The sequence below is a fragment of the Rhinichthys klamathensis genome, unplaced genomic scaffold (genome assembly GCF_029890125.1).
Source record: "Rhinichthys klamathensis goyatoka isolate OS25496 unplaced genomic scaffold, OSU_Roscu_1.1 h1tg000487l_1, whole genome shotgun sequence".
In the NCBI taxonomy this organism is placed as follows: Eukaryota; Metazoa; Chordata; class Actinopteri; order Cypriniformes; family Leuciscidae; genus Rhinichthys; species Rhinichthys klamathensis.
The window spans coordinates 2,509,362-2,753,154 of NW_026606974.1; the positions used below are offsets into that span (position 1 = coordinate 2,509,362).

The 243,793-nt window shown below is 40.5% G+C and overlaps 5 protein-coding genes and 2 long non-coding RNA genes across 12 annotated transcripts; 5 read left to right on the plus strand and 2 right to left on the minus strand.

Annotated features, from left to right (window-relative positions):
- Nucleotides 1-15,043: 15,043 nt before the first annotated feature.
- Nucleotides 15,044-35,448, minus strand: si:dkey-164f24.2 (uncharacterized protein LOC566607 homolog). 2 transcript variants are annotated; one of them, XM_056237501.1, is made up of 11 exons: nt 35,211-35,448; nt 32,898-33,239; nt 27,829-27,876; nt 27,388-27,423; nt 26,101-26,736; nt 25,808-25,846; nt 22,511-22,591; nt 22,293-22,385; nt 22,076-22,195; nt 15,266-15,310; nt 15,044-15,138 (listed from the first exon to the last, which is right to left on the minus strand). In XM_056237501.1, the coding sequence occupies exons 1-11, from the start codon at nt 35,253-35,255 to the stop codon at nt 15,058-15,060; spliced, it is 1,566 nt and encodes a 521-aa protein (XP_056093476.1). In that variant the 5' UTR covers nt 35,256-35,448; the 3' UTR covers nt 15,044-15,057. The 2 variants fall into 2 exon arrangements, with proteins under 2 accessions (XP_056093476.1, XP_056093477.1); XM_056237502.1 differs by lacking the exons at nt 32,898-33,239; nt 35,211-35,448 and adding an exon at nt 31,052-31,187 and having other exon boundaries at nt 15,050-15,138.
- A 2,663-nt stretch (nt 35,449-38,111) lies between these two features.
- LOC130072429 (Rieske domain-containing protein) lies at nt 38,112-44,404 on the minus strand. Its single transcript, XM_056237521.1, has 5 exons — nt 44,097-44,404; nt 43,543-43,751; nt 43,190-43,224; nt 42,787-43,090; nt 38,112-38,154 (listed from the first exon to the last, which is right to left on the minus strand). Exons 1-4 carry the CDS (start codon nt 44,099-44,101, stop codon nt 42,809-42,811), a joined length of 531 nt encoding a protein of 176 aa, XP_056093496.1. The 5' UTR covers nt 44,102-44,404; the 3' UTR covers nt 38,112-38,154; nt 42,787-42,808.
- A 3,958-nt stretch (nt 44,405-48,362) lies between these two features.
- LOC130072426 (uncharacterized) lies at nt 48,363-50,021 on the plus strand. Its single transcript, XR_008804124.1, has 3 exons — nt 48,363-48,469; nt 49,568-49,736; nt 49,820-50,021. It is a non-coding gene; the product is annotated as an uncharacterized LOC130072426 (long non-coding RNA).
- Nucleotides 50,022-50,108: 87 nt separating this feature from the next.
- On the plus strand, nt 50,109-57,411 carry LOC130072421 (uncharacterized). 2 transcript variants are annotated; one of them, XM_056237511.1, is made up of 17 exons: nt 50,109-51,241; nt 52,155-52,246; nt 52,386-52,590; nt 52,671-52,775; nt 53,144-53,337; nt 53,529-53,670; nt 53,763-54,419; nt 54,506-54,597; nt 54,824-54,937; nt 55,014-55,061; nt 55,136-55,219; nt 55,299-55,364; nt 55,972-56,032; nt 56,135-56,185; nt 56,262-56,306; nt 56,611-56,669; nt 56,757-56,774. In XM_056237511.1, exons 1-13 carry the CDS (start codon nt 50,488-50,490, stop codon nt 56,020-56,022), a joined length of 2,604 nt encoding a protein of 867 aa, XP_056093486.1. In that variant the 5' UTR covers nt 50,109-50,487; the 3' UTR covers nt 56,023-56,032; nt 56,135-56,185; nt 56,262-56,306; nt 56,611-56,669; nt 56,757-56,774. The 2 variants fall into 2 exon arrangements, with proteins under 2 accessions (XP_056093486.1, XP_056093487.1); XM_056237512.1 differs by lacking the exons at nt 50,109-51,241; nt 52,155-52,246; nt 52,386-52,590; ... (5 more) ...; nt 54,824-54,937; nt 55,014-55,061 and adding exons at nt 56,387-56,448; nt 56,879-57,032; nt 57,153-57,411 and having other exon boundaries at nt 56,757-56,791.
- A 2,770-nt stretch (nt 57,412-60,181) lies between these two features.
- ncs1b (neuronal calcium sensor 1b) lies at nt 60,182-114,835 on the plus strand. Of its 4 annotated transcripts, none has more exons than XM_056237474.1 (10): nt 60,182-60,304; nt 64,666-64,783; nt 65,610-65,757; nt 81,971-81,995; nt 100,978-101,116; nt 106,175-106,253; nt 112,172-112,260; nt 112,368-112,445; nt 113,673-113,795; nt 114,700-114,835. In XM_056237474.1, exons 3-9 carry the CDS (start codon nt 65,694-65,696, stop codon nt 113,769-113,771), a joined length of 573 nt encoding a protein of 190 aa, XP_056093449.1. In that variant the 5' UTR covers nt 60,182-60,304; nt 64,666-64,783; nt 65,610-65,693; the 3' UTR covers nt 113,772-113,795; nt 114,700-114,835. The 4 variants fall into 4 exon arrangements, with proteins under 4 accessions (XP_056093449.1, XP_056093447.1, XP_056093450.1 ...); XM_056237472.1 differs by lacking the exon at nt 60,182-60,304 and adding an exon at nt 60,354-60,372; XM_056237475.1 differs by lacking the exons at nt 60,182-60,304; nt 64,666-64,783 and adding an exon at nt 65,189-65,462.
- A 6,216-nt stretch (nt 114,836-121,051) lies between these two features.
- Nucleotides 121,052-241,261, plus strand: hmcn2 (hemicentin 2). Its single transcript, XM_056237566.1, has 81 exons — nt 121,052-121,358; nt 130,677-130,747; nt 131,997-132,155; nt 132,311-132,433; nt 142,630-142,801; nt 142,931-143,037; nt 143,153-143,273; nt 143,539-143,802; nt 144,425-144,569; nt 145,740-145,861; nt 146,994-147,266; nt 148,642-148,783; nt 149,114-149,241; nt 153,384-153,497; nt 155,014-155,172; nt 156,544-156,738; nt 160,784-160,879; nt 160,964-161,091; nt 161,172-161,316; nt 162,552-162,664; nt 163,189-163,348; nt 163,444-163,603; nt 169,347-169,474; nt 169,912-170,157; nt 170,424-170,507; nt 180,225-180,422; nt 181,878-182,008; nt 182,514-182,661; nt 183,156-183,282; nt 183,370-183,527; nt 188,517-188,795; nt 188,873-189,015; nt 190,247-190,397; nt 190,488-190,721; nt 192,182-192,295; nt 192,421-192,608; nt 192,784-192,880; nt 194,823-194,984; nt 195,076-195,189; nt 195,271-195,467; nt 196,115-196,196; nt 196,321-196,452; nt 196,548-196,691; nt 196,801-196,960; nt 197,732-197,856; nt 197,936-198,119; nt 198,228-198,325; nt 198,773-199,051; nt 199,196-199,389; nt 199,495-199,576; nt 205,813-205,949; nt 206,030-206,171; nt 208,168-208,312; nt 208,400-208,527; nt 208,638-208,794; nt 209,008-209,129; nt 209,980-210,144; nt 210,257-210,364; nt 210,474-210,608; nt 211,662-211,796; nt 211,932-212,201; nt 214,590-214,780; nt 214,873-215,086; nt 215,168-215,302; nt 215,486-215,676; nt 216,438-216,519; nt 216,640-216,810; nt 224,166-224,318; nt 227,124-227,261; nt 227,396-227,517; nt 228,405-228,645; nt 228,769-228,828; nt 228,942-229,061; nt 229,343-229,477; nt 229,722-229,841; nt 231,077-231,202; nt 231,285-231,413; nt 231,600-231,911; nt 232,018-232,137; nt 232,242-232,368; nt 240,737-241,261. The coding sequence occupies exons 1-81, from the start codon at nt 121,109-121,111 to the stop codon at nt 241,113-241,115; spliced, it is 12,636 nt and encodes a 4,211-aa protein (XP_056093541.1). The 5' UTR covers nt 121,052-121,108; the 3' UTR covers nt 241,116-241,261.
- Nucleotides 219,425-219,758, plus strand: LOC130072462 (uncharacterized). Its single transcript, XR_008804126.1, has 2 exons — nt 219,425-219,592; nt 219,709-219,758. It is a non-coding gene; the product is annotated as an uncharacterized LOC130072462 (long non-coding RNA).
- Nucleotides 241,262-243,793: the final 2,532 nt, after the last annotated feature.

Genomic DNA, 243,793 nt, shown 5'->3' on the forward strand with positions numbered 1-243,793 from the left:
GTCCAGTTTGTGATACTGCTAGTTTTCTTAACAGTATGTCCTTTTCTCAGAGACGTCATTTCCGATTGAAATGTCTGTTGCTGAACAAAGCCTATTAACGCCTTCTCTGCTTGTTCAAGATCGTCCACTGAAAGCTCTTTCTCTCCGAATTGAGTTTTGCTCTCAGCTCTCCTGTCACTGGACCTGGCTGAATAAGGATCAGTGCTTTGTAGATGAAGAATTGAGTGAGCATACCTTGACCTTTTTGTTTTTGTCTCATCATCCGGAGCATCCTTTTAAATTTCAGGATCCATGCAGTAGCCCTTTTGAGGCTATTCCAAGAAGAGAAGTGCTTGATTAATTTGTTAACAGTATCAGAGCCTCCTGTTAAAACTATAGTGAAAGCCATAGCCCTTTTCACTATCTCGGAGTCGTCACAAGATATGGTTATTTGCTCCTCCGGAAAGCAAGGCCAGTTTGATTCAGGTAGTGAAAGGAATTCTGGACCGTTCCACCATCTTTCTGAACCAAGAAAGGAATCGATCGATAGGCCGCGTGATGCCGCATCTGCAGGGTTCAGTGAGCCATTCACATAATGCCACTGAGATTTCTCAGACAAATCACGTATTATGCAGACCCTATTTGCAACGTATGTTTTGAATCGTGTTGTGTCATTAAAGATGTATTTAAAGACAGATGTGCTATCTGTCCAAAAAATGGATTTTGTGAGTGGAATTTCCATTTCTCTTTTGAGCATCCTATCAACACATGTAGCAAGGACAGCAGCTGCCAACTCAAGCCTGGGAATAGTTACAGGTTTTAATGGAGCAACTACAATACAAAGGCAACATGAACATCACCACTGATGTTGGTAAGGCGCAGGTAACTAGCAATACCATACCCTGATTCACTCACATCACTAAAGTGATGTAGCTGGGCAGTTTTTATTTTGCCGTAACTTGCTGGTTTGAAACATCTGCGAATACTTAGGTGGTCAAGTTTGTCCAAACCCTCAAGCCATTCCTCCCAGTATTTTGTTAAGTTGTCTGGAATCTTATCGTCCCAACCACAGCTGACTTTGCAAAGTTCCTGTTGGATTCTTTGTGCAGGAAGAATCAATGGGGCGAGAAATCCAATTGGATCGTAGATGGAATTCACAGTGGAAAGAATAGTCCTCTTGGTAGACTGTTGCACCTTTAAGTTAACCTTGAAGAAAAAGGAGTCTGTTTCAGTGCTCCACTGAATTCCAAGAGCTTTTTCCACAGGGAGTGTATCAATATCAAGATCTAAAGCCTTCACATCTTTGGCCTTCTCCTCTACTGGAATTGAAGCTAGGCCAGAGCGACTATTACTCGTCCACTTTGTCAGTCTAAATCCACCGGTGGCGCAGACCGCTCTCAAGTCTCGAATCAGGGCAATAGCTGCATCCTCATTGGGTAAGGAAGTTAGGCAGTCGTCAACATAGAAGTTCCTTCCACCATAAGAACCGCAGAAAGTCAACATCCTCAGGTGTGACCTTAACCTGATGAAACATTCCTTCGATATCCGCCATGACTGCCACGGGTTCTTGACGGAATCGAAGGATAACTCCGAGGAGACTGTTTGAGAGATCAGGTCCCTGAAGAAGTTCTTTATTTAAGGATGTGCCTTGAAATGAAGATCCGCAATCAAATACAACCCTAATTTTCTTTTTCCTCTTGTGGTACACGCTGTGATGGGGTATGTACCATACTCTTCCGAATTTTCCTGACAGCTGATCTAGTGTCAACTTTTCGGCATACCCTTTCTCCAAGAGGTTACCCATAAATTCCTTATAATCGGTCAATAACGTGTCATCCCTTTGGAATCTCTTCATGAGGGTATTAGCTCTCTGTTCAGCTATCGTTCTATTATTAGGTAGGTGAACCTCCTCTTGACGGAATGGAAGTCTAAGTTGATAGTGACCATCTTGTTTAACAACAGAGTCTGCCGCAATTTTGAGGAACATCCTGTCCTCAGCTGAATACTCAGGCTTCTCATTATATACCTTTTCAGGAAAATCATGATTTAGCTGACTCAGGATGAGCTGTTCCACACTGGAAATTGAAATCCTATTACAGGACACCTTTAGTCGTTCATTTCTGCTTAGAGAGGGGCTTCTGCCTAATGGTCCATTAATTAGCCATCCTAATTGAGTTAGGACTGCATAGGGTCCATCTTCTTGACTATTAATGACCCTCCATGGCTCTATAAGCTTTGGAGCATTAACTCCAATCAACAGACCGACTTCCGCTTCAATTGTATTCAAACTGATCTCTTTGAGATATGGCCAGTGCTGAATGTCCTCTTGAGTAGGAATATTTTCTTTACCAACTGGTATTGAAGCTTGAGTAAAAACCTCTGGCAGGGGCAAAAAATTGTTACTGTCGAGGCTACTTACTTCCAACCCATCCAATTTCTATGTATATATTGGTCTTTCTTGTCCCATGGTCCTGAGTAGAACTTCTGTTCTCCTCCCTCTCACATGTAGCTTTTCCGTTAGACTTTCCGTACAGAAAGTTGCGGAACTTCCAGGATCAAGGAAAGCGTAAGTCTCTATTATGTTACTCCCATTGCAGGCCTTAATCTTCACTGGCAGAATAGCAAGTTTGTAGTCTAAAGAGCCGACCTCCGCCTGTTCTGCTGATACCATGGCAATTGTAATTAAGTTACTGCAATCTTTATCCTTCTGGGAAGTGTATTGCTCTTTGAGGGGCATACTTTCGACATGGAGAATTGTTGGGTGGCTTTTGTGACAAGTCTTACAATCCAGACGTTTTCTACATGCTTTGCTCATATGCCACTTTAGAAGACATGCAAAGCATAGTCCCTTTCCCTTTAGAAAATCAATCTTCTCTCCATGAGGCTTTAACACTATCTGACGACATACTTCCAATGCATGATTGCCAGAACAGAACAAGCAAGGAGCCTGTAATGCAACACGTATAGCCTCATGGCTCTTTATTTCTTTCGTACTGGATATCACTGGCGATATTGAAGTAGAAAAGTTGTTCTTACTCCCGGACTTGAAAGGACGAGACCCTGTCTCGGCCCTAATGCCTTTTGTAGCAGAAATAGGGTCTAGAATATTGCCGAAGAGAGGGTCTTGAAGTATCTTTGCCTGTTTTTCAATAAAGGCAACCACGTTCTGGAATTTGGCTCTACTGTGTGTTCTTTCAAGAATGTCACATGCTGTGTTTCTCCACTTTTCACGTAGTTTATATGGGAGTTTGGATATAATCTGTTTAAGATTGGAAGGCAAATCAAGATCAAACATGTTAGGAAGGTCTTCCGCAGCATTGCAACAGCCTCTCAAGTAAAGTGCATAAGCATTAAAGGCCTTTCCATCATCGGTCTTGATATTACTCCAACTCAGGGCCTTCTCCATATAAGCACTGGTGATTTTCACTTCATCACCAAAATGACATTTGAGGAGCTTCTTAGCTTCAGCATAACCCCTTCTAGTATCCATATGCAAGCAGCTTCGTACAAGTTCCTTCGACTGGCCAGAAGTAAATTGTTCCAGATAGTAAAGTCTATCCCTATTATTGTCTGTATTATCTTCTATGCCATGTTCAAAGGCTTGCATGAAAGGGCGAAAATTGGATCTCCGTCGAACACTGGAATTTCTCTAGATGGGAGTCAAGTAATTTTTGCTGCAAGACCAGTAGTTGAGCAATGTCATTTTGCCTCCGCACCACGTTCGAAAGATTCATATTTGTAAGCCCCACGTCTGTGCAACTAACAGATGGATTTTGAAAGGTTGTAGCAGGATTATCAGATGTTGCTGTCGCATCCTCGACATTGGACTTTCGGTGTGCTACTTGGTTGAGTTTTGGAGGTTGAAACATTCTTTGCAACGGAGTTTTTGGGATAGCTCCAAGTTGAACAAATTCAAAAGATGGCGAGGGCCCTGGTGATGTCTGATCCTGTTTCGTTGATGTATTCTTAGAATTTTCGGCACTGTACTTTTCAAGATACTCATTCATTTCGTCCTTAGGTTCAAAAGATTGCTGGGAAATAACAGATCGAACTTGTAGACTTGGGCTTCCTGTTGTTGCATAGTCTTCAAAGACCTTCAGTTTAGCATCGTTTGCAGCAATGTCACATTCCAAATTTACTGTTTCCAGTCTCCTATTCAAAGCAGCCTTTTCCATTTCTAGGGCCTGTTTTTGTTTTAATGCAGCTTTGCGAGCAAGAAGGGCTGCTTTATCAGCAGTTACTTTTATCCTCATTGATGACACTGATGATGATATACTTGAGCTGTGAGAACTACGAGATTTATGTGATTCCACATCTCAGATTCACTCATAAAGTTCTCAAATGTAGCCATTTTAGGCTCAAACCAGTCAATGCACTCATTTTCTCTGATATCATCAGATAGTTGTTCTTGCACAAGCCTATGAGCAGTCTTAAATTCTCCAAGTGACGTAAAAAATGTCTCTGCACTTATTTTTATTGATTCCACATCACAACCCTCAGCAAGCAATGCCTTTACTTCATTCATCCTACGTGTGCACACACCAAGCCTTCCCCTACGCATAGAACTGAGGGATCCAATGCTTTGTTCAACTCCATCCTTTTCATTTTTGGACATTTCATCAGCCATGTTTGACACAAACAAGCACTATCAAGTATCCAGCTTTCCATAGAATCAGCAGGCCACAATGTAGATAAGCATCAGCTTCTTGTACCATGCTTTGATCAAAGCCAAAATTCTCAACCACAGTTCTTAGAAATAAGTTCACCCTTGTTTACTCACGCATTGGATGAATTACAGAATCCTTTCAAAGCTGTCGATCCGTGTCACTCATGGCTTGATCATTCCAGATGTAGGCCTTGATTGGGCCTACCGCATGCCTGCATGTCCTTCTTGGGAGTTTTTTTACTTAATGTAATGGCTTCCTTGCCTTCTTAAGCCACTTCCGTGAGGGAAAGTACGTTTCTTGTCCTTTACCTGGAACCTGAGGAGACGAATGATGACCGGTCTTGGCCGCTGGTTGGGTGGAGGTTTAAGTCCCAGGGCTCTATGAGCCCGTTCACACTCCACAGGCGAATCGAGGACCCCTCCGAAAACCTCCTCGAGCATCTTGTTGAAGCAAGCTGTCGGTTGTGGCCCCTTCATGGATTCAGGTACACCGATTACCCTGATGTTGTTGCGCCGGCTTCGTGATTCGAGGTCGACAACTTTAGTTGCTAGTTTAGCATGGTCTGTCTGGAGCTTGGTGATAGCTTCTTTGGCAGCTTTCAGGCATAGCTCTGTTCTGTCACTGTAGTTATGACACCATTCAACTTGGTCTCGAGAGCTGAGAGAGTTTGTTTGCAGTCCTCGGAGATTAGTGGTTCGATGAGACTCAAGCAGGTGGGTGAGTAACGCCATGGTGACCGCCTCGGCGTTTGGGTTGGTCTGCACCGCTTTAGCCTTCAGCATGGTCGCAGCAGCTCAACAGCAGATCCGCAAGTTAGTAAATCCACCACTTTTGTTTAAGAGCGAGTTAGGTTACAAACGGTTACAGATACAGATGAGTTACAGATGAGCCTTGCTAACAATAACAGGCCAAACTGACCTGAACATTTGTAGCCATTTGAAATTAGAGGCAGCCACTGGATTTTAATCATGATCCAAACAAAGATGCTACACACGTAGTATGGAGCAGTTGTTTTTTATTTAAATTAGATTGCATAATTTCAAGACTTAGAGGAAATACAGAATGGTCTGACTTTGTACCCCTTTTTTGGGTAGCACTGTAAACAAAGCAGCTGCACTTATAAACACTTCTTTATAAGGAAGAATGAGGAAAAGTAAATGCCATAGGGACTATTCAGTTCCCTTCAGAAATACATTCATATAAACCCCCACCCCACCCCAATTAAATATTTATATTTGTCTTCCTATATTTCGAGCATCATGAACAGTGATCTTGCTGTGCCTGGTATTTTATCTTCCGATTTATGGCTGGTCGACCAGTGCATCTCTAGAAAAAAGGTCGCACCACAACAATTATTTACACTCGCACAAATGCTCCCATATAAATTTTGAGGGTGCACAGATTCAATTTCAGAAGCATACGCAGCCAAAATGGTCGTAATTTGATTTATTGTGTACATTTAAGAATCATTTTTAACTGAACTCTCATTCATTGTTTTTTTTAATTTGTTATTGTTTTGCAGAGAGAGGCATGAGGTATACCAAGATTGACAGAGCTGTGGTAGTTTGTAAGAAGGTCATCAGTCCGTTCTCGCACAGCTGGAAAAAGCAGCTAGCACTCAAAGATGCTCAAGTAGAACTTGGCCTTCCTCCACACAAACTCGTGACGAATCACCAACACAATGGGGATCAAGGCAGAAGATGATTCAGCGGCTGCTTAAGCAAGAGAAGGTCATCACCCAAGTCCTGGCTGCTGACAGTTAAACTAGGCATCTGGTGCTTACATGACAGGATATTGATATCCTGGACTTTGTCAGTAAGGCACTTTCATGGGCCACTTCTTGATTTCACAGATGCCCTCTTTTCTAAAAACTATGTCACAGTGTAATGCTTGAAGCCAATTCTTCACTTATTCAACAGTGAGCTGCTGCAGGGGAAGATGAAGACATAGATCTTACCAAGACAACTAAAAGTTCAATACTGGACTGCATGACCAAATACAGTGACCCAGAGGTTCAGGAACTGATCAACATAGCAACAATTCTTGATCCACACTTCCGCACTCAGTATATGAGTCAAGAAGAGATCCTGGTCATCATAGTCTGAGTTCTCAGAGAGGTGGAATCTTTTTCTGGAATCTGGCTCTGCTACCCCTGAAACATCAGCTGAATCAACAAAATAATTCCAGTGTGCATCAAAGAAGGTTGAATTATCCACTGGCAGATGGTCAGAGCAATCCCCTCACATGGTGAAAGGTACACTAGGTGAATTACCCTAACATCAGTTGTTTAGAAAAAAAGTACTTGTGCATCCCATAGACAGTATAAGAAATGGACAGAGCCATCTCATTGGAACTCAGTTGAGACAGTTGAAGCCCATTTTTAGCGATTTTTGAGCACTTCCGTTGCTGACGCGCAGACTCAAACCGACTAAAACTAAGCTTGATGACGTGAGCAACCTGTCTGACAAACGTTAATCTTCTAGTAGCTGTGCGTAAAAATTGCCAACGTTAATCTTGCAGAGACGGGGAACTTGAGCAAAGAGTTCTTTGGCGTGAGTGAGCAGGAGTAAGTATTCCGTTGCTTTTATGGACTCATTATCTATGGGCTTCTCCCTTGACGGGACGTCCCCCCGGTTGCCTGCGAGCTTCTCCTCCTGTCTGTACGGTAATTTCTGTACAGCGCGACAGAGAGTCGAGTGGTTATGACGCAATCGTTAGCCTATTTTTACAAAAACTGTTTCTACGGGGCCATAATGTAACATAGAAGGTAATTGAGCCCTTTATACATTGTCGTGTTTCTTTAGAAATAAATAATGGACAAATGGAGTCTTTAAACGCCTCAGATGTAAAGTTATTCGCTGTCAAAGTGACGCCAAAATGAATGGGAGTCAATGGGAATGCTAACGCAAGTGAAGTTCTGCTACAAGATGGCGGCACCCGGCCGGCTTCAACTTCCGGTCGATGTAATACCCCCTTGGTGCATCCCTGCCACAACTACACCCGCAGAGAGGGTATTCAGTGCTGGTGGAAATGCATGGATTGATACTTTTGCTGTTTGCATTATTTTTGCCACTGTTTGCACCATGTTTACATTCCAAAGTTCTAAATTATTTGAATTATTGTGTCATATTTTTCAGCACAGTTGCACTATTTAAACATTATCTGCACTTTTATAGAAGAAAAGTAGGCTATATCTGCAACTTTCTGCAAGGGATTTTTGGATTTTTACTGTTTTTAATCTTTTAGGATTATATTTTAGGAGCCTATTTGATGATTGGTAAGTTTTACCTATAGATCCATGTTTGTGTTTCTGAGGCTTTCAAGACTGCCTGCAGCTATCACTTGTAGAAAAAAACAGTGGTGAATGGTACTATGTTTACAGTATACAGTCATTGTTAATATTGTCGCAATATACCAGAAAATATTGTGATGTAGTTTTAAGTCCATATCGTCCATCCCTAGTAAATAACATTGTAATTAGGGGGGCATCTTCCCCCATTCTACCATATACTGTATCTGTGGAATGTCCCCATTTAGGGGCCATTTACAAGACACCATTTTCTACATGCGTATTACATGTTCAGTCTGTGCGTTGTGTTTCTTTACAAAGTGACATCGCCAACTACTGGCCTGGCAGCATAATACAGAGTTTTTAGCCGTTTTCGCTGATCCGTGTGAACGGGGATCGTTTTGACAATGGTGTCATCTGTACATGAAAAATGCGAAGAAAAACGTTTATAGCTCCAGACAACAAAATAATGTTGGCCCAGATCCGGCCCACACCTGGGCCGTGTGGAATCAACGTTTGCCAGATGTGGGTCGGATCTGGGCCAAACTATGGGTCCGGCATGAAACTCTAGATAGCGCAGGCTGATAGGACCTTAACTCATTTGGTAGCAATCACATCATTAGGCCTATATACAGCGCTACTTAACGTTGCCATATGCATTCCCATGCCAAACTCTATTATGCCAATCTCTCTGAGAGTTGTCATGACAGAACTGTTTAGTACATCCATCATTGTTGTGTAAACGTGCCACATGTAAGACAGTGTCATGTAACACACTGATTTCACACAATAGCCTATAGGTCTGTTGTACATTTAGTGTTCTCTTTAAAAAAAAATTTTAACGTATAATAAGTGCATTTATTATAAAGCATACTTTTACCCTATTATTATTCATTTTAGGCCTAATTCTTTATACAATAGGCCTAATTGATTATCATTTTAAATATGTTTATGCAGTTTTCAGCGTATAACCACAAACAAAAATTTGCTAACAATACAACACAATAGAGACACTGATAAAATTAATATTGGAAAAATTTAAAGAAATGGGATTGCTCCCAATAGTATCCAGCTGCAGACCCGCAGCACCACCAGTTTCAGAACCCCAGCGCCAGAACCGGAAGTAAGGGGCGGAGCTTACGTTCTAACACCAGCGCCAGGACCGGAAGTGAGGGGTGGAGCTTACGTTCTAAACCGAGTAACGCCACCTAACGCTTTGGAGCGTAATTTGCTTAGGCACGAAACGGCATTATTACACACGAAACGTCATACTTTATACGTATTATGATTATACATTATTAAGGTATAGTACAATAAGCATTTTAAAACATTGATTTTGTGTAATATAATTCTATATAGTTATCCGTTTCATTGTATTATGAGAGTTACTTCCTGATCATGATGGTGAAAAATAATGCTTGAAACTTGGCTTGAAAATGCTTATGGTCATTTTATATAAAATATACTTTATTTCACAAGAACGTGCAGCATGCATTTTTCTTTATGTAAAATAATGTCAAAAATCTAAAAAGAGAGAGAAAATCCGGCATTGTTTTAAAAGAAACCATAAAAATGTACCGTAGCTTAGCCAACACACCCATGTGGGGCCCAAAGGGGTTGTACTTGGGCTGATATCTGGGGCCCACCTGGGCTACCCAACTGGGACCCAGGTAATTTTGTCCTCAGTTTCCATGGAGGCCCCACATGGGTTAGCCCAGATGGGTTGATGATGGGATCTTGATGGGCTCCATATCGGGCCCATATGGGTAACCTAGGTAGCTCCCATTTAGGGCCTACAGGAGTCTGCCCACATGGGTTGATGATGGGACCCAGATAGGTCTTATCTAGGGCTCTTATGGGCCACAACAGGTATATATATGGGCTACTATATTTGTTTGTTTGGGTTACCTTATTTTACAGTAAACCCCTAAATACAAACATTACATGTAATCCACTAAACTACACTAAAATGTTAAAGGTATTCAATGAACAGAAGCAGTAGTTCATGCTTTACTTTATTAAGCAAGTTATAATAACATTTTTAACATGACTATTAGAACATTGCACATTTACAACTTTATAAAACACAAGTATCAAAATGTTAACTATAAAAAAAAGTTAAAGCTCCTGACAATTTCCAAAACAGCTTCTCACTCCTCTGTCGTCGCTCTCCCAACGGTCCTTTGAAAAGAGAAAATAAATGAATGAATCAACCATTATGCCACTTTTTTTAATTCCTTTTCACAGTTCAAACAGATGTGTCAGGTTAGCCTTTTGGTGCCCCACATCAAGTTTATCAAGATAAGGGGGTTTGCAAACCTGTCCTGGAACACCATCTGCACATATTGAATGCACAAAATGTACATTTTGACCCATTTTTACCTCTTTTGAAGTCATTTCAATATTCAAGTCATTAAATGTTTACTTTGTTGTTAAACCATTATGCTGCCTCATAAGTCTGTCTGAAATCAGTTTTGTGAGGCACCTTAGTGTGTAAACCCTGCCTGCTAAGACATTGCCTGATAAGGCAGCGAGGCAATGAGTCAGCTGCCTAAGTTTTCGGATGCAGACTTTGTATGTCTCCCACATCTAATACACCTGATTCATCACATTAGCTCATTTGTAGAAACTGCTAGATCTGAAGTGGGTGTGCAGTGCTGAGGGTTCCCAGGACAAGTTTGAAAACCCCTGATTCAATATCTTTTGGCTACAATCATTCTTGTCTTTTTACAGTTTGTATTTCCATATAAAAACAAGCATATCTTAAGACTTTTACCCATCTTGCTCTCCACCATGTGCCCTCGCAGTACGCTTTCTTCCCCTGTCCCTGGCACCGATTAGCCACTTTGACACTGCCCTTTCTGCGTCTCTTCTGGCAATTTGGTTTGTAAGGGCATTTTTTTTCAAGCCTCCTGAAAAATATATAAAAGAGCATTAGAGTGAGATTAAATTCCATATTTGAGCCCTTGCAGCAAAGCAGTTATCTCCACCTTGACATTTTTCACTCCACATCTGACACGATTTCTGTTCAGCAATCAACGATTGTTGTTATGCACTGGGCTAATGTTAGTTAGTTACCGAACTAAACTGCCAGTGTGAAAGCACCCTCAGTCACTTAGCCTGCGAATTCCTAGCGTAAACAAATAGGCGCTAACGTGTACAGTAGGCTACTTCAGTTGGCTTACTTGAAAAGTCTAGGGTGCTTTCACACTGGCAGTTTAGTTCGGAACGGAGCACTGTTTGCATGAAAAATCGCTAATGTGAACGCTGTCATGCGGACCCGGGTGCGCACTGGGGTACCGAACCCGAGACTGCCTGGAGGAGGCGCTCTGAGTTCGGTTGCACTTGATCCGTGCTGCGGTTCGCGTGAATGTGAAAGCAACACGGACTCGGCTACGCACTTGTTCAGGAAGTAAAGTGACCTGCGCATGCTTTTTAGCTGATTATGATGTATTTAGTTAAATAAAACACATTTAAGGGGTGATAGTGTTGATAATTTACCTTGGATAACAGCGAGAGTGAGTCCACCATGCCAACCTAAGGAAAAACAAGATTATCATTATGGGGGAGACAACACAAAAATTTTTACCTGAATAATCACAATTACATTTCCTCCCAAATCGTGCAGCCATTGGTTAATCGATGGCTATTTTACATCAGAAGTAGTAATCTATTGTGTGTATTGTGTATCGAGTCATACACTAGATAGATACACAATACATACAATACAATACACTGACATTATGGATTCAGAAGGCAATAAAATCACGACTTACCCCTGTAAACGTTTAAAATACTGTACATGTGTGTTACCAAATCCATCAAAAGGAATTACTAATTATTTGAAACAGTATTCTAAAGTGTAACTATATTGGGTATCTTTTGTGCAGTTGTTTTTGAATTAGCACTAAATAAAGAAAGGAAAAAATAGCACAGGAATCCAAAGGGTTGCCGAGATGGTGTTAAAGCTTCTCAGATATCATAATTCAGTGAAAACTAGTTGTTCTGTGACAAAATAGACATTTATTAAAGATTTATTTAAAATTAAACATCAAGAATGTAGCCTAAATATTTTATTGAATGTGCACACTTTTAGATTAAAAGCTAAAATGGTCGCTGTATGACGCTGTTCTGTGATCACAATATAGACGGTAGCAGACAGATTAAACAGGCTTGTCGGGTAACGTTAATTCAATTCGAAATATTAATTAGTCCTGCTTTCATTTTGGGTGTTTAATGTGCACATCTTATAAAAATTAAGAAACTGCTGCCATTGTGGGATTTATATTGTAAAACAGTGGTACAATTTTTATGCTGGAGTCTCAACTCCAATCAACTTGTTATAATACACAGTTCAAATAGCTGCTAGTATTTTTTCGACTATTTTTGACTGACAAGAAACCGGCGGCCGGAAACAACAACAGCTAAAATACGGTCAATCTTAATACTGGCGTTTCCATCATAATTATGCTTTTAAACAAAGGTTTGCCTCGGGTGGATTCACAAAAAGGCCCTAGGTTGCATTTTTTGGGAGAGTTGACCTTTAACAATTATAAGAAACTAAGAATATTACTTGCTATAATAGCGTGCAGAGCGCCAGAAATAAGGGAAAATGGCGCGATCTGAGGGAACTCGAAATTCTAACTGAAATTCTAACGTGACAATAAGCTTTTGGTTAACATTATGTTTTGAAAACAATGTATTTTAATTAACATTTCAGTTTTTAAAAGATTGTAGTTCTTACCTTGAATACAGCAAGAATCTCTCCTCCCGAAAATTACAGCAGAATGAGTGAGAGTGCAATGGCGCCCGCGCGGTTCAGGGCGTGGAGTGGGGGATGGGAATTGCTGAATGAAATCTCGCGAGATCCATCCTGCCAAAGATTTGTAAACTTTCAAGTCTTTTTTTTTCTTTTCTTTTTTTCTCTGTATCCGAAGTTTCTTGGTCCTTTTAATTTGCAAAAATTGGGTACAATTGCAATTGTGTTGGCATTTATAGATTTTTAATAGATTAAAGTCACATGTTAAAGTGTCAAAATAACAATACTTTCTTTTTCAAAGGTGCAGTGTAATCAATCTTTGGAATTGACTTTTTGCACTTGTCTTGGTAAACTGAATTAGTCCCCTTGTAGCCCATTTTCAACCCATGTACTCAATTTCCCATTAGTGAACCAACTAGGTCCCATATGGGGAGCCCACCTGGGTTTGCCCATGTTGGACCTACTTAGTTGACCCAAGTGTGCCCCAGATAAGATGCCCATTTTGAGCCCATGCCCACTCTGTACCCACGTAGCCCATGTGTAACCCATGTGGGCCCCACATACACGTGTTTGCTGGGATTACTTCAAATAATAGCCAAGTCCCAAATAGACGATTGTCTCTTTTACACGCCTGGTGTGGCTGCAGGTTTGGGTAAATATAAGTCCGGTCTCAAATAGAGGTCGGGTCTGTTTTTTAGTTTCAGGTTGTATTAAATCTTCTAAAACCCGTCAGATCGTCTGCTTTTTGGCGGCCGCCAAAGCAAATTTTTGTCCCGCCAAAGCCTATTTTGATCGGTGAGTGATGTAGAATAGAATAACTGCTGCGCATGACAGGGCAGAGCAGAGAGAGAGAGAGCCCTGGCCGCGCGCGCGCACTCTCACGTCTTCAAACAACACTTGCTCTTTATTTGTCACATACCAGTTATAGTTCATACAACGAGCAGTGACTCACTGTGTAGTAAAAACATACCCTAAATATTATTTAAAAGGTGCAACAATTTTAAATATTTTTAAATACTTGCAAAAATAACCATGCTTGTGTTATTGTAAATAATTCCGCCCCTCCCTCACTTCCGGTTCTGGCGCTGGGGTTCTGGCACTGGGGTTCTGAAACTGGTGGTGCTGCGGGTCTGCAGCTGGATATATCTCGGAGATTGGATATATCTCGATGAACTCTTTCTTTTTGTAACTTACGTGTTTGACCAGCAGATGTCCTCAGCGTTCGAAGAATACAGAAACATGTGCGCCTCTAAACCATGCACTTAAAGGGATAGTTCACCCAAAAATGAAAATTAGCCCATGATTTACTCACACTGAAGCCATCCTAGTGTCTATGACATTCTTCTTTCAGACGAATACAATCGAAGTTATATAAAGCTTGATAATGGGAGTGAATGGCTGTATGACTTTGGAAGTCCATTAAAGCGTATCTATTGATGATTAAAGTGCTCGACACGGTTCTGCGGGGGTTAATAAAGGTCTTCTGAAGTGAAGCGATGCGTTCGTGTAAGAAAAAAAGATTCATATTTTAAACTTTATCAACTAAAATAACTAGCTTCCGGCAGACGGCCGTAGGCCTACGCCAGACATTCTCTGCCTACGCATCGATTTACGCCAAAATACTGAAAAGAGTAACCCTTGAACTTGATGCACAACGTAATGACGGCAATTGACGCCTCTCGCGGTTCAAACAAACAGCTGGGCAACTGCGTTCGTCATTACGTTGCATTCCCGCTGAAAAACAAGTGTTCTAGTGCGAAAATGTTGATTTTGCATCCCATATGTTTCAATTGGTGCATGACATATTTAATCTCTATTTCCATACTAAATGCATACAACAATTTTGGGGGGAGACGAAACGTTTTCAAACTCCCTTTATTTGACATTTGGAGAAAGGCACATGTGAATGGTTGAGGGGGCACAGAAGATGTGGTGATGGTAGGCTATAGTATGAAATTCCTCTATTGAGGAAGCACTCCATTCCAAATTGCTTTATCAAAATGAAACAAATACAACTAGTATTCATTCCCCATTACAAAATTATCCAAGTAAAAACAGAAATTTGAAACACCCCTTCATTTTACTTTACTAAGTATGCGATGTTAACACCTGCAAATCTACTGTACATGCATATGGAAACTGAAGAATATTAGAAGCCCGGAAAAACTCCACCAGCGAAGAACAGCCACACATCCTTGTCATATGTTAGATGACCATCAGCACATTAAGGCACTTTGCAATGTTTCAGCCAACTGTAAAACAAAGACAACAGATGTTTTATTGTTCCCTTGGCTCATGAACAAATTGTAAATTGTAAATTGATTCAAATTATTTAAGAGCTTCTCATCCTCACCATGGATAGTTTAACCTTCAATTGCAACTTCAGTAGCTCCCAGACATCCATTGATGGCATCCACAGTTAGGCTACCAGTCACTGCCAAGTCCTATGTAAATTAGAAACAACATTAACTAAAACAAATACTATTTATTGGTGTAACAATATTATACAACATTCTATTTTAAACAACAAAAATATATAAATAAAATAAATAAATACTAAGGGAGGAATACCTTTATGGTTTCCGTTTCTACATGTGCCATAAATTCATCTTGAGCCTGAAATGTATATATATTGAATTTTATAGTCAGAAAACACTAAAATACAAAAAGCTTCAAATTAGGTTTATCAGCAATTTAGAGTGATTGCATTCGAGGAACTGGAGCTCATTTGGAAAATTCTCTCCCCTAACATTCAGGTCTTTTTTTCTTCAACTTGTTTTTAAATGTTCATCCTCAAATTATGCACACTACCATTCAAATGTTTGGGGCCAGTAAATATATATATATATATATATATATATATATATATATTTTTTTTTTTAAAGAAATTAATAGTTCTCTTACGAGAGGTTCTCTCGTATTGTGTAAGTTTAGCTTACGCTACGGGAAAGATTCATCTTCTCGAGATATTGAAGCCAAAAACGTATCCTTAATTTTGTATTCATTGTCAACGCAGTGCAGCAGCTAGCAGACCTAGGGCAGGCCATCTCGCGTGCTCATTGGCTGCCCTGCGGGCAACTGCTGCAGCCTACCAGTGAGCCCGGCGTGACGTCACGCCCAATGAAGGGCGCCCGCGCCTTCATAGCGTCACAGCCCGCCAGAATGGGCGTGGCTTAGCGTATAAAAGTAGGGGCTGTAGGGCTGACTTTCCAGATTTTTCGTCTCTTCAGCGAGCTCTTCGCATCGCTGGATCTGAGAGAAGCCACCGCCGCCGTCGAACAGCGAACAGCCAGCTTCGGACAGCGCTGAGGAAGCCGGCCGTCTTCGCCACCTTCAGCCCTCCGTGCGAGCTACGCTATCCGGCGACGTATCCTTTTACCTTGCAAAACCTATTCCTAAAAGAGCGCGAGTGTCTTTTTAAAGATGCCTCGCACTTCCTGCGGCTCGTGTAGGGCCCCGCTCAGCGTCAGAGACCGCCATATGATCTGCGCTCTCTGCCTGGGCCTGGAACATGCAGAGCTCGCCCTCGCGTCCGGGGGCTGCGAGCTCTGTGAAGCGCTTCCGCTGTCGACCCTGCAGGCTCGACTCGAAGCCCTCAACCCCAAAGCAGTCACTCCGCCCTCTGTGGGACCGCGCAGGAAGAAGTGCCGTTCCCTGAGACAGCCGGAACCCGTGGCCACAGTGACGTCCTCGCCGGAGAACCTCCCTCGAGCCTCGCTTTCGCCTTCCCCGCCTCCCCTCACCGATGCGCAGCTGCCGCTCACGAGCCTCACTGCCGTCGCATCTGAGGATGAGGCAGAGGGACACGCCACGAGAGACTGCTGCTCCATCCTGGCATCAGACCGCGGCTAGCTCTCTTTACGTTACAAGAGAGCTACCCCGCCCTCGCGTCGCCGTTCGCGTGTCATGCAGAGCCCTCTCGAGCTCTCTGCATGACCCGGACGGGCATCAACATACGCAACGTACTGGATGCGTGGTAAGAGCAGAAATTTTTATACAGTTCTGCTCGACCAACGCGCACGCGGCTAGCTCTCTTTACGTTACAAGAGAGCTACCCCGCCCGCGTGTCCCCGTTCGCGCGTCATGCAGAGCCCTCTCAAGCTCTCTGCATGACCCGGACGGGCATCATCTGTGTCACATGTAGGTCCCGTGCCCACTACTTGTGCGCGCGCCCTCATACAAACATTGTTCCCAGTTCTGCTCGACCAACGAGCATGCGGCTAGCTCTCTTTACGTTACAAGAGAGCTACCCCGCCCTCCCGTCGCCGTTTGCGCGTCATGCAGAGCCCTCTCGAGCTCTCTGCATGACCCGGACGGGCATCAACATACGCGACGTACTGGATGCGTGGCAACGAGTACGCGGCTAGCTCTCTTTACATTACAAGAGAGCTACCCCGCCCTCGCATCCCCGTTCGCACGTCATGCAGAGCCCTCTCGAGCTCTCTGCATGACCCGGACGGGCTTGCGCGCCGCCGTTGAAATGTCTCACCCTGTCAGTCCCCTTAGATAAGGCTACTGCAGCGGTGTATTTGGCAGCCACGAGCCAGTAATGCAACCCGCTTGCCTGCACACACCCGCCGTTCTTGCAGCGACCCAGAGAAATCTCAAGTGAGTATAATGTCTGGTTATCCGGCTCACGCCGTTGGTGTCTTGAGCGAGAAAAGGTGCCCACATCTCGGTGTTCACCCTTACACACAAACACGATACCCCCCGTGTCTCCCGCAGAGCCCACTCTCATAAAGCTGGCAAATGCCGCTTGAGTGCTAGATGTAGGAAACGTGCCCACAACTCTGTGCTCACGCCTATTTTTTTGCCCGCTCTGTCACACGGCCAGAACAGCCTCATACATGTCAGGTTAAGAATGTAAGTTACGTGCCCGCTCACGAGCGCTCACGCTTACTAACAGACACATCGCCTCCGAAAAGACGCGCGTGTCCCGCTGCGGCCGGACCGCCGTCAAAGTTCATTTCCCTGTCACTCCCCTTCAAACAGGCTACTGCAGTGGTTCATTTAGCAGCCAACGAGCCGGTTTGTTCACCCTCTCGCCTGCACACAAACGCCGTTTTCACGGCGACCCAGAGAAATCTCAAAAAGAGTATAATGTCTGGTCCGGCTCACACCGTCGGTGTTTTAAGTGTAGTGAAGGTGCCCACGCCCCAGTGTTCACCCCTACACACAAGCACTTAAAATCTCGTGTTACTCACAGAGCACACTCTCATATAGCGCAGAAAAGCCGCTCGAGTGTTGAATGTAAGAAATGCGTCCACAGGTCTGTGCCCACTATCTGCCCGCTCTGTTACACGATCAAAAAAGCAGGTTATGAATGTAAGTCTCGTGCCCACCAGAGAGCGTTCACGCTTACTAACACAAACCTCCCCCCAGGCGCCGCCCGCGCAGTTAAGTGTTGTCACAAAACGCAGGGCATTAATAAGACGCTCCCCATCCATTACGATCGGGGTGTCGAATACACTTGTAAGTCTCGTGCCCGCACACACGCACTCACGCTTACAGGAAGCTTTTCCGCCCAGAGAACATGTTGGAAAAGTCAAACCGTGAAAAGAAAATGTTCCCCATCCCTTATGATTGGGACATCTCACATAAATCAGCAAGTTTCGGCTTTCAGCGAGCAGCCATTGCCCAGAACAGAGAGCGAGCGCGCCGCGCTTTCAGCTCCAGTTCAATTTCACAAGCCCGCAAATGGCGGCGATCTGAACCCGGAGGCCATTCGCCCCCTGGCGGCTCACATAGCTGCGTGGGAAACTATCCCAGGGATTAGTTGAGCACAATAAAGCAGGGCTATACACTTCAATTCATTCGCCATCCCCTGCGCTTTCAAGCCCGGATCGCGACGATAGTGAATGCAGAAGTAGCACACCTACTTCACGCAGAAATAGCAAAGCTGCTGTGCAAAGGGGCTATAGAAAAGGTACCGCCTTCTCTGAGCGAGTCAGGCTTTTACAGCCGATATTTTCTCGTACCCAAGAAGGACGGAGCCTTCAGACCTATCCTAGATCTGAGACATTTGAACAAAGTGCTTGCGAAAAGACCGTTCAAAATGCTTACGACCAGGAAAATCCTCGCGCACGTTCGCCCGAGGAACTGGTTTATTTCTCTAGATCTGAAGGATGCCTATTTTCAGATTCAGATAATACCCCGTCACAGGCAATTTTTTAGATTCGCCTTCGACGGTCAGGTATATCAATACACCGTCCTGCCGTTCGGCCTGTCTCTAGCACCCCGTACATTTACAAAGTGCATGGACGCGGCGCTCGCCCCCCTGAGAAGTCAGGGGCTGCGAATAATGAACTATCTGGACGATTGGCTGATATTGGCACAGTCAGAGACAGAACTGCTATCTCATAGAACAGTGCTTCTCAGTCACCTGGAAAGCTTAGGTCTCACGGTCAACTGGACCAAGAGCTCATTACAGCCCAGCGAGTCAATTTCCATTGTAGGAATAGAACTGGATTCGGTGACCATGACGGCTCGTTTATCGACACAGCGCGCACGCCGTGTTCGGCACCTAGCCGCATCTTTCCAGAAAGGGAGCTTTCTCCCTTTGAAAACATTTCAAAGGATGTTGGGGTGTATGGCATCAGCTGCAGCGGTGCTTCAGCTGGGCCTACTGCGCAGGCGCCCGCTCCAACGCTGGTTGAATGCTCGCGCGTCCCGCCGAGCTTGGGTTTCTGGCGGCCAGAAAATCAGAGTGACTCAGACCTGCATAGCGGCTCTGCAGCCCTGGTTAGTAGCCGACTGGTCCCAGCAGGGAGTGATGATGGGAACCATCTCTTATTGGGAAGTCATTTCGACAGATGCGTCCAACTCGCGCTGTTCGAGGGCAGACTGGTCTTCGGCCAGTGGTCAGACCAAAAGAAAGTGTTTTCACATAAACTGTCTGGAAATGATAGCGGTTGAGAACGCGCTGAAGCGCTTCCTCCCGTTCATACAGGACCAACATGTTCTTGTCCGCTCGGACAACATGTCTGTGGTATCCTATGTAAACCGTCAGGGCGGTGTCAGATCCAGAAATCTCTGCAATCTGATGGAACGCCTCCTTATTTGGTCTCAGATGCACCTGCGCTCGCTGAGGGCGGCGCATGTGCCTGGCCATTTGAACGACGGCCCAGACAAACTGTCCAGGGACAATGTTCCCCCAGGGGAATGGTCCCTGCACCCCCAAACGGTTCAGAAACTGTGGCGCCTATTCGGCAGAGCGGAAGTCGACCTATTTGCGTCAAAAGACAAGACTCAATGCCCGACGTTCTTCTCGAAGGACGAGGACGCGCTGGCCCAGGTTTGGCCCAGCCTCCCGCTATATGCTTTCCCTCCGGTCTCTCTGTTACCACAGGTGATCAAGAGAATCAGGGAAACGCGCCACTCGGTGCTCCTCATAGCCCCGCGTTGGGAGAATCAGATTTGGGTCCCGGAACTAGCACGACTGTCACATACAGCTCCGTGGCCGATTCCGATGAGGGCAGATCTCCTCTTTTAGGCTCGCGGCGCGATCTGGCATCCCCATCCAGAGCGCTGGTCTCTGGACGCATGGTTGATCAACGGGTACTCGTTGCCCTGCCAGAAGGAGAAATGAATACGATCACGCAGTCTAGAGCTCCTTCCACGAGAAGGCTCTACGCGTCTAAATGGTCGGTGTTCTCCGGATGGTGCACCGACAGAGGTCTGGAGCCACGGACATGCGGGGTGGCGCATCTGCTCACCTTCCTACAAGAGCTGTTGGATAAGTGGAGGTCCCCATCCACGCTCAAAGTATACGTGGCGGCCGTGGCAGCGTTCGCAGAATCGACGCACGGCCAGTCACTGGGAAGACATGAGTTGGTCATCCGCTTCCTTAGAGGAGCTAGAAGGATGAACCCGCCGCGCCCCCCGTCGGTTCCTATGTGGGATCTTTCATTGGTCCTCGAGGCCCTGAAAGCCTTTCTATTTGAACCACTAGACTCCGTGGGGTTGAAATATCTATCACTGAAACCGTCTTTCTGACTGCACTGTCGTCAGTAAAACGTGTGGGGGACCTGTCGTGTCTTGAGTTCGGGCCGAATGACTCTAAAGTCATCCTCAGACCTAGACATGGCTATGCTCCTAAAGGGATGGGCACTCCATTCAGAGCGCAAGTTATTTCGCTGCCAGCTCTGCCAGCATCTGACAGCGAAAGTGATGTGAATCTCCTCTGCCCTGTCAGGGCGCTGAGATTTTACATTACGCGCTCCGCCTCCTTCAGGCGTTCAGAACAGCTTTTTGTTTCGTTTGGTGGGCGCACCAAGGGTCTCGCCACCTCGAAACAGAGCCTGTCCAGATGGATAGTGGACGCTATAGCAGCTGCTTACGCGTCAAGAGGTATGCAATGCCCTCTGGGCATCAGGGCTCATTCCACGAGAGGCGTGGCCTCGTCGTGGGCGTGGTCCAGTGGGATTTCTATCCATGACATATGTGTGGCGGCGGGCTGGGGCTCACCGTCTACCTTTGTCAGGTTTTATAACCTAGAAGTTCCTGCCTTGCGGGCTAAACTTTTGTCAGTTTGAAGGAGATGTGTATTCTGCCCAGATCTTCCTGCTCAGATCACTCTCACGTGACTCAGCTCTCCTGGTTGAGCCGCACTAGTAGGGTATGTGCCATGTGCCTATACAGACCGGCGCGCTGCTCTGTATTCCCTATGTGTGCTTATGTACAAGTGATGGCCCGCGTGGCTGGCCACCTTATTTTTTCCACTTATGGGGTTCCCCTGAAAGTTCGGGGTCTCATGGTGGATGCTTGGCACGCACGGCGTTGACAAAGTGTTCCCGTAGCGTAAGCTAAACTTACGCAATACGAGAGGACCTCTCGTAAGAGAACGTACTCGGTTACTAACGTAACCTCGGTTCTCTCTAGAGAGGGAACGAGTATTGCGTAACCGGCCGTGCTCGCGCCACGAGCGACTTCGCTTCAGTCGACGAAAAACCAGGGAAGTCAGCCTACAGCCCCTACTTTTATACGCTAAGCCACGCCCATTCCGGCCGGCTGTGACGCTATGAAGGCGCGGGCGCCCTTCATTGGGCGTGACGTCACGCCGGGCTCACTGGTAGGCTGCAGCAGTTGCCCGCAGGGCAGCCAATGAGCACGCGAGATGGCCTGCTCTAGGTCTGCTAGCTGCTGCACTGCGTTGACAATGAATACAAAATTAAGGATAATTTTTTGGCTTCAATATCTCGAGAAGATGAATCTTTCCTGTAGCGTAAGCTAAACTTACGCAATACGAGAGAACCTCTCTAGAGAGAACCGAGGTTACGTTAGTAACCGAGTATCGTTTTATTCAGCAAGGACACGTTAAATTGATCGAATGTGTTTTTGTGTGTGCAGTCATGTTAACTGTTTTAAAAGTTAAAAGCTCACTTGTATAATCTCCTTTGCTAAAGGCACAGGCACAGGCAGAGGCAGAGGCTCAGGAGCAGGAATCGTTTCTGCCAGTGTCTCTGATGGAACCTCAGGGGCATCTATTGTTGTTTCAGGAATCTATGGGAAAAGGCCATATTTTCTATTTAGATCCATCCAAGTAGGTAATAGAATTTAACGCCTGATGTGCACATTATAGGTGTGTCCAACTGCTCACCTGTTCCTCTGCAAAAGTTGTGGCAACAGCTACGACTGTCTCGTTCACAACAAATTCTTCAGCGATGGGGTCACAAGTGGACTCGACCGAAGGCTTCAGCATGTGAAAACCCGAGGGCAAAAGACCATGTTTAAAATTAAACTTCAATCTAAAAGGATTCTGACCAGAAATGCTTGAGATGATCCCACAAAAGGAGTTAATAAAAAGTAGTTTTATACCGTAGGTTCCTCCAATGGGACTGTGTGCTGCTGCTGCTCAGGCTCTGGTTCCACTAAAGCTTCTGTAGGTACTGCAGCTTCCTAATGAAAGGAATGCACGTTATTTTGTATGCCCCTTGGCATGCATTGCAAATGTTATTGAAGTGCAATCTTCTTCACCACTACAAAGGAACGTTTTACTTTATGGATAGTTCACACACACACACACACACACACACACACACACACACACACACACACACACACACACACACACACACACGCACACACACAAAAACAATCTAGCATTTTTAATCATCATCATGTTACTTGTTCCAAAGCTGTATGACTGGCTCGCCAAAACAACATTGAGCCCCTCTGACTTTATTATGCAGACAAAAACACTAAGATACATCTGTGTTTATGTTCCATAGAAGAAAGAAAGCCCTACACTGCAAAAAACACTGCACTGGTTTTGTCTTATTTTCCAGTATAAATATCAATGTCAGAAAATTCAACTTTATTCAAAAGGTAAAACAATTAATATTTTTCTGACCCTGTTGGCAGATATTTTTTCTTGTTTTAAGTAAAAACTCACTTAATTTTGATACATTTGATATAGAAAATAACATTGGGTGTCATTTTGCTTCTTAAGTAAACGCATCTTGATTTAAGAATGTTTAAGGCCCATTCACACCAAAAACGATTATACAACCATAATGATAACTTTATTAGAGTCCAAACCAACAAATGATAATTCTTGTTTTATTCCAAGGACGTGCTGCAGGTTTGACGTCTGCCGCTTTAAATGCCAAAGTTCTCTTAAGTGGAATGGACTCTGATTGGCTTTCGATATTGTTATCATTCATCGGCTAAAAAAAAAAATCAATCTGATAGTAATTCCAAACTATATCTTTTCTCTGTGCCGTTATCATTAGAGTTGTGGTGTGTACTCTGCTATTCTTTTATATTTATATATTTTTTTAGAACTATATCTTTATCATTATAGTTATCGTCCATGGTGTGAACGGGCATTTAGATATTTGTACTGGAAAACAAGATAAAAATACTGGGTATGAAGTCTAGTGTACAGTAGGGCGATTAATCGTAATGAAACCGCACGCGATTTGAGATGGTCCTCACTGCAGAACACGAAATCCAGGGGGAGGAGTTGGATCTGGAGCACATTACATATACCTAAACCTACCCATCTCCACTCCCTGATCCCTAACCCCACCCCTAATCCTACCCATCTCCACCCCCTGATCCCTAACCCCACTCCTAATCCTACCCATCTCCACCCCCTGATCCCTAACCCCACTCCTAATCCTACCCATCTCCACCCCCTGATCCCTAACCCCACTCGTAATCCTACCCATCTACACCCCCTGATCCCTAACCCCACTCCTAATCCTACCCATCTACACCCCCTGATCCCTAACCCCACTCCTAATCCTACCCATCTCCAACCATTAGATCTGGATCCAACTCCACCCCCTGGATCTCATGTACTGCAATGAGGTGCTACTGCGCGATTTGGCAAATGCTGCGATTATTTTATGCGCAGCTTGTCAGAGCAGTGCGGCTGATCGGTAGTAAATGCTGATCCATCTGAACGCCAGAGGGCGCTCTCACACAGACAAGCCAAATATGCCCCACCGCAGAAGTATAATAACACACATCATTCCAGGAAATCCCTATCGGCATCATACTATCGCTGTAGCTGAATAAACAGAAGATTGAAACGCTTTGATTGATTAAACATGACTAATGAACATTATTCTGTGTAAGAAGCCCCATCATCTCACAGAAGGATGCTCAACTGTCGTTATGAAGTAAGTTTGGAGTAAAAGCATGTTATTAAATGTTGTCTTTTGTTGGACAAGAGGTTCATAAATGCTTCTCATGTTTGGAAAGATGTTTGACGTGTGTTGCTTTTTCAAATGCACGTTGTAAGTGACTCAAACTTGCAGTACTTTCAGATGGAGCAGCGTTTATAGAGCCGTACATCAATGACAAGCTGCGCATAAAAAAAAAAACTCAGCCTTTGCGATTTCATAATCGCGATAAGCCAAATCGGTTTAAGTACGATTTCATGTAAATTGCGATTAATTATGAAGCCCTAGTGTTCAGTGTACTAGTGTACAGGTTTAGAACGACATGAGGGGCCATTCAGCTGGCTACCAGAGGGAGCCCTCTCACGAATACTGACCATGTACCATTTATTCTATGCCTCCTGTTAGTCATTAAAGGCCCACTGAAGTGCCTTGGAACGCGCAGCTTTGTATGCTGTGTTGACGTAATTTCCACTGAAACAGGAAGCTAAGACGGGACATATTGAATGGCTCCTCCCCCTTTTCACATAGCGAACAGCGTTTAGTTTACCTCACAGACTTCAAGTCGTACTTGACAGCACCATGGAAGCGAATCCGAGCACTGAAGATACGTTGGATTCAATAGTAGAGGTGTGAATAAATTCTAGTCATTTCATTCTTAACCAACATACAATTTATAAACGGAATAAAACTCGAGCGTTTGAGCAACCGAACACACATCTCCAACCCATATTGCTCCGTGACATGTCAACGGTCGCTTTGGCTAGGTGGTTTTTATAGCATAGGGTGCGGGACGCCTTCTAGAGACCATTTGATTGGACAGAAGATGTGATGAGAAGCTGAAGTCCACGGTGATGTCATAAAAATCTGTGATCTATTTTAGCAGAAATGAGAGACTGTAAGTTTTGAACGCTTATATCTCCTAAATGCGAATTTTGTCATTGTTTTGGAACACACCAGCTTATTCATAACCTTAAGGCTAATATATTTATACTAAAAGCTAAAAAAAAGAAAAGAAATTTGATTTCAGGGGACCTTTAAAGCCTTGCCTTGCCTGAATTTAATGCAAAGTATTGCCATTTTGTGTTCTTCACACTGCCTTACCAAGCGTTTTCATTGCCTGCTGTTTTGATTCTCGTTCCATTTCCTTTGTGCCTGTTTTGTGGATTATTGTTCTGTTTTGTTTGCCAGGTTGGACTGTTCCATACGTTACTGGACTTTTGCCTGCCTCGTCGACTATGCCGCTCTGTCTCACTGTTTGGATTTACATTTACGTTTATTAATTTTGCAGACGTTTTAATCCAAACTGTGCATTTGTCTTTGTTTGTTTAATAAACTTCCCGCAAATGGAATCTGAAACCACCCCCACTTCTGGTTCCTCACACAGTTAACAATGACAGAATTTGCCAATATTTTTGGCTGAACTATTCCCCCCCCCAAAAAATCCCAGAATCAAAAAAAAAATCAAATCAAATAAACTTACCACTGAAAACTCTTCTGGTTCAGGCTCTACATGTACATCCTGTAGGAAAGGAGGAGAAATCATATTAAAAAATTGCTATGTGCTAGCACTTGTTAGTTTAGTGTGCCTGAAAAACATGGCCTGAACTGTCCAAGGGAATTAAAAAAAGGATGGGAAGAGTGAGGCTCATGTCATGCCCAATTATCCAAACAAGTGCACAGAACTGACAAGACAAAGTCACCTGTTGTGCATACAAATTAACCCATGCAAAGAGTCCATTGCAATGTGCCATTAAGATGTATTGTGTCAGGCACCTCCGTGACTTCTGTGAGTCTGTGGACTTCAACAGGCTCAGTTTTAACAGTTATGGCTTCGGCTTCGATGGCAGGCTCTCCCACGACCCCGACAACATTCCCGTCGACTTCCACTGCGACATCGGCAACAGGCTCGACTTCGGTTACAACTGTTTCTGTCACAGTTTCAACTGCAGCAACAGTTTCAGCTGAAGTCACCGTCTCCTCTGGCACTGGCACCTCTACCACAGGATCCTTAGCTGGCACTGGCACCTCTACCACAGGATCCTTAGCTGGCACTGGCACCTCTACCACAGGATCCTTAGCTGGCACTGGCACCTCTACCACAGGATCCTTAGCTGGCACTGGCACCTCTACCACAGGATCCTTAGCTGGCACTGGCACCTCTACCACAGGATCCTTAGCTGGCACTGGCACCTCTACCACAGGATCCTTAGCTGGCACTGGCACCTCTACCACAGGATCCTTAGCTGGCACTGGCACCTCTACCACAGGATCCTTAGCTGGCACTGGCACCTCTACCACAGGATCCTTAGCTGGCACTGGCACCTCTGCCAGAGGATCCTTAGCAGGAAGCTCAGCTTCAACTTCACGCTCGGTGTCAACCGTCTCGACAAGTTGAGCTAAAACATGCGTCTGTACAGAAAACATGCAATACATAAAGTACAAACAAGCACAATAGTCACATGTTAACATTTTCTGTACTTTAAATATTACAATACATCAAGGTTTTACACTACCATTAAAAAGTACTTTTTAAAAGAACTCTAAGTTCACTAAGGCCGCATTTATTTGATAAAAACCCCCTATAAAAACAGTAATATTGTGAAATATTAAGATTTAAATTGACTGTTTTTAAAGGCCTATTTTTTAACATGCAATTTATTCCTGTGATCCTTCAGAAATCATGTGCTAATTTGGTGCTTAAGAAACATTTCTTATTATTGTTTATTTTATTTTTAAATTGTTTATTTTATTTTATTTTTGCAAAAATCTAAAAGTCTTTACTGTCTCTTTTGATCAATTTAACACATTCTTGCTGAATAAAAGTATTAATTTAATAAAATAAAAATCTTACTGAACCCAAACTTTTGAACGGTAGAGTAAGATAATTTATTGAACACAACAGAAATGTATTTTGCATAGCACTTACAATCTTTGAAGCATTTCTATGATTTAATAATATTTTGTTAATAAAGGGAGGATTCTAGTTTTGCTTTGTGGTAGTCAAAAAATATAGTATGAAACCAACAAAGAATGATCATTATCACATATATATATATATACCTCTGTGGCTACAGGTGTAGTGTCCTCAAACTGGATCTGTGAATAGCGTGTTTTGAAAAGGTCATAGTAAAATAAAAAAAGAAAGAACTGATTCCTTTAGTAAATTCCTTTAATACTTAATTCAAAACCTTCATTTAAATGTCTAACCCAATACAAAGCCTCATTTATATATGCATTCTTTATGCATGGATATATGTGTAAAGCTAAAAGTAAAAAAAAGTAAAAAGATGCGGTTACTAAGTTTTCTTTACACCTCATAAAGCAAAGTTATGAGGGGAAAACCCCCCATAAAAATGCACCCTGAAAGGTAAGGTGTGGCGCTGGAGGCCTAGTAATAAGGAAAAACACCTTTACCAGCCCATTAGTGTGAATGGCCAAAGGCAAAGGTGTTGACAGTGGTTGAATTGCTGAGGACTGATGGGATATAGCATATTACCATACCTCAGTGTCTGCAGGGATGGACACTGGCTCATCTATAGATGATATGGCCTGAAAAAGACAGTAATCACAAAATGTAAAGGTCCACATCACACTAAAGATTAATTGTGTTACAATTGTATGCAATAAAGTATATTAAACTATATTATAATACTTAATAATGATGATAACAATACTTGCAATGTCAGTTCCACCACGCCAACAAGACTCTCTAACCAAACATTTGTTTTAGAAAAAGTGACACTACCATATTGTGAGAAACAGGGGGATAATTTACAATGCTAAATGCTAATTATGCATGTTTATTGCAGAGCAAAGTGTAACATGTGAGTACAACATATGCCGTGTTGTTGAAATATTGATTAAGGTTTAATATTAATGCGCTCTACATACACAGTGCTCTATGTGCTCCAAACGCCCCCTGTGGTAGCAGAACAAAATCTTCCAGGGCAAATTTAAGAAACAAAGTGTTCCAGACTATTCTGAGTTCTCCCACTGTTTTGATTTAAAATGTATGCAACTGTACAGTGCAAGTTTCTATGGAAGTCATGTTTGGGAAATCATAATTATGAATTAAAATGCATTTTTATGACATTAAATTCTAAATAATGAAATAAAAGGCATATTTATGGCATAAAGTCTAATCTCATAATTATGAGATACTAAGTAGTCATATTTATGATGACATTAACCCTTAAACACATACCTTGGGTCTAGTGTCCCTGGATGTCATTCACTACACTCCTCCTCATTCATTTTTTAAAGTTAGACATCAACCTACTTGTTGTAGTATTTCTTAATCAATTCATTATAAACAGTATTAAAAAAATACAATAATAAAAGAATGCCCGTTTTTCTATTCATTTTTTTATAAAACATTGTATAGGGTCGCTAACGACCCAAGGTGTGTAAGTATATTCTGCACAACTATAATTGAATCTTTGATAACTGAAGAAGTGCAATTCAATTCAATTGTCTGATACACAATAAAGAAGTGACGTTTCACAGAAAACAAAAGAATAGGAAGTATCATCAGCGATTTACTGCAGAGCAAGTACTGAACACAATCAAATATTATTGTCACTGTCACTTGATAGTGGATCTGGTGAAGAAGCTGTCAGCGATCAAAATATTGACTTTGAAGATGTTGAAAATGATAGTTTTGAGAATATGTTTGAGATGGCAAATATGAGTCAGATGCTGAATGTACTGGCAAATGAGCTCTGATGAGGACAGTGCAAAGCTCCAAGGCTTTTGTGAAAAACTACAGAATTATACTTCCACATTTTTGAATTCCTGCCCACAAACAATCGGATCGTCAAAGGGTTGTTAACAGAACAGTTATTGTAAGGGTAGGTTTATCACTGAAAATTTTATCATACTTTGTCTACTCTTTAAACAGCATTATGGGACAATGGAACACTATGGCAATAGTTTCTTTCTTATACGCGACAAGAGTTTTCCTTCGGGTTGTTGGGCGGAACAGACAGATCGGCAGTTTCTTTCAGTTTTTTCCCCTCCATTTTGGCATAAAACACTGTGTTCATAGTCATCCAGTTCAAAATGTTGACTACAAACACTAAGGTTTTTCAGATTTTCCGTCACGGCGTTCTTTCCTTTTTTACGATCCTTTGCAGCCTTTAGCCACTGCCTACAACGCACTGGATCCTTCGCTGGAAAGTAACCCGCTAAATGTTTACTCTTTGAATTCTTGCAACCAGCCAGGTACAAGTCGACACCATAATGACTAAAAGTTTGCTAAGAAATATTTTCTACAAAAGCAAGGCGGTATTTGACTCTGGTAAGCGTATCCATTGCAGACTGTTGGGAATGGCCTTGGAAAGCAACATGCCCAGTGCATTATGGATGTTGAAGTTTTTCTACCTATTTGGCAAAAGGGAAGACCACTGCCTTTTTTCTCTAGTCAGGTAGCACTGAATTTTATATTATTTTGTCATCAATTTTCTACTGTATAGGCAGCCAAGTTTTATTGAAAGCCCATTTTGCCAGTGGTAAAGTACCCCTTTAAGGTTGTAATGAGACTGGCTAAAATTGAAGAACTATGAGCAAAAATGGATGAAAATTAATGCAGTTGTGCAAATCTTTCAATGCCATCGCAAACATTTAATTCACAAAAATATATTATATTATATTATATTATATTATTTCATATAAACAATTTTGATGCAGAGAAATAGAGCACAGTGTATTAACGAAAACTAAATTAAAACTTCTTAACTGAAATGGAAATAAAAGCTACTAAATGCATAACTAAATGCACTAAAACATAACTAAATGCAAGTGAGTAATGTATTTTTGTTTAGTTTCATGCATAAAATTTGCAAAAAAATAAGCATGGAAATGCCATAGACAGAAATAACACTAGACTCAGCTGAGAATGTGTTACGGCATTAAACATTTTCAAAATATACAAGTTACCATATTAAAAAATAAAACCAACAGTGACGGAGGGAAAATTAAAACTAAATTAGATAAAACTGAAGTAAACTCAAAACTATAATAACCATGGTAAAGCATTACAAAATTTTGTTTAATGTATGCTCACATCATAGATTCTCCATCTGCAGAATGACATTTAACTTAAAAGTATTGTGTAAACCACACAAAGACTTACAGAGTAACACATTCAACTGTTGTCACAAAGATTGTTGTTAAAAAAGACAAAGGAGATTCTGTTGGCCACCACGTCTCCTGAGAGCTGACCATGTGTGCACGTGGTTATAAATGAGCCCTCAGTCAGATATCTGTTTCACATTCTATTTCTTCAACAGATTAAATAACAATTAAACAAAACAATGCCAATTATAAATAACTCAAATTGTAAAATTGCTTTTACAGTTCTAATTTTACTAAGCAAGCAATCCCTGCACTGAAACTTATCAACAAGTACGTCAAACGTGCCACAACTCCTCAATAGTATGCATGACTAGCCCATGTATCCGACCTAAGCAGATTCCTTGTCTCCACCCACCTATGTGCATTCAGAAAAACTCACATTAAATATTTAAGCTCCTCCTCCACAATGTCAAACACACCAGCTAATGCAACGCCCACATGACCCCTACAAAAATACAAAGAGAAAGAAAGCTAGAGGGGGGGTGGGGGGGGGGGGGGTGGTTGGGGTTGACACAGACAGTACAAAATGTTCTTTCTCCATCAGCTAAACCCCTTCAACAAGCCTCCATCCATTGAGGTGGGAGCTCACCTGCGTTTCCACAGAGACATCCAGCAAGTCAAAGGGCTCCCGAGGGCCTCGAAGCCAACTGAGAATGAGCCCCATGGCGACAGACCTGACACTCCAGTAAAAAAAAACTCAGACCTTAACCTGACACTCACTGCAAGGGTATGTGTCTTTCTCACTCGCCCTGTCCCTGTGCCACTCTCAGTGTGTGGATGTCCAACCCAAGCACTTGTGATGTCTGCGAAGGGAGAGGAGAGGCTGAAGCAGAGCTCACAGGAAAAGAAGGGTGGGCTTTAAGGGCTTGGCTTGGCTTCAAAAAACAGGGGGGAGGGTGAGGCACAGGAGGTTGAGGAATGACTATATATTAAGGTATTGTTTGGGGAGAGTGTCAGCTTGCATATTTGTACATGTATGTAAGCACAATAATGTCAGAAAACAGACATCAGCTGATGTCACACTTTGCACATGAGCCATCACAGACGCAACACAGAAAGTAGAGACATATTAAGCAGAACTTGCTTAACTTAGAAGTAAACATGTTAAAAAATGCATTTTAAAAGAATTTATTTCATATATAAAACATATATTAATATAATGCAATTAATTTATAAAATAATATACTTTTAAATATTTATATTTTACAATACAGGCTTTTATAAAGCAACATATAATAATGGAACAGCATACTGAACCGACAAAAATGACTTTCTGTTAAGAAAATCTAACTGAGAAAAGATTTATAGCTTATAGTTCATAGCTACATTTGCAGTTTGGGTTCGGTTAGATTAGACTTCTATTTGAAAATAAACGTGGTTCCACTCCTCAGGTAAATTAGATTTCATGAGCATCAAGTTTGTAATAATTCTCAGTGGCACTCTCCCAATAACCATTTTTATTTATTTATGCCCATTATCAAAAAAAATATGCAATGTAGTAATGCTAAAATCTATTTATTTAAGAGGTGCAGCTGTTTATGCAGCAGAAAATCTGTCAGTGTAAAAGTGCAAGCCTGATAACAGTTGCAGTCACTTCAGTAAATGTTGTCCATTGTCTGTTGTCAATAGTGTAGCAATGTATGATGCACAACTCAAACAGAAGTCACATTTTTAAACCAAGCAGCTTTCTGTTGGTCAAAGAGGAAAAATGTATGTGACCAACTTGAAACTGCTGCAAAATGTGCATGGGGAAATATTTTGCCTCCACATGAAATTCCTGATTGAGTGGATTCCTATGGAAATGACTGGATTTTAGTCACGAAAATTCGCCAAACAACGGTAAACGTGACCTTTACATAATTGTTGGGTTTGTTATAAAAACTCCATTATCATTCTACTCAGCACAATTACTTTCCGGGGTTTCACTGGTTGAATCGTGTTTCCTTGTCCCCTTCGGTTGAAACTGCAATCGCTTTATAGCCCCCCCTTATCGGCAGCCCTGCTCACATACAGCAGAGTCTCTAGACACAGAATGTGTGGATATCTAATCTCAAATATTCAACACAGGCAACCAGTTAAAATCCTACTGAGCCAACTGGTGTTCAATGACAACAAGTTGAAATACTGTTCCTAAAAAGGAAGCAGGATTCAGAAAAGCTTATGATCTCGTTTTCAATAAAACAGCAGTTTGGAAAAGTCTGCTGTGGCTCCAGGCATGCTGAACAGAATGTTCAAAAAATATTCCCCTCCTACATTGCATACGTGACCACACCCCATCTTCCATCCAGGCTGTAAGAAGCCATTACTGTCAGGCCCATACTTTACAGACTCGTTGAGTCCACTGTAATGATTGCTAATTCCCACGAATTTCTCTGTGCACTTAATAATTATCAAATATAATTAACCTCAAAAAAGGAGGTTCACATTCACATTACCTCTGATACTGGAACGGTGATACTTTCATCTTCCTTAATAACAGCTGGCTCTTCTGCAGGGGGTTCCACTAGGCTTTGTCCTAGGTCCTCTGCAGCTTTTACCACTTCGTCTTTAACAGCATCCGTTACTGGGAGCTCGAACACAACCAATTCTGCAGGAGGAACTTCAGCGGGAACATCAACTGAAGCAATCACCGCCAGGGGTATTGAAACCGACACAGGACTCTCTGGAGTTTTAGCAACTGGAACCCTTGCAGGAACTGGGGCAGAGACGGCACACACTCCTGGGGTTCCCTTTCCAGAGGAGGCGTACTGTTCCTCCAGGGCCCTTCTCTGGGCCTGCTGCTCAAAACAAATGAAGTAATGAGAAATAGTTGAGATTTGAAATCAGAACCTATTTATTTTTATCTTTAGTTCAGTTGAGCACATAATGGTTTTAGACAGGGTTTAACGACTTCCCTGAGAGCTTACATAAGTTAACAAAAGTTGGCTGTGTAATGGCAAAAAAATGGCTGAATCCAATTGATTCTGACATGTCTAGTCAAGCGAGTTGGAAGAGTCAGCACCCCTCGGAGCTCTGGATGGGGCTAAACAGAACAGACAAAAATGCTAATCACATCATAATGGAACCATAATCGCATTATAATCACACTCACAGCTTCCTTATCCAAAAGCAGGGGCTGGCCAGTGCGGTTTACATAGGCCTCAAAAGAATTTAAGCTCCCATTGTGCACGTATGGGGTGTACAGTTGCCAGCACAGTTAAGGCCAAATTATGCAACCATGTGTGAAGATCAGCATCAGCACTGACAAAGCCAAATCAGGCAAAACTTGGGCCCAAATTCATGAAACAGGCCAGCATAACAAAATAAACAGTCTGCGTTTGGGGGAACAGAGGAGGTGTTTAGGAAAAAAGCACATTTTGCTTCAAGGTTGTTCATTCTAACGCAAACAGAAAAAAACATAAAAGATGCATTTGCATGAGCCTACAGCTGCAAAAATTGAGTTAATTGGCTCTGGCAGCTGACTTTAAAATTGATGTTTCTTCTGTTTTGAAGTGCTGGTAAGCAACAAACAGTGTTGGAATGCGCTCACCCCCAAGTACTCACCATTTCTTATTTGACTGCATGATTAGAGACGGTGAATTGTGCCCTGTTTAGGACCAGCTGTATCTCGGGGGGCGGGGGCTTAACAGCTAGAGAGATAATAGATACCCCTCTATTTCTGTACTTGTGTTAAAGGCAGTTCTGTTGATATGACTGCATGCCAGGGTTTTGGAACAGCAACTGAGCATTAATCGGTTACATGTTTAGCTAAGCAGAATGAAAAGGGTGAGATTTTAATGATATGCACTTAAAAAAACTGCTGTCAAATTCAAACAAAGAGTTCAGTGTTCAGATGCACAAACTGTGTGTATTTCATTATGTCACTGGTCACAGAGGACAAATATGTCTTAGAGTGGTGAGGAATGGTCAATATTGTGCAACATACCTTTGCAATGACAGAATGTAAATTAAATCACCTTTCAAAAATACACTTATTAAAAATCAATGGATTTATAACTGGTGGTCTCTGGACCAACTGTCTTTTTAGGAATGTGCCTTCAACCATGTTTGGAATCAGACTGGCCCATGGGATATGCCAAAATCAACAAACTCCTTATAAGTTTTTTGGGGTGGGGTCAAAAGGCATGATTTGGTTCGTTGCACAGAACAAAGAAAAAAGGACCACAAAACAAACCAATAACATTATGTGAAACAGATATTAATTATAATTATATAAATCTATCTATCTATCTATCTATCTATCTATCTATCTATCTATCTATCTATCTATCTATCTATCTATCCATCCATCCATCTGTTATTAGAGATAGTACAAAGTGGGATGTGAGTAATTCCGCTGCATCTCTACTGGTTCCTATATGGGACACACCCCCTACTACAAAATATACCCCTGCTCGATGTGTTGCATTTATTGATAGTTAAATCAACTAATTCTAACTAATAAGGGGGGGGAAAAATCAACCAATTCTTCATATGGACATAAATGGTCTGAGAACAGAAAATTATAAACCTATGGCGTCATCTTACTAAATGTAACTCCTCTAGTAGGCAACGATAGTAATGATATGCTAAATAAACAACATCATTGGAGAAAATGCATTATGCTATCGTTTATTTAAAAAAAAAAAACTATTTAAAGCCCAAGTAAAGCTGGCAGATCAAACTAGAAAACTAGTTTGGACGCTATAAAAATAACATCATATTGATTGCAGGACCCTGATTAAAAAGTGTGAAAGTAATGTACTCACCACTCTTCTCATTCGGCGTTTGTTCTTCTTTCTCTTGCTAGGCATGTTTACTAGAATATAGCCTACTGTATGAAAGAATATAAAGTGTATTTATTCGGTCAGGCGACGAGCGGATCCGTCGCCACTGTTGCAGTCAGATAACAGCAGTCAGAATGACAATATGGTTCTATTTAAAGGCGCGTTGATTTTTTTCATCTCTGTGTCTGCCTATAGGGGGAAGTCCACGCACCTACACATCAGTCTTCATAATCATCATGACATGAAGTGGGCAGACCCCACAGCTCTTTGCAAGGTTGCATAACATTTTTTGCAACTCCGATTCGACAGCTTAAGTCACGTTTTAACGTTTCTAGGTTACACTTTATTAGTAGGTGTCCTTGTTACAGTGTAATCATACATGTTTTTAAGTACAAAGACAACATACATAACATTATAGCCTACATACGATTTTGATGTTGCATTCACTATTGTTTTATATAAAATTGTTCTATAGTCTATATAGCTAGTATTAAATGCAATTACATCAGAGGAAACTGTAATTAAATTACAGAAAAAGATAAATTCCTTACTTTACTTTTCATTGGAAAAGTAATCAAATTACAGTAATTAATTACTCAGTAATAGCTTACATTACACCCAACACTATTGCATGTAGGCTAATTAGCATATGCATAATTTATTATTATTATTATTATAGTAGCCTAGTGTAATGTGTAACAAGGACACTGTAAATAGTGTTACCCGCTATTCCACTAAGATTGAAAATGGTTTGAAAAAAATATAGTAGGAAGGTCTGTGCTTTCCTTATTATTTAGGTATCAAGACTCACATTCCTACATTTTGTAACAATTGCATATATTCAGCACGAATATAGTGTGAATATATGCAACTGACAATTTGTTTTTAATTGGGCCTATAAATACAAATACATAGGCCTACTATAACCCACAAGTGTTTAGCAAACAAACGTGATATAGATTCTGGTTTATCTACACAAGAACATCTTTGATGGAGCCAATACACAAAGTTTCAAGTCTGGAATATACACACATTCCTGCTCTCTTTCTTCCAGCCACCACACACACGCATTCATACAAATACCCCTTGCAGAGAAAGCACGTGCCTGAAGAACTAGAGTTGAGCTGTGATAGGTTGAGTTACATAACTGGCAGACCTGGTGAAAGGAAAACAGAGCATCCATACATACTAACTGTATATGACAGATGTGGAAATCATACACATTTCATTTTATATACTGTGTTGTAGATACTCAACTGTAAAGCGATAAACATTTTATGCCAACTGTGACCTAATTTTTCTGACATGAATGACTGAAAAGAAATGGTTGAAGTGATCCATCCTCTCAGTCATTTAAAGGGATAGTTCACCCAAAAAGGAAAATTACCCCATGATTTACTCACCCTCAAGTCATCCTAGGTGTATATGGCATTCTTCTTTCAGACGAATACAATCAGAGTTAAATTAAAAAATGTCCTGGCTCTTCCAAGCTTTCTAATGGCAGTGAATGGCCGTTTCTGTTTTGTCCATCAAAGTGCATCTATCCATCATAAAAGTGCTCCACATGGCTCCGGGGGGTTAATAAAGTCCTTCTGAAGTGAAGCGATGCATTCGTGTAAGAAAAATATCCATATTTAAAACTTTATCGACTAAAATAGACAGAAGTACGCATCGATTTACGGCGAAAGAGTAACTCTTGACCTGACGCATGACGTATTGACGAACACGGAAGCGCAGAGGATAGAGCAAAATAAAACACCTGTCACGAATTAGAAGACTAGAACCGCAATTTTAAAGAGAAATGTCGGAGGAGATTGAGTTTGTTGCCCAGCCCTGTTTGTTTGAACCGCGAGAGGTGTCAAAGCTTACAATACTCCTACATTCTACGTCATATATCTTCACTTCAGAAGGCTTTTATTTAACCCTCCAGAGCCGCGTGGAGCACTTTTATCATGGATGGATGCACTTTTATGGACTTCAAAACAGAAACGTCCATTCACTGCCATTGTAAAGCTTGGAAGAGCCAGGACATTGTTTAATATAACTCTGATTGTATTCGTCTGAAAGAAGAATGTCATATACACCTAGGATGACTTGAGGGTGAGTAAATCATGGGGTAATTTGAATTTTTGGGTGAACTATCCCTTTAAACTGTGTAGATGACTAACATGTTCATTTGAAAATAAAGACAGCCTGGTTTAGTGAGTGAAAATGGAAATTTTGTCTTGAAACTTTGCTGGAATCAGCAGATTGTTTTACAGCTGGGAACTGAATGCCATTACTTGGGGCTTTATAGATCAAGACAGATATGGATTCAGTCAAAGGTTCAAGACTTTACGTATTCATTTGGGCCATGACAAACAATTTTTTGTTATATCGGTTTCATTTAAACCTTGAAACAAGATTTTAAAGCAAGATGGTTTATTTAAACAAGACTTTTTTCTTCTCTCTAAACACCCACTTATTAAAACAAAAATTTGCAAAATAAAATTTAAAAAAAGGAAATAGCAAAGAATGTAAACAAAATCACTTCTGAACTATTAACAAATACGAGAATTTTGTTTTTGAAATTTTATTTCTCAACAATGAATTCAAACGCTCATCAAAAGATATTTAGAGCTGTATATTTAGGGCATATGTTCTCATTTTAAGGAATGAAGTATCACATTTACGTGATTACGTAAAAGGTTACATCAGAACTGGTGATCTGTAATTTAAAAAATATATATTTTGTGTTCATCTGTACCACTTACAGTATTGCCTTGCATGGTCATTTAGACATTTTTAAACAGGTAATTTGTTATGGAAACCTGGTCTTCACAGCAAGCTTCTGTATGAGTGGCAGGAGTATAATGAAAAGGTTACAGTCATCCTTGAAGCCTTCGACCCCTAAAGTGCAGTGGTGTCGTTTTACATGCGTTACCCCCTGAGGATTGAAGAAAAGTTTGTTTAAACTTGCAGTCTTTGGGTTAAACAAAAAAGTATGCATTTATTTTAAAGTGTGTTTAAGTTGTTAGCATTAGCCTACTCTTAATTTCCCAGGATGTTTTTAAAACATGAACAAATTAAAAAATACTGAGTTCTATAATGTGCATCTATTCACTGGGTGAGATTTCCTTTCATCAAACCTGCTTAATAGAAAAGAAATTACTCTGCTTTTTATCCTACAGTATTTTGTAATTTAACTACAGATCTTTTTTTGGTAAATGGTGTTGCTGTGGAATGTTATCTATGCTTAAGCACCCCCAAGGCTAACTTAACCACTCCTATTTACACAATTACGAACCCCTTTCTCTCATTCAAACACCCACGGTCACCTCCATCATTGGTCCCTCATTTTTCCATGTCACCTTTGACCCCCTGACTCACCCCACCTTTAGTTCACAAACTGTCATCACTATCCCTAACTCAGTAGACAAGCACTTACATCGAACCCCCACTAGCTCATAGGACCGCCCTCCTGTTCACAAATCTAAAAATATTAATTAAAGGTGCTGAACACAGAATCTAAGCAAGTACTGTTGATATTCTTTATTTAAATGGTACACTACGTAATTTGGCCCGGGTAAAAAAAAACGGCATGCACTTTGCGAAAGAACATTGTTTTGGTTGTGCTTCGGCTCTGTTGTGGATGAATATGGAAATTCAAGAATTATGTCATCTGGACCCAAGTGCAATATTTTATGCAGTTGTTGACTAATTGGGAACACAGGTATTTTTAAATGAATGACGTTACACAAGTTATCAAGACGATTCCCAGTCTTATATGGCCAAACGTTGCATTTTTTAAATATCTGATAATCTGGCCAAATAGAGAGAGATTATACCCTTATGGGGTATACAAAAATATATAGAAATATACTGCAAAATATTTCCATGGGGAAACTAGTGTTTATATTTTTCAATATATGCATTGACCATGGCTATATATTAATACATATAAAAAATTATTATAAATGAAGACAAACATAGCATTACATGTAATATTCACAAAGTTTTATCCTTTATTGTGTATATATTGCACATACATGTTCCCATATAAATGTGAATGTATGTACACACACATATACACACACATTCACGGAATGAGTTACAACAGATTTCTAGTTCTAGACTCAAAAAGCTGCTGTAGGTAACTTTTGTAAAAAAAATATTTTTTACATATTTGTTAAAACTGTCATTATGTCCTGACATGTGTGAAAAATACATGTGAAAAAATCAAGCTCCTCTGGCTCCTCCCAGTGGTCCTATTGCCATTTGCAGAAATACACCGCTCCCGTTCAGAAACAACCAATCAGAGCCAGGAGGAATGTCTTAGCAGTGTCAGTCACGCTCGTGTACGCGCTGATCACACCCCTCTCTTGCACAGTGCGTACCGTCGTTCAAACTCAAGATTGCCGCTGTGCTGCAGCTGTGCTAATGGCGGAGAAACAACCTGAACCGACAATTTCTGACAAAGGAAAAAGACCAATGACGATAAACAAGCGAAAAAGAAAGAATTAGACAGAGCCCATTGACTCGGTGTCAAAACTCTAGCCGCGTAACATGTAGATAAAATGTCACGCATTGTGCAAAGCAACAATTGAAACCTGCTAATTCACTGGCTTGTCATGTTGCTGAAATATTGTTGTGGCGAGCAGGACGAGGCCGAGGGACGTGAGAGCGGCGCGAGTGATAATGAACGACATCTGTGAGACGCACCGGTCTCGCATCTCTCACGGAGGAGCGGAAGCATAAAGGAGGAGCGACGACAGTGAAGATCGAGAGAGGAACAGGCCTGATTTTACGTTGTGATTTTATGTTCTGTTTTGTGTGTTGTCCGTGAGGGGCTGCTGGCTTATACTTTCATTTTGTATTTGTTTATTTATTAATAAACTTGTTGAACGTTCGCCGGTTCCCGCCTCCTTCTTCCCATAACAACTGAACCCCATTACAAATGTACTAGCAAACCTTATCTAGCATTAGGCCTACATATCGCTAGAATAATTACTTACATACTGTTGTTACGTTAGTTACCGTTATATTATCTTACTAGCTATTTATAACTTATAGAAAGGGTGCAATGTTATAAAGTTACATTACATGTATTCCAAAATACGTAATGATTTGACGACCAAGTTTGTAGTCAAAGTATGGGCAGGCCTTAGTCAATGTAAAGCATATTGTTGATGTTTCGTCCCTACTAGTGAATGTGCCGTAACTGTTTACGGTGGCCCTGCTTACTAGCCTGCGCGTTCACGACAGGCTCCGCTGTGGAGGACGAGCCGTGGAGGGAGGGCTGTAGCGCAGCAGAGAGCAAGGGGGTGGGACCTGTAAGTTGTGCTTGTTCAAATTTTCAGGCTAAGTCAACGTTTTCTCAAAACTCCCTACTGCAGCTTTAAGGGAGAGAAAATGTTAAAATGATGTGTTATTTGATGTGTTTTGCTCAATATTAATATAGGGGGAGATCTGTTAGTGTTTAATGTTCTATTATTTTGGAATTTAAAAGGTTTTCTAGTATGTCTGAGTTTTTGGGGTTACCATTGTGCTGAAAAGTAGCCTGTGGTTCGGTTGACTTGGCCTAATATCATCATGACTATAATTACTATATTTTAACAGTAATGGCTGTGCACTCCTCAGCACAGTGATAGTCTCTTGGCTAAATACTTTAGTACATGCAGGTGTGCTTGTGCTTTTGTTTATTAGCTTGAAAATATGGAACATTAATAATGTAAATAATTATAAAATATATAAGAAATATATTACATTATATATTTCTCTATATATGTGTGTTTATAATACATGAGTAAATATATCTGCAATATTATATTACACATGCAGTACCATATCTGATCATATATACAATACAACTATATATTATGAAGTGTATTATTGAATATAAAATTACATACATTATGATATATTAGTAAATATATTGTATAATATTTTTTATATTTTTTAATATATTTTTCTGTATATTTTCAAATATACTGTTATATAATTTAATATATTGATCATTCATATATTGGGAAATATATATTTTTTTCGTAAGGGTATCTACAGGCGAGTGACGCATGTAAAATATAAACACTTGTAAAAGGCTTACCACAGTGAATCAGAATGAGACCAAACACATTTTGAAAGAAGGATTGATGATGTCTTGACATTATCTAAATTTGGTTAATACCAAAATGTAACATGTGTACCTTTAAAGAGAGAATATATCAGAACACTACTTTTTTATTTTTCCTTTGACTAAACAGTTATGAGCTGTATAATATTTACGGTTATGAGCAACAGTATATCTACTTTTCATTAACATTACTCCTAAAAATAATTGTTCTTTATTGGCATCTATGGTTCCAAGAAGAACCTTCAACATTCCATAAAAACAAAAGCTTCTTTAGATTATTAAAAAGTTCTTCACACATACCAGTGAAAAGCCCCCTTTGTGTCATGAACCAGGTTTTTCTCCTCCTCTTTTCTCTCTCCTAATTAGCCTCTCGCACACTCATTTACACACACACACACACACATTTCCTCACGCACCTTTTCTCTACTCAGCTGTTTCTCATTATTGCCAGCAATTGCGCTGATCATCTCACACCTGCCCTCCCTTTCCTCTGATTATGATTGCTACTTCTAGCCTTCTCTCTGTCTTCTTCCTTGCGAGATTATTTTGTATCAAACTGATGTCTGAGGTCCCTCTGTCTACCCAGCTTTGTCTAGTCCTGTCGGAGCCCTGCATCATGGTAAAGTCTATTGTCGTTAATGGCTCTATGTTCTGCACAGTCACTCTGCTGCTGAAGGCTGGCCCGGCTCTGCATTCCGCCTCCCACTATCTACTTCTACTACGGAGTCTGCCCGCTGACCACTGCAGCCCGATCCTGGGTTTCCGGTCTCCTTTGTTAATTATTTTCAAGAAGAGACTTTCTGTTGAACTGCCTTTTGCCCGTAACGTGGCTCATTACCTTTATTATATTAAAGAGACTTTATTACCTGCACTTCACGCTTGGGTCCTCTGTTCTCCACCTGACACTTTGGAAACTTTTAGGTGCCTGTTCTGTCTGTGCAGTGCACCTGTCACCAAACCAAAAGAAAATCTGAGGAATAAAAGCCGGGAATTCCATGAAATAGCATACAAGTGATCTGATACAGTGATTTAATGACAATAATTTACTAAATAAATAAACCAAAAAAATGTACATCATTTAAACATTTATGAAAATTCAAAACCAAAATGTAAATAAAAAGTACTTGGAAAGCACCAGAATACATTGGAAAAACTCCTAGACCAGTTTTAAAAAGGACTTTAAAATCAGAGACTGAATCTGACACCCCTGCTGGAAAAAAAAACTGAACTGTTAGCTGTGTTCTGGGACATGGTAACTAGTTTATAGTTGGTATACTACCGAGGTGGTCAAGCTGGTTTTTGAAACATGCTGACTGCAGTCAACTTGAGCTAATGAACAGCATAGACCAGCTTAAAACAACATAACTGATTTTCCAGCAGTGATAGATGGAAACAGTCTCAACAGAACACATTCAAAGCCTTCTGCTGATCAGAGCAGACACTCACCCAGATGTCTCTTCCTGTGAGGTCAATTCGTTTTCTTCACCCCTTCTTTCAAGATAGTGTCTCTATATTTCTCAGTTTGATAGTAATCAGAGTCAATGGCCCCTGGTGAGTCGTTTAAGGTGAGGAACACGTCTCCATTAGACTCTGTCACTGTGTGGATTCTTTGTTTAATGCCTTTAGAGCACCAAGTTGGTTTCAGAGGCTTCACAGAAGGGTCCACTGCCTGATAAAGACCCTCACCCTCATCTAATGTAATTTTATACTTATGCCATGGGCACACTATGCATGGCCGTCCATCAAAGTCCTTCAGTGGCAAAAGAGAACATTTAAAGTTGAAGCAGATTTGTGGCATACAGATATAAATAAGAGAAATTGCCTGATGAAAGGCTTCACAACAACCCACCTCTATATCTCCTTCCTGAAGTGGACCTCCAGAGTCTGCAACAAAATAAAAGCATAACGCAAAGCATAAAAGCAGTGTAATGTAAACATATGTCTGATAATGTCAAATATTAATGAGGGCGGAAGGATGCGCATAGCCTTCAATCTGTATAAATTCTGAGCAAATAAAATAATTAAACACTATTTGAGTATGGTGAGGTTGTTAAGGTAAAGAAAATTAAATGGGATTGGAATAACATAGGGCCGTCATTTTTTCAAATGATGCCCTCCACCGATAAATCATTTATAAGAAATATAATCCCTAACAAACAATAATTGTCAAATTTGATTTCATGGTAGCATGCAGAAGCTTACGGTAGCAACGAGCATCAATAGCATAGAAGTCCCCCTGGTGGTACATCACTAGAACATCTCTTCCACCAAATGACTTCAGGACTCGTCTGGCTTGAATGATGTTTTCTTTCTTCCCTATAAAATAAGGTTTGGATGCAGCCGCCACCTCTTCATTAGAGCTCATGTTTTCCCCCCACACTTTTTCTGCACTCTTCGACACATCGTCAGAACTGTAATACAATAAGATAAATAAAACAAACACACGGTGACGGTGCTATGTGATGAACAATCTTAAATTACAATCTCTATTCAAGTGAAATAAATGAGCAAATAATGGCAGAAACTGTCATTTTGGGGGTGAACTAGTACCAAAAAGTACCGAGAATGGCCAGATCAAGATTTTTTTTCTCTTGTGCCATAAAGCATTATTCTTTATTCATTGGTTCGTGCTTTGCGCTCGTGCGTTCATTGACACGTGAATTTGGAGATGCCCAGCTGGTTAATAGTTGCAATTACGATTTCTACGAGGACGTACCAGACTGTAAAAACGTAGGAGTTAAAATTACGGTACTTACGACATGACGCGAATAACGTTTACTATCTCCAGCGGCCCGATTATTTACATTTTATAAGATCCTGTGGTAGTTTTAATATCAGTAAACTCTCCTTAACTTTGTCAAATGTGAAAAATCCGTCATATGCAGGTAGCCAGATCACACTTGTGCGTAACTTTTTATGCATCCAGAGATTCCAAACGTGTATGTATAATTAAATCTCAACGTGTGATAATCTACTTTGACATATGTCTCTTTTTTGTTGCTTGTATAATGTTCAAAATAAGCGATTTAGTAACAAAAGAGGAATCCACGAAACGAAACCGTGTGGATCATTTCCGGTAATATCCAGCTTTTGCGTTTCAAAATAAGAGTTTAGACCGCAGATGATTTTTTTTTTTTTTTACTGAAACTAAGAACTTATATAGTCATTTAAAATATTTATGTAGAAATTATGAGCGACATAATAGATGGTGCTGTAAATTTAAAACGCTTAAATTGATAGGAGTAGTTGCATAACATTCTTTTGATCATAATGCTTTCAACAGGTTAAAAGAATATAAGATTTTTTAGGGGAAAGTGTCTATCTTCGGCTCCATTTTTTTGAAGCGGTTTGCTATATGTATATATATATATATATATATATATATATATATATATATATATATATATATATATATATATATATATATATATATATATATATATATACTACCGTTCAAAAGTTTGGGGTCAGTGAGAATTTTATTTTTATTTTTTGGAGGAAAGAAATCAATACTTTTATTTATCAAGGAATAATTAATTTGATCGAAAGTGACAGTAAAGACATTTATAATGTTACAAAAGATTCTAACCCTAACCCTATTCATCAAAGAATCCTAAAAAAAAAAAAAATAACTGTACAACTGACAGACCAACAACTGTTTCAACATTGATAATAAAAATGTTTCTTGAGCATCAAATCCTCATATTATACTGATTTGTGAAGGATCATTTGACACTGAAGACACTGACACTGGTGATGCTGAAAATTCAGCTTTGATCACAGGAATTAATTACACTTTACTATATATTCACACAGAAAACAGCTGATTTACACTGGAATAATATTTAATACTATAACTGATTTTTGTTGTATTTTTAATCAAATAAGCGCAGCCATGGTTAGCAGAAGAGAATTATTTTAAAAGTATTTAAAATCGTACCGACCCCAAACTTTTGAACGGTAGTGTATATATATATATATATATATATATATATATATATAGCCTATATATATTTTTTTTTTTTTTTTTTTTTTTTTTACATTATGCCTTCACCAGTCATTTTCAAAGTATAAACTGGCTGTAAACTATAGGCTAGTCTCCATTAATATGAGGTCATAAATGTTACTTATTTAAGATAGGCTTAAACCAATTTTAAACTGAATAGCCTATAGGCTATGTCACACCACAGGACATGTCATCTATCCCTGCATTTCATGTCAACTTCCCATATGTATAAATAAATAAGTAAGCCCAAAACACCGAACAATATTAAACAAAGTGTAACGTAAGACCTTTAGGTGGTGCTGTTGATACACATTAAAATGCAACCAAGTTGGAGAAGTGACCATCTGTTATATTATGTCCTGTGAAGTTCAAAGACTTGAAGTTTACAAAGCTTCTTTCTGCCCAATTATAGTGTTTTATGTTTTCTGAGAAATCCATTTTTATTTATTTTAACAGGCGACTGTAAGAATACAATTCGAATTCTAAGGCAACTGGCTTTAGATGGCAGTCATGGCACATAAAATAAACAATAAATACAAACAGTAATAGGCATAAATGCAACAAATGTAGGCTCAAAATATAGCATAATGGATATGCAAAGGCCTAGCACATTTTAATAGGGAGGGAATGTACGGAATAGGCCTAGATAGTTTGGGTAAAATTTAAACTTGGAAACCATATTAGATTTCAGTCAGAAGATTGAAGCTTAGACTAATGTCACAAAAATGAAAGCTCAGTAACTCACAGTGACTTTTTCTAGTACGAATCTCCAATACAGGCCAAAACAGATGTTTACTAGTTGGTAATTAATGAACAGTTGCAGCCAGCACTCAAGCTTTCGGAAATTATAAATGCACAAGGGTTTAATAAAATGTTCATTTATTGTGAGTAAGTTAGGGTGGCAATATCCTCTGCCGTGCCTGTTTTCCCAGTATGGGATACATCTGCTCTAATCATTCAAAAACAACAAAACAAAAAAACAGTCTTCTTCAAATATAGCATCATTTTAAAATGCATTTCATCATTTGACCTGATGCGTTTGGGTATAAACATTTAAAATTGCTTTTGATGTCCCTCCTCCACCCCTCTATTTTCCTTCCATTGCCTGACTGAGAATGCATTAACCCAGATTCTTCCAAAGGCCAAATGTTGCTTTTAACAGCTACTTAGCATCATGGGAATTAAGAGCAGGATATTTTTATTTACATCAGAGAGCAGCAAGAGTGGTTTCACCCATTCCCTGAAACTGATTATCTATAAAAATCGATAAATAAAGTACAGGTAATGACAATATTCCATTGCAGACCTCCTATTCTTTTCCATTGAACTGTATGCTCCACATAACCATTATAGAGTATACAGTAATCTAGAATCTGTTTAAAATTAGAATCTGTGGAATACTTAATGGCACAGGCAAACTTTAATGGCAATTAAAAGCATAAATGAGGGTGCATTTGTAAATATAACTGAACAGCTAATTAATACTTTGGGTTCATGCTGTGAGCTTGATAGGCTATAGCCAATAACAAATGGCAAAGGAGCCGGAATCAACACATATAGGCCTACACATGGCTTGGCAGTTGTAACTTTACTGCTGTGCAGCTCTTCAGTGTTACAAAGGGCTTTCCTAAACAGGGAGCCAAAACGTACGTTCATTCTCAAGATGCTATAAGGAGGTTGTTATATAGCTTTAGCTCATCCATGGCATCTGCTGCTATTTTAAAATCATGTAATTAGTATGTTGCTTTGAATTTAACCCATAATAAATAGCATTTTCCACTAATCTGGACAAGTTTGCATTTATATTCTGGCTCATGTAGTCCCAGGGTAGAGTGTATTGAGTGGGTAGTGGGACACACACACACACACACACACACACACACACACACACACACACACACACACACACACACACACACACACACACACACCGTTTTCCCCCCCAAATAACCAATTAGATAAAGTCAATTATGTGTTGTTGCTATATGGACTAAGTTGACAAGAGTGATGTAGAAGTATTCACTGTGAATCTTACACTGGCGAGTCGTACCTGAGAGAAATCGGATTTTACAGTAAGTGATAACTATTCCCCCACTCTATACCAGTGGCGGTTCTAGAGGGGGGGCCAGGGGGGCCCGTGCCCCTGTGACAAAAAGCTTGGCCCCCCTTGTGGCCCCCCTAAATGTGGAGTTTGAAATAATTTTTACAAAACTGTTTTTTGCTATCGTTGTATGCGTATTATTTTTTATTTTTCTATCTTTGTGGATTTGCATTTTCACGTGACAATTCGCATCACATTCGCGGGAATCGCGGCAGAATAACGCCTGTCTCCTGCACGCGAGAGAGGAGAGAAGAAGAAAGTTGGTAAATGTCAGTTCAGTTGTAAGTTCATTCTTTATGTGCGTATGGGGTGTGCGATGTGTATTGTCTATTATGATATTGTAATCGTTGTTTTAACTATGTAGCCTACGAGGCACTTTGAGCTGACATAGCATTTGTCTATCGTCCTTTCACTGCTGTGTGCAGTTCATATAGGCTATGTCCCCAAATTAGTTTTTGTCTTATATTTATATCATATTATGTTCTTATATTAGAATATCACATCAGCAAGAGTGCCGTTTTCCCGTGCACAATTGCAACTGTGATATTTATGTTATACAACAGTTAAATTAACAATAAGTTAACATTGGGAGTTACTTTTTAGACACAATATTGTTTGTTTTCCCTTTATTTCGCCGACTAGAATTTCATAATGAAACCGTAGCAGAGTCTCAATGCAACACAGCGATGATTTATTGACTGAAATCCGCGTTTTGAACGAATCACTTGTTCTTTCCCGAATAAATCAGCCGTTTGAACAAATCGTTTGAATGAATGAATCCCTCTTACAGGGACTTGCCGCCACCTACTGGGAGAAGGAGGTCTCTGCAGAGCAACAAGGGGCGTGCCTCAATTTGGGGGCGTTTTACAACCGGGTAGGCGTTTTACAATCTCTCTGCCTGGTTTGCTAAAACTTGAGTGGGCGATACTTGAATACGCTTTCCCCATCAGATATTCAGATATTAGTGATAAAGCGAGAAAGCGGTGAAATGAGGAGAGAGGTCACCTGTCCTGCATATGGATGTAAGTGGATTTGTGTAAATTCTCATTTTACGTCAGTTAACGTTAATTAGTTTGTGTAAACTTGCTTGCAACACGATTAAGAAAAGCTCCAAGAGGTCTGCCACTTACAATCTATCGCTAACCACTATTAGCAAACATTCGCTAACTTTTTGGTGCATGCGTTTGTTACTTTAGTGTTGATAGTGGTAGTTTGCTTACTGTCGGCGTATTGTAATATAAAAAATAGTTAACGTTAGCTTGTCAGACTAGAAAACAATAGTTGTAAACAAATATTAGTGGGCTATTCCACCGAATTATGGCCGCGGTTTCACAGACAGGGACAGGTTTTAGCCTAAACCAGGATTAGTCCATAGTTCAATTAGGACATTTAAATAATTAAATTTTCATAAACATGCTTAGAAAAAAAAACATTACTGGTGTTCATCTTGAGACAAAACAAAGGCACTGATATATTTTAAGATCAGTCAGTGCAAGTTTATTTCAGTTGGAACAGCTCAGACTAATTTGGTCTAGGACTATAGGCTTTAAAATTGTTTGTGAAACCAGGGGATATAGGTAGCCTACTAATATGTACTATAAATACAATAATAAAAAAATAAATAACTATAAATACATTTTAAGGGAAGTATTGTGCACATTAATCTAACTGCAAATTCTGTCTAATTAAAAATGATTAAAAACTATAATATTTTGGATAAATTACGTTTTCATTCAGTCCAGAACCCACTCCCTTCATATATGAAATGGTGTTTGAGTGTGAGGTGCGCTGTAAGAAAACAAGAAAAGCTGAAAAAGCATTGCTTGTTAAGTTTATTATTTTTAATATCAATTTTAATGTAATATTTATAATTTTTCTGTTATGTATATTATATCTCATAACCCTAACAAAAACCTCTGCAGACACCTAGATTTAAATAGAAACATGATTTGACCTTTTTTAGCTGTGAGATCAGCTCACTAGTCAATGTTCAACACTCTTCATTATATCAGTGCAGGCTTTAATACCTCACATGTGTAGTCAAACCTATAGACTAACATAATTATGTACAGTGGAGGAAACTTTTTAAATTAAAATGGATGAATTTGTTGTCTATTCAGCACATCACAATTCAGCGGAGAGGACAAGAGCCTCAACCACAGCGCTACCTTGCAGATACTAATTTATTCACATGCCCCTTCTGCACATCTCAAATATGTAAACCCAGACAATATCATCAAATAGTGGCCCATATAGCTGGGCATAAAATAAGAGCAACTGAATATGGAGGTGAGTGGATATGCATATCTTTTAAATGTGTATTAAACATTTTTTTACGTCTACTAACATGGCTATTTTCAATTTTGCTTTAGATTATGTTATATACAGCTGTGACCTTGGCTGTGGCCAAAAGGCCAAGCATTTTCACTGCTGTCATTGTCCACAGACCTACATAAATAAAGCTGCTATAAAAAGGCATCTTTGCAGTTTCCACCCGCTGCCCCCAGCAGGACCTGATACACCACAACAAACTCCTTCGGTGCCCCCAGCAGGACCTGATACACCACAACAAACTCCTTCAGTGCCCCCAGCAGGACCTGATACACCACAACAAACTCCTTCGGTGCCCCCAGCAGGACCTGATACACCACAACTAACTCCTTCGGTGCCCCCAGCAGGACCTGATACACCACAACAAACTCCTTCGGTGCCCCCAGCAGGACCTGATACACCACAACAAACTCCTTCGCTGGCCCCAGCAGGATCTGATACACCACAACATCCAGCAGCTCCTCCAGTGATTAAAAGAAAGCAAATCACTGTGAGGTGTCCTCAATGTGGAGTGAGTCTAAATTCTAAAAATTTGAAAAAACACATTGAGCGGAAACATCAACCTATACATCTCGTATCTTCAACTTATAATTTACCAACACAGTGTGTTGATAAAAAGAATGGGATATATGTTGTAGCAAAATCATTTCGTGGGCCCTGTATTCCCATTCATGTGGCGAAGAAAATTTGGGGCTCATCACACAAGGTAATGTGTGAAATGGATATGTGCAACACTTGTGCTGAAATGACTCAAAGGAGTGAACTTTTGGTTACATCATGTGTGCATCTGAGATCAGTAGACTACTCCTGTGCTATTGCACCACATGAAGAGTTATCAGAGGACGTGTTGACTGAGATAGTGGAGCAAAAATGGTTTTGTAACACAAGGAAAAACCAATGCCTTACGCTGCAAGGTCAGGCTAAAAGTAAAGGTGCAACATTTACTAGCCTTGTTACTATTGGAGGCCCTGACTACAAGCATTACATATCAGTATATGAGCCAAGGGTTTCTTATTACAGTAGACTGGGCAGAGTTTTGGTTAATTACAATTCCAAGACAAACACTTGGCACTGCCCTTGTATCAGAGGTAGGAGATCGTGTCTGCATAAGTGCATAGCAAAATGGTGTCTCTTTCAAATGAAGCGGGAGCTCTTCACAACCATGCCAGAAGCAGCTGTAGAGACTGAACCAGCAGAACATGATGACTTGTCTGGCCAGCAATGGGAATATCCTCCAAAGAGTGATGGCCTGAAGCAGATGGTACAATATATATACCATAACAAAAAGCTTCCAGACACACTATCAGATGTTTTTATAGAAGATGTAAAGAAGGAAGACATTCCTCAACATCTTATTCCTGAAGAGGAGTTCTGCTCTCAGTGCCCTGGACCTGTTCCTCTCAGTGCTCCTGTCCTTATCACCAAAAATGCTAAAGTGGCGACGCTCACTGGTGTAGTGACTGGTAGGCATTGCTGGTTTGTAAATTTTCAATGATAATATTTAATATTTATAAGCTGTTGATTTATACTACTCACTAAAAGTTAGGCATATTTGACTTTCGGGTGAAATTTATGGAAAATGTAAAAAGCTCTTGCTACAGTGAAAATATATCATAAAAGAAGGGCATTTAAGTAGAAGTATGCATTTATTCTTCTACAGCAATTTATTAAAACAAAAACTAACAACAGTGGTGGGTATACCACAACAAAAATGTCAATGTTTCAATAACTTGTAACTTTCCTTGAGCATCAATTACAGCTTAACAATGACATCTCATGCTGTTCGCAAATCAACTTATTGTCGAGGGAGGCACAGCATCCCACTCTTCTTAAAGGGTTGCCCTCAGGTCATTGAGGTTCTGGCGTGCATGGTTATGACTTTCTATATGTCGACTCTGCTTATCACATAGGTTTTCTATGGGATTCATGTCTGGAGAAAGTGCAAGCCACTCCATTTGAGGTACCCTAGCCTCCTGCCACTATTCCCTGATGATGCGATCTCAATGAGCTAAGGCATTGTCATCCATAAAGATGAAATCAGGCCTGTGTTGCTCATGCAGAGGCACAATGACTGGATTAATGGTGTTATTCAGATAGTATTGGCTTGTCACAGTACCATGTAGAGGGTCGTGACCCTGCACCCCAGAACCTCAATGACCTGAGGGCAGCCCTTTAAGAAGAGTGGGATGCTGTGCCTCCCCAGACAATAAGTCAATTTGCAAAAGTTGAATATCCCTAACTTTTTGTGAGTAGTACATGTCATTTTTTGCATTATACTCCAGTATTAGCGGAGTATTAAAGTATGCTATTCACAATAATTGCCAAGTGATTGTTTGACATTTAGTACTATTATTATCTGTTTATTTACCTTATTAGGAATATCCACATACTGTAAGAAATGCAGTAATTGTGGTATGTTTTACCGATACCAGGACTGGATGCATGGGCTTCACAACTTTAATGATAAAGTGCTGCTAAGCATCTTTCTATGCATCTTCATAAGGAATTCCGTTCAGGTTTTAATTATGAAATTTAAAATACATTAGGCTCAAGATTGTTCAACTTAATCTAGCACTGATATATGTTCTCATGACTGTTCTCACTCAGGATCATGTGGCAGTTGGAAGGGTGCGTTCCATATTGCAAAAGACAACACACGTGCCTTACCCAAAGGAGACAGAGTTTCTTCATGCATATTTACATTTTGAGGCACTAACTCACCATGATTATGGCTTTTCGTGTCTAAAATGTGGACATCATCCTCCAGTTGTTGTAATGGACTTACATAAAAAGGGAGTGTTCAACATGGCAGGTAAGCAATCACAGTTTTTTTTTTTGTCATTTTCTATTTGCAGTTAATTTGTGTTAATTTAATTTTGTTTCTTTATCCAGTCAGTGACATAAGTGAGCCAACTGAAACCTTCAATGGAGAGGTGAATTCCGAGGAGTTCTGGGAGACTCTTTCAAGAGAGAGGATTGCAACTGGCTTGTTGAGGAGTAAGTTGCAACAAGACAATTAGGCTATCATGTGCAATAATGTAAACCACTTCCTTGTCTCTTGTACATATACTTGTTGAGTTCATTGCATCAGTGGTTCCCAACCACGTTCCTGGAGGCCCACCAACACTGTTCATTTTGCATCTCTCCATTGTCTGACACACAAATTTATGATCTTGGAGTCTCTACTAATGAGCTGATGATCTGAATTGGGTGTGTTTGGTTAAGGATACATGGAAAACATGCAGTGTTGGGGGGCCTCCTGGAATGTGGTTGAGAGCCACTGCATTACACATGTATTTCCACATCTAAACAAAATGCCTTGTTTCAAGAGTTTGTTTCACTACTTTATTTTCTGTATATTTTAGTTGGAGACACAAATCCTTACAATTTGAAACCCAATTATGAGAACTGGGCCCCATGGGTCGGCAGACACACACGCAGGTCACCATCTGTGATAAACACAGAATGGAAGAAAGTGCAGACCACAAATACACTTGAAAACATCGCTGAAATAGACATGACAGAAGAGAGACTCAGTGATGAATTAATGAAGCTAAAGGTATGCACCAGCTCAGTATAAATCTCTATAGCCTCTTATAATTTGCAGTTTATTAAAAATGGTGATGGTTGACCAATAATGAAACAATCATTATGCAGGTCTAAATCAGTTGTTACCTTCTAGTCGTAGTTAGAACTAACACACAAAGAGCTAGTTTCATATTGTAATGTAATATCAAACATATTTACCAGGTTGCAGACATTCGAAAACTCTGCAAGGCCTGTGGAGTTGGCACTGAAGGATCAAAGACTGATCTTCTATCCAGACTGAGAGAAGAAATGCAAAACAGAACTGCATACGACAAGATTTTTCAAAAAGTTTGGGGAGCATCAGGTATATGGTGGGCTCTGTGAGTTCAAATGTACATCATGTTCTGAAAGTTAATGAATTTCATTCACTAAACAAACTATACTCCTCTTTGTCAGGTGGATGGGCAGCCATTTTATGCCCCTGTGGTATAGTTTACAGTGTAAAATTTCTCATCCGTGCCGAAAGTCCTAGAGACTTTACGGACATGTTATTTTCATGGAAACATATCCCAAACATTTGTATTTATGATTTTGCCAGAGGACTGGCCACCCATTCCAACTTAAGGAGGCCAGAGGCAATGCCATTTACACCCTTTGAGGGACGACTTGCGGAATCTACAGAAAACAATATAACAGCTGCAGAGAGCGGAACCCTAACTATAAGTCTACCCTGGATAAAAGAGAAGAAGATGGATGAGGATGATAATTGCCATCCAGTGACTGGTTCTTCCGAGCACTATGCTCTATCGGACAAGTTCCACGAGGCCAACAGTAAGGATAAGCGAGACACACTTAGAAAGATTCAGATTGTCCCAGAGTTGGCTGGCAGAGTGAACACACAAGCTGCAGAACAACTTTTCGCTGGAATGCGTAAGAACAACTATTTCTTGAATATGATGTCTCCCACCACCCACATGTTTCTTGTAAGAAACATTTTGCACATCCAAAACAAAGAAAAAAATGGATCCATGCTGTCAAAAATACAAAAGGACCTTGGGCATCCAAAAACGACTATAAACCTCCAAACTGATTTGTTTGGACGTTTGGTTGTAGGTAAGTTTATTACATGTATACTTTGAACCTTATCTCTTATTTGCTATTTACAAATCATTATGTCTTTTATGTGTCTTTAAATAAAGAGAACAGGGCTCCTGAAATGACCAGACTACATCTGATAAAACCTAGCAAGGCTTGCTGGGGAAAGCCACTGACTCGATCACAGCGTAAACTGGTAATATAGCTAAACAGTTATTAATTGCACAACTGCAGTCCTCTATTATGATTAAATTTTAGATTTTGCATTTTCATTTATGCATCCGGACAGTCATATCCTAAGCAACTTACAACTGATTCATCATAGAGCCAACAATATTCACTGTGTGCAACGGTCTTTTAGAAGACTAAGACTACTAAGAATCTGTTTTGTAAGTAATAGAATATTTCTGTTCTCTTGACAGATGGCTCAAGTTCGTTCTGCAAATGCTGATGATGAAGTAGCACTTGTGGGCTCTATTGTCATAAAACAGAAAGACTTAATAACACTGACAAACCCTTGCGAGGTGGAAGGAAATGTAAGGAACGGACAAAAACATGAATCAAAACTTATGTCCATTTCAAAGTAGCTAAATGTTGATATTTTTCACACAGGTGCTGAATTCCTGCTTCTGTGTGCTGCAACAGATTGCACTCTCCCAGGTTTAACCTCAAAGTTTGAGAGCATGCATAAATTCATTTTATTCAATTCATAACAATTTTCTTTTTGCGGGCAGAATGTGGACATCTATCCAGTTGATAGCCATGCCATAGTGACATGGTTGCCACCAATTTGTGCACATCCCATGGACCACTTACCTGTAAGGATCACTGACATTTGTAATGTCTTTAAACATTAAACATACTATATACTATATATATTTTTTTATATACATGTAGCCTGAAATTATGAGCAAGGATGCTGTGGTCTTCCCATCTTGGTTGCCAGAGCATTGGATGCTGTGTGTGAGTCTGCTTTAATGTTGCGATACATAAACATACAATACCAATTGTTGTGCAAACTGAAATCAGCGGCATATTTCTGATTATTTCCTTGATATGCGTTTCCTAACAACTAACACAGGGTGAAAACATTTTTTCAGATCATGAAGCCAAAATTGCGTGAATTGTATTTTCTCAATTCCCTGAAAACTCCAGGTTTTGGAGATGGCACTTACACTGCCATATACAGGTTTTCCTGTTACAGAATTTTGTTCTCTTGTTCTATGTTCAGTTCTTTTTTTCTCTTTTTTTTCCCATAGGCTTTTTTCTCATTGCATACAATTTAAGAAACACTTTACTTGCAACACACTTTAATTTTAGGGTCATATATTAATTAATTTTGTTCATCCCTGCATTAAGAAGAAATCCATGGGAAAAATAAAGGCGGGACAGTTCCTGTTAAACTCTGCCTTTATTATTTTCTGTTCCATTTCAGATTTACTTAGTAATCATATGTAGTATTGCAGGGTAGTTATCTTTTAAAAACCCTGTTTGATTGGCTGTTTTTATTGTATATCTTAATGTGTTTGTTGTTGTTTTTGGCTGGGGTGGCATTCATTTATTTTGACAGAGAAATTGCTCAGAGCCTGTGTCCTGGGACATGGACAGAATTCTATTCTGAGGACCTTGGGGTATGTTTCATTTGACACCAAATGTGATTGAAAATTTTAATGAATTAGGAATTTAGTGGTACTAGTTAAAAATGATATCATATGTAATTTACTTATATCTAGGATATACCTCGACAAGAGATGTCTTGCAGCTGTGGAGTCTTCATTCTAATGGTAGGATCAATGGTTACTATTGATTCTGCAGGTGCCTGTCCCATGTGCAGTTATTAATACATAATTCATGTTGCAGTATGCTCTCAATGTCATCTTGGGGGGAACATTTGACTTTTCAGAGGTGGGTTTTCCAAGCTCATTAAAAAACATTCTGTAAGTTTAAGAATTGTTTTGATAAACTTGTGCTTTTTCCAACTATAGTCAGACATACCAAGTATAAGAAGATGGTGGTCTGTCCTTTTGCTGGAGAAATTCCCACCAAGGTGTTTCTTTCATTTTTATTGTTATTAGTCCTTTCCAAAAAATAATGAGAAGGATGGCAAAGTGCCTTTACAATTAGTGTGACTTTTAGTTGTCATATCTTCATGCAATGAAACTTGATATACTGTATTATTAATGTGTTTTTATGTCATAAATTTATCAAGATCGGTCATGGAAATCCAGCAAAGAAAGAGAAGGCGGACTGACAAGCCACACAAAACTGGTATGATTTATTTTGTTTGAGGTGCTCTATTATTTATAGTAAATGTTGACTGTCATTTACTGATGTTCTTCATTTGTCCCTTCATAGTGGCAACTGTTGACCAACCCCTGAACATACAGGAGGCATGTATTTGTTATTACTCAATTTATAAAATGCAAGGGAATCATTATAACCACAAGAAGTTCAGATTATGTTTTGTTCATGTATAGCTTCCTCCGCTGGTCCTTCGTGAAATCTTACTGGAGGTTGTGCTTCAAGATGGTGATGTTGCAATTGGCTCCCTTGCCCTCACCTGCAGGTGCTTTAACAGCATTGTGAGCATGGAAAGTTTCCGCCGAGAGGCTCACTTTCGGTGGTTGGACAGTAAGTTTTATTAGTGTCACTGATTGGTTAATTACAGCTCTCTCTGTTTTTTCTCAGTTATGTATGGTTGAATATTAAGACAATGAGGTCAGCTGACAACTTTTTTATTTTATTTTTTAGGTGTCGTGAACTGGAAGGCATTCAGTGAAAATGTCAGAAACCTGTACAGGGTTCCATACAGTCTATCCAGATGTCTCCATTGTGATACTACATACAAAGACTGTGGCGAAGGCTACAGAGGAAGAGGGCAAAGAGGTGTGTTGCAGGGGTTCTATGGCTCTGATGACTCCCCAGGATACTGCGGAGACTGTTTCTATGTGGCTGGAGGAAGCATCTAATGTTTCATGCAATGTGTTCCTCATGTTTGAACTTGCCACATTTATTGCTTATTTTATTTTATTGGATTGGATGCTCTCTTTTTTACTATTACATTAAATAGAGAATGCTGCATTTATCAATACAGTTTTTCATCATATTGGTTACAGTATCTATACGGTCAATAAAGTGATGCTAATGTTTAAAGTTTTCAGAGTCATTATTCTAAGTAAACACATTTTACCTTAATTTAAAGGTCAATACGTTTTACTTTATATCATTTAATGTAAGCTACAAATATCACTTAAATATCAGTCATTACATATAAATATATTTTGAAAAATACAGGTGAGAAAGACCAATACAATAATTTTCACCATTGCTTTACAGTAGGATTTGGTAACTTTATTGGAAATTGCTATTGTTTTTCCTTGTTAATCACCGTTACAACTTGATTTATGTTGTGTTGTTCACACACACACACAAAACGAAAATAAAACTAATGTAATTATAAATAGTTGAGTAATAAAGTAATTTTTAATACTTTTACCTTTTAAGGTTTACATTTAGAGAAAAATTGCATGTAGGTAGGAGAGAATATTATAAAATATAATACACACTCACAGGCTATAACAACATTTACATATACATCGCGACAACATTTATGTCAAAATAAAATCCAGCTACCTATTTTCTTTAAAAAGGATTTCTTTCATAAACCAAATTTCCCGTTATGTTATAAGATACAGATCTTGTATAACAGATCTTATGAAATAATTACTTTTTAAAGAAAATAGGTAGTTGTAGCCTGTATTTTATTTTGACATAAATCAAATGTTGTCGCGATATAGACATAATAGTAAAAATCAAGAAAATAAAACGAGAAATAATAATAACGCATTTCCGCTTCTGAAAGGGCTTCCGAATCCGTACGGTTATGATTGGATGGTTGGAAAATGCCTAGACCGGTTTGAAAACGCCCATTAATTGGGAAACACCTTCTTGTTGTTCCGCAGAGACCTCTATTTGGGCCTACTGGCGGTTTTAGTTTCATATTTAAAGTATCCTTTAATTAAAACGTTAAAATTAGAAATAATTTCATATTTAAATATTGATTTTAAAAAAATCTCATAGCTTTATTTATGCAATTGTAAATGGAGTGTAAATATATTAATGCCACTTCTGTGTCACCTCTGCACTGCAAAGATGGATTTTGATTGAATTAATTAATTTGACTGGTAACAGTGGTACTGTATAATTATTGCATAATTAAGTATTATTGTATAAATAAGTATAATTACTGTATAATTTGAACGTTAGTATTTGACATAAAAGGTGATGCATAACTCTAAATAAGTTTAGAAAAAATGTCCATATATAGGTGAAAATGCCCCTGGAAATCAATTTAAGGTGGCAAATATTGCCCCTTAATTAAAATTTTTTATTTCTGTCACTGCTGTGACAGAAATAACCCTAACCCTAACCCTAACCCTGACCACTGCATAGAATATGAAAAATATTAATATCTTCGTGAGTCAGCTGTCAACAACAGGCCTAAACCAGCCATGGCACCAGCACAAAAACACAATCAGTAAAATATTATCTAATTATTAACAAAATGTTGAAAATATTGAAATATATTTTTGTCAATATTGCACAGCCCTAATGTACGGTATTAATTTTGATTTCTTTAGGTCTTAAAAAGCCTTAAATTTGACTTTAAAAAGTGTGCAGGAACCCTGTAAACGGTTAGACATATCAAGTCAGTTATTTTCAGTAAATGAATTAATAAGCTTCTTGGTCCCCATTGCTTTTGCTCTATAGTTCTCAAAATGAAGAGAAAGAAGGACATCATGTCTATTACAGTTACTGTGACTAATACTGAATATGTAATGCAAATGTAAAAATATAATGGAAATGCAAATACATTGTTGAATGATTATAAACACGGTATTTTGCCTGTTAATGCCTGCAGGAGTGCAGAAAATGATATGACAACAATAAGGTCTAAATGTAACTGGCCCCTCTAACAGTACAACTGGCCCCAGCTTGGCCCCCCCAGTTGAAATGGGCTAGAACCGCCACTGCTCTATACCTTTTGTGAAGAAGACTATTAGTTTTAGTCATATTGGGGGAAAAAAGTTTCAAAAGAAAAAATGAATACTTTGTATAATAAAAGGTACTTAAAGTCAATCTTCTCATAGATTTAATTACACATTCATTTGCTTTACATTTATACACTATAAAACAGAATAGTGGTGTAATTTATGCTTATTTTGACACATTAATTCACAACACTTGCTTATGCAAGACTGTATGATAAACACAAGGTGACAGTCCTCTCTCATTGTCTGAATATTTAGAGGCCTATTAAGTGAGGCACAGGATGAGACATTTTTGTTCTGTATTAAATAGCAGCTTAACCTGATTTCCTGGTGTGGCTATGTTTAGGTCTCTCTCTTTTCTTCTTTTTTTTTTATCCAGGTTACAGACAGACAGATGGTTCTCGGCAAGAGGTGAGCAGCTATTGCTGGGCCACAGGGCTAAAAAATATAATAATAATATATATATATATACACACACACACATACACACACTGTATTTTATTATTATTTTTATTATGACATTTAAAAGTCCCCAATGGAGTGAAGGTTCTCCACACCAACAGAAGCACAGGGGTTAATGGAGAGCGGTGAGTTTAGTTTGTCCAGCCTCTGGAGAGTCTGCGAGAAAAGTCCCGTCTGACTAAAGGTTACAAATACTCAGAGAGAGAGAGAGAGAGAGCAGGAGGAAAGCCAAACACACCCTTGACGATCTATGAAGAAGAAACGGCTCGGTAAGTGTCATATGACGTTGACTTTCATTCAAAAAACATTGCGTTTCAACAGATAGACACTGGAGAAGGACGACACGTAGCTTGGATGGCAATGCCCTTATTCACCGTGCTGGTAGAGTTCGTATGGATAAGTCATCTATCAAGTTTCACAGCTAAAAAGTTTAAGCTTTCAGTGAAAGAAAATAAGAGGTAAGTTAGCGGTCTATTCAGTCCAGTTATGTTTTAAAGATAACGTTTGTTCAATGTAACGTAGCAGTTTGCTGTGATAGCGGTCGCTGGAACTATTAACTTAACTGATCGTTTTAGTGACTGTAAAAGTGTAAACATACATCGTTTCATCAATAAACCTCGGGTTGTTGTTCAGACAAATCCCAGACTTTAGCGTGAGAGCGCCCCTTCAAACTAAATTTAATATTCCGCAAAAATAGGCTAGCCTACCTTATTTAGGCTACTAAAATAGCCGAACTATATAAAATCACAATTTAGTATGCCCTTCACACAGTACAATACAGTTTTGTCGTTTATTTATTTAGATGCCATTTATTATTGCAGATATATAGTAACGTTATAACATTGAAGTAAAATTGTAACGTCACCATGATTGTTTTTTTATGTTAAAAAACTGGTGTGTGTCATATTCAGGCATGAGCCATGAACACGGAGACAGTGAGATAGTAGTGAAATTAGGGGGCCAAAACTTCATAATGAATTTGACAAATGGGATAAAACAATCATAGAATCTTTCCATACCGAGTTATGTAAGAGCATCCTACAGGTGCAGAGAAAAAACACCAAATAACCTGTGCAGAGCAGAGCTTGCACCCCATCTTACTAAAAATACAGAAAAGATCAATTACATTTTACAATCACTCAAAATCAGTTAACCCCCGTCCCCCAGACATATCATCACAAAGCCCTAACATACCAGGAGCTGAAACCAGAAAAGAGTCCCCTCAGACAGCTGGTCCTGAGGCTCTCTGCAGTAACAAGTCCCCAACAGCCCCAGGACAGCAACGCCAAGCAGACCAAACCAAATTATCAACAAGCAGAAAGAAAAATATATTGAATACTGGAAAGAAACGACCAAAACACAAAGTAAATTACAATGTTATCTGACCCTAAAAAGAGAATTCGCACTGGCAAATTACCTGAGTACAATAAAATGTCCTAAACTAATAAAAATGTTGACAACATACAGACTGAGTGAACACAGCCTGGCCATAGAAAAGGGTCGCCACAGACAGTGCTGGCTACCACAAGATTAGAGACTCTGCTCCCAGTGTGACAGGGGACAGGTAGAGACAGAGCTGCACTTTCTAACCTCATGCCCCAAATATAATACACTAAGACAAAAACACTTTGCAAACATTTCCCAAATATACCCTGAATTCGAATCCATATCAGACACACAGAAACTCCCATATTTACTGGGAGAAATGCCCAAATGTGAAATAATTGCTGCAAAATATATCTCCTCATGCCATGAAATGAGGACAACCAGTGGAACCTCAGATGGATAAATAATTGTAATTTTTTATTTTTTTTTATTCACTTTTATCTACATATATGTTTGTATGTAGTCTATTGCTTTGGCAATATTGTGCTATTTTACACATTCATGCCAATAAAGCTCATTTTAATTGAATTGAATTGAGACACACACCTCTCACCTTGCACGTTGCTCGAGCGTGTCACACACATCACAGCTGGTGGTCATACAAGGATCATTCCCAAAGCGCTTCAGCGCAGCACTTTTGAAAGGGAACGACTAAGTTATAGACTTGCTAAACCTTTTGCAACGATTTTTCCATTTTTGTATTGCATACATATTTGTGTAAACCCCATTTATTATCATTAAATGTTATTGTACATGCTATATCGGCGTAAGCCATTGCGTTTTCTAGATAGACCTATTGGTATCACTAAGGCCATTGAAAACCCACATTGCTTGACCTACAAACAAATAAAACTAAAAAAGACAGCAAGTCATTTCAGCTATGTTGTTTCTTTAGTTTTATTATTTCTCCCCGATGTCACAGAAAATTAAAGATGCACAATATTTACATGCTTTCATAAAGAAATATAGCTATTTATTATTTCTCTTTCTCGGTTAATAAGGTGAAGATACACCTCTTCACCTGGCTACAAGATTGTTCCAGCATTTCATGGATTGTGCCGGCAGTTATCACACACTGTAAAGAGTTGAAAAGTGATTGTAGCAGATGTAAGGAGGTTATTAGCTTTGGTGCAGTGTTGCATTGAAACTATAAATCAAATATTTGGTCTTACCACTTGTTTTGGTTGGCATGTGTGAAATGATTTTATGTGAACTATTTTTTGTGTTCTGTGCCTTGATTCAAAACATTTCAAAGTATCCCCCCCACACCACCCCCAGTTACTGATAACAAGATCAGAGGAAGATTTTTCTCTTTTGTTTAGCCTAGAGTTATTCATACCAATGTTGTTGTTTTTTGTTTGCATTAATATCTGATTCATGATTGTTTATTTATCACCTCTTAGCTCCCAGAAAAAGCAACATTTTAAACACACTGTAGCTAAATAAGTAACTGAACTCTACAACTCTTAAAGGGGCCATATAATGCCATTTTTGTACAAGCTAATATGATTCTTTAGGGTCTAAATTAAAAGTTTGTAATATACTTTAATTAAAAATTCTCATTAGTATTGTAAGAAAACACTTATTTTACCTGGTCAAAAACAGCTCTGTTTTCAGCACGCCGTTTCAGTGCATATGACTTTAAATGATAATGAGCTTCGCTGACTCCGGCTCTCTGTTCTGTGCGTACACAGTGTGTAACACAATAACCATAACGCATTGTTCATTATAAACGTGGGATTATGAATTAAATGGAGAACGTCGTACATAGAAAACATGCAGTAATGTACCCTGAGTGTAAACCTTAGACTCATTCATCGTGAAGCGATTTGCAAAGATATAAATATTAATATAAAGGTTAATAAAACCTAAAACGTTACACTCACTTCAGTTGTTCTATAGGTTCAGCAGGAACACGAATAGCTGGTACCGATCCTTTATTCAGGAGCAGCTGCTTAGCAAAACCAGCTTTATACTGACCCTCGTTTATAAAGCAGTCTGCTGAGAAATGATTCGCGCAAACATGAAAGCATTGACGTTGCTCGTGGGGAATATTCCCTAAAACAAAACTCAGCCACTGCGTCTTCAGCGGTTCGGATTTAGGAACATCAAAATAACTGCTGGGTTCCTTATTGCACCCAAGAACAGAACACCACAATCGCTTAGACGCCATTCTGCTCATAGACAGTGCTCCAGCATATCAACAATGACCGCGCCGGTCCGCGCAGACTATGATTGACAGCTGGGTCACGAGCGAGGGCGCGTCTGTGTTGAAACGCGCCTGTCAATCAACAATCGCGGGAGGGGCGTCCGACCGTGTGACGTCACACGGTCGAACGGCTCGATTTGAGGCAGGGGAAAACATATAAGGAGATTAAAACAAAAACACTGGATGGATTTTTACCATTATGGTTGTAGTGATGGGGACGAGACCGCCTATGCCGAGTCCGAGTCAAGACCGAGTCTTTGAAGGGTCGAGTCCGAGTCGAGACCGAGTCTTTGAAGGGTCGAGTCCGAGTCGAGTCCGTTGTTTTTCAAATACAGTCGAGTCCGAGTCAAGACCGAGTCTTTGAAGGGTCGAGTCAGAGTCGAGACCGAGTCCGTTGTTTTTCAAATACAGTCGAGTCCGAGTCAAGACCGAGTCTTTGAAGGGTCGAGTCCGAGTCGAGACCGAGTCCGTTGTTTTTCAAATACAGTCGAGTCCGAGTCAAGACCGAGTCTTTGAAGGGTCGAGTCAGAGTCGAGATTTTGTCTCGACATGTCAGTTTTGATATTCATGATTTAATATCACCCCAGTTAATAATCAACAGTTAGCCCTACAACCTAAGCTAGATTGGGAATTGTTTAGAGGAGCAGTCTTAATATGGACTATGCTTTTACTATCATTAAAAAAATCCCTACCACATGCATCATCTTCTGCCTATTTTTCTAAAATGCTTCAACAGTGCTGCTCTGTCATCAACATGTTAAGCCCACCCTGACTTTTTTAATCATAGTTAGGACATGCAGAGCAAATCAAAATTTTCTAGTGGCATGTCTAAATTAGTAGGCTTAGCTACTTTATAACATTTTCCAATATTTCCCAATTTTAAATATTTTGACAATACACTCGAATTCAGTATCTTTTAAAACTTTATTCCCCCATAACACACACATACATAAACACAATTGCACTGTGTAATGCAGTTAATGACAATACTGACTCTTTTACATTCTCATGAAAGTCAAGTGTGAGAGTTATTTGCATGTAGAGTGTGTGGTCAGCGATTTCCCCCTCATCTCTCAGTGGGTCTATCAAGATTGCTGGTCTCATGACACTGTTGTACTCCAATGCAGTCTGACCTTGTTGCTGTTTGTTCCTGCAGTGTTTGGAGGTTTCTCGGGACAACCAGACCTTGGCGAACAAAAGTTGCTGCTTTGAACTACAGAAGGTGTGAGGAAGAACAGGCCTGGAGATAAGCAAACAGCGGTTACTAGGAGAAGGTGAATGTCTTTTGTCAGATAGAGTGCCATCAGCTGACTGAGACACTGAAAAATTGGTTATCTCCGGCTTCCACGTATTGTCTGATGCGGTCATTGACGGAGGATCTGAGCAGCCCTGTTCACCATTTGATTTCGATCTAGTCTTTTTGCCATCTTTACAATATTTGCACTCAATAATCACAGCCAGGGTTTAGTATTATTGTACTACTTATTGCCTGTCGGCTTCTACCAGAACGACATCCAAGCGTGAAATGCTAAAAATCAAGCAGAAATAAGTTTGTGCTTCTCTTTTAATTTTACTAAACCCCTCATATCAGCTGCCAAGACAACTAGAGCAAGGGATCTCCTTTAAGAGTCTCTCAGAGCTAACAAGACAGGCGTAGGGAGGGAGTAAAAAGAAAAAGAGAAGAGGGAGGGTGAGTGGAGAGCCAGAGAGAACTGGCGCTCAAGTGTGAGTGAGAGAGCAGGCAGAACGCAGCGAGCGAGGGTCTCCTGTAACCATTGGCACTTTGATACATTTCAAAGCCTTGCTTTCTCCACTGAAGAATCAGACCGAATGCGGTTAGGCATCTGAGACTCATACTCATGACGGCAGCCAAATGAATGGGCTTTTTTTTTGAGGATTGATACTTGTCAGAGGCGGCTGTAATTGAGGATGGCTTTTTGAGAGACCTGCTGGGTAAGAGGGATCCTAACAGTGACTTTAGATCTACAACAGCCCACAAAGTCAAAAAAGGAGAGGAAAATTCACAATGGATGGATTTCCTTGGATTTGTTGGCAGTGCTGATCTGTTTTTCACTTTGTTGATGTATTTGGGTCTCTAAGATTCTACCTTAAGTGGTAAGGAGTTCAGGTATACCTCAGCTCCACCCTGGACCACACAAACTATCTGGAGGAGGTCTGGAGAGCATGGGGAAATCAAACAGCAAGCTCAAACCAGAGGTGGTGGAGGACCTGACCAGGAAGACATACTGTAAGTACTTTCTGATTACACTCTTAAAAATAAAGGCTCCAAAAGTTTTTTTTTTTCCTCCCTATAGTGATGCCTTTAAAGAACCAATTTGGGTTCCACAAATAACTTTTTTTTTTGTGTGAAGAACTTTTTAATAATCTGAATAACCTTGTTCCACTATAAATAACCTTTTGTGGAATGGAAAGGTTCCATGGATGTTTAAAGGTGCCGTAGGTGATTCTCTGCAGAAACATTTTTTGTTAAGCTGGTTGAAAGTCTCCTCATATCCTGATAGCAATCACTCTGTTTAGCGGTCTAAATGTATTTTTATAAATATATGTCGTCTGTGGAAGGCGTAGGACCATAGAATGTTCGTCCAATCGTATCATTCGGTCTGAACGGTCCTATAGCAAGTGTTCTCTGTCGGTCAACAGCGCGTTCACGTACGGGTTGTACGTACGCTTTTACTGCTATAAGGCTAAAGTTAGCATTTTCCCAGATGTCCTACTGCACCTTTAAGGTTCTTCATGGAACCATAGATCCAAAAAAAAATGCAATATGTAAAAAAAACCCGAAACAGCATTTTTTTTACATACAGCATTTTTTTTTGCATCTATGGTTCCATGAAGAACCTTAAAGCAGTAAAAGCGCAAAAAATTGCGCAAGTAAAAGCGCAAAAAAATTGCATGTTTATTAGTGTTAATTTTTTCTTCATTGTTACTGTGATCTTTATTTTTTCAGCTTTTGAGTGAAAAGGCCATGTTGGCTATATCAGGGTGGCCGCGGGTCCTTAAAAAGTCTTAAAATGTCTTAAATAAAGTTTTCCTATTTAAAAGGCCTTAAAAAGTATTAAAATGTCTTAAATTCAGATTCGATGGGTCTTAAATATTTCTGGTCACATTACCGCTAATATTTCTCCAGTCTGACGAACCCAATGTCCGTCAAATAACCGGCGGAGCATCGAATCGCGAGAATGATTCTGATTTTATTACATAAACAGCGATTGATAATGATAATGTATTTCTGGTAGCGCTGTTGAGACTCGTCTGTCTCTGTGAGAGATTTTATAGTGAGAAATCAAAACAAATGAGCATAACAGCACATAAACTCACAGAAGAAACACTGAGGTAAAAAGTCAAAATGTTGAGTTTTTTTATTTATAAAATATGATACAGTTAAGTAACATAACATGACGGGAGCTATTTTGATGAATATTCTCACGATTGCAAATGTAACATTGATTTTAGTTCAATAAACAAGTACCGGTAGTTAATATTAAATTACTTCAATTACTTAGGTTCAACATTAAATACTACATAGCCTATAATGTGTATTTCCATCACAGGTTTGGTCTTAAATTTCATTCAAAGTGGCATTAAAAAGGTCTTAAAAAGTCTTAAATGTAACTTGTTTATATCTGTAGACAACCTGTATATTAAAAATGATTTGTATTTATCTGTTATCCACTTGGGTCCAGCACATGCACTAATTAATAGTGGAGAAAAATGAGCTAAGTTGTTTGAAAACAACATTGTTAAAATGCAATCAAGTTCCTGCGGCTTATACTACATACATTTTGTCACAAGAAATCACAATTCTCGTGGCATTGCAAATTGTGATTAGCAGATGCCTGGAACTGGGCCAAATCAGCATGTTTTAAAAGCCCCCCAATTGGTGCTCGAGCTTTATGAATATGCAAATTGGTCGGTCTTGAGATATGCAATCAGGCTGGTGGTTGCCCAGAGAGATATCTGAAAGCTTGCTCTCTGCCAGTGAAGCAAATTGTGTTTCCATGGATGCATAGGCTATACAGTATATGTAAACACATTGAGCTAGGTCTTGATTCTAAAACTAGCGCAGTGAAATGACAACAGTATGGACTAATACTAAGGACACAATTCACTTTAGGCCTTGTATGTATTTGTTTAACTGAGATTCTTCATTAGTTTGCTGTCTTTTTTTGTGGAAATCAATAGTTATTCATCACATTTCTACAGTGGCTTTGAGAGCTCAACACTGCAACTAAAGAAAACACATGCAAATAGAAAAAAACACCAGCAAATTAAGACAACATCTTCATCAGTTTGACAACACATGTGCTGCAAATACTCACATAGCAACCAAATACAGAAACCCGCCGCTACTCACAATGCAACTAAAAACAGAAACCCGCTGCAAATAGCACAAAGCTCAATATGCTGCAACTGAAGAAAATGCATGCAAATAGAAAAAAAAGACACCAGCAAATTAAGAAAACATCTTCATTAGTTTGACAACACATGCGCTGCAAATACTCAAAACATACATATTATCAGGATGTTCAAATAATGAAGATTATTTTACACTTTATTTATTATTTACACACTGACGAAGATGTTTTATGAATGTGCTGGTGTTTTTTCTATGTGCATACGTTTTCTTCGTTTGCAGCGTGTTGAGCTCTCTCGGTCACAGTACATTTCTCTTAATTGCTGGGATAAAAACCATATCAACCAAATCATACCTTAGCAACTGTTGCCATCCAGAATATTATGAAACAAGTTTTGCTATTTGCTAATCTATGGAAGCTCTCTTTTACTCTTTGCAAGCCTATGGATGTCCTGCGTGTTTAGATTAGTTTTACATGGATTTTTTTTTATAGCGACTCATTGTTTTGTCCAGTTGATTGTTAGAAGTTTTTGCCTCAGTTTCTTGCAGAGTTTAGCTCTAACCCTAATCAAACACACCTGAACAAGCTAATCAAGGTCTGCAGGATTACTAGAAAGTTACAGGAAGGTGTACACGACAATGATGTAGCCTACTAAAAACGGAAAAGGTTTTTATTTGAGCTTTTCGCAAACAGGCGACAACGTTGTCAAAACGATCCCTGTTCACACGGATCCGTGAAATTTACTAAAAATGCTGTATTATGCTGCCAGGCCAGGAGTTGGCGATGTCACTTTGTAACTGAACATGTAATACGCAGCATGTGCATGACATCACCGTATTCACAAGTTCGCGTTTTTGTATTTTACACAGAGATGATAATGTTTTTGAATGTTATCGTTTTTTTTAAGTAACTTGCACTTTGAACCCTGTTTTCAGCCCCCCAAAACGCTGTTGTCATCTAAATGAACGGTCAAAACGCACAAAACATTTTCTGGTTTTAGTCGTGTAAACGGCCCCTAAATTATAAGGGTTATTTTGTCGTCTGATAGCACCTCTCCCTCCGCTATGTAAGGAAAGCTGCGACAGTTGAGTGCACGAAGTGTTTAACATTCCATACTTTTCAATTTAATTAATTTCATCCAGTTATTTGAAGTGCACTTTTTCTTTTTGGAATTTTCATTGTGAACACAATACTCCCACTATTTTTACTACAAAAAGAGTAGTGCAAAAGTATGCAAATTTGGACATACCAGTGCACACCGGTATGTCTATTGTAAGCTTCAATAGAAATTTAGAATGTTATTCAATATTTACATAGATTTACAGCAAAATGAATCTATGTATCTAACATTCTAAAACTCTATTTATCTGTACTGACTCTAAAAACTCCTGGGTTGTTTCAACCCATGATTGGGTCAAATATGGACAAAACCTATGGTTGGGTTTGTCCCTATTTGACCCAAACAGTGTGTATAATTTAGTGTGTAAGAATAAATAGCAAATACCTCACCTGACCATTCATTTATTAAAGCTGATTTAGGAAGCCTGATATAAAACAGATCTATTTTCATCAAACTTATAAAAAGAAGCCAAGACACTGTTAGTAAATACTGTCTGTATTAATAAGCCTAAATGCGGTAAAGTAGGCAGTGCAAGTTTGAAGTCATGCAGATAAAGAATGGGAAGTGACAGCCAATGGCTTCCTAATGATGGTGTGTGTGCTGTGCATTGGGCTCAGTGGTGGGCGCTACATGGAAAGGCACTGGGCAGGAAATTGCAGCATGCATGGAAATGTGCCTCCGTGCTGGGATGAACTTCATGCCCCTCTTTCTTTCTTTCTTTCTTTCTTTCTTTCTTTCTTTCTTTCTTTCTTTCTTTCTTTCTTTCTTTCTTTCTTTCTTTCTTTCTTTCTTTCTTTCTTGTCATGCTCTGTCCCATTTCTTGTCATGGTCTGTCCCATTTAATTGCCTCTCTGTGAGCATGGAATGGAATACTGTAATTAAGGCCTTATCAGCTCTGCATTGCAATGAAGGACATTGCATTTCTCCTTCTATCCATGTATCCCTCTTACCTACCCCTCTCTTTCTCTCCTTAGCAGTCCCTTATCTTTTGCCTCTTTTTTTTCTTCTTCCCATCCCCATTTGTAACCTTTATCGGTTTCTTCTCCCTTTGTTCCTCCACGTCTTTCAAGTTTCTATGTGCTCAGCTTGAAATTATGTTTTAATCAGAAAGAAGTCTTTAATTGTGTATTTTTAGGATTGCCTTAGCTCTATTGTCTGTGACTACTGTAAGAAGGTGAAGTAAAGCTTTAGAATGGAACATTCAGGCTTTAAATACACTTGTTTTTGAAGTATAGGATGACCAGGAAAGAATGATGTTGATTAAAATGTATCTAAAAAATATATCAAAAAGTACAGTAATATTGCAAATTAGGATTACAATTTAAAATAACTGTTTTCTATTTTAAAATACTGTAAGCAGCCAAGTCTATTACTTAAAGCAACTGAGGGCTGCTGGACGGTGCTTGTTAATGGAGGCGCACGCTTGGGTTGTTATTCACTGCAATGTCCACACACAAGTTAATATGCTTACATTGTAGATTTATTTTACCGTGACTGGTCTTCATTTCTGGTAAGCAGGAGTCCAACAAACAGTCAATAAATCCACAGTTCCAAGTCCTTCACCAGTACAGATTTCCTCTTGCACAGCGTGGCATAGCATAACGGTAAAAAAACTGTGTGCACCTTCCCTCCAGCAACACCTGTCACCTGTTGTTCTTCTTCTTCTTCTTCTTTGGGGTTTTACGGCAGCCGGCATCCAATAAGTTGCATTGCTGCTATCTATGGAACTAGCACCTCAGTGCACTATATCCTGCTATACAGTCCAGTGTCTTTTGAAAATTTGAAAAAACAGCGTTTTCCCCTCTCGCTTACCCCTACTTCTAAAATACTTTTCAGAGATTCTTTTCAAGCCAATTTCTCGCAATTCTCTGAGTAGATCTTGTCTTTGGCATCATATAATTTCTACATGAAATCAATACATGTTGCACTCAGGTTCCAAACATGAACACAAGCCACTCTGGTGTTTTCCTAAAATAAATAAAGTACTGTTCAGAAACGTGTGACCAATCCTCATTCTAGAAATAGTAACCTGTTCCTTACATCTAACCCCCCACCCCCTTTTACAAACATTAACTGAGTCAGTTACCCTACTAGATAATGAGAATAGGTGCCTGCCTTTGTTTTTATTGTGCTCCCAGAGCTGTTGCCATTTTAAAATTGTTCCCTGCCACACAATCCTTTTACCCTCCGCCTTGGATAGATTTATGTTCACATCTATCACCTGTCACCTGAAGGAAGGTTCCCACCTATATTCAGTAACCAATTACCCAAAGAGAGACCCCTGCTGGATACACACTTACATAACAAAATTAAAAATAAAGACAAAATGGCTCTTACATACCGGCCCCTAATTGGGATAAATCAGACATACCAATTCCCAACACATAACAAAGAGCCACACATAAATACAAATAGTGAGCACAATAAACACACATGATGCTTATAACAAAACCTCTTAGCCCATAGACTTGTGTAAAAAACAAAGCTTTCCTACAGGCCTGTCAATAACACTGGTCTTTATGTGTATCCTTGTGTTTATGTGAATCATCATAATAAAACCTGATATAGCCTGGCAGGGGTTCATATGGCGGGGGGAACACAGGACCTTTATGTTCCAGAAACTTCCATTTGGAACCATCTTTTTTTGGCTTTCTTTTTCCCTCCAGTAGCATCTTTCTTTTCCTCTTCTGTCCTTTTCTTCTTCTCGTTCTTCACTTACCTTTTTGGGCTTGTTTATACTCGTCTTCATCCCGCTCTCTCTTGAGTGACTTCTCATGTTTGATGGAGTGATGATAGCCATTATCCTCTTCCACTTTAGTTGATGGTAATCTTACAAAGCCATTCTCTTTATTGATATTTCACATCAGAACTATGGAACTTTTCTTCCTTTCGCTTTTCTTTATGCTTAAGTCGCGCTTTTTCTATCTTTCGATGCTTCTTCTCTGAAGAGCTTTTGTGTTCGCTGTTGCCGTTCTTTGAATTTTCCTGCTGTTTTGCCACAGAGAAATTGTTAGGAAGATACACATTTTCCTTTTTAAATGGCAACTTCAAGGCATAATTATTGTCCTGAAGCTTGACAGAACTCTCTGCAATCTCCAAAAACCTAATATCCTCTCTTGACAATCCTTGCTCTTCTGCAGCTCGCTCATTGACGTCATGGTTGTATTGTTTAAACGACATCTCTTCCAATCTACACACAGACATCCTGTTAACCACTGCAGAACAGTCTTCAGTTTCAAAGCTGCCTTTGATGACCCAACCTAATGCCGTTCTCATAGCATAAGGGCCATCCCCATGGCTGTTTATGGCTTCCCAAGGAGCGTTGGAGCGTTGTTTCCAATCAACAAGTCAACGTTAGCCATTATGCGGGGAACTTTAACCTTTGCCAGTTATGGCCACTTAAACAAATCTCATTTAGACACAATGTTGTCAGAACTTACAGGCATTTGTTTCTGTGTGAGCGTTGTTTGTGGAAGCTGATAGAAGATGTTACTATCAATAGCAGACACTTACAAACCTGAGAGTGCGTGTGCTGATACAACTCTTTCCTGTCTCATAGTTTGTAACAGATACGGAGTTCCTCTACCAGAAAGATTAAGCTGCTGCATAAGACTTTCAGTACAAAAAGTCGCAGAACTGCCAGAATCCAGGAATGCATACGTCTGGAACCAAAGCAAAGCTCTTTCTCCTTTAGAAAGTCCATCTTTTCCCTTTGCTTCTTCCTTTTGAATTGTTGACAGTTCTTCAATACATGATGCTTAGCACACCACACACATAATGGAATCACTTTAGAATTGTTTGGTGGCAATTCTGTCCTCATATTCTTAGAGGTTTCCCCAGATTCCACTGGTGCAACGTTAGTGGCAAAGATGTTTCCTTTAACTCTGCCTTCTGGACATAGCCCTGGTCGATTAACAGGTCTCGTGATAGTTGGCAAATCCCTAATATCACCAAACAAGGGATCCATTAGGATGCCAACCTGTCTTTCAATAAATTCCACAAGATCTTTGAACAAAGCTCTACATTGAGTAGTTTCCAGAATGTTATGTGCGCCTGGCTCCACTGCCTAATATTTTTTAAATATAATTTATTCCTGTGATTGCAAAGCTGAATTAGCTTAGCCATACCAGTCTTCAGTGTCACATGGTCCTTCAGAAATTATTCTAAAGTGCTGATTTGGTGCTCAAGAAACATTGCTTATTACTATAAATGTTAAAATCAGTTGTGCTGCTTAATATTTTTCTGTAAAGCGTGATACTTTTTTCAGGATTCTTTGATGGATAGAAAGTTCAATGAATGGTATTTATTTGCATTTATTACATTTATTAAAGAATTTTTAAAATAGAAATCTTTTGTAACAAATGTCTTCACTGTCACTTTTGATCAATTGAATGCATCCTTGATGAATAAAAGTATTAATTTCTCTCTTTTTTTTTTTTTTTTTTTAATCTTTAGTGTAGTTGCAGTTTAGTCTGAATGTCATTTTAACTAAGAAACCACTAAGCTGGTTGATATTGATTCACCATGATTTATCCATGTAAATCTGTGCTGAATAATAAGCAAATATTGTACGTAAAACATGTTTAAGAAGCTGAAATCATCAGTTCCATACACTGTCTTTTCCCCCCCTTTTTTTTAACACAAATTTAACAGCTGGCCTCGGTCTCTCTCACTCTTCATTGCCATCCCAGATGTAACCGACTGATTAAATCTACAGTTTCAGCCGTTTCACGTCTGTATTTTGCATATGTTTATAGCAATTAAAGGACAGCTTAACTTGTTTTACAGCTGTGGAGGCTTGCTGCTGCAAGTGTTTATTTCTCATGAGTGGGCTACATGATTGAGTTTTTTTCTTTTTTGCGTGGCGAAGAGCAAAGGGAAGTGTGCATGAATACAGACTAGATTTTAATGTAGGCAGAAGAATTTTCGTTCTGCCAGGAAGAACTTGATCAATCAGCTCACTGGCTCGCCTATTAAGTGTTGCAAAACAGATTTTCCATGGAATTTAACTACAAATATGAGGCATATCTCTTCTGTCGGGTTATGTAACATTGGTTGATGGCATTTTCATAGCAATCATTAGATTATTTCATGGAAGACATATCTCTTGGTATTGATCGAATGTAAGCTATTGTAGCAGCTCTATGGAGAATTGTAGCTTCAAAGATCTTGGGCATTAGAGACCTGAATGATTTAATGAAGCAAATTTAAACTAAGGCCTATATCACAGCCAGTTCATTGCCAGCTCACATCTCACTGAAGTATTAGGCTCCAGTAGCGCTTTCTTTGGAGAGATCCTTAAGCGCTTAGAGCAGTAGCGCAATAGCCCCATTAAAGTTTTGCCCTTTCAGTTAGGAGATTTGCATACAATTGACATTTTAGGTTCCCTTCAGAGTTTTAGTGGCTATAGTTCAAATGAAAAATGAGTGTGTGAACTCTTTTAAAGGACTAATTTACCAGAATGAAACAAATGAACATTCTATCATCATTTACTCATTATCATGCCCTCATATGACCTCATATTCCTTCTTCTGTTGAACTCAATACATTTTGAATCATACACGGGTCACTCTTTTCTGTGCAGTAACAATGAAAAAGGACTGGAGTTCTCAGGCTTAAAAAACAAAACAAAATAAAAACACAAAATGACCTGAAATCTATCCTAAAAGTATAGTGTAAATAAATTGTTTATTTCCTATATTCTATGGGGTGTGTTCATACTTAGCAGGTTTGGTTTGATTAAAACGAACTCTGGTTCGATTGCATTTAAGTATGTGTTAACGCTTTTATCTGAATCCTGGTGTGCACCAAACAGGCAGACCGAGACCCATATTTTCAGGAGTTCTCAGTCCATTTTCAAATGTTCTCTGGTGCAGTTTGACTGAAAAATGAACACAGCATGGACCAAAGACATCTAAATGACAAAAACAGGATGTGATGCAGCCCTAAAAAAGACAGAATGCTCAAGGATCTTTTCATCAGCAACGTTGCCCATTACAATTCGGTTCAGGCGTGAGAACCGTGTTTCCTTGCAGTAGATCTTCATTTGTATGTGTAACAGAGGAATGTGCAGTTTAGAAAAATACCACCTTATATGTACACACATACACAGCAATGTTTTGGATGTTCAGTTCAGTCGTAAAATACACATCATAAAAGCTGTCCAATTAGGTTGTGACCTTATCTTTGATCCCTTTTTTGTGTGTGTCAAACTTCAAGTGTGAGCGAACATACCATAGGTGTCCTGAAGTCACAAGATTAACTACATTAAACTCTTCTTTTAAAAAAACTGAATTCAAAAGAATACTTTCTTTTAAGAGTTAAAAAATTGTTTTATAATAATTTTGGAACTGGGCAGCCCTCCTTCCTCATTCTGTCCTTCCTCATTCGCTTTTATTATATTGAGTGGTCACCTTTTGTATTCCACTGAAGTAAATCAGTAAATCACACTGGGTTGCAAAGTATTTTCATTGTTTGGGTAATCTGTTCCTTTAATTGCTCACAGTTATTGTGCTGTGTGCCAGTCATTTCCTTCTCCGTCACGCTTTTCGAAATCTTTTTCCAAAGCTCGAAATACAAATGATTTGTGTACCCCCATCAGAACTATCTGCCTCAACAATGATTTCCTGTGATTTTGCAAGGAGGCACATCACAATATCTGAAAAGATCTTGAAAAGAGAGTTTGGCTGCAGAAACAGAAAAAGTCATTCATAAAATGGAAGGACGGTTGTTGGAGTGGTTTCGGTATAAAACAAGAATCCAACATGAGTTCACAATTTCCTCTCAGCAAACCATTTAAAAATGTGTAACTTTTTAGACATGGAAATGTTAATGTTTAATAGTGACACAGGACGGTCTGCACACATTGGCTGTGTCTGAAACCTGAAAAATGTTGACTTCTCAGGCAGAATACTAGTAAGAAGACATCAAGGCAGGTTCGAGTCCAATGTTTGCATAACATCCTACTAAAATGCCTCCATCTGGTCGATTTTTCTAAGGGCAGCATTAGATGCATCATTTGTTGACTGCAGCAGTCCCAGCAGGATTTCGGAGAGCTTATTTCTAATCATTGCTGCCCAAAATCACAGTTGGCTGTGGCTTTTCTCAACAATTCCAATTTGCTTGTTGTTGTTTTGCAGTGAAAACTCATGATTAATCATTATGTAATTGTGAAAATAGTGTAAGTAACATAACCTTTATACAAAAACACGTCGGCCAGCAAGACCTGACTATTGAGTGACGGCATAAGGTATTGGCTCTATAGTTTCTTCAATTGGTAAAGGATCGCCCACTTAAGTAGGAAGAGGCCTTCTGACTAACATGTAAAGCGACTAACAACAATCTGCATTAAAACGCATATGAAATTAGTTTGAGATGTCTGTTAAGTTTGTGTTCAGATTTTTGATCCCGCTAAAATGAATAAGCACAAACGTCAACAACTATCTCACACTCTTGGTTTACGTCTGTTTGGAGCATGTCTCTCCAGTTTTTAGTTCTCATAAGCCATTATTTCAGGTTATCCAAAAACATCCAGAAACATTAAAAAAAATCCAGCCTTTAGTTGCTCATGTGAATTCAAGAGTGTGAATCACTCTTGAACACAGCTTTGTTTCCAGGCAGACTGTTAAAGACTGCCACACACTTTGCTCACACTGGTTTGTTGCTCTAGTTTCTAGTTTTATAATGTGTTGGTCCTTCTAGTTGTTTACCTATAGGGGCTAATACATAAAGTAGCTTACTTCAGCATTCGAAAATAGGTGGATACTCTATACTGCCTATGAAGTTTTCAGCTGGAAGTGAATCAGTGACGTGTATTTCTTAGAAATAGGAATCAAGAAAGAGCTGTCAAATTGCAGGTGATATTACTTTTGGCTCATCTGTCACATTGGAAAGGAAAGTTGAGCACATTGCATTGTGGGAGACAGTATTACATGCAGCAAGCTCTGTTCACGGTATCTCAGTGTGCTATTTGGATAACCAAGAGAGTTCGAACTGTTTTTCCAGACACAAAGTGTGCACGTCTCTTGTACTTTGTCTCTCTTAATCTCTTTCTCACTGTCTCTTCATCTTTTTCTCACAAACATTCCAAAAGGAGGTTTTAGAGAGATAGAATGAAGGTATCAGACATTGCTCGAATCTTCAAATGCTTTTCCTGCCTCTGTGATAGACTTCAGATTAGCCCCGGCCTCACTGCATAAACAGCCATATTTCGCTGTTAATGATTATCAATACACAATGAATTCCCTGACCAATTAAATGGCAAGTAGTCAAACATGACAGAAGAAGTAAATGTATAATTTTTTTGCATGCATTTGGCAGATCTAAACTAACCTATGTTGTGCTGGATTTGAGATCCTGTTTCTGGCTATGTGTTGTATCATTGTGTTGGTTACGTTTTTCGGTCATTGTTTTCAAGCTTCTGGGTTACTGCTGTTTCCCAGCAACAACTGTGCTATCCCAGCTCTAGGGTTGTGTGGGTACAGTTTCATATAGCCTACTCCTTATAATGCTTTTCCCAGAATGACATCTGTTACATGAAGGAACGTGTATTTTTGACAAATACCTGCTCTGTTTATGAGGTTGCCCACGTCTGTACCCAATCAGTCAAATATACATGCCTGTTCTATAGAGGTGGGATGCCCAGGGAGAACAGGAGGATTTGCAAGAATACTTTTTAATTTGTTTAATTTAATAGAAACTACAGTATTGCGATTGAATCGATAAATAATGTAATATGGGGCTGTTAATGTAATATTTATTACTTAGTAGATTAAATGTTATTAATTTGATTGCACCCTGACCCATACATAGGGTACAATGGGGCAATCCATAGTGCATGATTGCAGAAAAAAATATATACAGTATTTGTATTGCATGTACATTTATGGAGCAATGGGGGGTATGGTACAACCGTTTGATTGACGCACTCACTGTCCAATGATTCTAGGTGGTCTTGGAAATGATTGGCTGGAGTTTTTCGAGTCCTGCCCGTTCCACAGATGATTAAATTGCTTCATTTTCATTTCAGTGCTTCTAACTCAGTGGCTGTAAGTGGGTTAGGAAAAGGATTTCAAGTGATTTTGAAAAAATGGTCAAAAAAGAAAATCACATACCCCACCTTTTAATACCTGTTCAAAACAATCAGTTTAGCAAAGTTTGTACTATTTTCTGTTTATTTTGATAAATAAAATAATTAATTTTTGCACAATAAATACACTGTTATTAAAACATGTTAATATAAAAATAAATTTAAAAAAAAATAAATTTAAAAAGTAAAGATTAAACTAAAAGAATTGAAGGAGATCCCATAATAATTTAATATAGATGTACATTAGTAACAATACATTATATTCTATTATATGATATGATTAATATCATATTTTTAAATATGATGGTCTCTCTCATTATAAATATGATGATTATCTCAAAGGTGGACACCTAATTTAATATATAATATTTCCCATCTGAATCTAACCATGTCATGTCAACAACTGGAAAAGTCGGCCATCTGTTTATTATCATTTTAATTATTGTGCCTTTGCCCCAACAGCAGGGGCGCCTTTTACCCAAAGTACCATACTTTTACAATAAAATGTTGCTATAATTACCTTGAACAAAACTGAAAATCATTAAGAAGACCTTTGTCTCATAATGTATTCAAAAATTGTAGTGATTCTCATTTGCTACTTAACATTTGCAAAAAAACATCAAATGTTAGATCAAATTAGTGCAGAAATCAACTTTGCACGGCTGTCCCCGATCGCATCAAGGATCAGCCAAATTTCCATGTGCATCTTGAAAAATTTATGTTTTGGAAAGTGCTATGGCAAGTTTTTGTGCCATCTAGTGGTTTAGAGGAAAATAAATAACCTATTCTTTAATAATACATTTTCTCTGCCATTAGAGCGATTCAATCTCAAAGCACCACTTTTATCTTCATTTGAGGGCTTTTCTCAATAAATATTGAACATTCTTATTATTTCTTATTTTTATTATAATGATTGATTTGATGAATTATTAAGTATAGCATATAATTAATTTGATACAAATTTTTATTAATTGATTGCATTAGTATGTATCAAATAAGATAGGCTACTGTATATACATACAGTATTTATCGTTCCATTTAGATAAAAAATTGCATAACTGCAGTAGTCCATCTTTACCCATATAAATATCTAGTAGTTTTTCCACATAGAAATGGATGCATAGCCATGCTCTTCAGGTTTGTTAGAGAAGGACTCTTGAGGGCTTTTAACACTTGAAATAGGCTGGTCAATCTAAACCCCGGGTAAACTGAATCCTGGGTTATCTTGCTTCACGTTTCACACTGCTCATAATTTACCCGGGTTTAACAATTAATCCTGGGTATTCATAAACTGACATAAGCTCTGGAGCAGGGTTTCATAATCCCGGGTAAAAAGCGGTGCTAACCCCGCTTCTAAATTACAAGTGTGACACGTTCCTTTACCCGGGGTTAAAAGCGGTGTGAAAAGCCCTTTGGGGTCCTGCTGTGAAAGCTGCCTCTCAGAATGTAAAGATGAGAGTAATGTGATGTGTTGTCTGAGGATTTGTTGTTTAGGATTTGTGTAACGGTTCTGTTCTGTATAGTTATGGTTTACTGTCATTTGTGTTCTGTTTTCCCTTTTCTAATTTGCCTGTGTTCCCTGTAGTTTCCATAGCTCCTAATTAATTATTCACTTGTTTCTGTTCAGTTCATTAGCTCTCCCTTGTATTTAAGTCCTCAGTTTCCTTTGTTCAGTTTTTTTTTTGTCATATTTGCTTTATCTCCTGTCCTGAGTTGTGTTTCTGTTGGATTTATTAAAGTAACAACAGGTAACTTTTCAGCCTTCATAATATATTTCCAAGTCTCTTGTGATGGTACATCGACGTACAATAGGTTGAATGACACGTCTGCCATAGCCTGACGGGGTCTGTAGCGTTTTTAATCGTACTTTTAAACTTCGGGTTTCGGGTAGTAACCGGCGAACAAAGAGAACTACAAAATTCGACTGCTTTACGGCATATACGTCACTTCCACCACCACCCCCACTTCCTTAAAATCGGACTTGCGAGCCAAATGTTATAGTCATGGCCGAAGCAGCACAGAAAAACAAGAAAGCAAAGGTTTTATCGGAGCAAAGCAAAAAGAGAAAAAGAGAAAGTGATCGCGTTAAAGGCAGAACGAGGATCAACATTGCAGAGCTGCCAACTCTCACGCATTGGCCGTGAGACACCCGCATTTAATTGGTTTCACACGCTCACACGCCACACCCCCGGTTTCTCACGCTAAATTGTCAACCCGGTCGGTCAAATGCCTGAAAGATGAGTTTATCTATAGATCTCTACCTGTTGAGCCACTCGTGATCGACAAGTTATACCGCAAATTAGTTCAAATCTCCCGGAATCTAGAGCGAGCGCGCACGCGAGACAGAGACTGTGCTCCAACGCGCGCGGACGGCAGAGAGAGAAAGCGAGCGAGAGACCTTGCGTGTGCAGGGAGCATCGAACCCCCCATCGATAAAAGAATGCCTCTCTCTAACCTCTCTAATTCGCTAGAGTAGTGGCGAATTATCAATCTGGTAGCTAGTAAACGATATTCTAGTTTTTGATGGTTAGCTATCGCTAGTATTCTCGTTCTGATTTGAACTTTGCAATCGATGAAATGCAAATAGCAAATGTTTGACCTAAAAAGTGTAAGTTAGCCTACTCAACATGTACAAAGAAAGGAGGGAGATTATTAATAAAATCATATTTTAGGATACCTAACATGTCTGTGATATTTGTTTATTTGTCTTGCCTCAAGCTATAATGCAAATCGATTTGTAAAATTTGCAGATTCATTTATGGTAGCTTGATATTATAATATTGACGATATATGGTTATTATCAACCACTCAAACATTGCATTGAAGTATCATATAGATTCAGTAAAACGGTAACCAATAGACTAGGCTACTATAATGACGCTGGCTTGTAAACGCGATCATTTGTCGTTATAAAAAAAAATAAAACACATGAAATTATATTCATATGACATGCTGAAATATATGCCACTGTACCTGGGATGAAGACATTTCACACACGCGGGAACACCTGCATGTGACTCCTACAGTGTTCAGGGCTATCATGGTTGTCAACAAATGCACGTGCATGTAGGATGACAGTTTACGACAGTAGTAGAGGACAATACTGTTTCCCAACTGTAGGGGGAGCCCGAGAGCAAAAAACAACCTGTTGTTACTTTAAAAGACTGTGTACTGCTCTCAATCTTCTGTGTCATGTGGTTACTACAGCCACACACTTTACAGAAAACGAAACCGAGAACATAAAATGGACTTACCGGCTGTCCAGCTGCATTGTTAAGAGTACAACTCTAGGACCACAAGATACTTTTTAGTATGTCACTTTAGAAAAACTAAAATGACATTTTTTAATGTCATGTTCCATAATATTTGCATTGTTTTATTTTTGTTCTGTGGATTTTTTTTGCCCAGTTTTGTTTTGAGGAGGCACTGCCCCCTTTGCTTCTTGCCTCCCTTGCTTCTGATAGTTGGTCAGTTAAAGGGGTCCTATTATGATTTCCCCCTCAATGTTCTTTAGTGTGTAATGTTCTTGTTTGAACATGAAAAATGTCAGCAAAGGTACATAAAGTAACTAGTACACAATCCACTCCAAAAAGTACCCTCGTTTGTTAGTAGTGTTGTCACCGTGTCCAAGAGACACTGATTTTCCACCCCTGCACATGTCATGCTTGCAAAGGTGGTTCCCCTTTAAGTAGCAAATAAAAAACTATCAAATGAGACTGTAAAAAGTATTAATATTGCGCATTCTAGAAGGAAACCGGCTGAATCACACGAAGCAGTCACTATATTGATCATGTTTGCCTGACAAATCTGTTGTATTTTACTTTAGCCTTTAATTCAATAATTTGTTAATTGTGTTCTCTCCTATTTCCCCCTACAGTTACAGAGAAAGAGGTTCAGCAATGGTAAGTTTATCTATGTACTTTTCTATGTCTGTCTATCTTTCTATGTGTCTGTCTGTCTATCTTTCGTCCATCCTTCGTTCATCCTTTGTTCATCCTAGACATATAGTTGTATAGTTCCTCTCCTCTCCTCTCCATCCTTCGTTCATCCTTTGTTCATCCTACACATATAGTTGTATAGCTCCTCTCCTCTCCTCTCCTCTCCTCTCCTCTCCTCTCCTCTCCTCTCCTCTCCTCTCCTCTCCTCTCCTCTCCCCTCCCCTCCCCTCCCTCTATTGTCTTTTTTGGCACATTGGGTACATCATGCTTTTATATCTCCGTCTGCTTTGGCCATCACAGCATCATTTTGTATTTCCTCTCATCATTTGGTAGTTGTGCTTCCCAGGGGAAAAATCTCAGTGTCTACCCTTTGAAAAACACATTTGACAGTAACGTTACAGTCCGTCCTTCCATTAATTTGCCCAAATGTCAGCGAGCAGGAGTGTGTAGTTTGGCACACCTCACTTAACGTCAGTCTGTCACAGAGTCCAAGTGCTGGCAACTTTGCTGGCATGCCCAAGGTCAGTCCAGCCCTGGCACTGTGTGTCCCTGGGTGTTTGCCAGGCTAAATTGTTGACTCATTTCTGCTGCTGCTGCTGGTAGACTTAAAACCAGTGAGGAAGGACGTGGATGTGAGGCTGCAGTGGGACGTGAGTTTAGGTGCTTTTGAATTTCCTGACTGTAAGATCTCACTCCTCCTATCAGAGTTCTGTACCGTTGCCTTTTCAGTACCCATCATTCCTTTAAGGATCCTTCCTGAGGATGAATGATGTCATTTAAAGTAACACAGAATTGAAGGTGCAAAAAGATGCTTTTATTTTCATGGTTTTAGCCACAGTAGTTGTTTGATGCACAAATGTCAGAAGTGTGTTTATATGTAGATGTAAAAACCTATAAGTATTACCATGCATACTATACACTCACCTAAAGGATTATTAGGAACACCTTTTCAATTTCTCATTAATGCAATTATCTAATCAACCAATCACATGGCAGTTGCTTCAATGCATTTAGGGGTGTGGTCCTGGTCAAGACAATCTCCTGAACTCCAAACTGAATGTCAGAATGGGAAAGAAAGGTGAATTAAGCAATTTTGAGCGTGGCATGGTTGTTGGTGCCAGACGGGCCGGTCTGAGTATTTCACAATCTGCTCAGTTGCTGGGATTTTCACGCACAACCATGTCTAGGGTTTACAAAGAATGATGTGAAAAGGGAAAAACATCCAGTATGCGGCAGTCCTGTGGGCGAAAATGCCTTGTTGATGCTAGAGGTCAGAGGAGAATGGGCCGACTGATTCAAGCTGATAGAAGAACAACTTTGACTGAAATAACCACTCGTTACAACCGAGGTATGCAGCAAAGCATTTGTGAAGCCACAACACGCACAACCTTGAGGCGGATGGGCTACAACACCAGAAGACCCCACCGGGTACCACTCATCTCCACTACAAATAGGAAAAAGAGGCTACAATTTGCAAGAGCTCACCAAAATTGGACAGTTGAAGACTGGAAAAATGTTGCCTGGTCTGATGAGTCTCGATTTCTGTTGAGACATTCGGATGGTAGAGTCAGAATTTGGCGTAAACAGAATGAGAACATGGATCCATCATGCCTTGTTACCACTGTGCAGGCTGGTGGTGGTGGTGTAATGGTGTGGGTAATGTTTTCTTGGCACACTTTAGGCCCCTTAGTGCCAATTGGGCATCGTTTAAATGCCACGGCCTACCTGAGCATTGTTTCTGACCATGTCCATCCCTTTATGGCCACCATGTACCCATCCTCTGATGGCTACTTCCAGCAGGATAATGCACCATGTCACAAAGCTCGAATCATTTCAAATTGGTTTCTTGAGCATGACAATGAGTTCACTGTACTAAAATGGCCCCCACAGTCACCAGATCTCAACCCAATAGAGCATCTTTGGGATGTGGTGGAACGGGAGCTTCGTGCCCTGGATGTGCATCCCACAAATCTCCATCAACTGCAAGATGCTATTCTATCAATATGGGCCAACATTTCTAAAGAATGCTTTCAGCACCTTGTTGAATCAATGCCACGTATAATTAAGGCAGTTCTGAAGGCAAAAGGGGGTCAAACACAGTATTAGTATGGTGTTCCTAATAATCCTTTAGATACACAAGTCTTTTGTGTTCACCAAGTCTGCATTTATTTGATCAAAATATAGTAAAACTGTAATACTGTGAAATATTATTAGTTTAAAATAAATAATTACAGTTTTCTGTATTAATCTATTTTCAAATGTAATTTATAAACTTTTATTATTATCAATATTGCATTATCATTATGCAGTTGTGCTGATTCATATTTTTGTAGAAACCATGATACATTTCTGTGATACAAGTCTTTGATGAATAGAAAGTTCAAAAGAAAAGCATTTGTTTGAAATATTAATCTATTATAAATGTCTTTACTTTCACTTTTGATCAATTTAATGTATCCTTGCTGAATAAAAGTTTTAGTTTCTTTCAGAAAAAAAGTACTGACCCCCAAACTTTTAAACAGTATATACAGTCATGTGAAAAAGAAAGTACACCCTCTTAGAACTCTGTGGTTTTACTTTTCAGGACATAATAAAAATCATCTGGTCCTTGGCAGGTCTTTTAACACGAGTCATATTACTCACAATGTGTTATTATTTATTTAACAAAAATAAAGCCAAAATGGAGAATCCATGTGTAAAAAAAAATCTAACTGCACCCAATGATTCAATAGCTTGTAGAACCACCTTTAGAAGCAATAACTTGAAGTAATCATTTTCTGTATGGCTTTATCAGTCTCTCACATCGTTGTGGAGGAATTTTGTCCCGCTCTTCTTTACAACGCTGCTTCAGTTCATTGAGGTTTGCGGGTATTTGTTTATGCACGGCTCTCTTAAGGTCCCGCCACAGCATTTCAATTGGGTTGAGGTCTGGACTTTGACTGGGCCATTGCAACACCTTGATTCTTTTCTTTTTCAGCTGATCTGTTGTAGATTTTTTGGTGTGCATGGGATCATTGTTTTGTTGTTTGACCCAATTTTGTCCAAGCTTTAGCTGTTGGACAGATGGCCTCACATTTGACTCTAGAATACTTTATGGTTGACTCAATGACTGCAGTGCCCAGGTCCTGTGGCTGAAAAACAATCCCAAATCATCATGCTCCACCACTTGACAGCTTGGTTTTCGCCAAACGTGGCACTGTACATTCTGGCCAAACATCTACACTTTGGTCTCGACTGTCCAAAGGACATTGTTCCAGAAGTCTTGTGGTTTGTTCAGATGCAACTTTGCAAACCTAAGCCGTGCTGCCATGTTCTTTTTAGTGAAAAGAGGCTTTCTCCTGGTAACCCTTCCAAACAAGACACACTTGTTCAGTATTTTTCATTATACTGTCATGAACTTTAACATTTAACATGTTAACTGAGGCCTGTAGAGTCTGAGATGTATTTCTTGGGTGTTTTGCGACTTCTTTGAACAGTGCACAGTCTAACCTTGGGGTGAATTTGCTGGGACGTCCAATCCTGGAAAGTTTTGCAACTGCCGTGAATGTTTTCCACTTGTGAATAATCTTTCTCACTGTAGAATGATGGACTTCAAATTGTTTGAAAATGGCATTTTAACCCTTTCCAGATCGATGGATAGTATTAGCAACAATGGCTTTTCTTAGATCATTGCTGATGATTGTCTTTCCTCCTTGGCATTGTGTTAACACTTGCTCTAGACCAGCAAACTGCCAAAACTTCTGCTTTTACAGTAGGGATGCGCGGTATACCGGTACTGCAAAAATACCGGTATATATTATATTTCAAACGGTACAATATCATAATTTTGTTCAATTCGGTATTTGATGCGCTGCTGTTTCGAAGTTTACCGCTAGGCGGCAGGGCTAAACTGACGCGGGTCACGCGAAACCGGCAAACGGTGACAACAGAGGAACACGATCATGGATCAAACGAAGCTCATTCGAATTTCTCCATTTCTACACGCCCGAAATTAATAAATAGAGAGAGCAGTATGAGTGAAATAAGACATTACTTTGCCAACAAAAGTAATGAGAAAAGTAAAAAAACAGATCTCAATTCACCACTCTGCAAACGGGGAGGCAACACATCAAATCTGCCTATAGCACAAGAGTTCAGAGATCGACAGGTTAGTCCATCATTAAACTGATTTAATTTAGACTTTTATTGAACATTGAACAGCGCACATACATAAGAGCTTATCATATATGATACGGTAAACACGAAGGCTCAAATCTTCTTGCATGACACGCTAGAAACAATTAAGTTTAGTCTCATCATTTTTGCACTTTCAAACAAACATATATTAATTGAATTTGAATGAATAAAGAATAAAAATGTGAATAATAATAATTTTAGTATTAGTGATAGTAAAATGAATGGCATATTAGTACCGCTGTGGTGACCCCTAGAGCAATAAGCCGAGAGCTACATTATAAGCTACATTTGTCAACATTCATTAGGTAACCTGACCTAACAGTAATATAGCATTTATTAATCTATATCAATCAGTAATTAAAATGACCTAGAAAATTAAATTTACTAATACATGTTTTTAGCATGTTAACATTACTTTATGCAATGCATTAAACTAATATGAACCCAAACAGTAACCACCAAACCAAGATGAATAAATGCAATAAATGTTGATAAATCTCTGTTGATGCATGACAGCTAATGGTTTACATGTCATTTCATTATTCTATTATTACTATTATATGTGAATCTATTATTATAGATATTAACCTATTTTAATTGTATAATTTCAGTTTTTTTTTTTTTTTTTTTTTTAAATCAAAATTTAACCTACTGTACACTCACCGGACACTTTATTAGGTACACCTGTCCAACTGCTCGTTAACACTTAATTTCTAAGCAGCCAATCACATGGCGGCATCTCAGTGCATTTAGGCATGTAGACATGGTCAAGACAATCTCCTGCAGTTCAAACCGAGCATCAGTATGGGGAAGAAAGTTGATTTGAGTGACTTTGAACGTGGCATGATTGTTGGTGCCAGAAGGGCTGGTCTGAGTATTTCAGAAACTGCTAATCTACTGGGATTTTCACGCACAACCATCTCTAGGGTTTACAGAGAATGGTCCGAAAAAGAAAAAACATCCAGTGAGCGGCAGTTCTGTGGGCGGAAATGCCTTGTTGATGCCAGAGGTCAGAGGAGAATGGCCAGACTGGTTCGAGCTGATAGAAGGGCAACAGTGACTGAAATAACCACTCGTTACAACCGAGGTATGCAGCAAAGCATTTGTGAAGCCACAACACGCACAACCTTGAGGCGGATGGGCTACAACAGCAGAAGACTCCACCGGGTACCACTCATCTCCACTACAAATAGGAAAAAGAGGCTACAATTTGCAAGAGCTCACCAAAATTGAACAGTTGAAGACTGGAAAAATGTTGCCTGGTCTGATGAGTCTCGATTTCTGTTGAGACATTCAGATGTTAGAGTCAGAATTTGGCGTAAACAGAATGAGAACATGGAACCATCATGCCTTGTTACCACTGTGCAGGCTGGTGGTGGTGGTGTAATGGTGTTGGGGATGTTTTCCTGGCACACTTTAGGCCCCTTAGTGCCAATTGGGCATCGTTTAAATGCCACGGCCTACCTGAGCATTGTTTCTGACCATGTCCATCCCTTTATGGCCACCATGTACCCATCCTCTGATGGCTACTTCCACCATGTCACAAAGCTCTAATCATTTCAAATTGGTTTCTTGAACATGACAATGAGTTCACTGTACTAAAATGGCCTCCACAGTCACCAGATCTCAACCCAATAGAGCATCTTTGGGATGTGGTGGAACGGGAGATTCGCATCATGGATGTGCAGCCGACAAATCTGCGGCAACTGTGTGATGCCATCATGTCAATATGGACCAAACTCCCTGAGGAATGCTTCCAGCACCTTGTTGAATCTATGCCACGAAGAATTGAGGCAGTTCTGAAGGCAAAAGGGGGTCCAACCCGTTACTAGCATGGGGTACCTAATAAAGTGGCCGGTGAGTGTATGTTCCCTGACTGATTTTTTTTATTTTTTTTTACAATTTGATACATTTTCTTTGCACATTTGGTAGTGGAGAATTTCAAGTGTTTTTTAAGTGTCACTTAAATTTTGAGACTGTTTTTTTTTAACCTGTGGTATCGATTTAGTATCGATACCGAGGTATTAGATTCTGGTATCGTACCGAAGCCAAAATTGTGGTATCGAGCCATCCCTATTTTACAGTGGAGGTGATCACACTTGCTGATGATCAATTAATCAAAGGCATTTGATTAGCATTGTCTGACTTCTACTTGCCCTCTTAATTCAAATGGAATCAGTAAAAGTGTACTTATTTTGTCATGGCTTCTCCATTTTGGCCTAGTTTTTGTTAAATAAAAATGACTATATGTCATGTGTTGTTATTCATTTTTTTTGTATGTCCTGAAACGTAAAACAGTAGAATTGAAAGTGGGTGTACTGTTTTGGTTTTATATAGGTAATTCTGATCAAGAACTCCACCCTTAGGAAGAAACCAGACCGACATATAAAATTGGAGTCTGAAATTAAATCTTAAATTAATTATATAAAATATTGACACACACACACAAAACATAGGTGTTGTGTGTAGGTAACTTAATTAGTGTTTGAATAATGGCACAGCAATGTCTGTAACTAATTGGATAGAAAAACTGTAAAAAATAACAGAAATGTGTATATCAGAAATTCTGTCAGTTCAAAAATAATAAGTACAAGTTATTTCACACAAAACAAAGCAGATTGTACAGTTCTGGGGCCTCATTTATAAAACTTTGCGTAGGATTTGCGTCAGAAGTGGCGTACGGATGAAACATAGGACGTGCGTACGCACAGAAATATTCGGATTTATAAAACCGTGCGCACGCACATCCTACGCATTTTTCCCTTAATAAATCACAATCAATTCTAAATGTAGCGCAGCTTTTGCGGCTTCATGTCACGCCCATAGTTGCCCATAAATAGTCCGTGAAACGCCCATAAGTTAATATTCATCGATTGCGAGATCATGGCAAACATAGAGAGGAAATAAAAAAAAACGTAACTTCACTCAATGTGAAGTAGAAGTTATCGTTGGCGAGGTGGAAAAGAGGAGAAAAATGTTGTTTGGAGGGCACAGTGGGCATTAGACTACTAATGCCAAAAGGGCACTTGAGTGGCAAAAGGTTGCAGACGCCGTAAATGCTGTAGCCTCACAACCTCGGACTGTGGCCGAAATAAAAAAATAAATGACAAGCTACAGATCTCGGTTATAATCTACTTGGAAATGGGAAATAGTTCAGCGCAAATGTAATTTCTTGCAGCTTTCTGAATGATTGAGACATAGGTCTACGTCATACGTTATTTTATCAAAAATAAAACAAACTAAAGGCATATGCATGAATACCATGATTCCGTAGCTGATGAAGACATGTTTACTATGAAAACAACTTTCCCCAGTGGACAAATAATACATCTATCTATCTATCTATCTATCTATCTGATTGCATCTATATCTGCTCCGCCAGACGGACACATTGGCGAGAATATCAGTTTTGTACATTATTTCGTTCTGTTTACCATCTTATTTATGAGGATGAATTGTATAACATGCCAATATTATTGCAGAACATATTTCACTTTTCTTTTTGCAAATATGTGTTCATTTGCATTTCTGCTGCCGATCGATCAAACGGGTGTTCGATTAGGCTGTTAATTGTAAGACTTGCTTTGTGACGTCTTCGTGTTATTTATGAGAGGCAGTATTGCCATTTATTTTACTCAACGGTCTACAGTTTCACACACTTTCACGTGTTTCTTCCATCTGCCGACGGTGTCGCCATTTCTCATTTCACCCGTTTTTGTGCGTACGCCTGGGTCAGAGCTTGCGTGAAGGACCGCACATTTTACCGTCAAGTTTGCTTTTTATAAATACCAATTATTGCGTAGAGAGCGGCGTACGCCTTCTTTTGTGCGTACGCAACGTTTATAAATGAGGCCCCTGGTCATGGATATCTAGTTAAATTGCCCTCTTAAGTTTATTGCTAAAAACGGTGTGTTTACTTCCAGGAGTTGGATAAAGCATGTGGAACTGGCGGTTTTGAACCAGTTAGCAATATTCATCTGATGGTCAGTGAATGGACTGTCAGGCATGTTTGAGGCTAATCTTTTTTGTGTGATTGTGATTTTAATCTTCGTCTTTCAATCTCAGAGCTGAAATGTAATGGAACTGACATGACCATCTTCCTCCCTGATCTCAAACTGAATTAGAGAACTATGACATTAGCCTGCCAGATTGCATTCTCTTCGGTATAGGCTACGGCATTTATTATCCTCTTAAACTAGACCTAGACATTCTGTCGCTGGTAATTCATACAGAAATAAAATTCCCAGTATCAACCAGGAGTTCCACTCGCTATATATGCATTTAAATGGCTGTTTTTATATGCGCTGATGTGTATTGATCATCCAACTATTGCCTTGCGGCTAATAGTCCAGTGGCTGAATTAATGGCTGTGCATAGGTTAACCAACAGCCTTGGGAGAAACAACTAAAAACATCTGAGCGATTCATTTAGTCATTTGTCCCTGCAGGAGCTTATGGACTCGTGTGTGCTGGACATAACAATGAAAGTCTGTATTTGAATATACTGCAATCTACTGAAGTGCTGTTTAATGGGCCATCACAACTCTATTGCACCTCTGCAAAATGTAGTAACTCACCCAAACCATTTAAACTTCATAACCTAATTAATGTGTCGGTAAATTGGCCAATTCCACTAAAAATATATATTTTTTTGTCATTGTGTGAGCCGTACTGGTCAAAATGTTTATAGATGTTTTTTCACCATGGCAGTCAACCCTGGAATGAGTGTTATGTACAAATTTCGTTTTTTGGACTACCTTGTTTTTGACACTGACTGCTTACTATACTGCACAACATGCCAGTTTATAGATCTGAACTTATTGTTTTGAGAAAAAATTCATTTGAGAATTGAGCAAAAGTGATTGAGGAAAAACGAATCGGTTACCTAACGTAACCTCGGTTCTCTCTAGATGAGGGAACGAGTATTGCGTAAGCTAGCTTACGCTACGGGAAAGATTAATCTTTTCTGAGAAATTGAAGCCAAAAAAATTATCCTATAATTTTGTATCCATTGTCAACGCAGTTCAGCTGCAGCAGACCATGAGCGGGCTAGCTAGCAGCTCATTGGTTCGCTCACAGAGAACTGCTTAAGCCTATGAGGAGACGCGAATGAACTCTCGGCCAATGAGAGTCTGACATGCTCTCATTACGTCAGAGCCCGCCGAAACGGGCGTGGTCAGAGAGTATATTACTGGCGTCCTAGGCTGTAAACTCTGGTTTTCATAGAATGAAGCGAGAACGCTAGTAGCACAAGCACGGCCAGGAACGCAATACTCGTTCCCTCATCTAGAGAGAACCGAGGTTACGTTAGGTAACCGATTCGTTCTCTTACGAGAGGTTCTCTCGTATTGCGTAAGCTAGCTTACGCTACAGGAACACCTGGTCAACGCCGTGTGTGCTAAGCATCCACTACGAGTCCCAGGGGAGACCCCAGGGAACCCTTATGAGTGGGAATAAATATATGTACATGTGACAAAGGCCAGCAGAGCGGGCCGGAGATTGTGTAGTACATAAGCACATGATAGAGAGGGATAGAGCGAAACCGGTCTGTGTGAATAACTCCCTATAGTGCAGCTCAACCAGAAGAGCTGTAACATACTAGACTGCTAGTAGTTTAGCCTGCAAGGCGGGAACTTCCAGATTATAAAATCTGACAAAGGTGGAGGGGGAAGCCCATCCCGCTGCCACACAAATGTCATGAATGGAAATTCCGCTGGACCATGCCCACGATGAGGCCATGCCTCTAGTGGAATGAGCCCTGATGCCCAGAGGGCATGGCAGGTCTTTTGATGCGTATGCGGCTGCAATGGCATCAACTATCCATTTGGATAGAGTCTGTTTCGAGGCGGCCGACCCTTTGGTGCGCCCACCGAACGAAACAAAAAGCTGCTCGGATCGTCTGACCGGAGCAGTGCGAGTAATGTATAATCTCAGGGCCCTGACCGGACACAGGAGATTAGAGTCAGAATCGCTATCGGATGCAGGCAGAGCCGATAGGGAAATAACTTGTGCCCTGAACGGGGTACCAATCGCTTTTGGAACATTACCATGTCTAGGTTTGAGAACGACTAAGGAGTCATTGGGCCCAAAATTTGAGACAGGAAGCGCTAATGGACAGCGCGTGAAGGTCTCCCACACGTTTTACTGACGCGAGCGCGAGCAGAAAAACTGTTTTGAGCGAAAGGTATTTGAGGTCCACGATGTTTAGCGGTTCGAATGGGGGAGCTTTCATAGCTTCGAGAACTATGGAAAGGTCCCAAATCGGCACCGAAGGGGAGCGTGGGGGGTTCATCCTTCTAGCTCCCCTGAGGAAGCGGATGACCAAGCAATCTTTGCCCAGTGACTGGCCGCGCCGGGGTTCAACGAACGCTGCGACGGCTGCCACATACACCTTGAGAGTGGACGGGGACCTGCCCTTGTCCAACATCTCTTGGAGAAAAACTAGCAAGGAAGAAACCTCGCATGACCGTGGGTCCAAGTTTCTGTCGGTGCACCATTTAGAGAACACAGACCATTTAGACGCATAGAGCCTTCTAGTAGAAGCTGCTCTAGCCTGCATGATCGTGTTTAACACTCCCTCTGGCAAAGCAACAGGTAGTTGTTGATCACCCACGCCTGTAGCGCCCAGCGCTCTGGGTGGGGATGCCAGATCGTACCGCGAGCTTGGGAGAGGAGATCTGCTCTGACTGGAATGGGCCACGGGGCTGTCTGTGACAGCTGAGTGAGCTCCGGAAACCAAGTCTGACCCTCCCAACACGGGGCTATGAGGAGCACCGAGTGGCGTGTTTCCCTGATTCTCTGAAGCACCTGTGGTAGCAGAGAAACCGGAGGGAATGCATAAAGCGGGCGGCTGGGCCAGGTCTGGGCTAGCGCGTCCTCGCTCTTTGAGAAAAATATTGGGCAGTGGGTGTTCTCTTCTGAGGCGAAGAGGTCCACCTCTGCTCTGCCGAATATTCGCCACAGCTTTTGGACTGTAAGAGTGTGCATGGACCATTCCCCGGGGGGAATGGGGTTCCTGGACAGACTGTCTGGACCGTCGTTCAGATGGCCCGGCACGTGCGTCGCTCTGAGCGAGAGCAGGTGACACTGAGACCAAACTAAGATGCGTTCTGTCAGCCGGAAGAGATTCTTGGATCTGACTCCGCCCTGACGGTTTAGATAGGAGACCACGGCTATATTGTCCGAACGGATCAGCACGTGGTGACCGTGAATGCGCGGAAGAAAACGCGTGAGCGCGTTCTCGACCGCCAGCATCTCCAAACAGTTTATGTGGAAGAGGCTCTCCTGAGCTGACCAGGGGCCGAAGGCCGGTGAGCCCTCGCAGACCGCACTCCAACCCGAGTTGGATGCGTCTGTCGAGATGACTTTTCGGCGAGATAAGGTCCCCATGGAAACGCCCCGCTGAAACCATTCTGCCACAGTCCATGGCTGCAGAGCTGTGATACAGGTCTGCGTTACTTTTATCAGCTGGCGGCCCGTGGTCCACGCACGGTGAGACACACGGCTCTTCAACCAGAGCTGAAGCGGGCGCATGCGCAGTAACCCCACCTGGAGCACCGCGGAGGCTGAGGCCATGTAACCCAACGCCTTCTGACAAGTTTTCAGAGGTGTGAGTCTGTTCATCTGAAAAGATGCGGCGAGACGCTGAACACGGCGCGCGCGCTGTGTTGACAGACGAGCCGTCATCGTGATGTCGTGCCTCTATACCCAAGAAGGAGATAGTCTGACTGGGTTGTAGTGCGCTCTTTGTCCAGTTGACAGAGAGGCCCAAAGCTTTCAGATGGTCGAGGAGAACTGTACGATGAGACAGTAGCTCTCTCTGTGATTGTGCCAAAATCACCCAGTCGTCCAAATAGTTCAGTATTCACAGCCCCTGACTCCGCAGGGGGGAGAGCGCCGCATCCATGCACTTCGTGAACGTACGGGGTGCTAGGGATAGGCCGAACGGAAGGACGGTGTATTGATAAACCTGGCCTTCGAAGGCGAAACGTAAGAATGGCCTGTGAGGGAGATTTATCTGAATCTGAAAGTAAGCATCTTTCAGATCTAGTGAAATGAACTAGTCCCCCTGGCGCACATGCGCGAGGAGTTTTCTGATAGTGAGCATTTTGAACGGTCTCTTCATGAGAACTTTGTTCAGAAATCTGAGGTCTAAGATTGGTCTGAGGCCGCCGTCTTTCTTGGGAACCAGAAAATAACGGCCGTAAAACCCCGACTCGCTCATAGACAGAGGAACTCTCTCTATAGCCCTTTTGCACAATAGCTTTGCTATCTCTGAACGGAGCAGCGTCACTGCTTCTGGGTTCACAATAGTTTCTAGCCGCGCTCGAAAACGTGGAGGGCGGCGGTGAAACTGTAAGCGATAGCCTAACTATATTGTGTTTAGCACCCACTGGGAAATTCCCGGAATAGCTTCCCACGCTTTGAAGCGTAACGCTAGAGGGTGAATGGCTACATGGTTCCCGTCGCTGCACATAGCGGGCTGCGTGAGCGCGCTCATAGTGTTTATAACAGCGGGACTTACACTCGGAGAGGAGTTTATGGGCCGTGTCACCGAGTAAGCAGAGAGCCCGTGTGCGCGCTTATGCACTCTGAAACTTGAGCGGGTTGGAACCGCTTTATGAGAGTGGACTCTGTGTGAGACACGGGAGCTGCAGTGCTTTTGTGTATGAGTGAACACAGTGTTGTGGGCACATTTTCTACACAAGAGGCTTTTATGCTCTTTTTGAGATATCTCTGGGTCACCGTGAAAACGGTGTTTGTGCACATGCAGTGCTTTGTGTATGAGTGAACACAGTGTTGTGGGCACATTTTCTACACAAGAGGTTTTTATGCTCTTTTTGAGATATCTCTGGGTCGCCGTGAAAACGGTGTTTGTGCACATGCAAGCGGGAAAAGAGACCGGCTTGTTGATGGCGGTGTACACTGCTGCAGTAGCCGTGTGAACGGGGACTGACAGAGGGGGCGAAACTTTGATGGCGGTTCGGCCATGGCGAGAAATAGACGTCCTTTTCTCAGCTGAGGCTGGTCACGTGAGCGGCCTGCAGCGGGATATATATATATAGCCTGAAATCGGCTGCACTTGTGACGCGCGTCGCGTGCAAGTGCGTGTTAGAAACGTGAGCGCTGCAAGCGGGCACGAGACTATTTTTAGCCTGCAGAGGCTGGACTTGTGATGCGCGCGGCATAAAAATTATCTGCGAGAGCCGGAATCGAACGCGGGTCTCTGGCGCGAAAAGCTTTGTGATACACCACTGAGCCACAGGGGTAATGACACAAGCACAGTAGCGCGAGCAGATAAGAGGGCGTGATAGCAGTAACAGGTTCGGCCTCAGCTGAACTAACACACTATAACCCATTTGTCCAGCTTTATGCTCGGAAATGAGAACGTTTCTCATGAGCGCGGGAGAGCGCGGCCGCTTTCTGTCACGTAAGAGAGCTGGGCGCGAGCTCAGAGCTGCATAAAGATTATCTGCGAGAGCCGGAATCGAACACGGATCTCTGGCGCGAAAAGCTTTGTGTTCCACCACTGAGCCAGGGGTAAAGGCACAAACATAACAGCGCGAGCAGATAAGAGGGCGTGATAGCAGAAACAGGTTCGGCCTCAGCGGAACTGATACACTATAAACGCTTTATGTAGCGGCGTTATATGCAGGCGGGAGAGCGCGGCCGCTTTCTGTAACGTAAGAAAGCTAGCCGAGAGCTCAGAGCTGCAAAAAAAATTATCTGCGAGAGCCGGAATCGAACACGGGTCTCTGGCGCGAAAAGCTTTGTGTTCCACCACTGAGCTAGGGGGAAGACACAGGCTTAATAGCGCGAGCAGATAAGAGGGTGTGATAGCAGGGACTAGTTCGGCCTCGACGGAACTAACGCACTATAAACCCACTTGCCGGTGACGCGTATGCATGGGGCCGGGCTAGCTCTCTTGTAAAGTAAAGAAAGCTAGCCGCGGTTGGCACAGCTGTCAGCGGCTCGTCCCCCATTCAGCGCTCGTAGGCGGTGAGAGGGGGAGGCGGCGTAACGCTTCGAGTCGAGCCCGCAGGGTCGACAACAGAAGCCCATTCGCAGAGGAAACATCCGCCGTCGGCGAGAGAAAGCTCTGCGTGTTCCAGTCCCAGGCAGAGAGCGCAGAAGAAGGCGGGCTCTGGCGCTGAGAGGGACGCGGCATGAGCCGCAGGTGTGCGAGGCATCTTAAAAAAGACGCTCGCTGCTCTTTTGTGAAGGTACACAAACAAAATACAATTGTAAAGGATACGTCGTCGGATGGCGCTAGCTTGCAGGACGGCTGAAGGTGGCGAAGACGGCCGGCTTCCTCAGTCTCCCAGATGCTCGCTAGAAGGTGCCTTTTCAACGACGGCGGCTTCTCTCAGGATCAGCAGATGCGTGTAGCCTCGCTGAAGAGATGAAAATCAGAGTTTACAGCCTAGGACGCCAGTAATATACTCTCTGACCACGCCCGTTTCGGCGGGCTCTGACGTAATGAGAGCATGTCAGACTCTCATTGGCCGAGAGTTCATTCGCGTCTCCTCATAGGCTTAAGCAGTTCTCTGTGAGCGAACCAATGAGCTGCTAGCTAGCCCGCTCATGGTCTGCTGCAGCTGAACTGCGTTGACAATTCAATTCAATTTCTCAGAAAAGATGAATCTTTCCCGTAGCGTAAGCTAGCTTACGCAATACGAGAGAACCTCTCGTAAGAGAACTGGAAGTGTACACGAACACAAACAAGTTACAAAAATGATACGCTGTCATCATATAAAGCACTGATTAAATCAATGCGTACAGTAACTTCCAGTGAACACAGATGCATTCAGATTCCTTTAGCGTTTCTAATTTCCAATACGAGCCAGAGAGGTTCAGAAGTGATGACGATTGAGTGAGCCACCATCAGTGCAGCTGTGTGAGGCATGGCAAGATATTTTAGAAATGGCCAACTCTGTTGAAGATGGAAATGGACCTTTGTGTGTGTGTGTGTGTGTGTGTGTGTGTGAGAGAGAGAGAGTGTTAGGGATGTTCTATAGTGTCATGTCTTCATTTGTTCATGTGTTTGTGGCAGATGTTTTTATTATATATTTGTTACTATTTTTATTACAACCACAACAACTCCTTGAATATAGTAAAAATTTGTGTGTATTCCCATTTTAAGTGTGAACATTTGAAGCAAGCTCTTTGACCACTCAGATGAACACCTGCTTTTTTAAAATTTTGAAATGATCCAAGGAGAGGAGTAGTTGACTCAAAAATTCTGTTATAATTTACTCACACTCATGTTTACTCTGTGGAACACAAAAAATATATACATTTTGATTTTGAAGAATGTTTCAGCTATTTTTTCCATATACATCAAGAGTCATTGGAACACAAAACATTCAAAATGTAGGCCTAAGCCTTTATTCATTATCGTAAATGTATAACCAGACTACATCAAATATGATTATGCAAACCACAAACGCCAACTGACATCAAACCTTATTTGATATTGCCAGTTAGATCTGCACCAAACCATAAAAAACCCCAGCTCGGACCATATTGGTCTTTTCAGCAGGGAAATGGCATAATTATTGATTTTACATCAGTGATCCAGACTGTCTGGACTGATATTTTAGGCTGACATTCATAGTAGTCGAAAGTGGGACTTTTACAGACAGTTCAATAATGTGTAATTAGAGAACGAGGCGACTTTTCTTAGAAATTTTAAAGTGCCTTTTAGACACTGAAATGTAAGATTCCTACAGGTCATTATCCTGTCTAAATGAAAGCCAATGTTTGGGGGCAAATTTGTTTACATTTGAAATCAGATTTTTTTAACTAGATGCTGCGTTTATACACGTCATATTTGAAGTGTACTGTAAGTACTTTGCATTTCTCGATTTTCCAAAAATACCAGGCGTTGCTTTGACAACAGCGGCTCCCTCAAATTAAGCGGCAATCAAGTCGGATTAACGAGAACGAAATGCTGTTACCCTTCTCGTTTGCTCTGTGCTCACTCTGTGCCTGCTTGATACTGTGGAGAGTTGGAATTCTGTGTGTGTGTGTGTGTGTGTGTGTGTGTGTGTTGAGAGGTGGCAGGTTGTTCAGGGCTCACTGACAGCGAAATAGTCCCCTCCCAAACCACCTACAGACCCTTTTGCCAATGAATGGATAAAGCATGAATCATACTTACAGAGAACATTTTCTCCTTTCTGTTTTCTTGAAGCTTTAAAAATAGCCTAAATTGATCTGTGAATCATCCGACTATGCTTGACTGAGTGTTTTTTCCTGACCAGTGTGGTGTAATGGGGCAATTGCTGAGACATTACACAGTTGGCATTGCTCTGCATGTGGCGAGAGGATGGCGTCATAAAGCCACAGGAGGCTATACAGACCAATGACCCTCTGCGAGATACTTGTGTGAGCATGTGGCAGAAAATATTTTTGACTGTTTTTTTGGTTGTGTACAAAATCTTTCTCTGGTACACATAAATGCTGGCCTTAAATGAGAAGTCTGGGTTTCTCCAATAATTTAGTCTTTAAACACCATCCCAGCAAGCTTGCATTCACTCCATCCAATCTACAACCAATGATTTTGATCTTTTTTTAATAATCCACATTTTTTTCACTTGGATATATGTCACAGTACAGAACAAATGATCCGCTACATCCGTTACATTGGGACTTTAAGAGATTGAGGAGTCTGCTGCAGTGGCAGTAAGTTTTAATAGACCGAAATACTACCTAATGTATATGCACAGAGGTGGTGGAAAAAAACTCCAGATTAAATCAGCCTAAAGCCCACTTTTATCATACAAATTTCTATGTAATGTGTATATTTCTATGTTAACATGACTGAAAATCCTACGTCTTCACGTGATACGAATTTGCAAGTCAGCGTTCAACAAACTTTGGAGCACAGTGAAATTTGCTCGAGCTTGTGTTTCCTGTCTCCTGCATTCGCATGCATATGAATGAAAGTCAATGGGATGAGTGTTGTACGACTGTCCCTTGAGATTTTGGTTTTCCTGCTTGTCTTAGCAGTCTGTTGGCTTGTTTTAGAGGCACTTTACAGTTGGTCTGGCAGGGAAACCAGCTGCAGTCTTGACTATTTCATCCATTGTTTAAGGCTGTTTATTAGTTGTCTGGAACTGATTTTAATAATGAGTTATCAGGGTCTGGAGCCAAAATTGGTATTAGTCCAAACCAAAACAGGGTATGCAAACAGACCCATATGGCCTTCCGCTTGTCCTGCTCTCATGTTAGTAGAGTCTTCTTTCCTACAAGAAGGAAGTTCCTACCACTTATCATTAGGAAAGGGAGAGAAAAATTGACAAACTGAGTAAGAGAGAGGCTGATGAGAGAGTTTGGTAACTTATGACTTATACCACACTGAATCTCCATTAGAATTTTCCCAGCGCCTCTTTACATTCACGTCACATCACAGCATGAGTTCACATTCTGTGATAAACTAAGCTGCACTAACATTCTACTTGGGTGAACTTGACATTAGTGGTTATAAATGTAATGCAGCGTTTGAGTGTGACAGGCAGCTGCACAGGTGAAAATTACAGCTTGATCGGAAGGTGTGAATTTATGAGAGCTAAATAATTCAAAGTGCAGGTCTGTTGTGCCCTGAAATGCAGCTCACCAGTCCTGCACAGATTATCTAAAAAAAATCTTGAAAAGGGAAATAAAAAGTTCTATTCTTTTCCATTTTTTTCCCACTGCAAAATAATCATATTCTTTGTTAGTTTGTCTTGTTTTCCATTTTAAAATATATAAACATCCTTAAACTAAGATACATTACTTAAACAAAACTGACTGCTTTTTAAAAAAATTTGAAAGAAGTCGCTTATGCCCAAGGCAGCATTTATTTGAACAAAATACAGTAAGAACAGCAATAATGTGAAATATTATTACAATTATATATATATATATATATATATGTATATATATATTTATTATTATTATTTTATTCCTGTGATGACAAAGCTGTATTTTCAGCTTCATTACTCCAGGCTTCAGTGTCACATGATCCTTCAGAAATATTTTCAGTTTGCTGATTTGTTGCTCAATCAATTTTGAAGTGCTGCTGAATATTTTTGTGGAAAGTGTAATACGTTTTTGTTTCAGGATTCTTTGATGAATAGAATGTTCAAAAGAACAAAGAGCATTTGAAATAGAAGTATTTTTGTAACATTATAAATGTTTTGACTGTCAGTTTTGATCAGTTTAATGCATCCTTGCTGAATTAAAATATTAGTTTCTTTCAATAATAAAAAAAACAACAACAACTAACTGACCCCAAAATTTTTAACCATTTTGTATAATAAAAGTAGGCATACGTGACACAATTTTGTGTAAATATATATATAAAATAAATAAGGAAAATATAACGGAATAATATTTTTTTGCTCCTTGAAGACAAGGTTCGACCAGCAGGTCATAGTAGACAGGAGACATTAGTCTTATACCTGTAGTTTTGTGAAGGTTTCATTCTTGTTTAATGTCACTCTCAAGTCACTGCGGGGTTCAGGAAGCTGACAGATCTAGCCATAAATGATTTCTAACAGTCAGAAAGAGAACAGACTTCAGAGATCTCCTGAGGCTGAAGCAGGAGGCAGATTACAAAGACATGAGCCTATTTTGTTAGTGTGCAGATCAGTCAGGTGCTGTGCTCACACACTGTTTATCAGTCTTCTCTTTCTTGCCCACTTTTCATGAGTGCCTTGATACCATAACATATAAGAGATATCAAAGACAACGTATGAAAATATAATGTTTTGTTTTTCCTCTTCCAGGTACAAGGGCTTCATAAAAGACTGCCCGAGTGGTCAGCTTGATGCTGCAGGTTTCCAGAAGATCTACAAACAGTTCTTCCCCTTTGGCGACCCCACCAAGTTCGCCTCATTTGTCTTCAATGTTTTTGATGAGAACAAGGTGAAGTGCACATCACTGTTAGGTCTTGCACAACAGATTTTTCTATAGGGTTGGAGACATTCTTTCTTTATCTCTTTTTCTTTCTCTGTCTTTTTCTTATGTCCCGTTCACACATACAGTGATTTTATTGCTGAAGGTCACAGGTTCATTGTTTTTTTCGTTACTAGTACATGTTCCTGCTGATGGATGCCCTAATGAACTACATAACTGAGCAAAGTTATTTAAACAAATCTGATCACAAATTAGATATATTGCCAACAATAAAAAATAATAATAATGATAAATATGTAAATAAAAGAGAAATGTAATTTAAACAGTAGATAAAAAACATTTTCTTGCTGATAAAAATGAACATTCTGGATGGAAAAGCATTTGTGTGCACTTCACAGCAGTAAAGCACCATATTATGAACATAATGAACAATTATTAATGACGTCAGATCACTATGTTGCTGCATGAATGCCTTTTTTTTACAGACTTTCATACACACATAGGAATACATTCACAGTTCCAGCAATGATCAAAAGACTGACATGAGTCGACCATGTGAAGAAGACAAGAAAAATCTAAAAGTGGTTTATGACTGGATGGTGCTTGTGAGAGTAAACCATCTCTCTGCTCAGATGTTAGTGTAATTTTTGGTGTGTTTCTGTGTATGAGCTAGGAAAAAAGATATGTGTTAAGTGTGAGATAGGTGTACGTTTATGTAAAAATTAAACTGGTGCTCTGTTTCAAAACCTAGTGCATCATAGAAGCTCTCGACACGAATGCTGCCCCAAAATGTAGGCAACTTTAACGCTGCTTTCTAGATACCCGATTTTAAACTAATTCTGCAAATGAAATAAGAGAAATGTTTTTTATAAACATACTCATAATTAATGTATTAATATATAAATATTGTTTAAAATATTGAATACTATAATAAAATCATAATTAATTAATAATTTGAATTATTATTATTAATATTAAATAATAATATAATATAAAATTAATATTTAAAGGAGCTGTATGTAAGATTGTGGCCAAAACTGGTACTGCAATCACTTTCAAATTACTGTAGAGCGGTGTATCCCCTCCCCCTCCCCCCTGACTCGAGGTTGCCAGATAGGCTGCAGGATCCAGCAGGAACGTAGGCTGCTACAAGGAGCTTTCAACTAGAGCAGAGCTGGCAACCCGGATGCCGAAACACTACTGACATCGTGATTGGTAGACAGGTGGAGGGTGGGGCTTCAGACCAAAACACAAGATGACAACATCAACATCAGTTGAGGGCTGCAACTTCACTTTTTAAATGACAATATCGTGGCCGTACGACTGTTGTCAGTGATATAAGAATTTGAAATGAACATGATTCCTTAATGTCTAGAGACACATCAGGGCCATTTTATGATTAATTGAAATACATTTCTTACATACAGCTCCTTTAAATGTTTTGCTTATTTTTATGTGTATAATTATAGGTTTCACATCATTCCTGTTGCCTCACTATTGCAATAATCAGTTGCAATAATGCTCTAATGCAGAGCAGTATTTGCAGTGGATGTCTATGTAGAGTGTTCTACATCAGTCACTTATTAGGTTCCTTGACTGTTATATGCTGTCTAAGTAGGCAGCAGACAGCGAGAGACAACAGGCTTTGCAACAGAGCACGTATGAATATGGATGGGAGGTGAAAGGTTAATTATTCCCACTCTCTTGGGAATTGTGCTTGGTTCCCATTATAAATTATTTATTAAATAGCCTCATTTTGCTATCTGTGCAATCTGTAATGTGATTAGAAGCCAGTTAGCCCAACCAGATAAGAGTCGTCTGGCAGCAAAACCACTTTCAGAGATCACACACACAGTCAAACAAGTCCTTAAAGTTTATTTATAGGTTTTGAAATGTACCGCTGTTGTTAGTGAGACACATTAGCCCTGGCCTTTGCTCTTTTCTAGTAATCTGCACTATTCTGCAATGCATTTCACCTCAGGTTCACTTTTCAGCCACCGGCTCATTGTCAGTGTTGTGGAGATGGCTTCAGTCTGAGCTTGTTAAGAGTTCCAGTAATGTCTTACAGAACAGACTCGGTAGTCTGACTGTAGAACAGAGGTCAAAGAGGCAAAACCCAGACATCACAATTTTTGCTTTCTGCAAATTAGTGCTCCAACAGTTTGACAACAGCTTGAGTTTTGTATTTTGAGTGTGTGTTTCTACAAGTTACCAATCTTATTCTATGATATTACATTTACGTTATCCTTTTTAAAATGTTATTATGTTACAGCTGTACGATGTAAAAATGTAGAAATAGAAAATAATTCATGTCTATTTGTTTAACTTATCAGCTTGACATGATAAATACTTCTGAAGTAGCAGCTCTCTTGTCCCAATTATTTAATTGCTTACACTATCATTCAAAAGTTTGGGTAAGAATGTTTTTTAAGTAATTATTATTACTTTTATTCTGCAAGGATGGATTACATTTATTAAAAGTGACTGTAAAGATGTTGATAATGTAGATTTCTCTTTCAAATTTTATAACTTTCTATTCATCAAAGAATCCTGAAAAATGTATCATGGTTTCCACAAAAATATTAAACAGCACAATTGTTTTTAACATTGATAAGAATCAGGATCTGATCTATAATCTGAGGAAAGCTAACTCCCCCCAATCCACTTTATATCAATGAAAGATAAAACACAGGGAAAAATATAAGACAATTTCACACTTTTGAGAGCCCTCCAAAACAAATCATGCCCTGGTCAAATATCTCAAATAAATTACTATAAGTATTTGTGATGTTTGCAAATTGTGTAGTTTCAGCCTTTACCAGCAGGGGCTGATGGGGCCACAATGATGAGCCAAACCTCAACACCTTGTATATTGCTGGAACAATAAACTTGACTTGATCCCAACTTTGTGCAGTTTCAAGGAAACACTAAACCATTATGACCATATAACATTTCAGGCAGATCATATAAAATGCAAGTCTGTACTACGGATATAAGTAATAATGTTTTATGTTGTGGTATACAACTCAGAGCACAATGAAAGCCATCATTTAAAGTGAGATAAAAGATGGAATAAATGGCTTTCCTCCAAAACGTAGTGCTCGGAATAGTGGAAGCATTGTAGGACATTAACTATTGTTATTGTTCTCCCTGAAAGACTGCATGAGACAATGGAAGCAAATACAGTTCACAAATGGAAGGGGGGCAAGAGAGTCGAGTCACCTAGAGTTTGCCCGAGGCGTATAGGAAATGCAGCAATTATGTTTAATGAGATTCTGTGGTCTGGTGAGACAAAAACTGAACTTTTGGCCCTCAAGGCTGTATTTGACTGAAACTTAACACTGCATGTTAGATTCAGCTCTATAGCAGGGACTGGAAAACTCATAAGGTAGAAGTGAAAAATGTATTGAGGTAATACAGAGGAATTCAGTAAGCTTCATATTCCAGCAGAGAGACAGAACATTAGCCACACTGTAGTGAGTTACATAACATAATGATAGCAATTTCAAAATTAATTTATACTCTATTATTATTATTATATTTTTTACAATTATTTTCTCTTAATTTTCTCTTTTGTGTATTCTCTATTATTGTTTATCTTGGCATACAAAGTTTTCTTTTTAATGTTTAATTCCCAAATAAAAGTAAAGTAAGATGGAGGACGGTTGATGCATGTTATCAAGTTGAAATCTTGTTTATAACTGGTTCTTATTAGATAAGGAATAGTTAAGGCCCCACTATACTTCAAGCAAAATCGAAGAACGAACTGATGTGACGTCATTTCGAACAAAATCAGGCCAAATCGAACTTTGTTTGGAGAAACTGTTTAGTCCGTCGGGGTGAGACGTCTGCCAGTGAAAACATGAACACACTGAGAGCTGCTTTATAGTAGAAAACGAAGTTGTGCTTCTGATGAAATGAGACACTGACACAGTCTGAAATAATATATTGCAAAAATAAATAAACAACTACAAATCGGGTATGTCGCCTGGGAGTGAAAGCTTACCAGTAGAGCAATGCTTTTATTTGACAATTTTATTCATAGGAATTAAATGCTGCCTGTCATTGTTAGTGCCTCTTCAGAGATTTCTTAAGCCCACTAGCTCGATCTGAAGTGAAGATGACAGAACACACAGTGCCTAGGCGTGAATCATAAAAATTCACACAATAAAGTAAGATTTGAACAAGCAAGTTGAGCGTTTTCCCCCCTTGAGGTTTTAAGAATTATTTTGGAAGATTTTAAACCTGTTTACTAAATAACATGAATCTGCATTCATTTACCTCTCTTGCACTAGACTAGATTGGTTTCAATAGACAAATCAGAAAATGTGTCATAACGTATCTGCTGGATATTTGGCAGCAGAATGCATCTTGTAATGGCTAGTGGTGCCAGCCTGTAGCCCCAAGGAAGAGCAGGGGGTGGAATAGGAATAGCAGTCCACTTGCCCATTTTAATCTGCCAATCAACAAAGGCTTCTGGGTAACACTTTACAATAAGGTTCTATACTTTAAAATTAGCTGTGCATTAGATATCATGAACAACCCACAAACAAGCATTTGTTCTTTAATTCTTCATTGTTAGTTAATAATGTATAATCTAATGTTAGTGCACTCAACATTTAGTGTTAAAGTGTATGGTAACAGTTTACAGTAGGTCCTATTAGTTAACTAATGAGCAATACATTTGTTACAATATTTATTCATCTTTGTTAACATTAACAATGAACAGTATTTTTTATTAACTAGTTCATGTTAGCTCAGGTTCATTAAATAATATTAACAGAAACTTTTGATTTTAATAAAGTATTAGTAAATGTTGGAATTAACATTAACTAAGATTAATAAATGCTTTAGAAGTATTGTTAATGGTTTGTTCATGTTAACTAATATAATTAATTTAGGTTAAATGGAACCTTATTGTAAAGTGTTACCAAATGTATTAGTGGCCTATTTTTAGAAATGAATTTCAACAAAGTTTAATAATATCGCATTGTGTTAAGTGTTACTGGGTTTTGGGCACCATGATGACAGGGCAATGAAATAGCCTATCTTTCTTTTTTTCCACAGGATGGACGGATTGAGTTCTCAGAGTTCATTCAGGCCCTGTCTGTGACCTCACGTGGGACCTTGGATGAAAAGCTCCGCTGTAAGCAAGTATTTGATTAATAAAAGCCCATTCAATCGATAATCATTCAACGACAGAAGCAGTGGAATACCTTTGTGAGATGTGTCATAAAACAGGAAGCAGTCTTAAAATACTAAATGAATAAAAATAATAATAATGAATAATGAATAAAAAATCCATGCACTTCATTTCATTAAATAAAATATTAAACCAAGTGGCTTTTCCAAACAAATGATGCTGGAGCTTTTTATTAGAAATTCTTTATCGTATATATATTTTTTACATTAGCCTATATCATATTGTCATGGTTATGTTATGTTTTTATTGTATTTTTGTTTATGTTCCTTTGTTTCCTTTCAGTTTAGTTCCCATTTCCATAGTTACTAAATTCTCCCTGTTTGTTACATAGGTTACTGATTAATCCCACCTGTGTCTTGTTTAGTTCTCTGTGAATAAGTATTCCCTTTTTTGTTCAGACCTCTGTCGGTTCTCGTCATGTTTTAGTGTGGTTAGCATGATTATTCTTTGTGTCATTTAAAGTATCTCATCATGCATCTCTTATCTACCACCACTTGTGACAGAAAAACTGACCCTCAAAATGAGTAAACTTGAAATGGACTGGTACTTACAGAACGGCTGCTCGTTTAAAGCTGCAGTCCGTAGTTTTTTGGGGTTAAAAATTATCCAAAATACATATTTGAGAAAATACATAACCAGCCAGTGTTCAAAACTATCTGCTTGCCTTAGCTCGATTCAAAGCGGTAAGCTTGGAATAATGTTTTTAATTCCAGTGGTACTGGTGGATTTCCGCGGGAGATTCGAGCATGTCTTTGCATCATTACGTCACATCTGTACACATAAAGAAGGAGTCTCGGCTAGTAGGCTACATTGCGTGTGAGGATGTTGGAGGTGGAGATTTAAAGCCTTTTCTCACAGCACTTGATATAATTAAACTTATTAATTTGATGGCGGATCCAGAAAGGTTCAAACGACAATCACCAGTGACAACTAGAGATTCACCCGCTGTAAAATGCAAAACACTTCGTTCGGACTTCGGAGTGGCTACAAGGATACATATCGGAAGGACATTGCATGTAGTCACGCAATGCTTGCTTACGTTGTTAACATTAACAATTTGAGAACAAATTATAATTTGCACGGTTTTGCGTGATATGATAACTTATAAGCGATTGTTAGATTTAATCAGCGCGATTTACTGCAATGTCAGAACCAGAACAAAAGTGGATGTTTCTTACTTGTTCAGATGACATTTTCCGGTGAAAATTCTTATGTTGGTCATACTTCCAAAAAGAATAATCTGTGATTCTGAATGCCAGTATCCACATCGGAGCGGTGACTGACAGCCTCACAGTCTCCTCAAACGTTGTGTTCATCCGTGCTGTGCCGTGTCGAGGGTGTTGAAGTACAACTCACGTAAAGTTGATAATTCCGCGAATGACTGCAATTGCAGATTTTGAACAGAGGTGGCGACAAAGAGGAAAAACGCCAGACTGCAGCTTTAAGGAGTATGTGGACGAGTTCCTGGAACACTATCACGATGCATGCTGGGATGATGAGACTTTGAAACAGCTCTTCTGGAACAGAATGGATGGCATCATCTGGCAGATGCTGCTGTTGAGGGAGGATCATCTTCCTTTCATCGAGTTCATCGATTATGTCTTGTGGGTTGTGGATATTCCCTCACCCTGGGAGTCATTGAGGAAGACACCACCATCAACTCCGACTTTCTAGGACTTTCAACACCTCCAGCAGCCATCTTTCTACCCACTCCATAAAGGACACATAGTCCCAGCAACAGATCTCCCACGATGTTCCCAGATTCCCTTGACTTACCTGCCCCGCTGGTGCCTCTCCTCGGCTACGCCCACGCCGTGCCGCCACGCCAGCTTGTCGGCTCCACCTCAGACTCCATCAACACCAGTGCGACGCTGTGAAGCAGATCCCCTGGCTTCACCTTGGACCTCCAGTCCCATTACTCCACCTCAGCCTGTCAGCCCTTAGTCTCTGCTTCGATTCTACACTCCTTCAGCTGCACCTCAGCCCTCCACCCCTTCGGCTCCACCGGGTTCCTCCTTCCCGCGGTTCCTGTTTAGTCCTCACTCTCTCCAGTGCCACCCCGTTCTGCCAGGCCCTCGCCTCGTTCCCTCAAGCCAGTGGCATTGCCTAGAACTTCTGGGCCTACAATGAACCGTCGCCCTCAAGGCTTTGCAGGGGTCTCGAAGGTCGTTAGCTCCGCCTCTGTTGATCTGCTCCAAAGCTCCTCCCAATAGGTCCGTCATGGCTCTGCATTGGCTTCTCCCTCCTTCATCTCCACCATGGGGTTTTCCACATTAAGCTCTTCCATTTCCATGCCCTTCACCAGTTCCTCGCCCATCTCCAAGAACCCCTCCCTCCCTCCACCCTTGTTAATGGCGCATGGACGTTGCAGTCATGCCATGTTTCATTGAGTCCCCTCACAGACGACTGCTGCACACATATAAAAGTCCAGGCCCAGGACAGAATGAGGCGAGAGAAAAGGAGACGGAAGTATGAGGAGCAACAGAGTTGAGAGACGGGAGAAAAAAAAAATCTTGGTCTGGTTCCCGGACACACTGGCGCTCGGTCCTCAACCAGTCAAGAGACTCACTCGCAGTGCCATGCGATGGTACTGGACGTTCCTCGGTGGACGGCTCGACACTCCTGGTGGCCGGCGATGGCTCCTCCGCTACAGTGGCCCGGGCAGCAAACTCACTCCCCGTTCCCTCGATCTGCTTGCTCCTCCCCATCATGGCAGACGGCAGCAGGCCTGGCCTCCGGAGAATGGCGACAACTTCTCCATCTCCTCACGGACGGCAGCCACCCCACCTAGACCCAGGAGCTCGGCAGTGAGCTCTCCATCGCACCTGTTCTTTAAACGCTCCAGCACCACCACCTCGGGCAGCCACTGACCTCCTCAGCACCTCGATCCCCCTCAGCAGCGAGGGCTCTCTCCGACAGCATCATCGCTCATCCTTTTATGCTCCCATAGTTCCTCCGTGAGACACGACTCTCGGCTCTCGGCCTTGTCCTGTTTGCCACACTAAGTTCTCCCAGTTTTTTGTCTTAACAATATATCTATTGTAAATACAAGGAATGCAAGAAGTGCTGCACGGGGTGTAACTTCTGTATCTCGGTGCTCTTTGGGTGTAGGGATGGTTTCACTCATAAGAAAAAACAATCCAAGGCTCTCGAATATTCGTTTTTAGAAAAATATAAAAAGCCTTTTTATATTTTATATACAAGCAACGGCACACCTACGCATTGCGGCCAATAAGCGTTCATCAGGGTGTGAGTAACAAACACAATCTGAGTTCTTTAAACAGCAATCAATTAGTCACACGATTAGGGTTGGGTACCGAAACTCGGTACCAATAGGGAACCGGTTCCGACGTAAACGGTAGTAACCAGACCGAATAAGAACGACAATTTCGGTGCCTGATTTCGGTGCCTGACTTAATTAGGCACACACGCGCACACACACACACACACACACACACACGCACAGTCTCTTCTGTCTCGCATGCACGCTCTTGCTCGCAAGGTTTGGCTGCATTTCACGTGTAAAATTACGCGTCAGAACGCCCTCTGGGTGTGCCGACAATCTGAATCCATATAGAATCAAGCCAATTCATTGGCTGATGGCGCGGGCGCCGCCTCGACGCACTTACGTCGTCATATTATGTTGGCGCGCGATCTGCTCCTCAGATTTCTTTGCCGAAAAAGGAAGCTGGTCGGCAGCGTAAGGAGCTTGGCAGCGTCTCGTTCCCTATTGAGAGAACATAGGTTACACCAGTAAGCAGAGATGTTCTCTTTCATAGGTTCACTCAACGCTGCGTAGCTAAGAAGCAGTGGATTTGTATAGGCTGCTGTATCACGTGCCGTTTGAACTGACGCGCTACAGCGATCTGTCACATTTCAAAGAGCCAAAACGTTATTTATTGTGTGAATCTCGTAAAAATATTGACAGAATCTGACAGCTGTAGATTTGTTCCATATCAAAAGTAACCTGTCTGTCGGTGTCAGTGTCCTCTTTGTCCGCGATTTTTCTCTGCGTGAGAAAATGCATGTGTGGCGTGCGTGAGAGCGTGTGAAAAGGTCAATTGCGCGAGTCTCACGGTCAATGCGTGAGAGTTGGCAGCTCTGCCTGCTAGTAATCTCTATTAATCTCCAGTATTATTACATTGTTTGATACAATATTGTTTTATTTGATATTATGTAAATGTGAATTTTTATTTTATATTGGTTTTATTATTATTTGTATTTATATTGTTTAAAGATTTAAGTTAATATTGTGTCCAGTTTGGCCCTGTAAATAAAAGGGTATTATTTTTTGATAAAGTGTGTGCGGTTTCGTTTTCTTAAGTACCGTTTCAAGAACCGTTTAGGCACCGGAACCGTTTAAAAAATACCGAGTAGGTACTGGTATCGGATAAAACCCAACCGATACCCAACCCTACACACGATGATCACCTGGTCATGCGGCACATGATAAGCAGAAGAGAGAAAGTTCAAATATTACAAAGAAAATATATCTCACCAATAACATGACTAAACCAAGCAATATATATATATATATAAAATTATATACATATACATACATATAAAAACCTACAAATACATTATCATAAATAACAATATATCAATTGTTTGGGAATAAAGCTCATTCTGATTGTTCAATAGATTCACGGCTAACAAACTTTGTATTGTGAAATGTTTAGCTTGAACAGTATGTTTGTTTGTTTTTTTTCAAATAAATGCCACTTGATTTGATGTTTTATTTCAAATACAGAGACATTAATACATTTTTGAGTGTGGTTTAAGTGTCTGAATACCTTTGTGGCCACACTTTTACACACTGGTTGGGTACTGCCCTCTTTCTCTGTTGACTCTTCACCCCAGGCATTGACCTGTGTTTGCACTCTGCATGAGTCGTAGGATTGTCTCTTTGCAGGACTCTTTGTTGTAGATGAGTGGAATGAAAAAGTGCTCTATGGGTGGGACGTCTCAGAGTCCTGGAGTGAAGAGAAAGCCATAGATGGCGAGATGAAAGAGTCGCTCCTCACTGCTGTAATTGCTATGCAATGATTTGGCTCATACAAAGCATGCCTTCATCACTCAATCCTGCATCCATTATTCATTGCAGTGCTGATAAGCTTACATGTCTGCACTCTGATAACATTGCTCTTTAATTCATAATCAAAACTCAAAAAGTCCAACAAGATGCCCGTTGGTGCTTTTTCAAGGTTTTCTATGTTGAACGAAATGTATTATGGCAAATTTAAACATGACCACTCTCGGTACAGTACACATCATGGTTTTTAATAATTTATTTTTTTTAGCATTAGAGGCACAAATTCTGAAGATTATTATTATACACATTATTTTAGATAACCTCTAAAATAAAATCAACATAGCATGAAAACACCTGTGCTTCACACACACACCAAACATCCTATCAGTGTTGTTTTAGTATTACGTATATACTATTATAGTATTTATTCATATTTTTTATTAACTTTTATTTTTACATTTTCAGTTTTCATTAAAATTTTAGTTAGTACTTTTTATGCTTTGCCATTTTCATTAGTTTTATAAATTTCTATTTAGCTTTCATTTGTTTTAATTCGGTTTTAAGTGATGTAATTTTAGTACTTAAACTTTTAAGTTTAAGCTCATTTAAGTTTTTCATCTAATATAATTTATTTCAGCTTTATTTTTTAAAATAGTTTTAACAATAACATCACTGGCTTCTTAAATTGGTGATTTTTATGTAAAGGTTAAATACCAACCATTTGTTGAAAAAGAAAAAAATGTGGATGAATGTATATTTGTACTATATTTACGAAAAGTGCTATAATATTTCTACACACACTCACCATGATTCTTGTTACACGCTTTAGGGGCCTTCAAGCTCTATGATCTTGATAACGATGGCTTTATCACACGTGATGAAATGCTCAATATCGTGGACGCCATCTATCAGATGGTGGTAAGTCACCATTTATTTCAGCTGTAATTACAATTGGATCATATGGCATTCGTTTAATGAGAAAAACATCTCTCAGATGTCTTATATATTATTTACATTTGTTTTAGGGAAACACAGTGGACCTTCCAGAAGAAGAAAACACGCCAGAAAAGAGGGTGGATCGCATTTTTGCCATGATGGATAAGGTAAGGATATGTTCATTTTAGTTTTGACCGCAATCACACTGATCCAGTTAATAATCCAAACCAAAAATGAATGTTATGCAGGGGACTGTTTATTATATTTAATTTATGGATTTGTTTAAAGAAATTACTTAAGCAGACTAACTGCTTAAAGGGATTGTCCAACCAAAAATAAAGTTATGTCATCATGTGCATCAAAACCTGTATGATTTCTTCCGAGGAACATAAAATATATTGTTGAATAAAATAAAGAATGTTGGTAACTAAACAATTTCGGTTGTAACTGACTTCCATTGGACAAAAAATACAATGAAAGTCAATGGAAACCAAAAGTGTTTGGTTATAAACGTTCTTCAAAATATTTTCTATTGTGTTCAGCAGAAGAAAGAAAGGCATAAAAGTTTGCAATGCCTTGAGGGTGAGTACATGATTACATAATTTTCATTTGTGGGTTGACTATCCCTTTAAGACTAAGGATTTGTATGCAGTCGAACACAACAGTTAGCAATCAATCATCACCAAACCCATCAAGAGAAATCGCTCATTTATAGCTCTGATTCAGTTTACTAACCGCATCCTCATCATTAATCCAGTGCAGGACAGATCAAGGATACAGTAGGGAATAAGAGCTCATTTCTGTGGTAAAGCTAGCGTCACTAACGCTGCCCTCGGGTCTATAAACGCCAGTGTGGCATGCGCTACCGCTATCATTGGAGCCTAGCATAAATGCCAGCTCAAGCCCACTTCAAACCCTGAAAGATGACATCAGGACTTGCTAGGGAATGTTCACAGAGATTGTGTGCTTTCACCATAGCAATCTCAGATCAGAATGAGTACGGTTACTCTCCGGAGTTAGATAATTGCTAATGCTTCTTCAAACAAGTACCACACTGAGCCACATAAGGTGAAAAAAGCGTTTCCATTGCCCACTCTGCTATGAACGTTTCCTCAATGGATCAGCCTGTTAGCACTTGCCCCCTGCTGGGCATGGGAAGCAACTTAAAAGTGTGAGTTTTTTTCTCATGCATAATTTAAAATCCTCATGGCTGTTTTTTTTATCCTCTTGTTTGTAAACAGATACAACCTTCAAGTCTATTCCACATTCTATTAAAACCTCCATGCATCTGCATAAAACCACAAACAGCCTTAAAAAAACACATCTAGTTGTTTGTACTCAACATTTGGGGACAGTTGTGATTCTAAACAATGTTTGTTTGTTTGTTTACCCAGAATGCTGATGGGAAGCTGACCCTACAGGAGTTCCAAGAGGGATCAAAGGCAGATCCCTCGATTGTACAAGCTCTGTCACTCTATGATGGCCTGGTATAGTAGCAGCTTGCCTTAAGGATACAGGTATGCTGTGCTGAATAGAAATGTATTCTACATTCAGGCATCAGTTAAGCCAGTAATTGGTTGAATGACACTATCGTTGTTATTTATGTGTTTCTGGCATCAAGGTCAGCTGTGCGTCCATTTAATGGCCTTATCTTACCTCATGGAATTCATATTGCCACCTCTTTTGTACATAAAAACCTACAAGAACAGCATTGAGGCAGATGTTGTATATCTTTCAGAGTTTAATTTAATTCCTGAATTTAAACTGAATTCGAGTTGAGGTAACAAAAGGCATGCACAATTATAATCGGGAATTAACTAGAATACAAATTCAAATGAAATCAAAATTAAGAAATGTTTTTAATTAATATTATATTTATATCTTTATGCCATACTTAACTCGTACAGAATTATATATTATATTAATTATATTATATTATGTACATTTAGACTTATAATATTGGTTCATTGAATACATAACATAATTTAATTTTGTTATTATTTTATATTTATTAGGATTAAATGGACCTATATAATGATTAGATTCTAAATTAAAAATCTGTGTATTTTGTGGTGCTTTATGCAAAAATTTTAATTGTTTTGACACTATTGAAATTTTAGAAAGAAGAGATATTAAGAAGAATATGCAGTATGTCTTATAAATTGAGAAAAAATTTATATAAATGGAAATAAATCATCAATGATGTAATTATTGATTCTTTATTTGAAATTTCTGTATTGTGGTTAGTTTTTTAGAATTGCAATTAAGTAAATTCCTCTTCCTTTAAAATTCCATTTTGAACATCCTGTTGTTCAATGGGACCAATTCAATTCAAATACCAGCTCATAAACAGACACTGAGCCATTTCTCTAATAAAATTACCCAACCTGGTGTGAGCATTTTTTCATGGTTGTTGCACAGGTACTGCAAAGGAGCCAGTGTGGTACCATCCCACAATGCCATGCAAGGAGATGTGTCTTCTTCATTTGAACTCTCATTCTGGACTCTTAAGACTGAGAATTACAGGAGAGAAGAGTTCATCCTTATCTTCTCACAACAACAATGACAGAAAAGAAGAAACTGTCAATCTGAAACGTGTGTGTGTGTGTGTGTGTGTGTGTGAATGCTATACTGCAGGTTTCCATGGGATTTCCACAATGCTTGTTTTCTGCTGAACAAACACACTGGAGACGGATGGATGGCACTGATTGTTATAGAAAAGCATGCTGACGAACCTAAATTATAGATGTAAATATGTGTAAACATTTCAGATTTTTTAATCATACTTCGCTACGTGGCACTTCATGTATAATTTAAGAAACTGCTAATATTTTATTTATTTCTTGTTTACCTTGAAGTGTATGGATTGCAGTTGTTACAAGCCTCAACATTTTTAAAAGCCTCTTGGAATGAAAGACTTTAATCCTTTTTGCTTTTTCTTTGGAACTATTAATGTGAAAGGGATTCATTTATTATATTTGCGTTATGCAGCTCCCATTGTAAAGACTGTGCTGCTCATCCATTGCTGGCAAAACCCTTTGCGAAGTCCTCAAGCTACTTCCTAAGCAAGGCACTGTAACCAAGCAACATGCTACACTGTTATTCCTGTACAGTTGCACCTCAGAACTGATGTAAGTACCTCTATAATGGAGAAGCAAACAGTCCTGCATCTGCTAGTTTAAACTACACCTCTGTCTTTGTCTTTTCCTGTGTCGTTTCCCTGTCAAACAAAGCCATAGACTTGAACCATGACATTCTCCTCTCAAAGCAAGTAATTCGGTATGTGCTGGGCGGGTTTGAGTGGGACTCATGCTTTTATCAGTCGCTCCCTGGCTGATGATTAAATTTGAGTCACTGCATAATTGCCTCTAATTTTATTTGCTGATGTTTTTAATATCTGATGTTTCCCTTTTGATATTTTTCAACAATGTCTGCTTCCATTTTCATCACTGTATGGTATGTGTAGAATTGCTGTGCTCACAATCGGACAGTATTCCAACGGTGCATAGACCTTGTATTCCATCAGCACAATGGATTCGCTGGCACTCTTTCAAAAGAATTTGCTTTTCCCTGATGTAATTAAGTCTGTCACCCAAAAGTGAAGCGTAAATCAAATTCACCATACAAAACACATAAAATAGAGTCTCTGCATATACCACCAGTCTTAGAGAATCGAATCACAAAAGCATTGCACTTGCTCAATTACTTCTATACTGGTACAGTTATATGACATTTAATACACTGACTTGCATTTCACATATTGTTTTGTTGCAGCCTTATGCTAAGCAGCTTTAAATTACTTTATTTTCACATCAGTCTACACTATAATGACAAAGCAAAAAACAGATTTGTGACAACTTTTCAAATTTATTAAAAAGGAAAAACTAAAATAATGACATTGCATAAGTATTTGCACCCTTAACTTAACTTAGTTGCAGCACCTTTACAGCCTCAAGTATTTTTTAGGTATGATGTGACAAGCTTTGCTCATCTGCATTTGGGGATTTTCTGCCATCATTCTATGCAGATCCTCTCAAGCCCTCTCAGGTTGGATGGGGAACGTCGGTGGACAGCCATTTTCAGGTTTCTCCAGAGATGTTTGATTGGCTTCAAGCCCAGGCTCTGTCCATAAGCCACTCTTGGATTGTCTTAGCTGTGTCCTTAGGGTCATTGTCCATTTGGAAGTTGGACCCTCTGCCCAGTCCGAGGTTCTGAATGCTCTGGACTAGGTTTTCATTAAGGATATACTGTATATTTTGCTGCGTTGAGACTTCCCTTCTACCCTGATGAGTCCCCCAGTCCCTGCCACTAAAAACACCCCCACAGCATGATGCTTCCACCACCACGCTTTATCGTTGGGATAGTATTGGTGCTGGTGATGAGCAGTGCCTGGTTTCATCCAGACATGATACTTGGAACTGAGGTTCATCACAATTTTTTTTTTTTTTTTTTTTTGCAAATTCCAAGTGGGTTTTCATGTGTCTACACTGAGGCGAGGCTTGAGCTTGGCCACTCTGCCATAAAGCCCAGATCGGTAGAGTGTTGCAGTGATGTTTGTCCTTCTGTTAGTTTCTCCAATCTCCATATATGATCATAAATCTCCACCAAAGCGACCATCAGCTTCTTGGTCACCATTCTAACCAAAACCCTTCTCCATCGAATGCTCAGTTTGGCCAGAAGGCCAGCTCTAGGAAGACTCCTTGTTTCAAACTTCTTCCATTAAGAATTATCGAGGTTACATGCTTCTGTGAACCTTCAATGAAAAAGAAGTCTTCGTTTTGTAGTCTTCCCCAGATCTGTGTCTCGTCACAATCCTGTCTCTGAGCTCTACAGGCAGTTCTTTTGACCTCATGGCTTGGTTTTTGCTCAGATATGCATTTTCAGCTGTTAGACTTTTTTCAGAGGTGTGTGCCTTTCCAAATCATGTCCATTTAATTAAATTAATTGAAACATCCTAAAGATGATCCTGCGAAATTGGAATACTCCTGATCTAAATGTAAGCATACTTATGCATTTTTTTCCATTTTTTATTTAATAAATTTGCCAAGTTAACAAATCTTTTTTTGTGTGCTTTAAATTATGGTGTATAGAGTAAAGATTGATGTGAAAAAAAAGTTATTTAAAGCAGTTTAGCATAAGGCAGCAACAAAACAAATGTGAAAATAATGAAGGTATGTGAATACTTTTGCAAGGTACTATTAAAATGGCTTAAAACATGTTTAATCACTAGAGCAATTTAAAAAAAAAAATTATTCTATTGACAACCACACATTTTTACAGAAAGGAAAAATAACTACATTGCGTTTTGTAGAAAAAAAAATTCATCCATCACGTCACACTCACAGAAGGGAACAGACAGATGGTAATGTGAAAACCGGTGTTTGAGCAGAGTGATGGGACAACAGCGAGAACTTCATGCACGTGATCAAGGAACTCTTCTACATAGTCCTCGATCGGCCGACCATCTTGAAAGCAGGTGAGAAGTTAGTTAACTGTGTAACCTGGGCCCAAGAGTGTTTGCCCACTGAAGCTAAGCAGGGCTGAGCCTGGTTAGTACCTGGATGGGAGACCTCCTGAGAAAATCAGGTTGCTGCTGGAAGAGGCGTTAGTGAGGCTAGCAGGGGGCGCTCACCCTGTGGTCTGTGTGGGTCCTAACATCCCAGTGTAGTGACGGGGACACTCAAAAGAGCACCGTCCTTCGGATGAGACGTAAAACCGAGGTCTTGACTGAGTGCAGGTGGGGACCAGAAGGGATGCTGGGAAGTGTAGTGCAGACAGGTTAAAGAGTTGGTGACTGTGACATAACACAGTATAATGGGTTGTATATATAAAATATACAGCTGTTTTTGGGGGGTCCTTGTCATCAAAAAGTGAAAAAAACCTTTAAGATATAGCATCATTTTAATGATGACTGGAGTTTCTTTCCTTTTTGGGATGGATGGCACCACTGTCTTGAAACAATTCATAAACCCACACACAGGTTTAGGTATCAGCAAAGTCTTGTGATGGCTTGTTTTTGCCTCTTGAAAGTTTGTTTCAACAGGCTAGCCCTGTTGTAATTGAGCCCTCATTGTGCATCTATGGCACGTCTTCCATTTCATTATGAGGTTCTCAAGGCCGGTGGCCCAGTCAACGCGCCATCTGGAGTTTCTGAATCAGCAATAACTAGATGGGTTCGCGTTGACTAAAGTAAGACAGACCTCACGCTCAGCTCCCAAGCTTAGTTTCCAGATACAGCACTAAAACAAAACAGACTTCACACCCTAGTCACACGGGAAAGCTAGAGAATAACAGAGAGTAGAGGAGGACAGGAATGTATGTTTTGCACAGACACAAATTGTTACATGAAGGGTCATAAACATGTTTTTTGCAGTGAAGTCTGGATTATTTATCCCACATTGTTAAGTGCAACGGGGTGATGAACCAGCTGTTTGGAAAAATGAGAAGACTTGGACGGAAGCAGGCAAACAGTGTGTTAGACAGAGTATTTCATTTTAACAGACACAATGTTTTTCTAATGGTAAACTGAAAATATGATGACTTTTCTTGTCTTTCGATTAACATTTTTGCCCTCAGTAATACAATATTTAACCGCTGTAAAGTAAAAGGGATAGTTCACCCACAATGTATAATTTACTCACCCTTATGTCATTACAAACCTGACTTTCTTTCTTTCTGGAAAAGAAAACAAGACATTTTGAAGGATGTTTCAACTTTGTTGATAGTATAATGAAAGTCAGTGGTAGTGTCCAAACAAAACAACATTGGACCCCATTGACTTTCCTTGTATTGACAGAAACCATAAAGGCATTTTTTCAAAATATCTTCTTTTGCTTTCCACAGAAGAAATAAAGTCATACAGGTTTGGAATAAGATGAATTTGAGTAAATGGTAACGGAATTTTATTTTTTGTTAGAAGTATCCCTTCAGAAAATACTAGGTAAAGACTTCTCCAATGGCCAAACTTTTTTAAACGACATGTCCATCCTAAAGATGAAATCATTTCCTAAGTTAAGTGTCTTTGAATGGCAGTGTGTCATTTGGCAAGGCGCTTTGGGTGAGTCTTGATCATTTAACCAACCATGTGCTGACCTGAAAGCAAATGCCTTGTTGGTTTTAGATCGAATTATCACAAAAACAACATCTGTATACTGTCATAAACCCTATGCTATTAGTTTTTTGCTGTGATTCCAGAAAAATATAATGGCTACCATGTAAATAGAACTAGCTGCTAAATTTTGGAGGTTACAGGGTCATTGACATCCCCACTTTCCTTCCTTTTTTGTGATGTTCTGTTATCAACTTGACAGCATTTGCTGCCCCGATATCAAGTTAAAGCAACAATAAATGCTTGATGACCAAATGTTGCATGAGGTGTGATTGATGTATCTGAGAATTACTGATAGCAACAAAATTTATCCGGATATACAAAGGGGTGAAGGCGTATCCGGAGTCTTTCCTTTCAAAAAGCATCTGGGATGCCTCTACTGGAGCCTTGTCATTTATGCCGCACATTAAACTGAGTCCAGAGAATTTCATGTATATTATTAGATGTGTGGCAGCTGAGTATAAACTCACTCTATTAATAAACCTAAAATTATTTCAACCCTATCCATGCACTAAATATTACTCCCGAGAAGAATGTCAGGGAGGTTAAGGCTAGTTGTCACAAAAGCTTTTAGTATCTGTAATGTTTTAAGCCAAAGGTCTTGTTGTTTAGAAATGTACATTTTCTATATTATCCTTTATTTTAGTTTGAAAACCTCTTAAATTATAATAGCTTTGGTGCATTCTGTCCTCTAAACCCCACAATGGAATGGAAAGTGGTTTTAAAAAGTGAACACAATAAAAGCACACTGGCATACATTCTGACATAAGTCAATTATTTTGTTTGAAATGTTGGACATTTTGTCAGCTCAGGGTAAGTTGTTTTAAATCATGCAAATATAATCAATTTATTAATTTATTAAAAATATGTATTTATTTATAAGTTATTAATTTCATTCATTATTTTGTTTCATAATTGTTTTACTGTTTAAATTACTATTACAAGCCTATAATAAACGGTTTAATGGCAGGTTAATTGGTGACAACATGCCCCGCTATTGTTTCATTATGTGTTGAATGAACCTTGAATGAACAAAATTCCGAGGGAAATAACTGAGGAACCACTTTCTTGTAGTGTGTAAGGTATATGTTGACTTTCAAAATCAAACCTCATAGCCTACATATTTACTGGAATAAATCGTGTCAACTTGCCCCGTTTTCACTATGCAGTGTCATCAATTCCTCCAGACATTGTTATTGTAAGATACAATAGTTCACTTCCATCTGTCTCATGGCAGTTGGCACGAGTTTCTTGAGTGGCTCCCTGGTAAACTGGAGCAGGCCATGTGGGCTGGGGTTGGGAGTCACAGTCGGGTCAAGTTACACACACAAAAAAAAAATCAGGTTGTAAGGACTCCTCACACCCCTCCCCAACACTGCAGTGTTCAGCTCCAGAGGGTCCACGCGCTTCTTACAACTTCTCTCCAAAACTCAGCCAAGGATGGGACAAGTCATATGGAATTTACTCCAAGTAGCGTTTATCCAGTGCGAGTAGGATTATTTACACCCGACCTTTTATAAGTACTCAAACGACTGGATTGAACATTTCTGGGACAATTTTTTTTTCTTCTTCAGGAATTAACTGATTTTCTTTATTTTTTTTCTCCCTCAAACATCGGGTTTACATCACTTACATTTTTTATCATTCATGTTACGGTGATTTTTTTCTTCATATGTTTGTTTGACACATTTAAAATACTGGTCTAATGAATTTCAAGCAAGAATGAATCTTGCAAATTTCCTCATCTTGGCGCTGACTATCAGCGCGCGCTCCTCATCCGTTCCCCCCGCGAAGAGTCACTCCGGCGCGGATGACAGCGCTTCAACACTGGCCTTTGTCTTCGATGTTACCGGCTCTATGTATGACGATCTCAAACAGGTGATAGATGGTGCGTCTCGGATCCTGGAGAGAACTCTGAGCCGCAGAACAAGACCAATCAGGAACTTCGTGCTGGTTCCTTTCCACGATCCAGGTATTAAATCCTATGTTTCTATCTTATGATTAATGTAAATTGTTGTAACTCATTCTTGTCAGTTACGTTGCCTTATAAAAGTGATTCCAAAGAATGAATAACTGCTGATCGAATATCAATGCCTAAAGTTCCATATGGAGAAACGCTTAATAAAGTTTTGAGAAGTTTGTTTGGCCAAGCACTAGAATGTCAATGAACTAATTTGAACAAAGGTGTTTGGGCTGCTAGGAACATTTTCACCACCAGGGACCGCTGAAAGGTTGTGATCCATAAATTCATGGAGAGGTGCACTGTACATTTTTGCCAAGTACAAAATTAAAAGTAGCTACTTTAGAGAATGTAAGATATGTTTTATTTTCATGTCGCGGGTAGCCCCCTCATGGGTGTCGCCATTAACATCACATGATCAGCCATGACTGAGTTAGGCCTACTACTTATGACAATAATACTAATATTTTTTTTAATGTAATTTACTAATCGAATAAGTATGAAAGGAATAGTAAAAAAAAAAAAAAAAAAAAAAAACTCTGACAACCCACAGCTCCCGTGTAACGGAATGAACAAAACAAAAGATAAAATAGCTTTGGTGTGAAAAGGAAGCCGTTAGTAAATGTATCCAGACCAATATACCTATAGGTAGGCCTATAGCCTACTGTAAAAAAATATTTTCATGATTTGTTATCACAAACCTTTTTCTTTTCACATCAACTAATTTATCTGGTTCAATAACGTAATATTTTGAGTTTCTGTTGATTAAACCAATCTTCTTCATTGTATTTTTTTTTTTAAATGTCAGTGAACTTCAAATTTTAAGGCAATCAGTTTACTTACTTTTTTAAGTTAAACCAACAATATTTTTTACAGTGTATATAAATGTCAAGTCATCTGGCTATATTGAAACCAACCTAGTGCACCTTTAAACAACAAAACTGTACTTTACATTTGCAATTTACATTTTGATCTGTGAACTTTGAACTGGTTAATCTGCAAACCATGTCACCATTTTTCAGTTTCTATCACTGTATGTTTTCCACGCTCATTAAATCTGTTTAAATTCCACATCTGCTCACAGACTGCATCAAGAGCACTGTGTTCTCAGGTACACTTACACAATCCTAGCTACACAATCTAGCCTGGTTCAAACCAAGTATCTGTTAGCCTTAGGGGGGTAGGGTGCCCATGGAGCTGATGAGAAGCACATGTTGTCTGGTAGTATGTAATTAACACAATCACCCCCAGTCCTCCATCCAATTCTCCGGAAGAGTCAACCCAGCCCCCCAGTCAGAGGAGAGACGTCAGTGCTAGACTGGTAGGGGGGATGGTGCCAGTCCTTCCCTCACCTTTTAATGTAGCGTTCCCTTGAGGACCTTGTAAACCGCTGAGATCACAAAGACAGCCGGTGACAGACATAAAGGCGTGACAGCAACACAACTTAATGGCCCCTCACAGCTGAGAGAGGGATGGAGAAAGTGCAGAAGATGAAAATGATTAAGGAACCTAAACCAGCCTTAGTTGGGTTGCTGGTCTTGGCTGGTTTAAGCTAGGCTTGATGCTCTCCTAAGGTGACTTACAGATGGTTTAACTTTTTTCAAATGCCCCAAACATCCCTAAACCAGCAAAAGAGCTTGTTTACAACAGAGCATACTTAAAAATCTTGATATTAATAAATGTTGATAAAATATAATTATTAATATTTGAATAAATAATCATATAATATCTAATATATTATAATACTTTCTATTTAATATTATTATTTTATATAATACAAGCTAAAAAAAAAACTAAACCAGTCTTAGGTAGGGTTGCCACCTGTCCTGGTTTTACCGGGATTGTCCTTCTTTTTAATAACTTGTCCAGGGAAATGTATGCACTCTCCCGGGACACTGAATGTCCCAGTTTTCGAAAGGCTACGTGAATATGTTCAAACTGTGTAGCGCGCACGACAGAGAGGGAGAGAGCGAGAGACCTTGCGTGTGTGTGCTAGTCTGCGTGTGTGCCTCAAAAAGCGCAGGTAAGAAGTGCGCAAGTAATCGCCTTCCCCCGTTGGGCGGGTCATCGATATGTCCCGGTTTTTTATCAGACATAGGTGGCAACCCTAGTCTTAGGAGTTCCACCCCAAACAAGGAAACAGACCCTGACCATGCTGTGCTTTTCAGCAGAGATTGTTTATAAAATATTAATATTGCTAAAATATCATAAATACAAGTTTATATATAATATGCTGAAAAACCTTAGTTGGTTTGCTGGTCTTAGCTGGTTTAAGCTAGTCCAAGCTGATTTAGAGATGGGGATTGTCACGAACTGCTCGGAGACCAGAAAGTTGAGATCCAAATGCAGCTTTAATTAGGGGCAAACCAGACACGTAATCCAATAAACAGGCAATAGGTCAAAACACAGGTAGGTAGTCCAAACAAACAAACAAACAAACAATACAGGCAGGGGTCAGAGGCAAAAGAGTAATCCACGGAACAGGCAAGAAATCCAAAAACCAAGAGACATGAAACCAAGGAAAATGCAGAAATGCAGTGCAACAACATACAAAACTAGGGAATAGACCGAGACTAACAGGGTAATGAGACACAGGTGAATGCAATCAGTGATGAGTCCGGGCAGTGAGTTATGGGAAATGTAGTTTGTGAGGGAGTGATAATAGTCTGGTGTGGAGTGCCCTCTAGTGGCTCTCAAGGGCACTCCAGCTGGTGACCGTTACATAGCCCCCCCCTCAAAGGAGCGGCTTCCAGACAGGGGGCGGGAAGGAGGGCCAGGCCCGTGGAGCGGAAGAGGACCAGGGCGGAGCAGGCTGTGCAGGCGACTAGGGCGGAGCAGGCTGTGTAGGGACCCAGGACGGACCTGGCAGTTCAGGTGGCCGGGGTGGACTAGGCCCTTCGGGCGGCCAGGGCAGAGACGACACTTGGGGTGGCGACGACCCTTCTGGCAGCCATGGCGGCGCGGCCTCCATGATCCCATCCAGGGACCTACTGCCTCTCCCCAAAATCTTCTCGGGGGCAGCTATGGGGTTATGAGCTGGAACAGACACCGGCTCAAGAACAGACACCGGCTCAGGAACAAAGGGAACAGACACCGGCTCAGGAACAGACGCTGGTTGGGCGGCGGCCATCTTGTCTGGAGACACTGGCTCGGCGGCGGCCATCTTGTCCGGAGACGTTGGCTGGGCAGACGTAACGTGAACGGACTCTGGCTCGGCAGGCGTGACGTGAACGGTCTCTGGCTCGTCAGACGTGACGGGAACAGTCTCTGGCTCGTGGCCATGACGTGATGCGTAGGCTCGGCAGGACTGACGTGAAGTGCAGGCTCGGCAGGACTGACGTGAAGCAGCTCAAGCTTGGCAGGACTGACGTGAAGTGCAGGTTCGGCAGGATTGACGTGAAGCAGCTCAGGCTTGGCAGTAGGGGTGGGCGATATCTCGATATTTAAAATATATCGAGATATTTTTTAAACACGATATGGATTTTGACATATCGTATATATCGATATATTGTTTATATTTAATCCTGATTTCGCCACTTTGCTTGTTTGCCTTCTCTGTGCTGTGCTCGCCCCCGCCTCCTTGCTTTTGTTCCCCCTCACCTCGCGTGTTGTCTCCTTCAACAATTGTCTCATCCGCAACCAGCCCGGAGGCTACAGAACTCCGAGTGTGTCTGCTCGAGAGAGACCGAGTGTGTCTGCGCGCGAGAGACAGAGCACGAGAGAAACCGAGTGTGTCTGCGCGGGAGAGACAGAGCACGAGAGAGACCGAGTGTGTCTGCGCGCGAGAGACAGAGCACGAGAGAGACCGAGTGTGTCTGCGCTCGAGAGAGACCGAGTGTGTCTGCGCTCGAGAGACAGAGCACGAGAGAAACCGAGTGTGTCTGCGCGGGAGAGACAGAGCACGAGAGAGACCGAGTGTGTCTGCGCGCGAGAGACAGAGCACGAGAGAGACCGAGTGTGTCTGCGCGCGAGAGAGACCGAGTGTGTCTGCGCGCGAGCGACAGAGCACAAGAGAGACCGAGTGTGTCTGCGCTCGAGAGAGACCGAGTGTGTCTGCGCGTGAGAGACAGAGCACGAGAGAAACCGAGTGTGTCTGCGCGGGAGAGACAGAGCACGAGAGAGACCGAGTGTGTCTGCGCGCGAGAGACAGAGCACGAGAGAGACCGAGTGTGTCTGTGCTCGAGAGAGACCGAGTGTGTCTGCGCTCGAGAGAGACCGAGTGTGTCTGCGCTCGAGAGAGACCGAGTGTGTCTGCGCGGGAGAGACAGAGCACGAGAGAGACCGAGTGTGTCTGCGCGCGAGAGACAGAGCACGAGAGAGACCGAGTGTGTCTGCGCGCGAGAGAGACCGAGTGTGTCTGCGCGCGAGAGAGACCGAGTGTGTCTGCGCGCGAGAGAGACCGAGTGTGTCTGCGCGCGAGAGAGAGACCGAGTGTGTCTGCGCGCGAGAGAGAGACCGAGTGTGTCTGCGCGCGAGAGAGAGACCGAGTGTGTCTGCGCGCGAGAGAGAGACCGAGTGTGTCTGCGCGCGAGAGACAGAGACCGAGTGTGTCTGCGCGCGAGAGACAGAGCACGAGAGAAACCGAGTGTGTCTGTGCGGGAGAGACAGAGCACGAGAGAGACCGAATGTGTCTGCGCTCGAGAGAGACCGAGTGTGTCTGCGCTCGAGAGAGACCGAGTGTGTCTGCGCGCGAGAGACAGAGCACGAGAGAGACCGAGTGTGTCTGCGCTCGAGAGAGACCGAGTGTGTCTGCGTGCGAGCGACAGAGCACGAGAGAAACCGAGTGTGTCTGCGCTCGAGAGACAGAGCACGAGAGAGACCGAGTGTGTCTGCGCGCGAGCGACAGAGCACGAGAGAGACCGAGTGTGTCTGCGCGCGAGAGACAGAGCACGAGAGAGACCGAGTGTGTCTGCGTGCGAGAGACAGAGCACGAGAGAGACCGAGTGTGTTTGCGCGCGAGAGACAGAGCACGAGAGAGACCGAGTGTGTCTGCGCGCGAGAGACAGAGCACGAGAGAGACCGAGCATGAGAGAGACCGAGTGTGTCTGCGCGCGAGAGACAGAGCACGAGAGAGACCGAGTGTGTCTGCGCGCGAGAGACAGAGCACGAGAGAGACCGAGTGTGTCTGCGCGCGAGCGACAGAGCACGAGAGAGACCGGGTGTGTCTGCGTTAGAGAGACAGAGCACGAGAGAAACCGAGTGTGTCTGCGCGCGAGAGACAGAGCACGAGAGAGACCGAGTGTGTCTGCGCGCGAGCGACAGAGCACGAGAAAGACCGAGTGTGTCTGCGCGCGAGAGACAGAGCACGAGAGAGACCGAGTGTGTCTGCGCGCGAGAGACAGAGCACGAGAGAGACCGAGTGTGTCTGCGCGCGAGAGACAGAGCACGAGAGAGACCGAGTGTGTCTGCGCGTGAGAGACAGAGCACGAGAGAGACCGAGTGTGTCTGCGCGCGAGAGACAGAGCATGAGAGAGACCGAGTGTGTCTGCACGCGAGCGACAGAGCACGAGAGAGACCGAGTGTGTCTGCGCGCGAGAGACAGAGCACGAGAGAGACCGAGTGTGTCTGCGCGCGAGCGACAGAGCACGAGAGAGACCGAGTGTGTCTGCGCTCGAGAGAGACCGAGTGTGTCTGCGCGCGAGCGACAGAGCACGAGAGAGACCGAGTGTGTCTGCGCTCGAGAGAGACCGAGTGTGTTTGCGCGCGAGCGACGGAGCACGAGAGAGACCGAGAGTGAGCATTAGTAAATTGGTAGCCTACATACCACAATATATAATTACTATATAAGAGGCATGGAAGTTCGATTAATAGACTCCAGTAATCAGTAGGCTACTACAAACGTCTTGTTTTAAACTATTGTTTAATAAAAAGAAATAATCTGAGCACATAAACTTTCATATGGAGGATTAAATAAGATACAATTTATGCAAGATTTCACAACTAATCACTGACACTGTACCACAACCAGGTTTTAAGGTTCTTAAGCATCAAATAACAATGACTCTGAATTTTATCCATTAATCTAACTTCCATAGTGCATAGTTCTGCCTTGAATTTTCTCATTTGGTTACATTCTGTTATGGAAAATTAATTTTCAATTGATTGTAGGCCTATATTTTGAGTTGTATTCACATCCATTTTCCTGTAAAGATATCGAGATATATATCGAATATCGAGATATAGTAAAATATATCGAGATATATTTTTTGCTCCATATCGCCCAGCCCTACTTGGCAGGACTGACGTGAAGTACAGGCTCGGCAGGGCTGATGGGGAGCGCAGGCTTGACGTGAAGATCAGGCTGAACAGGCATGACGTGAAGACCAGGCATGACGTGAAGATCAGGCTAAACAGGCATGACGTGAAGATCAGGCTAAACAGGCATGACGTGAAGATCAGGCATGACGTGAAGATACTCAGACTTGGCAGGCATGACATGACGAGCAGGCTCGGCAGGGCTGATGTGGAGCATAGGCTCGGCAAGGACCTCGACGGAACAAGACTCTGGAACGGTGGTTTTGGCAGGACAAGACCCCGTTCGGCCGATCTTCTTGGCCATCCGTGCTGACATGAGCGGTGGGTCCATCACGCTGGACATTAATCTGGGATGTCCAGAGACCGATCCGATGATGGGCCTGATGGGTGGCATGGCGTGAAGATTCTCAGGCTTAGAGTTTACCGTGAGCTTGTGGGGTTCTTCCTCCGCAAAGCCCACAGTAAATGACGAACCATTCAAGGAAAGGGCCAAGTCAATATACTGTTCAAGAGTGCCGTTAGGGTTATGCCCTGGCACAAGGTAGCTAATGGCGCTTTTCCACTGCATAGTACGGTACGGTTCGGTTCGGTACGGCACGCTTTGGCGCTTTTCCACTGCATAGTACGGTACGGTTCGGTTCGGTACGGCTCACTTGTGGTGCTTTTCCACTGCATGGTCCGGTACGGTACGGCTCGCTTCGGCTCGCTTTAAATGGTACCTGGTCTGTTGAGGTTCCAAGCGTACCGTACCGGTACTAAAATGTGACGTAAAAACACTGCAGATCACTGATTGGTCAGACAGAATCGTCACTACCAGCGTCATTGGACACTAAACCCGCTAGATTTAAATAACCAGTAGACAACAGCCAACGCGGTAGCATCTGTTTTTTAAACTTTAAAAACAAATGGCTGAATCGTGGTCAGTGGACGAGGTGCAGACGTTCCTCTCGTTGGTTGCCGAGGAGCGGATCCAGCGAGAGCTGGATGGGGCAAAACGGAATGAAAAAGTGTTCCAAGAAATAGCTCAGCTCTTAGCCGCACACGGCTATCACCGGACCTACAAGTGTAGGGACAAAATAACGATCAGTCCCACCCACTTTGAAGAGGTACTAACTGCGGTGGAAAAGCAACCGAGCTAAAGCGAACCGAACCGTGCCGTACCGAGTCGAGTCGTACCACGCAGTGGAAAAGCGAAGCGAGCCGAACCGTTCCGCGCCGAGTCGAACCGTACCGGGCCGATCCGAGCCGTACCAGCAGTGGAAAAGCGTCATAAGTGGCTCAGATAGTCCTCCATGAAAAAATATCATTAGACATACCTCATCCATGTAAGTCAGAGGAGCAAGCTCCAAAAAGTCCATAAACTTAATTCTCGATGGGTCGATCTCCTTGACGGAGACGTATAATTTGTGCTGCTGGATTCATCGATGGGTCTGGGTCTTACTCGGCTGCTGGATCTGTGTCGGCGAAGTTTTATGTCACGAACTGCTCGGAGACCAGAAAGTTGAGATCCAAATGCAACTTTAATTAGGGGCAATCCAGACACGTAATCCAATAAACAGGCAATAGGTCAAAACACAGGTAGGCAGTACAAACAAACAAACAAACAAACAAACAAAACAGGCAGGGGTCAGAGGCAAAATAGTAATCCACGGAACAGGCAAGAAATCCAAAAAACGAGAAACATTAAACCAAGGAAAACGCTCGGAAATGCAGTGCAACAACATACAAAACTTCACAGTGAGTGAATGAGTGAACATGGTATAAATAGGCCGAGACTAACAGGGTAATGAGACACAGGTGAATGCAATCAGTGATGAGTCCGGGCAGTGAGTTATGGGAAATGTAGTTTGTGAGGGAGTGATAATAGTCTGGTGTGGAGTGCCCTCTAGTGGCTCTCAAGGGCACTCCAGCTGGTGACCGTTACAGGTATAATCAGTTTTATGTTTAAGAATGTCCAAAACCCCTTAAAACGTCAAAACAGACCAGCCTGACCATGCTGGGAGACCAGGGAATCATGCTGGGTTTTTTTTCAGCAGAGAATGTTTCTAAAATATTAATATTATTGTTGACAAAATATTATTAATATAATATAATGTAATTTTATTATTTATAAATACTCTAATATAACAGGATTCAATATAAAGTTTGTTGGCATTCAGTGCTGAAGATCATAACTTAAAAGTTTTTTTTAAGTATTATTATGTAATGGTGTATTGATCTGTCCTATTTGCTTTCAGAAGAAGACATACTTCCCCTCAGACATGGTCCAAATTTTTCTCTTCAGTCCATTCTCCCGAAGCACTGTCAAAATTGTAATCCTCCTCTTTGTCTTCTATTTTTTAATAACCTTTAAAAAGTAAGTCAGAGTAATAAATAATGTGGGGATATCAGACCCATGACCATAAACAATGTATTTTCTGTATGCTGGTTCATCCATGTGCTGGATATTCAGCTCTCTAATCAATCAGATTCTGAGTGAGTCCAAATAAGTGCCAAATTCAGGGAGGACACAATTCATCCTGAGACAAAAGAAAGTGAGAGAGATAAAGTAGAGAAAGGGGAAGAGGTTAGAGATTATCTAGGTGGATGATGGCAGTCCTAAAAAAATAATGAATGATGTTATGAACCCAGTTTGGTATCACATGAGGACTGCTGGAATTTTGCATGGTCTGTCATTTATTTTCTCAGCTGTCAAACGTTTCAGGACAGTCATTTGTAACCGCAGATGTTGCTGAGGTAGAATCCGGGACAAATGTGTTTTGTGATTGGGAGTTGGCTGGGTCTGTATCTAGTCTGATCTAGAAAGAGATTCGAGACACTCGTTAGTAGGGTCCTATCTGAGGAAGGGGCTTTAGTTGGACCTAATCCTCACTGTTTAAAATTCATTAATGAGGGTGAAGAAGGTTAATCTTTTCAAAACTCCTACTCCCCAGGGATTTGTTTGTTGAAGTGTTGTGATAGATAGAAGCACTCAATGAAGGGCTCCAAAAAGGACGGTAACCTGAACCTTCAGATTGTGAACACAGTTAATATTTAAAATAGATGCTTCTTGATTTCTTTGTTTTCCCTCACCAGACATCGGTCCTGTTTCCATCACTACTGACCCTAAGAAGTTCCAGAAGGATCTTCAAGAGCTGTTTGTTCAGGTGGGAAACAGACTATAAAAGAGCAATAAAAGAGGAAAAATAACCCTATTGTAATTTATTTGATATAGGGATTCACCTATATTAGTTGGTTTGCTGGTCTTAGCTGGTCTAGCTATTCTCCCAAGCTGATTTTCAAATCGTTTAACTGGTTTTAAGTTTACAAGCCCCAAATCCCCTTCAAACAGACCAGCAGAGAATGTTTATAAAATATAATTAATATTTATAACACCCATTTATATGTATTAATAATTTATAACACCTTATTTGTTTAATATAGATTCATAATTTTGATTTAGCAGTCCTAAGAATGATTACATTATTTGATAGTAATTAACTGATATTTAAATTCAGGCTAGTATCAATAAACCGATAATTATTTTAATGGCTGACTGTTTTATTCTGTTTTATTTTATTCTGTTTTGTCAAAATAAATTAGAAATAAAACACTTTAAAAAACAATCATTGTAAGTCCTACACGGGCAATCAGACATCACAACATTTATGATGTACAGTGTGAAAAAATTATTAATTTTGAAATTTGCTGAAGATTACATTTAACAGTGTTATTACATTTTTAGTTAAAGTTTTATAAGTTGTGAGTTAAATTGTTAATAACTTTGAGTGTTACATGATGGTCAATGCTGGTAAATAAAATATAGAAATGATATAAATAATACTCTAAATAACTGAGATAGATTGATACAATGTCGTTTACATATTCAAATCATTTGCAAATAATTTGTGCTCCAGTTAGTATAATTTCTTAATTTCTCAAACTGCATTAACTTGCTGAAATGACGGCCCGGCTTTAGTTATTGGTTAGATTACTGCAACTCAAACACTGCTCTGCCTGCATCCTCTTCCTCTATCCAAAATGCTGCCGTCCACTCGTCTTCAACCTCTAGACCCCCCTAGTTACCTTTACTCAGGTGTTTACACTTGTATTCTTTAGCAGCAAGAGACACAGCAGCCATTGGCCTCTTCCTTCATAAATCATCATCGAATCATATTCTGTACTCTGTGTTCTTATTTGCTCTCTGTGGCTTCTGCTGAGTATCTTGGCTCATCTCAGCACTTGATCTGTCTTCAGCGCAACAGTTTTATTAGCACTCTGTTCTTATTGTCCCTTTGGGCTCTAAAGTAAGTACTAGAACTTGTATTCCGGGCCAATACATTATGTGCTTTTTTGTGCTCTGGTCAGTGCATAAATGTGGATGTCAACGATGAAGGCCTTGTTGTTCCCTCTCAGGGTGGAGGGGATTGTCCTGAGATGAGCATTGGGGCCATCAAGAAGGCTCTGGAGGTCTCGCTACCTGGATCCTTCATCTATGTTTTCACAGATGCCAGAGCCAAAGATTATCGCCTGAAAAGAGATGTTCTTCAGTTAGTACAGCTCCGACAGTCTCAGGTAGTGAAGTTATAAGCCATAAATCTAAATATCTCACAGCTTATTTTAAAAATCCATCTGCTCTTCATGGAATATACCCCAGTATTGACATTTAATCCCAACACCCAACCCCCTAACCAAACACTCACACTCACAAATGTCCCCTCTGAATCCAGGTTGTGTTTGTGTTGACGGGGGACTGCGGGGATCGCTCCCAGCCGGGATACAGAGCCTACGAGGAGATTGCTGCCACCAGCTCCGGTCAAATTTTTCACCTGGACAAACAGCAAGTCAATGAGGTGAGACGCATGAACTCATATGACATTCATATGTATGTGAATTGCAGACACATAGGGCAGTATAGTGGTGTGATGTGTAAGTTTAGTATGGCACCATTATTTTTTTTGTCTTTATTGTGCACCAAAAAAAAAATTTAATACATTTTTTATTTTTTAATCAATTAAAAAAAACTTTTGTGCTGTCAAACCGATTAATCACATCTAACATAAAATTTTTTGTTTATATAATATATTGTGTATGTGTGTATATATATATAAACACACACACACACACACACACAGACATGCACACATACACACACATATAATATACTGTATATATAAATATATATATACACACATATATAAGCAAAAACTTTTGTGTTAGATGCGATTAATCAGGATTAATCGATTTGACAGCACTAATATTTATTATATTCACCAGCAACTGTTGCTTATCCATTGGGTTTAAACTTTTTGATTCACAAAAAAGAAAAAAGTCACAAAAAAACGTTTCTCAAGCAAAATGTTTTAAAACTCAATAGCAGAAAGAAAAGAAAAAAAAATTCTGGAAAAAAGACATTGGTTGTTTTGCTTGCAATTTTTTTGGATGCACAATAAAGAAAAAAATAACTCCATTGTCTTGAAGTACAGTGCTCATTCAGTGTGTAATGCGGCTTGGTTTCAATGATCGATGAAAGCTGCCACTCGAATGAACTGACCAGATGTGAAGGACGTGTGAAGAAATTATATCTGCCACAACATTAACTGTACAGCAGTGTTTTAAATGCAACATTCACTGGACTCAATAATCTGAAGGGGCAAATATTTCAGTCTGTTTCATGGTATGCAGACTAAAATGAAGCATGTTCGGTCATAGTGAGACATGAAAGAAAGCAGACCTTCCTCTTTGTGAGACAGTGGTATCATGCATGTCAACACAGGACATGGCAGAGCCGGAGTCTTCCAGCAACAACTATGGAAAAAGTAATCCATAAGACAACAAGGCAAAAAGGCCTGAAAAGTAAAGAAAAGCATGTTTGCGGATGTGTATTTGTAATTGGATATGTGTGTGTGTAATTGATTTATGGTCCTGTGGAGGTGGGCAGCTGATGGTAGTTGTGTTTGAGAGCTTTACCACCTGTACCTGTTGGTGAGAGTGTCTGCGCTCAGGATGACTGGACAACCTCGAGCTGTTAACACTCTCCAACACCCCTGCTGCTCTGTGAGAATTGTCTCAAGGTCAGGGTCACAGAGTTGCTCTTAGAGCTCTGATAGTTTACTTTCATCCCACAGACATTCACCAAAAAGTCTAAAGGCCCAGGTATACTTCATTGTCAACATTCCGCTCCGTATCTGCGCGAGCCTTTCAAAGTATACTACGGCCATGAACTAATCCTTTAAGCTCTGTAAAGTCTCCTTATATGCTGCTTAAATAACTTCTTGTGCAATGTAGAAAAAAACATTAGACATCTTTTATATGGTTCGGTTACACAGGGTCTCTGTGCCCATTGCAGTGACTGGGTTCTTCCCAGTGTTCTTTATCCCTAGTTAATACATGTTCCTAAATTCTCCGACATTTTATGTCCAAGTATGAAAACACACTCCCATGTCAGGTGTATTTTTTACTTTTGATTAGTCTATGGGTGGGATTTTGAAAAATGAATGAAGGCAAATCTGTAAATCCGCAGAAACCTCAAGATTGCTCTCCACATCTACCCTGAATGGTTCTTGTCTGATAGGAGTTAAATAAGCAAGAGCCAAATCAAATACACACAGCGCTTTGTCATTTTTTTGGGAGGGGAAGGGGGCAAAGAGAGAGAGCAGGGCTTATTTTACTTAGTAATCCCGGATATGATCTATCATGCCTGCTCTATCCAGCACAGCTGCCTGTCCAGCGTCCAGGTTGGATGTCTCCAACAGACAGCTCTTTGTGGAGCTGAAGGAGGAGGCACTACTTAAACAAAGGACGGTGCTCAGCTTAATCATTGGAGTGATTTGCAGATAAAGCTTCATGAAAGCGTGTCGGTGCTTTATAGAGTCTAATGGTTTGGCTGAAACCCCAGGCCGGCCAAACTCAAGGTGAAGGTGGAGATTTGGGTACTTTATTGGCAGAAGACTTTAGGGTAACACTTTTTTTGACAGTGTCCTTGTTACACGTTACATACCGGTACTATAATAGTAATTGCTATTTGTACATAATTACATGCAACTAACTCCAAACCACACCCTTATCCTAACCCTAACCCTATAGTAAGTACATGTAGTTAATTATCATTACTCAGTACTTAAATGTATATTTCACTGTAACATGGACACCTTAAAATAAAGTGTAACCGACTTTAGTATTGATGGAATATCTTGTTGTTTATAACACAACTAAATCAGGGACTTTATTGTCAGGGTCTGGCCTATATTTAGATCTGTATAGTATCATATTTATTTATTTAAATATTGTAAAGATGCTAATTGTACATTGCAAAGCCATTAAAAATCATTGGCATCAAGTAATTGTACTTTACATTTAAAATTTTTCTTTATACTTACTTTTAGTTCAATTGATAGAGACAATGCTGAACTTTAGCTTTTTAATAGATTTGATTGACGTTGACCCCTTGGGGTCACAGACCTGTATGAAGACCCCTGAACTTAACAATAGTTATTCTCACTGATCCACCAATTGTTCAGAAATTTGACGTAGTCACAGAAATGTGCATGATTTGTTTCAGCTGAACAAAGGAAAATGTAATCAATAAAGAGAATTGAGGGATGAGATAATAAAGCAATAAGCCCCGCGAAGCCGTGTTTTACAGTGAATTTAGAACAGCTAAGGGGCGTTGTTAAAATTCTATTCATAAAATAAACACCAACACCAAAAAATAATGTTATAACCTATATAGATCAGTGGTTATAACACATTTATACTACAGGGCTGTTGAATGCTTGATTCTGATTGGTTGAGAACGTTCTAAGGTGTGCAATTATTTTCAGGGAAACGCACGGCTAAAGTAGTTCCAGGCAGGTTTGACCGCATTACAGTTCCATATCACTGCGCGTAGTTAACTGTAATAACGGAAAATAGGATACAATTAATAACAAGAAAAAACATGCAGCCCCATGCGCTTGATCTGCAATTTTCGATGTCTAACTTCACAATCAATGGACACATACAGTTTAATTTTAATAAATAAAGTATGTAGTCCTGTCTATAGGCTAAATAGAAAATTAAATTGAATAGACTATATAAATAAATTGATAGTCCTGCTAGTCCATGCAACAACAAAGAATCACAAACGGCAGTTGCGCAGTAATACTAATGTAATGCGGTCACAGGTGAATGTTTGTTGAGTATTTACAACCGCTTCGAACGCGGCTCAACCAATCGAACTATCAACCGGAACTATCTGTTTTATAATTATTAATACAGTGTCTCTACCTTTGCAATAGCTTATTATGCAAAACTTCCATCCAATTGAACACATTCACAGTCAAAGTGGTTCAACACCACTTAAACTAGCACATGGACATTGCCCACGGGTGTTTTCAATCGGACAGACCTAACAGGAGAGTGTCTGAGCAAGTGTAACTAGATCCAGTCTAGTCTGGATCTCCTGCTCTGTTTTTGTCATAGGTGACCAAAGTCTTGTCTGTAACATGGAGAACCTTTGTGGGCCACCTTTGAGAGAGGAAGAATTATTAACCCCTTGCTTTGGTGTCACAGGAAAAGACAAGCAAGTTTTAGACATTCTCCAGTGAATAGATGAAATAAAAACCATTGGAACTAAGTTCAAGACTTAATTGTCTTGGTCCCTACATTAACGCATTTGGCAGATACTTTTATCTAAAGCGAGTTACAGTGCATCCAACGCACACTTTTTGGTTGTATGTGTTTCCTGGGTCCCTATACTACAGTATCTTTCCAATAGAGCATCGAAGGGGCATTCGACCCAAAAACTAAAATTCTGTCATCATTTACTCAACCTCATGTCATTCTAAACCTGTAAAACTTTCCGTAGAGCACAAAAGAAGAAATGTTGATGAATGTCCTCGCTGCTCTTCTTTACCATATAATTAAAGTGAATGCGGAGACTTGGGCTGTTTAAATAATAAAAATCAACTCCTAAATTCCTGGTATTTTTTTGGGATCACTGGGATCATATCGCATGATTCGCATGGACTAGTTTTATGATACTTTTATGGTGCTTTTTTGCCATTTCAGAGTCCCCAAACTCTAAAAAAAAAAGCTTTTGGGTTATTTGGCAACCCAGAGCTGCGTAAATATTGGACAGAACACATTCTGGGTTATATTGACCCAGCTTATTGGGTTCATTCACCCATTTGCTGGGTTGTTTTTTTGACAGTGCTGGGTCAGTAAACCTGATATTGAAAACCTGTTTTTCATTTTAAATAATACAAATAAAATAGGACAGGAGTGTAACGTACGGACAGAGGCGGTCGGATCCATGTGCAGCACTTTATTTAAACTTAAAGCCAAGCAGACATAAACTCAAGCAGACAGTTCAAAAAGGGGCAATGAGGAAACTCGTGGTCAAAACAGGCTTAGGTCGAGGCAGGCAGCACAGGTTCAAACAGTCCAGGTAACAGGCAAAGATCAGGAGTCCAGGGAAACACGGAGTACTAAACCAAGGAATAATGCTCAGAGATGCACGCTTACAGTGTAACAAGACTTCGCAAAGGACAAAGGAGAAACACAGGTTTAAATCAGGAGCTCAATCACCAATAATGAAACACAGCTGAACATAATAAAACATAATGAGTCCATGGGGAAAACATAAAACAATGTGAGAGTGCCCTCCAGAGGCTCTCGAGGGCACTACAACTGCTGATCGTCACATAACCCCCCCTCTAAGGAGCGGCTTCCAGACGCTCCTAAGAGCTCCGGGGGGAGGTCAACGGGGGCTGGGATGGAGGGCCAGGCCCGTGGAGAGGCAGGAGGCAAGGCACATGGAGAGGCCTCGGGCCTAGAGACCACAGCGGGGCAAGAGACCACAGGGAAGCACGCGTCGAAGACAACCAGGGTGGAACACACTTGACAGGAGACCAGGGTTGAACACACTTGACAGGAGACCAGGGTTGAACACACTTGACAGGAGACCAGGGTTGAACACACTTGACAGGAGACCAGGGTTGAACACACTTGACAGGAGACCAGGGTTGAACACACTTGGAAGGGGACCAGGACGGAGCAGACTCGGACGGAGACGAGGGCGGAGCAGACTCAGACGAGGGCGGAGCAGACTCGGAGGGAGACGAGGGCGGAGCAGACTCAGACGAGGGCGGAGCAGACTCAGACGAGGTCCATGTCAGCGTCACCTCCATGGCCCTCACAGAGTACCTACTGCCCCCCCCAAAAAAATACTTGGGGAAATTCACAGGTTCAGGAAAGCCCTCCCGGAACTTGAAGGGCGCAGGCAGGGCGAGGCGCAGAGGCGGGGCCGGCAGGGCGAGGCGCAGAGGCGGGGCCGGCAGGGCGAGGCGCAGAGGCGGGGCCGGCAGGGCGAGGCGCAGAGGCGGGGCCGGCAGGGCGAGGCGCAGAGGCGGGGCCGGCAGGGCGAGGCGCAGAGGCGGGGCCGGCAGGGCGAGGCATCTGGGAACGCCTTCCGGAGCCTGGCGAGCCAAACGAGTCCTCCTCCTCCTCCTCCTGCGACGGCGCTTCACTGGGCTTGAAACTTTCACTTTGCTGGACTCACTTGACTTGGAACTTGACTCGGCGGCACTTGACTCACTTGACTCACTTGACTCACTTGACTCACTTGACTCACTTGACTCACTTGACTCGGCACTTGACTCGGGACTTGATTCGGGGCTAGATTCACTTGACTCGGGATTCGATTCTTTAGAGTCGGATGGCACGTGCTCAAACTCCAGTTCGGCCGGCGAAACCTCCGCTGTATCTGGATTAGCAAGTTCAACAAAACCAGTGCGGAATACGGGCTCGAGGGGTCCGATACGATGAGTGGGTTTGGCAGGAACGATAAACTTGAAAGCCCCTCTGACGGTCCTCAAGGGAGGATCAAACAGTTTGGCGAGCTGAGGCTTTAGCGGCGTGCGGAATGAGTGAGAGAAATCCGCCGCATACGAACCTCCCCGACGCAGAGACAAGAGCAGTTCCTCGGGATCCTCCTCTTCTGCGGGGAGTTCAAAAGCCTCTCTGAATAGGGCGATAAATACCTCATAAGAAGGGAACGACATCCGACCTGGTTCCCAGAGCGCGCCTGCCCACTCCAGAGCCTTTCCAGTGAGCAGTGAGCAGATGAGGGAAACGCGGTCGTTACCCGAGGTGTAAAACTGGGGATAATGATTCATGTACAAACTGCACTGCTGAAGAAATCCTTCACACGCCACAGGTGAGCCATCAAACTTTTCAGGAAATGACTGACTGGAATAGTTAGATGCAGTACTCACACTGGTTTGCGGTGGAACAGGTGCAGCGGGAGCTCTGGCTAGATTAGCGGCTGTGCTTGAGCTCTGCGGAGATAACGTTAGTATGGAGCTTGCTAGTTCATCGAGGAGAGAGGTTAGTCCCGTCAGCTGTAAGTGATGAGAGGCTAGCATGGAAGCTCGAGTCTTGACCACGGTGGATAGATGCTGAAAGTCTGCTGGATCCTCGTTAGGCGAAGTCTTCTGTAACGTACGGACAGAGGCGGTCGGATCCATGTGCAGCACTTTATTTAAACTTAAAGCCAAGCAGACATAAACTCAAGCAGACAGTTCAAAAAGGGGCAATGAGGAAACTCGTGGTCAAAACAGGCTTAGGTCGAGGCAGGCAGCACAGGTTCAAACAGTCCAGGTAACAGGCAAAGATCAGGAGTCCAGGGAAACACGGAGTACTAAAACAAGGAATAATGCTCAGAGATGCACGCTTACAGTGTAACAAGACTTCGCAAAGGACAAAGGAGAAACACAGGTTTAAATCAGGAGCTCAATCACCAATAATGAAACACAGCTGAACATAATAAAACATAATGAGTCCATGGGGAAAACATAAAACAATGTGAGAGTGCCCTCCAGAGGCTCTCGAGGGCACTACAACTGCTGATCGTCACAAGGAGCAGTTCATATTCAATATTTTTTACACTAAGTGCAAATAGCCCGCCTTTTTGGCAGAGTCTATTTACACTAACTCCGCCTACTGACGTCTGGTTGGACCAAACTAAATTATGGAAGATGCTAGATTGACAATAGCAGTAATAGTGTAGGGTAGGGAGGGCTTTATTAGCCCAAGAAGGTGGCATCCATTTAATAATTTGAATAAATATAATCATTTACATTATACAGTATTTGTTATTATTGCATACCGTTTAATGTACAACAACACTGAGGTGCAAATAGTATCTGCCACTATTTATAAGCATCTTACTACTATTTACACGTATTGTAAAAAAAAAATACTACTATTTTCACTTAGTGTAAATAGAAACTATTGCTATTTAAACTTAGTGTAAATACAGCAATTGTAAAAATATGCTATTTTTCCACTTAGTGTAAATAGAATCTATTACTATTTGCACTAAGTGCAAATCTGCTGCCTATTTTTTATTCAATGGCAAGTCAGTCTTTTACAATCATAATTTTTTTTTTTTTTAAATCTGTAGAAAGAAAATTGATATCAGTAGCCTAAGCTGTTCCAATTCATTAAATGACAATCTTATATATTCATGTTACATCAAAAACAGCTTTACCTTGTGCCATCTCATCTGTCGGACATTTAAGTGAAACTTCCTGGTGGCACCGGCGCTTTGTTCGCTTTGAGTGTAGATCCAGTGTATGCTGCGTTTGTAGAAGGCTAGTTCCAAGCAGGCGTTAGCTGCAACATGTAAACAAAAAAGGTAAACTGTGAGACTACAGATGTTTTCCTATTTGTACTGTAATAATCATTTGATAGAAATAAAATGTAATACAAACCTTAATTTCATTAAGGAAATTTCCCCTCAAGAAGTTTTCTCGCAGAATAGAACACAAAATGACCGTTGACAAATGTATCCAGCTTTAACCGGTTGCACAGATTACACAACATTGCAGTTCCAGGTCAGGTGGTCCATCATTTGTATTGACATTAAAAATGACCCAGCACCTGCGTTACAGAAACCCGGCACCTGGGTAAAAATATTACAAACACAGTAACCCAATACAATGACCCAACAGGCTGAACCCACCATTTGGTTTAAAATCATAACCCAGCATTTTTTAGAATGCATTCACTTTCATTATGAGCTGATTCTTAAACGTTTTATCCTCTTGTGTTCCACGGAGGAACAAGTCATGGAACCACATGAATGTGAGTAATTGATGACTTTTGGGTCATTCATTATTTATTTTAGGTGAACTGTCCCTTTAAACCATCAGTTATACAAACAGTGTGGGTGCTTAGTTGGAATTCGGCTGATCCTCAGCTGACCTCCACATCCTTTTCACGTATGCTTCCCGACCAACACTCCTCCACAACTAATCTTTGAAACATGACAGTTCAACTTCCAGAGGAAGCCAGTCTGTTGCCTCCCATTACGGTTCGTCACACTGGATATGGTTTCAGGATCCTTTTGACTATGATGTTTTCTTTTGAGGGGTAGCTTTCAAACCTTTCCGGGACACACACAGGCCGTTATCTGAACATAGTTAACCTCCGCTGCCTTCTTTTAGTCTATTATCTATTACTAGTTTAATCTTCCCGGCTCCCATGAGGCATCCATTGAAACAGACACTGGTTTGAGGCAGATGTAGGTCATTGGTGAGCTTTTTGCTGCTCTGTGGGGGATAGTTGCACATGTGGCACTCATTACAGCTGTTTCCAGTTGTAAACTCCGAAAGGAACCAGCTGCCGTCTGCAGCCAAAGAGAGTGAGAGAGATCTAGAGAGAAAGAAATAGGGGAGAATCTGAGTAATGAAATTATCAAAGGCTACACTCGCTCCAATTTTCTCTCTCATTCCTAAATATATAAAGATGTGTTAAATAAGCGTCATTCTCGCGGGCTTACTGAAGTGATGTTTTTGTTCAGTGGTATGGACACAGAGCAGCCATTATGTCTGTAGTCAATACAAAAAGTTCAGAACAAATACACACAGCTGTCTCTAAAGAAGTTAATGGCTGAAATCTAAAAATACTAACTGAGGAAACAGTTTATTTAAGTTGTTTGTCTAAGGGACATAAAGTTGGTGTTAAGTGTAAATGACTTCTCACAGATCATTGTAGTGCATTCAGACAGTTGTTCTGTCAGATAATGGACCTAAATTCACATTACCTGCTAAGAAGTCTCATCATCTCCTGGTGCACATTCTGCTCTTTTTTTCCCCGTTAATGTGCACCTTGCAGTATTCAAAATGAATGCGGTTAAAGGGATAGTTAGCTCAAAAATGAACATTCTGCCATCATTTACTCACCTGCATGTTGTTATAAACCTGTGTGACTTTCTTTCTCTTTTGTAACACAAAATGAAAAGATGCAATGCACCATAAAAGAATCAAAAATGTGGTGCATCCAATGGCTGAGAAGGCTGAAGGCATCAGCTGACAGAGAAGACTTAACTTAATTTGAGTTAGTTCTCCACACAAAGCTATCATATGACTTCAGAAGCATATTGACCATTTCCATGATATTTTTATGTTGCTCTTTTTGCTTATTTTATGAATTAACTTTTTTTTTTCTTTCTTTTTAAGCCCTCTATGTCTATTTTTGATGCTGCTTGTCTCATCTGGAATGGTTTTAGAATGACTAACGCATTACCTGCACTTTTTGCCATGTACTGCTAATATATATATCTATTGTGATCTCTGTGATCGTCTAGGGTGAAAAGCAATCTTTACTGTTTGTGCTGGTCTTTGAGAATTTTTATAGCTGGTCAGCCCAGGAATAGTTTGCATTCTCTCTCTGATAGATGATCTGATCTCATTTCCTCACTGTTTAATAAGGATCTGCTTGTGACATACCTCTGTGAGACAGTCTGCATGAACAGAGATGATGTCACTGGGATCCTACCTTGCCTGCATTTAACATCTTTGAATGGATTCATGTCAGAGCTTTTGGTAGACATGACTTTCTTTCTTATGCAGAACACAAAAGAAGATATTTAGGGGAGATTCCAGTTGTCCTTTGTGCTTTTCAAATAAGATTTATAATGTCAAATAATGTTATTTTCTTTTCTTTTTTTTACACAATGAAACCTCTTCTCTACTTTTGACAATTCATTGGTTTTGTTTAGGTTCTTAAATGGGTTGAGGAAACTGTCCAGGCCATGAAGGTCCACCTCCTTTCATCTGACCATGAAACTGCCCAGGAGACCCAGTGGGAGGTGCCCTTTGACCCTAGTTTAAAAGAAGTCACTGTGTCATTGAGTGGTCCAGCACCTCAAATTGAGCTCAGAGACCCTCTTGGTAGGAACATGCTATTGTTTTGTATTGAATGGTTGTTCATGCCTTTTCACTAAAAGGAGTATAAGTTATTGTACTTTGCAAAGGACCCTATTACTAAACCTTTTTGAATTGTTATTTGAATAATTATAGGCCGTATAGTTGGAGAGAGGCAGGGTCTAACAGAACTGCTCAACATCCCAAACTCAGCACGGGTGGTCAACCTAAAGAACCCTCGACCTGGACCATGGACATTAAAGGTAACACCTAAAAGCTTTGAACAGTGATGCTAGATCATATTTAAAATGTAGGTATATACATAACAGATCCTTCTGAAAAATGTCAGTGATTAAACCTGCTTTTTCTCTTGTCTAGGTGGGATGCAGTGGGAGACACACACTCAGAGTAACAGGTGTGAGCAACCTGGACTTCAGGGCAGGTTTCTCTAGTATACCTGTCACAGAGTTCAGCAGGACCAGAGAGAGACCTATTAAAGGTATTACTACATCACCATTTGGTATGTAGCCCATTTCCACTGTTGGATGCTGGAGTGATAGTAAAAAAAATAATATATATATATTTAAACATATATATAGTATTTATATCATTAATCATTTTTTTAATGTAAAAAAAATCATTTAATAATTGCTCCAGCCACATTTTGATGGAATAATGGTATTACTCAGTTTGTGCCAGAACTTGCTCAACTTGCCTTAACTGGATTAAGATTTATAGATAAAATGTATCCCATTTTCCTCCAGGTGTCCCAGCTCATGTGATTTTGAAGTGTTCCGGTCTGAAGCCTCCAGGTCTGGTTACCAATATGGAGTTAGTATCTTTAGGGGGCCGCTCGTTGCGTACAATTCCTGTGCCTTTGCCTGGTGATGGAGGCTCAGGAGGTATTTGGAGCATCCCGCAGTTTCGAACACCCTCTCAGAGCTTCTTCCTCAAAGTGTCTGGAAATGATGGAGAAGGCTACAACTTTCAGAGACTGTCTAGTGTGTCATATACCAACATCATCCCAGGTGAGTCTCTTTCAACATCGCAGATGAGGTTTTTTTCTTCTTTCTGGGTTTTTTGTTTGCATTTAAGTTGCATTCAAAATCCATTGGAATCACTTTGAACAGTTTAAACTGTTTAAATACTTTTTTATTTTATTTGTTTTGTTTTGTTTTGTCTGCATTCAAGTTGCGTTCAAAATCCACTGGACTCTGAACTTTGAACAGTTTGAACTGTTTAAATACTTTTTGATTTTTGTTTTGTTTTGTTTTGTTTTGTTTGAAGTTGCATTCAAAATCCATTGGAATCACTTTGAACAGTTTAAACTGTTTAAATACTTTTTTATTTTATTTTATTTGTTTTGTTTTGTTTTGTTTGCATTCAAGTTGCGTTCAAAATCCACTGGACTCTGAACTTTGAACAGTTTGAACTGTTTAAATACTTTTTGATTTTTGTTTTGTTTTGTTTTGTTTGAAGTTGCATTCAAAATCCACTGGACTTAGTTTGAACCTTGAACAGTTTAGATTGTTTAAATACTTTTTGTTTTTTGTTTTGTTTTGTTTCTTAAGATGGCATTGTTTATGTTGTGTTGTTGTTAACCCAGCTGTGATGATCCAGTTTAACCTTTGGCCCCCTCTCACCTGACAGAGCCTCCACTGGTGAGTATGCCCACTGTGATAAGAGGGTTCTACATGCAGCCTGCTACGATTGACTGCTCTGTGGAGAGTGACCTGCCCTATAAACTGAGATTCACCAAAGGCGGAAGAACAATAGGAGAGGAAAGAACCTATGAGTGAGGCTCTTCTCAAATATTATCTTTTTTGTTGTTGTTGCTGTCCCCTTTCTCTATTCCATCTGTTTCAGTTTATTTTGTACTTTCCATTTTTCTTCTTTTTAGAGTACTTTTAGATATCGTTGATAATCAAAATATTAGCCTAGCATGAAACATAGCTAGTTTTAAATGTCTGCATTCCTCCTTAAAATGGTATTTTTGACCTGGCCAACCTCAGAGGATCTTCCTGAGCTAACAATTAAATTCATACAACTATTCCATCATTTTGTCATAATCTGTTGAATTTATATTTATTGTAGTAAACATTTTTTTTCCATTAGTAATTATTGCTGGAAAATAACAAAATAACTCATTTAAACTGCATTTTTTTTCTTAATTGCATTTGGATGAGTTTCAAATATTGGTAACAGGGTAAAAATTGCAAACCTCAAATTAAGTGAAAAATAAAATAGCTGTCATAAAATGTAGTACGATCTCTGATATTTTCTAAAGGCTAAGCATCTCTTTTCAGGCCACTCGCCTTTCTCTTTCTCACATATCTATATCTCTCTCATTTCAAACATGCACAAACCCTTTTGCAGACATTCTCTCCTGTGATATGGCCTTAAATAAACATAATGGAGGAGATGTTAAAGTGAACATTTGCTGGACAATTTTTTGCTCCGTTTGATACCATGTGCTGACACGGGCATTCATTTACAGTCGAAATTTAACATAACCCAAGAAGGATTTGTGAGCTTTTACTGACATATCAATCTTGGAATGAATATGAACAGCAGGGGTTGTGTGTATTGCACAAAAGAAAGTCATCATGAAAAATTACCCTATAAAGGGCACTCTGTTATGAATTACAGTTTGAACATGAAATAATGCTGACTTATAGTGAAAGGTATTCTGTGCAAGCTAGTTGTTAGTGACATCAGAGATTTCATCAGAGAAAAAAAAACTATCTTTTTTCTTCCTTCCTTGTACCTGCTGCCATCTGTGTGTGCTTGAATGTGTTCATATCATTTGTAATCTGTAACTCTATATTTTCAGTCTAATTCTTTCCATTCTTTACCTCACTCTTGTGCGTAAAGTGAATTTCTGCGTAGGTTAAATGCATGTTTGGGATCAAAGGCTGCACTTTTGGACTCATCACTTAAACCTGCTATTTTTTTGTAATTGAAGGTCTTCAGTTAAAGCATCATGGGAAATTCCACATGCCTCAGGCAATGATGAGGGAGCATATGAATGTGTGGCCCAGAGCACTGCAGGCATGGGACGAGCTTTCACGCAACTCACTGTTAGAGGTATTGCATGGACACACACATTTTACATACTTTTTTCTGCACTATATACAGTCGGGCCATCATGCACCACATCTTGTTTTCCAGTAAAATATTTAAACATCCTCAAAACAAGACACATTCAAAACCAACGTTGTGTAAGACTGTGTTTTCTGTTTTCAGAAGCATATACTGTATATAATATAGGCAAATTGATTTTTCTTGTTTAAGGGGGAAAAAGATTAGCATTTGTCCACCTCCATTTTGTACAACAAATAAAGGTGACTAAACATTTTCTTGTAAAAAATTGGGGTTACAGCTAAATGCAGCTGTTTTAGTAAATTGTTTTAATACAATTATTAAAATAAAATAAAATAAATACATGTATGTGAAATATTTAATATGTGAAATAAATATTAAATATAAAGTTATTAATATAAAATAAATACATGTATGTAAAATGTTAAATATGTTAAATATTAAATATTAAATTATTTCTATAAAATATATGAAATGTATTTGTGAAAAAATAAATATAGTCAATAAATACGAAATATAAAAATAATAAAATAATTGTAAATGTAAAAAATTAGAACCAGAGACACAGTCAGAAGAGTATTTTGTTGGTTTGTCCACTTTTTGTATATGACCAAAGAAAAGTAATTTATATTTAGTTTTTTTTTTTTTTTTATTCTTGTTTTGTTTTTTCCTTGCTAGGTTAATGTTGACTGGGAACATGACATTTCTTTTCTTCTGGCTAGGTTAATGTAAAATGTAAATACTGTTTTTAACAGCTGTTTCTTGCTGGTTAAGCAAATATTTTCTGCACACTACCTTCTGTCGTTGCGGAAAATAGTTCAATGTGGAACGTGTCAAGTATAAATGCCTCTTGAGCATCGTGAACTAAGTGCACAGTCTGCAGAGAGTCATGTGAAAGTTTTTAATCAAGGCTTCAGCTTGCTAAGGAGGGTGTAATCTCCAGAATTAAAGGAAATTGTAAATGAGAAAAGCTTTTTGCAATGAAATTGTAAGTCACTGCCAAAAAGTCTTGTATTTGACTTCTATGGTAACATTAAACTGAGAGATTTGTTGCCTCGCATACATTGTATTTTAATATCTCTTTAAAAACATGTCATCATCGTTTCTCTTAATGTAGAGCCCCCTCCTGTTCTGCATCCTCCGGTGAATGTGACTTCATCCCCGGGGACAGTGGCAGTGCTGTCCTGCCAGGTTCAAGGCTCTGTGCGGCATAATCTGACCTGGTATCGGGCTGGTAGTGCTTTATCGTCCCACTCAGGAAGGGTGAAAGTACTGGCCAATTCCTCTCTGGAAATCAACTGGGTTCGCAGCCAGGATGCTGGACCTTACCAGTGCAGAGCCACAAACGCCCATGGAGAGAGTCAGGCTGTCGTATGGCTGGTGGTCCTAGGTATTCTACAGCACCTGGTCAAACACTCAGCTCCTGCAGCCTCATGAGTCCTACCATCATGTGTTTTCCATTACAACTCTCCAAACCACAGCGCAAGTTCTACACAGCCAGCAAGATTGAGCCCTGCATGTTTCGAATAAGCAAGATTAATGTGATATTAGATTGGCGGTTCCTTTTGGAGACAAGTAACCGAACAAATCGATAAAGTGTATCTCGCTGTGAGCCACTTTCAACATGTGCAGTTAGACTTGCACCATTATTATACCATTATATAGCGTGTGGAGTTTTCATTATCTATTTGGCCATGTCTGCCGTCTGAAAGGCTTTTTGCCAAGTGATGTGTAGGAATAGAAATGATGTACTTATTACCTCATGCCATTCCAAACCTGTGGGCTTTTAATTTCTCTTGATTACAATTTTGTTGTTGTTTTATATATAGAATCTTCACATATCTATCTATCTATCTATCTATCTATCTATCTATCTATCTATCTATCTATCTATCTATCTATCTATCTATCTATCTATCTATCTATCTATCTATCTATCTATCTATCTATCTATCTGTCTGTCTATCTGTCTATCGGTCCGTCCGTCCGTCCGTCCATCCATCCATCTGTCTGTAAAGTCTATAAACTTATTTTTTTCTATTTCTAGTTAATAATTACCATTATATGAATTGGAATTGTGAAGGCATCTCAATTCACCCTAAAATGAAAATTCTGTCAGTAATTACTCACCCTCATGTTGTTCCAGCCCCGTAAGACTTTCGTTCATCTTCGGAACACAAATTAAGATATTTTGATTAAATCTGAGAGCTGGATCACTCCTCCATAGGCTTCTAAGGGATCGAAACTTGCCGGCCCAGAAAAGTTATTAAAGACATCGTTAAAATAGTCCAAGTGACTACAGTGGCTCTATCTTTAAGTTTATCAAGCGACGAGAATACTTTTTGTGCGCAAAAAACAAACAAAAATAACGACTTTATTCAACTATTCTTTTCCTTCTCTGCGGGCCTCGATATAGTTCACGTAGTTTAACTGCGCAACGCTTCTGTGTTGTACGTCACACGTAGGCTCACTATTGGCCGACGTACAACACAGAAGCGCTGTGCTTACTGACAGAATTTTCATTTTGGGGTGAACTAACCCTTTAAATTCTGAATGGTGCACATCATTCATCATACTATGAACTGTTACAGAAAGGAATATAAAGATTCTTTTCTTCTTTTATGTTCCATGGAAAAAAAGACAACAGCAAATGGGTTTGATTTGGATTGACACGAGGGTGGGTAAATAATGACAGAATGTTCATTTTTGGACAAACTATCCCTTTGAATACAATGATTCACAGTTTATTTCTGTTTCCTTTACAGAGGCCCCTTCTGTGGTTGTCTCCCCTCAGACACAAAGCTTCTCTCTGGGTGCAGAAGTCCGCATCTCCTGTTTGGCATCTGGATCCCCCCCTCCAAAGGTTTTCTGGAGCCATGGCAACATCTTTCTATCCAACCACCATCGGTAGTCAACCAGCTCCCCCTCCCTCATCTCACTATACATCTACACACACTGTTTGAGATGGTTATTTTTATCCACTTTCCTAAAATGGATCATTTATATTTAATTTCTGTTTGAATAAACTGACCGCAAACCATTAACAGTCTGAGATTTGGTCAAGATATCAGAATAGATCTGGCTTCGATGCTGTGATCAGTCAGAAGTCAGTTTGATGGAAAGAAAATACTGTTCAGTTTGAAAATACAGTTTGAAAAGTGTTAAACACAGTGGTCTCTGTAATATAATCATTACATCAGCAGTCTTTGGTTAATATAACACTGGCTGTGCTTTCAGATTGAGCATCTCTGAGTCTGGCATGCTGAAAATCAGAGGAGCTGTCCCTGAGGATGCTGGGAACTATACGTGCCTGGCCACCAATGAGGCTGGCACTGCCTCTCAGTCTGTTACTGTCAGTTATGCAGGTGCGGGAGTCAGTGGCTCTGTTGATGAAATGAGTGCACATAGTAAATCATTCTTATATAATATTGAGTTAGAGATGGAATATATAACTGACTGACAATAACTTTTATATAGAGACAGGACAGCATGCATTAAAATGAAACGAGATTGCAGGTGTTGGCAGGCATATCAAATGCAATATACCAAAAAGTTCTGTTGCTGCTTCTGTTAAACTGTTTGGCACTCAATTCTTTCTGTGGAATTTTTTCAAGCCACAGAATGTCATACTTAATTCAAATGGTATACTCAACTCAACTATATACAGTATTTATACAGTAGTCAACATTTGAAGTGAATCAAAACCTTTCATCAAAGTTGTACATGAATTTTGAACAATACCCGTTCTTGTCTTAGGACAACTTTGATGAACTTTTTTGATCCACTTCAAATGTTGACTACTGTATTTAAGTTAGTATATATAGTTAGTTAGTTAGTATATTTAGTTAGTTAGTTAGTCAGTCAGTCAGTCAGCCAGCAGTCATTCAGTCATTCATTCAGTCAGTCAGTCAGTCAGTCAGTCAGTCAGTCAGTCAGTCAGTCAGTCAGTCATTCATTCATTCATTCATTCATTCATTCATTCATTCATTCATTCATTCATTCAGTCAGTCATTCATTCAGTCAGTCAGTCAGTCATTCATTCATTCAGTGAGTCAGTCAGTCATTCAGTCAGTCAGTCAGTCAGTCATTCATTCAGTCAGTCAGTCAGTCAGTCAGTCAGTCATTCAGTCAGTCAGTCATTCATCCATCCATCCATCCATTCATTCATTTAGTCAGTCAGTCAGTCAGTAAGCAGTCATTCATTCATTCATTCATTCAGTCAGTCAGTCAGTCAGTCATTCAGTCAGTCAGTCAGTCAGTCAGTCAGTCAGTCAGTCATTCATTCAGTCAGTCAGTCATTCATTCAGTCAGTCAGTCAGTCATTCATTCAGTCAGTCAGTCAGTCAGTCATTCAGTCAGTCAGTCAGTCAGTCAGTCAGTCAGTCAGTCAGTCAGTCAGTCATTCAGTCAGTCATTCATCCATCCATCCATTCATTCATTCATTCAGTCAGTCAGTCAGTCAGTCAGTCAGTCAGCAGTCATTCATTCATTCATTCATTCATTCAGTCAGTCAGTCAGTCAGTCAGTCAGTCAGTCAGTCAGTCATTCAGTCAGTCAGTCACTCAGTCAGTCAGTCAGTCATTCATTCAGTCAGTCAGTCAGTCAGTCAGTCAGTCAGTCAGTCAGTCAGTCATTCAGTCAGTCATTCATCCATCCATTCATTCATTCATTCAGTCAGTCAGTCAGTCAGTCAGTCAGTCAGTCAGTCAGCAGTCATTCATTCATTCATTCATTCATTCATTCAGTCAGTCAGTCATTCAGTCAGTCAGTCAGTCAGTCAGTCATTCAGTCAGTCATTCATCCATCCATCCATCCATTCATTCATTTAGTCAGTCAGTCAGTCAGTAAGCAGTCATTCATTCATTCATTCATTCATTCATTCATTCAGTCAGTCAGTCATTCAGTCAGTCAGTCAGTCAGTCAGTCAGTCATTCAGTCAGTCAGTCAGTCAGTCATTCAGTCAGTCAGTCAGTCAGTCAGTCAGTCAGTCAGTCATTCAGTCAGTCAGTCAGTCAGTCAGTCATTCATTCAGTCAGTCAGTCAGTCATTCAGTCAGTCAGTCAGTCAGTCAGTCAGTCAGTCATTCAGTCAGTCAGTCAGTCAGTCAGTCATTCATTCAGTCAGTCAGTCAGTCAGTCAGTCAGTCATTCAGTCAGTCATTCATCCATCCATTCATTCATTCATTCAGTCAGTCAGTCAGCAGTCAGTCATTCAGTCAGTCAGTCAGTCAGTCAGTCAGTCAGTCAGTCAGTCATTCAGTCAGTCACTCAGTCAGTCAGTCAGTCAGTCATTCAGTCAGTCAGTCAGTCAGTCAGTCAGTCAGTCAGTCAGTCAGTCAGTCAGTCATTCAGTCATTCATCCATCCATTCATTCATTCATTCATTCATTCAGTCAGTCAGTCAGTCAGTCAGCAGTCATTCATTCATTCATTCAGTCAGTCAGTCAGTCAGTCATTCAGTCAGTCAGTCAGTCAGTCAGTCATTCAGTCAGTCAGTCAGTCAGTCAGTCATTCAGTCAGTCAGTCATTCAGTCAGTCATTCATCCATCCATTCATTCAGTCAGTCAGTCAGTCAGTCAGTCAGCAGTCATTCATTCATTCATTCAGTCAGTCATTCAGTCAGTCAGTCAGTCATTCATTCAGTCAGTCAGTCATTCATCCATCCATTCAGTCAGTCAGTCAGTCAGTCAGTCAGTCAGCAGTCATTCATTCATTCATTCATTCAGTCAGTCAGTCATTCAGTCAGTCAGTCAGTCAGTCATTCAGTCAGTCAGTCAGTCATTCATTCAGTCAGTCAGTCAGTCAGTCAGTCAGTCAGTCAGTCAGTCATTCAGTCAGTCATTCATCCATCCATTCATTCAGTCAGTCAGTCAGTCAGTCAGTCAGTCAGTCAGTCAGCAGTCATTCATTCATTCATTCAGTCAGTCAGTCAGTCAGTCGTTCGTTCGGTCGGTCGTTCGTTCAGTCAGTCAGTCAGTCAGTCAGTCAGTCATTCATTCATTCATTCAGTCAGTCAGTCAGTCAGTCAGTCAGTCAGTCAGTCATTCATTCAGTCAGTCAGTCAGTCAGTCAGTCAGTCATTCAGTCAGTCATTCATCCATTCATTCATTCATTCATTCATTCAGTCAGTCAGTCAGTCAGTCAGTCAGCAGTCATTCATTCATTCATTCAGTCAGTCAGTCATTCAGTCAGTCAGTCAGTCGTTCGTTCGGTCGGTCGTTCGTTCATTCAGTCAGTCAGTCATTCAGTCAGTCAGTCATTCAGTCAGTCATTCATTCAGTCAGTCAGTCAGTCAGTCAGTCAGTCAGTCAGTCAGTCAGTCAGTCAGTCAGTCATTCAGTCAGTCAGTCATTCATTCAGTCAGTCATTCATCCATTCATTCATTCATTCATTCATTCATTCAGTCAGTCAGTCAGTCAGTCAGTCAGTCAGCAGTCATTCATTCATTCAGTCAGTCAGTCAGTCATTCATTCAGTCAGTCAGTCATTCAGTCAGTCATTCATTCATTCATTCATTCATTCATTCATTCATTCATTCATTCATTCAGTCAGTCAGTCATTCAGTCAGTCAGTCAGTCAGTCATTCAGTCAGTCAGTCATTCATTCAGTCAGTAAGTCAGTCATTCATTCAGTCATTCATTCATTCATTCAGTCAGTCAGTCAGTCATTCAGTCAGTCAGTCAGTCATTCAGTCAGTCAGTCGTTCGTTCGTTCAGTCAGTCAGTCAGTCTGTCATTCAGTCAGTCAGTCAGTCATTCAGTCAGTCAGTCAGTCATTCATTCATTCAGTCAGTCAGTCAGTCAGTCAGTCAGTCAGTCAGTCAGTCATGTATTCAGTCATTCATTCACTTAGTCATGTATGTGTTGGCAAAGCTTACTTTTCAGCAGACATTACTCTAGTCCTCACTGTCACATGATTCTTCAGAAATCAGATTGGTGCTCAAGAAACACTTCTTATTATTATCAATGTTGGAAATGTGATGCTTAATGTTTTTGTGGAAACTGTGATGAATATTCTTTCAGGAGTTTAAGGTGAATAAAAGGTGAATTTTTTTTAAGCATCAACTAAAAAACTATCTTTTGTAACATTATAAATGTGTAATTTTTGATCAATTTAATGCATCCTTGCTAAATAAAAGTATTCATTTGTTTTTTTAAAGGAAGAAAGAAAAGTTTAATAGATGAACCAAAAGTAATGTCAGTTTTGAGTCTTTTTCTTGACTCATTATTTGGTTAGACTGCCCAATTTTTTGAAAATTTTCCTTTTCATGTATCATTATCATTAGATTAAAAATACAAAATGTTTTTGATGGGGTGATGTGATGGGGTCATGTGACAAACATGTAACATATTCAGTAGTTAGCTGGTATTCAATTCTGAACATAACCAGAGACAGATATTCAAATGAAATCTGTCAGGAAGTAGAAACAATTTATGTGTGGTAATAAAAAAAATACATAAAGTACAGCACACAATACTAGTCTTAATTCCTTTCTCTCTTGTTGTCTCAGAGCCTCCGAGCATCTCAGTGGTACAGCAGGTGGTGATGGTCGTTGCTGGTGAAGATGCCATTCTACAATGTCGGGCCTCTGGTACTCCTCTTCCATTAGTAAAATGGCAAAAAGGTAAACACTGCCCCTAAAGCTGGGTGCACACTGTGCAATTTTGGCCACGATTTTGCCGTCTGAGACAAATTTAGCAAATCCTAAAAGATTCCTCTGATCCTAGGCTAAAATCTGAATTTTTTGATCGTTAGTTTGAGATGTTCACCGACAGCCGATTAATGACCGTCGCGATCAAATTTGACCTCCGACGAAATTCCGGCAGTTTCAGAAGATTTTACTCACAGTCCTGCAGTGTAACTTCTCCTACGACGACCGTCAAATTGTCTTCGTTTTTCAAGACAAGCCATGACCAAAATTAACGTTAGAGATTTATTTGTAGCCACCATTTCAATCCTGCGTATAATGCAGCTCATTGTCACCGAACGTGTTATTGATTGATGATGTACCGTCTGACATCAATGCCAACTGAGATCTTACAGTGTGACATGGCTTACATCGATTATCATGTTCGTACAGTCTAACAAGAAACAATGATGATGATGATGATGATGATGTTTATTTCAAACCTGCATTCTAGTTTTCTCACAAATCAACATAACAGGCTACATAACAGACAAATTATACAAGTGCATGGTTTGAAAAGGAGGTGGATGAAGCAAACGCTTATATAATTCCAAACCCCCTCACATTCAACACAAAATGCAATACAGAAACTATATATAAACAAAATAATTCAAGAGCAACAGTATTCTTGTACAGTACATACAGAAAAACAATTGTTACTATATAATTGGTATAAGACAAACAAGACAAAACATCGCACCCACACCACACACCCTTACAAAAGACACTGGCCCAAACACTCTCTGCCTCTACACCCTCTCACCACTAGCTTCATGCTGAGGGCATCATTCTCTGTCCTCTACATATTTGTTTATAACTTTTTTTTTAAACAAATATTTAAAATGATTTATATTAGGACAGGTTTTTAATTCATCCACCAAATCATTCCAAAGCTTCACTCCTCGCACTGAAATACACATCGATTTTAGAGTGGTTCTAAATTTGGGCAAATATTTATTTTTATTTCCTCTTAATGTGTAACTATGATGAGCATCTCTATCACGAAATAAATTTTGAACATTAGGAGGCAAGGAATTTTGAGATGCCCTAAATCGTAAAGGACTATTATAAATCGCACAGTGTGCACCCTGCTTAAGGATAATACCTGGACCCTCAAGACACCTCACATCTTTTAACATTTTTGTTGTTGTTTTTTGATGAAAATGAAATTTTTTGCCATATTTATTCATTTTTTAAAAGTATTTTCTAACTAAACGGTCATAAAAATTTAGCTGACAAAATCAAATTTAATAACAACAATGTGTCAAACTTTAACCAAATGAAATGTATAAAAGATTCATCAGCATAAAGAAAATGCAACATATAATATTATTTCTTCATGGTTAAGAGACTGTTATTAATTTTCTGAGTCTGTTTAGGATATTGCATTACGTGTAGTGGGTTGTTACAGCAACGGCGTATGTTTTCTGATTCTTGCACCATCCGTCTTCAGGGGATCTGGATCTGGGAACAGTTCCATTTGCAGAGCAGGATGTCCATCGTGGAACGCTGCGGATCCGTGGGGTTCAGGAACTGGATTCTGGAGAGTATACCTGTGTGGCCTCAAACATTGCCGGGTCCACCTCTGCTGTGGTCATACTACAGGTGGGAGGTGAGAACAAGACCTCAGCTGCATTACATGCTTATACTATATAAATATTACTGTACAGTTTATACAAATAGTTTCATTTTATGTGGGCTTTTATTTATTGAGCTCAATGTCGCAGTATTTCTATTGCTTTTCCAAACCTTTGAAGCACATGTAGTTCATAGCATGAATCAAAAACCTTGGACAGAACTATCTGATTTTAAGCAGAACACACCCATAAGCCCATGGGCTTCTTAACCGCAAGAGGAAATGTTCCCCCGCTCTGTTGTAGCGTGTGAAATTTGGAGAGCGAAATTTGGTTTCAACTTGATATTTGGGAATGTGTTTTTAACAGGACTTAACAGCTCCTGACAGCATTCTCAGACTCTCAGTAGCTCATGGCCAGTTTATGAGCATGCTTGAATGATCCAGAACAGGGACCATAACTTTGTATAGAACTTGCCTTAAAAGTAAAATGTGTAATTTATGTGCCACTAGCATCATTAAGTGTAATTGAATAAATAATGATAGAAATTTTGGTTGAATAATGATGCAGTTCCCAGAACACTCACTCTTTCTGCCATTGGTCAGACTTCCATTGGTCAGTCTCACTCCCAAACTCACACCATTGGCAAATAAACAGAGCAATGTATTTTAAACGTTTTGGGAGAATCAACCTACAGATGTTATAGTTAAAGTTGTTTCTGCATATTAAAGTGGAATGAAAGAAAATATTGTAACATCGTAAAAATTACACACTTCAGCTTTAAGTTATAATTACTATCCTACATATACTGTAATGTGTGTGGAAAAAAAATAGATATGTTGGAAATAAATTCAGTGGAATGTTGGTTGTAAAGCTTATTTTTTTCATCTGCATATTTTCACTTTGTTCTATAATTCAGGAGTTTGCACACTTTCTAATGCTAAGGCACCCGAAATATGATTATATCTCCCTTACTAAAAAAAAAAGGACAGTTATACATAACAACTCATTTATACTGTGCATGCAAAACATGAAATTGCTGTTGGCTTAAAGCCAAAACAAATGATTTAAATATTATTTAAAAATTATTTGTACTAAAGTCAAAACATATTATTAAATTGAAAATATTTTCTTTGTTAAATGTAAAGCATATTTTTTACTACCTAATATTACACTAAAAGACGAACATTTCCAATTCATTTATTATGTATATCATCTTTCATAATAAATATAACTTCAAAGCAGCTTTACAAAAAATAGTGGCAGAGGTGAAGAATCACTCCCTAGAAAAACACTATAAAAAGCTATTCTTGAACATTGTAAAGAAGGAGAGCTGAACGTTATTTATTGTGTTACAATAAAAAAATTTGTTTTTGATGGCTTGCTTTTTAATTTTTTAATTTTTGCAGCTGCTCCTATGTTCTCCGAGTCTCCCGTGGACGTAACGGCTGGCGTGGGTGATAACATTACTCTTCCTTGCATCGTCCGCGGTTTTCCCACACCTTCTCTGACATGGAGACGCCAGGACGGACGCAACATTTTTGGCAAATCATCTGGCCATGTCGGCACCTCTCAACTGCCTTCTGGTGCCCTTCAGATCCAGAGTGAGTTTCTATATCTATCTTTGAATAGATGTTCAGGGAGGTCGTCTGCTAGCACAATCCCTCCCAGATACCAAACGCGAGGATCTAACGGACATGGTCCACCCACAGGAGAATAATGAAGATGTTATTTTAGGTGTTGACACGTAGGGGAGGTGGGTCTAAAACCAACTGCTGTGATAGAAGAAATAGAAACAGTACAGCTGAGAGCTTCCTCTCTTAGAGAGTGGGCTGAGAGAAGGTCTCCTCACCCTAGGCCCCTTCAGGGGTTGGGTGGGGTAAAAAGTCAAACCGCAGGCCTCTTGAGCCTGAGCCGGAGCTTCTGGCAGGACAGGGAGCTGCATATGGACAAAGTAGCTCTAAATGTTTATAGGCTATAATGTTTTTATTGGAAGGGTGCTATAGTATTAGCATTGAGCAGTTTGTTTGTTGTTAGCTAACCAGGTTACTAAAACCATTCTAAGTAAATTAAAAAATATGTTCTAAGAACGTTTTGCCAACGCTGTCGTTAAATCATGAAAATGTTTTTTCGGAAAGTTCTCTAAATGTAAAAAAAAAAAAAAACTTTCTCTTGGATATGCGTACGTTAAGAGAACATTCTATTTAGTTTATTTTGCTAATATTATGGGAACGTTAATTTTGAATGTTCTCTGAACATTCTAACACAAGTAGTAAGATTAAAAATAACAACTAAAACGTTTCAGAAAAACTTTCACAAATGATGTATAAATAATGTTTTTATATTTACATTTTGAGAACATTATTAAAGACCAGATAATGTCTCGGTTACTGTTGTAACCTCTGTTCCTTGATGGAGGGAACGAGACGTTGTGTTGAGACTGACACTAGGGGTCGCTCTTGAGAGCCCCAGACACCTCTGACGTATTCAGAAAAGGCCAATGAGAATTAGCAAGTCGAATTCGCCCGCCAGCCACTCCCCCGGACATACAGGTATAAAAGGAGCAATACACACAGTACTGTGCAGTCATCGAAAAAGAGTGCAGAAAGAGCGATACAAAAACAACACGCTTAAAACAGGAGGAGCAAAACATTACAAATTGATGAGTTTGATGAGCGTTTATTCTCTTGTTGTTTCTTCTTAACTTTGTTTGCAATACTTCCAATGGTGGAATTATTTTCTTCTCCTATCTTGCCGAGCGAATGTCCTGTTGATGACACGACTCCGTGCTGCCCTCCGATGAGTTGAGTATAAAAAAAACAATAATTGTACTGCGCATGTGTCGAACTCGGCAATCCGCGCTCATCCGAGGTTGAGTATACTTTGAAAGCTATGCATCCAGATGCAGAAATTAAAGTATACACAGGACTTAAGGGTCCCTATATTAAACTCAACAACCAGCTGAACTGTGTTACGGTGCAGATGCAGGCAGGCTCTTGCTTGCCAAGTAGCAAGTGCGCTCACGCTATCTTGCAACCTTCCAATGCTCAGGGTAAGTGACCCAGAGTCTCCCATTCTCAGGGGACTTGTCCTCACAATGGGAATTGATCCCTTCAGCCGAAGATGACCTTTTTTTTTCGTCCAACCACGAGCAGGGCGGAGGAGTCCACCTCAAGCCCGATGCTCGTGGCCACCAGGCCAATCATGGCTGCCAACTCGACATCAGCCTCAGACTGGGTTATCACACCCGAGGGTGAAAGCCCAGGCGAGTCATTCACCTCAGAAGGCATAAGCCCGCCCTCCGATGCTGCGATTGACTGCTCATCTTCCTCTCGAGCCCCAAATGAGATATTAAGTTCAGCCTCAGGGTGAAACCGCCTAACTCATCCAGAAACTTGACCGAGGGACACGAACATGCTGAGGAACGAGGCCCATGGGATTCACCTGCTGGAAACTCTCCCATTGTAACCAACGTATCGCCCTCAGTGCTCGCCACCACGGCCTCGTACCCAGAGGTAGAAGGACCAGTGAGAGCATGAACAAATGCTACAAATGCTGTCTCAACGTGAGCACGGCCCAGACACTGAAAACAGCAATCATGGCTGTCTGAGGGAGAGAGAAATTGACCGCCCCCAGAAGGACACGGACGGAACGACATCTTACAATGACGCGATCCTCCATGTAGCTCTTTCAGAGGAAGTTGCTCTTTTTGCAAGGAAATTGCCTCTTTTAGACCACCACTGAAGCACCCAGGGGAGCTCCTTGCTCTTACAGTATATGTGCACTCGAGAGAGAGAGAAACCTGCTGAAATGTGCTCTTTGATTCAGAAGCGCGTGGAGGCGAATGGATTCACTTCTCTTAGCTTGAGAGATGCGATGCTTCAGCTCCAAAGAACAAATCTGAATGAGTGGAGCACGCCAGCCTCTTTTTATACCCAGATGTCCGGGAAGTGGTGTTTGGGGCTCCCAAGAGTGACCCTTAATGTCAGTCTCGACACAACAGCAAAGTGACTGACAGATAACTTTGAGCAAGCATTCAATTAATGTTACTGGAAGAATGTTTGTTCATAACTTTAAGAGAACCTTGCCAGAACATTTACCAAAGTTCTGAGAATGTTGCCTGTTAGCTGGGCTGTTCCTATCTGCTTTTGAGAGTGTGTGCGTTTATACAGGCCTGAAAACCTGAGATCATTCTTACTCACATAGCACTGCATATACACATAACACACACATACTTGCAAACAAATGTATTGCGCACATGCAACATTGATTTATACTATTTAAAACTATTTCAACAGCTACCACTTAGTGCAAATGACTATTGTGTAAATTTCACACATGCAAAGTGTTGCACAATATTCATTACAACAGTTTTGTTGTTTCAAATACGCTGTATATAAAGTGCGTGCGTAATGGTCTCAAACAAGAGTGAATAACAGATGAAGTCAGAAATGTCATCACAATGGAATTAATAGCTGGGTTGTAAATAGAAGCAAATCAGCAATGCCATAAATTCTCTGTCTAGTCCAAAATTCCCAAACGGGGGCAAGAGTTGAACGAGTTTTGAACAAATCTAAAAACTCAAATGGTTAATATCTCTAACAAGCATGCAAATGTGTGTCATCAACAAGCATTAATCATAATAGATGGCTACCACTTTTAAATTCAAGACATCATCTGTAAGATTAATTTGTATCGAACCATAAGGGTAGAAAACTGTTGTGAAATAAAATTAGGAATGCGCCAATTTTAAAATTCTGTCCAAAACAAAAATGTCATAATTATTTTCATGTTATGGCAGATGACTGATAAATGGCAGATGACTGAATTTTTAACCATGGTTCCCTGAATACATTTATTTTGTATACATACATTAAAAATACATCACTAAAAACAGTTGATACTCATTTTGAGACTTGCTTCAACAGTTATTACATTTAATAATAATTTCTGATACATTTGTTTCAGTCTCAGAATGAATATCAATTAGTTTTAGTTTGTAGTGTTTTATTTTCAATGTATTTATACAAAATAAGAATGCAGTTTATCAGTCATATGCCATAACATGAAAATAATTAATTAAATGAATAATTAAATAATTTTTAAATTAATTAAATTTAATAATAATGTTTTTAATATTATACATTATAAAAATGGTTAGAAAATTGGGAAAATGAGCATCCATAATTTAAATATCCATTTTGGTATTGGTTACATATCCCTTGATAAATCTCTAATATCAGAAGACAACTGATATGGTTACTGTATATATTGTGCATCTCTTACAAATGAGCGGCTTTATTTGTATTGCTATATGATTTCAAAATGAGTTGTCATGAGTGAGTAAAATCTTATAGGTTGTGGCTTATTATTTGTGCGTTTTGTTAAACTAGTAACATTGTTGACCGATTGTTCTGTGTTGTTTTTATTCTTTGATACTAAGGTCAAGATGACACTTTATTAATGAAGTAAAGCCATCACCAAAATCAAAAACACATCCATATGTGAGCTGATTACTGATATCACATCCCTTTCACATAATTAAGCTTAATTGTTTGATAATGACTCAAGTATGAAATGAGATGTTCATGAGATCCAATTACAAAAGAGTCTTTTATGTTCTAATCAGCATTGCTCTGATCCCTCCAGGTGTTTGGGTTGATGATGAAGGGGTTTATGTTTGCGAGGCCAAAAATCAGTTTGGATCCATCAAGGCACTAGCCAGAGTCACTGTTACTGGCTTAGGTATGGAAATGTGTTGTTCTCCTAATCAATATCACAAATATTGTGACCATAAAGTCTCACTGTAATTATCTGTCCTGTTTACAGAACCACCGTTATTAGTTCAAGGTGCACCAGCTGTCACAGCGATGACCGGTCAGCCTTTGAACCTTCCCTGTATGTTATTAGATGGAATTCCTCTTCCTGAGAGAGTCTGGACGCACAATGGAAAACAAGTGAGTAACGAGAAATTACCGGAAAATGTATGTGTTGTGTGCATGCTTATGTTTTTATTGTATGATCATCCTGTCTCTAGGTGCGTGTTGGTGGAAGAGTCTTTCTAAGGAGTGACGGCAGTCTACATGTGGACAGAACTGTACCTGATGATGCGGGGACATACGTGTGCACCGCTATCAATGTAGCAGGATCAGCCAATATTACCGTCACAGTGGAAGTTCAATGTTAGTGGGCAGGGCATTTTTACAATTGAGTATAATTGATTTTCATTTTTTTTTTTTTACTGTCCAGATTTAGTGAACAGCGTGATGATATCAAGGCAGTAATGAAATAACAGAGGAAGAACGATGCCCAGCTTTATGCAGCAATGTGCTTTTTTTCAGAGATTAAAAGAAACAATACATCAGTTTCAAATAATCCCAAGTAATTTGTAGTTTAACTACTTAATGCTTAGATACTTTAATGAATAATACTAATAATAATATTTACAACTGAACAAAAACATTTGTCAATGGTTTTGCTTTTTTTTTTTTTTACTTTTCATAACAAAAAACAGTTGATAACTGTTGATAATGGGACAAATGGTTGTCTTATTACACGTGTCAGAAACGAGTCGCCAATCTGTAATTCTTAAGAACACTGAAGGTGCAAAAGCATACTTGAGAAATACACAATTGAAAACCTAGTTAATAATTCATATTATTGAAATAATAATCATAAAGATTTAAACGAGACAGACACTGATTAAAGGGAATTGATAAAGAAAGAAAGAAAGAAATGCAAATGAGGGCTTACCAAACGTATGCTAAAATCTGCTAATTTTATCAGCAGTTTTGTCTGTTTACCAGTAATATATATATATATATAACACATTTAAATTTACTTGAGAAACAAAAATGTGTAACATAATAAACTTGTTTTCAGAGAATAAATCTTTTTTTTTGTTTGTTTGTTTTTCACTGGCAGGTTTTAAGCATTAACGTAAACACATTATTTAGGTTTATACATAATACAATTAAGTATGTATTCTCTGAAAACAAATTATTTTAACTATTTTTATTGAAAAACATACAAAAATACTGATTAATAAAATGATTTTTTGTTGCAGAGTTCAGATGAATATACATACATTTACAGCTTTCAGGATAATAATATTATTCAATATAATTATATATATATATATATATATATATATATTCTAACAATAATATTCTATTTATTTATGGCTAAACAAGTCCCATCTTAAGCGTGTTTTTATTTTTACTGGAAAATTTTATTTTTTTGCATTACGGTAACTCATGTGGTCCCTAATGAAGCAGAAATAGGTGCTAATATTAGAGTTTCATATTTAGAAGCGATAAGCTCGATTCCTTGTGAAGTATCTTTGGCGAAGTTCTAATTGTGAACCGCTGGTTGTTAAGGCCTTGTGAACAGCTGCTATTCTGACCTACTTTTCCAGCCCCTCCTGATATCAAGGCTGGTCCCCTGCACTACACAGCCAACGAGGGCACACCCATCTCCCTGTCCTGTGAACCAAGTGGGATCCCCAAACCCACCATCGTCTGGTCCAAGGTACATCACCCTGATCACTTTACTGTGGTCTTTTAATGCTTCTGGCTGTGTCACCATCCCAGCAGTGACAGCTAGTAACTGATTGCATTGTGTGAAACAGTTGGCTGGAATAATTTAGCCTAATGGAAGCAGGAGAATTGCTGATGCAGCCCATTCGTCCTTGATGCATTGCTTTCCCAATTGCCTTTCAAACGGATGTAAGCTCACGTCCGCCTGCCCCTGTCATGGGAAGTTAAGTTTTCCACCACTGTTTCACAACACGATAGATTGGGAGTGCATTGTCCGCAGTATCCACTGTAGGCATGTAAATTGCTATTCTGGTCACATGAAAGATGGTCTGCTAAAGCCATCTTGTTTCAGAGCAAAAAAGGGGATGGGGGATATGCATGAGGAATGCCTGATTCCTGGTAACCTGAGAAACCGCTTCAAAGGTTTTGGACAGGATGTGCATTCCAATCTTCCCTTCAGACCAGCATGCTTGTTTCGAGGTGTTCAGGTTATCTGCCATATCCTTCTCTCCCCAGGGCAGAGATCCCTCAAACAGGCCTGTATCAGCACCTCTTGAGGCAGCTGATGGGAGTCTGTACATCCCCAGTCCCAGGGCAGAAGATGCAGGAGTCTATATCTGCACCGCCACCAGTGCAGTGGGCTACACCAGCAGAGAGATGCATCTGAGTGTTAACAGTGAGGAATCTCATGAATAGAAGTCGTTTTTGATGATTTACTCAAAAACAAATAGCTTTTTAAGAATTTTCTAACTGAGTCTCTCATTTCGATAGGCAAACCACGAATTGTTGGTGTTGATGGGTCACAGGCGACGGTTAAAATGGCAGCTGAGGTTGGATCAGAAGTCATCCTTCCATGTGAAGTTCATGGAAGTCCTACACCTCTGGTGACTTGGAGCAGAAATGGGCAGCCCATACCTCCTGTCACAGCCTGGTAAGATCATAATAACCAATCCTGTCACACCATATTCATTACATTAATTGACTAAGGTAATAATAACATACACTATCATACAAAATGTCTTGAGCACCATATCAGCATATTGAAGGATCATGTGACACTGAAGAGTGGAGTAATGGCTGCTGAAAATTCAGCTTTGCCATTACAGGAATAAATCACATTATTTAAAAAATATTTCACAATATTACTGTTTATACCTTATTTTTGATCAAATAATGCATCATTTGTGAGCATAAGAGAACTGTTTAAAAACATTTAATATAGACCCCAAACATTTGAACTGTAGTGTATCTTTTTCCACATTTTCTAATTTAACCCACCTATTGTCCTGCAATACTGAGCTCACTTGTCATATTCATATTTGACCCATATTAAAAAAAAAGTTAAAAAGTTTCATTGATGTGCCCAAACATTCACCCTAAATAGTTAATCAAAACAATTTAATTCTGACATGATTTATTCACCCTCCTTTCAAACCTGTATGACTTATTACTTTGTTTTTTTGTCCATACAATGAAAGTAATTAAAGGAATAGTTCACCCAAAAAGGAAAATTCTGTCATCATTTACTCAAATTATTACCCAATGTGTGTAATAATAGAAAAAAATATTTAGGTACACAATTGTGAAAGGAAATGTTAAACAATTCTGACACAGTTTGGACACAAAGCTGCCTGCTTTTCTGTTTGTTTTAATATTTTATTTAAAGAAAGAAAGAAAAAAAAACCTAGATAACATGCTGAAAGGCTAAAGGCCAAATGTGATGGAAGTGCTCCTTAATTGTATTTCTTTACTCTTGACAATGTCACAAAACCCGGTTCACAAAGCCAAAAATGATGTGGCATTTTTAACCGAAATCATTTGCACGGTATTTGCTTTGAGAACAGTGTTGTTATACTACATAATAAATGGCAAAAATGTGTCCTGATGAGTGATGAAGTTTTCTTGCTGAGAAAAAATTGGGCCCTGATGAGGTGATGTAGCAATCTATAAAAGGCTTCAGCTGTGTCAAAATTCACCCCAGCTGACTTCTCTTACCTCATTCTAACTTCCCTGGACAAGAACAAGAGCCAGCTAGGCTTCAACAAGAGCCACTGGTGCTCTGTTACAAAGGAGACACATTAGATTTCACCCTGATGGACTGATGCTTCGCATTTATTTGGCTTAAGTGAAAATTCATCTGCATTTCATGTTTAGGAGTGTTGGAGTGTTTTTAATTGTATACAGAAGTACAATGATGTAACACAGGAAAGTAAATGGAGATAAGACTCTCTTATACTAGCTACAGTTGACATTTTGCCTGCTTTTAAAGGAATATTTTGGGTTCAATACAAGTTTAGTTTAATCAACAGCATTTGGGTTACAAAAATCTGGGTTATATGAGGCACTCACAACATTACAAACATTAAAGTACTCACTGTTTCAATAGTATAGACATAAGACATAAACAATATGCATGTTAACATAATTTTAGTGAGAAAAAAACACATACTAACCTTTTCTGTGTAAAGTTATATCTGTCACGGTTATCTGGACTCACATATCTTTAGTTTCACTTTCATGGACTTCCAGTTTGTTGTCTTGTCATTAGTCACATGTTTCTTTGTCTTTGTTTCCCGCCATTTATCTGTTCCCATGGACACTAATCTTCCACCACAGCTGCACATCATTTAGTTCGATACCTCTGTGTATTTAGTTCCTCTGTGTTCAGTCTTTAATTGTCGGTTGTTGTGTGGGTGTACAGACATAAAACACACGCTATTATGTTTGCTACCTTCTAGTATCTAGTTTAATAAAACCTTGTTTGTTTTATAATCCTGTTGACCATCTTCATCCTTTTTTCATCCCAATTTTACAACTTTGTTGCCTTGATTAAATAAACGTAAACCCTAAAACAATAATTTAAAATGATGACACATCAGAGATTCATATTTTGTAAATAAAGTGGATTAAGACATACAACTGAGGTTAAAATACTGGAGTCACATGGATTACTTCATTGATGTCTTTACTTTTACTTTCTGGGGCTTAAAAGTGGTTGTTGTGTATTGGCTGTCAATGGAGGGACAGAAAGTTCTCAGCTTTCATTAAAAAGATCTTCATTTGTGTTCCGAAGATGAACAGAATTTACATTTTTGGGTGAACCAACCCTATAAACAGCTTTACAGCTCAAACAATACACGAGTGAGTAAATCTTTATTGTCCTTTCACAGGGCAATTTTGCAGAATCACAGATGATTCAATTCACAAACATAAAAGACACAAATGGACACAACCCTCTACAATGCGAGTAAAACACTTGCATATGGGACCAAATTTAACGAGAGGGGATTAAACAAGTCTTAATTAGCTAGTAAATTGTATGATTACAATCACCTGTAATTGAGTTAAATAAGTTTAACGCAGATATAATTTCATTGCCTGCTGAGCTTTACGTGTATGTGTACATTGGATCTGTGCATTATGTCTCAAATTGACAGCAGCCTAATATTCTACCCAATATGCAGCTGTCTGCGATTTTAATGTTAATCAAACAACACTGCAAAAAAATCACTTAATGCTCTTGACTGAACTTTTGTAACTTAAATATTGTCACATTTACCATTGCTCAGTGAAATTTTGCTGGCGAAATAGTCATTCTAGCTGCAATCTGGACTTTTGCATGAGGGCGAAAAGTTCCCCATGCAGATTTTTCAACAGTTTCAAGTTGGTCACATGATTTTTCCCCTCTTTGATCAACAGAAAGCATCTTGGTTAGAAAGTAACTTATTTGTGAGCTACATCTCTACACTGTTAACAATGCAAAATTTTGCCGACATTTACTTATGTGATCACACCTTAACTATTGTGCCCAGATTATTCCTTTAATGATTTCAGCTTTATCAAATCAAGATCTGACCAAAAACCTGTAAGAGCATGTGTTGTAGAACAGTTTTTTAACCCGTCATTATGAAGGTCCTGTGGACTCACATCTACCAATCGTTAGAGGTGCAAGGTTTAAAATCACTTGGGGTTCAATGGAAAACAGATGTAAAGTTCATTACGTTAAAGTTGATGTATTTGCTAATCGGTAAACTGATGATGACAGTGGGGCTAGAGGTATAGGGATCAGAATTAGAGCATGCTGAGGGGTTTTTAGATGGAGCTGAAGAATGTTGATGGCATTAGTCAGAGGGATGCAGTAGACAGGTATTGCAAGGATGTATGGATGACAGCTTTACAGTAGGATTAGGTAATTTAGGTAAAAGTTGGGAATTACTGGAAAATTAAGGCACTGTATTCCTGGTAAGACAAGGTATCAGACCTGTGAATGTGTGTGTGTGTGTGTGTTTTGAGTGATAGTCACATAGGAAGAAGTGTAGCCTGCATAATGCCTGCATAATGTTTGAGTCTCCAGGAACTTCCTGTCTCATAAAACAGCATGTCAAGTCTGCCTGACGAGAATAACACGCCACTCCAGAGACATCTGCCACACAGGAAAGAAGATTATGTGTGGAAAGTGTGTTTAATATAGAATCGGGTGGCTGTGGGGATGTCAGGGGGCACAGTGCGTGCTTTAACCTTAAAGTTTCGAGCTTTAATTGTGTGAACTGCTTTAAAGAAAAAAAGAAATTGCCTTTTTTTTTAGCTTCTTTCTCTTTCTCTTTCTCTCCTGATTCTGAAACCGGAACTCCTGATTACCCTAATGACCACAGTCCAAATCTGCCAGTGTGCACATGTGTTTCTACAGGCTGGTTCAAGCAGCCCCAACATGGTGCACATACTGATCCATCCAGAATCTGCTGTTTGTTGGAATTTTCTGGGGGAGTTTGAACTAATCTAAAAATAAAATGTTGTATATTGTTGTGTAACCACATATATTTAAGAAGATAAATCTCAATTTCTTTGTCATACATGTTTTAGGTGCCAGTTGTATAGATAAGAAATGGACAAATTGCAAATGCAATGCATTTCATACTACATTTTCAAGTTGCCAATCATAATGGTTTGTTAAAAAAAAGAATGAAAGAAACAGTTACTGCAAAACTGATGCTATTAGAAATATTCACTGTAAATTTTCAAGATGGCAGCCATAATGCTTTGTAAAAAATAAAAAAGTAAAATTTAAATGCATAAATAACGAGAGATAAAAACATCAAAACAATAAATTAAACATACTGCAAACATACAATCTTCAAAATACGATATACCGCACAAGATATACAATATACTAGTACACTACAAAATCACATATGCAAGTCTAAAAAAGTGAGTTAAGCAAGGATTTAAAAGCACTAAAAGATTCAGCATGTCTAATCTCATATGAAAGAGAGTTCCAGAGTTTTGGGGCAAGGGAAGAAAAAGCCCCGTCACCCATAGAGCGCAAGCGAGTTGAGGGAATAGTCAGAAGGCCAGAGTCAAGAGGAGGGAAGATCACGCTTGGAGTGGAAACAGTTAAGAGCTCAAATAAAGAAACAGGCACTCCAAAACTGATGCTATTTCAGAAATATTTATTATAAATATTCAAGTTGGCAGACATGCCTTGTAAAGAAAAAATGAGAGAGAAAGTCAAAAATCTCCCCTAGACTAATGCTTAGTCTAGCATAGAATCAGAAATTATTAAAAAAAAATCAGATTTTTTTTTTTTTTATCATAATGCTTCATTATAAGAACTGCATTTTCACATGATTATGTGCAGTCTGTGTAAAGCCAAATTTGGGTACGGATCTTGACTGTGATCCACTATTTAGTGACCTTGGTGATCTACTGTTTAGTGACCTCATTAGTCCACATGTGCAAGACTAGTGAGAAAAATTGTGGGAGGTGGAGTAGTTTTTCCCAAATGGGATTTGTTGAATATAGTAGCTTGTAGCTTTCTTTCGGATTTATTAGTTGTATTTGTATTTAGGTTGCTATAATAAAGTTGCTAAGCAAATGTTCAAAAGACTGCAGTTGGTTTCAATTGTGCAAGTTAGAAAGCTGTGTGCATTACTTACACTGCATCCCAATGTGCATAGTATCCATCCTTAATAGTATGTGAGATCAGAATAAGTGTGTTCCAAAGAATAGTATGTTGAAAAGAGTATGCCAAAAGTCAGAGTCCAAGTCCATATTGCCCACAACCCATTGCGCTTGAGAGGGGGATTAATTTCAAACATGGCGGATATGTGCAACTGCCGATTGAGTAGAGAAGTAGATAAAGGGGTTTGAGTGACTAATAATCAACATTTAACCTGCAAAAAATATATTTAATCATATCCGTGTTGTGTTTCATCTGCAACAACAATGTGAACTTTTATAAAGATCCAATTGGCCATTAACTTTTAAATGCATCATTATGCAAAAATATCTAAATATAGCGAGTTTCTGCAAGAAAGACCCACGACTGGCAGATCAACGTGCTGCTTCTCGCTCCAATATGGTAGGAAATTAAATTAAATTAAGTGTGGAGAGTGTTTACAGTGACAAGATGATTGACAGGCTGGTTTACGGTGACAGGATGCATGTAAATATGTAACTAGCAATTTTATGATGTGATAGCATGTCCCAAAGCTTATCTACTCTTTTGCTACACACTCAAAAGTATGCACTTTTTCCTTCACAAAAAGAGTACATATTTTTGGGGCGTAGTATAAGTAGTCGAATTGGGATGCAACATTATTCTTTAACAGATATGCTCACTCTAAAACATAACTCCTGTGACTTCAGAGCCTGACCTTTGATCTCTTCTTACACAGGTTCACCGTTCTGCCGTCTGGTTCTCTGAAGATTAGTGATGTCAGGCTGATAGACAGTAAATTCTACACCTGTTCTGCTGCTAACCCAGCTGGCAACATCTCACTCACCTACAATTTACAAGTACAAGGTACAATCCAATAATCTCAAGATTTATCTGTGGAAAAAACCTTCAAAATAAATGAAACGGAGTAATCAAAGAAATCACAAAAAAAATATCACCAGAAACACTGATAATAATAATAATAGAATCAGAAATTATATATATAAATATATAATATATAATATAATATAAAATAACACTTATTTTAAATTGTAATAATAATAATTCAAAATATTTCTGTTTTACTGCACTTTTGATTAAATAAATGCAGCTATGGTGAGCGTACAGAGACTTCTTTAAAAAACATTAAACAATCTTACTGAACTCAAACTTCTGGACGGTAGTGTATAAAAACACCATGGTACCTTTTGTATAGTTTGGCCTGTGTAGAAATGTATTTATTCCCCGAGATAAACGAACTACCAAACAATGAAGAAACCAGACTTTTAACTTTATCCTTACAGCTAAACCGAGGATTCAGCCAGCACCTACATCTCTTAAAGCTCTGATTGGCCAGACAGTGGTGTTGCCATGTGTGGTCCAAGGAGAGCCGAGCCCTCAGATTAGCTGGTTTCACAACAGACTTCTTGTGGGTAGTGACAGGATGCTGAAGATCCAGGCGGTCCAGCGCTCGGACAGCGGGACGTACAGCTGTGTAGCCAATAATAGTGCTGGAGAAGATACCATTGAGATCGTCCTGGAAGTGTTAGGTACGTCTGTTGTGCATAACTATGAACATTTGTCATTGTACAAAGAACTCTTTGCACATCAAAACATTTTAGAAAGGCAATAAATCATTATCCCTAGGCTAGCCAATCTAAATTATGACTAAACATGACTTATATGCATTTGTAAGCATCACCAGTGGATATGGAAACAAATCCCTGTGTTCCTGTGCTCTCCTCTTTGACCCTTAAGTTGACCTTTGGCTTTGGGTCTTTTATCTTAACCTTGTGAACTGTGTATGTGGTTACAGAGGGCCCCAATTTTGAGACAAATGGAGAGACCATCATCGAGAGTGTGGCTTACAGCAGAGTGGTCATCCCTTGTCCTGCACGAGGTAGGTCATGGAGAGACCAGCATAACATAAACTAGGTCATCACCTACATATGATTTTGGTTTTCGGATATATTTCTGTACATGTTGTGTATTTTCTTCTCTGCTCCCGTGGGTTAATGTTTGGTTTATTATCATTTGGAAGTCAAAAGAGTATTCTAAAACACTAAATGTAATTTAAACATGAGTTGTTGGTGGTCTAAAGTTGTTTAACAAGCGAAACATCTTTTGTCAACCAGCTTTACTAGCTTTTTTTTATTTTGCTGCTGAACAGCGTGACTGCGCTCGTTCACCAGCAAGACCAGCACCAAACCACCATAAATCACCTCAACCAGCATTGAACAGATTTATGTAAAGAAATCGTCTCAGGTTACGACTGTAACCATAGTTCCCTGAGACAGGGAACGAGACGATGCGTCGTTGACCCTTTGGGAACGCTTCCAGCGTGAATGCGTCTGAAGCATCTATGTCAACTAGTCCAATGGATGGAATGAACGTCACGGGCGGGTGACGTCATGACCAGGAAGAGATAAAAGCGCATCCGGCGCAACCGGCATTATCTTCGAAAGTTGCAGACGTTAATCACAGGGATGCAGGAAGTATGGCAGGGGGACGCATCGTCTCGTTCCCTGTCTCAGGAAACTATGGTTACAGTCGTAACCTGAGACATTCCCTTTCAACGGAACTCGCGATGCGTCGATGGCGCTTTAGGAATGAGAATACCCAAATTGTGTCAGCCTGTTGTCAGTACTACACTAAGCACTAAGCACCTGAGAACCTGGGGCTGCGTCCAGGTCCAAGCTGTAAAACCTCACGAATGTGACGGTTAGGACCAGCCCGCCGCATCACAAACGTCTTGGAGAGAAACCCCAAATAGTAAGGCTTTAGAGGGCGCCATACTCCTTGTAGAGTGAGCTCTGACCGCCAAAGGGCATGGCTGGTCAGAGGACTCGTAAGCAAGTGAAATAGCCTCGACTATCCATTTGCTAATCGTCTGTTTAGAGGCAGGAAGACCTTTCTTGGGTGATCCAAAACAAACAAATAGCTGGTCGGAACTTCTCCGCGGAGAAGTCAGATGAACATAAGTGTCCAGTGCACACACTGGACACAAGAGGTTCAGCTTTTCCTGGTCCGAAGAGGTAAAAGGAGGAGGACAGAAAGCCTGCAGCACAATAGGCCTCAGAATCATGGTCGGCACCTTAGGGACGTATCCCTGTTTTGGATATAAGAATGCCTTGACCATCCCCGGTGCAAACTCAAGGCAAGTGGGGGAAACCGAAAGGGCCTGAAGATCTCTGACTCTTTTGAGGGATGAAAAAGCTAGCAGAAAGAGGGTCTTAAGAGTAAGAAATTTTTCTGAAACCGAATCTAGGGGCTCGAATGGAGACAGGCCTTCTAAGACTATTGCAAGGTCCCAAGCCGCCTCTAGGCAATTCATGTGCCAAGAGAGATGATGACTCCTCCACGAACTCTGAGCTGAGCGGCCTTCCAATACCGCTCCCCAGCTGGTGAGGGAAGCATCTGTCGAGATAGCAACTCGATGGCAAAGAGCTCCCAACACAGGAACCTGGGACAAGAACCAGTGTTTCCTCCATATAACCAAAGCGCGGGGATACTGCCGCATGATCTTGATCGTACGGAGTGGCCACTGGTCCTGAGCCACCACTGCAAAGGTCTCACGGAAAGCAGGCTAAAGGGTATCACATTGGACGCTGCTGCCCTGAGGCCTAACAGTCTCTCGGACTGTTTCACACTGCGTGACTGGCCCAGCCTTCGGTCTTTTGTGGCAGTAAGGATAACAGCTACACGAGCGGGCGACAGAACGGCTCGCATCGTGACTGAATCCCAGACCACTCCAAGAAAAGTGGTCCTCTGTACTGGAGAAAGCACACTCTTGAGCCTCAACCCCAACATTCGCATTCAAGCGAGGACGACATCTCGATGCCGAACCACTAACTGTTCTGATTCCGCTAGAATCAGCCAGTTGTCTATGCAATTCAGAATGCGTATGCACTGTAGCCTGAACGGGGCCAGAGCTGCATCTACGCACTTTGTGAATGTGCGGGGTGATAGAGCTAGACCGAAAGGAAGTGCCTGATACTGGTGTTCTTTGCCCCCGAAAGAAAACCTCAGGAACCTCCTGTGCTGAGGGAGGATGGAGATATGGAAGTATGCGTCTTTCAGATATATCGTGACTAGGGATGAGTCGCGATCTTCGAATAGTCGAATAGTCGAACTGCGAATAGTCGAATAGTCGATTCGATCATAAAATTGTTTATTCGAATATCGTTATATTTTGGCGCAATTCCAATGTGACATAATTGACGGCGCGCCTACTGTCCTAGATCGCGCAGCAGGGTATTTTCCTGTCGGGGACACAAGGTGCCACTAACATGAATGAAACCCCCTCCTGCGCGATCTAGGATACCAGCGTTTTATACATAGTGTAAACAAACAATAGAAGAAGAGCCTTGTTGTGACTTTTTTATGGGCATGAGCGATGCCTTTTGCCTTCGACTTTTGCTCCTCGATTTTCGAATGGCATTTTTGGCAGAAATTCACATCCCTAATCGTGACAAACCAGTCCTCAGATCTGGTTTGAGTCACAATCTGTTTGAGTGTCAGCAACATGGACTTGAGTTCCAGCACCGAACACTCCAACAGAAGAAGATTTAGAAAATGACGCAGCTCTCCATCCTTTTTTGGAAAAATGAGATAACGGCTGTAAAGATCCGATGCAATGTCGGGTGAGTACATCTGCTCTATAGCTTTCTTTGCTAACATGGCCTTTACCTCTTTCTCCATTACCAGAGCCTGCTCGGGATGCACTAACGTGAGCAACACCCCGTTGTAGCCTGGAGGATGAGAACCAAACTGGAAACTGCCTCTTACTACTATCTGCAGGACCCATAGATATATATTTGGCAGTATCTTCCGCGCTGACAGAAAATCTACCAAGGGAACCAGCCCCTTGAGGCTGGCCTATGGTGTAGTTGAGACAGCCAGTTCAGGGACCTGAAGCATACTGGCAGGAACTACCCAAACTGACTGTTTTCGAACCCCCCTCAGAAGGCGCGAGTCTGACGCAATGTTGAGTTCACACTGCCCTAAAGGCTCGCTGGAGACCGCTGCGCCCCGAAGCACCAAGGGTGGCGGGATTGGCAGAACGGTCCCGTGAGGACACCTAGATAAGGAGGTGTACACCGTTCCACCCCGGTTAGGGCTGCCCTCTCTGGTCTGACGCCGGTGGCGCCATTTCTTTTGAATAACGGCCCTCGGAACCGGCTTCTGCTTTTTTAACCGCCTCTGACTGTAATTTGGCCTCCTGGAGACTCTCGACGACCGAAATAACCGCATCGCCGAAGAGACCAGAAGGATTGATGGGAGCATCAAGAAAAAAAGCTGTATCTTTTACCTTGATCTCCGTCAAATTGAGCCAGAGGTGTCTCTCAGTGGCCACAAGGGCTGCCATAGAACGCCCAAATGCTCTGACGGTCTCCTTAATAGCCCCGAGAGATAAATCTGTGGCCCGGCGAAGTTCTCGAACTCCATCGGGCCTCACTTCCTCACTTCTGTCCAAATCCCCCAGCAGGTCAGCCTGATATGCTTGTAGTACTGCCATAGTGTGCAAGCAGGCTCCGTCTTCTTGACCCATTGCCGTATATGCTTTTCCCACTAGATTAGAAATAGATTTCTTTAATGTTTTAGTGAGAGAAGCCAACGCCTTCAGGGACGATGCTGAACCGGGAGATGGATAGCTCGCAAGCGTCTGTTCTACCCGGGGCATCGCCCCATATCCATACTCTCTCGTCTCAACCCCCTAATATCTGAATATACATGAACTTGGGGGCTGTTACAAGATGAGTAAGGTTTTTCCTATGATCTAGACAGCTCGCTGTGCAGATCAGGAAAAAATGGAAGGCGCCGTGATGGGGGTGAAACAATAGAGGGAAGGAAGCCCCTTTTTTCTGTTGGCCATTCAATATTTAATTTATCTACAGCCCTAGTAATCACCTCCACCAGCTCCTCATACGCTGGGGAAAGAGATGGCGAATCCTCTTCCCCCATGATTGTGTCACTTTCAATGCCCAGCACATCTACCTCCTCGGAGGTAAAGCACTGAAGCATTGGTCTCTCTCCCCGGGCGGAAGAACCCGCGGGCGTTGCACAAAAATGTCATGTTTTTGCTTCAACTCAAAAATTTGAGCTGAAACTTCACAGACACATTCTGGGGACAGCTGAGACTTATATTGCATCTTGTATAAAGGGGCATAATTGGTCCCCTTTAATTTATTTGAAAAACAAACAAAACAAAAAAAGGCAATGGCCCCAAACTTTTGAGCAGTAGTGTATATAAATAATTTTAGCAATTGATGAAGTAACACTAATTCAAGCAAGCAAATAAAGGAATACTTGTAATTTTAAAAAAATGCAGTCTGTAGTACTTATAATTAGCTTTATATAAAAGCAAAAAGTTTATGGGATGACTACATTTAGATATCTAAGTAAAGAAATGTGTGTGTGTGTGTGTGTGTGTGAGAGGGAGTGATGTGATAAAAGCTGTCCTGAAAGCTGTCTTGGTTTCTTTGGGAGTCTTGTTTTTTTGTCTTACCATATGGTCTCTTTTCTCAGCGCAGCCTCATTTTGGCTGCTGGTGACATCCTCGTTCGGTAACACTTTGCACAGGTTTAACAACTCAATTCACATAAACAGACCTGGAGAGGAAGTCAAATGCCTTCCTTTGCTTGGAGTGAGAGGTGTTTGGTGTGAATTTGTGTCTGTTTATGAAATGCACTACTGTGCTATATACCCAGCTCTTCCCGTACACACTGTAAGCTAATAGGTGTTGTTTTGATGGAAACCTGCCATGGCAACCCTGCATGTCGCGGATATGACATGATGTGTGTGTGTGTGTGTGCGCAGCAGCTGGAACACTACTCTTCTCCTCTGTCTCTGTGGGCAACATCTGCTTTCCTGTATGAGATAGCCCACTGGGAGAGGAATCCTAATTAGGGACTGTTGCAGGAGGATAGGAGGAGGGCTAAGAGCGAGAGTACAGGGTTTGATGGGTCGTTTTTACATCTAGAAAAGAGGTGGTTATCAGTCTGTCTTGAATCAGAACAAAGATTGTCAAGTCATCCTTACAATTAATTGGAATTTGTGCTGAATTGCTGTTTGTTTTCCTGCATTTGTGCTGTATCTCTAATGTTGTTATGGCGACTGAGAATTTCAGACATCTGTGTTGCTCTTAATGAGAGGTACTTAATACAGATATGACAGTAAATGCTTGCAAATGGCTGTGCTGTCTCGCATGTTTGGTGGCAGATGACGGAAAACATTATGCTTAGGAGAATGTGTCTGTCTGTGAAATAAGATGACGTGTCGAATAATCACACTTCACAGTAAAATAGCAAACCAAACACAAGTTTTACAGTCGATTTGAGCTTATTGTGTTATGATCAGGGTTATTAGAGTTAACTAAAACATTTAAATCAAAACCATAAAAAACATTTTGGTTACACTTTAGTTTAGGGTCCAATTCTCACTATTAATTAGTTAGCTAGTTAACTAGATTATTAGCATGTATATTACTACGATATTGGCTGTTTATAAGTACTTATAAAGCACATATTAATGCCTTATCCATTTAGTTTAACTAAAATAATAAAACTAAAACAGAAATGAATAAAAACTATATATAAATATTTTAAAAAGATCGTTCAGAAATCAGGATTCTTTGATGAATAGAAAGTTCAAAAGAACAACATTTATTGAAACAGAAATATTTTGTAAAATGTTTCATTGTCACTTTTGATCAATTTAATGCATCCATGTTGAATAAAATGATTGCTTGAATTAAGTTGGTTACCAAATTTAAATAATTTTAAGAAGTTTGCCAAGGCCCCATAGTGGGCACCGGCCCCCTGGTTGAGAACCACTGCTTTAGCATCATAATGATTTTTATATGTTTGAAAATAATCATTATTTTTGCAAATCTGTTTGATGCTTGTAGTGGCCCTTAAATTATAATTTTTTTAAACATCTATATACAAAACATGCATACTGTTTTGTTGTAATAGAATTTCTCAATCCTGCAGGTGTGCTAGATAAGGAAGACATTTAAAATGTGCCAACAGGAGTAGGAGTGAGGAAGTCTGTCCTTTTCAGACCGATTCATTTCATCTGGCTCGCACTGAAAGACATGACCCCACCCAAGGAACGCACATAAGCCTCCTTTTATAACGCGCATCATTTGAAGTATTGTTCGAGAGATTTCTGACAAATAAACTGCTCCTAATGTTATCCTGTAATGTAAACGGGGCCAGCTGCACATCATTCTTTAAGTCACAAAAACAATCAATCCAAACATTATGACTGTAAACATCTGCTCTGGGAGTTCTCTTCCACTTCTGATTGGCTTGTTGTTCAGAAAAAAAACTGACTTATTGTATACAGTGTCCCCTAAAAGCATTTGGACAATTAAGATACATTTAAAATGTATGAATGTCTTTGAATTACGAAATAAAATATTACACCAAGTCACATTTATACGATCGCACAAACACACTTTTGAAGTAAAATACTTCACAAAAAAAAAGATTGTAAGAAAGTGAAGACAAAAAGTATTTATACACTTTGTAGTTGTCAAACAATGATCAAGTTCATAGTTAATGTGACAAACTACACCTGTGCTTACTCTAATGAGACACCTGTGTGAATTTGACCTTAGTTGGCACCGGTTGGTTACAAGTTATTTCAAACATTGTTGGTTCTGAGAAAAGCTCCAGCATCATTTATTTGCAAACCCTGGTGAAAAAAAAAGAAGCTAAGTATACTTGCAGCCAGACTAATTATCAGTATACTTCAAGTGTGTTAATGAGTTAAAGTGTACTTTTTTTGTGTTACAAGTACTTTACAAATTCATTACGAGTGTCTTCGAAACATACAAGCAATATACCATAAGTGTATTTATATATATTTAATATATATATTTTTTGCGTTTTCGCCTTTTATTAGGATAGGACAGTAGCTAGACAGGAAGTGAGGTGGGAGATAGAGAGGGGGAACGGGATCAGGAAAGGTCCACAAGCCAGGACTTGAACTCAGGTCTCCCAAAGCACATATCGGCGCACTTGCCCACGAGGCTATCGTGTGTAATATATTTTAGTAAAAAAGTATAGGCACATTAATACCTTTGGCTTATTCCAAATACTACAAATTGCACTTTGTCTACATTGTTAGAAAAATAAAACTTATAGTAGCTATACTTTGTACATAATACTATTGTATACTATGATGTAGTATACTTTCAATGCATTGTTACAATGGTCATTTCCAGCACACAGTTAAAATATACCTAAAATATGTTTTTAATAAAGTGCAAATAAATACACTTTTTTTCAGAATTTTCACTTCAAGTATATTTTTCTAAAATATATTTTTTAGAAAATATACTAAAGTACAATTATTTTAAAGTGTGTTAAAGTGTTGTATTGTGAAAATAGGTAAAATTATGATGCTAATATACTTTTAATATATTTAAAGATAGTACAATTATTGTTAGTATATTTGCAATGTACTATTGAAAAAAAGGGAATATATTTCAAATACAATAAAGTATACTTTTTTTCACTAGGGAATGCCTCCTGGTTTGATATTTTCTGTCATCATTCACTGACTCTCATGTCGTTTCAGACCTGTATAACTTACATTCTTTTGTGGAACATAAAAGAAGACATTTTGAAGAATGTTTCAATTGTTTTGTCAATATATGCTCATTGGAAATTGTGCCTCTACCTACATTTTTGCAAAACTCCAAAAACTTACCTGTACATGGTCACAATTCCCAGCAGTTTCCAGCTGAAAAACACTAGTGTCAGTAAAACACCAACAAATTGTATTTCTTTTCATACACATTATGATTTCAGGGGAAGATTATTGATTAACAAAGACTTATTTTCAAGCAGTTCCTTGTACAATACTATGTCATGAAACACTTTTCCCATAGTGTGATTTGCAAAGTAACATTTTAAAGTCCCCCTGTAGTCAATAATGTTACCCCTTAAATCTCATCTTTGATCACCAAGCTTTGAAAAAGCTTGAATGCAACTCTACACCCTTGCCTCATTTAGTATATGCGGATTAATGATTAACCATGTTCCCGTTTGCATCTCAGAGTCAGGCAACTGCCTTTTAACAATTATCAGAAACGCTTTGAACAACTCAGAACGTCAGTGGAGAAAGGTATAGTTCATCCTAACATTATACATCACACACCCGCTGAATCTACCCGATTTTTCATATCAACAGAAAAAATATACCGGGATAACCTAGCATCTCTCAAGACTCCCCTGCTAGTTTGCTGTTAAGGATATGCTAAAGCCCGCCGGCACATTGACGTGATTGGTTACAAGGTAGTTTGTGACGTCAGAAACACCAGCGATTCCAAACCCCGTTTTTGAGACTGTCTTTGGTTCACCGGAGTTTTAAAGAGAACGTACTCTCCTAGTGCAGCATTGCACTTGCAATGAAGAGGGCTTGTGTACTAGTAAACATGCTAAAAGAGCTCAAAGACTTGGCTAAAATGGCATGGTTGCTTCAGCAAATACGTATTTATCTCACGTTTTCTTTTCTTTTTAAACTCTCGGTTAGGTTTAGTGTAGGTGGTACATACATTTCAAACACAATAGAGATTTAACCTTTTAGTGTCACTTACTGGACATTTCATTTGTGAATTGCTGCGATTCGCACGACAACCAACGTTGCCAGATTCAAGTTCATCAGATAAAACTAAAAGCTCTTTTAGAGCCATTCACTGGACATTTCACTTTGAAGGTGTTGTGAAACCTGCAAGAAGCAATCTAATGTATTTTTTCAGAAATGTTGTCACCAGCACGGTTTTCCAATGAGCCTGCGTTGTCCATACAATGAAAGTCAATAGGCTCCAAAACTACACTGACGGGACCACACTGACTTTCATTGTATAAACAGACACACACTGATGCATTCTTCAATGTATATTATAACTATCCCTTTCAGTATGAAAGTCCAAACATGTCCAAATACTTTTTGGACCGCTTTTTTTCTTACTATATTCTTTCCAGCATTTTATAGACTCTACATGTCACATGGAAGAGTTTCATCTAAAGCGCTCTGCGTGAAACCAAACACAAGTAACCACTTATCAGTGTCTGTCATTTCTGCTTAAATGGCTTTTGAGGAGGTTTAAGACATGACTGTAAAACAAGTAAGGTTAAGAGCCCCTGCCCCCTGCCCCGTCACTTAAAGCTAAACCTAGTAAAGTTCATAACACATCTGTTAAAGGGGTCTTGGAGGCTGATATAGGACCTCATTGGTGTGTTTCAACTACTCCCCTTACTGTTGTCCTGAAGTCTCTAGACTTTTGTCTTTGAGCTATAAATCTAGTGTCCTTACGCTTGATCAGTTCTCTTCTGATATACAGTGTCTGGCATCTTCACTCCGGGTGTTTCACCTTGAAGTACTGTTTGTCAGGACACTGAAATTTACTGGCATCCTCTTTGTTTCTGCTCTTTGTTGTCTTGCTGTCAGATGGATGGATATCTGGTCTTCTTTTTAAGCTCTGACGAGCCGTGTGTTCAGCGTGTGTGGGGAATTCTGATTCTGATCGATGTCTTATCTTTCACACAGTTTCTCTCTGTCTCTCTCAATTGTTATTTTTCTGTTGACTTCCCCTGGCTAGGGTCTCCTGCTCCTTGGGTGCGATGGTTCAAAAATGGCCTGGAGATCCATATGGAGCGATCGGAGCACGGTGTGTCTCTGGGTGATGATGGCTCTTTGGTGATTGGCTCAGCTTCAGCCAGTCACAGTGGAGACTTCAAGTGTGTGGCCACTAATGAAGCAGGATCAGTGGAGAGGAAGACCAGGCTGAAGGTCAATGGTGAGATACTTGCAGCATTTCCAGTGGCCAATAGCTTTATAATACATTTGAAATTAATGTCTATTTAGTCTTATTTAGATCGTTGATTCCCAACAAGAGCTACATGAAGCATTCCTGTCACAGGACAAAAATAATCTACTGCAAATTATAAATATAAAATCCACATTTACAAACATTATAATATATATATAAATATATTATTTATATTATAAAATGTTATTTATAAAATTATAAATAATAAGTTTATACTAATTAATAATAGATTAACAATTATATTGATTATATTTTATATATAATTTAATATATATATATTAGATAAATTTTTTTCAATATTCAAAATTATTATGTAATTATATAATCTTTTTTTACTGATTTTTTTTAAAACTTTGAATGATTAAAAGTTCACCCACAAATGAAAATGATCCCATGATTTACTTACCCTCAAGCCATCCTAGGAGTAGATGACTTTCTTCTTTCAGATGAACACATTCAGAGATATATTAAATAATGTCCTGGCTCTTCCAAGCTTTATAATGGCAGTGAATAGAGGATGAAATTTTGAAGCCCAAAAAAGTGCATCCATCCATCATAAACGTACTCCACACGGCTCCGGGGGGTTAATAAAGTCCTTCTGAAGTGAAGCGTTTGTGTAAGAAAAATATCCATATTTAAAACTTTATAAGCTAAAATAACTAGTTTCCGGCAGACGGCTGTACGCATCGATTTGCGGCGAAAGAGTAACTCTTGACCTGACGCATGACGCATTGACGAACGCGGAAGCACAGAGAATAGAGCAAAATAAAACACCTGTCACGAATTAGAAGTCTAAAAAGAGAATTTTTAAAGAGAAATGTCGGAGGATTTTGAAGAGCTTGATATTGTTACCCAGCCCTATTTGTTTGAACTGCGAGAGGCGTCAAAGCTTCAGGGCTTCAGGGCTACTAGCTACATCGCATCAGGGGTTACTCTTTTGGCGTAAATCAACTTGCGTAGGCCGTCTGTCTGAAGCTAGTTATTTTAGCTTATAATGTTTTTAAAATGGATATTTTTCTTACACAAACGCATCGCTTCACTTCAGAAGGCCTTTATTAACCCCCCGGAGCTGTGTGGATATCTTTTATGATGGATGGATGAATTTTTTGGGCTTCGAAATTTCTTGAATTGTATTCGTCTGAAAGAAGAATGTCATATACACCTAGGATGGCTTGAGGGTGAGTAAATCATGGGGTAATTTTCCTTTTTGGGTGAACTATCCCTTTAATAATATTCATGATAATACTAAATATATCCGGTATAATATATGTAGGAGCTAATTGAAACATATTTCTGGTTTTAGAGTAGGTACTTACAGTAGATTTATTTGAAGGTCTTTCATTGCTTGATTACATGCCTAATTAATTATATTAATGATGGATTAAATTATGCTGAATGATTTCTGTGTCTACACAAATCTAGTTCCTCCAGAGATCCAAGACGATGGTCAGGGTTTGAATCTGACTGTCACACTGAAGCAGCCCCTGACACTGGGATGTGATGCTTTCGGCACCCCAAACCCAACCATTATCTGGACTAAAGATAACAGACCTGTAGGTTTCCTCTTGTAGGGGGATTTTTCATAAACATTTCGTTATATAAATATGTAGTCATTTTATCTGACCACAGAATGCCACAAGTGAACAATCAAAATGAAAGGGATAGTTCACCCAAAAATGACAATTTTGTCATCATTCACCCACCCTCATGTTGTTCCAAATATGTATGTAGTTTTTTTCTTCTGCTGAACACAAAAAAAAAGGTATTTTGAAGAATGTTGGTAACCAGACAGCTGACGGTAGTAGTATAGAAAATAAAGTAGAAATAAAAACCAATGGCAACCATCAACTGTCTGGTTACCATAGTTCCTCAAAATATCTTCTTTTGTGTTCAACAGAAGAAAGAAACGTTATTTTGTTTAGTTTTGTTTTTCAATGCACCCTGAATGACTCTCCTCCAGTGTGCTGCTGGTAGCATGGTTCCACCTTGTGGCCATGAAATTCATCACAAGTCTTGGCCGCTACTCTTGTAAATCAATTACCCGCTCTGTGCTTCTAGGTTCTGGAGACCCCAGGGGTGTATCTGCAGAATGGAAAAAGGCTTTTAAAGATTTATCGTGTTCAGCACGATCACGCTGGCCGCTTCTCCTGCACTGCCCAGAACTCTGCTGGGGAAGCCAGGAAGGAGTATACTATTGTAGTACAAGGTGAAATATAGATAGACAGGCATTGCAATTTTAAAGTAACCTTGAGATAAACAAAACAAAGTGTTGTTAGGCAAAATAATAAACCTTGTTTTTGTCTTTAACTTGTTTCACGAGTTCACACTTGCATACAATTAGAGGTGGTAAAGTTTAATGCGTATTTGGCGTGCTGTCCGGGGGGAGGGCTCCGAGCTCGGAATTCGGCCCGCCCCGAACCCAGAGTACTCCCCCCTATGTAAGTAGTTAGGACTGGAAGTGTGGAGAAGGGGCGGTGGAGGGATCCACCCGTGTTAATTATCTAAACGTGCTCATCCCGAACTTTGTTAATAGAACATCATAACATTTGACTCCCTTTAGTTTTTTTTGGGGGGGGGGGGGGTTGTTCCAATGCTGTTAGAATGACCTTTCTATTATGATCATATTATGATCATAATTTAATTTACTTTGCTTGCGACTCTGCCCTGTAGTTGATTTCTCATTTATTCTTGTATATTTAGCTCCACCAGCAATTTCAGGTTCCTCAGGAGTGCAGGAACTGACCGTCATGGCGGGCCAGGAAGTGGACATGCAGTGCAGAGTTAGCGGCCGTCCACTGCCTACAGTGGAATGGAGTCACGATGGAGAGTGAGTCAATGACACACACACTCACATGCCCCTCTTTTCCAGCTTCTATGCTCATGTGTGCTTGTATATACCCCCTCTCTCTCTCAGGGTTTTATCCCGTAATGGAGACCCTCATGTGGAGTTTTTGGAGAAAGGGCAGGTGTTGAGGGTGAAGTCTGTCAGGCCGAGGGATCGTGGCCTGTATCAGTGTGTGGCCAGTAACAACGCTGGGACTCAGACACGGCAGTTCAGGCTGAATGTACAAGGTAAATGGTAGGGATGGGAATCATAAGTAATTGAACGGTTTCCTACAAATTTCTATCAACGATTCCTTTATTATGTAATTAATTCTTACAAGCCTTAAAGGTCCCCTGAAATCAAAATGTAATTTTTTTAGCTTTTAGTATGAATATGTTAGCCTTAAGGTTATGAATAAGCTGGTGTGTTCCAAAACAATGACAAAATTCGCATTAAGGAGATATAAGCGTTCAAAACGAACAGTCTCTCACTTCCGCTAAAATGGATCACAGATTGTTATGACATTACCGCGGACTTCAGCTTCTCATCACATCTTCTGTCCAATCAAATGCTTTCTAGAATCTAACGTATCATCAGCGCTCGGATTCGCTTCCATGGTGCTGTCAAGTACGATTTGCAGTCTGTGAGGTAAACTAAACACTATTGGTTATTTGAAAAGGGGGAGGAGTATGGAGCTAGAAATGTGTCTTATATGCGAGAAAATAAATGATCTGAGAGAAGAAAAACAAGTTTGAGAGAAAAAGTTATCACACTGATAGCAAAAAAGCATTTCACAAGAGAAAAAAGAATATTTGAGAGAAAAAGTTTTCATATCAATAGCAAAAAAAAATATTTGAGACTAAAAAAAGTTTTGAGAGAAAGTATTTTCTCATTGAACATAAAAAAAAATATTATTATTTCTGAGAAAAAAAACTCTCTCAAAATACTTTGAAAAAAATCTAAAATATATTTTTTTGCTATCAGTGTGAAAACATTTTCTCAAAAAAAAAAAGTGTTTCTCTCAAACCGCTTTTCTTTGCTCTCAATGCAATTTTTTGCTCTCGTGTCAGGATTTTGCTTTCGCTGTGAAAATGTGTCATGGGCGGGGCCACGTTCTTTTTTTCCTATTGGAACGTTCCTATTGGCCAGTCGGGTGAGCATCGTCTTGTCTTGGGAGTCGACTGTCGAACTGAATCATTACACCATTGTTCGCGTTCAGTTCACCGTCCTAGATAGATGCCTCCTCTGCCTTAGTTGAGCACGGACACTCCAATGTTTGGGTAAGATGAAGATGATGACACACACAACTCGATGGGTTGCTGGCTGAGCAAGTTCAGCATCACTGAAGATTAAACATTAAAAAATAGCACTCATGCAAGTTTACCTAGCATGATGGCTAATTAATAATGAGCTTTACTAGCGATTAGCAAGCTAATAATATAATACACATTCATTCATGAATATGAGTGCTATTTTTAATGTTTAATCTTCAGTGATGCTGAACTTGGTCTGCCAGCTAACATCCAGTTGTGTGTGTCATCATCTTACCCAAACATTGGAGTGTCCGTGCTTAGAGCTTAGATCGGGCCCAAAAAATCAAGCCCGACCCTAAGTTACCTGAGCCCGTGCACGTTGTGTCCGAGCCCGGCCCGACACATTAACTATAATTATGAGCCCGAGTCCGATTTAAACCCGACCATTTTAATACGTGGGTCGTTATAACTGACGTTCTCAACTACTTTCCATGTTACTTTCTCCTCCTCCTCCTCCTCCTCCTCCTCCTCTGTTCTACACCTCCAAATACTTTCAAGTTAGCCTACGTGTCGCCATCATACACATCAGCATAAATGCTCCTGATAAATTATTTGTTATTAAAGCATTAACACACAAACCGTATTACCATATTTTTTAAACTGGTGCAAAGAAGCCTTTTTAGACTTAAATGTTACAAAGACGAAGGAAATGTGTATTGATTTTAGACGTCACCAGCCAACTCCTGAAAATACCTTTATAGATGGAAAAGAGGTTGAAATTGTTGAGTCGTACAAGTATCTGGGAATTATCATTGACAACAAGTTGACCTTTGAACAAAACACAGAAATGTTGAGTAAGAAAAGTCAGCAACGTCTTTTTTGTCTGAGAAAGCTGGCTAAGTTTCAAGTGGACAGATCCCTGATGACATTGTTTTATAAATCTTTTATTGAATCTATTTTTACTTTTTCATGTATTTGCTGGTATGCTTCTCTTAGTTTAAAGCGGAAGCACACATTAGAAATGGTACATAAAGTTAGCAGTAAAATCATCGGGATTCAGCAGATAAAACTAACTGAACTATACAATAGACGTACTTAAAAAAGGCAGAATCTATCATGTCTGATAGTTCTCATCCCTTGTATGTAGAATTTAAGGTGCTGCCTTCTGGTTCTCGCTTCAGTCAGCCACTAGCCAAAACAAACAGATTTAAATTCTCCTTTGTACCCTCTGCGATCTCTCTGCTTAACTCCGTAAAGAATAGGTAATGTCTGCACATAAGACATACTTGAACTTAAATGTTAAATGTTGTGGTGTTATTTTTATTTTTCATCTGTCTGACCCTGTATTTGAATTGATGTTGATGTTGTCGTGTACTGCATGTTAATTTATTTGGCTACTGCAGCAAAATTAATCGCCCCTCGGGGACAAATAAAGGTCTTAACTAACTAACTAACTAACTAACTAACTAACTAACTAACTAACTAACTAACTAACTAACTAACTAACTAACTAACTAACTAACAAACCACTGTTATAACATAAAATCAAGCAGGCTACTGCGTGCATTGTTTGGGATGACTGAATGCGCGCAAAGTGCGCTTCAAAATTCCTAAAGCTGACATCAGTTCATCGCGATCTCACACATCTGTTATTATCAATGAAGCTGACTGCACAATGAATATTTCATAATATATACACTTTGTTTGTTATAATTCGAGGATTTGCCAGCATACAGAATTCAGCTCTGAACAAAAAGTCAGTTTTGAGCGGTGAGGGGAGTCTATCTTAAATGCTTCTGATTGGCCATTGCGTTCAAGAAATCAACACATATGTCTGTGATTGGCTACATCGCTCAACGCTGTAACCATATTATGAAACGAAACTCTGGCCTGTAAATCATTTGTATTTTGTTTTAGTTGTTCTTGTTGCTTTTTTTTGCAACAGATGAATAACAATTTATTCGTTTTATATGTTTTATTCATAGATATTTCTAGTTTTCTGGAGTCCCACGAATCGTTTTATTCTCCCTGAACCCTCACACACAGAGTGAGTGAATTACAGCCTGCGCCCGCGCTCGCACTTGGCCATCAAATCTAGTCCTGCGCCGCACTCTTTTGCATTGGGAGTGCATGTCTCTAGATCAAAGGCCCGGATAGTGACGGGAAATATCGTCTCGGGCTCGGGCAGAGAATCTAAAGGCAGAGGAGGCATCTATCTAGGTGAACCGAACAATGGTGTAATGATTCAGTTCGACTCCCAAGACAAGACGATGCTCAACTGACGGAACGTTTCAATAGGAAAAAAAGAACGTGGCCCCGCCCATGACACGATTTTCACAGTGAAAGCAAAATCCTGACACGAGAGCAAAAAATTGCATTGAGAGCAAAGAAATGCGGTTTGAGAGAAACACTTTTTTTTTAGAGAAAATGTTTTCACACTGATAGCAAAAAATATATTTAAGATTTTTTTTCAAAGTATTTTGAGAGAGATTTTTTTCTCAGAAATAATTTTAAAAATTAAAAATTAATGTTTTTTTATGTTCAATGAGAATATACTTTCTCTCAAAACTTTTTTTATTCTCAAATATTATTTTTTGCTATTGATATGAAAACTTTTTCTCTCAAATATTCTTTTTTCTCTCGTGAAATGCTTTTTTGCTATCAGTGTGATAACTTATTTCTTCTCTCAGATCATTTATTTTCTTGCATATAATAAAGACACATTTCTAGCTCCATAGTGGAGCCATTCAATATAGCCGTAGCTTCCTGTTTCAGTGGAAATTACGTCAACGCATCATACAAAGCTGCGCATTCCAAGGCACTTCAGTGGGCTTTTAAATACAACATAACAACAAATTATAAACTATATATGTTTGACTTGCGCACTTGACCTGGTGCGTAAAAGTCATAAATTCAAGAATTTGATTACACTGTTTGCACTGTATGATTCTTATTAGAGTCATTAATTTTTCTAATCAGACTGCACTGGTTGTGATGTCTGTTGATTCACTAGATGCTCGTTTCCATCGAGCGGTATGGATGGTACAGTACAGTATGGTATGCAATTATTTCTGTTTCAATTGTCAAAAGTTGTGAATTGTACCAAAATACCAAACCATACTACTTTTTTGGGACCCTTCCGTTGGGGTACCTAGCACAGTAGTCCGCTACCTAAAGGGTGGAGCTAGACTCACTGCAGAACGTTGATTGGTTGACAGAGAATTGTCACTTGCGCGTGCCACGAGGGGAATGACAACACAAGAGGCGCCATTTTTTAATATACAGTTGAAACACAATACTGTTGCAACACAATTTTTTTTTGTCTTGTGACAAAACAGCCACATGCTGAAAAGCAAGAACAAGATCCGCTATATGTCCTCCATTGTTGTTTACTGTGTGGGTTTATTCTTCTTCTTCCACACCTATCAAGTAAGGGTACTGTTGGCAGTGGAAACGCATGCCAGATCAGGGTTTACTGTCCCGAATTGTACTGTAGCCTACTGTACTGTACCGCTTGGTGGAAACGATCCATAAAAAGAACTGAATCATAAGAGTTATTTATTCAAGAATCAGACTACACTGGTCATGCTGTATGGTTTTTATTTATTAAAAAAACCTGAATCAAGACCTGAGTCATTTAAGGATTGGACTACACTGGTCATGCTGTATGTTTTTGATAATAAAAAAAAAAAAAAAAAAAAAAAAAAATATATATATATATATATATATATATATATATATATATATATATATATATATAAACTCTCATAAGAGTAATTTGTTCAAAAATCAGAATACACTGGTTGGGCTCTATTATTATTATTATTATTATTATTATTATTATTATTATTATTATTTTTATTTTTATTCACCAAAAAGAGCCATTTCTTTATTTAGGATTTTTTTGTCCCCATTGTTTTCAAAACACCCACCTTGTCCTTATTATCCTCATTATCCTCCAATCTCTATTCTGTCTTTTCACAGCTGCTCCCATGATTCGTGACTCTGGTGAGAATTCGGAGGTGACTGTAGTTCTGGGCTTCCCTGCTGTTCTTCACTGTGAAGTTGAGGGGATCCCACTTCCCACTATCACTTGGCTAAAGGACAACCAGCCTATTGTGTCCAGCCCTCAGCTCACATACACACAGGGTGGACAGTTTTTGCGTGTGGCTGCGGCCCGTGGTGACGATGCTGGCGCCTACACCTGCCGAGCAACCAACCCGGCTGGAACAGCACACAGACACCACACGCTAAGAATTATGGGTAGGTAGGCATGGGACTCATGGCTGAATGTTATTTGTTTTTGTCAGCGATTAATGCTGTGTGTGCCATTTACTCAGTACCTCCACAGATAGAGGGGGATTCTACGACTCTCAGCTTTGGCAGAAGAGAAGAGAAAGTGAGAATTAATGGGACATTGATCTTGTCATGCCTGGCCAAAGGATTTCCAGAACCTGTCACACAATGGTTCAAAGATGGACAGGTCCGTATATCTGTTTAGTATCTGTCAGGTTCTTCCATAGCTCTTTCTAGACCACACTGCATAATAGTGAATATGATATTTCTTTTATTCAGCTGTTAATGAATAAACAAGAATATAATATTGAGTCACTTACTTTTTAACCACAATATTGCCAGTTATTTTTCCTACTTTTGTTCCTCCAACTAAAATAGTTCCAAAAGAATTTAAAGCAGAATCAACTGTTGTGCATCTCTGAACAACAAACAGTAGTGGGTCCAAAACAAATCAGCAGTTTTGAATGAATTGATTGAATTAATTATTCAATAACTCTTAAAGACTTAATTTTTGAATGAATCAGTTTGTTTGAACAAATCGGTTTAAATCAGTGATTTAATGTTTGATTGAACCGGTTTAAATGAATTATTCAGTGACTCACTCCTGAAGACAGTAGGTGTGTTCGACTTGAAGCAGCGCTGTGCAGACCGATCTGTGTATGACATCAAAATACCACGAGAGCGATTCGAAAGCATTCAAAGATGTCTGCTCTCTGGGCCGCATTCCAGACGAAACTGGACAAGTGTAAATGCATTTGGTTTTTGAGTAAATTTTACTCCTCCCAACAATGCTAAAAATAAACGTGTGAGAGCCTGTTATAGGCTATATGTCATGTTTATAGCCAGATATGACGGTGCTGCAGCGCACATCACCGCAGATGAGCATCTATTCATCAAGCCGTGCAAACTATCGCAAATCAAAGTTGATTGAAGATCGGATTTATATCCGTTTTGTGAAAACACATTTATGTGACCAGGTGTAAATCAGATAGCTATCTGAGAAAACTCATGAAGTGGCCAGGTGTAAACAGCCCCTCAGTGACTCACTCTAAAGACAGTCACTTGTCACCACCTACTGGCATATCGATGTAACCTGCACAAAGAGTCCATGAAAAATCTCCTCCACTAATTCACAGACTGAGAAGTGATGTTGGACTGTATACATCGAAAAGTCACCCATCAAATCAAAGTGTTTTTCTTTGTTTTCTTCTCTGGTTAGTTGTTCTTTGGTTAAAACTGATTCAAGAAATGAATCAAATATTTAAAAAATGAAGGCAATAAATATTCCTCTGAGCCACAGCAGCTCATGTCCAGGAAGGGGCTTTGCCTGAAATCGCACCAGGGGTCTTCTAATCAGCTTTTGAGGAATAATGAATGAAATAGTCATGTAAAAACACTCTCTTATTCATGTTCCACAGCTATTGAATGGGAATACACACACCGGTCTGAAAGTGAACAGTCACATGCTTCACTTCGAGAATGCCATGCTATCCCATGAGGGCCAGTACACATGTGTGGTTACCAATTCTGCTGGAGAGGATAAGAGAGACTTCCACCTCACTATACAGGGTCAGTGCAAACTATACACAGATACACAGTTTTTTTACTGCTGTATTTGATTATTTAAGATTTTCATGTTTGTTTCTCAAACCTCCTCAGTTCCTCCAATCTTTCATCGGGTAATAAATGGTGCTGCTGGTTTCTCACTGGGAGAAAGAGAGGGGGATGAAGAGGACCTTGATGGCACTGAAGGGATGGTTGAAAGACGGGAGGTGGTCCTGGGACACTCCATCAGTCTGTCCTGCGAGAGCAATGCCATTCCTCCTCCTCGACTAAGTTGGTACAGACAAGGCCGGCAACTTACCAGCTCAGACGGAGTTGTGCTTTTACCTGGTGAGTGGAGTGAAACGTTCCTTTTGTACCATGAGTCAGTATATAAGGTTTTATTTAATTCAGACAGCATGTTTTAGCCATGAAATGGAATATTAATACAACTTCTATATCCTTTCTTTTATATTTATTTGATGAAAAACAGTAAAAACAGTAATATTGGGAAATATTATAACAATTTAAAATGTTTTTTTTCTCTCTGTTTTTATATATTTTAAAATTATTTAATTTATTCCTGTAATGTCAAAGCTGAATTTTCAACAGTCATTACTTTAGTCTTCAGTGTCACATGATCCTTCAGAAATCATTGGCTGTGTCCGAAATCGCATACTCTCTTGAGTAGGTACTTATTTATAAAATTATATTTATGCATTATATATAATTATGTTACTAAAAATGTATGTTCTATATAGTATGAGTGTGTGTAGTATGAATGTAATCTGGACATACTACATTCGCCATGTTGTCATTATCATGTGACCTACCAGCATCAGTTACATCGCTTCACTGCCATTCATAAATCCTCTCCTGTGTCCTCATGGGATGGTAAAGTGTTTATCGTATCCACACTTCAGAATCACGCTGGAAGAAGTAGGTCATCCGGGTACTTTTTGCCTACTTTTTTATGAGTACTGTGAATTCGAACTTCTTTTGTCACACACTGTTTTTCATCTACTATATAGTAGGAAAGTATGCGATTTCAGATGCAGCCATTCTAATATCATGATTTGGTGCTCAAGAAAAATTTCCTATTATTATTGTCAATGTTGAAACAGTTGTGCTGATTAATATTTTTGTGGCAACCAAGATACAGTTTTTTCAGGATTCTTTGATGAATACAAAGTTAAAAAAATACGCATTTATTTGATATAGAAAGTCTTATTTCGTTACTTGCTACTTTGATTAATTTAATTCATTCTTGCTTAATAAAAGTATTAATTTCTTTCAAAAAAAAGAACAAAATCTTACTGACCCTAAATGTTTTATTTTGTTTCTATATATATTTATGTTGGTATTAGCATGTCACATTAACATGTAAAACATAAACAACAACTTGGTATTACCATCTTAACACGATGGTTATTCTTAGTTATAGTAGTTAAAAACAAACTATGCAATCCATCTTGGTCTTAAAGATAAAAACATTGGCAAATGCTATTGTCATGAGCTGGCTGTAATGATGCATGCAAAGTTGAGGAATCAAATGAAACAGTCTTTAATAATAAATTCAACAGAAACACTGTTGATTACCCAGTTTATTCAAACTGGGTAATCAACCTAGAAACAGAACAGTGGTGGGGAACTAATTAGCAACCATGGAAACAAACCAGTGGCGGGAAAATTAGAATAAAGGAAACAGGAACTAGAATTAAACCAAAACTGAACATGCAAGTGACAGCTATAATACTGTATATACAGTATATAAAGTATTTTCGTTTATTTGTTTGTGTGTTCCTCTTCAGGAGGGCATGTCCTGCAGATCCCACGAGTACAGATTGAGGATGCTGGGAAATACACCTGCCAGGCTGTGAATGAAGCTGGAGAGGACAAAATGCACTATGACCTGGAGGTGTTGGGTAAGGAAGTAAATCCAACAGATAGATCTCTATGGCATTCAAATATATGAGCATCATTTGTTAGCTTTATTAATAATCAGAATGAATGATCTTCATAAACGTAACTCTTTGTGCATTTTACACAGTTCCTCCTGTGATTGATGGTCAGACTGACGAGTTCATGCAGGAAGTGGATGCTGTGGTCAACACCACTGTATCACTGCGGTGTGATGTCACAGGAAACCCCACTCCATCTGTATCTTGGCTGAAGGATGGTCTGCCCCTCTACAGCGGTCCTCACCATCAGATACTTGAGGATGGGAAACTGCTGGAGGTGATGTTCATGAGCCAAGTTTTACCCCAATTCTCCCCTTTTTAAACATAAAATCAGTGAATTATGTTTGTATGTGCATTTAAATGGATCATAAATTAATCTTACAAGGTTAATTAAAAGATTTTGCTACTTTGCTACAAGACATCTTGTATAGCTCACCTGTGCTTTTCTGTAGATACTGAATGTACAAGTGTCAGATGCAGCCAGTTATCAGTGTTTGGCGGAGAATAAGGCTGGAGCTGTCGAGAGACTCTACAGCTTGTCTATTCAAGGTAGGAGCAATTGACAGAGTTCCCACAGTCATGAAAAATCAGGGAATTTAGATGTTCAGCCCTGAAAGTATCATAGAAATGAATAAAATCTTACAGTCCTGCAAACATAATGGAAATGTAATTAATGATCAATTATATTCTGCTCTAAAATATTTTATAGGCTAAATGTTTGAATTACCCAAAATAAAAATTCATCACCTTCATCACCATCAGCAGTTTCCCATCTTCTAGTACAGGGGTGCAAACTTAGGGGCCGTTTACACAACAACATTTTCAACTAAAACTTAAAACTTTTTATGTGTTTTGGCCGTTCATTTACACAACAGTGCTTATGGGCCGGAAAATACTAACTTTTGAAAGCTGTTTTCAAAATGCAGGTTTTTTTAAAACGATACCATTATCTTCTCAGTGTAAACTACAAAAACGCGAATGTGTGCAAACGGTGATGTCATGCACATGCTTATTACGTGGTCAGTCTATAAGTGCGTAGTGTTTCTTTACAAAGTTACATCGCCAACTACTGGCCTGGCAGCATAATACAGCGCTTTTAGTAGTTTTCGAGGATCTGTGTGAACGAGGATCGTTTTGACAATGGTTTCGTCTGTACACGAAAAAAGCAAAGGAAAAACTTTTGTGTTTTTAGTACACCGTTGTCGTGTAAACGTGTACTCAGTTCCTGGAGTGCCACAGCCTTGCACATTTTAGGTGTGTTCGACTTCAGCTGCAGCTGGATGTAACCGATCGGCGAGAGTTGCCGTGTGCAGTCGGGGAGGAGCTGAAACTGAAGACGTGAAGTCAGACACTTTCTGCTTCCCATAGTGACTCTTGCACAATGTTTGCATACTTTATCACAGCCGAAGTGAAATAAATGCAATATTTGTCAAATACAGATGTTTCAGAGACATTTTCATTCAATATTTTATGTACTGCTTAATACAGCTTCTGTTTGAACAATAATAAAGTTCAACATAAGCCTATACTATTTAAATAGCAATGAAGTGGGGTTTACTTTTTTATAATTTTGATAAACATGACACAATATAACATCACGAAAACGGTTTTTACGGTTACAAAAATACATATATGTGAGCATTAGTGGAACTGAATGTGTCAGAATAAACATGAAACAACCGTGGAACCGCTGTGTCGTCCGCAGTGTGCTCTCGAATCATTGCACTTTGATGCCATACGTCACACCGACGTGATGTTGGCGCTGTCTCAAGTCAGACAAAATTTCTAACTGGCATGCACTGCTTTAAGTCAGCCTCCGATCGGTCTGTGCTGCATGAAGTCGAACAAGCCTTTTAGCTTAAACTCTAATTAAATACACCTGATCCAGTTAATTAAGTCCTTCAGGCTTATTTGAAAACTACAGAGCTGAGTTCGAAATCGCCCTCTATACCCTCATTCACTATTTCCTACATTACTCCACAAATAAAGTCCATTTGAAGGACTGAATGAAAACGAGTGAGTGAATTTGGACACTGAGTGCGCTGGAAGGGCTGCCACATTTGCATAGTGTGTGCCTGCTTCTTAATAATCATTTTAAACTCAGTAAATCATTTTACCTGTATGAGTATGATATTACGCTGTACCCACTGTTTGGAAAATGGATGGATGATTCAGCTGAGGGCACCATCTTCTGGTGTGATGCTGGAAATAATTCGGCACACGACTCACACAGTGCAGTATGAGTATTCTCTAGCCATATATATATGAAAATTTTTGAATTCGATCAGATAGCCTAAATCCAGCTTTAGTTAGCATAAGAAACTTCTTTGAAAAACATAAAAAAAATCTTTTAAATGGCAGTGTAAATTGTGGTTGTATACTGTACAGTATATCATCCTTATCTGTTCATGCAACACCAAATAATGTAATACATTGTTAAAAAAACATACGTGTAGCATAAATTATTGTTTTATTTTATTTTTAATATTAGTTCCACCAAGGATTGTGGGCCACCGTGAGGAAGATATGAGCGTGGTGGAGGGTCACATGATCTCTCTGCTGTGTGATGTGCAGTCATACCCACCTGCTGACATCATCTGGACCAAAGATGGGCAGGTGCTGGAGTTCACCACTGGCATCCACATACTGCCAGGTGATTTGCAATCTAAATGTAACTCTCTGTGTTTATAAACAATGCTTCATGAAGCATGTATTTATGTAATGTGCCATTATCCTATCCAAAGGTGGTCAGATGCTGCAGCTTCCCAGGGCTGGACAGCAGGATGCTGGCCAATATGTCTGTACAGCCACTAACTCAGCTGGACAAGACCAAAAGAGCATTCTCCTTACGGTTTATGGTTAGTTGTCTATAGGCTTTTTAGTTAATTAATTGCTTTAGATTAATATAGCAATGAACACTTTGATTTGGCCCTTTCTAGCCCTGCCTACACTGGTGCCACGTATTGAATCAGAATCAGAGGTTATGACACCTCAGGTCGGGTCATCGCTTATTCTGCGTTGTGAAGCCAATGGTGTCCCTGAACCAGAGGTCACATGGTATCGTAATGGACTTCAGCTGGCTGCTGGAAACGGTTTGAGGATAGAGCACCAGCAGCTAGAGATAATTGGTGTACAGGTAAGAAAGCACTGAGAAAACTCATGTTTTATAAGAGACTCCCATATTTGGACAACTTTAAATGCATATACATTTATATAGCATATACACTACCATTTAAAAGTTTAAGGGAATTAAGATTTTTTTCTTTTTTGAAATAAATTCATAATTTTATTCAGCGAGGATGCATTAAATTGATGAAAGTGGCAGTAAATACATACAATGTCAGGAGATTTGTATCTCAAATATTTTTTTTTTTTTTTTACATTCTAGTCATGAAAGAATCCTGAAAAAGCATAACAGTTTCCTGCTTTCAATGTTGATAATAATAAGAAATGTTTCTTGAGCAGCAAATCAGCATATTCATTCATTTAGAATGATTTCTGAAGGGTTGTTTGACTCTGAAGACTGGAGTAATTGCTAATATATTAAAATAAATTACAATAGAAAACAGTTATTTTAAATTTTGAAATAATATTTCACAACATTACTGTTCTTACGGTATTTTTGTTCAAATAAATTAAGCCTGGGTGAGCACAAGAGGCCTCTTTAAAAAAAAAACAGCTACAAATTTTTGAATGATGGTGTGACTTTAAGCGTAAATATATAAATAAGTGGTTGATTTATAATTAATGCTTTGTTGACATAGTTTCTGACTTTTTCTTTAGGTGGCTGATGGCGGGGTGTACTCCTGTAAGGTGTCCAACATTGCGGGTCAAGTAGATCGCACCTTTAGAGTCACAGTCCATGGTGAGTCCTAAAAACCCAGCATAACGGCAACATTTATGTAAATATTCTCTATTTGCAAATGCATTACAACAGTTACAGGTGCTGTGTAAGCAATTTCAGATGTTTTGCTAACTTTCATTTTTAGTGCCTCCTGTGATGGAGGGCCCTCTTCATGAGACCCTCACTCAGAACTTGGGCTCCCACATCACCCTCATCTGTGAGGCCTCTGGCGTACCTGTACCAAACATTGCTTGGCTGAAAGATGGCTCTCCTATTGGTCAGTTAAATACCACACACCTTCAGATGTCAGTGTGTTGTTAGTGTGCTTTTATTTATGTTGCTGCTGTTTTTGTTGTTTGTTTCTATGTGTAGAAAGCAGTTTGCAATGGAACTGGTCAATGAGAGGAAACAGACTGGAGTTAGGCCCTCTGCAGCTCTCTCATGCTGGCACTTACACCTGCATCGCCAAAAACAGTGAAGGGCAGACACAAAAAGACTACTCACTTACTATATATGGTAAAACTGCCTTAATAATCTTTGTATCAAATAATATCAATCTTGTTTCTTGATTCACACTGTGTGTGATATGTAAAACTAAAAAACTAAATGTATTTGGCACCATCAGCGTCACCCACCATTGTAGATTCTGGTCACCCATCAGAGGTCAGTGCACCTGTTGGGGAGGAACTGACTCTTGAATGTCAGGTGATGGGTAAACCGACTCCCAAAGTGAGCTGGCTGAAGAATGGAAAGACTCTTGAGAATGGAAAAACAGAGCATATAGAGTAAGACTCTTACACTGATTCATTAATCTCTTCATTTTAATAATATAACACCTTACAAACATAATAAAACAATCAACATTAAATAACAATGGTCCTCATTACAACTTTAACTGACTGGATACAAACATAATCAATTAAAAGGCTGCCTAAAATTGAGTCTTAAGATGAGATTTAATATAATATAATATAATATAATATAATATAATATAATATAATATAATATAATATAATATAATATAATATAAAAAGTATTTATATAAAGAGGATATAGAGTAACTCTCACACCGAGTCATTGATTTCTTTCTTTTTTATAAATGTAAAAATAAGGAATTAATTTTAATAATATTAATAATAATAATTTAAAAAAATCTAAAAGAAAGAAATGTTATGAAAAATAATTAAATTGTTTAATTACACTTTTCTTACACCTTTCACTCCGATTGTTAATCTTATATATTATTTGTTTTGTTTAATTTTTTTTTAAATAGAAACAAATCACTAGTGGGACTTTTTGATCCCAATATAATGTAATGTGATATAATATGTAATAAATAGATTTATATCTAGATTCAGAAAAATGTATCTTTATAAAAATGAATTAAATTTGTTCAATTCTTACATCTTATATGCTTATACTTTTATTTGCTTAGAACAATTATTTGTATTTTTCTATTAAATTGTACTTCAATAGTTTTTATAAATAATAAAACAATGTTTGTTTATGATTCACAGTAGCACTAACTGAGATGCTGATGTGTGCATGTATTTCAGTATCTCTCCAGATGGGAGCACTCTAACACTTCTGAATATAAAACCAGAGGACTCAGGAACCTACACCTGCCTGGCTGTCAGCTCCGCTGGCCAAGAGAGCAAAATCTATGCCTTGTTTGTATTGGGTGAGAGCAGTTGTCTTTGTATAGTTTATTGTGCACAACACAAATCTGTGAATTGATTTTCATATTTTTTGCACTACAGTTCCTCCCTCCATAAGTGGGGAGACCAGCGTCCCCCGTGAGGTGCACACCACCCAGCACAGTGTGGTCACACTGGAGTGCAAAGCCACCGGGATTCCCCAGCCTCAAATCAGCTGGCTGAGGGACGGTCATCCTCTACTCCTGTCACCCCGCATACGCCTGCTCTCTGCAGATTCTGTTCTAAGGTCAGTTTTGCAAACAGAATAAAGACAATGCTGTGATTTCTGATATTTTCTTTTTTGATATAGACGTTACATTCGTTTTACGTGTCCTGTATCCTTGTGTCGGCACAGGATTGCATCGGTGCAGCTGTCTGATTCGGGCATCTACACTTGTGTGGCACGTAGCCGAGCTGGATTAGCTGAACTCAACTTTGACCTCCAAGTGCAAGGTATATCAGGAAATCTTTTTAATTGATGAATATAAATAATATAAATAAAATGAATAAAGAAACAACTTAATCACAATAAACACTTTAAAGTCACCATGAAATCAAAATGGACATTCTTATTTGTTATGAAATATTGCAATATTTATTATAAATAATTTATCCGTGCACATCATTAGTTTATGTGCCCTCATAATCTTTCATCAAAATTACTTCCCCTCCCTCTAGCATCAACATCTCTTCTCAGCAACCTGTCTCGCACACGAGATCGCAGCAAAAGCATACAACAACGATCCTATCAATTCCAACTATTCAAAATCATGTCCTGCCCTACTTTTTTTTCTTATATTTCACTCAGATATGAGTAACAATAGGGAAAAAAGTAAACTAAACTCCCATTTAGCAATTACCTACATATTTTTAACCATTGCTGTTTGTCTCCCTCATCAGCTCCCCCTGCTGTTGAGCGCACAGAGCCGACTGAGCAGGTGGCCGTAGTCCAAGGCTCTTCGGTAACGCTGACCTGTGAAGCCCGCGGTGTGCCCCCTCCTACTTTGTTGTGGATGAAAGATGGCCAACCTCTCTCACTGCACCACAATCTTCTCCTAGATGGACAGGAAACCCGCTTCCTGCTCTCTGATGTGGGTCCCAGCGATGGAGGCCTCTACAGCTGTGTGGCGAGCAACCAGGCAGGAAGCAGTACCAAGACTTTCAACCTGACTGTCCTAGGTATTTGCAATCGAAATTATGTATGAATGTAAACATGAGAGACTAGAGAAGGTTTTTGGGTCCAAAACAATAATACTTTTAGGAGCAAAAATACATAAAATCTGATGTAAGCATTAAATCTGATGATGTATTTGCACATATTAGAGCCCCCCAAGATATCCGGCTCTTCATCCCCTGAGGAGCAGCTGGTTGCAGTGGACAGTGTGCTGGAGCTGGAGTGTATCGCTACCGGTCTCCCACCTCCTACCCTCAGCTGGCTGAAAGATGGGCGTCCACTACAGGACAACATGGCAATAATAGAGAGAGATGGGCAGCTACTCAGGATCAACAAAGTCCAGGTGCTTTGAATTTAAGGCTAATTCAAAATGATGGTGTTTAGCTTGTTTAGCATTTGTGTGTGGTTTTGGGATTGTGACAATATGTTCTGTCATGTTTTGAAATAGGTGGAGGACGCAGGTCTGTATACCTGTCTTGCTAGTAGCCCAGCAGGAGAGGATGGTAGAAACCACTGGGTGCGCGTACAGCGTGAGTAAAATGTTTTTTTAAGCACTAAATAGATTACAATTTGTATGCATCACACAAGAAAACTATGGTGGAAAAATTACAATTACAATACAAAAAAATACAATTATTAAATAAATTAATTGTAAAAATACAATTAATTTAAGATACTGTCACGTTTTTAGTATGTTTTTGCTCTGTTTTTCCTGTTCTGTTCATGTCTGTGTTTCTAGGTTAGCTTTCCAGTTTGTTAATTAATTCAGTTCTCCTCCGTTCCCTGTCTGATTGTTTCTATGGTTTCTGATTGATTTGGGTATTCTGTTCGGGTGTGTCTCGTTAATTTACTCATCATCTCCATTGTTTGCCCTCATGTATTTAAGCCCCCTGTTTGACTCTGAGAACGGGCGGCTCTGGGATGGCCTCCATGGCCGTGGATGGGTAAAATTCCCATGGCCATGTCTGGGAGAACGGGCGGCTCTGCGATGGCCTCTGTGGCCTTGTCTGGGAGAGCAGGTGGCTCTAGGACGGCCTCCATGGCCATGTCTAGGAGAACAGGCCGATCTGGGACGGCCTCTGAGGACGGGTAGCTCTCCCGAAAGCTTTGGGGATGTGTGCCAACCACACACACAAGATAGCCATGGCCATCATGGTCAGCGTTGTCCAACTCTTTGGGCCTAGCTCTGGGGCTGGAGCGCACTCAGGGACTGGAGCCGACAATGGAGCGGACTCTGGGCTCTTCCCCATGCCTCCCGTCCTCCCAGCCACAGCCACGGAGGCTGTCCCAGAGCCGCCCACTCTCCCAGACACGGCCACAGGAATTGCTCGCACTGGAACGGACACACTCAAACAGGGGGCTTAAATACATGAGGACAGTAAAGTAAATTTACTCAGACAGTGAGTAAATTAACAAGACACACCTGAACAGAACACTCAAATTAATCAGAGACCATTGAAACAAACAGGCAGGGAACGGAGGAAAACTGAACTAATTAACAAACTTGAAAGCTAACCTAGAAACACAGACATGAACAAAACAGGAAAAAAAGAGCAAAAACAAACTCAAAATGTGACAGATACACTGCAGTTTTGGGGTCAGTAAGATTTTTTTTCTTTTTAGGAAATTAATACTGTTATTCAGCAAGGATGCATTAAATTGATCAAAAGTGAAAGTAAAGACATTCATAATGTTACAAAAGATGTATATTTTTAATCAATGCTGTTCTTTTGAACTTACTATTCATCAAAGAATCCTGAAAAAAGTAATTGACAGTTCCCACGAAAATATTAAGCAGCACAACCATTTTCAACATTGATAATAATAAGAAATGTTTCTTGAGCACGAAATTAGCAAATTATAATGATCTAAGGTGTGTGGTGGGCGTTCTGGCGCAATGTGGCTACCGTCGCATTGCATATGCGCAGTAGCATGGCATAATACGCAATGGTCGTTCCCGTTATTTCAGGGAACTAAGGTTAGGTTAGTAACCGGAGCGTTCCCTTTCAATTCGGTTCAATCGCATTGCGTCTGAGATTTTCTCTGTACGCTTTGGGGAACGGCTGCAAAACGCCATGCTACCAGCACAGAACAGAAGTCATCCTGTGAAGCCGTAGTCCGGGGACACTAGAGTCAAGGACCCAGGCGGGTGACTAGAGTCAAGGACTTAGAATGTCCAGAAATGGCAGGCTCAGGTTCGGTGACCGGAGTATGAAGATATTGCTATCTTAGAAAACCCCCTGTGGGTGAAGCCCGATCTAGGCCGACAGAACCCGTGGGACGGGCTGGGACGTCCAGGTTGTAGAACCCGAATGGAGAGGACCAGCAGGCCGTCGCACAAATGTCGGCCATGGATATTCTGCTAGACCACGCCCAAGAGGAGGCCATTCCTCTGGTGAAGTGGCCCCTTACTCCAATGGGGCACTGCAAGTCCAGGGATGTGTAGGTTAGTGCTATCACATCCACTATCCAATGGGACAGTCTCTGCTTCGTAACTGGCAGCCCTTTAGAGAGGCCTCCGAGGGACACAATTAGCTGCTCTGATTGCCTGAATTGGGTGAAGCGCTCATTGTACACCCTAGGGAGCCGTTTCGTGTATAATGGGTGTTATGTCTGATCACCCTGAGGGTGAGGGGAGAGCAGAGAGCAATGTAACCTATGCTCTAAAGGGCATCCACTGAGAGGGCCTGCAGGTCACCAATTTGCTTGACTGATCCAGCAGGAGAGTGGTCTTTAGCAGTGTTGGGGGTAACTCATTACAAGTAACTTGAGTTACGTAATCAGATTACTTTTTCAAGTAACTAGTAAAGTAACGCATTACTTTTAAAATTTACAACAAAATATCTGAGTTACTTTTTCTAATAAGTAACGCAAGTTACTTTGTTTTCCCCTTTATTGACTGACAGCTCTTCTGTCCTAATGTTGAGACAAATCGAAGTGCAGAGGCGTTGTGTGTAAACATGATGGTTATTATAGTTCTAGATTAAATGTAAGCGTGGATTTACTCATCTCACTTGCACAAAAAAGATTCAGTATTCCTCAAAATGAATAAAATCAGTGAAATGCAGAATCAGAACACTATGCAAACCTCCAATACCTAAATATGTTAAATAAAACATACATTTTTATGCATTTAATCTTTATTGACCAAAGTACTTGCTTCTGACCTCCGATTTTTCAGTTAAACCATAAGCAAAAATGACTATAGATTTTTGATATGTTTTTATTGGTAAAGTAAGTGTTAAATTTGTTTCTCTTGCATCCTCTTCTTCTGTTACCCAGAACAGCAGCAGCTGAAAGGTTTGTTTGAGCGGCGCCCAATCTACTGAACACTACTGTACTCTACTGTACAGGAGTAAATCTGCATTTCCTTCAGTCTGAGGCTTATTATTTCACTTTTGGTGTGAAAGGGTCTTTACATTTGCCCAAAAATATATCTTTTTTGGTATAAAAAAACAAGCCCAGCCAAGCCAAAAAAAAAGTAACGCAAAAGTAACGTGACACATTACTTTTCTAAAAAAGTAACTAAGTAACGCAATAAGTTACTTTTTAAGGGAGTAACGCAATATTGTAACGCATTACTTTTCAAAGGAACTTTCCCCAACACTGGTCTTTAGTAAAAGAGGCCTAAGGTCAGCTGTCGTGGCCATCCAACAGCTCCTGAAGAAAAGAGAGAGTGGACTCAATCTCACAGGATATGGGGTCTACAAGCCGGGCTGAGCAGCAGCCGGAAAATATGGCCCAATTTTGTCTATAGAGGAGCCTGGTAGAAGCCTGGTAGAAGGTGTCCTAGTGCCCGTGTTCATGACTCTCCGGGTGGAGGCTTGGAGGGTCCCGTTGTAAATGCCAATGCCGTTGTGAATGTCTAAACTCGGGTTGAGGATGCCAGATTGACCCTTTTGCTTGGGAAAGGAGGTCCCTTCTCAGAGGGATCGACCATGGTGCTTCAGACAGCAGCTGGACCATTCCCGGTAACCACAGCTGATTCTGCCAGAGTGGTGCCACGAGTAAGACCGAGCATCTGTCCTCCCTGATTCGTCTGATGACCTGAGGGAGTAGTGCTACCGGAGGGAAGGCATATAAGTGCAAAGGGGGCCACCTGTGGGCCAATGCAGTCTTTTTTTTTTCAAAAAGAATATTGGGCAATTGGTATTCTCTTCAGACGCGAAGAGATCCACTTCCGCCTGGCCAAAAATGCTCCAAATCATGCAGACCGTCAGGGGTTGGAGTCTCCATTCCCATGGGGGCGGTCCGTCCCGGGACAGAATATCTGCTCCCATGTTCATGGAGCCCAGCGCATGCAAAGCTCGTATTGAGCGGGTATTGTCCAGTCTGTTAAATAAATGGGACCTGAATCACTGTCACGTTGTCCGACCGGACCAGGAGTGCCCCCTGAGCTCCTGCTGAAAATCCTTGAAAGCCAGGAGCACTACCATCATCTCCAGGCCAGCTTGACATGGGCTCTGTCCATTTCCAATCGCCGAGGTAATTCAGGATGTAAACTCCCTTCTGTCTTAGTGGGGAAAGAGCTGCATCCACTCATTTCGCAAAGGTGTGTGGAGCTAGAAAAAGTCTGAATGGTAGGTCTGTATATTGGTAAGCCACCCCCTCGAACGTGAATCTCAAAAGCGGTCTGTGGTGGGAGGCTATCTGGATATGAAAGCAGGCGTCTTTCAGATCCACTGATATAAACCAATCCCCAGGGCAAATTTGCGTGAGGGTTGTGTTATAGTTAACATTCTAAAAGGGGTGCGATTCAGACATCTGAGATCGAGGGTGGGCCTGAGGCCGCCATCCTTCTTGGGGACAAGAAGTAGCGCCTGGAAAAACCCGACTCGCTGCATTCCATGGGTATTTTCTCCATGGCATTATCTACTGTACTTCGGCTCTGAGGACATGAGAACTGTCGTCTGGACCGAAGTGTGCATCACACCCATGAAACGGGGTTGGTCTGTGAGCGAATTGGAGTGAGTAACCTCGTTCTATTATCCCCAAAATCCACCTTGACACTGGCCTGCCATGTCCTGAGTCCAGTGGCAAATGGTTGAAGTACACTCACCTAAAGGATTATTAGGAACACCATACTAATACTGTGTTTGACCCCCTTTCGCCTTCAGAACTGCCTTAATTCTACGTGGCATTGATTCAACAAGGTGCTGAAAGCATTCTTTAGAAATGTTGGCCCATATTGATAGGATAGCATCTTGCAGTTGATGGAGATTTGTGGGATGCACATCCAGGGCACGAAGCTCCCGTTCCACCACATCCCAAAGATGCTCTATTGGGTTGAGATCTGGTGACTGGGGGCCATTTTAGTACAGTGAACTCATTGTCATGTTCAAGAAACCAATTTGAAATGATTCGAGCTTTGTGACATGGTGCATTATCCTGCTGGAAGTGTTCAAGTGTTGCCAAGAAAACATCCCCTACACCATTACACCACCACCACCAGCCTGCACAGTGGTAACAAGGCATGATGGATCCATTTTCTCATTCTGTTTACGCCAAATTCTGACTCTACCATCTGAATGTCTCAACAGAAATCGAGACTCATCAGACCAGGCAACATTTTTCCAGTCTTCAACTGTCCAATTTTGGTGAGCTCTTGCAAATTGTAGCCTCTTTTTCCTCTTTGTAGTGGAGATGAGTGGTACCCGGTGGGGTCTTCTGCTGTTGTAGCCCATCCGCCTCAAGGTTGTGCGTGTTGTGGCTTCACAAATGCTTTGCTGCATACCTCGGTTGTAACGAGTGGTTATTTCAGTCAAAGTTGCTCTTCTATCAGCTTGAATCAGTCGGCCCATTCTCCTCTGACCTCTAGCATCAACAAGGCATTTTCGCCCACAGGACTGCCGCATACTGGATGTTTTTCCCTTTTCACACTATTCTTTGTAAACCCTAGAAATTGTTGTGCGTGAAAATCCCAGTAATTGAGCAGATTGTGAAATACTCAGACCGGCCCGTCTGGCACCAACAACCATGCCACGCTCAAAATCACTCAAATCACCTTTCTTTCCCATTCTGACATTCAGTTTGGAGTTCAGGAGATTGTCTTGACCAGGACCACACCCCTAAATGCATTGAAGCAACTGCCATGTGATTGGTTGATTAGATAATTGTGAAATTGTGAGAAATTAATGAGAAATTGAACAGGTGTTCCTAATAATCCTTTAGGTGAGTGTATTACAGGCTGCGTCTGTACTGTGAAAAAATGTTTTTTAGAAAGAATTATGCTCTATTAGACTCATCTGATAGCCGCAGAGGAGCAGCATAATCAGAGTCAGCAATGAGATGTATATTCGTGCAAAAGGAGATCAAATCTGACTAGGTGGCCATTTCTGTGTGTAAATAGATAGTCAGCCCCACCCATTCTGGGGGCCTGAAAGGCCAATTGTCTGTGAAATTCACAAACGTGAAACAATCAGTTTCCCTATAGCCTAAATGAAAAACCTCTGACACAATGCTAGTGAACCATATTGAACGGGCACCGTTATTTTTAAATATTAATATTTCATGATGTTACTGTTTTTACTGTTTGATTGTTGAGACAATTTTTTTTAATGGTAGCTTATATTCTTTGAAAACAAATCTTAATATATTTACCCAAGTTTTGATTGCCAAGTACATTTTATTGTTTTAAATGATGTTTAAATATTTTTACTTAAGAAATACAAATAACAAGACAGAAATGCTGATTAAGTAATGTTTTTTTGCAGTGCAGACCAGAACTAACAAGGCTGAATCATTTGTTTTGTCTGATCACTTTCAGTTCCACCCACTCTTCTTGGCTCTAATGACATCAGAACTGTATCGGTTCCAGCCAAAGGTCACTTGACACTGGAATGTCAAACCGACAGTGACCCTCTACCAGAGATTGAGTGGTACAAGGATGATGTTAAACTACAGGTGAGAGCAGATAAATGTATTTACCTGGATGTATTTATAACTACTACATCACATTAATCTCCCTGTTCTGTCTCTCTCAGTTGGGAGGTCGAATTCAGTCCATTGCTGGTGGACAGTATCTGGATATTCAAGATGTCCGGACCCATGATAGTGGACAGTACAGCTGTGTGGTCACCAACATTGCTGGTAGCACCAGTCTATTCTTCACTGTAGAGATTCTCTGTAAGTTTGTGCCACTCACACTCATGATATACCAAGCACATATGAACGATTAAAAAAATAAAAAGCATATACACTAATGTTCAAAATATTGGGCAAGATTATAATTTTTTTTTAGGAAATGTATTTATTCCGCAAGGGTGCATTAAATTGATCAAAAGGCACAGTAAAATATTTCTGTTTCAAATAAATGTGGTTCTATTGAACTTTTCATCAAAAAACAATATCTGAGTTTCATTTCAACAAAATATTTTAAGCAACACTACTGTTTTCAACGTGGCTAATAATAAGAAATCAGTGAATAATAAGAAGTTACTGAGATTTTTTTTTATGTTTTTGAAAGAAATCTCTTAGGCTGCATTTTTTTTTTATAAAAAAAAACAGTAAAAAGAGTAATATTAAGAATCCTAATTATACTTTATTGTAAAAAGAAAAAATATTACAACTTATTGTTTTTTAATTTAAATTTAAATGGTCATTTATTCTTGTAATGGTAAAGCTGAATTTTCAGAATCCATTCCTCCAGTCTTCAGTGTCAAATGATCATTTAGAAATCATTCTAATATGCTGATTTGGTGCTCAAGAAACATTTCTTCTTATTATCAATGTTGAAAACATTTGTGCTGCTTCATTTTTTTGTGGAAGTAAGTTTTTTTTTAAACTTAGATTTAAAGGATTTTTTGATGAATAGAAAGTTCAAAAGAACAGTATTTATTTGAAATAGAAATCTTTTGTAGCATTATAAATGTTTTCACTGTCACTTTTGATCAATTTAATGGATCTGTTATGAATGAATCCACTGGAGGCTAGTGATGCGACATTTGAACCGAGGCATCAGAGACTGTGTCGAGAAAAAATGGGCGTGCCAGATGAAGCCGCGATTCGAGGCTTGTGTTGTAAACGTGACTAACGACAAACAAGGCCTCGGTTTGCGTTGATACGTCATCGGGTTCGGTCTGTGTGTCGCTTCTGGATAAAGGGAGTTTGAAGATCGCGCCACCTTGTGGGTGTTGTCAGGAGTAGTAGAAGCAGTTTTAGTAGTGTCAGAGTTAGAAAACGTCTTAGGTTACGACTGTAACCTATGCTCCCTGAGAACAGGGAACGAGACACTGCGTCAAATGACGGTAGGGGAACGCTTTAGGCGTGACAGGTGTCTGAAATCACAATCAAATCACGGCAATCACATTGACCGGCGACAGCCAGTGAATCATTAATGTGAATGATTAACATGCGACCTGGAAGTATAAAAGGGTGTAAGGCCGTCTAATTCGATCCAATGGCGGTATTCGATTAGGGATAAACAGACATCATAAGTCGGCTCAGGTCATTGGTTCAGAATTCATTAATTTGTCTGCTATCTCTTTGCACAGTAGCTAGTGTCACTAGTGAGCAATGCTGAATGAAGCTTCGAGTAATGAACCTTTGGGTGAAGCAATGGGCTGCAAGGTCTCAATGTTTCAGGAAGCCTCATTTTGCCATCACTACTGGAGGCAAGCTGGCTGAGAACCCAAATGCAACTTTACTACAAAACATAATCAAACATAAAACAAGGGCATGAAACTCAGAACAAGAACCTGGACAAAAATTCAAAACTAGACAAAGACACAGGGCAAACGTGAGGGCTTAAATACACAGACTAATTACAAGACAAGGAACACCTGTGAACAATGATCAGACTATTAACAAATGACAAGACACATGGCAGGATCACATGACAATCAGGGAATCACATGACAGACAAGAACAAGGAATCTATCTAAAAAGCTTTATGTCCAGAGGCATATTAAAACATGGATTAATCAACTCATTCGCCTTCCATTGTCCATTGCGCCCACGTCAGCATCGAGTCTGAGGAGGAGGGAGAAACAACACTCTCCAATATTTTGAATTTGGACAGCAGTACCCATTTTAAACACTAGCTGTCAATATTACATAATGTACCTTTAATTCTTAATGAGTCAGTCAGGAAATAAATATCTTATTGATCATGTTCACTTAGTGCCGCCGGTCATCAGAGAGGGCAGCTCAATGATCATAGCACATGTCAATCAGGATACAGTGCTGCCGTGTGAGGTGGACGGAGGGCCTTCCTCATCTGTCTTATGGAGGAAAGATGGAGGTCCAGTCCCACTTCACAATGGAAGGCAAGTTTGTGAACAGCAGCATGTAATCCTGGCCTTTATTTATTGGCTCTCAAAGTGTCACCAACTCAATTCAATTTCTGCACACAGATTCACCTTGCTGTCAGAGGGCTCTTTGCGTATTGCGACAGTGCAGCTGTCCGACGCTGGACGTTACTATTGCAGTGTATCTAATCAGGCAGGATCAGACCATCGGGGCATGGACCTTAAAGTCTACGGTACTGCAGAACACTACTTTCTTTGGGTTGCACTAAAGAGACATAATGACATTTTCACCAACCTCCTACATAATTAACTCTGCCTTTATTGTCCTTATTTATCCTGTCAGTTGGGCCCTCGATCAGCCCTGGCCCCTTTAATGTGACGGTGGTCACAGGTCAGAGGGCAGTGTTGAGTTGTGAGAGCACAGGCATACCTGCTCCTCAGGTAAGCTGGAAAAGGAACGGCTCACCCCTCAATATGGATCTTCAGTCTGGAGCTTACAGGTTTGAAGTGCAACTGTTTGCGTTTTTTTAATATAGTTTATTTATAAAATTGTACTTTTTTTTATTTAAAAATAGTTTCTATGATATTCTACTTGTTTTATTTTAATTATTTTTTGTTATTTATTTATTGACTAATACAAATTTAATTTAATCACTGACAGTTTATTTATAATATATAATAATATATCTTTACAACATGATTTTGTTTTGAAGGTTAATGTCTTCTGGCTCTCTAATCATTACCTCACCGTCTGTTGAGGATGAGGGCTACTTTGAGTGTACAGTGACCAATGAGGTTGGAGAAGAGCGAAGGGTCATAGAGGTCATTCTGCAAGGTACTATGTAACAGGTTCATGGATAAGACATAACGGTAACGCTTTAGATTACAGCCCGGAAAGTACTGCGTAATTAAGACGAATTTACTATAGAAAATAAATAAATAAATAAATTACTCTTGCACAGATATGTACCCTGTCATTTTTAAAAAGCTTATGCAGTATGTATTGGTACACCATTATTACAAAAAGGTACTTAGTGTATGATCTCGCTAAATTGCTCCCAAACATTGTATCATAATAGTAGAATAAGTACCCCTTAGTTCTAAAATACTTACAGTATAAATCATTTGTTAATTCTCCTGGTTGTTACCCCTTTATTACATATTGTTCCCTTATACTTACATGTAAGTACTTTATAGGTACACTATAATTACAGAAAGATAAGCTGTAAATTCGTCTTAATTACGCAGTACTTTCCGGGCTGTAATCTAAAGCGTTACCGACATAACATACATTTTCATACTCGTATATTATGGCTCCAAAAACTATTTGGATACTATTTTTACATTATGTAAAAAACAAAAAAATCTAACCAAGTGGCATTTATTGTAATAAAAGAATGCACTTTTTAAGTAAAACTGTTTACAAACAGAGACTTGTTAAAAATGTTTTAACAAGCTGCACTAGATAGCTGAGTGTAGAGATTTTAACTGTTTAACTGACATTTATATTTTGTACCTAATGCAAATTTGTATGTTATCTAATTTTTAAGTGTGACTTCGGGGATCTAAAAGTATCCAAATACTTTTGAGGGCAACTGTACGTATACTGTAGCATATTGTGAACTCGTACAGTATGTCTGTGCAAATTCATTAACTGAATTTTTTTTTTTTTTTTTTTTTTTTAGTTCCTCCTGTAATTAAAGATGATGTCAGCAGTGTCACTGCTGTTAAAATGTCCCCTGTTGTGTTGCCATGTCATGCCACGGGACGACCAGAGCCTATCATCAGCTGGAACAAGAACTGGATGCAGCTGGGAGCTCGGGGGGGCAGTTATCGTGTGCTGCCCACAGGTGAATCTGAGTCAAGCTTCCACCATAATTTACACGTTCCAGCTAATACTGATATTCCTAAACCTATAGTGTATTAGTAATTTGTAATTGTAGTTGTTTCATCCTGATGTAGGTGCACTGGAGATCTTGGCTGCAACACCCAGTCATGCTGGAAAATATACCTGTTCTGCTCGCAATTTAGTTGGAGTGGCTTACAAGCACGTTACTCTTACTGTGCAAGGTTAGATCCAGAAGAATTAGTAAAATCATGAAATCATCCGATTAATAAAAAGTATACTTAGTATATGTGATTACCAAAATATATGGTTTGATTTGGTTTGTGTTCTTAGAGCCCCCAGAGATCAGGCCCATGGCAGAGGAAGTCCAGGTGGTGTTACATCATTCGGTAGTTCTGCCCTGTGAAGTTCAAGGATTCCCAAGACCCACCATTACATGGCAGCGAGAAGGCATTCCTGTGGCAACCGGTTTGTAACTAGGTTGTAGCCTAGTATTTAAAACTGGATTCGTGACAGGTTTGACATCAAGCAATGGTGACTTGAGACTGAGACTTGTCTGTTGCCTGGTTACCAAAATTAAATCTGATCATCCTCCATAACACAGTTAGTATTTACATCTCACACCGTGAGATGCATTTGTAGTACATTCCAAAAAGCTGTTATCAGCCTCACAATAGAAAATTAAAACATATCTGTACCGCTTTGGGCGGATCGGCATGGAATGGAACGGTTAAGCAAAGAGAACGGTTTGGTCCGACGGTGGAAAAGCAGCAACAATTTACCATATACTACCATTCAAAAGTTTGGGGTCCGTAGATTTTTTAAAATGTTCTTATGCTAACCAAGGCTGCATTTATTTGATAAAAATACAGTAAAGATACTAGTACTGTAAAATATTATTACACTTCAAAATAAGTGTTTTCCTTAATCGTAATATAGTTTAAAATGTAATTTATTCCTTTAATAGAAAAGCAGAATTTTCAACAGCCATTGCTAAATTCTTTAGTGCCACATGATCATTGTAATATGCTGATTTGATGTCTTAAATGTCCATAAATGTCTTTACTGTCACTTTTGATTCAATTTACTGCATCCTTAATAAATAAAAGGATTATTTCTTAAAAGATAAAATTAAATCTTACTGACCCCAAACATTTGAATGGTAGTGTATATGTAATGAAATTATGCACATTGTGGTTGTGTATGTACGGAGAAGCTAATATAACAATATTATATATTAATAGAGCTAATATATATTTTTTAAGACATTCAGCCTTGTCTATCTTTAAAAGGGAACACAAAAGGAAGTTATCAATGGCATTATAAAACAGGAAATATTAATGTTCATAAGCAGAAGGTCTAAGACAACATTCTGTCATTCCATTTTACGTCACGTCAAATTAATACTGTGAGGAAGAAATAAAGTGTGATGCATAGTAATAGTAGAAGATAATAATAATAGTAAAAGATCATTGATAAACAAATGATCTAGCATGATATTTTAGTGTTGATATGTTTAAGGGCATAGACTGACGGTGCTCTCCAATGGAGCTTTGAAGTTCTCACGGGTCACTCTTGGAGATGCTGGGACGTATCAGTGTTTAGCACAGAATGAAGCAGGAACAGCTATGGGAAGGACCCACCTCATTTTACAAGGTACGTCACATGTATTGAAGGAAGTCTGCCTTTATACCTCAAACTAAAGATTCAGTTACATGTTCGTGTGTTATAGCCAATGAAAGTATCACAAGGTGGCTTTGTGTAATGACTATCTCACTGTTTCGGTGACAGTACCTCCAGTGTTGTCTGTGCCTCGTCTGGAGTACACGGCAGTTCTTGGCCAGCCGGTCAGTCTGGATTGTACTGCGGACGGTCAGCCAAAGCCAGATGTGACGTGGCACAGGGAGCGTAGGCCAGTGGTGGAAGGTACACACCTGAGATTGTTCTCCAACGGCACCCTGCACATTACTGTCACTCAACGCAGTGATGCAGGAATCTACACCTGCTCGGCTCGAAACAACGTTGGTAGAGCTAGCCATGACGTCAGACTCATTCTGCAAAGTGAGTTCCACACAATACAAAGAGAATCATTGTTTGTGATATCTTTCCATCACATGATGTCCATAACAGGATTTTCCTCTTTTATTTGTTTATTTGCCTCGCTTTCTCGCAAGGGCGTAGGTTTGGTTTTGAGTTTGGTGGGGACATTCCCAGAAGCTGAGGAATCAGGAAATGAATAGGATTAATAGGATAATATTAAGGTTTTTAGTCTATATTGACCTTAACAATACGTTAATGAATTCTGTAATGTTATGGTAACTATTAAAGACAAGAAGGGAGTTTAACAGAGACTGAACTTTACTCCGTTCATAGGGCAATGCAATAGTGCAATACGGTCTTGTTCCTTGCTTTTTGAAGAAGCCAAACACATGTCTGCATCTGTCATTAAAGGGATAGTTAAGGGGATAGTCCACCCAAAAATGAAAATTCTGTCATCATTTACTCTCCCACAAGTTGTTTCAAACCCTTATGAATTTCCTTCTTCTACTGAACACAAAGGAAGATATTTTAAAGAATGTTGGTAACCAGACAGTTGATGGACCCCATTGACTTCCATAGTAAGAAAAAAAATACTATGGAAGTCAATGGGGCCCATCAACTGTCTGGTTACCAACATTCTTCAAAATAACTTATTTTGTGGTCAGCAAAAGAAAGAAACTGGTTTGAAACAACTTAATGATGACAGAATTTTTATTTTTTAAAAGCTGCAGTCCGTAGCTTTTTTGGGGTTAAAAATTATCCAAAATATATATTTGAGAAAATACATAACCAGCCAGTGTTCAAAACTATCTGCTTGCCGTAGCTCGATTCAAAACGGTAAGCTTGTAATAATATTTTTAATTCCAGTGGTACTGGTGGATATCCGCGGGAGATTCGAGCATGTCTTTGCGTCATTACGTCACATCTGTACACATAAAGAAGGAGTCTCGGCTAGTAGGCTATATTGCGTGTGAGGATGCTGGAGGTGGAGATTTATAGCCTTTTCTCACTGCACTTGATATAATTAAACTTATCAATTTGATGGCGGATCCAGAAAGGTTCAAACGACAATCACCAGTGACAACAGATTCACCCGTTGTAAAATGCAAAAGACTTCGTACGGACTTCGGAGTGGCTACAGAAAAAAAGAGACTGCAACCGGCCCATGCAAAAACAATAATAAATATCAGAAGGACAATACATGTAGTCACGCAATGCTGACGTTGTTAACATTAACAATTTGAGAACAAAGTATAATTTGCACGGTTTTGCGTGATGATAAGCTATTTTTAGATTTAATCAGCACGATTTACTGCAATGTCAGAACCAGAACAAAAGTGGATGTTACTTACTTGTTCAGATGACATTTTCCGGTGAAAATTATTATGTTGGTCATACTTCCAAAAAGAATAACCTGTGATTCTGAATGACAGTATCCACACCGGCGCGGTGACTGACAGCTGCACACTCTCCTCAAACATTGTGTTCATCCGCGCTGTGCCGTGTCGAAGTACAACTCACGTAAAGTTGATAATTCCGCGAATGACTGCAATTGCAGATTTCGAACAGAGATGGCGACAAAGAGGAAAAACTGCGGACTGCAGCTTTAAGGAAACTATCCTGTTAACAGAAATTCACTTTTGGCTTATTTGTTTCACATCAATACTGTCCACTTTGTCCTGTTGGACATGACACACATCAACTTGTGCCATTGTTCTGAGCCATCTTTTCAGTGTCCTAAGAGCAATGAAACTTATTTCAGCCTCAGCTGATGAGACTGGGATGACAAGGGTTTCAACTTGATCAAACAGACCTCTTATTTCAACAAGACCAAGCCTTCAACAGACCAAGCAATTTTGTGTTTTCATGTTTAATGTAGACTTTCCATAGTCATAATGATTTTTATACTGTACAAACTGTGTATTCTATCCCCCTACACTAACCCTATCACAGATAACTTTCTACATTTTCAAAAAACGTCACTTATTATGATTTATAAGCTGTTTTCTCGCTTGTGTTATTGATACACTTGCAACAAGGTACATTTACTTTATACAAAACTGCATAAGAAATATACCTTGAACTAAGTTGAACTAACTTTTTTTTTCAATTGGCAAACATATTATCTTTTTGTTTTAAGCATTAATAATTCATGCTAATTGCAGTGTTTCGAGATTTATGCTTAAAACAACCAAAAAACATTTAGTAAATGTGGAAAATCAACAAGTATTAACATTATACGACATTAATATATATATATATATAGACAAAAGTATTCATTAAGAAAATGTTTTTTGGGACTGTAATCTATATTTATATAAATATGCTTAAATATATTACGCTTTTCAACCTGTTAATGATATATTGTACATTTTGGTCATAAATATCTTTATGTGCTTCTCCACTTAGCCCCACCGCATATTTCTGTTGGTCTGTCAGAGATGTCCGTCATCCAGGGATTTCAAGCACTTCTGCCATGTGCAGCACAGGGTCTTCCAGAGCCCAGGGTGAGCTGGGAGAAACAGGGAATCCTTGTGCAAAACCTGCCTGGCAAGTTCACTTTGCTGAGGTCAGGAGAACTGATCATTGAAAGGGCAGAGGTCAGTATATGTTTTTAATTGGGTATAAATGACCAGCATGCCCATTTAAAATAACCCTTGTATGAAGTCATAATGTTACAATCTATTTACAGCCTGGTGATACTGGTCTGTTCACCTGTGTAGCCACCAACACTGCTGGAACAGCTCGACGGGACATTCGCCTGTCTGTCAACATGAGACCTGCTTTTAAAGAGTTACCTGGTGATGTGACGTTGAATAAAGGTCAGAGTCTCGCCCTATCCTGCCATGCTCAGGGAACTCCAACCCCCGCCATATCCTGGACTGCCAACAACAGGCCCTATACAGGTAAGAGAGTCTTAATTTATCTTTTTTCCTTTGAAGTTTACTTTTCTAACATCACAAGAATGCTCTCATATTCACCTACAGGTGCAAGTGTTGATGAATCTGGCAGAAGTTCAGTGATTATTGACAATGTCACTTTAAGTGATGGTGGCACATACGTCTGCATTGCAGAGAACACCGTTGGATCAATACGGGCTCTTTCATTTGTGCGTGTCAGAGGTATGCATACTTTTTAAAATCCAAAATCCATAATGTGTGGAAAAGCAGTTCAAGTTTGAGTAATCTTTGATTGCGTCTAGATGATGCCTTCTGGCTGTTTAATGTAATATGTTATGTTAACCTTTTCTAATTTAAACATCTAGCCACTGTTTGACAGTTTAAGCATATACTCTGTTCCTACAGAACCTCCCATGCTGAGAGGGGAAGCCTACACCTCTCAGACTGTAGTTCAGGGCAAAGCAGCCATGCTGGACTGTGCTGTCAGCGGGGACCCTGTTCCTTCCCTGCGCTGGCACAAAGATGGCCAGCCCTTACTTGGCTCTCTGCGGTTTCATCCCCTCCGTAATGGCTCTCTGGCTCTTTACAGTGCTACGGTAACCACTCATTATCTGTGTGAACAATGGCTACATTATTTAGTACTTCTGGTACATTTACATTTGTGTTTCATTACATTAAGGCTGTGTGTCCAACAAAGATTTTTAGCCAGCTGAAAACAGCAGGCGCTCTTCTGAAAATGCCCTGCTCTGGTCGCTTGAGAGTGCTTCTGCAGCGGAGCGTTTTTTGAAGTTGAGACGTGTTGGATTTTATGATACAGAATATCCGTGGTTATTAGTGTTACTAGTATCTGATTTCGCATATAGTTTGTTTCTGATTATAAAAATGTTTATACAATATAAAGTATTTTCTCTTGCTCTTGTTTTAAATGGTATTGTTTTATTGTTGTGCTTGGTGTCGTCTGTTGCCGTTGTACAAGCAGGATGTGGCGTTTGGTTGGTGTGGTATTTGTTCCGCCTCTCCTCCTGTGATTGGATGGCTGGGTAAAAAGTAACAGTGACAAGCGCTGCGTTTTACCCAAAGTTGAACATTTTTAAACTCTCGGCGTCTGGAAAAAACGGCCAGAGCTTAGCATGAAATATACGCTTTCAAAACGCTTTGGTGGACACACAGCCTATTGCTTTTATCCAAAGTACAAAAGTGGAGCAAAAGCAATCCGTCAACCATGTTGATACAATGTTAAAATGCATGAATAATATGTTAATGGCTTTTCAAGGTTTTAAATGCTTCTTGACCAGCTCACCACTGCAAATTATGATAATAGAAATGTGTTTGAGAGATAAATGTGTGTGTTTTCCAGATTGGAGATTCAGGAGAGTACAGATGTGTTGCTGAAAGTGAGGCAGGTACTGCGGAAAGAACAATATCTTTGACAGTACAAGGTAAATGATTTTATTAGAGCCTATGTCATGTTTATCCATATTATTATGGTCATCAATATATTATATATATTAAAAAAGTTTTTTTTTTTTTTGAGTAATACGTATTCTGTACTGTTGCAGTCCCAGGAGGCTACTCAAACTGGGAGGAGTGGGGCCCGTGCAGTGTCACCTGTGGACAAGGCATCCAGGAACGGACGAGATTCTGTAACAACCCACCACCAGCCAATGGCGGCCTATTATGTGAGGGTCCAAACGTGGATTCCAGGAAATGTCAGGCCTCACTATGTCCAGGTGCATTTCTGTTTATGGAAATAACAATAATAAACCATGTAAATCTAAATCCTAATAGACTGCTGCAGGGACCATGTATTTTTGTAGACACAAAATCCAGAAACCATTTTACCCAAAATAAGGCATTAATATGTGCTTTATAAGTTCTAATAAACAGCTAATATCCTAGTAATATACATGCTAATGAGCAACTATTTAATAGTGAGAATTGGACCCTAAACTAAAGTGTTACCCTTATTTTCTAGAATAATCCAAAAGCCTGTGGAAAAATCCTATTGGGTTTTTGTTGAGGGAACCTGATGTTCCTAGATCCAATTTTCACCTAGCATTAAGATGTGTTTTGTCATCAGATCACAAGTGGTCAGCCGAGACACATTACCATTTCCAGCTGATATTAGAATATGTTTCAAATGTGTCTCCTGTGACCACTTTCGATCAGATTCCGTACAGCTAATTAAGGGATTAAAGGATAACAGCAATAAATCCCTGTGTTTTGGCACAAAGCAGCACATTTTGAATCACTTGTTTTGATGCACTTTTATCATAACGCGTCCCAGAACAATCATGTGTTAGGTGAGTGGGTGGCAGTGATCCAACCACAAAACGCTACCAAAACGTAGTTTATAATACCATTATTGTCAGAATCAAACAATATTCAAAAGCACTCACTGTAGTATATCCCGTTACTCATCGTAATTTATGCAGATTGAACACGTCTCGGTTACGTATGGTAACCCTCGTTCCCCGAGGAGGGAACGGAGACGTGAGTCAGAAGTGATTCTGACGAATGGGGATCACTTGCGAGAGCCTATCTACTTCGAGTGAAATAAAACGAGCCAATGCATATTGGCTTTCGATAATTGCACCAGCTGCTGTGCATCGAGGCGCGAGCATATAACAAGCAACAGGTGCGTTCGCATCCTTGTTTTTCCGCTGAGGAGCCGGACCTGTGACACGGCCGTATAGCGGAAGCTCAGCAACTGTGACGAGGGGACTCACGTCTCCGTTCCCTCCTCGGGGAACTAGGGTTACCATACGTAACCGAGACGTTCCCCTTCGTCAGATCACTACAACGTGAGTCAGAAGTGATTCTGACGAATGGGGATATCTACCAAAACGCCACGGCTGCTGGCCCTTCGAGCGCTCCGCTTGAGTCTCCTGGCCTGACCGAGTGTTGGGCAGAAGTAGGAGCTCTAAGCAGAGAAGGTCAGTCACTGCTGTTCCGCAAGACCCACTCAGTGTGACTTATTGGATAACGCTGGGAAAGCGTGCCCTTGGGAAAGGAAACGCTGCGGAAGCCACATCCTACCCCGGAGGGAGGTACGGAGACACATATGGACTAGCCAAGCAGGGTAGTACAACATATGGCAGTCTCTGGGGTGGTTCCAGCCTACTTATAGGGGGGAAAGAACACCAGCAGAGACCACAGAGTCGAGGGAAAGACACGGGCTCGTCCGCAGAGGAGCTGATCGTGGAGGAATACACATATGGGGTCGCCGCAGGGACCGCTACATATGGACACCCAGCCTAACACAGGTTACACCAGCATACGAGTGTAGGCCTGGCGTCAGACGCTCCGCAACGTCTGACTGCCGCCGGGGTGACGGAGGAACTCACAGGGTTAGCCATTTCTGGGGAACACTACTGGAACAAATAGACGCACGTATCCGGCCCATGGGGTTGCAAGCCGACACTAAGAACGGGTCCCTCGCGCTACTGGCCACTGGGGGCGGGTATACAGGAAGATACCGTCTCTACACGGAGGCTATAGAATCTAGCAAACGTGTTAGGTGTCGCCCAGCCCGCAGCTCTACATATATCTGTCAGCAAGGCACCTTGAGCCAATGCCCAGGAGGAAGCAACACTTCTAATTGAGTGTGCTCGCAACCCGAACGGGCAAGGCACGCCTTGGGCTTCGTAAGCCAAGGCGATGGCATCCACTATCCAGTGGGCTATCCTCTGCTTGGAGACAGCCTTTCCCTTCTGCTGGCCTCCGTAACAGACGAAGAGCTGATCTGAGGTCCTGAAGCTTTGCGTTCTGTCCACGTAAACCCGCAAAGAGCGGACGGGACAGAGAAAAGCTAGGGCTGGGTCTGCCTCCTCCGAAGGCAGCGCTTGCAGGCTCACTACCTGGTCCCTAAAGGGAGTGGTAGGAACCTTGGGCACATATCCGAGCCGGGGTCTCAGGACAACGTGAGAGTTGGCCGGCCCGAATTCTAGGCACGATTCGTTGACCGAAAATGCTTGCAAGTCCCCTACCCTCTTGATGGAAGCCAGAGCAGTCATGAGCACTGTCTTTAGCACTGGTTCAAAGGGAGGTCTCTGCAGTGCGCTGAGCACCAGAGACAGGTCCCAAGAGGGTATAGAGGGGGGGCGAGGCGGATTCAGTCTCCTCGCTCCCCTCAGGAACCTGCCGATCAGGTCATGCTTTCCCAATGACTTACCTTCAACTGCATAGTGATGTGCGGTAATAGCGGCAACATACACTTTTAGGGTGGAGGGAGACAGCCTTCGCTCCAACCCATCTTGCAGGAAAGAAAGCACGACTCTACTCGGACATCTTCGGGGGTCTTCCCGGTGGGAAGAACACCATTCAACGAACAGGTTCTGTGTTGTCCTTTAAGGAATTTAGAGTATTTGTGTCATGTGATGATGTCATTTCCTATTAAGTCACTTCCTGTTTGTCCTTCCTGGTACTGCATGGAAACAAGGAGACAGACATGGTGTGCTCTTGGTGTTGAATCCACTTGCATCCAACTTAAAGCATCATAGAGGCAATGCTGTTTGTTTATGTGATATTAGACATGTTAAAGGTGATATATTAGTATAAATTTTGTTAAAATGATGAAGTTACTCAAGAAATGGACACTGAATATTGCTGTATTGTTTTTATTACAGTTTTCACCTACATGTAAATGAGGAAGTGTGACAGTAAATTATCAACCTTACTATGACTCTGTCTTCATTTGCAACGGTTTAACTTGGTGTTTAGTCAGAGTTTCAACACACTGTACGAGAACATTACAGGTTCCACTTCAGAGCATCGAGGCGCGTCGTTGAGGGGGCTCTAGCAGAAGTGATGGTCTTTACCACCGCTTGGGGTAGGTTACCTAGAACCTCTGCGTCCCGTCCAGAGACCAGACATGGAGTTTCCAGAGGTCTGGACGCGGGTGCCATAGAGTGCCCCGTCTCTGAGAAACTAGGTCCTTCCTCAGAGGAATGGGCCAAGGAGGTGCTGTCGCGAGGAGCATGAGTTCTGGGAACCAGGTTGGGCCAATACGGCGCAACTAACAAGATCTGCTCCTCGTCCTCCCTGACCTTGCACAGTGTCTGTGCGAGAAGTCTCACTGGGGGAAACGCATACTTGCGCAGGCCCCGGGGCCAGCAGTGTGCCAGTGCATCCGTGCTGAGGGTTCCGTCGGTCAGGGAGTAAAACAACTGGCAATGGGTCGAGTCGGGAGAGGTAAACAGATCTATCTGTGCGGCTCCGAAGAAGTCCCATATCAGCTGGACCGCCTGGGGATGGAGACGCCACTCTCCCGGAAGCGTAGGCTGTCGTGAGAGCTCGTCGGCTGCACGATTGAGCACGCCAGGGATGTGAATGGCACGAAGCGACCTCAGATGCTTCTGACTCCACAGGAGGAGATGGCGGGCGAGTTGTGACATGCGGCGGGAGCGTAGACCACCTTGGGGGTTGATGTACGCAACGGTCGCAGTGTTGTCCGTACGGACCAGAACGTGCTTGCCACGTAGCGGCCCTTTGAGGCGGCCCAGCCCAAGGCGTACTGTGAGCAACTCGAGGCAATAGATGTGCCAATGCAGTTGAGGCCCCGTCCACAGACCTGAAACTGCATGCCCGTTGTACGTGGCCCCCCAGCCGGTGGCAGAGCCATCTGTGAAGACCACAGCATGCCTGGACACTTGTTCTAGGGGAACGCCTGCCCGTAGAAAGGAAGGGTCCGACCACGGGCTGAAGGTTTGGAGGCACGCCCATCTCGAGACTCGGCCGTGAAGCCAGTGCTGAAGCGGTCTCATATGAAGCAATCTAAGCGGCGTTACTGCGGCTGCGGATGCCATATGCCCCAGGAGCCTCTGAAAAAATTTCAGTGGGACCGCTGTCCTGCTCTTGATTGTACTCGAGCAGTTCAACACTGACCGGACATGCTCCTCTGTGAGTCGCGCTGTCTGGTTGACCGAGTCCAACTCCATACCGAGATAAGAGATCCTATGCACAGGGGAGAGTTTGCTCTTGTCCCAGTTGACCCGAAGGCCCAACAGGCTGAGGTGACGGAGCACCATGTCCCTGTGTTCGCACAACTGATACCGAGACTGAGCCAGAATCAGCCAGTCGTCGAGATAGTTGAGAATACGAACGCCGTGTTCTCGGAGTGGAACAATGGCTGCCTCTGCGACTTTCGTGAAGATGCGGGGCGACAGGGACAGCCCAAAGGGCAGGACTTTGTACTGATATGCCCGTCCCTCGAACGCAAACCGCAGGAATGGTCTTTGTCGAGGAAGAATCGAGACATGAAAGTATGCGTCCTTCAGGTCTATCGCTGCACACCAATCTTTGGGACGGATGCACTCGAAAATGCGTTTCTGCGTGAGCATCTTGAACGGGAGCTTGTGCAGGGCCCGATTCAAGGTTCGCAGGTCCAAGATTGGCCATAACCCACCGCCTTTCTTGGGTACAATGAAGTAAGGGCTGTAGAACCCTGTCTTCATATCGGCTGGAGGAACCGGCTCGATCGCGTCCTTTGCCAGAAGGACATCGATCTCTGCCCGCAAGACAGGGGCATTGGAACTCCGCACAGAGGTGAAGTGGATGCCCCTGAACTTGGGAGGGCGCCGGGCGAACTGAATCGCATAGCCGAGCCTGATGGTACGGATGAGCCAGCGAGGCGGGCTGGGAAGCGCTAGCCAGGCTCCCAGACACCGTGCAAGCGGGACCAACAGGACCACAGACGTACCCGGGGTGGGGCAACGAGGTGGAACACAGGTACTCGGCTCGGGAGGTACTGAGGCGGCCCGAAGCGGAGTCTGAGTGTGTTGTAGCACACTTACCTGGTTCCAGGGTGGGGCAGAGGGTGCGTGGCAAGGCTTGGTGGCGTCCCCGAACCGCACACTGCTGCCCGCTGACGATGGAAGAGGAGGAAAGGAGTGGCAAGGCATTGAAGCGTCACTCACTGCAATCCACACCCTCTTGTGACCCAGAGATGGAAGAAATTGCTATTTTATTGAAAATGTGGGTACCGCTGGACTCCGGGGAGCCAGTGGCGGAACAGAAACAAAATGAAACAAAAGATTCTCCACCCAGTCCTCCTCTGGGGGAGGGAGAGGTGCGGACACTATCTCCCGAAGAGCAGCTTCCTCCATCGCTGGGTCGCCCGTCTCAGGGCCGCTTGCCCTCACGCTTGCCACTTGTTTTAGCGGGGCCCTTGACGGCCTGGGCGCTCCTCTTACGACCGGCCACCTTCTGCCTGGGTGGAGGCTGCTGCTTAGGCTGAGCAGGGGCAGAGGCGGCCGCAGGGGGGCGCCCTCGGCGACGAGCAGGCGGATGCGCCGCTGATGACTGGGTGGAGGCAGCAGCTGGTCGTCGAGGCAGGATGTGCTTAATCGCCTCCGTCTGCTTCTGTGCCGCGGAAAACTGCTGGGCAAAGTTTTCCACAGCGTCGCCGAAAAGGCCGACCTGGTAGACAGGGGCGTTGAGGAACCACAGCCACAGGTGTCGCTCCTGGACCACTAAGGTGGACATCGCCCGACCCAGGGAGCGTGCAGTGACTTTTGTCGCCCTCGTACAATTCCTTGAGCGCCTTGGCCTGGTAGACCTGCAGGAGCGCCATGGCATGCAAGGCGGAGGCAGCTTCTCCACAGGCTGAGTAACCCTTGTCCGCGAGGGCGGATGAGAAGTTACACGCCCGGAAGGGGAGGCGCGGATTTCCCTGCCAGGAGGTAGCGGTCTTGGGACACAGCTGCATCGCCACAGACCGCTCCACTGGGGGGATCTCCACGTAACCCTTAGCTGCTCCGCCATCGAGGGTAGTGAGGGAGGAAGATGCACCAGAACGGTTTTGGGCAGAAAAAGGTGCCGTCCACGTTCTGGTAACCTCCTCATGCACTTCCGGAAAGAAGGGCACTGGGGCGGAGCGCTGAGAACCAGCACGGGCCGCCCCGAGATACCAGCCGCGAAGGTTCGGAACACGGTGGAGGGTTCCACTTGAGCCCGACACTTGCGGTGGCCCGGGAAAGCATAGCCGTGAGCTCTGGGTCTGACTTGGACAACGCTGACACACCGGAAGGAGGCAGCGCAGCCGAGTCGTCATCCCCAGAGGACATTAGCTCACCCTCCGATGCAGTGACCGACATTTGATCATCCGGTGGAGCTCCAAAAGAGACGACTGGGACCGCCGTGGACGGCCCAGCATGCTCTCTTGGAGGCTCCGTGGGAGGCGTTATAGAGGAGTGAGGGGCCCGAGGAGATTGGCTCGGCGGGTTACCTCTCACTGTGATCCTCAGGTCACCAAGGCTATTAACCGAAGTAGGCTTTTTCTGCTGGGCAGAAGAAGCGCTAGATCGGGGAAAAAGCGAAGGGGATCCACCTCTTTCGAGGTAACGGAGTCTCGACCGTAATGCCGCGATGGTCATGTTCCCGCAATGAGAACATGAGTCACCCATGAGCGCCATTTCAGCGTGCCTATAGCCCAAACACGTGATACAGCGATCATGCCCGTCAGCCAGAGTCAAACTTTGGCCGCATCCAGAAACACAAGATCTGAATGACATCTTGAAAAAGACGCAGACAGATCGTGTTAGCTCTTTTAGAAGTGCTCTGAGGTGCTGAAACGCACAGGGAGATAGCCGCGGCTACACACCAGGAATGCAACCTAGTGTGAGCACTCACTCTTAATTGTCACGCCCACCGAACCGACAAAGCTGTTAAAACAGCTGTTTATGCTCTTATGAGAAGACACAGAGAGATCGCGACCCTCGCTGTCAGCGCCGTCACACCAACACCACGAACCAGAGATTCTTCTCGGCAGAGACTCGAAGACACTCAGTAGATCTTTGCAGGAGACAGGAACAGCATACACCATCTGGCTCCGAAGCGAAAGACAAGGATGCGAACGCACCTGCTGCTTGTTATATGCTCGCGCCGCGATGCACAGCAGCTGGTGCAATTATCGCATGCCAATATGCATTGGCTCGTTTTATTTCACTCGAAGTAGTTAGGCTCTTGCAAGCGATCCCCATTCGTCAGAATCACTTCTGACTCACGTTGTAGTGATCTGACGAAGGGGAACTTATTTACACACTACAAGAATCCTGACACACTGTCTTTTTTCTCTGTCGAGTAGGGGAGTCTCCGCGGCGTACACGGGGCAGTTTGATAGGCATGATTAATGAGAAGGAATTTGGAGTGGCGTTTCTTGAGGCCAATATTACAGAGAATGCCGTGGAGGGCACCAGCACCCTGGAGGCCCACGTGGAAAACATTCCTCCAAGTGTTGGTGAGTGAACTTTGCTATGTATTTGCTTTCACAGTGTAGCCTGGCCACGTGCCAGAGTGTACTAATGCAATCAGATTTTGCACACATAAGTTGAAAGGCATTTGTTTACGTGCATAGTAAAACATATCTGCAACATTTATCAAGTTCACGGAAAATTGTGCGTGCATTTATTAATCATTATGATACTAAAATCATAATAAAGTCTGAGCCCAGAATATGAACGCAACGTGTTTACTTACACGTTAAGCATTTTCCTCCCATAGAAAACCATTATAAGAACGCTTAATTTGGCTTAATGCAGATTAGAATGTCCCCTTATTATGTCTAAATAACAAGATAAGTTTTCTTTTTTTTTCTTCACCATGCGGTTCAGGACTTCCATAGAATACAGCCTGAATATAATTACTTCCAGAAATGATTTTTGGGGGTGCTAACGGGGTGCTTTGGTCTTTCTTGGGGGCTTTCTTTCTAGCCCCTCCCTAGCGCCGCCCATGCAAATGCCTATCCATTAACCGGCATTTCTTCATAAATATAAAAATTTTTGATAAATGCAATATGCATTTATGGCATTATATATTGCATTATGCATAGTAGAACTTTATGTAGGCCTACACATTTAGGAACAGATATTGGGTTCTGCCCAAAGTCAAGCAACATAAAAGTAACGTAAAAGTAACGAGTAACGTAAAAATTACTTTCTATATGGGGTAACTAAGTAAAGTAACGGATTACTTTTTTAAAGAAGTAACGAGTAACGAGTTACACTACTTTTTAAAAGTAACTTCCCCAACACTGGTCAGGCGTTGAGTATATAGAGAGGGCCAGCCCACTAATGCATATAGGTTGCAATGGTGGGTGTTAACCTTGATGTTCCCAGTTGGGTTGTGCAAATGCGAGCCCGCTATACGACGAAGCCCAGGCTATTTTTCGCACATCTGGCTGGTGCAGCATGTGGCCCAGCGGTATCCGGCTCTCTGGCAAAAGATCATCAGGCTGCTGATTCTTGCTTTTCCAACAACATATCTCGTTGAGCAGGGATTCAGCCAGGTCATCCACATGCAGTCTAAGTACCGCAATCGCTTGGACTTGCATGCCTCAGGCGCACTACGGCTGAAACTAACGTCTCTGCAACCCGCAGTAAAGAAATTAGCAGAAAAACATCAAATACAGGGCTCACACTAATTTTCAAATCAATTTTGAAAGTTCAAATTCGAAAGTTCAAATAAATCATTCAGATTTTTCCATGTTAATGTTCCCTGTTAATGTAACTGGCTATTTGCTGTCATTTTTCTCTAATCAGAAACAAGCTAGAGTGATGACACTCACACAGCGACAGGCTCAGTTGATGCTTTTTTTAAAACTTAAATATAAAATAGGTCATCAAGTTGGAGCAAGGACAGGAGGTTTATGTTTATGTGTGTGTGCACGTGCGCGCATGTGTGCAGATGTCTGTGACCATGCGTTGGTGCAACTGTGTTTATGTGCAGAGGAGGACATAGTGAATAGTTTAATTATCTAAAAATATTAAAAATGTTTTACATGACAATAGGCTAAATAAAAGTTAATTGCCTCACAAATTGTTCCATTCTTCCTATGTCATTAAAAGCCTACTGTATTTTATATCAATTTGAATATTATCTGCACATAAGGCCTACTCATCTAGACAAATCTATAATTGTCATCTAATAAAAGCTGATGAATAAATAACACTGTAATATTATTATAAATTACATTTTTAATTATTAATCATTTTGCTAGCACTGACATATATTGTAATATATTGTATTTGTAACATGTTGCAACCACCCCCAAACAATGTTGCAACTGTCCTCGGGCCCAATCTGACTCCTTACATTCAAATTCAAATTGTGAAAAATGTAGATTCTGTAATTATCTTTAAATGGTTTAGACTATTAACAGACAGATGTAAGTTTATTGTATAAACAATTGGTTTGTCTAATCCAAACCTTCTCTGAGTAACAGAGCCAAATGCAAAAAGTGTTGCAACTGTCCCTGGTCTCCCCCAGCTGCTGTTAATTAAATTTAGAATGTCAAATTTGTAACCGTTGCATTTTTTGGCTGCTCCTTGCTGATTGGCTGCTATTTGCCATAAGCCACATAAATCAAATTGTAATGTCAAATTTGTAACTGTTGCATTTCTTCAACATTGATATACACTGATATATACTGTAGGCTAATTTCTACTTCAGATTACTATTTTGCTCTCTGGGAAACTATGATAATAATATGCCCACTCTTCAGTCAAATCAAATCTGTTATTTGGCTTTTAGTAACATGCTTTTTAATTATATATAAGCTGCAGTCCACAACTTTTGGCGCTCTAGCGGTAAATAAACAAAATTACAGGCGTCTTGGTACTGTGCAGGTATTGTGCTACTCCGCAGCGGTGCCGAGTGCCGACTCGAACCAGTCAGGGGCCATTCACATGTAAGGGAACTGGATAATTGATAGGGGGTGCTGGCCCAAAAAAGGTTGAGAACCACTACTCTAATCCTAACTCTGTTGGATGAACATTAATATTACTCAGTACTTAAATGTATAATTACACTGTAACAAGGACACCTTTAAATAAAGTTTAACCCAAAATTAATAATTTCAACATAAAATGTTTTGTAAGCAGAACCTGGTCCTTGATAACATGAAAAGGAAATCCTGTCTATTAAACAGACATCATTAAGAAGTAGCAGCATTTCTGTTTTCAGCAACGTTGAATTAACATTGTTGTTTCTCTGCCAACACTTTTTTATTTTTGAATCTATTATTTGACCTCTTCCTGCATTGCAGGTCCTTTGTTGCGAGTACTGGTGTCTGTATTTGCCCCGATTTACTGGACGACTGTGTATCAGTCACCGGAGACCCAGAACGGCTTCTCCCTCACTGAAGGGCAGTTCAGACAGGAATCTCAACTGGAGTTTGACACAGGTTACAGCTGTCCATACATGCTATTTTGAAGAGCCTAATTAACATATCTGTGGTTGAATGGGACACAATTACTGCTAAGGGGACTGCATTTCGGATTCTACCCACTGAATGTGTCTTCTGCCTTGGAATGACAGGAGAGGTCTTAAAGCTGACTCATGTGGCCAGAGGTCTGGATGCAGAGGGGACTCTTTTAGTGGACATTGTTATCAACGGCTTTGTTCCTCCTATGCTTTTGACGTCTAATCTCAATCTACAGGTTAGTCTTTCACACTCACGGACGTAAGATTTTCAGACTTTATTTAGGTACAAAACCGTTTAAAGAGTTTTAAGAGTTTTTCTTATGCATTTATTTGACTTATTTAAACTGTATAACAGTATTTTGTGAAATATTGTATACTATTGTGAAATGTTTTTATAATTTAAGATAATGTTTTCTATTTTAATATATTTTAAAATGTAATTTATTTCTGTGATAAACTGAATTTTCAGCATTACTCCAGTCTTTAGTGTCACATGATCCTTCAGAAATCATTCTAATATGCTGATTTGGTGCTCAAGAAACATTTAGTATTATTGTCAATATTGAAATTGTGCTGCTTAGACTTATGGAAGCCATGATAAAATTTTTTAATGGATATACAATTTCTAAATATATATTTTTTTTATAAACAATCTTTTTGTAATGTTATGTATTTTACTGTCACTTTGATACATTTGCATCCTTGCTAAAATGAAACATCAATTTCATTCTTTCAAATAGAATTTTTTTTTTTTTTACTGACCCTGAACTTTTGACTGGTAGTGTATGTACAGTATATTGTTAGAAAAGTAGTTCATAATAGTTAACTAAATACCTGGGTGTAGTTATAAACACTCTTAAAGCCAATTCACACCGCAAAGACAAACGCCAACAAACAAGTTGGTCGTTGGATTAGAATTTAATGAAAAATAACTGTCATGTTCACACTGCTCCAACAGACGCCAACAGACACCAACAGGGGTAACACACCGATCCAACAAAACCCAACAAGCGTGTTTGTTGGCTTTTGTCTTGCAGTGTGAATTGGCCTTTAAAGGGATAGTTAACTAGTTAAATGGTTAAATAGTTAAATGAAGTTTGTTTTATTTTCTTCTTTTCATTAGGAGTTTGATGAGTCGTATGTGCAGACAGGCTCCGGGCAGCTTTATTCCTGGTCCTCACAGAATCACATATGGGATGGGGCTCCCATGACCCTGCGCTGCAATCATTCTGTGATTTTTGAGGGGCCAGAGAATCGTCAGGGGCCCCTGCTGCAGCTCCTCAGACTGACAGGAATTAGTGGCACCTACAGTCTTTTCACTCTCAGCCTGGAGTTCAAGATGACTGCCAGCTTACTCATACCAGGTCAGTCCATGGTACAGTTTTTCATTTGATTGTGTAAAATGGTGTGTTTTCATAATATACACCTTTTTTAATAAAACATAGCTTAATTCAAAATGACATAATCAATGTTTCATTTCTGTGTAGAGGGCGATGGAGAGACATGTCCAAAAGGTTTTGTCTTGGACACGGCATCTTACTGTGCCGGTATGTTTCCAAAAGATGCTGCTGCATACTAGCTATAAAAGTCCACATTCTTTCACCTATATTAATACAAAACCTGTTACAGAATGTGATCAGAATGATTTTTTTTTTCTTAGATGAGGATGAATGTGCTGTTGACTCTCCCTGCTCACACTCATGTAATAATATCATGGGCGGTTTCTCCTGCGCGTGTCCGTCTGGATTCACCATTTCTACCGAGTCAAACACCTGCCAAGGTCACATCTATAGTAATCATTAATTCTCCAATTTATATTAGACTTTTACTCAAATTCACATGTAAATTATCTGTTTTAGGAGATGTTCCGGTTCAGCACAAAATAAGCATCTGTAACTGTCTGTTGAGCTTAACTTTAACTCAGTATTTTGATGGCACTATCCATAATAAAGTTAAAAGGTTCCTAGATGATAGCAGCAAAATAAACTGGAATGTTACTTATTTTCTTTCTTTTTTTAAAAATAGAACATTTATGTACTGAGTGATTTTGTTTGGATTCAGATATTGACGAATGCAGCCAAGGTTCCCACTTGTGTCACCCCAACCAGCAGTGTGTGAACACCGTTGGGACGTATCGCTGTCAAGCCAAGTGTGGCCTAGGCTTCAAACCCAGTTTAGTTGGCACCAGCTGTGAAGGTTAGCTTGACTACTATAAAAAAAATTAACTGTTTTATATCAGCATTTGGTTCATACTCCCAGCATGTTTAATGGATGGAGAATTTATTACCTTTATTTACTGCTCAAGCCAACAATGTGTTGATGAGTTTTCCACTATGAAACTCAATATTATCAGGTTTGTAACTTTAGACTGAATGTAAAAGTGATTGTTCTAGACACAGGGACCATAGATGAAGGTTAACTTACAGATCTTTTCCTTCAGATGTGGATGAGTGTCAAGAATCAGCAGTGTCTCCATGCCAGCAGCAGTGTTTCAATACTCTAGGCTCCTTCCGCTGCACCTGTCACCCAGGATACCAGCTGGTGGGACATCGCTGCCTGGGTCAGTGTCAATTTGTAAAACTATATCGCATAGCTGACAACTTTTGAGTTTAGCTTGGCGTGAGACTTCTCCAATGGGGGGGGGGGGGGGGGGGGGGGGGGGATGGGATGGGATGGGGGGGGGGGGGGGGTGTATGTGCTGTCTGCACACGCAAGGGTCACGAGTGGCCCAACATCTTTCAGGCATTTGACCGACCGGGTTGACACTTCAGCGTGAGAATATGCGGGTGTGGCGTGAGAGCGTGAGAATTGGGTCAATTGCGTGAGTTGGCAGATATTGAATTTTACAGCTTTGTTGTTAGTTCCATGAAATGTGTCCCTAACCTTCCATGTATTCCACCTCTATGGTGGTAAACAGGTTTTGCAATACATGAACACAATAAGAACATTGTAGCAGACAGGTTTTTTTTCTTCTTTTTTTCGAATTAAGTACACCTGGTTTAAGACACCTAATATACAGTGGAACCTTACTTTTTTATATAAGTTGACTGTGGGAGAAATTTTGGAGTAAAATGTGGAATATTATACTTTATTGGTCGCTGAATATTATTAAATTCTAATATTAAAATTGTACATCATATTTAAAATACTAGGGATAGTTCACCCAAAAATGAAAATTCATTCAGTCATCATTTACAGATACTCATCTCATTCTATGAAACATAAAATCAAAGGCTGAATAAATGATGACAGAATTTTGTTGGGGGGTAAACTATCTCTTTAAATATATTTTCAATTTTCATGTTGCTCAAAATTATTTAAAAATGCAGTTATGAGGAAATTCGGTAACACTATTTGGATGGTCCACCTTAGACATTATAATGATATTTAGTTGACATGTTAAAGTTGACAAAGTTAATTAGCAAAAATTATGCAGACAGTCTACTAATACTCCAACACTTTATTTTGATGCCCCCCCAACAGACTGACTATAAGTAACTTTGCAACTACATGTCATCTTATTATAAGCCTAACCCCAACACCTAAACTTAACCTAACAGTCTACTAATACTCTAATGAGAGTTAGTTGACATGTAGTTGAAAAGTTACTTATAGCTAGTAGAATGTCTAAAATGGACAATTGAAATAGTGTAACCAGAAATTCAAATGAATACACACACAGAAGTTTTTGGATGATAGAGGCAATATTGAGCTCAGTAGAAATCAACAGAATCAATAATGTAGCTTAGTAAGCTTGTTTTTTGCTTAAAATAATTTATGCTTGTTTATAATCAGATATAAACGAGTGTTTGAGGAACGTGTGTCCAGCACACCAGCAGTGCCGAAACACAGATGGAGGATATCAGTGTTTTGACAGCTGCCCAGCTGGCATGACCACAGCAGAAAATGGAGTGTGTGTGGGTAAGAAGTCACTCAATTAAAACCCTGTTACGTTAACCAATGGGAATATTTGAAATGAGACATGCCTTTCTGTTGCTCACAGACATAGACGAATGCCAGGACGGCAGTCACATGTGTCGCTACAGTCAAATCTGCCAGAACACGGTTGGTGGGTATGGATGTGTTTGTCCTCGAGGCTACCGCTCTCAAGGCTTGGGTCGACCATGCTTAGGTGAAGTTCATAAACATAATCAAGGAATGCCACACATATACATTAACAGTGCAATGTGATATTACCAAACAAGTGGAAGTCAGTGAATTGGCTGACACTCACAGTTAAACTATGTAAATTAACATGTACAGTAAATGTCCAGCTTTGTTGAAGTAAGACTAATTCAAGTTATTTTTGGCTTTGCAGATATTGACGAATGTGCGCAGGTGCCCAGCCCTTGTGCTTTTCAGTGTCGTAATGTTCCAGGCAGCTTCCGCTGTCTGTGCCCACCGGGGACTGTTCTTCTGGGTGATGGTCGCTCTTGTGCTGGGCTTGAGAGAGGGCACATCTTTACCAACAGTACTCGGGTACAAGCCAGGCTGCGGCCCCAGCTGGTATCCACTTTAGAGAGACCTTACCTCACTCGCCTCTCAGTCTTACCGGAGCACCTCGGATCTTCACGTCGTCCCAGGCATGAATGCCCAGTTGGATATACCAGCAAGGATGGGACTTGCATAGGTGTGTAACATAATAACTTTTATTTTATTGTTTTATTTATAATTCATATATTTAAGACTGTAATTTAACAGATTATTTATTTATTTATTTTAAATCTTTTTCAAAGATATCGATGAATGTGCATTTAGAAAGCCTTGCCAGCATGAGTGCAGAAACACAATAGGAAGCTACCAGTGCACCTGTCCGCCAGGATACCAACTATTATCCAATGGCCGAACATGCAAAGGTGAGTCTTTAACATTTTTTATGCTTGATGATACTGATAAATGATGGCTTTCATAAACTCTTTTTACATGCAATAAACAGTCTGAAAATCTCATTTCCTTGCAGATGTTGATGAGTGCACTATGCAAGGTGTCCAGTGTGGACCAAACCAAATGTGCTTTAACACACGGGGGGGTTACCAGTGTCTTGACACACCCTGCCCCACCAGCTACCAAAGAGGACGCAATCCAGGGTGAGAACTGTTTGTAATGTAATTACTCAAAGCCTGAGTAAAAGAATGAAATTATTGAAAAGTTGAATAAATGTATATAAATGTATACTTTATAAATGTATAGAATGTTCAATAAGTCTCCATTTACCCTGACCCTTTGCTGCCTTCCTGTCAAAAAGTCCAAATCTATAATCATTCATCCATAATTGACATTAAATTCATTAACAAGTTGTTGTTGTGGATTTGTTAAACGCTGAGGAGAAATCAACAAACAGTCTGGCAAAAGTGCCTCCCATATCATCAGGAACATTTTTGCATCATCCATGCCTCTTTTAGCACAATATGCAAAATGTAATGGGTCTAACTTTACTTGTTTAATTTAACATCCATTTCCAAGGCTTTCATAACTAATGAGGTTAATGCAATTGGCCGGGAATCATTAATTGAGCGAGACACTTTGGGATGGGGGACTATAACTGAGGTTCCCTTTCGTCCTGGGAACTCCGACGTGTCGTCGGGGGAGTTCCCTGACGAATTGGGATCACGCTAGGGAGCCAATTGCCTTCGAGAGAATTAAAACGAGCCAATAGACATTGGCATGCAAGATTTGCATTCCGCAGCCCGCCTACCAGTGCGGGTATAAAAGGCGGAAGTAAACATTGCGCAATGCTTTTTGCTTCGGGTCCTCTGTGGCCGTAGAGCCTCCGGCTGCTCGTCGCCGAGGCCGCCCTTCTACGGCCGCTCCTCCTCCAGGGCAGCAGCCTACCCCTGGGGGACGGAGGTCTGGTTGTAAGAGGGCGGCCAAGCCCGCTCAGACGCCTCCGGCCCCTTCCCGGAAGAAGAAGAGCGGGAAGCGTTCCTGAGACGGGCGACCTGGAGGAGAGTTTGGATGCTGCTCGTCGGGAGGGTGCCCCTGCACGCCTACTTCCCCCGGGGGAGGGCCGGGTGGAGAATCCTTTTTTCAGTTTTGTTTCTGTTCCGGTACCCACATTTAAAAAAAAAAGAGCAGTTTCCTCTTCCTCCTCCAGGTCATCCTTGGCCGAGACTGGTGGGCACACAGTCTCCCCCGTCCAAGAGGGCCAGAATGGCGGTGTGTGCCGCCCCCGAGCGGCATCACCCCCGTTCCCCTCTTCCCAGTTTGCGGATAGCAGCGGTCTGTGGCTGGGCCCGGAGGCGCAGAGACCAGGACACGAGGAGTCAGGGCCTCGTCTTTCCCCCTCCCCTCGCCACCGGGCAGTCCGCAGCAGAACGCCCACGGGCCTTCTCTGCTGTCTGCCCCCCGGTGGAAGCAGGTCGGTGTCAAGTGCACCCAGACCCTGCTCTCGGTCGCTGCAACACCACCAGAGCCGGGTCCCTGTCTTCCACCTCGTTGCCCCTCCGCGGGTACGCCGGTGGCTCGGGTGGGTTCGTTGGGACGGTATCTGGAAGCCTGGCTAGCGCTTACGGGTCCGTCCCGATGGCTCATCCGCACCATCCGGTTCGGCTATGCAATTCAGTTTGCACACCGGCCTCCCAAGTTCAGGGGCGTCCACTTCACCCGTGTGCGGTCGGCGGACGCCCCTGTCTTGAGGAAAGAGATCGATGTTCTCTTTCTCAATTATCTCGACGACTGGCTCATTCTAGCTCACTCGCGAAATGTGTTGTGCGATCACAGGGACATGGTGCTTCGGCACCTCAGCCGGTTGGGGCTTCAGGTCAACTGGGACAAGAGCAAACTCTGCCCCGTGCAGATGATCTCTTATCTCGGTATGGAGCTGGACTCGGTCGCCCAGACTGCGTGCCTCACAGAGGAACGCGTCCAGTCAGTGCTCACCTGCCTCAGGTCTTTTCGAGGCAGGAGAGCGGTTCCACTGAAACAATTTCAGAGGCTCCTGGGGCATATGGCAGCCGCAGCCGCAGTAACGCCGCTCGGCCGGTTACATATGAGACCGCTTCAGCGCTGGCTTCACGATTGAGTCCCGAGGTGGGCGTGGCACAGCGGCATGTTCCGGGTCAAAGTGACCCCGCACTGTCGCCAAACCTTCTCCCCGTGGTCAGATCCTGTGTTTCTACGGGCCGGAGTGCCCCTAGTCCAGGTTTCCAGGCATGCTGTGGTTTAAACAGATGCCTCTGCCACCGGGTGGGGGGCCACGTACAACGGGCATGCAGTTTAGGTCTGTGGACGGGGCCTCAACTGCATTGGCACATCAACTGCCTAGAGTTGCAAGCAGTACGTCTAGCCTTGCGTCGCCTCAAGGGGTTCCTCAGACACAGGCACGTACTGGTCCGTACGGACAGCACTGCGACCGTTGCATACATCAACCATCAAGGTGGTCTACGCTCCCGTCGTATCTCGCGACTCGCCTCCCACCTCCTCCTATGGAGTCAGAAGCATCTGAGGTCGCTTCGTGCCGTTCACATTCCAGGGGAGCTCAACCGTGTGGCAGACGAGCTCTCGCGGTTGCCTCCCCTGCCAGGAGAATGGCGACTCCATCCCCAGGTGGTCCAGCTGATTTGGAGTGTCTTCGGAGTCGCACAGGTAGATCTTTTTGCTTCTCCAGAGACGACCCATTGCCAGTGGTTTTACTCCCTGACCGAGGGAACCCTCGGCACGGACGCCCTGGCTCACAGCTGGCCCCGGGACTTGCGCAAGTATGCGTTTCCCCCAGTGAGTCTTCTTGCACAGACACTGTGCAAGGTCAGGGAGGACGAGGAGCAGGTCCTTCTAGTGGCGCCGTATTGGCCCACCAGGACTTGGTTCACTGAACTCATGCTCCTCGCGACAGCCCCTCCTTGGCTGATTCCTCTGAGGAAGGACCTTCTTTCTCAGAGACGGGGCACTCTATGGCACCCACGTCCAGACCTCTGGAAACTCCATGTCTGGTCCCTGGACGGGACGCAGAGGTTCTAGGTGGTCTACCACAGGCAGTGGTAGACACCATCACTTCCGCTAGAGCCCCCTCTACGAGGCGCCTCTATGCGTTGAAGTGGAACCTGTTCGTCGATTGGTGTTCCTCCCGTCAGGAGGACCCCCGAACTTGCCCCGATTGGAGTCGTGCTTTCCTTCCTGCAAGATGGGTTGGAGCGGAGGCTGTCCCCCTCCACCCTCAAAGTGTATGTCGCCGCAATAGCCGCGCATCACGATGCAGTGGAAGGTAAGTCCCTGGGGAAGCACGACCTGGTCATCAGATTCCTTAAGGGTGCTAGGAGGTTAAATCCACCTCGTGTTTTGCACTCTGTACCCTCTTGGGACCTGGCTCTGGTACTTAGAGCTCTTCAAAGTCCTCCCTTTGAGCCTTTGCTGACAGTAGAGCTTAATTTCCTGTCCAGTAAGACAGCGTTCTTGTTAGCATTGGCCTCTTTCAAGAGGGTCGTGGATCTGCAGGCTTTTTCGGTCGACGAATCGTGCCTAGAGTTCGGGCCGGGCCTTTCTCGTGTTGTATTGAGACCCCGGCTCGGATATGTGCCCAAGATTCCTACCACTCCCTTCGTGGACCAGGTCGTGAACCTGCAAGCGCTGCCCCAGGAGGAGGCAGACCCAGCCCTAGCTTTTCTCTGTCCAGTCCGCGCTCTGCGGGTTTATATTGACAGAACGCAAAGCTTCAGAACCTCAGATCAGCTCTTTGTCTGTTACGGAGGCCAGCAGAAGGGGAAGGCCGTCTCCAAGCAGAGGTTAGCCCACTGGATAGTGGATGCTATCACCCGAGCGTATGAGTCTCTGGGTGAGCCTTGTCCTCCCAGGTTGCGTGCTCACTCTACTAGAGGTGTTGCCACTTCCTGGGCTTTGGCTCAAGGCGCCTCGCTGACAGACATCTGTAGAGCTGCGGGCTGGGCGACACCCAACACGTTCGCTAGGTTCTATGGCCTTCGTGTGGAACCTGTTTCCTCCCGTGTTCTGGCTACGGCCAGTGGGTCGAGGGAATAGGTTGTGTCGGCTTGCTACGCCACTCCACCTCGCAGCGGATATGTGCGTTCTTTGCTCCGTATGGCGCCCTACGTCGATGAGCCTCGTGATTTCCTCCTTCACCCATCGGTGCTGGGCGCTGCGGAAACGCCCGGCGCCAGGTCTGCTACCTCTAGTAAGGAGTTGTTAGTAGACTGGGTGCTCCGGTGGTCTCTACTGTGACCCATGATGCCACGTGCAGTTCAGCCGTGTCTTCCCCTTGACGGACTCGTTCGTCGTCCCTGTTGAGTACGCTCCCACTTTCCTTGGATTGGGACTACCTCAGGGACTGCCATATGTTTCACTATTCCTTCGGGCTAGTACATATGTGTATTCCTGGCCTTCCTCAGTCAGGCTGGGGCTTCCACAGCGTTCCCCCTCTCTTGAGGGAACGCTTTCCCAGTGTTATCCAATATCCACTGTGCGGGTCTTGCGGAAAAGCAGTGTGGTTCCCGTGCTAGCTCCCGCATCTTATTGCAAGAAACTGCTGCAGGGTAGCTTAGCCGGGCGCTGGAAGGGGCCAGCACCATGGCGTTTTATTAGGGATCCCAATTCGTCAGGGAACTCCCCCGACGACACGTCGGAGTTCCCAGGACGAAAGGGAACGTCTCGGTTACGTATGTAACCCTCCTTCCCTGAGTACAGGGAACGGAGACGTGTCATCCCTTCGCCATGTTGCTGTACTCTCACGGAGGACTGGACACTGTTCGGCTCCTCAGCGAAAAGCATTGCGCAATGTTTACTTCCGCCTTTTATACCCGCGCTGGTAGGCGGGCTGCGGAATGAAAATCTTGCATGCCAATGTCTATTGGCTCGTTTTAATTCTCTCGAAGGCAATTGGCTCCCTAGCGTGATCCCAATTCATCAGGGAACTCCCCCGACGACACGTCTCCGTTCCCTGTACTCAGGGAACGAGGGTAACATACGTAACCGAGACGTTTTCCATAGCTGAGGACCCTGATCCAATGAAGCTTGAGACAATGATGGAAACACCACTCCGAGTTACTCTGCACAAAGATTTACACCCAGTTTCACAGACAAGGCTTAAGCCCAGTACCAGACTAAAATGCATGTTTGAGTTGTTTTAACTGAAAGCATATCATAAAATATGTCAGTGCCATTGTTTTGTCTCAAAATGCACTCCAGTAATGTTTTTTTTTTCTAAGGAACGTTTAAAAAGCTACTTAAATTCCCTAATTGAACTAAGGTCTAATCCTGGCTTAATCTAAGCCCTGACTTTGAAACCAGGTCTAAGGCTTCTACTACAGATGCCATCTTGTCCAGGAGCTTTGATAAAAGGTGTAGCTTTCAGCTGTTTAGTCACATTAAGAAAATACTATTTCAGAGAGGCAGATGGACTCAGTGTTTGTTTAAAACCCTCCATAACCGTGCTTAAAGGGGGGGTGAAACACTCAGTTTCACTCAATCTCATGTTAATCTTAAGAACCTATAGAGTAGTATTGCATCCTTCATATCTCCAAAAAGTCTTTAGTTTTATTATATTTATAAAAGAAAGATAGGCTGTACCGAGTCTTTCCGGAAAAACCCGAGCGGGTGGAGGCGTGCCGTGTGGGCGGAGCTAAATAATCACGACACGAAAGCGCGAAGCTTTTGCGTTGAGAGCGTCTGGAAGCTGTGAGTGACATCCGAAAATAAACCATGGCTAACAATCAGATAGTAATCCCATGCAGAACAAGGATCTAAACAATACTAAGGGATCGTTCATACAGAACGCAGATGGGCAGTGAAATGGGTGAAAACTAGGGATGGGGCCGATCCGATCCAGTATCGGTATCGGGACCGATACCAGCGTAAATTCACGTATCGGATTTTCCCGATCCAACCTGCGGAGATATCCGATATCCATGAGCCATGTCTGCGCTTTAACGTTGTCTGCTGAAATGACTCCAAAATTGATTCCCGCCGGCTAGTCTGCTAGCTGGCTGCAAACTGTGGAATGGATTTCCTGAACGGAGGCGCGGCTCAAATAGACACAGAGTCATGAGACACGCCTCCGCTCAGAAAATCCATTCCGCAGTTTGCAGCCAGCTAGCAGGAAAGCATTGAGCAGCATTATGTCCGCTGTGTGGAAATACTTCACACTGGAAACACCGCGGAGCAAGACAGCAAAATGCAATGTTTGCAAAGCTGTAATTCAGAGAGGTGGAAGCTCCCTCGCGTCGGTCAACACAACGAACGCAATCAAACATTTAAAAAAGCACCACGTTAAAGAGCACGAGGATTTTTTAGCCAGTGGGCAAAAAGACAACGGGAGCCGTTTTATTGATAGAGTGTGTGTGTGTGTGTGTGTGTGTGTGTGTGTGTGTGTGTGTGTGTGTGTGTTAAGGCCCTTGCACACGGAGTCCGAAATTCACGTCTGAAATTTTCGCACGTTAAAAAATAAATACGACCTCACGTTATGTCAATCACGCTTGCATACTGCCACTGAAACTTTCGTCCGTCATAAAAAAAATCTGCGTTTTTCGCATCCGTAGCAAGAAGTTTTAATAGAGTTTGAATGGTGTTTTGACAATTCAGAGCAGCTGAATCACGAATAGCCTACGAAAATGTTGGACTATTGCACTTTTCTTATATTTCTAATATTTTACATTTTAAAACCTTGATTTGTTGATGCTAAAAGAGCCAGTGTACTTGTTTTTTTTTTGCTGTTGATGCAAACTGTTTTATTGATAGTGTGTGTGTAAGATGTTTACACTTGCACTTTTCTTATATTTCAAGACTCAAGTATTTGACATTTTGGGAATGTAATAAATATTGACATGACAATCAATTTGAAACCCTTGCAGTTGCATATTTGCTTTCAGAATGGGATTTTTCCTGTTAACAGGATTTCCTGTTTTTCTGACCTTATACTTACCTAAAGTTGCATTTTAGGACATACACGCATAGATACGTACATATCATACTTGCCTGTTGAGAGGAGTTCATTTCAGCATCAAATAAAATCAACAATAATGATAATAATAATATTAAAGCAAACACAGCTCTGGTATCGGAATAGAATCGGTATCGGCCGATATCCAAATTCAGGTATCGGGATCGGATCGGAAGTGAAAAAATGTGGATCGGTGCATCCCTAGTGAAAACCATAAGGTCTCGAGCGTTTTTTTTTAAATAGAAATTATTTGAACTTGAGCGCAGTGTTTTTAGAACACCATGTCATGCGCGAGTTTTATAACATTTGTGTGTTGTAAACAGACAGACTCGTGGTTTATGAGGACATGATTTATTTTTACAATAAACAAACTGACACCTACAGTGGCCAGCTAAACAAATGTATTTAAACACACACACACACACACACACACACACACACACACACACACACACACACACACACACACACCATACATCGCATGCTCCATAGATATTAACTGTATGTGATCATGTTGTTTACTTGCTGTGCTTACATGCCGATAGTTAACAACTCACAGACATTTGAAGCAGTTTTACTCACCGCCTGCGGTTCCAACGCACGACCGTGAACCTTTATCGTTGGGACTGCTCCATCTTTAAGTATTAGGCGATCTGCAAATCCGGCGTTGAACTGGGCCTTGTTTATAAAACTATTACCGTCGAAATGAAGGGAACAAACAAAAACACTTGCACAACTCCGTTGCTGCTCTGGAAAAACAAAATCCATCCACAGGTCCCTTAACGCTGGGTTCTTTGGAAGTTTGTGCAGTGTTGTCTTGCCCTGGCAACCAAAAACACACTTTTTTGGTGCCATTTTTTTAATTGCAGCGCAGCCGACCGAGCCCAGCGCTCTGATGGGCATAGGCGTACTCTCGCACGCACTAGGCTACAGATGCGCGTGCGCCCTTCCGGGAGAAGTGCCCTTAAGACCCGTATAAGGAAATTCCAGCGACTCTGACGTCACACACGCCCGTATTCGAAAAAAACTTTCCGAAACTTGTGACAACCCGGAAGGAGTATTTTTGGAACAGAATTACTCCATCAAACTTACAACTTCATTTTTGAAACTTTGTCCATGTTTAGCATGGGAATCCAACTCTTTAACAGTGTAAAAAACTCACTATGCATGAAACAGCATTTCACCCCCCCTTTAAAACTGGCTTCTCAAAGCGTGTAAAAAAAAAAAATTCAGATCATTGGCTAAGGAGATACCATTGCCTTTTCGATTTTTCACTGTAGTAGTAATTAATAGTAGTAGTAATAGTGGTTCCCCAAAAAACTGATCTAATAATTCATTAAAAAATGTAAAAACGTTGGAAAATCCTTTGAAGTAAGGGTTGTATACACACTAGTCATTTAGTCATTAAGTTTTCCTTAAAAATAGTAAATGTTTTTAAACCTATATTAAAACCGACCATGAATACAAAGAGAACAATTCTAAGAACTTGCCACATGCTTTGTCACAAGATTTTCCCTTTTTTTTATCATGGATACTCTTATTGACCATTTGCTGTCTTGCTTTGACCCCAGCACCTGCTACAGACCTTGCACTTCCAGACTGGACTGTGGCTCCGCAGGCTCTTTTCCTCTGCTCCAGTACAAGCTCCTCACTCTTCCTCTGGGCATACCAGCTCACCACAACGTGGCCCGTCTATCAGCTTTCTCTGAGTCAGGCGTTCTCCAAGACCACACATCCTTCACTATCCTGGAGCAAGGAGGAGAAAATGGAGAGAGGCCATTTGGCATCAAGGACGAAGCAGGAAGAGGCATCATTTTCACAGTAAAGCCTTTAGACTGGCCCGGCCTGGTGCGACTTCGAGTACAAGCCACTACGCTGTCAGACCAGGGGCGCATAACCTACCAGAGTATTTTTATTATCTACATCTCCATATCTAAATACCCCTACTGAGTGTGCGAGATTGCATACTCAGTCCCTGATGTACAGTTGCTTTATGGGACATAGGAGAAGCATTTGTAAATTAACTCAATTCCCACCTATTTATGTGCCCTGTTGTGGAGTGGAATGTTGGATTCATGAATTATCATTAAGATAATTATCATTAAAATACATTGCACCTTTTAATATTACTATTATTTGAAAAACATTTTAGTAACATTTTAAATCTTGCCTGGACTCTTTTGTTTTCACTGTTGTGCAGTTATTTCTGCATTTTCGTGATATTAATAATGCATCCAGTATTAGCTCCGCTGCAAAAATAAGCAGAAGAAAAAAAGAGAGAAACATTTCTGACATTTTGGTTAGACTTCAGTGTCAGCGTTACATGATCACCGGCTAATTTCTTGCATTAAAATTAATTACTGGTATGTTTAGATGTATTTACCTAGCAATATTTTTCATATGTTGTATTGGTATGCTCTTGTACATTAATGAGTGTACTCTTATATGTAAACGAGTGTGCGTGCGTATGAATCACTGCAAGTGTGTTTGTGATGTGTATGTGAACATGAATATGGTTGTGTTCTTTCTGCTCATGATTCCTTGAAACTAAAATGTAGATTATGATTTTTTTTTTTAAATATTTTAGTCAAGCAGACCCATTACTAAACATCATCCCTTTTTAATCGTTGCACAAAATATGTTAGGATATTCCTGCTTTAGAAAAGGGTATGTTTTTAATTTAATAGCCACATTTATTCTAGAAAGCTTCTTTTCCAGCAGTGCTGAAGGAGTGCCCATCAGTGGGTTCTTGGTCGTTGGTTTCCCTTAATTATTTGATCCAACTCATGGATGGAAAAAAATATTGCAAAAGAAAAAAAAGTCATAAATAATCACATTAGCATTTTATTTCTCTACATAAATGAATTACAAGCATAAGCACAGGCCTTGTGATGAAAGGGTTTTTAAGATCACAAGAAACAAGAATGTGCTAAAGTTAAACCTTGCAGGCTATATTTTTCAATGTTGTTTATGAACCAGAAAAAATCCACTTGAATCACATTTGCAATAAAGTCTACTAAAGACCTACTCATTCAACATTACAGTTTTACCACATACTCACATGCAAATTTCAAATATTCAACATGTTGCCACTTTTTACAGAAGCAGATGTTTTTTTCTTTCTGTCTTTGTATAGAAACTGTTCTGATTAGGGTGATTGCCAGCATAAAATGCAAATATAAATATATATATAACAATATATATATATATATATATATATATATATATATATATATATATATATATATATATATATATATAATGTCCTTTGAATATCTGGAAAACAATTAGAGTTACTTGAAATTAAAAATGAGGTGAGCTTCCTGTTCTGTTTGGCTCCTTTAATGTCCTTTGGTGTGCAGCAGTCTTTATTATTTTTGTGTCAACACAAAAGCTTTCTTCTCTTTTACCTTCCACTAAAGTAAATGTTAATCATTTAAAGTTTCTATTGTCCCCAATTGAATGGGACTGCTTGAATAGAACTCTGTGATGATGACAGTAAGTTTGAAGTTAAACCTATTCAGAAGATGATGGTAGAAAGATGTGATCCAGTCTTGTTAACATTACCTGGAATCACCAATCAAAACAAATATATATATATACATTTATTCATTTAGCAGACGCTTTTATTCAAAGCGATTTACAAATGAGAACAATAGAAGCAGTTAAACTAACAGTAGGACAGCAATATGCAAGTGCTATGACCCCTCAGTTTAATCTAACGCAGTACATTTTTATTTTATTTTTTATTAAAAAAAATAGAAGAGAAAGTGTTAGTATTACTGGATCAAGTGCTGCTGAAAAAGATGCGTCTTCAGCCGTTTCTTGAAAGTGACTAGGGACTCGGCTGCTCTGGTTGAGTTAGGCAGATCATTCCACCAGCAGGGAGCAGTCATGGTAAAGGTCCGAGAAAGATATTTTGTGCCTCTTTGAGATGGTACCACAAGACGACATTCACTTGCAGAGCGCAAGTTTCTGGATGGCACATAAGTCTGAAGTAATGAGTTTAGGATAAAAGGGAGCAGAGCCAGTGGTTGTTCCCTTTTGTTGTCACTCCGAGTTACGTCGGATGACGACGAATGGGGTTTCGCTTAGAAAGCCTATCGACTTTGAGTATACAAAAACAAGCCAATGGTAAAGAAATGCCATGGGTCTGCGGAATTTGCATAGCGTATCTCCGCCTTACCTCGTGGGTATAAAAGGAGGACGCCGGCAATATGCAGATATGTTTTCGCTTCGGAGCCAAGAGTATCTCTTCACTCCTCAGCCATTTCTGACTTCACTCTACGAGACGAGCCACTCTCTCCGGTGTTGGTGTGACGGCGATCTGCAGCGAGTTCACATTGCCTGCTGATCTGTGCAGTGATCTGCCAGTGAGTGTATTTCTCCCTTCAACATCGCAGAGTTTTTTCTCCTCTCACAAAAGAGCTTGCACGCGGCAAATCTTTTTAAAGACGGCTCGCCCGTGCATTTCTGGTTGCGGTCGACTCATTTCCGATTTTGATGGGCACATTCTCTGCTCTGCGTGCTTGGGCTTGATCACGCTAGAGCAGCGTTTGTGGATGACTCACGTTCTCCCCGCGGGAACGTGACCATCGCGTCATTACGGTCGAGACTCAATGATCTCG

What these genes read in the sequence shown, in the direction of transcription:
- si:dkey-164f24.2 (XM_056237501.1), bottom strand. Translation starts at nt 35,255, where the DNA reads ATGCCTAGCAAGAGAAAGAAGAACAAACGCCGAATGAGAAGAGTG. An exon ending in AACGCCGAATGAGAAGAGTG is followed by an intron (nt 33,240 to 35,210) that starts GTGAGTACATTA and finishes TGTTTTGAGCAG; the next exon opens with CAGGCCCAGAGAAGGGCCCT. An exon ending in CAACTTTTGCAGAGGAACAG is followed by an intron (nt 22,196 to 22,292) that starts GTGAGCAGTTGG and finishes CTTTTCCCATAG; the next exon opens with ATTCCTGAAACAACAATAGA.
- LOC130072429 (XM_056237521.1), bottom strand. An exon ending in TATTGATGCTCGTTGCTACC is followed by an intron (nt 43,225 to 43,542) that starts GTAAGCTTCTGC and finishes ATTTTGTTGCAG; the next exon opens with ACTCTGGAGGTCCACTTCAG. An exon ending in TTCAGGAAGGAGATATAGAG is followed by an intron (nt 43,091 to 43,189) that starts GTGGGTTGTTGT and finishes TTGCCACTGAAG; the next exon opens with GACTTTGATGGACGGCCATG.
- LOC130072421 (XM_056237511.1), top strand. Translation starts at nt 50,488, where the DNA reads ATGTGTGAAATGGATATGTGCAACACTTGTGCTGAAATGACTCAAAGG. An exon ending in GCTCACTGGTGTAGTGACTG is followed by an intron (nt 51,242 to 52,154) that starts GTAGGCATTGCT and finishes TTACCTTATTAG; the next exon opens with GAATATCCACATACTGTAAG. An exon ending in AACAGATTGCACTCTCCCAG is followed by an intron (nt 55,062 to 55,135) that starts GTTTAACCTCAA and finishes TTTTGCGGGCAG; the next exon opens with AATGTGGACATCTATCCAGT.
- ncs1b (XM_056237474.1), top strand. Translation starts at nt 65,694, where the DNA reads ATGGGGAAATCAAACAGCAAGCTCAAACCAGAGGTGGTGGAGGACCTG. An exon ending in CTTGGATGAAAAGCTCCGCT is followed by an intron (nt 106,254 to 112,171) that starts GTAAGCAAGTAT and finishes TACACGCTTTAG; the next exon opens with GGGCCTTCAAGCTCTATGAT. An exon ending in ACGCCATCTATCAGATGGTG is followed by an intron (nt 112,261 to 112,367) that starts GTAAGTCACCAT and finishes CATTTGTTTTAG; the next exon opens with GGAAACACAGTGGACCTTCC.
- hmcn2 (XM_056237566.1), top strand. Translation starts at nt 121,109, where the DNA reads ATGAATCTTGCAAATTTCCTCATCTTGGCGCTGACTATCAGCGCGCGC. An exon ending in TTCAAGAGCTGTTTGTTCAG is followed by an intron (nt 130,748 to 131,996) that starts GTGGGAAACAGA and finishes GTTCCCTCTCAG; the next exon opens with GGTGGAGGGGATTGTCCTGA. An exon ending in AGGCATTCCTGTGGCAACCG is followed by an intron (nt 210,609 to 211,661) that starts GTTTGTAACTAG and finishes GATATGTTTAAG; the next exon opens with GGCATAGACTGACGGTGCTC.